General features: G+C 43.1%; 1 protein-coding gene, 2 long non-coding RNA genes and 1 other non-coding gene across 40 annotated transcripts; 2 read left to right on the forward strand and 2 right to left on the reverse strand.

Moving 5' to 3' along the window:
* Nucleotides 1-56177: 56177 nt before the first annotated feature.
* Nucleotides 56178-220800, reverse strand: Arpp21 (cAMP regulated phosphoprotein 21). Of its 35 annotated transcripts, XM_039081801.2 has the most exons (22): nt 220497-220800; nt 219186-219747; nt 174345-174521; nt 172363-172523; nt 171352-171393; nt 170567-170656; nt 166079-166223; nt 164716-164794; nt 163977-164036; nt 163126-163266; nt 145636-145744; nt 143374-143475; nt 136889-136926; nt 135134-135193; nt 130978-131207; nt 124996-125229; nt 115388-115569; nt 114525-114629; nt 112652-112909; nt 107593-107719; nt 58101-58249; nt 56178-56956 (listed from the first exon to the last, which is right to left on the reverse strand). In XM_039081801.2, the coding sequence occupies exons 4-22, from the start codon at nt 172486-172488 to the stop codon at nt 56699-56701; spliced, it is 2535 nt and encodes an 844-aa protein (XP_038937729.1). In that variant the 5' UTR covers nt 172489-172523; nt 174345-174521; nt 219186-219747; nt 220497-220800; the 3' UTR covers nt 56178-56698. The 35 variants fall into 35 exon arrangements, with proteins under 35 accessions (XP_038937729.1, XP_006244037.1, XP_006244036.1 ...); XM_006243975.5 differs by lacking the exon at nt 219186-219747; XM_006243974.5 differs by lacking the exon at nt 220497-220800 and having other exon boundaries at nt 219186-219860.
* Nucleotides 89836-104868, forward strand: LOC120094270 (uncharacterized). The gene is made up of 4 exons (XR_005488483.2): nt 89836-89939; nt 92012-92096; nt 98628-98783; nt 100526-104868. It is a non-coding gene; the product is annotated as an uncharacterized LOC120094270 (long non-coding RNA).
* LOC120094269 (uncharacterized) lies at nt 104941-111324 on the forward strand. Of its 3 annotated transcripts, XR_005488481.2 has the most exons (4): nt 104941-105494; nt 105789-108282; nt 110374-110586; nt 111072-111324. It is a non-coding gene; the product is annotated as an uncharacterized LOC120094269 (long non-coding RNA). The 3 variants fall into 3 exon arrangements; XR_010054272.1 differs by having other exon boundaries at nt 105789-110969; XR_010054271.1 differs by having other exon boundaries at nt 105789-110586.
* Nucleotides 107009-107092, reverse strand: Mir128-2 (microRNA 128-2). Its single transcript, NR_031874.1, has one exon. It is a non-coding gene; the product is annotated as a microRNA 128-2 (primary transcript).
* Nucleotides 220801-249072: the final 28272 nt, after the last annotated feature.

Raw genomic sequence — 249072 nt, forward strand, 5'->3', positions numbered from 1 at the left:
AATGAAAAGAAATGGAAATGCAAAATGAGCTTTTTCAGGATCGTCATTCCCTCGCAACACCTGCCTTTGTAGAAATTCACTTGGAATAAGAAGTGATTTTCCATATGCTGGTCCATGTGTGATATTTAATGCCTAAATTTCTTGTTCACTCTGTCGCTCCCTATGTCCTAAGCACATCATCTTCTTTTAGAGACTTCTCTTGGTAATAACGTGAACTTATTTCTCCAACAGTTATATTGCATTGAATGTGGAGGGCAGAAATGTGTAGCACTGTTGTGTCTTATTTTGCTCTTCCGACATTGAACCAGCAGATTCCATCAAAAAGACTGAACAGAGGCATCTGAGTTAGAACCAGCACTTCTTGTTTCTTATAGGTTTCCATTGCTAACTGAGTGCATCAAGGGCTAGGGGATTAGAGTAGCACAATGCCCCCTCATCGATACTGTAGGGTGGTTCTTAATCTGGAAGCCATAGTTAGAGTATCTGTGCTAAGGAGCCATCCAGATCAGCTGGCTGTCCTTAGCTTCATCACACTGCTGTGAGAGTTAATGATTCCCCTCTGAGCCCTCATATGTAATGCTCCTGTTGGCTCTCAGACCCAGTAGGATAGCTTGCCAGGCCAGACTGCACTGGCTACCCAAGACATTTCACAGCTCTGTTCAGATCCTTCGTGTGTAGACAGTAACTTTTAGAAGAGTTTCTGCTCCTAACTTTCCGACGAGGGAAGGTCAGGTGGGTTAAAGAACTAGATCTGAGCATGGCTGAACTATCTTCAGCATCTCAGAGACCTGGTCAGAAAATCTTAGCTCTGGGTTGCTGTCTTTGAAGGTAGTGCATACACACCTACCTGTTCATTAGTGTTGGGAGCGATGCCCTTGAAGCCCTCCATTATTGATGTTATTATTATGGTTAGAATTAAGTATGACTGGGTTCATGGAAAATCCCCAGCCAGCTGCAGAAGACTAATACAAATCTGGTGGTCAGGATGAATGATATGATAAAGCTAAAGCCAACATCTTGCTGACTAATAGATATGACAAACCTGTGACCTTTCTGACAACCTGTCAACATCGGCCTACTCCCCGACCACATGAATATTGTGTCCTTGGCCTGCGTAAATGTTTCTTACTTCCCCCTCCCTCTGTTACCCATGTTATGGTATAAATTCAGCCTTGGGGAAAAATAAAATTGTCGCCTTGATCAGACTCTTGTCTTGGCGTCCTTCTTCATGTCTCTTGTCCCCCATTCTCTTCCAGGTACCTTCAGACCCCGTCACAAACACATTAACATCTCCAACTTTTCTTGGATTTGTAGTGTTTATTCTCACAGTGAAACCTGGTTTCCATCCAGTTGTCTTCCAAAATGCCTCCCGTGTCACTTCCCTCCACTGGTTCCCAGTCTTCTGCATGGTTTTTTGGACTGACTTTTTTTTATGAGTGGCCCAATAAGCCTATCTATCATGGGATAGTTGAATTGCTCCACCACACTGCAAACTCCTCAGTAAAAAATCAGAATCTAATTCGGAAGATTTGTTTAAGTGCTGAATAAATATTGTCATGGCTACACATCGTGCCTCACAATCCCAGTGGTGAAAAAGATCACAGGCTTTCATTTTACTATTTGTCTAAAGTAGGGCTGAGTTCCTCCAAGAAGAGCTTAGTCTCATTCATACATTCTGGTTATCAACATTAAAAAAATAAGCAGGCATAGCAAGGCACCTATAACCCAGTCACTGGGGAGACAGAGACAAGCAGATCTCTGGGGCATGACCTAAAGCATGATACCTGAGGTTGGCCTATGGCCTCCACATGCACAAGAGCACACAGACATATGAACAACCTCATACACAGAAATACATACACCCCAAAGAATGAAATAAACAGGGACCTTCATTTTGATTAGGTGCTTTGTAGAATCCTACTGTTACCAGTTTTATACAGGAGATGAGCTCACGTTAAGTTTTATCTGTGTGAATCTTGGCCATGGGGAATTTTGACCACAGATTCTGATGCCACAGACACTGCTCGCCACACTGCATTATTTCTCTCTATGCTGATTGGTTCTCTGGTTACCTTTAGCAGATCCTGTCCTTTGAAGGGTCCCTGCCACCCCCGGGGTGGTTGACTGCCTTTTGTTCATTGAAAAACCATTGAATTTGTTCCTTTCTGAATCTTAGCAAATCCTTCAAATATATCCCCAGCCTCAGTCTGGCCTGTCTTTATACTCTGCATCTAAGATGTTTTCTATTACTCTGCCCCAAACAAAAGCCTTTGTGCCCTGCTGAATCTGGAGCTTCTGTCAATGATGGCTCTGGGTCCTGCAGCATATGTCACCATCTCCTCCAGGAGGGGACTTTGGAAGGGAGATCTTCTGCCTGTTTTCTATCTCATGCAATATGAAAGACACAGAAATAAATGCCTCAACAGGCTGTGGTCTACTTATAAAGTGCAGACTCGGTTTATGACCCAAAGAAAGAATATCAGAATTCATAAAAGATTTACCCGTGCTATTCTTGTCCACAAATTTGCTTTTTGGATATAAAAAAAACAAAAAAAAAAAACCCCACTGTTCATATCTCTAAATGTCCTAAGGCTGATTCATAAGTACACATTTTTATGATGTGAAGCATGATTTAATAACTTATGCTCCCTGAACACTACACTACACTATACTATACACACACACACACTCACACACACACACACACACACACACATACACACACACGATGACACCCCAAAAGCAAACATTGTAGACTGTTTTAATGATTAAAATTATGCTTTCTACTAAGTTCTTTCCCTTCTCATCAAATAAATGAATACGAAAAAGAGGAGTGATAGAAATTTGACAGCATCAGGAGAACAAGAGGTGACATTAATTCCTGAGCGCATTTGTATTGGGAAGATCAGACAGGCATGTGTTTTGTAATATATTCAGATGATCCAACTAATCCTGCCTTCTATGTGTTGCTCACATCTGAACAAAAGATAAAAGCAATGCTGTGGCCTTAGGTTTGTTGTGTTATTCACTGTCCTTGTTAAAATAAGTGAACTATTCCTTTTAAGAAATTTTGTCATGTTGATATAATCATAGTTCATTTTGGTTATACACCATAGTTAAATTATATGAATACACGTGGATGTATATGTGTACACACCACACACACACACACACACACACATACACACACACATACACACACATACACACACATACACATACACACACACACACACACACACACACACACACAGAGTCCTATAGATATTAATCTCAGTTTGTGAGAGTTTTATTTTCGAGACAGGTCTCACCATAGAGCCGAGCTCTCCTGGGACTTGGTATATAGACCAGACTGGCCCTAAACTCACAGAGATCTGCCTGCCTCTGCCTTCCAAGTGCTGGCATTTAAAGGTGTGTGCCATCACCCCTAACTACCATTTTTATTACTTCTGCTGTCTATTTTTCTCCCTACACATACACATATATAAATATATGTGTATTTAAAGATTGTGTATGTGCATATATATGAATATGCATACATACACGTATTAAATAAACTGATTAGAATATAGTTAACCCAGAATGCGCTGTTTCTCCTGTTTCTTTAAGGTATGCTCATGCAGACATTTACGCCATCTTGCTAGAGAGCAGTAAGGCTGAGAAGTGGTGCTAAGGGCTCAGGTGCCAGTGCACTTCTGTTTCAGGATACGGAAGGAAGAATTAGGAATGTGAGCATCCTTGACTTTCAAGCAATGTCGAGCCATTAAATTCGGCTATAACACGGAAGCAGTCAAATGAAAACGCGGTGACTCCTCTTTACCAAGAAAGTGGTACGTGTCACGTTTGTTTCCTTTGTAAGCTGTAGTGAGGCTACAGTGTGCTTTTTGATGTTCTTGCCTATTACAAGCTGCCTGTTCTGTAAAAGGTGTGCACCCTGAGAAGCAATAATCTGAACGCTGATCCTTCTTGATAAAGAAAGATACTGGGGATTTGTAGGGCAGGAGAATGGGGAAGAAAGGAGTCATCTTAGAGGTGCCTTTGATTTAGAACAGGAGGATGCGACAGTTGAAACCACTCTGCCTCTTTATTTTATTTACTTATTTCTAAGTTGTAAATTGATTTAAATAACATCTTTGCACAGTCACACTTTATTATGATCATGCAAGGAATTGTGAGAAGAGAAGAGCAGAAAGGAAGAGGAGGAGGAAGAGGCCTAAGGGAGGATGGCAAGGAGAGAATTAAGATAATTCACACTGGGCTGAAGAAACTGCTCAGTGAGTACAGTGCTTGCCACCCCAGTGTGATCTCCAGCAGCCAGAGTGACCCCCAGTAGCCACGTAAAAAGCTGGGTGCTTGGAATTACAATGGTTTAGCAAAGTGGCAGTTGTAGGTCTCGGTCCTACAGGAAGAACTACAGGCAGCTAAAGAAAGCTGACAGAGTGACACAGAGTCCTCCCAGGGAAGAAACACCTATTGGTTATCCAGGACCAAATGGTCAGCTTTAACAACATGCATACAAGAAAACACTGCATTTATGCTTTTAGGGGGAAAGTGTAACAAAAGTTAATTCTAAGAGGACATCCATTTGAAAGAGACCAATAGAGGTCTATGGGAAAGTTTTGGAGGAGGTGGGGAAAGAGAAAGGACAAATGATATTGTCATAATTCCAAAAATAAAGGAAATATGATTTGAAAGCCAGGTGTGTTGGCAAGTGCATCCCTGCAATCTCCCGAGCTAGGGAAGTGGAGGCAGGAAGAACCCTGGGAGACTTAAGTGGGGCAGGAAGTGGGTGGGGATGTGAGAGGTTGATGCTGGGAGGAAGGGGGAGGGAGGCAGAATGTAAACTGGGGGTCAGGAGAGTGAATAATACTACCGACTCTGGGAGAGCCATAGCAAAACCCACTAAGTTACAAGCTTCTTAGAAATGCGGGCATCCCTATCATTTCTGCTGGATAACGCTGCCTAGCATCCATTTTAGAGTCATTTAATATTGTTTCATACAAAAATCACGGTTGTTTTGTTTGGGAAAGGTTAACATTGGAACCATTCAACGCGACAGATTCCATCCATTGCCTGTCAAACAGCAGCCCATGGTCAGTACCTCCCGTTTTACAGCCACCAGAGACCTTACAGAGCTGCTACTTAGTACTGCCCCTGCGGTGGTTACTGCCTTAGTGATGGCTCTTACAGAATTGCCAGTACCATGTATTTTCAAAGGAGCCTCTGTAATTCTCTAGCTCCAGAGGAGATGCTCTAGGAGAGCATTGTCCAAATCCGACCAGTTTAGTTTAAAACGCAGAAGCACAAGTTAAATAAGAAAACAAAACAACAAAACAAAACAAAACAACAATGACAAACGAGGCGAGTGAAAAGTTAGTGGGTGACGTTTTGTTGTTGCAATGGCAGACACAGTTAGTCTTAACATCTCTCAGTGCAATCTCCTCGTCTGATCTGTCTGTTTTGAGTGTTTTGTTAAAAGCAGACGTGATCACGGGGCACACTAAGTGTATTTTGCCCTATAGATCATCATCACAAACAAATGAGCTCTCACTCACCAGGGTTTATTGGTATTCTTTTGCTGAATACTTAGACTGGGCTGAAGGGCTTGTATTTTATACTTTTTAAAATTATTTAGTAACATTAAAATAAATGGATAAATATATAGTTAATTAGAGTTACCAAATAGGGGGTGAGTGTCTCCTCAAAAGCCAGTGACTGTCAAACAAAAAGCCCAATGCAAGGCACATTGTATCTCCTTTAGGTTTGTTGGCCTGGGTGGTCCAAGAGGACCCCTGGAAACATTGCAGGAGATTGCCATTGCTCTTAGTTCCTGTCCAGACTTGATGGATAGTGGCCAGGTTAAAAATGCTAATGTAGTTAAATTTGGAAGCTGAGACAGAGATAGAAAGGGTGACAGTGTACCCAATAGATCTGGAAAGATAGAATTTGAGAGGGCTAGGGCCTAAGGAAACACCAGATTCATGCCAGGGAACGCTAGAGCTCCTCAAACATCATCCACCACATTCCAGGGCTAATGCCTGACTCAGACAATGCCAGCATTGAGTCCTCATGACCTCACACCCAGAGCTGTTAAAGGTCTGCAACTGATGCAAACAAAGAAAGCAGGTGGAATGCACCCCCCAGCACCACATGTGCTACTACACGTGCTTTGTAGTGAAGCATCAGAACAGGTGCCAACCGGGCTGATTTCACAGGCATCCATCAGCTGAGACCCCAAAGTCCTTGACTCCAGGGTGACAGGCAGACCAGAGTCTATAACTGTCAGACTGTCTGGTACTGGAAGCTTGATGCCATTACTCCTCCCTAACTGGCAGGTCTCTGAGGGGCACCTTGTGTTTCTGCTATTGTGCAGTTCATTCCTATCCCTTCTATTGTAAGTGCTTTACCAAGATGAGCTGGCTAACCTTCGTGAAGGTGGCCTACAAGATATGAAAAAAATAGCAACCACTTCCTGTCAGCTCTAGAGAACGGGACACTTCAGCACTGGAAAGCATGGTGACTCTGATACAACCGAAATGTGGCTGATTTTGGTAAGGCCATATATATATATGTTTGTCTATGATTCATATCACTGAGTAATTTTATATGTTAGAGACTAAGTTAAATTCTGCGCCTTGAAGAATAAATCACACAAAATTTGACAGCATGACACTCACACACTCTACAGGATATAAACACATTAAAAAATGGAATGAAAAAAGATACATAAAAGACACGGTAAACCACATAGGGACTTGAAAGACAGGCTTGGAGTTGTAATCTTTGCCTTTGGCTTTAAGCGGGATTATGACTTTTCTCAATGGTGGCCCTGTGTGTTCCTGCGAGACAGTAAGAGATAAGGAACCACTAGTGTCAATGACTAGAATTATTGTGTGAATTTTATCTTTGTTCCATCATGGTTATTGAATCTCCTCTTTGTGTGCTGTGTTTATTGATTAGGATATATTGAACCATCCTTGCTTACCTAGAATAATCAAACTGATCACATTGTGAGCGTTTTAGTGTTATGAATTTAAGGATTCTTTTGCAGTTATAGCTTTTTCTTCTTGTTCTTTTTCTAGTTTTTGGTGTCAGAGTAATACTCACTTTGTAGACGAGAGTGGAAGTGTTCTTTCTCTTTCCACGTCATAGAATTGTTTGAGGCGCACAGATGTTCGTTTTTCTCTTGAGGTCTGGTCTTAGGTTTGTCCTCTGCTTGTTTTGTTTTATTATAGCTTGAGTCATACCTCCTTGCCTTTCGTCTGAGCCCTTCTTTGAACTTTGCTAGGACATATGCATCTATAAATCTTTCTATTCCCCTCAATCATTGGAATTTTCAAGATCATCCTTAATAATGTTGTCTTTGATAATATAATTATGAATTTGTATCTCCTTTCTCTTCTTTTTGGTTAGCCTGCATAAGAGACTGTCTATCTTGAACATCCTTTAGTTCCCTAAACAAGATTTTGGACTGTGAAACTAGGACGATATGCCAATTTGAGTTTGAATTTTTGAACTGAACAAGAATCTCTCTCTCTCTCTCTCTCTCTCTCTCTCTCTTCCTCTCTCTCTCTCTCTCTCTCTCTCTCTCTCTCTCTCTTTGTGTGTGTCTGTCTGTCTCCTATTTTTGAGACAGGATTCTGACTCAACTTGGAACTCATTGACTCAGACATACCATCTGACTAGTGAGCCCCTGTGACGTCCTCCACTCCAGTCTGCATACCAGTACTAGAATTACAAGGGTGGACTGCTATGCCCAATGTTTTACATAGGTTCTAGAAATCTGTACTTAGGGTCTCTTGTTTTTACATCCAGGAGTCTCCCCATCCCTAGACCAGACTCTTATGAAAAAAATGTAGGAAATACTTTGGCAACTAACTGCTTTTCCCACCACTCATTTGTGTCAGCCCCATTATAACCTAGCCCATCCATCCTCTGTGTCTACCTGTATTCCCCACAGCCCATACTTATCTTGTTGGTGATATACTAAACACTCTCAGCTTTTGGAGGCTAAAGGAAACTGATATGTTGTTTGCCAACATTCCATGGAGCAGTAGTTGGGGCAGGGCTCAACAATGTTGTTTTCCCATCTACAAAGCTAAGTGATTTCAAGGAAGTGCCTACATCTAGCCAAAAGCTCAGAATGGACCAGATGGGCTGTGTCATTCAAGGTCTCATGTTCTCATTCTGCCTTAGCTTCTTCCTTCTCAGACAAGATAGTCAATTTTCAAAGAAGAAGGAGCAGAAACTGCCTGAATTCCTAGGACCTGTATCAGAAGTTCCGGAATGCTAAGTCTATCTAATATCAAAGAAAGGCAGAATGATGCAGCCCTTCTTTAAAAGGTGATATTTACATGAGGATCAAAAGGAATTGTCCTAAACTATCTGGAGATTGTCTGTTTAAATACACACTCCAAAAGTATTGCTTTCATGAATCACAGTTGGCAAACTTCCAAAACGCAAGTCTCTATCCTCAGGTGATGTCCGAGTTAATCTTTTCATAGTATATTAATTTCCTAATGCTTCCATAGAAACATACTGTAAACTTGTCTGTTTACCACAAAATTGCTTCATTCTCTAATAGTCTGGAAATCTAGAGCCAAACTGTTAGAAGATGGGCTCTAAGGCTCTGAGGGTCAGCTGACTTCGCTCCAAATTCTTTCCATCTTCACATAGCTATCACCCTCATGTCTGTATCCATATATCCTCCATTAGTTAGAGATCACTTTTGCTGAACTGTAGTCAATCTGTAGTCAATCCTAATGACTCCATCTAGTTGATTGTGTTCACCAAGATGCTACTTACAATTAAGGTCACATTCTGAGGTGCTGGGACTTAGAACAATCTTTTTGTGGGGAGGCTATAATTAAGCCTGTCATGAATATAACCAACTGAAGTGGCATTAGGATGTGAGCGTCATTTACAACTGAAAATGATCTTACACATGCACCCACTATGGTTGCAACTTGCGTTTTTTCTTCTTCTTTATAAAACCGCTCTTCAGAAGTGGGATGGTGGGATCTCGTATTTCATGACATTTAACTTGGTGCTAAATAAATTAGAAACATCTAATGAAAGTAGTTGGTTCTGACCAAGTACCTTGTGAGTTCAAATGTAACAAGATTAGATCTACCCAAACCCCACTGCAAAGATGCATAAATGTACCCATATAAAATTCTACACGGTTGAAACTGTCCATAAAGGCCAATCAAAAGCTTTATACTAAGAGATGACCCATACATCCTAAATTAAGACTTACAGCCTTGATGTCCGACTTTATCTAGACAGTATGTATCTGGAATTTGCTACTCTGCTTTGTGCCTTGGCAGGTTGTGGCACACTTCCAGGTACCTGCTCAGAGACTTCTTGGATCCATGAAACACACACACACACACACACACACACACACACACACACACACACACACACACAACACATCAGTTAATTTTAATATGCTGTGACTAGCTCAAGGCTGGGCAGTTCTAATCTTTTGCCTGCTACCTCAGGCCCAATAGGTGGAGTGGCCAGGTAACCATTTACCTGAATTCTTATGTGGCTCATTGGCTCTCTCTCCGGAATCTCTAAATCTGACCCATTTCTGATTGCATCATAGTGATTCTCTGTTCCTCTCTTCCGTACCCTAGTCTGGGACCTAGAGGTCCCTCCTCTCTCTCTCTCTGCCCAGCCATTGACTGTTGGCTCTTTATTGATGGATCAAAAACCAACTTCGGACAAGGACTTTCAGCATTTGGACATGTAGATTCCTGATTAAATCGAAGCACTAGAACCAATCCCCAATAACAGTATGTCTTGTCAACACTTAGTACTGGCAATTCCCCCAGCTCAATTGCATTTGTATGTGCAAACCTTATAAAATTTGATGATAGATTGTGAAGTGATTAAACCAAGTGCATTATTCACCTTTTAGCTCATCCTAGCACATAGTTCCTATTCCAAGGGCTTGAGTAATGCATATACATTTAAGACATCCTCTTTCCCTGCTTCATCTTTTTAGGTAGCATATATTTATTGAAGAAACTCTGTAGGACATGAAAGTGAGTACAAAGAAAACCAGTGACATAATGCAGTTCAATTACCTAAATCTCACTGGTGTTGCTGTAAACCTCTGATCCCATTGATAATAAATAATTTCCTCATCGAGACACACAAAACCCTATACATACCCATCCCTTAAGAACATTCATAACAACCTATAAAGGTGTAGAGTAGAATCTTAACATCAGCCTCCATGTTCTATTGGTGGCTTCTCCTGCCAGCCTCCTTCCATTCCAGTCTCCTCCTCTTCCCTCAAACTTTCCTCCCACCCATTTTTCCTTCTCATCCAATGACAGGCCTCACTCTACCTTGTACTTGCCTTCACCTGTATGAAATCCTACACGCTGGCTTTATTTAACTTTTGGGATACGTTTTATCTAGTCTTTGGATATATATCCAGTACTGTGGTTTGAATTTTATTTCTTTTTTTTTTATTATTAACTTGAGTATTTCTTATATACATTTTGAGTGTTATTCCCTTTCCCGGTTTCCGGGCAAACATCCCCCTAATCCCTCCCCCTCCCCTTCTTTATGGGTGTTCCCCTCCCCATCCTCCCCCCATTGCCGCCCTCCCCCCAACAGTCTAGTTCACTGGGAGTTCAGTCTTAGCAGGACCAAGGGCTTCCCCTTCCACTGGTGCTCTTACTAGGATATTCACTGCTACCTATGAGGTCAGAGTCCAGGGTCAGTCCATGTATAGTCTTTAGGTAGTGGCTTAGTCCCTGGAAGCTCTGGTTGCTTGGCATTGTTGTTCATAAGGGGCCTTGAGCCCCTTCAAGCTCTTCCAGTTCTTTCTCTGATTCCTTCAACGTGGGTCCTATTCTCAGTTCAGTGGTTTGCTGCTGGCATTTGCCTCTGTGTTTGCTGTATTCTGGCTGTGTCTCTCAGGAGCGATCTACATCCGGCTCCTGTCGGCCTGCACTTCTTTGCTCATCCATCTTGTCTAATTGGATGGCTGTATATGTATGGGCCACATGTGGGGCAGGCTCTGAATGGGTGTTCCTTCTGTGTCTGTTTTAATCTTTGCCTCTCTATTCCCTACCAAGGGTATTCTTGTTCCCCTTTTAAAGAAGGAGTGAAGCATTCACATTTTGATCATCTGTCTTGAGTTTCATGTGTTCTAGGCATCTAGGGTAATTCAAGCATTTGGGCTAATAGTCACTTATCAATGAGTGCATACCATGTGTGTTTTTCTGTGATTGGGTTACCTCACTCAGGATGATATTTTCCAGTTCCAACCATTTGCCTACGAATTTCATAAAGTCATTGTTTTTGATAGCTGAGTAATATTCCATTGTGTAGATGTACCACATTTTCTGTATCCATTCCTCTGTTGAAGGGCATCGGGGTTCTTTCCAGCTTCTGGCTATTATAAATAAGGTGGCGATGAACATAGTGGAGCACGTGTCTTTTTTATATGTTGGGGCATCTTTTGGGTATATACCCAAGAGAGGTATAGCTGGGTCCTCAGGCAGTTCAATGTCCAATTTTCTGAGGAACCTCCAGACTGATTTCCAGAATGGTTGTACCAGTCTGAAATCCCACCAACAATGGAGGAGTGTTCCTCTTTCTCCACATCCTCGCCAGCATCTGCTATCACCTGAGTTTTGACCTTAGCCATTCTCACTGGTGTGAGGTGAAATCTCAGGGTTGTTTTGATTTGCATTTCCCTTATGACTAAAGATGTTGAACATTTCTTTAGGTGTTTCTCAGCCATTCGGCATTCCTCAGCTGTGAATTCTTTGTTTAGCTCTGAACCCCATTTTTTAATAGGGTTATTTGTTTCCCTGCGGTCTAACTTCTTGAGTTCTTTGTATATTTTGGATATAAGGCCTCTATCTGTTGTAGGATTGGTAAAGATCTTTTCCCAATCTGTTGGTTGCCGTTTTGTCCTAACCACAGTGTCCTTTGCCTTACAGAAGCTTTGCAGTTTTATGAGATCCCATTTGTCGATTCTTGATCTTAGAGCATAAGCCATTGGTGTTTTGTTCAGGAAATTTTTTCCAGTGCCCATGTGTTCGAGATGCTGCCCTAGTTTTTCTTCTATTAGTTTGAGTGTATCTGGTTTGATGTGGAGGTCCTTGATCCACTTGGACTGAAGCTTTGTACAGGGTGATAAGCATGGATCGACCTGCATTCTTCTACATGTTAACCTCCAGTTGAACCAGCACCATTTGCTGAAAATGCTATCTTTTTTCCATTTGATGGTTTTGGCTCCTTTGTCAAAAATCAAGTGTCCATAGGTGTGTGGGTTCATTTCTGGGTCTTCAATTCTGTTCCATTGGTCTATCTGTCTGTCTCTGTACCAATACCATGCAGTTTTTATCACTATTGCTCTGTAATATTGCTTGAGTTCAGGGATAGTGATTCCCTCAGAAGTCTTTTTATTGTTGAGGATAGTTTTAGCTATCCTGGGTTTTTTGTTATTCCAGATGAATTTGCAAATTGTTCTGTCTAGCTCTTTGAAGAATTGGATTGGTATTTTGATGGGGATTGCATTGAATCTGTAGATCACTTTTGGTAAAATGGCCAGTTTTACTATATTAATCCTGCCAATCCATGAGCATGGGAGATCTTTCCATCTTCTGAGGTCTTCTTTAATTTCTTTTGAATTTTATTTCTAAGTAAGGCTGAACTCTATTTTCAACATGATGGATGGTTTGAGGTCCATTTTTGTTTTCTAGATAGGTAGAGTAGATGGAACTGAGAGGCAGAAAACTGCAGCCTATAGGTCAGTCAGGTAAACCTGGCCCACTATTTTTCTGAGTGAAATTTCACTGGAACACAGAATTTTTTTTAAATGCATCATCTTAGGCTCGTTTCCATAAGGCAAGCTCACCTCACACTGCTGGCTTTCCTGAAATTCACAGTGCGACAACACTCAAAGGTAAAGTCTTCTCTACCCATGCCTCATTCTGCCCTAAAACTGTGGTTCCAACCCTGGCTCTGACATCCCAAGCACTACCTGGATGGCTGGACCAAAGGATATTAGGACTTTCTGTGAGGGATAGATGGGAGCTGAGCCTAGACAAGCCTTCTTTATCTCAGGATGTTGGATTATGCACTCATCTGCAATTATTCTGAGAGCTACAAACCAGAAACAGGAGTAGAGCTGGGTTCCAAGAGTGTCAGGGACTTCACCTACACATCATGCTGAAGTGAGCAAGCCAAGTAGCAATGACCAAAGTTGTATATTTTCAGAGCTAAAACTATTTACTCTCTGGACTACTTTTTTTTTTATTGTAGCATCACTGATTGTATTTATTGCAGGATATTAATAACAGCATGGTACTCAATTTTTTTCCTTTTTTTTTATTAACTTGAGTATTTCTTATATACATTTTGAGTGTTATTCCCTTTCCCGGTTTCCAGGCAAACATCCCCCTCCCCCCTCCCCTTTTTTATGGGTATTCCCCTCCCCATCCTCCCCCTTTTGCTGCCCTCTCCCCAACAATCTAGGTCACTGGGGGTTCAGTCTTAGCAGGACCAAGGGCTTCCCCTTCCACTGGTGCTCTTACTAGGATATTCACTGCTACCTATGAGGTCAGAGTCTAGGGTCAGTCCATGTATAGTCTTTAGGTAGTGGCTTAGTCCCTGGGAGCTCTGGTTGCTTGGCATTGTTGTACATATGGGGTCTCGAGCCCCTTCAAGCTCTTCCAGTTCTTTCTCTGATTCCTTCAACGGGGGTCCTATTCTCAAATCAGTGGTTTGCTGCTGGCATACGCCTCTGTGTTTGCTGTATTCTGGCTGTGTCTCTCGGGAGAGATCTACATCCGGCTCCTGTCGGCCTGCACTTCTTTGCTTCATCCATCTTGTCTAATTAAATAGCTGTATATGCATGGGCCACATGTGGGGCAGGCTCTGAATGGGTGTTCCTTCTGTGTCTGTTTTAGTCTTTGCCTCTCTATTCCCTGCCAAGGGTATTCTTGTTCCCCTTTTAAAGAAGGAGTGAAGCATTCACATTTTTTTAAACATAAAAAATTTGTTGGCTAATGAACTCAAATGTCAATTCCTTCTGAAAGGAATTGGAGGGAGTGGGCAGGAAGCTTGGTGGGTAAGAATGTTTATTGTGCAAACATGAGGTGCAGAGTTCAAATCTCCAGCTTCCACATTAAAGCTGGCATGACAGGATATGTCTGTATTATCAGCCCTGGGGAAAGACACAGCTAGATCCTTAGAGCTCACTAGCCATTGGCCTAGTTGAATTAAAGAACTTCGGGTTCAATGAGAGACCCTGATACAAATAAGGTAGAGGGCACTAGAGAGGAAAACCTTGTGTCCTCTCTACAGTTATGTGTATTAGATGCACACTCATGCACACATGCAACCCCCACATACAGGACCCCCAAGTCTGCTTCAATCATCTGCTTTCTAATGATGGCATTTGTCGAATTATAGTGCATGTGTTCACTACTCCCACAAGTTTTGTCAACAGCCTTGGTTTACACACTGAAAATGTCACAAATATCCTTGAATCCACTGGATCAATTGTCCATCTTGGTTTCTGTCTAAGACTTCAGCATTCATGGAGATAAAGAAGGTATGTATGCTGCCCAATGAAGTGGTATGGGTTATAATTGGATTATCATTACAGCAGTCTCTCCAACCTTCAGTTTACATGTGAGGAAACTGAGTGGCGTTGTAACCAAATTAGTCCCATGGTCCACATTGCTTTATGCTTAGACCTTTCCTTTCTCCCACTCTCCCTCTCCCTCCTGCCCTTCATCCCTCCCTTCCTTTCTCTATCTCCATTTTCTAGAATACAGTGTGGTTTATGACACGACAACAAACTACATTAATCCCTTCTATCCCTGACTTCACATTCCTTTCTTGCTTCTTTCCTTCCTACCTCTTTTCTATGTATTGCCCTGGGGATTGAATCTGAGGCTTCTTGCTAGGCAAACTCTCTGCCAGTGAGCTGAGCCACAACTCCAACCCATAGCAACTGTTTACGAGAGAATGTATCTTCAGAAGCGTACTCTGTAGGCTCAGAATGGCCTCACACTCACCGTGTAGGACAAAACTTGTCTAGAATTTGTTGGGATCTTCCTGTTTCACCCTCTCAAATGCTGAGATGATACACACGAGCCACTAAATTGTTTCAAAAGTGAAATTATATCATCAAATTTCTTGCGTGTATGTGTATGCATGTTTATGTGTGTGCGTATGCATGTGTGTGGGTGTCTGGATGTCAGAGAACAACCATGGCTCTTGTTCCATAGATACTAACTACAGCCATATATTCATCCATATATATATATATATATGTATATATATATATATATATATATGTGTGTGTGTGTGTGTGTGTGTGTGTATGTGTTTGGTCTGTGTCTGTGTCTGTGTCTCTGTGTGTGTGTGTGTAAACTTGACACAGCTTGGGAAGAGGAACTCTCAATTGAGAAAACGCATCTGCATAATTTTCTGTGGAACAAATCTGTAGTAGATTTCTTTCATTGCTGATTAATATGGTTGAGTCCAGCTCACTGTGTTTGGTGCCACCTCTGGGCTGGTGGTCCTGTGTGCTATAAGAAGGCAGGATGAGAAAGTCATGCAGGCAGGGGTCAAGGCAGTAAGGAACATTCATCCAAGGCCTCTGTGACAGCTCCTGTCTTCAGGTTCCTGTTCTGCATGAGCTCCTGTCCTCACTGCTTTGGATGAGGGACTCTAATATGAAAGTAGGAGTGCTGTAAACCCTTTGCTCCCCATGTTGCTTAAAGTCATGGTGTTTCACCACAAATCTAGCAACCATTACTATAACACTATCTGATACTAAATCACTGGCCTGCTACTCCCCAAGTAGTCAAGGTTGAGGACGATTAACCAAGTCAAATCCAGAGGATTCGCCCTTTTCTGCCTCTCCATTTCTCAGGTAACAAGTGTATACCACCACACCTCGCTTTTCTCTGTGGGTTTTGGGGGTTGGACTATGTCCCCATGCTTATATAGCAAGTACTTTGTAGATTGAGCAGTCTCCCCAGCACCCACAAGGTCATATTTCATAATTGTTTTTTTTTTCTGAAAAGTCTAAAATCTATTTTATTTTATTGATTCGATACTGATTTGAAAATCACTTTTGGAAGATTCTGCTATTTTGAAAATATACAAAGACAAAAGCATAATCCCTGAATTATTAAACAGAATTTCCCGAGAATCAATAATTCATCACATTTTCCAGCAAAGGGAAGGGGGGTGCAACCGAAGGCCATTAGTGCTTGAAAGATCTGAGTTCAGCCTGAGCCCATTTGACATTCAAATGGTCTGATATTTAGAAATTCCAGCTGTTTATCTTCACAAGTATGCATGCGGAAACACATGCTTGTTTAAAGTGATAGGGCTGTTGCTTGGTCTCTGCAGACCTATTTCCCTGTGCTACAACACATTAGAATGAGCTCAATGACCTTGGAGGAACAGCTATCCTCAGAGCAGGCATTTGCACACCGACAAACCTCAATAAAATCAATGATGACCAAGCACTCTTTAATTCCAGTGCCATTAGTAAGCTTGTCATTTTATTTCTGTTGGAACAACAAGACCCTATTCTTAATACCACCTAGTGGCTTTGAATGCAGATTAGGAGGTCATGTTTACTAAGAATGCAAAGACCAAGGTTTCAGGTTCACCAACTCTGGCCCATCTTAGGCTCAGACTTATAGCAGTTGGGAGAGGTACACTTGGGGAAATCATGGTCTGAAGAAACAGGGTAGAACAAGGTTAGTGTTCTTGGCTCTCTCCTGGAAGCGGCTTCCTAAGGTTGAGAGAGGTTCTCTCAGCAACATCCCCACCTCAGTGCATGGCACAGGATCTCTGTGAGATCTGGCAAGGGGGAGTAGATGGGAAAAAAGAGACTTTTGATTGGCTAACCAGAGTAATTGGTGCTTGGCTGGTCCTCCTGAGGCTGAGGAAGTGTTGGACTGCTTTGCAAGGTTGTGGTAGCAGGGAAGGTAAGTTGTATTTTGTCAAAGGAGGTGATGTTTCAAATCTGGAGTTGATTCTTTTGAGTAGTGGTAACTTTTGATGGAGAATCTTGTCCCACTCTCTAGTCCCTACCTTGGATAGAGACGGCACCTCCAAGGTCCCAAGTAGTCACATACTGTTCCCTGTTTCCCAGAAATTGTTACTGTTCTGAACCTTGTTCTTAATCTTTGGGCATAGGAAATGTGTCTAGAAGACTTTTTCAAAGCAGCATATAGGAGATTATCTGTTATTTCCATCATGAAAAGTCATCCGAGTCTCTTGTAGCTCCTTGTGCAGCTGTCACTGCTAACTCTAAACACGTTTTATTATCACCAATTAGAACTGCCACCAATCTCTGAGGTCTCAAAAGTCACCAAGAACACCAGGTTTAGTGACCGACATATTCTGAGAGCAGGTGTGAGTATTGCGTTTACTTTGCTTCTTCTTCAGAGTCGGCCACACTACCTTGCTTTTCCTGTACCTTCTAAGTGCACCTATTCATCTCTGTTTATTGTTAGCACCCAAAACTCTCTGTGAGGACAAGCAGAGCTTACAGTGATTTCCCCAAACAAGGATGAAATTACTGGAGGCAAGAGGAATCATGTTCTAGTTTGGTTCGCATTACCGTGATAGAGCACTGACTGAAAGCATCAGTTCATTCATTCATTACACACTGCAATTCACAGTTAATCCACCAGTGAGGGAAGTGAGCACCAGAACTGAAGCAGCCTATGGAGGAATGCTGCCTACTGGCTCCATGGTGGCTTGCTCAATTTGCTTTCTTCTGTAACCCAGGACTACCTGCCTAGGGGTGCCATCGAAAACAGTGAACTGGGCCCTCCTAAATCAATTATCAGTCCATGCATATCTGTATGCCAGTCTGATGGAGAAAATTCCTCAGTTGAGGTTCCCTCTATTCAGGTGCCTCTTCTTTGTGCCGAATTGATAAAAACTATCTAGCACATCTACCTCTGTCCACAGCAGTGATGTTATATTATTATTACATTTATTGATTTACTTGTGTGGCAGATAAAGGACAAGTTTCTGGATCTGTTCTCTTCTACCAGGAGGGTTCTGGGTATTGAATTCAGTTTTTCAGTCTTGCTATAAGAACCTTTATCTTTTTGCTTTGAGTCTGGGACGAGGGAAGAAATCATAATTCATATACCTAATGACACAAGGTTAGTTAATTCAAGTCCCCAAAGAGACCTACTGTCCTCTTGTTTGGTTCATGAAATGCAATTATCTTGCCAAGGAAACTTTCATTATTTTTGACTTGGACTAGGAAAGCGGGAGGGGGTGAAGGAGATGGGGAGGAGAGCAAGGAATACAGAAAATGCTGAGGTTCAAATGTAGCAAAGGCTACTTTGCCACACACCTTGAGATGCTGCAAGAGCATAGCAGGCATCTGCAGAACCCAGTCACGTATAAAGTACATCTTATCTGACATAGTAGAAAAAGAATTCTCCGGGGCTTTAAAGACATGGATGGCTTCATTCAAGAACTCAGGGATAAAATGAAAATTTCAGTTTTCGGTGAATGACTTGTTTGTTTGGGCTCACAAAGTCCATTTTCTCCCTGACTGACCCTATTTTAGATGGAATCATCACATGCCCAAGTGCGATTGTTTAGACTGAATATGTGTGAGTCACAGACATGTCTACATGGCAGTCTTTCAGCTCCAGAGACTGAGCTGCTGGTTATATCTTCATTATAGGGCCTCAGCCTCCTCACCAAACAGATAGAACTCCTTTTCATTCCATTAAAAAATAAAATTACTGACCACGGGTACCACTGAAGTGTAAGACTAGGGAAAAGACAGAAAAACTGGAGAGACTGAGAAAATATAGCTCATAGGCATTCAAAGTAAAGTTTTCTGAATTTTACCAGCCTGGGCTACTCTGTTTTGCCCCCTTGTCCTACACTCACTCTGGAAACCAATGTCAGAGCCATGCTTTCAAAGCATAGTTCACATCCCATATGACATAGGTCAGAAGGTGTCTCCCATTTTGTCCCACTGGGAGTGGATTGCAAATATTGTGTTTGAAGTGGGTCCTAAAGAACTTGGGCTTCCTATGTGATGGAGCCATGGCAGTGACAATTCAAGGAAAGGTGTGGTGTGCACAGACAGGGCAGAATGAGTTTGGGAAAGAGTGAGTAGCTCTTTATTGTTGAGGTAGAAAGTCTCACCAGCAAGCTAATGCTATAAAAGATTCAGATGTACAGACTTAGTTTTAGAACTGTTTTAAATATGGAGAGAGAGAGAGAGAGAGAGAGACAGAGACAGAGACAGACAGAGAGAGACAGAGAGACAGAGAGACAGAGAAACAGAGACAGACAGACAGAGACACAGAGAGAGGGACAGACAGAAAGAGACAGATAGAGAGAGACAAAGATAGACAGAGACAGAGAGACTAATATTAATATGAAGAGAGAAGAAAAGCAAATAAAGATGGTAGATATAGATTGATAAAATGATATATAATTGATAAAAGATAGCAGATAGATTGATAATAGCAATGATACATAGCAATGATATAAAGGTAGATGATAGGTAAATAAGTAAGATATAGGTGATAGATCATAGGTAAGAAGAGGATAGTTATAGAGATGAATAGATATATTCATAGATAGATGATAGATGGATAGATAGATACATAGATAGATAGATAGATAGACAGACAGACAGACATAGCCCAATTTAAAGCACAAGAGAGATGAGAGAAGGACAGAAGAAGATGGAAACAAGGGATCTTAGTCACTTTTCTATTGCTAGGTTGAAATGCCATGACCAAGAATCAACTCACAGAAGATATGATGTGCCATCAGGAACAGAAGCTTGATGGTCACATTTTCATCCATACACAGGGAGTAGAGAGTATGTCCAGGCTATCAACCCTCAAAAGCCACCTGCATGACATTTCCTCCAACAGTGCCATGCCTCCTAAAGGTTTCAAAAATCTTCTCAAGCAGTACTATCAACTGTAAACCAAGTACTTAAATGTATAGCCTATGAGGGCATTTCTCATTCAAACTACTACAGGGAGAGGCATATCATGTTTTAAAGACAAGTGTAAGATTACATAGATGCCCATTGTCTTTATTTGACTCTGTTCTCTTCAGGTGACATAGAGTTGTTAGAAATTTTGGATCATGTGATTGGGGAAAAAGCCATTTTTGAATAATTTTCTACCTTTGTAACTGCTTCAAAGTAAAGAGGGGAAAGTATTGTAATACTGTGGAAGGCATCATGCAATATCATCCAATAAACATTAATCAGTCAATACTGTCAACTTGATAGGACTAGGAATGCCTAGGAGATACACTTTCTTTTTTTTTTTTTTCTTTTTTTCAGAGCTGGGGACGGAGATACACTTTCTAGTCACGTTTTGCAGGAAGTTTCTGGATCAGGTTGGCTGAGGTGAGAAGAGTGAATACCTAAATGTAGCAGCACCATCCCCTAGGCTGGGTTCCCTGGCTGAATAAAAAGGACAAAGTGAACTGAGCACCATCCTCTCTCTCTCTCTCTCTCTCTCTCTCTCTCTCTCTCTCTCTCTGCATCCTGACCGTGGATGCCATGTGACCAGCTGACTCATGCTCCTGTTACCACGTTTTCCCTGACATGACCATATCTTCATGCTGTGAGACAAAGCAAGCCCTCCTTTCTTCTATATGCCTTTGTCAGTTCTATTGTTGTTGTTGTTGCTGTTGTTGTTGTACTACACTGTAACTGGAAAAACAAGGCATACTTGATGCTACCTAGACCCCTTCTTTCTCTAGCACCTCTCACTGGAGACTGGCTTTCTTAACCTTTTCAGAACTGGCTTTCACCCCCATAAAAATCCTCCACTGTCTCTGAAGTGATAATAATGAGATATTCTTAACCCGTCTATGCTCACATTCATGATAATTTTGGAGAGTGGACAAATTCCCCAATGGTAATATGTTACAAAATTTAGGAGCCCTGGATAATTTAGTAGAATCTCATTTGGTTTCCAAGGGTTGTGGTTTCAAATGACTATAAACAATGCTTCTTCTCTCTAGCTACTGGAACCCTGTGGTGTTTACTGTTCTACTGCCATGAAGAGGCCCAGTGGCCAAGACAATGCTTAAAAAACAAAGCATTTAGTTGGGATTTGCTTACAGTTCTAAAGGGTTAGTCCATGATTATCATGTGGGAAGCAGTAGCTGAGAGCTTTCCAGCCTGACATACATCAGGCAAAGGCTTCACCCACATGCCAGTTCCAAAATAACTACATGGAAGCTTAATATTTATGCATAAAGGCCTAGGCCATGAGCTATGTGTGTTCTCTGACTGTCGGAACTTATATTAACTGGTTTATACTATCCTATGTCTGACAATGGCTAGTTACCTCTCCTCAGTTTTATATATCTGATTTCCTCTGAGTCTGGGCAGGGAATCTTCCCACCTGACTATTTCCCAGAGTTCCTCTCAATTTGCCATATATCCCATTTTATAATCCTGCCTCAGCTTACTGGCCATCAGATTTTTATTGACAGGTGGTCCTTCCACACACTACACAAAAGATTATCCCTACACAACAGTCTAAAGAAGAAAAATTATATGATCATATTGAATGATGTAGAAAAAATTTTACTATACCTAACATTAATTAGCTTGTGAGAATGCCCTAAATTTTAAATTGGAAGTATACAACAATTCCTATAGCTAATGATATCATTGGTGGGAGGGAAATCCATGCATTACCTCTAGTTAGGAAAAAAATCAATAATGATTTTCCATCACAATAATTCCAATTGTGAACTCTTGCATAGTACAATAAAACAAGAAAGGAAACAAAATGTGTAACTACTAGAAATGGATGCATACAACACATTTAATTACAAATAATATGACAATCTAGCCCAAAACTTGAGAAGAAGAAGAAAAGGAAAAGAAGAAGAAGAAGAAGAAGAAGAAGAAGAAGAAGAAGAAGAAGAAGAAGAAGAAGAAGAAGAAGAAGAAGAAGAAGAAGAAGGAGAGGAGGAGGAGGAGGAGGAAGAGGAGGAGGAGCAGCAGCAGCAGCAACAACAACAACAACAAATTTACTCTGCAACTAATCAGCAAACACAGAAAAGTCACATGCTCTAAGGCAAATATACAACCTTCCTTTGCTTCTCTATATAAATCAGACCATTAAGATTTGAAATGTACAGTATAAATGCCAGTTATAACAGTGTCACAAAAACGACATGCTTGGATATTAATCAATCAAAACAGAGGCAGGATTTACATGCATCAATGTGCAAAACATGATTAAGAATAATCAAGGAAGGTCTAAATGAACTGGTAACTAGTTTCTGTTTATGGGTTGGGAGGTAGTGTCATTTATTCTAAAGTTATTCTATAGCTTCAAAATACTTCCAATTAAAATTGCACAAAACTATTTTGTATGTAATGAGAAGATAATGGCATTAAATGGAAATGATCTAGACCAGTGTGTCCTAGGCAAACTTGGGGGTGGGGCTCAGTTCAGATCCCCAGCACCCAGTTAATATGAGTATGGTGGTATGTGCCTGAATCTTAGTTGGAGGGAACAGACAAGTGAATCCCAGGGGCATATTGGCCAGTGCTTAGCCAAATCAATTAACTCCTGATATCATGACAGACTCTGTCTCAAAGACTAAGATTACCTTCCCCTGTTCTTTTTGTTTTACAGGTTTATTTATCTTTATTTCATGTGTAATGAATGGTTTGCCTGAATGTGTATATGTACACCACATACATACCTAGTGTCTGTAGAAGCCAGAAAAGAGCATCAGATTACCTAGAGCTGGAGTTATAGATGGTTGCAATTTGGGTGCTGGGAACTGTACCTAGGTCTCTTACAAGAGCAGCAAATGCTCGTAACCACCAAGTCATCTCTCTAGCCCCCAAGGCTGACTCATCTTCGTCTTCCATAAATCCTTGCAATAATTCATTGTGCCATTTACAAATCCTTAATAAGGGGAGTCATTTGATAGAGTTCATGCTCATTGTATGGTGGAAAAGAAAAAAAAACCCACACAATTCAATTCCAGTAAGTTATACAGACAGCCTCACTTATGTCTTAATTTCTAAGCACATATGATAGCTGGACCCTGTGAGATTAATTTTACATGTGTGAGGCAATTGATGTCAAAGCAGGAGAAAAAAATCAACATGGACTTCACTTTTGATTTTGACACATGTATTTTCTTGAACCTGTGAGCATCAAAGCCTCCCTGGCAAGCTTTGATGCTCCCCTTCCTCACTAATGAAGATCTTCAAACTCTGCTTGTTCACGCATCCACTGGCCCTCAAAAGAAGCGAACAAATGTCAATTGCTTTCCGTCCCAGTTCGTCACGCAAGATGTCTGACAGCATGTGGTTTTAATGAATGCCTTGTGAGCTCCCAGGCCCAGGTTCTCAGCTCTCTCCCTTTCTTGGCTCAGGGCCCAAATGAACATTGCCTGGCTGGTGTGGATACAACAGAGGCTGTTGAGCAGATGTAATCACAGGCCACCCTCCATTTAGCAGTCAATCAATTTAGCTGACACCTAGTCCTTTGGGCTAGATGTGCACAAAGGTGTGAGTATTCTTGACTCTCTGTGAAATTCCTTATCATATTGATCTGTTTTTCTAAACACATACAGGGATATGTTTCTGATTTTACCACACAAGTCTTTTGAAAAGCCCCAGTACAATATGGAAATCAAAGCCTATTTCTTTCTGAGCCTCAGTTTTCCTAGGTGACAAGAAGTACGAATTCAGTTCTGTTTGTGGTTTTCTCTCTCAGGGAATCTTGTTGAGAGTTACTTGCCTTGCATGGATTGGTAGCTTGGAAGGATGGGACTGGGAGAGTTTTGTCCTAAATCTAAAGTGCTGAGTTAAATGCTCTTCAGAACTTAGGAATCACCTGTCCGGTAAGAGTAGTTTCCCTTTGTGTCCTCTCAAATTTGCATGTTTTAACTTTCAACCAGGAAGTGTTGAGAATATGAGAATATGTAGATACTATAATTTATCAAGTTGAACGTACAGTAAAACCTAAGAGTAGAGACTCTGATTCCAACTGAGAATTTCATGCATGCGTGTGCATGTATGTATGTGTGCATGAGCGAGCATTCATGTGTGAGTTGTGTGTGTGTGTGTGTGTGTTTATGCATAAGTGTGTGTTTGGGGAAGGCGTTTAGTGGTTATAAATTCTTGCTGCACAATACTAAGAACTGAAGATTGGATTCCAGTACCTATATAAGGCCAGTATTGTACAAACACCCACTTTTCTAGCTCAGAGGGACACAATGCCCTGTTCTGCTTCCCCATAGGTACACAGGCACATGCATCACTCCACATATATGCACATACACTCATACTATCACAGAATCATACATAAGGAAATAAAATTCTTTATAGAAAAATACTTTCATAACAGGAAAGCTAGGGAGATGGCTTAGTGAATAGAGAGTTTGATGTGGAAACATGAGGCCCAGAGGTTAGATACTCAGAACTCACTTAAATGCTTGGCAAGATAGGAGCATCTCAGCTGTCATCCCAGTACCTGGGAAGTAGAGATGGGTCCATGACTTACTAGACTAAATCAATCAGTGGGTGATAGGTAGGTCCAAGGGAGAGACCCTGCCTCAATCTATAAGGTAGAGAGTAGCTGAAGAAGACATTGGACATCACCCTCTGGACACACACACACACACACACACACACACACACACACACACACACCCTCTCATAGGTATACCCCACAAACTATGGGAAGGTTCTGTGATAGGAAGTCTACCCCAACCACTTCATTCACTGACGGTGCTCCTATGAACCCAGAGAGTGTGTTCTCCATGGAAACTGGTCTCCATTAGTAAGACCAATGAGTATGTCAATAATCAGTTGTCTTTGGGTTCTTTTTCTGTATTTAGATTGATAACCTAGACAGGAAATGAGCCCTTGGGGTGTGGCTGCCTGGCATCTTTTGTCCCCCTTTATGTTTGGCAACAATGAACAGCCATAGGCAGGAGGGGAGTAGTGGCAAGAGGCAAATCTAAGGTTACAGTCCTTGTGCCGGCCTTGGGTACTGGGACTCTTGGTCCTTGGCTGTGGCTAGTGTTACAGTTCTCTGCTTGAGGTCTGGGATCCTTGACTCTGAGAACTTGGCCATTTTCTGGATCTCTGGTGACCAGACTCTGCAGGTTTTCTTCTCTGGCTTCTAACAGCCTTTTGTTAACATGGATGTCCTGCTGTCTCTCCTAGTCTCTGCTTCTTTCCTCTTCTTACCCTGGCTGCTTTTTCTGTGGACACTGCTGACTAACACAGAGTGTCTGCCTTTTTTTCCCTTTGGATGCACTGCATTAGGAGGTATGGTCTGAACTCAGGCACTCACTGCTGCTCAGGACTCAGTGTGGAAGGCAGGCCTTAAGGAATTAGCTCTGGTCAGACAGTGGGCAAATGAGAGGGATCAGCAGGCAGTTTATGGCTGTCCACTCACATTAATAGTCAGAGTCATGCCTGTGGGTGTTAATGGTAGGTGGGTCTAAGGCAACTGTTCTCAACCTTCCTAATGCTGAGAATACAATACAGTTAATAACTTTAATACAGTTCTTCATGTTTTGGTGACCCCAGCCATGAAATTATTTTTGGTGCTACTTCATAACTGTAATTTAGCTACTGTGACAAATTCTAATGTAAATATCTCTGTTTTCTGATGCTCTTAGGTGACCCTTTTGAAAGGGTTCTCAGACCTCCAGGGGGACATGACTCACAGGTTGAGAACTGCTGGTCTAAGGCCTCTAAACTTATTGAGCAGCCAGGGGGTGTTGCTAATGCTATGGGAAACACTATTTGTTGTATATCTCCCAGAACCCAGAATTCAAGAAAAGAAGCCACGCTGTTGTAGCATAGAGCCCATGGCCAGTGGGTAGATGCTCTTGAGCTTGCAGGCCTAAGTGTGTAGAATCCAGTGTTGCTGTGTTTGCCCCATGTGGCTTCAGGTCTGCCCTTTGGGGTACAGATGGTGCTAAAAAGGTCCTCAGCTGTTCCTTTCCTCTGCCAAGACAACTGAAGCTAATAGTGAGATTGGGCTTAACCCACACTATGAAAAATTAACTTAGTAAACACAAGATAACTTGATAGAAGCCCTTATTGGGTCTGGTGATGACTCAGGCATGTGCCTCTTATTCAGACTGAGAAGGCCTTTGAGAGCTAATCACAGCATTTCCAGTTAGCAGTAGTCCCATAGCACTCCTGAGGGGGCAGTGCTTTCTGTCTCTCTCTGGCTATATTAATGAATCAATGAGGCTCTTGATTACCACATCTCTAGTAAAAAAAAAAAACCTTTCTCAAACAGCATTGGTTATGGTGGATCTTCGGGATTTTTGCATGGCTCTCTTGTGGAATATTCTAGAAGGATGGTGCTCACATAAGAACAGTCCAACTGGCTGTTAGACTCATAGGCTTTGACTCAAGTCACCTTAGGCAGCAATGACTGCCAATTAAGGGGTCACATTGCCCCACCCCCGAATCTTTGCTGGTTTACATAAGGCATGTTCATGCTATAACTAGAGAAACTTGTCATAGACACTAAGAGTGATATTTAAAAACAAAACAAAACAGACTTTTAAGCAGTGCTTAACTTAACCTATGCACAAGGGAAGATGAATCGTCTCCTGTCTCAATCCCAGTTATTTCTCCCTAGAGCAGAGAGCCTCATTATGGGCAGCTCTTCCTTTCTGGTCTATGATAGTATCTACATCCCATGATCCACATTCAGAACTGCCTTGTACTCCATCTTTACAGAGGACTCATGGAGATGCCAAGCCTTGTTCTGGACCTAAGGATTTTGCTATTCAGAATGAGGCCTTTCAGGTTAGGTATCACCTAAGAGCTTGCTGGAAATATAGGCTCCTGTATCCCAGAAACGTCCTCTGAATTCGAACCCACATCGTCTCTGACTCAGTGTACTATAAAGGCCACTTAGAGCAGTGCATAAAGAGGGATATAACTAGAACTCATTTGTGATGCTAAGACTAAAGAGAATGGAAATTAATTGGTAATTAGTTAAGAGTAAAATAGAGCCTCCTTTACAGAGCAGAGTTGCAAACTGAAAGCTTAAAAGACCAAGATGATGACCTCAGTGAAGGGATGTTACTGTGGAAGTGGTGGGATGATTTTTTTTTCACATTTGTCTTGGAGAAGCTTTCATCTCATATGGCCCAGCAATGAGCAGTAGGTGTTAATCCCAAAGATGGGAGGAGAAAGACAAGTGCCACAAATCATCACGGCCAAATTTATTAAAGAAAGTTTTGTTATTCTTATACACAGATTAGTTTCCCCTAAGGCAGGGTTCAAGAATTTAGCATTGGTCACGAGGAAGACTATGTTTTGATAGATGAAGAGTATGGAATTTCAAAATGTGGGATTTGGCCGGCAAAATAGATTACAGAAGCAGAATATAAGCATAACAAGGTGGACATACCAGCAGGTAGTCATAACAACACACAGTCATAATATGATAGTCATAGCAAGTTAGTCATAGATAGACTTATAACCTTTTAAACAAAGGTAGGGTTTCAAAATGGTCATAAACAACTTCTTGAAACAAAGACATGGCTGCTATTTCCTGGAACAGGCAGTACAGAACTATTTGTAATTAAAGTTACATATGGGGCATAGCCCAATCCCTGAGATACAGGGTTTTATCATAAACAAGAATGAGCCTAGTCCGTCTTTATTATAAGATAGTTTTTAAGCTCAGGATGAAGGCAGGGCGGTTTGTCAGAAGTAACACCGGGGCCTGGATTCTGAAGAGAAGACCAAGTTCAAACATTGACATGAAAGCTCCAACAACTTTGAAAACTTTAAAAAGACTTAATCAAATAAAACAAGGGAGTTATCACTGAAGAGAAGCTTTGCAATAAATGACTGAAATGAGAATTCAAAAGGCAATATATTAGGAAGAGTTGAACATAGTATGTATGTATGTATGCATGTATGTATGTATGCATATATGTATGTATTTGGACTAGAGGTTCCATGTAGTCCAGACTAACCTTGAACTTTCTATATAGCCAAAGTTGACCTTGAATTTCTAGTCCTTTGACCTCTACCTTTGCCTCCAAAGTGTTAAAAGTACCACAGGTTGTTCGTGTCATACTGGAAACTGAATCCTGGGCTCTTTGCTTGCTAGGCAAGTGCTCTCTACAAACCCAGCCCAACTGTTGAATATTAAAAACTCCTGGACTTTGATTATATGGCATCTGTTGCCTTTGGTGTCCTCCATTAAGAAAACCTAACCCAACTACTGCCATATGTGTGGGTCCCTGAAAGCTCTAATGCCAGCAGAGAAATGAGCCATGAGAGGCAAGAAAGAAATCCACTTCAACATGACTTAGCTGGGCTGGTTCAAACTTCTGGAGTCTGCAGTTTATTTTTGACATATTTGAGGACAGTATAACTTTGAAAAAAAGATTCTTTGTGACAATTATCACAACAAAGCTTAAGGAATTACAAAGTCAGAACTTCTTTGTCAAGTTCATTTCTTTTGTAAAGCACCTGTGACCTCTTGCACTGGAATGGCATCTGTTGACTAAGAAACAATGCTCCAGAGTCCAGGGGATTCAAATGGAGCCTGATCCCATAGAATAGAAAAAGACCACACAGTTATTAACAACATCCACTTCAGCCATAAATAAGAAGAAAAGGTCAGAGCTCTGCCTAATCCTGGTTGTCAACTTGATGAAGTATAGAATCAACCAAGACCTAAGCAATAGGGACTCTTGTGAGAGATTTTTTTTTTATTGAGTCATGTCTAAGTGACTGTGAAGAGACACCATGACCAAGGCAATCCTTATGAAAGAAAATATTTAATTGAGGGTTAGTTATAGTTTTAAAGGGTTAGTCCACAGTCATCATGGCAGGAAGCAGACAGACATGGCACTGGGGAAGCTTTACATCCAGATCCACAGGCGCCAGGTTGAAAGACACTGATCCTGGCATAGGTTTTTGAAATCTTGAGGCTCACCACCGGCATAACACACCTCTTCCAACAAGGTTTCCTAATATCTCTTAATCATTCCAAACAGTTCATCAACTGGTTAGTAAGCATGCAAATATATGAGCCTATGGAAAGGGGGCAGTGTTCTCATTCAAATCACTCCAGATCATTCGAGGTTGGGAAAACCCATGCTAAATTTCTGCCACATCTTATGGTGGCATCCCATATAAAAGGACATCGAATGAGGAAGCTTTGGTTTTTTGCCAGCTTGCCCTCAGTCTTGCTGCCAAGTTCATCTGTCCTAATGGGGAAGCATTCCTTTGTTGCTATTAGAACTTACTTTGTGATTCCAACGTATGAGGAAGGCCCTTTATAAAGTTCCTGGGACTCCAGAATCATATTGACACTGTTGAGGCATGCAATCTCATGAACTTAACAGCCTCCATATTCTTGGCCTTTTCTTTTCTTTTTTTTTTTCTTTTTTTTTAATTTATTTTTTATTTATTTTTTTTATTAACTTGAGTATTTCTTATATACATTTCGAGTGTTATTCCCTTTCCCGGTTTCCGGGCAAACATCCCCCTCCCCCCTCCCCTTCCTTATGGGTGTTCCCCTCCCAACCCTCCCCCAATTGCCGCCCTCCCCCCATAGACTAGTTCACTGGGGGTTCAGTCTTAGCAGGACCCAGGGCTTCCCCTTCCACTGGTGCTCTTACTAGGATATTCATTGCTACCTATGGGGTCAGAGTCCAGGGTCAGTCCATGTATAGTCTTTAGGTAGTGGCTTAGTCCCTGGAGGCTCTGGTTGCTTGGCATTGTTGTACTTTTGGGGTCTCGAGCCCCTTCAAGCTCTTCCAGTTCTTTCTCTGATTCCTTCAATAGGGGACCTATTCTCAGTTCAGTGGTTTGCTGCTGGCATTCGCCTCTATATTTGCTGTATTCTGGCTGTGTCTCTCAGGAGCGATCTACATCCGGCTCCTGTCGGTCTGCACTTCTTTGCTTCATCCATCTTGTCTAATTGGGTGGCTGTATATGTATGGGCCACATGTGGGGCAGGCTCTGAATGGGTGTTCCTTCAGTCTCTGTTTTAATCTTTGCCTCTCCCTTCCCTGCCAAGGGTATTCTTTTTCCTCATTTAAAGAAGGAGTGAAGCATTCACATTTTGATCATCCGTCTTGAGTTTCGTTTGTTCTAGGGATCTAGGGTAATTCAAGCATTTGGGCTAATAGCCACTTATCAATGAGTGCATACCATGTATGTCTTTCTGTGATTGGGTTAGCTCACTCAGGATGATATTTTCCAGTTCCAACCATTTGCCTACGAATTTCATAAACTCGTTGTTTTTGATAGCTGAGTAATATTCCATTGTGTAGATGTACCACATTTTCTGTATCCATTCCTCTGTTGAAGGGCATCTGGGTTCTTTCCATTTTCTGGCTATTATAAATAAGGCTGCGATGAACATAGTGGAGCACGTGTCTCTTTTATATGTTGAGGCATCTTTTGGGTATATGCCCAAGAGAGGTATAGCTGGATCCTCAGGCAGTTCAATGTCCAATTTTCTGAGGAACCTCCAGACTGATTTCCAGAATGGTTTTCCCACCAACAATGGAGGAGTGTTCCTCTTTCTCCACATCCTCGCCAGCATCTGCTGTCACCTGAGTTTTTGATCTTAGCCAATCGCACTGGTGTGAGGTGAAATCTCAGGGTTGTTTTGATTTGCATTTCCCTTATGACTAAAGATGTTGAACATTTCTTTAGGTGTTTCTCAGCCATTCGGCATTCCTCAGCTGTGAATTCTTTGTTTAGCTCTGAACCCCATTTTTTAATAGGGTTATTTGTTTCCCTGCGGTCTAACTTCTTGAGTTCTTTGTATATTTTGGATATAAGGCCTCTATCTGTTGTAGGATTGGTAAAGATCTTTTCCCAATCTGTTGGTTGCCGTTTTGTCCTAACCACAGTGTCCTTTGCCTTACAGAAGCTTTGCAGTTTTATGAGATCCCATTTGTCGATTCTTGATCTTAGAGCATAAGCCATTGGTGTTTTGTTCAGGAAATTTTTTCCAGTGCCCATGTGTTCCAGATGCTTCCCTAGTTTTTCTTCTATTAGTTTGAGTGTGTCTGGTTTGATGTGGAGGTCCTTGATCCACTTGGACTTAAGCTTTGTACAGGGTGATAAGCATGGATCGATCTGCATTCTTCTACATGTTGCCCTCCAGTTGAACCAGCACCATTTGCTGAAAATGCTATCTTTTTTCCATTGGATGGTTTTGGCTCCTTTGTCAAAAATCAAGTGACCATAGGTGTGTGGGTTCATTTCTGGGTCTTCAATTCTATTCCATTGGTCTATCTGTCTGTCTCTGTACCAATACCATGCAGTTTTTATCACTATTGCTCTGTAATACTGCTTGAGTTCAGGGATAGTGATTCCCCCTGAAGTCCTCTTATTGTTGAGGATAGCTTTAGCTATCCTGGGTTTTTTGTTATTCCAGATGAATTTGCAAATTGTTCTGTCTAACTCTTTGAAGAATTGGATTGGTATTTTGATGGGGATTGCATTGAATCTGTAGATTGCTTTTGGTAAAATGGCCATTTTTACTATATTAATCCTGCCAATCCATGAGCATGGGAGATCTTTCCATCTTCTGAGGTCTTCTTCAATTTCTTTCCTCAGTGTCTTGAAGTTCTTATTGTACAGATCTTTTACTTGCTTTGTTAAAGTCACACCGAGGTACTTTATATTATCTGGGTCTATTATGAAGGGTGTCGTTTCCCTAATTTCTTTCTCGGCTTGTTTCTCTTTTGTATAGAGGAAGGCAACTGATTTATTTGAGTTAATTTTATACCCAGCCACTTTGCTGAAGTTGTTTATCAGCTTTAGTAGTTCTCTGGTGGAACTTTTGGGATCACTTAAATTTACTATCATGTCATCTGCAAATAGTGATATTTTGACCTCTTCTTTTCCAATCTGTATCCCTTTGATCTCCTTTTGTTGTCTGATTGCTCTGGCTAGAACTTCAAGAACTATATTGAATAAGTAGGGAGAGAGTGGGCAGCCTTGTCTAGTCCCTGATTTTAGTGGGATTGCTTCAAGTTTCTCTCCATTTAGTTTAATGTTAGCAACTGGTTTGCTGTATATGGCTTTTACTATGTTTAGGTATGGGCCTTGAATTCCTATTCTTTCCAGGACTTTTATCATGAAGGAGTGTTGAATTTTGTCAAATGCTTTCTCAGCATCTAATGAAATGATCATGTGGTTCTGTTCTTTCAGTTTGTTTATATAATGGATCACGTTGATGGTTTTCCGTATATTAAACCATCCCTGCATGCCTGGGATGAAGCCTACTTGATCATGGTGGATGATTGTTTTGATGTGCTCTTGAATTCGGTTTGCCAGAATTTTATTGAGTATTTTTGCGTCGATATTCATAAGGGAAATTGGTCTGAAGTTCTCTTTCTTTGTTGTGTCTTTGTGTGGTTTAGGTATAAGAGTAATTGTGGCTTCGTAGAAGGAATTCGGTAGGGCTCCATCTGTTTCAATTTTGTGGAATAGTTTGGATAATATTGGTATGAGGTCTTCTATGAAGGTTTGATAGAATTCTGCACTAAACCCGTCTGGACCTGGGCTCTTTTTGGTTGGGAGACCTTTAATGACTGCTTCTATTTCCTTAGGAGTTATGGGGTTGTTTAACTGGTTTATCTGTTCCTGATTTAACTTCGATACCTGGTATCTGTCTAGGAAATTGTCCATTTCCTGAAGATTTTCAAATTTTGTTGAATATAGGTTTTTATAGTAAGATCTGATGATTTTTTGAATTTCCTCCGAATCTGTAGTTATGTCTCCCTTTTCATTTCTGATTTTGTTAATTTGGACACACTCTCTGTGTCCTCTCGTTAGTCTGGCTAAGGGTTTATCTATCTTGTTGATTTTCTCAAAGAACCAACTTTTGGTTCTGTTGATTCTTTCTATGGTCCTTTTTGTTTCTACTTGGTTGATTTCAGCTCTGAGTTTGATTATTTCCTGCCTTCTACTCCTCCTGGGTGTATTTGCTTCTTTTTGTTCTAGAGCTTTTAGGTGTGCTGTCAAGCTGCTGACATATGCTCTTTCCTGTTTCTTTCTGCAGGCACTCAGCGCTATGAGTTTTCCTCTTAGCACAGCTTTCATTGTGTCCCATAAGTTTGAGTATGTTGTATCTTCATTTTCATTAAATTTTAAGAAGTTTTTAATTTCTTTCTTTATTTCTTCCTTGACCAGGTTATCATTGAGTAGAGCATTGTTCAATTTCCACGTATATGTGGGCATTCTTCCCTTATTGTTATTGAAGACCAGTTTTAGGCCGTGGTGGTCCGATAGCACGCATGGGATTATTTCTATCTTTCTCTACCTGTTGAGGCCCGTTTTTTGACCAATTATATGGTCAATTTTGGAGAAAGTACCATGAGGAGCTGAGAAGAAGGTATATCCTTTTGCTTTAGGATAGAATGTTCTATAAATATCCGTTAAGTCCATTTGGCTCATGACTTCTCTTAGTCTGTCGACATCACTGTTTAATTTCTGTTTCCATGATCTGTCCATTGATGAGAGTGGGGTGTTGAAATCTCCCACTATTATTGTGTGAGGTGCAATGTGTGTTTTGAGCTTTAGTAAGGTTTCTTTTACGTATGTAGGTGCCCTTGTATTTGGGGCATAGATATTTAGGATTGAGAGTTCATCATGGTTGATTTTTCCTTTGATGAATATGAAGTGTCCTTCCTTATCTTTTTTGATGACTTTTAGTTGGAAATTGATTTTATTTGATATTAGAATGGCTACTCCAGCTTGCTTCTTCTGACCATTTGCTTGGAAAGTTGTTTTCCAGCCTTTCACTCTGAGGTAGTGTCTGTCTTTGTCTCTGAGGTGTGTTTCCTGTAGGCAGCAGAATGCAGGGTCCTCGTTGCGTATCCAGTTTGTTAATCTATGTCTTTTTATTGGGGAGTTGAGGCCATTGATATTGAGAGATATTAAGGAATAGTGATTATTGTTTCCCTTTATATTCATATTTGGATGTGAGGTTATGTTTGTGTGCTTTCATTCTCTTTGTTTTGTTGCCAAGACGATTAGTTTCTTGCTTCTTCTAGGGTATAGCTTGCCTCCTTATGTTGGGCTTTACCATTTATTATCCTTTGTAGTGCTGGATTTGTAGAAAGATATTGTGTAAATTTGGTTTTGTCATGTAATATCTTGGTTTCTCCATCAATGTTAATTGAGAGTTTTGCTGGATACAGTAACCTGGGCTGGCATTTGTGTTCTCTTAGTGTCTGTATGACATCAGTCCAGGATCTTCTGGCCTTCATAGTTTCTGGCGAGAAGTCTGGTGTGATTCTGATAGGTCTCCCTTTATATGTTACTTGACCTTTTTCCCTTACTGCTTTTAATATTCTTTCTTTATTTTGTGCGTTTGGTGTTTTGACAATTATGTGACGGGAGGTGTTTCTTTTCTGGTCCAATCTATTTGGAGTTCTGTAGGCTTCTTGTATGTCTATGGGTATCTCTTTTTTTAGGTTAGGGAAGTTTTCTTCTATGATTTTGTTGAAGATATTTACTGGTCCTTTGAGCTGGGAGTCTTCACTCTCTTCTATACCTATTATCCTTAGGTTTGATCTTCTCATTGAGTCCTGGATTTCCTGTATGTTTTGGACCAGTAGCTTTTTCCGCTTTACATTATCTTTGACAGTTGAGTCAATGATTTCTATGGAATCTTCTGCTCCTGAGATTCTCTCTTCCATCTCTTGTATTCTGTTGGTGAAGTTTGTATCTACAGCTCCTTGTCTCTTCTTTTGGTTTTCTATATCCAGGGTTGTTTCCATGTGTTCTTTCTTGATTGCTTCTATTTCCATTTTTAATTCCTTCAACTGTTTGATTGTGTTTTCCTGGAATTCTTTCAGGGATTTTTGTGATTCCTCTCTGTAGGCTTTTACTTGTTTATTAATGTTTTCCTGTGCTTCCCTAAGTGTGTTCATGTCTTTCTTGAAGTCCTCCAGCATCATGATCAAATATGATTTTGAAACTAGATCTTGCTTTTCTGGTGTGTTTGGATATTCCATGTTTGTTTTGGTGGGAGAATTGGGCTCCGATGATGGCATGTAGTCTTGGTTTCTGTTGCTTGGGTTCCTGCGCTTGCCTCTCGCCATCAGATTATCTCTAGTGTTACTTTGTTCTGCTATTTCTGACAGTGGCTAGACTGTCCTATAAGCCTGTGTGTCAGGAGTGCTGTAGACCTGTTTTCCTCTCTTTCAGTCAGTTATGGGGACAGAGTGTTCTGCTTTCGGGCGTGTAGTTTTTCCTCTCTACAGGTCTTCAGCTGTTCCTGTGGGCCTGTGTCTTGAGTTCACCAGGCAGCTTTCTTGCAGCAGAAAATTTGGTCTTACCTGTGGTCCCGAGGCTCAGGTTCGCTCATGGGGTGCTGTCCAGGGGCTCTCTGCAGCGGCAGCAACCAGGAAGACCTGTGCCGCCCCTTCCGGGAGCTTCAGTGCACCAGGGTTCCAGATGGTCTTTGGCTTTTTCCTCTGGCGTCCGAGATGTGTGTGCAGGGAGCAGTCTCTTCTGGTTTCCCAGGCTTGTCTGCCTCTCTGAAGGTTTAGCTCTCCCTCCCATGGGATTTGGGTGCAGAGAACTGTTTATCCGGTCTGTTTCCTTCAGGGTCCGGCGGTGTCTCTGGCAGGGGTCCTGCCGCTCCTGGGCCCTCCCCCACGGGAGCCCAGAGGCCTTATACAGTTTCCTCTTGGGCCAGGGATGTGGGCAGGGGTGAGCAGTGTTGGTGGTCTCTTCCGCTCTGCAGCCTCAGGAGTGCCCACCTGACCAGGCGGTTGGGTCTCTCTCTCACCGGGTCTGGGAGCAGAGAGCTCTTCTTGGCCTTTTCACTGGGAGGCAACCACTGTTAGACTATGGGGACCGTATATTCTATTTAGTTTTGTTCCTTTGGAGAACTCCAAAGTTAATGTATACAGAGGGCTCTGGGCTCCACGGATAAGCATTAGCACATTGTTCACATGGGCTGTCATTTTTCTCCTCCCTGAATTCACAGTCCCCATGTGTAATTCTGTAATCTGTTCTACAAAGAGGTAAAGCCTGTTTTTCTACCTTCTGAGTCTGGCCTGCCTTTTTCTAAGGTTGGTAGAGTGTGCTAGGAATCACACTGAGAATTGCCTGTCCCGGGCCTTCAGTTCCTCTTAGGAAACCGAGTTGTTCTGGGTTAATAAGCAAGAGGGCCTCCCAGCAGATGAAATCCCACATGGAGCAGCCGCAGTCCACTCCGGCTTAGAACACTTGGGCCATCTGTCACTTAGGGGAACCAGCAGCTGGTCATGTAGATCCATCAGTGGGCCTGGCTGCTGGCAACTAGAGTACAGCCGAGTCCTACCCAAACAGCTCACAGTAGTTCCATTTCTATAGTTGTAACAAAGTTGCCTGGTACATGGCAACTTAGGGGAGAATGGGTCTGATTTAGCTCATTCTTCCTTGCTCCAGTCTGTTACCGAGGGAGCGTAAGGTGGGGAGACTTGGAAGCAGCTAGCCCCATTCATAGCTTAGAGCAGGGAGAAATGATTCCTGCTCAGCTAGCTTGCTCCACTCCCAGTCAACTCAAGTCCTGGAACAAGGGGGAAGGGGCATGGTGCTGTCCCTTTCAGGATGGCCTCCTCACATCCACAGGGGCATCAAGTTGACAAAACAGATCAGCATGGAGCTTGGACCATCACGGAACCTTTACACCAATCTTCATTAGCTTTGCTGAGCTTCTTCACGGGGTGGACACTTCAGCTTGTTCAGAAATACCGTGTGCTGCTACCCCATCAACATTGACTTTCTTCTAGTACAAGTTCACATTCAGACCACGTGTGTGCATGTCTCCTGGGCTAGTCTGCTTTGTCTGTCAGGGTTTTGCCCACCCCTTCACTTCTCTCATCTCCTTTTAGCTCTGACTTCCCCAGTCCAGACTTTCCCCTATGTATCTCCTTCCATCCACCCAACAGCTTTCGAGTGCAGTTGTCTATTTCTTTTCAATTCCAGACATGCATTTTAATTTTTGTAGAGGGCTTAGACTTCATGAAATCTTCTTCACCATTTTAGCCCTTTCAACAATCTGCACTAGGCCAGTACCTCAGTGGTGCAGCCCTGGCCTTACTTGCTTGAGGCCCTTCAAGGGGCACCTGTGCGGAGAAGACAAGTTGCCTGGCTTGTTTATTATGACCATTGTAATAATACAATGCTCTGACCTTTTCTTCTTATTTATGGCTGAAGTGGATGTTGTTAATAACTGTGTGATCTTTTTCTATTCTGTGGAATCAGGCTCCATTTGAATCCCTGGACTCTGGAGTAATGTTGACACCTGTGTATTAGCTAGCTGTGGGTTGACAGTTTTGAGGTAACTTTTTTCCTTTGCGCTTCTTACGATCTTTAACTTTTAAGCTGACATTTTCAATTAAAAGTGTAGAGACTATTAACTTCATTTCTGTTTCTGCCTGAGAGAAAGAGGGGGCAAATTCATTTTGGAATCAATGAATACTAAGAGAGAGCACAGGACATCAGCATTCCAGCCAGACTCGCTAAGAGCCTTCCAAACTCACCCTGAGGCATCTCAGCTAAAACGAGCTACTCTCTAGTATCCTGTGAGGTCTGAGAGTTTACACTTTAATTATTTCTGAGGATTAAGGAAACTACAAAGTATAGGAATGAGAGCTGCATAGTTCTCAAGACCAGTATCTTTCTGAAATAAGAAAATCAGAGTCCCAAATGTCTATTACCTTCCTTGGAGTTGTGGAAAGGGTGGTGCAAAAATAGTAGATTAACTTTGCTGACGGAGATTTGGAGATAGCAAAGGGGAATGATTCAGACACCAGAGAGGAAGAGAGAAACATTTTGGGGTTACAGGGCAAACTGGCTTTTATATAGTGAGAGAATATGGTCTCTCTCTCTCTCTCTCTCTCTCTCTCTCTCTCTCTCTCTCTCTCTCTTTCCAAACAAACAAGCAAACAAACAATTGCTTCAAGTTATATATTCATTTTCAGAAATTCTTCCATATGGCTCATTTCATTTGAGTTTTTTCCCTATGATTTTTTTAACCTAGGTCCTAAAGCTTATATTGATAAATGTTAAAAAATGCTATTTACAACAACAGTAAACTAAAGTTGACATGTTCATCGAATTGGATTAAACTGGTTATAAAATTCCAACAGTACATCCAAGAATAGAAGGTTCCAAGATGCCCAATTTTCATCTTATCAAATAAACCCAGGGAGTAGGGGAGGAGTAAGGAGAAACAACCTGGTGTGCTATGTGTATGTTAAAATATTACAAAGTGATACATCACAACACACACACACAAATATTCAAACAAATATATACACACAAACACACACATACACACACAAACACACACATATACACACACATACACAAACACACACATATTTTCTTTCTTAAATACAAAATTTTCTCAACATTTTTGCTTAGCCATTCATATACCAAAAGAAGTAATCACTATCAGAAGTAGCATTTCTTGTAAAATAGGCAGAAATAAAGTACTATGAAATAAAGTAAAAATTGGCAGTGTTCAGGGGTAAAGCATCAGGTCCCCATACCTTCTTTTTAATCAACTCTTTTGTTCATGAGAAGAGACGTAGGCCATTTCTCCGAACAGTCCACCTGATTCATGGAGTAGGGGAAGGGTAGGAAAAACCAACCTGGTTTGCTATGTGTATGTTAAAATACTACACATGGAGTTACCAAGAGGAGTTGTCTCCTGTAGAATTTCCTCAGGTCCTGACCAGCAGCTGTTCTTTTCTACACTCCAGAAGAATTCACACCAGTAAGTAATCAAGATTTATTTCAAGCAGGTGAGAAGCCAATTACAGCAGACCCTCTAGAGCAGAGAGCAGATGAAGCTAGGCTTCAGAGGCAAAGAGCTATCTCTCGGGTCTGGACTCTTCTCTGTCTAGTAATTCTCTGATCTTCATCGCTACCCTCCCCGGAGCAATTTGGGGTGGTCCCTTCCTGGAATAGATGGAGGCTTTCTGTACTGATAACTCAGGCTGTTAGAGGGGTGGCTGTCGGCTAAGACACGATGGACAAAGGCTTAGCTGCCCGTGAAGTTGGGAAATTATTAGAGAAACACTCCAGAGATTGGGATCCGTGAGATCAAGACCAGCCTGAGCTACAGAGGGATACCAACAGAATAAAAGGAATGGGAGGAGGAAGGGAAAGAGAGGGAGAGAAAAGGAGAGAGAGAGGGAAAACTGAACTACCTAGGTTTAAAAAGAACTAGGTTTAGATTGTAGGTATGGATTGTAAAATCCCTTTCACATCTATTTCATTTTTCTATTACTTTTAGATTTGTTTAATTCTTCTGTATGTTAAAGTCTCTCTCCATTCCTTATTCTTATCTCCTCAGGATTAATCACTGGCCTAGTGTTCGATCCTCAGTCTCTCCATGCATATTTTAGTGCATATTTTAAAATATGTGCTATGAATCCATATTTATGAGCCATACATAGAGTTACTCTGGATGTTTCCAAATTTATACAAGTATCACATTTTAAATATTCATCCTCTAGTTGTGTGTTTCCTCACAGACTTGGGGTTTTTGACAGTTTCTGCACTGGCAGCAATCTCAGCTTTTAAAAATCATTACTGTTGCATTATATTTCATTGTATGACTGTATTAATCTATCCATTTCCCCGCTAGTTGGCATTTGAGCTGCTAGTTACCCATTCAACATTCTTGCATGCATGCTGTTACTTTCACGGAAATCAAGAAACCCTTCGGTAGGTGGGGTTAGGATGGGCTTATTTTGCATTTCATAAGCTTCTTTTTCCCAAAGCAAAGTTCTACTTTACACCCTCACCAATCCTAAATGGCCAACTGTCATCACCCGATGCTTGTGCTGCCCAAACTATTTTTGGCCAATGTAAAGATCTGTAATTGAAAATTTGTCCTTTCCCTCCACATTGGTGACATTCATCATCACTGTTAGGGTTTGAGAGTCCTTTACAAGCCATGCTGAGACTTAGTCTGTGTAAACATGCTGACAGCTGGAGGCCCTCCGAGGTGACAGTTCATGAGGGCACAGCCGGAGGGATTCATGCTGCTGCCGTGAGAGTGGGCTGTTCATCTCAACAATAGGCTTCCAGCAGAGAACAGTTAGCCATCTTTCCATCTCTCCTGTGCATTCTTAGCATGTGGATAGGACGACTCCACAAAACCATCAGAGCATGAAGGCCTCCTTTGATTTCCAATGTCCTTTACATATTTTTAACAGGCATGTGGAATTGAGTATATGCCTATGTGTGTTTATGTGCATTTGTGTGTGGATGTGTATGTGTGTGTACATATCATATCTCCTAACAAAATCCTCTCTTTATATCTTGCCATGGTGATACTTTATAAAGAAATTTAAAATTTCACAGTGCTCAAAATTCATTAAAGTTTTGGTCTTATGTTATCCCATGCATTTTCTAGAAAATTCAGTATATATCCCGAGGTCATGAGGATTCCATTTGTGGCTCTCCCGACACTTCATTACTCTGTTATTTTTCATTTATGATTTGTTCACCTTAAGGTTGTTTATGGCCACTTTGTGAGATAGAGGTCTAATTTTGTTTTTCATAGAAAATGTTTCAATATTGTCTGTTCCTTTTTGTAAATGGTTTTATTTCTACAGTTTGTACTGAAACTTTTTCATATGTGTCTATTTGTAGATGCTATAATTTATTTGCTTTGATATATTGCTTTGCTAATGTGTTGAAACTGCGAAGACCCCCCACCCCTTTAATATATATTTGTGTGTGTGTGTGTGTGTGTGTGTGTGTGTGTGTGTGTGTGTGTGTAAGAATCAAACCAGGGTTTTACACATGCTGGGTAAATGGTCTACCAATAAGATACACTCCATCCTTATCATTCAATCTTAGAAAACATTTTGTACATTTAATAAAACAATTTTCTTATCCTGTTCCTAAAAATACATTTTCTTTGCCAGTGACAGTTTCTTATGGATGTAGGGATCCACTTTTGGAGATTCCTGGTAATATGACTCCAGTTACAGTTTCGGCTCTCGGGAGTAGCTTCAGCCACTGCAGTAAAACCTCACTTACCAGCCTCTGATATTTAAAATTTGAATATTCCGTATCTGTGACTATGCTTGACTTTTTATTTCTTCTCAGTTACTGTGGCTTTTTCTCTTTCTGCCAATACCACCATAACTAAGGCATCTTAGTAATCTTTTCATTTAGCCTCAGTTTATTTTAAGAGACAGGAGAGGTTAGGTGTCTCTATCTCCATATTGTAGAGTGGTTGTGTCCAAGAAGCTCTCTACCTAGCCACACGTCACCCAGACTCTCTGGCAATAGTGTGTATTCATGTGACCGGCACTCAGCAGAGAGAGTCTGCTAGAGAACATGGCGTGAGGAAGAAGGAAACTTCCTTTACTGTGAGACAGAGTTAGTGGAGGAGGACATCGGGTAAGGGGATGGCTACCTGGCAGTGGGTGTGTTACAAAACACCCACAGGAGGAACCTTTTACGGGAGGATTGAGGAGCTGAGCCAGTACAGCAGCTCATGGGCTGGGCTGGTGAGAAGGTATCACCAGCATTAGACCAGCAGAGGTGGGCAGACGGCAGGAACAGTAGAGAGCTAGGTGTATTGATGAGTGACCTTGAGGATGACAGTCCTCTAGAATGATGGCATCCAGTGAAGGTGCTGAGGTACCATAAGTTAAAGGCTGCAGGAGCTGCTGCGACAGGTACAAGGGGAATGCCTAGGACACTGTCTGATGGGAGATTTGAGAATGGTTATTAGGACATGTCTCTTGGAGGAAAATGGCTGGATCAACAGATTCCATTAAAACTAGCAAGAGTGGAGATGGCCTTTTCAGGTTCCATATCCCCCATTGCTAGGAGTCTTAGCTGAGGCCGCCCTCATAGATTCCTGGGAGTTTCCATTGTCCTAGATTTCTAGCTCTTCCCAGAGACGCCATCCTACCGACTCCAGTTCTCTCTCCTAGTTTTCTCCCTCCCCCATCCTCCCTGCACTAGGTCCCTCTTGCTCCCTTCAACATCCCTTCCCCACCACTCCCCTCTTCCCTCACTCCAATGTCTGTTCTATTTCTTCTACTCAGTGAGATTCAAGCATGCCTCCTTGGGGCTCCTTGTTGCATAGCTTCCTTGGATCTGTGGATTGGATCCTGTGCTTTATGACTAATATCTATTTATAAGTGAGTACATCCTATGTTTGTCTTTCTGGGTCTGGGTTACTCACTCAGGATGGGCTTTTCCAGTTCTATCCATTTGTCTATAAATTTCATGATGTCATTGTTTATAATAGTTGAGTAATACCCCACTGTGTAAATGTACCCCATTTTCTTTATCCATTTCTCAGTTGAGGAGCATGTAGGCTGTTTCCAGTTTCTGCCAGTTATTAATAAAGCTGCTATGAGCACAGCATAGCTGGGCAAGTGTCCTTGTGGGATGGTGGAGCACCTTTTGGGTATATGACTAAGGCTGTCGAACATCTCTTTCTGTGCTTCTCACCCATTAAAGATTGATCTGCTAAGGACTCTCTGTTTAGACCTGTACTCCATTTTTAATTGGGTTATTTGGTTAGTTGATGTCTAGTTTCTTGAGTTCTTTATATATTTTGGTACCAGCCCTCTATTGGAAGATGGCTGGCGAAGATCTTTTCCCATTGTGTAGGTTGACGTTTTTGTCCTTTTGATGGTGTTCTTTTCTTTACAGAAGCTTTTCAGTTTCATGAGGTTCGTAGCCAGAAAAGACTTCCAATGGAGGGATTGGGGCACAAACCAAGCCAAAACCCTTTGACTCACCTCTTTTTTTCCCCTGCCTACAAGAGATACAGGGGTAAAGATGGAACAGACATTGAGGGAAAACTAACCAATGACTGGCCCATCTTGAGACTCATGCATTGAGAGCGACACAATTAATGATACTCTGCTATGCTTGCAGACAGGTGCCTAGCATAACTGTTCTCTGAGAGGCTTCACCAAGGAACTGATAGAAACAGATGCAGAGAACCACAGCCAAGCATTCAGTGTAACAAGGAATCCTGTGGAAAATGAGGGGAAGGATTGGAGGAGACAGAGAGGCCAAGGACCCCACAAGAAAACCTAGGGGTCCACAGAGACTGAACTGCCAAACAGAGAGATTGAACTGCTAACCAGAGAACATGCGTGGGACAGACAGACCTGGGCCCTCTGCACATGTGTTAACAGTTATGCAGCTCAGTCTGCAAGTGGAACTCCTAACAGCAGGAGCAGGGGCCGTCTCTGATTTGGTTGCCGGCCTTTTGGATCCTACAACTCTAACTGGTCTACCTTGTCTAGCCACAGGAGGAGAAGATGCACCTAATCCTACTGCAATTTGATATGCCAAGAGGGATGGTGTCCATGGGAGACCTCCCCTTTCCTGAGGAGAAAGAGGGGACAGGAGGACGGGGGGGTGGGGAGGTGGAATGAGGAGAAAGGGAGAGAGTGGGAGGAAAGGAGGGAGGAGATGTAAAATAAATAAATAATTCATTTAATGGATTATTATCTATTATTAAAATAAACAGATAAAAATGGAAAAGAAGCAGCAAGAGTAGAACAGAGGCTGAAGACACTCACTCCAGCAAAAAGCTAAATCCCTGTGTTCAGTTCCCAGACACGAGCCAGGTCTTAGATCCAAACCTACAGATTTGTAAAACTCCAGTACACCTGTGTAGTGTTTATTAAAAAGAAAGCTGTCTGGTGACAACACTCACCTTACTGTGTACTTCCATGGGTGAGACTGTCAAGGGCACACCGCATAGTGATTGGATTTTGGTGACGGGAGAAAGAGCTTGCTTTTGTCCCTGCTGCTTGTGCCTATGATTAGCAGAACGTCCTGCTCAAGACATAGCTCTGTACTGTGTCCATGAAAAGAAAGTCAGCTTCTGTGGCGAACTCTGTGTTTTCTTTTTTTTTCCATTTTTATTATTTTGCATTTTTTTTATTAACTTGAGTGTTTCTTATTTACATTTCGAGTGTTATTCCCTTTCCCGGTTTCCGGGCAAACATCCCCCTGATCCCTCCCCTTCCCCTTCTTTATGGGTGTTCCCCTCCCCATCCTCCCCCCATTGCCGCCCTCCCCCCAACAATCACGTTCACTGGGGGTTCAGTCTTAGCAGGACCCAGGGCTTCCCCTTCCACTGGTGCTCTTACTAGGATATTCATTGCTACCTATGCGGTCAGAGTCCAGGGTCAGTCCATGTATAGTCTTTAGGTAGTGGCTTAGTCCCTGGAAGCTCTGGTTGGTTGGTATTGTTGTTCATATGGGGTCTCGAGCCCCTTCAAGCTCTTCCAGTTCTTTCTCTGATTCCTTCAATGGGGGTCCCATTCTCAGTTCAGTGGTTTGCTGCTGGCATTCGCCTCTGTATTTGCTGTATTCTGGCTGTGTCTCTCAGGAGTGATCTACATCCGGCTCCTGTCGGCCTGCACTTCTTTGCTTCATCCATCTTGTCTAATTGGGTGGCTGTATATGTATGGGCCACATGTGGGGCAGGCTCTGAATGGGTGTTCCTTCTGTGTCTGTTTTCTTGTTCGCTAGTTTGAAACGGGGAAACCTTGACGTCATCACTACCCAAGTTACATTTTCACATCTCACAAATCAATTTTGTCATGGTCTCCAAGGGTGCTTTCGGTATTCCAAAATCCAATTTCTCTGTCTCCTATTCCTTTCAACATACCGTATGAGCAGGATAATCAGCTGCCCTTTAGTGCTCGCCTTGAGACTGGCTGGCCTTCTTCATCCTCTGACTCTGAGATGAAATGGCCGTGTGATTCCTTCCGTCCTATGAATCCTCATGGATAACCACTCACAAAGAACCACCAGGGAGATTTCATTTTTCTTCCCAGAGAAACAGTATCATTCTCTCTGATACAGAAGTTCTACGTGGTTCATCATATTTTCTCTTTTCACTTTGGCTGCCAGGAAGCCCAGTGCTAGCATTTGCTCTTACTAAGTATGGTAGCATTCTTCAACAAGAAAATTTTAATTTAGTTTGGTATTCATTCTGTGATGACTTTTAATGTTTACTTCCTTTAAGACTTGCTTGTCTTTATTATATGTGCGTGGAGCAGGAACTGAAATAGACAGGTTGTGAAGGGATGCTGCTCACTGACTTGCTCCTCATGGCTTGCTTTACCTGCCTTCTCAGACAACCCAGGACCACTTGTTTATGGTGGCACAACCAGCAGGAAGCTGGGTCCTCCCTGTATCAATCATTATTCAAGAAAATGTCCTTAGACTTGCAGATAGACCCATCTGATGGAGAAAATTTCTCAATTGGTGTTTTCTTTTTCCAAATGACTAGAGAATGTGTCCAGGTACCAAACTAATAAGAAAAAAAAAAGTAGAAATGAAAAAAACAAACCAAAGAGCAAAAGCTAACAAGCAGGATCTAGAATATTTAGGATTTCTGCTATCGGGGAAAGGATTTGCCACATAGAGATGTGAGGGACCAGCTATGGTTTACACCCCTCTTCCAAGTAACACAGAATGATGGCTAGTGACTAGAACAAATGCATCAGTCACTTCTGCAAGAGCATTTAAGTGAGATTACTCATAGACTTAGTAGCCAATCAAAGCACATATCCTATAAGACCACATGGATGCTTGAGTTACGCATTTGCACTCTTATGTACGCAGTCACGCCAAAATATTCTACACTACTATCTCAACGCAGCTTCATTGCAAATGCAGGCCCCGTAATCCCTGGCCTTTCCCTAGGATCATCTTAGAGCTTTTGATTTTGCATTGAAAAGACTCGATGGCAGACATCTGAGTCTTCCCAAGCCCTGAGGGGCCCTCCCTGATGTGACCAATGCCTGTGATTATTACACTGGGGAAGGAAAGGTGTTGCCGGAGTCAGGTAAATCTCTAGGGCAGATGACATCCAGGCAGCCAAAGCAATCAATCATGAAATGATCTTCGGGCTGGCTCAGCTGTGGGGTCTTCGGCTGTTCTCACTTAAACAACTGCTTTAAAAGCATCTCGCTGCGTCTCCCTTAGGAAATTATTTCATTGTATAATTGCCCTTGCTTCAAGTGAAATTTTCTTAATGTCCAATTTGAATGGCCTATTTTTCCAGTCTCAGGCCATTGCCCTCTATTACGCCACTATTAAGCACCTTTAATAATACTTTTCCCTTTCAGAGGGGGTGAAATGGGCTCCCACGTCTCATTTGAAAGTGTGGCTTCGTGCTTCTCGATTCAAAGACGGACAACGCGTCACGGGGACAGGATAGCGTGCTGCTTGCGAGAAAGGCGGGTGATTTTCTTGCTGAGATTTCGCCAGCGTTTGAAAGCGATTTTGTGGCCATGTTGCAGGGAGCAGAGAACCCGCGTGCGCATGGCATTTCTCTGAGCACGCTGAAGCACTAAGGCTAACACAGTGCTGTCAAGGAACCTGAGCCTGCAGTAGGTGACATTCATAACCTTCCATGGGAAGGGAGGAAATCTCAGGAAACAAACCTGCCTATTGCTTTGCTTTCCCAAGCTGTAGGAAAAATAGCTGCGAAGGGCAGCCAAGAAGCTGAGGTGTGGGGCGAGGGGGCGTCTTTAGGGGACAGTGTGCAATCAAAGCCTTGAGGACTTCAAAGTCTTTACAGTAAAATTCCTCTGGAGCACAGATTGAGCTGTTTGTTACCGTTTGTCCTTCACATGTATGTAGATCTGTCACATTGGGGCATTTTATGTTGTGTCAGAAGTAAAAATATGATTCTGAATTTAATAATAAGCTGCCTTCTCCATTTGTTCATTTATTCAATTATTTGTTTGTTTGTTTATTTGGTGTATCTGTGTATAATGCATTATGGGTATGTGTAGTGAGTGCGTGTATGTGTGTGTGTGTGTGTGTGTGTGTGTGTGTGTGCGCGCGCGCACACACGCATGTGTGTAGTGCATATACAGGTTCATTTGTCCGTGCAGGTCGTGTGATCACCAGAGATTAACACTGGTATTTTCTTCATTTGTCTTTCATTCTCTGACAGAGGGTCTCACCAAACGTGCAGCCCACCATTTAGGGTAGACCAGCCTGCCAACATCCGCCAGCATCCTCCTGTTTCTGTCTCATAGCATTGGGATTAGAGGCATGAGCACACTGCTGTGCTTGACGTTTTCATAGGCGTTGGGATCAAAACTCAGGTCTTCATCCTTCTGCAGCAAACGTCTCACCCACCGAGCATCTCCGGTGCACCTTGCTACACTATCATTAATGTTAGGACCTTTGTGAATCTGGTCTCATTCTCTCCCTCCCCATGTTCTCCATGTCCTCAGTATCTAAAGGCCATCCCATCTCTACATATACCCCCGGAAGCTGAAAGGACGAGACTTTGAGATTAAACATAAAAATGGCATTTCTTGGTTAGAGGTGTAGCTCAGGGTATAGGACTTGCCTAGGGTTTATAGTGTCTGCCAGTATATAAACAAATAAACCAGTTAGTTAAGTGAATAAGGGAATGGATGGACTAATTAATTAATTAACAAAGAAATAAAAATGTGATCTTTTCTCCAACCCAAGTAGCCCAGGCCAATGCATCTATGTACACTTTGAACACCCTATTCATCCGAGTTCGTTCCTAGATTGTGTGATGGATATATATATATGTATATATATGTATATATATACATATATACATATATATACATATATATATATGTCATCCCCTCCTGACTGACATCCCCTTCTATCTGTTCCATCCTGAAAAGTAAAATTCAATATAACCTAACAAAAACAAATCATATAGTAAATAAATGTAAGCACCAGGGCATTCTCTGAGTCTTTGTCCTCAGGGCTGCTGACACACCACTGTCTTGTTGGAGTTTTGTGGTCTCTCAGAGCCCAGGATAGTGGTGAAGATGGCTTAGAGGAGGGATCTTCCTCCCCACAGGAGACCAGCAGCTGCCCAGCATCACAGGATGTCGCAGGATAGGGAAGAGCAACAAGGTGTAGGCTCCTAGAGTGGCGATGTTTGCCACTGGGGACACATAGTGGTGAATAGAAAGCTACAGAGTGTATTTGAGGTTGCAGACCCTGCCGGAAGTAGACAGAGATGTAAGTTTCAGGTAGACATTAATAATGAGAAAATAGGGGCTTTTTTACATTGTCTAATCTCTAGCAAAACAGCCCCTTCAGTTGAGAGGGATGCAGATCCCCCAAAAGTAAAGACGTTAAAAAGAAGTGGGATGAAGCAAACTACCCCGATCTTTTGTGGGAGACGTGGTTTCCATAGGAATTATGGAAACAAAATCCCCAGCCACGATGGACACCCGTTCTCATCATTTTCCAATACAGGGCCATGGGAAGTGGCTGCCGGATTTCACTGTGGATCAATAATGATTGAATTGCGCTGGAGGCTCAGCAACTCTCCGTGAACTCTCCAGTTGCAGCCCACGCTGTTTCCAAGTCCTGGTAGCTTAGGTTCCCCATGCTCTGTAGCTGGTCTCCCTGGGTCAGACACGATCTTTGAGGGAGAATAGCTAAGATCGCAGTCATGGAAACCTCAGGAGATGAGTTCTATCAACTTCTCCACAGATTGTGTGTGTGTGTGTGTGTGTGTATGTGTGTGTGTGTGTGTGAGTGTGTGTATGTGTGTGTTTGTGTGTGTGTGTTTGTGTGTGTATGTGTGTGAGTGTGTGTGTATGTGTGTGTTTGTGTGTATGTGTGCTGTGTGTGTTTGTGTGTGTGTATGTGTGTGTTTGTGTGTGTGTGTTTGTGTGTGTATGTGTATGTGTGTGTGAGTGTGTGTGTATGTGTGTGTATGTGTGTGTTTGTGTGTATGTGCGTTGTGTGTGTTTGTGTGTGTATGTATGTGTGTGTATGTGTGTGTTTGTGTGTGTGTGTGTGTGTGTGTGTGTGTGATTCGTTCTGTCCCTTTTAGTCACCCATGCTCCTGTAAGTCACAACAATGATGCACAGTGTCGTTAGGTTGGACTTGGATGGAATCCTCTCTTTGGTCTGTCAGGACTCTGTGCTCTTGGTGAATGGGTCTTTCTCTGAGTCTCTAGGGAAAATCAAGCAATCGTCGGGCATCTCCTCGTGCTGATGCAGAAGGCTCCAAAGCTTTGCTGTGCCGACAGTTAAACTGCTGAGTGTTCCAAATCTGGTGAAGAGATGCATTCTGGTTTGTTCCATGACTCCAATGTTAGCTGCAGCATGATAGGAGACCTTGCCTGTTTGTGTTGTGTTGCGGTCTCTGAGTGGAGACCCCTTTTAAATGTATCCCATATTACATTTGGAGGTATATACTTTTTTTTTAATCAGCCGTGGCTGATAACATATTACTTTATATTGGAACATTTTTGTAAGCTGCTGGTTGTCTGTTCACTCTGCCTTGCTTTTCAGAGTGAGGGCAGTCAAAAGCACTGTGCACTTCCCAGGGTGCACCACTCCATCGATTCTACTCAGCCGCCTACCACTCCAAACACTCTGAAGTACATTTTACCTTTTCATGTGTTTCTTTGTCCTCCAGGCATTCCTCTTAGCCATGGTTAAGACACATTCACACCCATCTCTGCAAACCCCAATTCCATGTGTCCAACATAGGGTAGAACAAAGGCCTCATAGAATCTCAGATAGGTAACTTGTCTGCTTCATATTCTTATTTTTATGTTATTCTTCAGATGAGCCCCATGGCTAATGTATTTGTATTTACTGAAACACTGACACAATTTATTCTTAACATTCGCAAGCTTCTTAAGGGCCGAGACCTCATGGACAGTGGATCAATGTCTTGCAATTATTGACAGATATCGTATTTTGATTTCTACTGCAGTGACAAACACCATGACCAAAGGCAACTTGGAGAAGAAATTTTTTTCCCTTCTCGCTTTGGTTTATACTTCCAAGTCACATTTCTTCCTTGAGGGGAGTCAGGGCAAGGATTCAAAGTGGGTAGTGGGTCCTGGAGGCAGGAACTGAAGCAGAGACCATGGAGGAGCCCTGCTTATTGAATTGCCGTTCATGGAGTGCTCACCCTGTCTTCTTACAGCATCAGGACCACCTGGGCAGGGCTTCCATTGGCTAGAGTGAGCTCAGTCCTTTCATATCAATAATTAACCAAGAATATTCTCCATGGACATGCCCACAGGCTAATTTGATACATATATTTCCTCAATTTAGGTTCCATCCTTCCAGATAATTCTGGCTTGGGCCACGTTGACAAAAACTAACCATGGCAGTGAGGACCCAGTGAGAGTACGATGAATAAATTATATTATAAATCACTCTCATTGCCTTTGACCACACAGAGCGACGAAGAATCACCAGAAACAACCATGTTCATGTACTTTATGCCTACCTGACTATAATCCATAGATATAAGCATGGAGATGAGATCCTTGAACTCTAATAACTCAAAAGTGACAATGTAGAAGTGTGTCCCCATAGCAATTCCTTCCAGATTTGTTCATATGCCGCACCGTGGTGCGGTGCAGTAATGCCAAAAGCTGTCAGAAGTGGGGTTGCAGTATTGCATTTAGAGATAGAACATTGTTGCTATTGAAATTAAAGCAAGCTAAAATATGTTATTTTAGGATTTTCATAGTATAATACACGAATATGTCTGAATATGAATCATACGTCTATATGACAAGTTCTCTCTTTGTGGATTAGGTTGGGTTTGAAGTCAGAGATCTGCTTTTCTCTGCCTCCTTCACTGCTGGGTATGAGCCACCATTCCTGGCTTGTAACACACACACACACACACACACACACACACCTGTTTAAAATATCTGTTTTTTTCTGCATAAATATCTGTGCAGCATATACATGCTTTGTTCACAAGACCAGAAGAGGACATCAGATCCCCTAGCACCAGAGTTACTGATGGGTGTAAGTTGTCATGTGAATGCTTGCAACTGAAACCATTTCTTCTGTAAGAGTAGCTATTATGCTTAACTGTGGAGACGTCTCTCCTTCTGGTGTATTTTCTTAACCAGCTCTTCATAACATTAGTCTTTTGATATTGTCTGTGAATGAAGGTGACTTTTTGGCAAAACTATGCAAATTATGGCTGCCTTTTGGAGATTCATAATATGAGTTAGCAGGTTAAAGGTGGCCAGAAACCACACAGGTTTTAACAATATTAATTGACCTTGATCGCCCTTTCCTCTCCATAATTGCCCTAAGAACCACCTGCTTCCTATAGCTGCTATAGGGTGCATGGAACACAGTGTTCTGGGCTTAAGGAGAGGCTCAGTGGTCAAATGGCTTGCTGCACAGGTGTGAGGTCCTGAGGTTTGCTCTGCAACACCTACATAAAGTTGTATGAGGGATGGATAGTCTCTAATAGCATGTCTACAGAAAGAAGACAAGGGTGGAGCTGGACACAGGAGGCTCCTCGGGGGCTCTCAGCTCAAATAGCCTGTCACATTCAGTAAGGAGCCAGACACCTCAGTCTTAGTATGTAAGGGAAGGCCTGACACCCAAGGCTGACCTCTGGTATCCACACATGTGTCCTGGTGTGGGAAGGCCTGCCTCGTTGTTTTAGGGTGTGTGTGTGTGTGTGTGTGTGTGTGTGTGTGTGTGTGTGTGTGTATCTGTGTCTGTGCCTGTGTCTTTGTGTATATATGAGATTAGGGGTTGGGTTTGAACTCAGGGATCTGCTTGTCTCTGCATCCTCCGGTGCTGGGTGTGAACTACCGTGCCCTGCTTGTTAAAATTGGAAGCATGTGTACATGTCTCCCCAAACAATACATGTGCACAGACTTAAAAAAACTAAAACACTGTTCCAAGGAAAACACTTTAGGAAACAAGACACTTGTTTTCAGTTTATATAAAATATTGTATCTATTACAGTTTGAGAATCCTCAAAGATCTGCTTTACTTTGGAGGTGAGGCATTTCCAGTATCTATTATGGTCTGTAAATGATCAAAGCCATCTGTGACATCAGTGCTAAGGAACAAGTGAATGGCAGAGGAGCAACTGTATCCTCCTCATGGACCTGTGTGAGGAGTAGAGGGAGGAGGAGGAGGAGGATGGAGTACCCACGTGTCCCTCACAATTTGATTGTTGTCAAGAGTGGAGTCAGAATCTAAACACACTCCTATGAAAGCTCAAAATTCCATTTCTGCTGCTTCCCCTCCTCTGTATTTGATTTTTTCCAAATCATGCTTTTAAAAATGTGTTTTTCACAAAGGGCTCACATTTTTAATGGTGATTTACAGCTCTGTTTCATCCTTCAAATTATACTCACAGTTATGTAATCTTATTTCTGTAATGCTGGTCCATCCTCTCCTGCCTCACCTTGGGTCCGGCAGAAGTATACTAAACAACGGCAAGCTAGCACGCTAGTTAGAGCATTTGCTAGCAACTGTCAGAGCAGCCAAGACAGCATCCGCAAGAGAAAGGCAGCGTCGCTCAATGTGCTTGTACTCCTGTCTTAAATGGTCCTGAATAACCACGATATAATCAACTATGCAATAAACGTTTACATAAGTCACCAGTGAGCCCTTCCACAGTCACATGGAGGAGTAAGAGATGACTTTAGATGGCTTTAATTATCTATCCGTGTGTTTATTTTCCTAAGTATCTGTATATTAATATCTTCACCTGAGCTTATAAACTGAATAATGTGTAATTAAAATTATTTTTTTGGTGATAAAATTATTAACCAAGATGAAAAAACATATTGAGTGTTCTCTTGACAATAAATTAAATTCTGAATATGCTTCAGTTACAGAACCATCACCCCTCATAGCCAACTTAAATACCCTAGTGCAAGAAAATACTGGAAGGAAGGCGTGATGGTATATCGCATTTAATTGCAACGTGGAAGGCAGAGAAGCAGTGAGAGAGAGAGAGAGAGACAGAGACAGAGACAGAGACAGAGACAGAGAGAGGCAGAGAGGCAGAAAGAGAGGGATAGAGGCTCAGAGAAAGGCAGAGAAGGAAAGAGGCAGAGAGGGAAAGAGGCAAAGAAGCAGATGGATCTCTGTGAGATGGGGACAAGTGATCTACATGGTGAGTTCAAGGACAGTTAGAGCTACATGGTTGGCCTTGTGTCAAAAAAAAATTGAAGATGCTTGGCATTAAGCAATACTGAAAGAAGCATATATAATAAAAAGTATACAATATAAAACCCATCTTTACCATTACAGCTTAAATCTACAGCACTTACGTGGCTCAGCAACTCTAAGGATCAGAAAACAAAAACTAAAGTTTCCCAGAGTTCCATGGGAGGAGGGTAAAACATTCCAACTCCTATTTGATTATTTGACTTTAGAATTACTGTCAACATCTGAGGGCTAAGTAGAGAATGTTTTTGGAAGTGAACATTGGCCAGTGAGATAATTCAAAGGGTGAAGGTGCTTGCCCTCAAGGTGGGAGACCTGAGTTCCATCCCCGGGATGGGTAGAAGGAGAAGACGGATTCCTGCAAGTTGTACTATGAGGTTCACATGAGTACCATGGCACGTGTGCATGCACACACACACAGAGAGAGAGAGAGAGAGAGAGAGACAGAGACAGAGACAGAGAGAGGCAGAGAGGCAGAAAGAGAGGGATAGAGGCTCAGAGAAAGGCAGAGAAGGAAAGAGGCAGAGAGGGAAAGAGGCAAAGAAGCAGATGGATCTCTGTGAGTTGGGGACAAGTGATCTACATGGTGAGTTCAAGGACAGTTAGAGCTACATGGTTGGCCTTGTGTCAAAAAAAAATTGAAGATGCTTGGCATTAAGCAATACTGAAAGAAGCATATATAATAAAAAGTATACAATATAAAACCCATCTTTACCATTACGGCTTAAATCTACAGCACTTACGTGGCTCAGCAACTCTAAGGATCAGAAAACAAAAACTAAAGTTTCCCAGAGTTCCATGGGAGGAGGGTAAAACATTCCAACTCCTATTTGATTATTTGACTTTAGAATTACTGTCAACATCTGAGGGCTAAGTAGAGAATGTTTTTGGAAGTGAACATTGGCCAGTGAGATAATTCAAAGGGTGAAGGTGCTTGCCCTCAAGGTGGGAGACCTGAGTTCCATCCCTGGGATGGGTAGAAGGAGAAAACGGATTCCTGCAAGTTGTACTATGAGGTTCACATGAGTACCATGGCACGTGTGCATGCACACACACACACACACACACACACACACACACACACACACACAGAGAGAGAGAGAGAGAGAGAGAGAGAGTAAATAAATGAACAAATAAATACATGAATAAATAAATAAATGTAATTAGAAAATGAATCCATCTTGGCCAAGACCCTCCTTCCATTAGGGAACGATCTTAGCTATGTAAATATGCTACATTTCCTCAGTGCAGTTATTGCTTCAATGACTCAATAAAAAAACAAGAAATGTTCTTATAACGCTTTTCATGGTCAGGGATTATGTTGATGAAAAATTAAGTAGACCCAGATATGGGAAAATGGAGCAGACTTCGCAAGGAGCGGAGTTAATTGGAATAGCACAAAAGCCCCCTTGAAAGGAAGAAGAAAACGATATTCAGAAGGAAACGGTAATCTACTAAGCAGGGTTTTTAAGTGCTTAACTCTACCCGTAGCTAAACAACATGAGAACGAAAAATGCAGAGTAGGGAGTGTGATCAAATGAAAGCCGACGAGAATGCCCCTGATGCCGTTCCCATAATGCATTTCTAGGGAGGAAATACAAACAATGGAGCAGTTATTATCCTGTGGTATTAAGAAGAAAGCTCTGAGGTTTCATTGCCTCAAAGAAACATCTTTCCAAGGGCTAATCCTCCGAGTCCAGAGTTCAGTTATTAATTTCTAGATGTTGTCCTCACTCAACCTTAACCATGGACTCCATAGGGAATTATATGTACGTTGGGGGATTGGAGAGCCACAGGCTTCTCGTGTTTGCTCTGCAGATGTTGTGGCCTTTGTGGTTAAATACCTGCTCTAGGCATCCTTTTCCAGCTGCCAGGACAAATGTCAGCACCTCTGAGATGTTGGCTCACTGTCCAAACCTGTCCTACATTGGACTGCATGGTTCAGTATAACAGGAGGAGTCAGGCTCTGCCTTTTCTGTATTAACTAAAGAAATTTATCTTCCAGGGACATAGTTTAACTCCAGGGAAGACAGAGCAAGGCTAGATGTAGAGTGGATATTTGTATGAGGAATATTTAGAACTTCCTAGTAGATGCAGTATAGCTGTACACCTCCAGTATTTCTAAAATTAAAAGCAATGACACAGATATCTTATGTTCATGGCTGTTATGATACTATCAAGATGAGGGGTTATTCTTGGTACTAATACTTGCTTATAGCATCTCTCAGAGAGATGCCATTCAACTCAAAATGCCTAGGAACCACTTTTCCATGTAGCATTTATGAGATGATGCCAAGAAAGAACAACATTGACACTAATAAAACCCAAACTGGTAGTGAATGTTCAGTCAAAATTAGATTTGTATTGGATCCCTCCCAAGGCACAGTGACCGTCACAGAGGCAGGGAAGGAAAGAATGTAGGAGCCGGCAGAAGAGGCAGACTTTCTTTGGAACACCATCTTCCAGGCCTGATACAGTGTGGCCCGACTGAGCTCACAGCGTCCTTGATTACTTACACAAAATGGAATCTGTCAACAACCTGTCATGGGGGTGGTCTTATGAATCCTTGTCCCTCTCTGAGGATTTATAGGTAGTTAATGGTTGATGGGGAATAGAGAGACTTTTCCTCTAAGAGGGTACCTGTGGAAGCTCCTGTAAACGATCTCCTCCCCTTGCTTCTGTAAGAAGCCCTAGCAAAACTCATTGATTCACAGCAAGCCAGTTAAGAAGCATCCCTCCATGGTCTCTACATCAGCTCATGCCTCCAGGTTCTAGCCTTGTTTGAATTCCTGTCCTGACCTCTATTGGTGATGAGAACAATATAGAAGTGCAAGTCAAATAAAACCTCCTCACCCCCCCCCTCAAAAACCATCCTCATTGATTCACTAAAAACAGACAGACAGACAAATGACAGACAGTGCAAGGAGGCAATGAGCTAACTGGTAAGAGGGAGGGTATCAAAGAGAGTTTGAAGAGGCACTGAGTTTGAATCTGGTCAAAATGCATTCTATACAAGTATGAAAACGTCATTCTGCATAATTAACATCTATGTGATAAAGAAACCATTAACTAAATAAGTAAACATCACATGGAAAGAGAGACGGAAACAAACTGGTGGTAAAAACATGACCTTCCTCCGTAAGGTCAAATAAGCTTTTATTTGCGTTAAACACTACAATACCATATATATCCATTTAAAAAAGAAAACTCTATAGTGTATATAAATTATTCCTTCCATTCCTCAACTCTTTCCTTTTGTTCCGTTACAGCTTTGGTACCGTGTGATTTAGTTTATATATATATATATTTAAATACTTTTAGCATCACAAACTGAACACAAAGTACAAAACTAATCCGAATCAGGGATATTGTAATCTACACAGTGGTATTCATGGTAGGAGAAAATCTTACCTTGATGAATTCATGTCCCTAGCTAAGCTAGAAAGGCATACCTAGCAGACATGACAGAAATATGCACCATTAACCAGCTAATGTATTAGTCTTTGATTAGTTTGTACAGAATACCAGCAGCAATGTATATGGAAGTCCTCAGCCAGCTGTCGAAGTCTCCTCTTCCTTTGAAGGCCATGAGTTAACATATGATGAAGTGTACCGCGGGCAGCCCGAGCACTCTCAGAACTTGACCGGCCAGCCAGCGTTGTTCATGCTCCCACAGTTTGTTCTGCAGCTAGCAGACATGACAGGAACCGTGCTGGAGGGGCAGTGTGGACCCATCAACCTTAGGTTGTTCTGAGGGCTTGGCGGTGTGATGTTACAGTACACAGGCATTCCGGTGGCTGGGAGTGACCCTTGGCCTGTCTGACTGGGCAGCATGATTGGCGGTTGGTATGTCTGCTGGGGCACTGCTTGAGAACCTTGGGTCATTGGCACCTGTGCGAGACATGAGTATGAAAAGGCTGCTTAATGTTCAGGAAGGGGATGGCATCATAAATGTCACTCAAGTGTTTGAGACCCGCTGAACAGATCCCTTGTTCTCTAGCTATCATTTATTGACCATTTCACTTGGAGAAAGTCACTTAACCTTTCTGATTGTACAGTTTTTGACACGGGTACAGGGTACCAAGGCTTATTAATATGTTGTGCTCCATTCACAGGGATCACGGGACGCACGAAGCCTGTGAACCGCAGGGTGAACATGCATAGGGACCATGTGGATAAGTATGTCTCTCTCAAAGAACCTCTGGAAGTATGGCAGGGAGAGATTCCAGGATGCAGCAGATGCTTACGAGTGTGAAATCTTGTCTTCTTGCCTCCTTCCTCTCCTCTGCTCTTTCCTTTGCCCCAACACAGTATCTGGATGCCCCTCTAGCTACCTCTCAGTGTGGAAAAACATGCCCCTTTCTGTTTTCATGAGAAGAAGCTTGGCGACTTCCTTAGTAAGGAGAGGGGTTTTGTCCACATGAATGGCTTGAATATAGTTTCTTTAAGACTAGAAGCAACCTGGACAGCTAAGTTGAATAACCAAACCATTTGACTCCCTCCTCATTGCTCCTTCTTGGAGGTTTCAGGTTACGCACGACAGAAGCACACCCCATATGTGTTAAAGACTCAGTATGTGCTCTGACCTGAAGGATGGAATTGTGCCTGCGTCCGTGTGCTTTAAATGCATCTGGGACACCACATAAAAATCTGTGATAATTTGCAACTCCAGTGGAAGGAAGTTTACTTGAGTAGATACAAATATGGTAGAGAAATTGCCACAATGGCTTTCTATCAAGTATCATTTCAACAGAGCACCCAAAAGTCTTCTGGGATAGGACATCAAAGAATTTCCTTCCAAAAGCACAAGTTTTTATGGAAGCAAAGCCAGCATAGCATTTAAAAGCCTTGACATTTGTTAGGACACCTGCACACTGTGTTTTTTATGTTTGTATCTCAATTCTAAGTGAACCAATGGGTGGATGGCTCAACCATCCATGACCCTACTAACCGCTCCACACCTGCAACTTCCTATAGCTTCAGTTTTGACAAGCATGAGTTTGCGGCCAGGGTTTTCCCCGCTGCTGGCACATACCTGATAAGAAGACATGGTTGGGTAGGAGACCATCACACCATGCACCGGGGCTCCTTGCTGACTGCTCATCACCCCCTGGCTGTGAGCTGACTGCTGTACTCCCATCAGGCCTTGAAAGCTCTGTTGACCAGACAAGACTGGCTGGTAACCTGTAAAGGAGAGAAAAAAAAAGTCTTCTGAATGGATTGTAAGAGGCTGTCATGTATTGTGTAGGGTGTGAGCTGCTCTTGATTCTAAGTGAGTGTCACACATCTCAGTCGCCGCTCTGTGGATAAGCTGTCCAGGTGTTTGTTTCCTAAGAATTAAAAAGGAAATTTAAAGCAACCTCGAAGAGTGGACAGTATTATGACTTCAAAAGGTCCACTGACATTTCCATGCTACATAAAACAGTTCAATAAAAATCTTCTGATATTTCTATTGTTACAAAGAATGGTCCAATGAACCTCCTCTGACATTTCCATTGCTGCATAGAATACTCGAAAAAAAAACTGACATTTCTATTGTTACATAGAATGGGCCAATGAAAACCTGGTATTTCTATTGTTACACAGACTAGTCAAGCGAGCACATGTGACTATGATTAATTCATTATTATACAGGGTCATCTCTTGACATCATAAATTATAGCTTTTGTGGTTGGCTTCCTCAGTGGTCTGAATAATTTCAGATTATTAAAGATGCTTTAGTTTACATGACTGCTCCACTGATTTTACCACTCTCCTGAATTTGCTCTATGCGCGCAGAGACCACCAAACAGCTTGTTCACACAGTGTGGATTCTATTTGGCCATGTCTTGGTGAACAAAATGACTTTCTACACCTAGTAATTAAACATCCACTGAAGGTGGGGTAACAGCCAGAGAAAAGTATTATGTTCAACAATTAGCCCCTAAGAGAACATCCCAGTAGAGCATCAAATCAATAGTCATGAACATGTGTCAGACAGAATAGAGTACACAATTTTTAAAAGTTATCTATTCTATTTATTAATATGTGTCATTTGGTTGTCTCTCCTTTCTTTTCCTCCACTGATAGAGCAGATTTTATTTAGTTTTGTGCTAGAGACCAGTGGGTTGAAATTGCGAGAGAAAGTTGAGAACTGCTCTTATAAAGGTTGAAAAAAGAGTTGCAGCTTGGGTAGGATGATACAGTAGTAAATGAACACAGTAGCATCCATCGTGGCTATAAAATAAGGTGTGCCCAGAGCTTGCATAAGTGTGGGACACTGAGGAGTTGAGGACCACAGAGGAGAATCTTAGCATGGACACTGAGATAAATCGTACAGTCAGGGTCTAAAAATGAAACAGGAACACAGACTGTGCAGACGTCGTTAACAGATGCATGTAGTGAGTCCTTGTGAGTGCTATGACTTTGTAATGAGGGAAGATAAAGTCTCAGTCTTCACAGAAGAAAATACTCGGCTCTGCAAATACAGATCTTCATTTATGTCAGACATATCAGGGAACCATGTTGCAGGAAGTCACTGAGTTAGAAGAGTAATTCTGTTCTCCAAGCTGATTTGAAGCAAGCTAAGGAAACAATAGTTTGGGGACAGGCCAGTATGGATTTCTAAAGTCACCCTTTCAACGGCCTTGAGGGTCATCCTGATTTTTATTCCCATTGCATACCCTGCTCATTTTTACAGAGGTTTTTAATTTAGAAAATTGTTTAAAATCCTTGTAAGGATGCCACGTGTTACCAATCGAATAAAGGGTAATGGCTGACTTTCTGCTCCATCCTCACCAGGGTGCATACTCAAAGCTTTTCTTTCATGTGCTCAGCGTAACCCCCAGAGTCCCATCTCTTACACCTACGGTGTGTGTGACCCAACCACAAAGCCACCTGACTAGGGTTAAGGAATGCCACAAAGGCCATGCCATGTTAACTCTGCTTCTCGAAATGTCCTGAACATGGAGCTGCTTGAACACATTTCCTCTTAAGGTGGTTTCTGTCGGTCTTTGGTGTCCACACCCTCCAGTCTAAATTATATATCCTGCTACTATGGAATTTACATCATGAGGTCTGGCAGCGGAAGTAAATAACTTAGACAAGAGCTTGCCTTGCAAGCATGAAGACCTGAGTTCAATCCACAGAACTCTTGTTTAAAAGAAAAAAAGAAAAAAGTCTGGATGTAGTGACACAGGCTTGTAATCTCAGTGCCAGGGAGGCAGAGAAAGGTAGATCCTGGGTCCTGCTGCCTATCCAGTCTGGAATTATAGGTGATTCCCAGGCCAGTGAGAGATCCTAAATTAAAAATAAAAGTGGTAACCCCTGAAGAATGACACCCAAATGTGTTGTCTGTTCTACACACACACACACACACACACACACACACAGAGAGAGAGAGAGAGAGAGAGATCTATGTACACACACAGACATACAGAGACACCTATGTACACACACACACTCAGACATACATAGACAGAGACAGACACATGCACACACATAGACAGACAGAAAGACATACATACTCAGACATACAGAGATATAGACAGACAGACAGACACACAGAGAGAGAACCTACATACACAAAAGAGAGACAATCTAAGAGTATTTTACTATTTCCTTATCATGTTATTTTGAACCACATTGAGTTTTTCAAAGCAGCATACAATGTAATAGATATATAATATATACATATATATGTATATATATATATGAAAATAACAATGTGGTTGTGAGAGCCTTACAATCAATTATGAGCTATAGCCTCTTTTATCATTTGCTTTTGTAACAGAGAGCACACAGTTTGAACTCTGTCAAGGTCACGCTATTGGGAGAACTAAAAGAGACATATTTCTGGATGAAAACCAAAGGCAAACTTTTAGCATTTGGCATCTGAATAGACCTTTTACTGAGTATGTGCAGCCACTGAATCAGTTCTTTTCAACATGTCACAGCGGCTAAGGGGTGGGGGTCCAAAAAAACCCTTGCATAAGGAGTGGTTTAAGAACATCAGGAAGCACAGATATTTACATTAGGAATTGTAACCGTAGCAACATTACCATTATGAAGTAGCAACGGAAGTAATTTGATGGTTGGGGTGGGGGTGGGGTCACCACAGCACGAGGAACTGTAGTATTAAAAAGTCACAGCATTAGAAAGGTCGAGGACCACTGCACTAGATAAATAATAAACAAACAAAAAGTGAACAGGAGAGATGATGCAGATGAAGGGGTAGGAACAAGGGAGAAAGCTCTCTGCTATCCCAAGCTCATTTGTATGTTTGCCGATCGGTCACGTCCATCCTTCCACAAAAGTCATTGTGCTAAAAATTAAACTGTTGTGACTGACGAGAGAGTCGGGCGTCAGGGTAAGGACTAAACCAAAACTAAGGTGGAGAGCAAATAGGAGAGGTACAAAGATGTTCAGAGGGGGTGTGGGGACAGACACAGAGAGAGAGACAGAGACAGACAGAGAATAAAAAATCCCCTCGTAGAAAAATGAAGGAAACCTTCAAGGACAGGCCGAGCACGTGGATGCAGAGTTTCTCCATCTGCACACAGGGCACAGCCTGCGGCAGAGCTAGACAGATTCTTCCTGGGAACGCAGATGCAGCTACATGAAGCCTCTCCGTCCCCAGGCCTCATCCCAGGATGATTTGTGAGACTTAGTGGTTGGTTATGCATAGCAATATGCTACCAGCTCTGCACTGGGGTCCCACAGTAAACACACTTAAGGCAAATAAGGATTTATGTGGGGGAGGTGAATAGTCTTCAATTTCAAGATGAAAACGGAAGGGTAAGGGAGGCTCAATTTATATTCATGAATCCCATTCGCTTCTCAATTCGCTCTCCAGGCAAGAAATTTTACATCTGGAATGGTTTAATTGGAGGTGCCCATTTCTTTAAATTATGCCAGGGAAGGTGGGCTGTCGAGGAGTCCCTGAGACAGGAGGCTGCTTGGGATGTGAGGTGAACTCTCTGTGAAGATGCAGAGAACTAAAAATAACATAGTGGTGACCCAAGAATGAACCAGCAGCTTCTGCCTGGGACAGGCTTTGTCTGAGGCAGAAATGGCAGAGCCCCCGGCAACCTACTTATCTCGCCTGCTCAAATGAAAAATGTGTTCCAGTTTGTCAATTGGTAGCTGTGAAACGATCATTCTTTCATATTTATGGAGGATTAGTCAGCTATAATACATCTTACAAAATAGGGGGAAAAAAGCAACACCCTTCTGTCTGATGGGCTTGCTCAGGAAATGATGAAGACATTAACTGTTTTTTTTTTATTTCATACCTAGTCAAGATTGATTCAATTTTCAAGTCCTGTGTGGCATTTATTTTCCTGAAAGTGAAAAGGTCAAGGGTGACCGGATGCCTCATGGCCACTAAATAGCCAGCTCTGCTGAATGGCGACTTTACAGAGTGTGCAATGCCTGGCCCTTGTAAATCTGAGAAGCAGGAAAGAGTTTGTCAAGCCAAAAAAAAAAAAAAAAAAGAGTTTGTCCTGTTACAATACAATGAAAATTCAGAATGTAAAATGATCTGACATGATACAATGTTGCAAATGATATTTTAACTCTTACTCAAAGGCTTTGCGACAGATAACACTTTGGAAATGAATGAAAGGGTCCAATAGTATCCATCATTTGTGGATTAGGTTACCTCTGCGGCTGTTGGCTGTCAAAACTTGAAAGCCAGGAGGGTGACAAGAGAATGGATTTCTCAGGAAGGTAGTAGGCTAACTTAATGTATCCAAGAAGTGGGATTTGCATGTTGTGAGATTGGGTGAGGCATTCTTAATGGGGTAGATGTTTCTTCCTTCTATTAGTTAACAGTCTTCTTAATACATTGATTTTTCCTTCCCTTCTGAGTAGAGTGAGTGAGAATCAGAGTTTTGGTCTGCAAAATACTGGATGGGCAGTAGTTTGCCTATAATTCCAGCGCTTGGAAGGTAGAGATCAGTGAGCTCTGGGTTCAACTGAAAGACCCTGCCTCAATGAAGATCAATTGAAGATCATTGAAGAATACTCCAATTGTAAACCTTAGGCTTCCACATGCACCTGCACAAGCATACACCTGCACAAGCATACACCTGCACAAGCATACACCTGCACAAGCATACACCTGCACAAGCATACACCTGCACAAGCATACACCTGCACAAGCATACACCTGCACACACACAAAGCATATATGCCACACGGGTATCCCAGATGAGCCAAGTTACATATATCCCTGAATTCCTAAGAAATTGTCTCTAGTCTTGCCTCTGAATTCAAACTCTGCTCTTTTGTCTGAGGTGAGCTATGGGATCATGGTGGTTCCCAATTATGGTGAAGCTGGTCATGTATATGAAGGCAAATTGCTTATCTGGGACCGGCCTCTCTTTTTGCAAGTTCCCATTATCTGCTGGTTCTGGGCTCCTGTGGATTCTTCTAAGTCTTCTCTTTGAAATCATTCATGGTACTTCAGCCTTACACTTAGGTGTTGATCACGCAAACTCTGGCCAAGATAGAATTAAGTGCTTTTGCATGAGGTTACAGAATCCAAAGAAGCAGTCACTCTCATGAAACACCTTCCATGAAAAGGGAAGACTTTAAAAGATACAGTAAGTGAGTGAGGTCTCAAAGATACTATGAGAGACAACTAGAATTTTTGCTGTGGCTTCTGACCCTGTAGCCCTCTAGCCCTTCCCCCCTCTTTCAACTGAAGTACTACTCATTATGCAGGCTTCCCCATCCCTTCAAGGTAATATAATCTCTCTCGTGTGGCAGGTGTTCAATAACCATTTGGCACATTAATTGTTTTTTCAATAGTTAACACAATTAGGTAAAGAGGAGAAGAAATTATGGCTCACAATTTTCGAGCAAAATCCTCTTTGTATGAAGGGAAGAAAATCAAATCTGAAACACGACTGTCCCCCCCCCCTGTGAAAACCAACTCTAATCACTCAGCAACTGTCCTGCAGGCTGGTGTTGTAGATGGCGAGACAGCATGTGGACTCTCCATGTGTGGAAGGAAATTGGTGGCTGTTCACGTAGATTACGCACTAAAAATCTTGGCCGATCAGACAGGGTGACCTTCAGTTTTGTTCTGTGACGCCCTTACCCTGAACAATAGAAATTTAAAGAAGGTGTTTTGTTTGTTTTTTGTTTTGTTGTGTTGGTTATTCACTCAAGTGTAGTCTACCACTAAGGGGAAACTGAGGCAGAAACTCAGCAACAAGTCTCATAATACCCACAGTCCAAGCAGAGGGAAATGGATGTACCCACGCTGCCTGCTTACTTACTTGCTAACTAGCTTTTGAATTCTTAGCAGCCCCTGAAAGCCTCTGCCCATATTTAGGATGGGTATTCCTACCTTGATTAACAATCAAGATGATCTCTTGCAGATTTCCCTGCAGGCCAAAAGGATTGCTACAAATCCTTCACTGAAGCCCTCTTCTCGGGCAACTTTAAGTTGTCTCGGGTTGAGAGTTAGAATTATCACAGGGAGCTTAATTCTATGTGATTTCCGCTCAGTTCAAACCCTCATGGACAACTGTTTAACTCTAGGAAGAGCACTGGGCTATTGGAAATCGAGGAAGTATTCATGCTATTTGGAGGGTAAATATGGGTGTTAGAAATATGGGGATCTGCAAAGCAACCTATATCATCTGATCGGGGCTGGAGAAAAAGCAAAAGCCTCCATGCCTGATGCCATTTCAAGATACTGTGTTTGGAGCATATGCTACTGTTTTGTGGATACATTAACATCTTCTTTAGTTTTATTCCATTTTGTAGGCTACATCTCTAGGACACAATGCCCTTCCCAGCTTCAGCAACCTCAGCCTTTGTGGTCTCAGGGGTCTGTGGATGAGGAATCAAGTATGTAGCTTTAAACTGCAAAAACCCTGTGGCTTCCCGAAGTGGACTACCACCTTATACTCAGGGAGCAGCCTTTGGGCACTTCATTGGAAGACACACCCATCTACATCCCGTACAAGGAGGTTAGCATCCTTGAGGCTCACCAGACATATCTGATTTTGCTGTTTTTAATGACAGTGTCCAGGTCTAACCCTAACACAAGCTGCCGGTCTGCTGGTGTACGTGATTCAAAAGCTATGCCTGGCCTTTAAGACAAGGACACAGAGTATAAGGATTGCCTCTTTTTTTTCTCTCTCGCCATAGCAGCCCATTAGGAGCTGTTTCTTCTTTGATATAAATGCCCTCTCTCACCTTACTTATTGGTAGTCTCTGGATCCATTCTGTTCTTTTCCCTTGATATTTATTATTTAGTGGCTTTAATTCCTCAGGAAGGGTGTGCCTTGACCGGGGAGGAGCCTGAACGGGAACGTGCGACGCTCCGTGCGCTCCTTCAGAGGCCTGCTCGTCCTAATGACTTTGAAGGGAGCCATGACAGCCCTAAGTGGAGCCCGACTTCCCGAAGAGTCTCTCCGCTCTTCACTTGCTCCCTTCCTCATTAGCTTTCATCCTTCACAGTGAGTAATTCTTAAAAGCCTCTTTACTGTCCCCCGAGAACAAGCACACACAGGTCATTGTCTGATGGTAACACACATCAGAGGAGCTGTCCTATTACTGCCAGCCTGGGGGTCTCCTCCCTGCCATTATACCACACTGATCCGAGTTATCACAAACATAGAGCTGGTTGCTTGCTCTTTCTTCCTTCCTTCCTTCCTTCCTTCCTTCCTTCCTTCCTTCCTTCCTTTCTTTTTTTCTTTCTTTCTTCCTTTCTTTCTTCCTTTCTTTCTTAAATCATGGCAAACATGAGAGGCATCGTTAAATGACTAGAGGGATGGATCATGTGCAGAATTTCAATGAAGGCTCTGAGGGAAGCCGAGCTGAATTCCATTTTAAATGGAAGAGGCTGTCATATTATTGAAGTAATTCTCTGAACTTTCCTGGCCCAGAGTGCTATGCTGACAGCCAGAGATCTCCAACAATCCGGAGGGAGGAAGGCTGCCCGCAAGACTCACCAACATTTTACTTTCTTAATGAGGGTAGGGCCTCAGAGGAGAATAGAGCATTCCCTGTGCCTCAGCTGGCCTGTTAATTGTAATGCTGATTGTTCACCTGGCTGGCAGCAAAACACTAAGCCAGACAGAAGGCTTTCCCCAAAACAAGCTGGGGGTAGAGGGCAAAGTCAAGAGAAAGATGGAGAAGGGTGCGGCAACTGGCCCCTTGGTACCTATTTCTGCAGACATAATTCTTTACACCTGGAAGCCACATGTCATGAGGTCAGCATCACTGACCTTCATGGCTACAGGGTATAGCCAGCCCTGGCCAACTGTCTCAAGATAAATAACACAGCCTCACATCCAATCTGGAGTTAGCTATCTATGCCTACAGCTGAGAAAGCTTTTTCTTAAGGGACAGATGATGTCTCAGAAAAGTCTTGGATTCATTCCCATTTGATGTCATGTTTGCTTTGGTCCTCATGTATTCAGAACCTTTTGCCACCCCCCCCCAATTTTTTTTTACAACTTACCCCCACAGTCAGTTCTGTGATGTCATTTGGGGTCATGATCCACAAGTTCAGAAGCTTCTAATAGGAAGATGAGTAGTTAATGTTAGTGAGGTTGTATGAGGTAGCCTGCCATCCAGGTACAGAAAGAAATGGCAGAGAAGGAAGGCCAGCTCTAGTAATCCTATTAGTTACACATGTAAATAACTAAGTGTAGCCCCTTAGGTGGAGACACCAGAGGGACAAGTGCATATTAGTTATTAGTAAACAAAAGAGCAAAAGGCTCTGAAGCTTAGGCAAGCCATTTTTGTTTAAAGGCATAGGTTCAGAAGTCACTAGAACATGACTGCTCTTGACGCAACATTTATGAGTATGGCTATTGAAATGGATCTGTAAGTCACAGTAACACTCAGGCATTAACTTGTGGAAATGAAAAAATCAATAGAAGTCTGAGGAGAGGTAGAAAGGCCAGATGAACCAGAAGAGCTTCGAATCCAAAGTAGAGAGGGGCGTGTGTGAGAATAGAGAACTCAGAAAATGAAGAGAGCTGTAGAGCTATTGTGGAAGAGACTTGTAAAGCCTATGTTCAGCAAAGAATAATGACTTGGATGGAAACAAAGGCAACAGAAGACAATGGTTCCTATGAGAAGCATGGCAGTGAGGGCAAGTGCTGGACAGAGAAGACCAGGCAGAGAGCCAAGCACCTAGGCTTGTTTAGATTTTGATGGTTTATTTTTACTGCTTTTGAAACATGAATAAAAGTAAGGGTCTTTATATTTTGAAAGGGGGATACATGGGAAGTGATTAAAAATTAAAGACAGAGTAGAATAGGCTACACATTTCTATGAACCTGCTGTCATTACACACATTTACACCAAGGACTGTGTACAACCAAGAGGTTTGGGCAGGGGCTGGGGATAGAACCTTCATTCTTCCCTCTGGATGATCTGAACTCTCAGTCTTGGAATGCTAATAACTATCATGAATCTCATTCAATCCTGCCGTGACTTGTCTTTGGCTCTTTCCTCCCTGCCAACTTGGTTGAAGACACTAGACAACTCAAAAAATGGCTGAGAAGCACAAAACAGTGATAATTCTGATTGATAATTCTGTATGGTAACCAACAAATAATACCTGTGATAAGCCCCTGCAAGAATAACGATGGAAAGGATGGTTTTATTTTCATTTCGAGGATATGATTAGTGTTCTTTAATCCACAGGGACTAGAGATAACTCCTCAGATAGTAGAGATCAATGACAATGTCTGTTCAGATGAACCTTCCACTCAAACCTTATTGACAGGGCCTTTTGACTTGATGGAACATTCCATAGCAGCTACTAAGTTGGACAACCAAGCTGAATTACCTTACAGAAACTAAAGAAAGAATTGGGGAGATATTTTCTTTATGCCACAGACACATATTCTTTTAATTCTTTGAGTGTGTATATTTCATATACACACACATGTATTTCATATATACATATACATATAAAAATGCCACATGCTAACCAGGATCTGGTTTCTTATTTTTTTTCCTCAAAGTTCAGGGAGATTTTGTTTTTAACATGGAAGGTTGAAATAGATACTTATTCTTGCATGGCGAACACTCTGCTGACTGACCTCTCTCCCAAGGTTAAACATTTTTAAAGTTGTCATTACAGTTAGAGTTTGGAACATGACTTCTGATCCCTTGTGATTTCGTAATTACATTAATATCCCAATAGGCAAGAACCCAGTGCAAAATCCCCTGGATAGCAGACAGTGTCATACACTCAAACACTAGTCAAGAGACAGTTTCCATTCATCTGTATAACCACCTAAGTCATAATCATTGTTGACAGAATAGCACTAAGGGAGATCTTTCATTCTATGTATGAGGAATTGTCATTTACAAATCCCTTTTAAAAATCTGGGCCTGGGCAATTATCAGAAATCCACAGAATTGCCCACGCAGATTCATTTGTCTTGGGCTGATAAGGTGGATCAGCAGGTAAAGGCACTAATGATTTGAGTTTGGTGCCTGGAGCTCATGGTGGAAGAAGAGAGCCATCTGATGAAAGTTGTCCTCTGACGTCCACACATGCATCATAGCATGCAAGCACAGGTGCATGCACACCCATGCAGGCTGTTTCTGCTGCATACTGAGCAGCCTCACTCTTTAATGGCCTGCTCTAGGGTAGGGAGAGAAATGGTTCTGATCAGTCACTTGTTAACTCTTGTTGTCACCTCAAGGCATCGAAGGGTAACACCAGCTTTCCATCATGGTTAAAAGTGATTTATAAGCTCCCAGATGGAGTTTTTAAAGATGGCTGCAAGACCATTGCCTGAAGTTTTCTGTCGGTTGGCAGACTATTTTTCCCACAAAGTAGCTAGGTCTACCCATTGTTAGAAGAGTAGAGGAAACTTCTGGATCTCAGCCTGGCACAGCAATGCAAACAACGGGGACTTCAGAAGCTATCCACGCCCTGATGAGCCATGAGGCCATGCCCAAAGCTATCCATATGAGGCCCTGTGCTGGGCCCATCTATCCAGAGGCTTGAGACTGGTTTCTCAAAGCAGTTCCTTATTTACTGCTCAATCTGGGCTTCCCACTTTGCTTCTGCCTCTCCTGGCTAGAGTGTTGGTTCCCCTGGGTCAGTGGTCTGCAGGTTGACTTATCTCTACAGAACCTCAAATGCCTAATGAAGGGTATATTGCAAAGCACTAGACCCCAGGGATCCTCCTACAGTCAGGCTATGCTACAGTCTGAAATGTTGTTGTTCACAAGTTGATGCTGATCTTGAGGTCTCACTTTGAGGGTTGGAGAAGATGTCGGTAAGGTGTTTGGCCCATAAACACTAGGACATGAGTTCAATGTCTCGAACCTATACTAAAGAATGCCAGACACAGAAGCCTGAGTTTTCAATCCCCATGCTGGGGAAGTGTATACAGGAGGATGTCTGGTACTCACTAGCCAGGCAGTCTAATTAACTGTGGAGCTGCACACCAATGAAAGACCCTGCCTCCAAGGAGTGTGATGGTGTTCATGACACCCAAGGGTGTTCTCTGGCATCTACATACATCTGCACATATGAACACTCACATGCCTTAAAGAGAAAGAGGAGGAGAAGAAATGTGATTTTGATATTTACTGAACTTTCATGAAGTAGAGAGTTATCCGGATTGAGAAAAAAAGTTAAGTTCCATATTTCTGCCTTGAATTCCTACTGATAACCATTTCTTACTTTTCTGGAAAAAAAATCAGCTTGGTTATGAATGTATCCCTTCTCTCTAATTTCATTTTATTTATTTGTAAAATGGGCTCAGTCTTTGTGTTGAGCAGGTCAGGATAGGATGCCATTTTGTGCCAATTGACGTGGGCCAATTGTGATTGGCAGGCAGAGGCCAAGATACGTCACCATCTTTGTTTTCCCCTCTGTATTCCCACTTTGAGATCTTAAACTACCTTTCCACTTACTTGGAACCCTCTTCTCAGGCATGTGTTGGTCTTCTTAACAAAAAGCTATATCCTTCACACCCTGCCTGGCCTTCACTCTTCTTTTAATGTTGTGGTTTATACTTAATTGTCAACTTGACTGAATCTAGAACTGCTTGGGAGATGGCCCTCTGGGCGTGTCTTTTGGGTACTGTTTAAATATCATTAGCTGAGATGGGGAAACAGCCTACTGTGGGAAGCATCATTCCTTGCCTGGGAATCTGGACCACATAAGTTATTTGCCATCAGACCGTCTGAGGTGAGCATGTGTGAGGGGAGCAGAAACCACACTGGATATGTTCAGATGTGGAAATCAAGCATTCTTTCTGTATCCAGATTGATACATACTCATGCGCCTTACAACCTTCACCGCCTTAATCAGTTGATAAAGCAGGGCACAGTCATGACTCTCATTTTACAGGAAATAAAAATGAGGTAGGAAGAAACTGAGTAGAATGCTAAGGTCATGAAGAGTTAGCCAGAAGAGCTGAGATGATGTCGCTGGTATGGGTGACTGAGTCTATTGCCTCAGGGCTCTGCCAGGACACTGAAAGGCTAGAAGAAAGCAAGAGCTGAAGGAAGGAGCCGGCTACCAGAGTGAGCATCACAGCAATGCAGGCAGCTCTGCTTCTAGTCAGTGTTCTTCCGCCCTTGGAGCTCTGTCGGGGTATGCCTTACATTAGTGTATTTTACCTAGAAGCCATAGGGCAACGTAAGCTGAGAGAGAGGCAGTCTAGAGGGTTAGAGAAGGTTGAGGTATTTATAGTCCTTCCCTTTAGAGAGCAGAAATGTCACATCAGGGAGCACTGCCCAAGCTACTGGGCCAGTGTGCACAAGTGAAGATTTTAAAAGTGAGTAGGATCATGGGTCTGATAGCATAGTGTCTTTGTTATCTTTTAACATTTTTTAATTTTTAAAAAGATTTATGTATTTATTATCTATAAGTAGCTGTCTTCAGACACACCAGAGGAGGGCATCGGATCTCTTTACAGATGGTTGTGAGCCACCATGTGGTTGCTGGGAATTGAACTCAGGACCTCTGGGAGAGCAGTCAGTGCTCTTAAATGCTGCGCCATCTCTCCAGCTCCATCTTTAACATTTTTAAACATTGATTTATGGTATGAGCAGTTTGCTTGAGTGTCTATTTGTGTGTTACATGCATGCCTGGTGCCCACAGAGGCTAGAAGCTGGATCCTCTGGGACTGGAGTTATGACTTGAGTCACCATTGTGGATGCTGGGAATTGAACCCAAGTTCTCTGCACTAACAAGTGCTTTTAATACCCAAGCCATCTCTCCATCCCTATTTCTTGATTTTATAGACCTTTTCCTTTCTCAAAAATGATCATTTTTAACATCCAATAATATGTCAGACTCTGCACTTAGCATGACCGCTTCAGCAATTAAATAAATGTTAACTCTCAAATTTATGTGTCATTAGACATTAGGGTAGAATATTTGACTCCTTGCCCGAGTGCTTGCCTCTCTCCCTTTGGAAATGGCAAAATTGGTAGGGAATTGATTATAACACAGGGGGCACTATTAAGTAATGTCACTCTCTAAATATCCTAGGGGAAAGAGAAAAATATTATATTATGATTCTACTCAAGTTGCACTACTTACTTTGTGAAATTGTGACATTTTCCTTCACTTGATGCAGCAGCAGATGGCTGAGAGCAAATGTTAACTGTGGGAGAAGTGAAGAAAGGCGGGGGTCTCTGCTTCCACTAGCTCCCATCCAGCCAGCCTTGCATGGCTGTAGTCTATCTGGCTGAGGAGATGTTCTGTAAATTAGTCTTTAAGCTTGCAGTGCACCTAGCTCAACTTTCCTCCTTCTTTACCTATTTACTGATGCTGCGGCTAGAACAGAGCGCTATGCTAAACACTTATTCTACCGCCAAATCATGCCTCTAGCCCTGATCAAAGACTTAACGTACCCATCAGCTCGGTGAGGGGAGACTCTATAAGGGAATCCTTGTATGAAGCTCGGTGAGGGGAGACTTGCTTGAAGCTTTGCTGACTTTGTAGTCCAAGTTTCAGTGTGTTTCTTATGGGCAAAGGTCACAGACTCCATGATTGGAAGCTGCATGCCAACACCTGTCTCACTGATTCTATTTCCTAGACTCCCTCCCCACCCTATAAACCACAAGCAAATGATGCCCTGCCTCCTGGGGCTTCTGTGAGGCTCAGGCAAGATGCAGGGTTAGGTGATTCCCTCAACACGGTTTACTCCACCGGTGATTGGCCTTATCAACTCAGTGGAGGAGCTGTTACTCCATCCAGGATTACACTTCCAGAGAAAAGCAAACTGGATACTGAGAATGTCCTGTGGGGAGCCTCATCCTCCCCTCCCCCTCCTCCCGCCCCAACAAACAAACCAACAAACAAAAGTCCCGGATATGTTCCTTCTGTCTGCCAGCACCCAGGTTTCAGCTCACAGACTCTACATGTTCCATGGAGGAAGAACAATTCTAAAGGAAGGGGCCTGACTAATTCAACGAATATGCTGTTTTGCCTATAATTTATAAAAGAGCTGTTAATCTCTATTAGCTGAAGCAGCTTGGGAGGCAGATGCTAGCTAAGGACATAGGTCAGTGGGGAAGGGAAGGGGCAACCTGATTCTAGCTGGGAGCCACCAGCCAGCACAACACTATTTGGATGGGCTTGTGTTGCCCAGGCACCAAGCCCTGGTAAGTCCAGGATTTCCGGGCTGCAGTGTAGGAACAACCAGGCTTCTGGGCTTCCAAACAGAGTCTAGCCATCAGTATCATCAGAGACTTGGAGAAACTGAAGACTTTTTTCCCAGAATAGAGGAGAGCAATCCAGTTCTCTGTTTTTTGTTTCTTAACCAAAGCTTACCCAGCCGGTGGCTTTGTTTTTCTCTATCAAAGTCTTCAGGAGAAGGTGAACTCACCATCACCCGAAGTCCTTTTAGGGAGGCTAGAGGGATGACTCAGTGGGTAAAATTCTTGTGGTGGTGACTTCCCAGAATAGCTAGTCTGGCATAGTCAGCAGAAAACAAACAAACAAATAAACAACTCCCCCCCCCCCCAAGGAATCTTATCTCAAATAAGACAGAAGGCAAAGTCTGATGCCTGGGGTCATCCTCTGACTACCATGCATGCACCATGGGAAGCTCACTCTCACATGTATTGATTCACACGCACTAACATACATTAATTCATACATTGGCATGTGTGTGCAATACACAGACACCCCCCCACACACACAGCCTTCTCAGATATCAAAGACGATGAGCAGACTCCAGATGCAAAAAGACTAGACGTCTCAAATATTTTCCTGGTGACCAATTAAATGGAACCCCTCTCTTCACTTCAGACACCCTCTCCCGGGCGTTCTCCGGCAGCTGTGCTGGCAGTGTTTCTGAACTGCTCCTTGTCAGCCAGCATGCCAGCAAACTGGGTCAAGGTCAGACTTCTACTTCCCAAGTCGTTTCTGATCTGGTTCCTTGTCATGTTTAGGGTTAGATGAATGATTAATCTCTTAAGAAAACACACTTTCAATGAATATGTTACACATTCTCTTTACTCTCCTTTCAAATGCAGAATTAAATAATACTCATTGCATGTATGACCCAGACTTACCCTTTTGCCACTAACAATTGATCTGTGATGTTTTCATTGACTTCATTTTTCTTTTTAAATATATCATGAATTCTAAGTGGATATATTTTGAGATGTTGGGCTTGGAAACAAATGAATGATATGTAAACAAAAAATCTTTGAAGAATAAATGTATAAAAATTTAAAATTATCTTTCTTGAGACAAGATTTAACTGTTTTTTCTGGCTACTCTGAAACTCACTGTGTAGCTCAGGCTAGCCTTGGGTTCCCCCGATCCTTGTGCATGAGTCTCCTGAGTGCTGGGACAATAGCTGCAAGTGACGATATGTGGCCCAAGACAAGGCACTTGACATTACATGCTTTGTGCGCTTAAAAAAAGGAAAGCCAGTGGGCTGATTTTGATGGATTTTTGCCTTTTGTTCCTAATTTCTGGCTAAGACAAAAGGATTCATGCTGCTCACCACAACCACTTATCCTCCAAACCATGTGGATTAGAGACAGAAGCCAAGCGAGGGAGTCAATGATTTCCTCTCTTGAACCTTTACAAGATTTATTTAATTTTAGTCACCATTCCTCAATTTAATACACATTATAAGGTACATTGAATACATGGAGATTAGAATCTACATATCTTGGTTCTGATGCTTTATTTAAATTACAGGAAAATTTTAAATAGAAGGCCATATGTCCCTGTAAGTGAGATGCTATAAAGTAATTATCCACAACCCCCTTGGGGCTGGAAAGATGGCTCGACAGATCGAGCTGCTCTCGTGGAGGACCCAGATTCAGTTCCCAGGAACCACCTGATAACTCACAACCACTTGTAATACCAGTTCCAAGGGTCCAGTCCTCTCTTCTGGCCTCAGGCATGCATGTGATGCACAGACATGCAGGTAAATACTCACACATATAAAATAAAAATAAAGCCTTTTAAAAATCCCTCTCAACTGTGTATAGTTTAAATAATAAGTTATATAAAACCTATATTGCATGTAGAACACATCACACACATACATGTGCACATACATGTACATGCAAATGTATTTACATGTATGCATGTGTATGCTTTTAAGGCTACAATAAAAAGTTCAATTGAAATTAGTGTGTAAAATGTGACTCATTTTGTGACTTTCAGAAATTACATTACAGCATTTGCTTTTCTTTATTCTTATATTTATCTGAGTTTGTGAGATAAGATCTCATTACACAACTTAGACCAGTAGTTCTCAACCTGTGAGTCAGATATTCTGTATATAAGAAATTTATATTACAATTCACAGCAATAGCAAAATTAGAGTTATGAAGTAGCAGTGGAATAATTTTATGGTTGAGGGGTCACCTCGGCATGAAAAACTGTATTAAAGGTTCACAAGAGGTTTGAGAATCATTGGGTTAGACTGATCTCAAACTCATAAGCATCCTGCCTCAGCTTCACTAGTGTCAGGATGTCACTAGATCTCTAGCCTCGCTTTCCTTCTGTCTTTACTCTGTATTTGTTATGTCAAAAAATATGTGGCCCCAAAATAGTTTGATGAGGCTCAGGGAGGAGGTTCAGTGGCTAGCATGTTTGCTGAGGACCCATGTTTGAATCTCTGGGACCTACATACAAGACAGTCACAATGTGTAGCTCATGCGGGCGACCTCAGCACGCCTGTGAAGGATCAGAGGATGGAGACAGGGGATCGAACAGACACTCAGCAGCCTGTGCTCTCCGCAGCGAACAGCCTGTTTCAAACTAGGTAGAAGATGAGGACCAGCACCGGAAGTTGTCCTCTGACCCCCAAGTGTGTGACCTGAGAAGTGTTCATGTGTGCTCACACTCAGGAACATGTGTGAGCATTGCACACACACACACTCATACACATACATACACATGTACACTTACACATACATACACATATATACACTCATAAACATATAAACACATACACTCACATATGTACACATACACACAATCACACATGTAAACACACATACATACACTCACATGCCTATACGAATACATTCATACACACATACACATAGACACACTCACAATACATGTGACACCCCCCCCAGGTATGTTTGGTGGCAAACAGTGCCAACTAGGTTAAGTGGATGAATCATAGAGTGTTGGACCATCTGATTTCCATTTCTGGGCTTCTCACTGAGAGCACATCTTTGAAAGCAATGCCCTTGACTGTATAAAGTGGTTATACTAATTTAATGTATTAATCTCCTTTAAATTGAACAGAAATCCTGGCGACATTCAGCACAGGTTTGGTGATCACTGCCTGATTTTCTCACTAATCCTCTAAAGAGGACAGGGTAATTAAACAATGGGTACCAATGGGAAAGGGCGGAGCTTAGACCCTGAATACTTAGGGAGGTACACCAGGTGGTGCTGAGCTTGGGAAAGTTTTACCCTTCTGATCAGTTACGCTCAGGGTCCTGCCAAAGCATCTCCCATGACATTTCCCTGGCTTTAAGAATGCCACAAATTTGGGTGTCAAATTTGGAGATTCAAACACCTAATCTAGAAGGAAACATGAACAGTCCTCATTTTGCATCTTTGAAATGTAGCATAGTTCGTTTTTAAAAAAAATGTTGTTATGTTTAAAAGATTTAAAATTATCTCTATTTCTATCTAAAGAGAGAGGGAAAGAGAAGGGGGAGGAAGAGGGGGATGGGAAGGGGCAGGGAGGGAAGAAAGAAGAGAGAGATAGAGACAGAGACAGAGACAGACAGACACACACAGAGAGAGATTGATTCCTCACTAGAAGGATGCTGGGAATAAAACTTGGATCCTCTGCAAAAGCAGTACCTGTTCCTTATACGACCCCTCATTTATTCTTTCCTGGTCTCATACATATGCATACCATGTCCTTTAATCAAAGTGTTTACCTGTCTTACCGCCATCCCTCCCCCACCACATCCCTCTGCCCAAGTCCTTCCCCTGCTTTCGTGTTTGACTATTTTTGTTGTACTCTTTGCATTCGTTGTGTGTTGTGCCTGCATTAGCAAGAGGCAGGTGCTTATTTATTTAAGGTTGTAATTTCTAACCTTAAATACACTTGTAATAAAGGGCATTATTTATAACCTTTAACTGCTCCCGAGAGAGGGTGGAGACGTATGAATAATTTGCTCATGATGGAGGATTATTGACTTGATGGGCTCTGCCTTGGGCAGGTCTTATGCAGGTAACCACTCTACTGTGAATTCTGAACGCAACGGCTGTGCAGGTCAATGTGACGGTTCAAATGGAGACTCCCTTGTCTAAATCAAACCCCCTGCAAAATTCTTAGTTTTAAAATGGGATGGGAAAGAGAGACTAAGGAAATGAGGAAAAGGAGGGAGGGGGGAGGGAGAGCAGAGCAGGCTCCTGGAAAGAGCAGGGAATACATTTCCAACCATAAAGAGCCACTTACTGTTACCCAGACAAGTTCAGGCATCTATGAGATTCAGGAGAGATAATAAACAAAGTGAGATATTTCTCAGAGTCCTTTGTGAATTAAACGTACACGGGAAGTTTTCCTGAGAAGAAAGACTCAAAATACAAAGTACATCGCTCAATATTCTTTTACATCTAATAACATTTCCAGTCGTGTTTTTATTGTTTCGTAGAGAGAACGTAGAAGTCAGTGAATCTGTTATTGTAAGCACCTTTTTAGGAATGGCTTCTGTCTTAACTGTAGCTACGTTTACAAGGAATACGTAATTGAGCAGTTAGGCTTAGACACATTGCAGTCAATCTGACCTGCAATAGAGGCAGGCTGCCGACACTGCCTTGAGCCTGTAATCCTGGAAGCTGGAAGACCAGGATTCCAAGGCTAGCCTCTGATGCATAGTGAGTTTGAAGCCAACCTGGGCTACGTGTATTTTCATGGGGTCATCAGAATCTTGAACTAGACTTCAGCTTAGGACACCGGGGAGATGGTTGACCGGGGAGATGATTCATGCAGACATGAGGACCTGAGTTCAGATCCTCTGCACCCATTTAAAGCCACACATGACTGCCTGTGCCTGTCACCCCCATCATAGGACAGGAGAGTCAGGGGATCCCGAGAGTGCCTTGGCCCGTTAGGCTAGCCAAAAAGTTGCACTTCCAGCTAGCTCAGTGAGAGAGTCTGCCTCCAGAGAACAACTGGAGATATCTTGCACTAGCCTAACAATGTACACACAAATACATACATCACACACACACACACACACACACACACACACACACACACACACACAGAGGAACCTCTCCTTCATGGATGCTGTCTTGGTAATGACTTGAGATAACCCAAAGCTACCTGTGCCCACATTGGCTAAACAGATGTAGCCACAGTCACAGCGTGATCCTTCCTTGTGTTATTATACACATATAGTGGCTTCCTTTGAGAATCAAATTTTAATTAAGGGAGGCTGGAATTTCTGCAGGTGAGGCCCTCTGGAAAGCTCGCAAGATGAAATTTCATCAACTGCAACTCCTTGGCGGCCTGGCGTTATTAACAAGACCATGATGAAGGATACAGTAGAGCAGCTTAAAGATAAATGAGGGTAGCAACAGCCTCCCCCTGTGTGAGAGCAGCTACTGATACTGGAGAGCCACCATGGTGTATCTAATGATGTCCTGGTGGGCACAAGCGCTCATCGGCTGGACAAAGCTTGTGTGGGAGGGGAGACAAACATAATTACTGTCTTCTGGTTTGGTTTGGTTTTGTTCCTTGCTCGCCCTTAGATGACCCATTGTCCTTATGAGAGATTATACATTTAGGACTTAGCCTTCAGGATTATTTGCAGATCCTGGTGCAGTCACCATAGTAGACCAAATCTCTATTTCCATTATCTACACTGCTTACAATCGATGGCACCAATCTGAGAGAGTCTGGTGAGAGTCAGCTTGGGTGGTACCCGTGCTACCCTGCACACAGAAAATGCTTATGTTGCTTACGATGTTTCAATGATATTTTTTAAATGGGCTTGAGTGTTTCTTTGAATGTATTTGTGGACACAGCTCATGTGCCTGTGCCCTGCTCTCAGATGCCAAAGGAAGGCATCTGATAACCTGGAACTGGAGTTACGAATGGCTGTGAGAGGTCATGTGGGTGCTGAGAACCAAACCTAGGTCCTCTGCAAGAGGAAGCCTTCTAACCCCCGAGCTATCTCTTCATACTAGCTAGCTTAACACCGCTGGTTTGAAATGAAGAGTTCGCTTGCAGGGAAAATGTACCATGACTAGCATTTGCTGGCCAGGCTCCATTCCCACTAATAGATATTATCCTTGAGGAGTTTGCCCATAGTTTGGTTTTGTGAGACAGTGTCTCTCCATGAAGCCCAGACTACATTGAAACAGACAATCCTTTTGTCTCTGCCTTTGTGATACTAAGACAACAGGAGCATACCACCATGCCAGTTAAGGGGACATATACTTTGACTGACTTTTCCAGGATCCCATTTCAGTGCCCTCAATAGGTTATGCTTGTGGTGAAGACATGCCAATAGAGTTAGAATCCTTTTTAAGTTAGCATCAGTAAAACCTTGAGCATTTATAAAGGACAGACTCCTGTAGACAAAAGGAATCACAAACTAATTTTTGTTAAGCTCCATCCCAGCATTCAACTACTGGAAGGTCAGCCTACCAAGGTCCTGGCATGTGCCCTGCACCCTGAGGCTGTTATTAATCCAGGAGCCCAGGAAAAGCTTTGGCTGCTGTTTCCGGGTACTCAAAATTCTTTAATTAGCATGCATGTCTGTGACCGGTATATAGAAGACTTGCCCACAGTAACAGAATAACAAGAGGGGATCATTCCCTGCAAAGCAGTACATTGGACAGAATACAGACATGCTGGCTTTGGAAATTTTCTTTGAAAGACTGGGGTTCTATAGCCAAGCCTGACATCCTGGCAACCCCCCCCCCCCTCACTCTCAGTTCTATAGTTATAGGTTAGGGTTGTTTTTAGAAAAGATATGGCAGGAGGGTGAAGAATCCCTTATGAATGAGGAAACACACCCACTACACTGCTGAAATGCTCACCAACGAGCTGGCCACTCACTACATGCATGGCCACCTGATTGCCAGGTCACAGCCTGAGTTGGGGGTATGTCTCTGTGTGGGTCTTCTGGTCTATTTCCTCACCGTTAACGGGATATAAATCTAAGTGCCTGCACTGTGGGCCAGTTTGAGATCAATTATGATCTCATAATGTTCATAAAGTTTAGATGTAAACTTCATGTAGTTCAGGTACAATAGCTTTATTGGGACAATTAAGTGCTAATAAATTGAAATAAGCTTCTTAGACTCTTGGAAGTCATTTTCCACTCAAGTATCTTTTCTTTTGCTTATAGCTGAGGTTATCCTGTGCTGACATTCAATACTTTGAACTCATCAAAGATTTTCATTTGTGAATGGGAGTGGATATCAGCCATAACCAAAATGGGAACATTAATAATGTCTTTAAGTAACAGATGCATTTGTTACTAACAGTGCTAACATCAAGCCTGAACAAAATTTGATGCTAAGTCATTTTAAATCTATCTTTTCTGATATATACTGGATTTTTTTTTCTTGGAGTCTATTGAAGTTCATCTATATCAGTATCATTCAGCAGATTAAAAAACAGCTCAGAGGACGTTAAAAAGGTTTTGCTAATATTTGGCTATCCAATCATGTTTCTTGACTCTAATTTCCTTCAGAAATGGCTTCCTAATCTTCTTCCTGTTGCTGCAGCCCATACCTGCATGGAGCCCGTGTGTATAAAGTTTGCCTTGTGCAGCAGCAAAGTTCACCAATGAAGCAGAGCTCCCTCCTGACCTCAGGCGACTTCTTTCTAAAGAGTAAAGCCAGGCCATACCAAGCAGAGGAAGCAAAGAACACCAGCACATTTCAACACTGAGAAAACGGACATGAAGGCCAGGCTACAAAGTGCTGCCATCCTCCTGCCTCAGTTCCCCAAATTCTAGGATGATTTAGAGTCCTTTGATGTCACCTCACATTTTGAGGAGTCCCAGGAGAGTCACCACATGCTACTGAGGAAATCAAGGATCCTTCTGGAGTTCTTAGTCTTGTTAATAAGATAACCCATGAATTAGAGGCAATAGGAAGCTCAAAGACAATTTTACTAATTTGAAAGTAAACCCTGGGCAGGCAAGCTGTAAGTCTCAACACTCCTCAGAGGAGACAGAGCAGAGACAAAGAACCATGCCTTTGGAGTTAAGGTGACATCAAGGTGACCCTCTTGGGCACAAGTAGCCACATGGTAGAGGGAGGGAGCTTTAGAGAAAGTGAAGTCACCTGAGACACCTTAGACACTAGCCAGCATCCAAGATAAAAAGAAAGGAGAGAAGTGAAATGCTGTATCTTTTTTATCAGGACTCAGAACACACTGAACAGAACGTCATGTTGGTTCTGGAGCAACTGCACTGACAGTGGAGATTCTGGGAAGAAAAGAGTATATATTTTATTAGAGGGATAATTATTTCTCCCATCTCCTTGGCATGGCTTAACTTGAGCCCACTTTCCTGAGGGGTGGGCAGTTGGGTGATTGACTCCCCCCACTGGATTAACTCTTAGGGGAGAGAGTTGTACACCATCGCCTATAGGTAGATTCCAGTCTTTCCTGGGATCTTAAAAGAATGTGTAAAAGCCCAGTCTGGGTTATGTTGGGAAGCAAAGAATGAAATAAGTTTAGCTTGAGTCCCAGAAGAAACTAAGCAGCGACCTTTCAGATGAGTGGTTTGCATGCTACTACCTAATCAAGAGGCTTTGTGGCCTCTTTCTGATCTGCCTGGAGCTGCTGAGTTCTATTAACAGAAGCATGGGAACCCCGTGGAGTGAGTCACCTAGACCTAGACTGCAAAGTCTCTTCCTTGGTGGTTACATTTCCCAGCATTCTCAAAAGACCTATACGCTTTTTTACTTTCATCGTTAGAAACCAATGTTTAACGCTTTTGAGTTAAACAACATATATGCTAAGTTTTGGTTCTGTACCAAATTGACTTTCTGTTTCCTGACAAGGTTCTTGCTGGTAGCAAAGAGATTCGGCTCAAAATTACAAACCAGAACCTGCAATTATAGATGTAGATAGTCTTAGCATCAATAGCCCAGGACGACCAAGAACAAAACTACGATCTGACAGCTGTCACTTGTGTTAATGACTGAGAGCATGCGGCCATCCACAGAGTACCTCACCAACAAAAGATGGTACAAAATTGGGGATTTAAATGAGTTGGTTCTTGGACGGGTTGAAAACAAAAGAACATTTTGCCAAGAATTCAATATTCCATCTAGGTTATGAAAAATACTTGGGGCCTTTTTCTTTTGGAACTTCAGCGTCATGAGAGATTTGGGATAGATGCTGTGAGAGGAGAAGGACGCTGAGGTGTGTCACCACCCAGGTTACAGAATGAGACAGCTACTGCACAGTAATTTCAATTTTCTAAGCAGGTGTGGGATATTATATTCCATTTAAAAATTTTACATTTATGTATTTACTTATTTATTTGTGTATATGATTTATTTATTCACTCATTTACTTATTCAGTGTGTGTGTGTGTGTGTGTGTGTGTGTGTGTGTGTGTGTGTGTGTGTGTAACATACATGTGGAGGTTAAAGGACAACTTTCAAGAGTTGATTCTCTACTTTTCTTCTTGTACTATGTAGGTTTTCTAGGGATCAGACTTAGGTCATCAGGTTTTTTATGCTAAACCATTCTTCTGTTCCCCAGATTCGTATCCTTAGTTGATACAACTCCACACAGACATGTCACTTTGATGTTCCCACGTTGATGTGGGAAGGATCTTTTAGTGAATAGTAGGGCAAGATGGTGGTCACTTCCCTGGTCTCCTAGAGCTGAAAGCCATTCTCATGAGAATTGCTATTCCTCATTCATTGTGGTCCCAGCATTGTCCTTGTAAGTCATTCCTACCTGAAGAATGGCTGTGCAGTCTTTTCCTTTCTCAGTATTCAGCTATATATTCTCTCTCTCTCTCTCTCTCTCTCTCTCTCTCTCATACACACACACACACACACACACACACACGTGCATGGAGTCACACATATGTATGAGATAATGAGAAGGAAGGACAGAGGGGAGTATGCATGTCTGGGGATGGTGCTCTTTAAGTTAACTGATCCCTGTAGAGAGAAAAGGCTGTGATTTAAGATCAGAATGGGAAGAGGTCCCTAGTACAAGGCTGGTCTATACGGCACCCTCAAACAGGAAAACCTTGGTCCACTCTACCAAAGAAAAGTCAGAAGAGCAGAATAGCAAGGCCAAGCAAACTAGCTGCACTATGACACCCAGAGCTGCTTTCATTCATATGTCATGAACCACAGGATGAAGAATTACACACATGTACAGGTCACCCTAGCCAATCCAGGACTCACTCCAAGTGGAGATTCCAATGGCTCACTTTTTTTTAATGCTATAGGTGATTCTGCTGGTCATGTTGCTCAGTGAAGTATACCGTGTAAGTCTATTTACTTTCTCCTTTGGTCTAAAGGGTGAAATCTTTATTAACAAGCTGTATTCTGGCCCCAGTAATAATTTCTCTTTATCTTCCATTTTGGCTTAGAAGAGATTGACATGCAAGAAACAAATTCTGTTATTTTAGCCCTTGGTAGTTTACTTATACTATGTGATATTACCAACTCTTTAATAAACGTTCTTTTAAAGACAAATTTAGGATTTGAAAATGCCATGCCCATTATCAAAGAACATGCTGGCAATTTGACAATAAATTGTGTTTAATGATAAAAGCTTTGTTGTAATAATACTATAATGTGGCCATCATTTAGAAGCTATGCAGGTGGCCTTTTTTTGTGAAAAGACAATTTAGAGTAAATCATGCCCAATTAAACACTTACAAAATGTAGAATTCAGTATGCCAAAATAAAATCATTAGTAAAAAGTCACCTCTGGAAGGGTTAGGACAGAACCTTGGGCCATGTGCATGCACAGCCCGCAGTCTACTACTCATCTGCACTGTCAGCCCCTAAAGCACATTTCAGATGGTATTACTAATCACTTCCTCTATCAAGTAACCTTACTGTTTTCAATAGATACTTGTCACCCTTGTCCACGGCTCCCATTGAGTAGTTCCCATAGTTTCAGTCACCTACAGCTAATCAAAGTAGAATGGAAGAATCCCAGAAATATGTAATTCATGCAATTTAAATTGTCCCTTGTTGTGAGTGGAGAGACACAGACTGATACCTCTGCATCCTGTCCCCAGTATGTCTGTCAGTCCCTTAGCTGAGTTCCTGCTAGGAGATCTAGTGTTGTGGAGGTTCATGACTGTGACCAGATGCTCTCGTTTGCTTTCTGTTGCTGGGATAAAACACTGGCCCAAAGCAACGTGGGGAGGAGAGAGTTGCTTTCAGCTCACAGATTACACACACTTCATCACCTAGGGAGGTAGGGCAGGCATGGAAGCAGGACCTCGAGGCAGTAATCATGGAGGAATGCTACCTACTGGCTTGCTTCAAGACTCATGTTTACCTATCCTCCCATACAGCCAACGAAACCCTGTATAGGGGATGGCGCCACCTACAGTGGGCTGGGCCTTTCAAAATGATATTAGAAGAATGGCCTTAGGCCAATATGGTGGAGACAATTTCTCAATTGAGGTTCCTTCTCTCTAGTATGTCAAACTGACAACCAAGATTATTCATGACAAGTGACCTGCATTTGACTACGACCTGAACTGAAGTGTAAGAGCTATGAAGCCTGAGATTTGAACATGCCAAATGCCAAATGGAAGACATGAAGTGTTTCTTTCCAATGGAACGAGCAAAGATCTAGGCCTACCAAGGAAAGAAAAACAGTCCTTTTGCTGATGTTGCCAAGATACATGGTAAAAGGACTTCTGTATTTATGCTATCGTTTAGGAAGGAAAAGGAAGACTTCAGAGGGTATACTGAAGAAGATAACCCCCTCATGGTGCATAGAGAGAAAGGAGGAGAAAGGTCTCTTATCTGCAGGTGAGAAGCATGAACAGAAGACATGTTCCTTGTGACAAGCATATATCTGAGAGAGCATTCAGCCTACAGATGACACCAGACAGAGATCCCTGAGAAATGTGTGACAGCATTCCATTTAGAGCAAAGGAGCCATGCTGCAGAGACTCTGAAAGAGGCTTTAAATGACTCACACTATAAAACCAGCAGCAGGGGCTTTGTCTGCTGATGAAGCCAATGCTACACTTCTGGCTGAGGCGATACCGTGTGGTTTTGGCTATTTATGCATTAATCTCTATCATGGGCATGAATGTGAGGCAGGGATCCTGGGGATACCAACTCCATGGGGTGCAGAATGCCTGAGGTTTCAACTATCCAGTTGGCATCTTGGAGCGAATCCTCCAAAGCTGGGGGTGGGGAATGCCTCTCCTCTTTCTTGCAAAAGTAAATTTCTATTAAAAATCAATGACATTACCGTGAACCAAATATCCCTCTTTTATGCTCACCCCCAGTAGAGATGAAATAGTAGTAATCCAAAAATAATTGGTTTTTAGAAAGAGATATGGACTAATTGCATCTTAGCAATAGACAGTGCTCGGCGCTATTATTTGTAAAAGAAACGAATTTGAAGACAATAATACTTCCACTTACTGTCTGAGGTAGATTTTGTGTATTGCGTAACTTCCAGAAAAGAGGAAATCAGCTCTTCTACCCATGGGTATGGACAGAGAAAAACGTAAGGCGAGGGTTCAGGGAAAATAGAAGGCACAACAGAGAAAGGCAGTTCTTCCGGTTCGGAACCTGTAGAATCTGCATCCGCCCCTCCACCGCCACATCTCTGTTCCATCGTCCTAACCACAGCATGTGCGCGCGCGCGCGCGCACACACACACACACACACACACACACACACACAAACACGCACGCATGCACCACATTACACATACACACCACACTACCATCAGTTCTTCATCACTAATGCCCACCAGTCACATCTCTAACACAGAATTGAATATCCCGGGGTACAGAACAAACAAAACGAAAACAGTAACAAAAATCAGACCAACAAAACAAGCTTGGTTTCGGAACAGAACTGCTGTCAGTCGCTCTAAAACCTGGCTTCTTTGTCGACATCATTTTCTCAGAGTGAGCTATTGGTGCAATTACAGGCAAAAGTACTTTCTTATCACGTACAAAGCGATGGAAGATTAGTTTATAGATATCTAGCTGCTTTTCAGTCAATCCAATAAAAAGAACAGACTATATTGTCCATCATTCTGAATAGAGTCCCCAAACAATATCAAAAGTAGATTGCATTTTCCTTATTGGGACTCTCAGACACTGTACTGTTATGTAACACATTTATCTTCCCAATCAGGGACCTCAAGTATTCAAATCAGACACACTCCGAATCTAAGCTCGGTGGATGGGAATGAACTGAAAAATTCAGAAATGGTCCCAGAGAACACTAGGGGAAATCATTTGCTTCCGTAACCTCATCGATTGCAGAAGTTGTCTAACAGAACTGACGAAGCATAAATTTATGTCAAACTACAAGTTTTTCAAGCACCCAACATGACATATGCAAGTGTGGTGCGTGTGCTGTGTGTGAGTATGGTGTATATGGAGTGTGTGTGTGTGTGTGTGTATGTGTGTGTGTGTGTGTGTGTGTGTGTGATGTATGGAGTGTGTATGTGTATGTGTGTGTAGTGTGGTGTGCATGTGTGTATGTGTGTGTGTGTGTGTAGTGTGGTGTGTATGTGTAATGTGGTTCATGTATACGTGTATGAGTGTGGTATGTGTGTGGGTGTGGTTTATGTGGTATATGTGTGTGTGTGTGAGTGGTATGTGGTATGTGTATGCTTGTGTGTGTGTGAGTGTGGTGTATGTGTAATGTGGTGCATGTGTATATGTGTGAGTGGTGTATGTATGTGTGTGTGTGTGAGTGGTATGTGGTGTGTGTATGCTTGTGTGTGTGTGTGTGTAGTGTGGTGTGTATGTGTAATGTGGTGCATGTGTATGTGTGTGAGTGTGATGTGTGTGTATAGTATATATGGAGTGTGTGTGTACGTGTAAGTGGTGTGTGTGTGTAGTGTGGTGTGTATGTGTAAGTGGTGTGTGTGTGTGTGTGTGTGAGTGTGGTGTGTATGTGGTATGTGTGAGTGTGGTGTATGTCGTATGTGTGTATATGTGTGTGGTATGTGCTTGTGTGGTATATTATGTGTGTGTATGGTGTGTGTGTGTGTGTGTGTGTGCTTGTGTGTGTTTGCAAGGGTACATTCATGCAGGCACAACCACATGCATGTCATTTCTAGCAGTCAATGGTAGGTGTCTTCCTCAATCACTCACCACTGTGTTTTTTGAGACAGGGTCTCTCACTACACCCAGAGCTTAGCAACTCAGCTAAGCCAGTTGGCCACTGAGCACCAGGGATCCACTTGTCCCCCCTCCCCAGCACCAGGGTTGCAGGTCCACACTGCCATGCCTTGCTCCTTATGTCGGTGCTGATCTTGACCCTCACAGAAGGCATTTTATCAGCAGAGCTACTTACCCATTTCATGAGAAGAATAGCTTACACTTAGCCCTCCTTTGTTTGTTGGCTTTTTTTCACAGAAATACTGGGGCACTGAAGAGCGAGACAAAATTTAACCCTGGTTACAAGCATTTAATGTTCACATCACCGTGCCAATGATAAAGAAATAAAAGACTGCTATAAAACAAGCAGGATAAAGTGTTCCTTTCCTTCGTTGGATCACTCGCTGCCTTTGGCGGACGTCCTTGCGTCTTAAAAACACACACATTGTGAGCTTCTTAATTTCATTTTAGGAAACGGGTTATGATGCATTATAATTTACACAAATAAAAGTCTTGGAGAGCCTGTGTCTCCAAAGTGTGGAGATAACTTATTGTCCTGCCAACTGATAAAGCCGCTTACACTGGCAGCCATGATTTATTGAAGCAATTCAAACGCACTTGGAAAGTATATTAGCTTTGCCTCTGCCCACAAAGGGCGCGTTTGAGCCGGGTAGGACACTCTGATGATAAATTACAGACTAGAACCCCAAGTGAAAGCAATTGGCACATCAGTGGCCTGGAGCCTCCAAATTCCAGCAAGAATATATGTTCCACGGTGGTCTGACACCGGCGGTGACTTCTAGGGCAGGGCAGGAAACAAATTAGTGCCCAATTGTTTGATTTCCTGATAGTGTTGCTTCCTCTGTAACAGTCATAAAGAGGCTGGAGCCTCCGAGAGCACATCACCACTGCAGCCCCAGCTAGTGGGGACACACAACTTAGTTCCAGGCTATATTTTGTCAAGGAAGTCAAACCCAAAATACCCAGTTTCCTCTTCAAAATATAAAGTTAACACTCTTATTGTACGACTAACCATTTAAATGACAGTAGGCTAGACTTCTATTATCTGTGTGTATGTATGTATGTATATATGTATGTATGTATATATATATGCATGCATGTTCGATCATGAGTGCACACATGCATTCAGATACGCATGAGTGACGTATGTGTGCATACATACTCATATGTATGTATATACATATATGCATATATGTACACACATGTATGTAGAGGCCAGACATTAGCTCATCTGTTGTTTCCATGGAACCACTTACTTTGCTTCTTTTGATTTCTAGAGATGATCTCTTACTGGCCTGGAACTAGTCAAGTAAGCTAGGAATCCTGCACAAGTGGTCTGATACCCAAGTATCGGCATTCCAAACATGTGCTAATATGCCTGGGTTCTGGGGGTAGAACTCAGGACTTTATGCCTCCTGGTCTCTGGATAAGTAGGAGAGGGGGTCTTGGAATGGTAGGTCTTCAGAATTACTCCTCCTCTCTTCAACAGACCCACTGGGGCACTGGGCACGGCTCTCTCCATGTCCAGCACTGTGTGCCAATGATTTAACAAAGCAATTCCCCTACATTATTGCATTTAAGTGCTGATGAGGCAGTCTTAGAGTCATCTCGTCTAAGCGTGAGTACACTGAGGCACAGGGAGATTAATCTGTTCAAGGTCACACTGCTGTACACAGCAGAGGTTTGATCTCAGGTAACCTAATGCCTTAGTTTTTAGCTTAACGATTCCATTACATGGGGTAAATAATTTATATGTAGTAATGGTTGAGCCCTGGACTATCTAAAAGGACACACTTTTGTCTTTCTCATTTTTAAATCTCAGTAGGAGGGAACTACTTACTTGCAATTTAATTTAATAAGCATAGAAAGCACTTTGCTGAATCCGTGCATTTCCATGTCACCTCTTTGTTTCTTGGAATGGTTGGATTTTGTTCCTTGGCAAGAAAGAATATGCGAGATTAAATCTCAGCTTTAGTCAACCAACAAGACTTCCCCTCTGACCTCAGTACACTGATGCCTGCCTTTTGCGATACACTGGAAGTCCCAGGGCGCAAGAGAGGATCCAGTTGACGGCACGTTACAGCATTTCATACTGGCCCTCATACCTTCTGCTCAATAGCTAAACTTCTGAGCTATCACTCAGAATCCATCTCAGACACACTTCTAACAGGCTTCGCCATAGCTCTCTCAACCTGCGTCACGGTAGAAGCAAAGAGTCAGAGGAAGATGATCCCATTTCATAGCCTTTGACATCTTGACAGATGTAAACCAAGAGAAAAGCAATAAGGCATCAGGAAGAGTTGACAATCAGCTTCTGAGTAGAAAACTGCAAAGTGGCAGGAGAATGGCAGAGATTCCACAAGGGCGCATGCATGAGCACGAGCGTGTGTGTGTGTGTGTGTGTGTGTGTGTGTGTGTGTGTGTGAGCACATGTGCATATGCACCGGTGTTGCAAGCTTCTGCTTTAATGCTTACTGCTCCCCATTTTGAAGAAGCTCTGCATTCTTTGCACACTGATGGAATTACAGACCATCTGAAAGGATGCTTGAAGGAGTGCTGGAAATAGCTTCAGTGTGGAATGACCCCTAGGGCTCTCTCTTCGATCATAATTGGATTCCTGCCTGGCACCATTTGGGGCTCAGTAAACATTCGGTACAAAATTGGTGTTACGTTTTCATTTAGAAACTACACTCTCAGAAGCAGAGGACTGATATAAATTTTTAGGTGTTGGGTGAACACCTTCAGGGCCCAGTAGCACTGATCTTTCTTGATTCTGCACCCCGGAAATAACATTTCTTCCTAGGTTTCCTTTTCATCATCTAAGAACAAAGAGCGTTGCTGGTTCTTCAATCTGGTGAGATTATTTTTCACTTGGAGTTATGAAAACATGTCCCTCTAAACCGGAATAAGGGAAAACCAGCAGCAGCGTGTAGCCTAGCTTTGCTGCCAGCCTCCTCCAGCTGTTGCCACGGGATCTTCCTTCTCTGACTTCCGGTTATGTGAGATGTGACCGGAAGTCCTCTCGCTTCCTGTTGCGGTGATACTGTATAAGGAAGCATCCATTAATAGCTTATGAGTAAGTACCCAAGCCTGCTACCAGATCTCACCTTCTAGTACTTTCCCTCCATCTGACTGCCCATCGCCCTACCCATAAACACCTCGGAACACAGTCCTAGAGACCAAGCTAGCCAATAAACCTTTGCTGCGTCGGATGATATTTCTGGCAACCTAGAGATGCTTTTGAAAGCGCAGATGAAAATTCATGCTGAGCTCAATCCCCATGGCATCCTTACCCATGGCTGTTTCCTTTGAACGCTGGAAGGGAAACAAAACTCAGAAGACTTTTCAAAGTCGATTTGCTTCGGGCCCAGTGGCTCTTAAATATCAATGCTGTATTAATTGCTGAAGAGTGCATATCAGAGGGACTGACCTGCGTGAGTTTTAGAACCCAGTACATTTAAAGAGAAAGGAAGCTTTTGAAAAGATTGAAGGAATGCATCCGCCCCACCCAAATCATTTTTGGCTAGACACTGGCAATTGGTGGAATTTGCCACTCCCCAAATTCCTGTCTATTAGTATTCTGCACGACCCTCTCACATGCCATTCTGAAAGCAGATAACAATATGTTTTGAAAAGCAGTTATTTAGGCATCGTGAAAAAATGTCCCCACCCCTCTTAGGTAGGTTTTTTTTATGTTTGTTTTGTTTTTTTGTTTGTTTGTTTGTTTTCTTTTTTTCGGAGCTGGGGACCGAACCCAGGGCCTTGCGCTTGCTAGGCAAGCGCTCTACCACTGAGCTAAATCCCAACCCCCCTCCCCCCCCCTTTTTTTTTTAAATCATTGTCCTGGCTAGGGGATTGGGTGAGGGAGTGGGGCTGTGTGTAAGCCAGCAGCAGGCTCATGATTTCTTCGGTGTGAAGGTCAGAGGAAAATCTCTGGGATTCATTCTCACCTGTGTTGGACAGGGACTCTTGTCTGCTGTGGTGTAACTCAGGCTACCTGACCCTCAGGCTTCTGGGTATTCTTTCCTTCCTCTCCCAATGGGAGGAGAACTGGGATTGGAGATGCAGTCTACTACAGCCAACTTTTTAATGTGGTTCCATGGGATCTGAACTCAGGTTGGCACAGCTGTATGGCATGCGCTTTGCCCACAGAGCTACCTTCCCAGACCTCCGATATCTGTTCCTTCAGTGGTGCTGTGGATTGAACCCAGAACGTTGCACATGCTGGATGTGCTTCATGCTCAACTATGCCTTGGCTAATTGGTATCACGTTCACAGGCTCTGCCAGAGGATGCGTCTCCCATTCACAGAGCAGTGACAGGATCCTTCGTTTTAAAGTCTCCACCGTTTTAATTTGAGTTCACAACATCTTCATCTCCATTTTTTTTTCTATGCACATAATATAGCTCAGTCAATCATGAAGTTCACATCAAGTTCCTTTAGGACTAACAGACATACAACTCCCAGCTGGTGTGTCTTTCCACTTCCTGCGTCTACTCCCACGCCTGTTAGCTTCTCAATAAAGCCATCTGTTATGATTCCTCATAGGCTCAGCCTCCCCGGAGGCTCTCCAAACCCAAGCCAGGCTCTTGATACAAATATAACAGAAACAGCCACACGGCAGCTATCCCTTTACGAGTGCTGCCTGTCACCGAGAGGCAAATGGAGAGAACTCAAGTTGACAGTCTTTAGAACAATGCCACAACCCCTTAGGATAGAAGTTGAAGCAGGAGGATAGCTCTTGTTGATGCTGGGAGCTGGCATTACTGAACTACATAATTTATACCCAGTTACTGTCACACAAGCCAATAATAATGAGCAAAGGGAGGGGGGCTTGGACTCCTGTTAGTCTGGTCCTCTTAGTCCCCTTAACAAGCCCTGGCTTAGTATCTTTTCATTGGCTTCTGAAATCTGTAAGTACACACAAACATGCAAAAGGTTTCTCGCTGTAACTCCATCTAACTACTGAGGTGGAAGATAATTCCCATAACGCTGCGTGTTAGCGAACAGGAGAGGACACAGGCTCACTCTTCCTATTTGGCTAATTTATTGACATTTTAATCCAAAGTACAAGTGTCCGCTGGCTACACTGGAAGGACATTTGACCAAAATAACATTGATTTTCCTGCCCCAACTATCTCTCTTCAGCTTGCAGTGAATGAGGCCCACAATAGCAAGTTGAGATACTTTGGAAGATACCAAATCAGAACCATCACAGACTGAGCATCCGAAGGTAAGAGAATGAGTTTCACTGGTTTAATCCACATGAAAATAAAGGCAGGCACAGTGAGAGAAAGGAGATAGGAAAAGAACTGGCAGCAAGGTGGATTTTTCATCTCTATGTAGACTGGGGTGTTCATCCCACAAAATGGTGACTGGCATCCGCCATCTTGGATTCCTGTGGTAGCAAGCTAAGCAGGTGGCCGTTCCACAGAAGGGAGGAGGAGTGGGTTTGTGACACTCCCTTCTGTGACTGACAGGCTCAGCGATGGGGTACAAGAGAAGCCAGACCCTGGGTGTGCAGATTCAGCATTGCTCCGAGGAAGCAGCAATCAGAGTAAGAAGGATCAATATGCTGGGAAGAAATCGAGCTTCAGCTCTCAAGTGGTGTGGGCTTATTGATTTCCTGGTGCTCCCAGGAAGCTGAGTGCTCCAGATCGTTCAGATGATCTATGAACTTGCTGTGTAATATTTCCAGAATTAGAATTCAGTAGGCTCCCCTTCTTAGAATGTTCTGTGTCTACGTTTGCCTTGCTACCTTTTATATTATCATCATCACCACCACCACCACCACCACCACCACCACCACCACCACCATCATCATCACCATCATCATTTCAAACCAGGTCTCCTGTATCCCTAGCTGACCACAAACTCCCTACGTAGCCAAGGATGACCTCAAACTTCTGGTTGCCCTGCCTCTATCTCTCAAGTGACACAGGATTATTGCTATGTATCCACCGTGATGATAAGTTTGGATTATCATGAGTCTCATGCATACAAAGCAAGCATTCTTTCAACAGGGCTGTGTCCTTAGAGCCACATTTTCTCATTTTCAATGGAGGGAGCAAAACATGTAGAGATCATTCAGAAGCATTCTTAATAAGTATGTTGTAAATATTGATAAATTAGTATGTGACTTTATAACAGTCACTAAACATGCCACCGTATCCCATCAGAGTCAAAAACATCTTTTATACAAATTTCAGGGCCTGAAAATAAATGTAAAAACAAACTTAATCCATCATTTTAAAGAAATTCATTTGGACCATCACATTTGGATTTGCACACACACAAACTTCATTTAGCCCTGTTTTCTATCTCTCTACCTAAACACTATGAAAGCCACTGTGTGTGTGTGTGTGTGTGTGTGTGTGTGTGTGTGTGTGTGTGTGTGTACACTTCTGTTGGCAAGAAAGCCACCTTCCAATAGTCTATGCATAGAGGTTTAATGTGGTGTGAGCACTCCATAGTGTACCATCCTAACAACAAGAACATCTAAAAGCTTTCAACAAAGGTTAAACATTACCCTGAAACTTCCACAGAGTTCTCCGTGTCTGCTGAGGGGAGACTGTCAAGCCAATAAAGACAACTCCTGACAACATGTTATGAAATATTTGCTCTAGCTAGAAGCTGAGGAATCACAAACAAAAGATTTGCAAGCTCAAGTATCCACACAGCGTATGCTGTGGTAGAAGAAAGCAGGGCACCTGGAGAGCATCTCACAACACGATGCCTTATCTCCCCAAGACATAATTGTGTGGGGGTCTTGGGAAGGTCTCTTGAGTGGTCCTCAACTGACGCAGACCTTCCTGAATCCCATGACAAAAGAGCTATCATTAATACTGTTGGCAAAAGTGTGCCACCATTATAAATGGAATTCAAAACCCTTTTATTAGCCAATATTTTAGAACAGTACTGCTGGCATTCATAAATGGGTCTTGTGCTCTGCAACACAGTAAACTTATTCTCACTGGTTCTAGAAGCTTATGCTATTTTGTTTTTATAGGTTTGTTTCTCTGTTTTACACAAACCTTGGTGGAGTCATTAAATTCAGTTCTATTTATTAAATAGTTGAGTTAGAGATGTTGAAAGAGTCAGAGTACACAAAGTATTAAATGTTGAATAAGGAAATGCTGTATCGATGATATTTAGCATTATTTGTAAGTAGCACGATCTCTTTCAAAAAGTGGGTTGCTGTCTATAGCATGTGCACACACACAGGCTCAAAGGCAGAGGAAGGGGAAACAACAACAACAACAACCATTGCTGTGTTAAAGGTTTTAGTATTTTGCTAAAAGTGCCCTTTCCTCTTCACAGTTGTTAAAATGTTCTGTCCATCAAAAGGCTACCGACAGTATCATCTGGGTTATCTCTCCTCTCTCCCAATTCTTACACAGTTCTAAGGGAGGAAGATGGAGGTTCTTATGATTTTTTTTTGTCTTTGCATCATCCTTCTTCTTGACTCATCTCCACACACCCCAGGTTCAGGACAGAGAGTGCTGAGCCTTTTCTAGCAGGGAGAACTAGCTCACTTCAGATAGGTCTCCATCCACTTCTCTGGAGAAGACTCAAACCCTCAGACCTCTGAGTCATGTCAACTCACACTGCAGCCCAGGGCTATGGAGATCAGCTTAATGACATTCCTTCAGGATTTGATTTCCTCAGATAAGGAAAATAATGCAAAGGAGCCAGGCTGACCTAGCATGGGCACTCATTCTTGACAATCTTTGGAACCTAGGGGCTTGTCTGAAGTATTGTGTACTCTGAAAGGCATTTGAGGCTCTATTCTGCCCCCATCTTTCTGTATTTTTATTTTTAATTCCCAGAGCAGTTATGATGTCATAACTTATAGACAGACACATAGCTTGTAACTCATACTTCTTATTAGCCTTGGATTGCTCTCTTTGGCTCATCTCCATCTCTCTAGGTTTGGGACAGCAAAACAGGTTTTTCTCATGGATAGAAATCAATGGCTCAAAAAATGTGCCATGTTCCTAGAATGAAGAAGAAGAAGAAGAGGAGGAGGAGGAGGAGGAGAAGGAGGAAGAGGAGGAGGAGGAGGAAGAAGAGGAGGAAGAGGAAGAGGAAGAAGGAGGAGGAGGAGGAAGAAGAAGAGGAGGAGGAAGAGGAAGAGGAAGAAGGAGGAGGAGGAGGAAGAAGAGGAGGAGGAGGAAGAAGAAGAAGAGGAAGGAGGAGGAGAGGAGGAGGAGGAGGAGAACAACAACTTAGGAATATTTTTGAAGAACTTTAAAAATCCAGTTTAATGGGTCTCTAAGACCCTTAAGTAAAATATTTTGGGAGCCAAGGACAATATGTCATCAGGAAATTACTGAGTGCTAGGAGAAGTCTTTGAACATCAAACTCATTCCTGGGGCTCCTGGATAAAGCCGCAGAGGAAGCCTTTTAGGTTTCAAGGTTTAAATAGCCAAAGCAGAGAAACTGTATATGTCACTAACGTCTCCCAGTGAGCAGGCAGGTGAGGGTGTCTGGATTGTAGACTGATCCAATTAGGCTTCTTTTCTGGTAACTGTGGCCTGGGGTTCCCCAGCTGAAGAGGGTGTATGGGGTAAGATGTTTCTCTCAGACTCATTGTAACCCAGTGATGCACACAGTTCTATAGTCTCCATGGATGGTTATGACTGATGCCTGTCTCTGCTAGTGTGGAGAGTGCAGCTTTGCCACATCAGACCTGGAAGGGATGGTAATCCTAGGATACCATTCTGACCATGGAGAAGGGACAAGCTGGGGTGTGATGGGTGAAGTAGTTCCTTTCTCCTTGGTTTTGCTGAAATGACATTTGTGTCTCTGAAGTGTGCACTAACCTGCCACATCTGAAGACAGTGGGAATGAAAAAGGGGTTTTGAAGAAACACTCTTCAGGACTGCTCAACTCTAAGCAGTCCTTTCCATGTAATGATTTGCACACTGCTTCATATTCAAAGTAGGAATACCAGCAATATCTTTAAGGAAAAGTGAACTCAGTGGAAATGTCAAACACCCCTCCCCTGCAATCTAACAATTTTGTCTTGAGTACCACAGCATCTCTGAATGTAGGAAGAAAGATAAAACTCACTCCTCACATTTCAGCTCTGTGGATCTTTAATTGAAGTCACAAACACAAGGGCCACCTTTCAGGCTGGCTCTAAGGATGGCCAGGCACTCAGAGCTGGTATGACAGAATAGAGCTCTCAAAGTGAGGAAGAATATGTAGATCTAAAAAGGCACATGTCAATCAATTGAGAGAGGGGAGAGATACAGAGATAGAAAGATAGATGGGTGGATGAATGGATGGATAGACGGATGATAGATGGATGGATGGATGCATGAATAGATAGATGTGATATAGATAATAGATGAATAGATGATAGACAGGGATAGATAAGATAGATTAATAGATACACAGATAGATAGATAGATAGATAGATAGATAGATAGATAGATAGATAGATAGATAGATATAGATAGATTGGAAGGATTTGATGAAAACGTAACCTAGAGCATCAGGAGTTTCCAGTGAAAATCTTGTCTAATATAAAAAAGAGAAAGAGAAGCCCTGATGAGCTGGTTCAGCCTTAAAGTTGGAGATAGAAACTGAGGAAGCAGATGGGTGTGAGGAAGATGTGATGAGGCGGGATTTTAGGAAGGTGTTTCTGAAGACCCATGGGACTGAACCTTCACAAATGGCTGTACTAAGTGATCCAAAGACATCGGCTCTTTAGAGATCCAGAAAGCAATAATCAGGGGGAAAGAAACAGCCAGTCAAGACTGGACAGGTCTCAGAATAGTTCGTTTTCCCTTAAATTATTTCATTAAAGTTGTTAATAAACCATATTCTTTGAACAAATACATCTTCCTAAAGCTTTCAAAACTCATTCAGAAAAATATGTTTATTTTCTCCTTGCTGTCTCTTCTCTTGTCTCCCCAGCTTAGCTCTCTTTCCTTTGTTTCAAGAAGCTATGGCTTTCCATTTTCTATTGTGTAATTAGAAAGCAGAAATGGTGTGGTTCCTTGTCCTGCATGCGTGTGCTTACACGTACAAACACACATACAGAGGTACCACAGACCACACACACATACACAGATACCACATACACACACATACATACACACATATAGATATCACACATCACATAGATACCAACACACACACACACACACACACACACACACACACACACACACACACACCAGGAAGACCATCACCGCACCCAGGACCTAACAAAGGAAGACATAGCAACTGAGAGATAAGACAAAAGCAGGGCATTAAATCCATAGCTACTCACATGTCCAATGAAGCCTTTTCATTATAAATGCCTATGGGGTACAGGGAACATAGACATTTACATGTGGGAACATGTAGGATTCTTCATGTCTAAAAATAGTGTTTCTTGCCATCAGTTCCTAGACCTGTTAATCTTTCTCCGAATCCCAATGTAATACTTCTCAGCCCCATTCCTTCGTATGTAAGACTGTAATAATTAGGCCAATTAGTGGAAGAAACATGGGGACATTTCCATAGAAACCTTCTCCAAACTATTATTTTCTGAACAGTGTGTTCCACAAGGATTTATCCACGTGACTCCCATGGATGTTAACAGGAAGCAGATGGACCATTAAACCCTCCTGTTACTCTTCCATCATCTATCTCTGCTTCTGATAGCATGGATTAGGCACGAAAATTGTGCAGCACCGCTCCAGGGCTGTCGGGGGTGACAGCCTTCCTGCTGCTATGCTGAGTGATTGGGAGCATACTGTTTTCTAAATATATGATATGTGTATAAAAACTGAGGGGTTTTGAAATGCAACATGTGTGGAAATATTAGATAAGGTAATTAATTAAGTCATTTTTGTAAAACAATCAAATCCCAAGGAAGGAAAATTAAAATCTGTAAATCAGTGTGTCATTTTCTTTGTCTTTTTCCTGTGTGTGTTTGTGTGTGTGTGTGTGTGTGTGTGTGTGTGTGTGCACGTGCAGGCCCACGGTGCGCATGTGCACACATGGAGGCCAAAGCTTGACTTGGGGTGTTTTTTCATTGTTCTCCACCTTATTCTTTGATGCAGGGTCTCTCACTGAGACTGGGCCTCACCTCTTCGTCTAGACTGGCTGAACGTGAGTCCCAGAGACTCTCCTATGCCAGGTCTTTCAATGCAGGTCCTAGAGATTAAACCCAAGTCATCCTGCTTGCAGGCTAAGCGTTTTCCAACCAAGCCACCACCCTAATTCCATAAACGAATATCACACCAAATCCTACTCCCTTCCTCCACTCTTCTGCTTCCCCTCCTCTCCCTCCATTTCCACCTGATCCCAAGAGAGGAACGTTCAGGTGTGGAACACCACAAATAAACAGAATGAGGAAGGAGACTTCTTTAAAGGCAAAACTTTTCCCAAGGGACGTTGGCACCACATGATAGATGAATTAGACCGAATATACAGGATTTGCTGTGAGCCCTGGTTAGATAAGGATACGGATTCTGTGACGGTGTGGCCTTTGCCCCATCACAATGTGCTTCAGAACATTAGCTGAGTAGTAACATCCTTACTCAGAGTGGTTAATGTGAGCAGCATGCCATTACAATAGAATAGAACACCTGAGAGAAGAGACCAATGAAACTAAACCAGTCCTTACCTGTAGAGCTTGCATGCAGGCAAGGGGACTTGCCTAGTGGGAAGGGGACTGTGGTTTTGGTCTACTCTCAAACATGTAGGCAAAACCCATAATTAGATGCCTTTACCCGTTGTGCCATCCTTCTCTCTTCCACAGAACACAGAGGGGTTGGAGGAGGAATGAGGGGCCACTGCCACGACAGGATGGGTTGTCAAGACCGGGTCACATCCTGTCACCTCAACACTCAACAACAGCGACTGTTTCCCAAGTCACCGGGCCACCTGGCTCCAGACACACTGCACCCTGGCAAAGGTCAGAACTCTAACCGTGCGGAAGTTCGCCTGCTGAAGGGAGCTGATCTGTTAAGCTGCCGTTCTTTCCCGCTCGACACCGTTCAGTTACAGCTGAGATCTTGTTTCTATTTGGATTGAATGGCTGAGAGGTTTCCATTAGCCTTTTAGGGACTCATGCTGAAATTTCAGCTCAGGTGTTGTGTCTTCCAAGGGGAGAAGATGAGATACCAAGAAAAAAGGCTAAAGAGAACACTTCCTCCCTCCCTCCCTCCCTCCCTCCCTCCCTCCCTCCAAGCAATCAGTCAATCATCGATCAATCAACCAATCTCTCACTCTCTCTCCAACTGCCTCTCTGTTGTCTTATCCACACGCCCTGTACACAGCAAAATGAACACAGATACACATGAGCGCAGCCAGGCCTAATCAAATGAGTTGTCTCTCAGCTGGAATTTTCAACTGACCTACTCACACCCACCGTCTGATTCTTCCCTGAAGAAATCATTGCATACCAATGGCTGTTCAGCGGAGAGCTGGAAGTATGATCTTCCAAACTGACATGTTTCCAAACCTCGGAGAGCCACGTTCAGTTTTCTGTGTTATTCCACTATCATTTTATCATAATATTATCATATTGTTCATATCATATCGTTACCATAACAAGACGAACAGAATCTACATTCCCAGGCCTGGTTCTCACTTCCCTCAAATATCCCCATGAGTGTTTTATTGACGCAAGCCTGGAATTCAGGTGTGACACATCTCCAAAGCCTCGGGGACTGTGTTTCCATTCTCAGATGTTTGCTCCTCTCATGACGTCTACATTTGGTGGTTTTGGCTTCACGCCTTCAGAGAATGTGTCAGACATGGTAACCTGCACAGGTTTCGAAAGCTGCCTTTGTAACTCAATCTGAATGCACTGAAGTCTCGGGAACTTCCCACCATCTCTGACAGGACTCTTCCTGTCATCTCCGAATTCCCACCACCCCTGACTGCACTGGGCAAAAGGCTGATCCAGGCTCAGTTTCCTCACGGAGCCTCACCACATGTTCATGCTCTGCTTCTGTGCACACTTGTCCTGTGTCCTGATGGCTGTTGGGGCAGTGTGGTTGAGAAAGTCAGAGGAATATTTATGTCAAATTTGGGAAGGCTGAGGTAGAAGGGGGTTTAAGGCCAGACTAGACTATCAAAGTAAGACTCATCCTGGGGTTGGGGTGGGGGGTAAAGAAGGCCTTGACCACTGTCTTTGAAAGGGATTCCAACCTGAATATTTTAATGCCATTGGAGCATTATTTACTCAACACAGAGACTTTAAAAAAAAGAGCAGAAATGCATTCAATTAACATAAGCTATTCTCACAAATCTGCTTGGGTTTTGCAGTACAATACAGTCTATTCACCCTCTTTAAATCACCTGACAGTTCCATATGTGTTCTGAGTTTTTAATCTCCCATCCACCTCACACATCCTCCCTAAAATTTTTCTTTCCAACAATGACCTCCCTTTGTGGATATCCTTACAAAAATATTTATTTGCATTTGTGTATGTGAATGGTTGCTTGTATGTCTATATGTGCACTAGGTGCATGCAGTTCCTAGGAAAGCCAGGAGAGGGCATCAGATCCCCGGTACTGGGGCTTCCATTGGTTTTACTGCCCCATTTGGGTACTGATAGGGGAACCCATTTCCTCTCCAAGAGCACTAACTGTTCTTAACCTCTGAGCCAGTTCCATTTCTTCAGCCAGTCGTTTTTTATTCCCCTGCAGATAGTAGTTATGGTTGTTTATCCGAATGAGAGCCTGAGTGGGGAGAGTCCATCTGAACTGTAATTTGAAATGGGAAGCATTTTCATAGACAAATATCTATCTACAGTACAGCTTTTGCTCCCAGAGAAGACATTCAGCAGACACTTGGCTCTGAGGAGGGTGCACAGGGCGAACGGCTTTATAAAACAGAGGTAAGAACGTGGGTGATGATTTTCACCTGCCCGCATTTAGGAGATGTGGACGAGAAGATCAGAAATTCATATCATTCTTGGTTGCGGAGTGAATTTGGGATCAGCTGAGGCGAGTCAATAATAGTCTATCAATGCTTTCCATTCAAGGCTCAGGGGACATCGCAGAAGGTCAGGTGTGAAGAGAGAGAAGAGCTAATGGATGAGGGGGAGATCTGGGAGGCCCTGTGTGAAAACCAAAGCAAACCGGGCAAGAACTATCTCCCAGGAAAGGAAGCTCAGGGTTAAAAAACACATACAATCTTTACAGATAGGTTAGGTTCCCAGCAGCCAGTCACACCATGCAGCTCACAGAAGCCTCCTTCTCTAGCTTCTGCAGGCAGCCGCACTCACACACAGCATACCTTACACAGACGCAGAATTAAAAATAATAAAATAATAAAAGTAAACCTGGAAAACCATTTCCAGAGCCATCAAAATCCAAGGGAATCATGTGCAGCCATTATACTATAATTCAGGAACCTCCCAGGGGGTTCTCTCTCTCTCTCTCTCTCTCTCTCTCTCTCTCTCTCTCTCTCTCTCTCTCTCTCTGCTCCACAGCCACCTCACTACATGCAGAACACCCAGGTTTCCTTTTTCTTTCTAACCCTGAAGTACATTCCTGCTGTTAACCGACACTATGTACAAGCCTGTGAGAGACTAGAGGCTTGTTGTTTTGCTGACTGTTCTCTCTGTCTCACTGTCTTCTGAATATCTGTGTTTGTACCGGAGGAGTTGTGTTCCTCTGCGCTTCTGTCGGGCGAGCTTCCTTTTGCAGCGGACAGTAGTTACTGTAGCAACTCAGAACAGCTCCAAGTATTAAGACTACGTCACCGTGAGCGCTCGGCTATAGACCCATCGCATCTATCCAGACTTTCCACGGGAGGCTCAGGGAACACTGAGGTAGGGCAGAGTGGAAGGACCTGAGAGCTAAAGTTGGTAGGGGAAACTGTTTCTCGACATAGAATGGCTGATGAACGTGTCAGGGCACAGCAGCGGTGGCTCTGCATAGAACTGCAGATAGCACCATGGACCCACACGTAATGAAGGAGCTACTGGCTCTTAACAGAGGAGGGAGGCAGAGTCTCTGTCCTTTGGGAATGGGGCTGCAGGTAAGTTGTCCCCTCCCTTGTTGTAGTCGATCCCATATCTGTTAGTATATAGGCATATCAATTGTATTAATCGGTCTCAGGGCTTTATTAGTAACAGCAACAGCAAAGGCAAGAACTTGAGAGGAGCACTGGTGTGAGGGAAGAAGGTAGCGGTGAATGGACAGGATCGAAATACAATGTATAAATAAGTGTATGAAAATTTCGAAGGAGAAATGAAAATATTTTTTAAAAGTCTGGCATATAGGCAGAGAAAGAGACACACAGAGACAGAGAGGAAAACAGAGAGATACAGAAAGAAACAGAGGAGAGGAAGGAGAGAGAGAGAGAGAGAGAGAGAGAGAGAGAGAGAGAGAGAGAGAGAACAGCTCTCCCACCCCCCACTGGTCAGAGCCTTTCCTTTCCAGCCTCTCTCCGTGGATTATTCTAACACTCTCTTTGAAGGAAGTAAAGCACATTTGCTCGGAAAAGAAGCCAATTGACAGCAAGCTCAGTGTGCCTTGAAGGCTTCGCCCCTGTGCTCTAGAGATGCTAGGGATATTGGGGTCCCTTGCCTGGAGGTATATGTCAGACCTTTAGGAGAGCTTATGGCCAATGTGAATTTCCACCTTTCAAGAATGGTCAATACGAGCAAGTAAAATGCCAAGCAACATGCAGGAGAGCTCAACAACACAGCAAGCAGGTGAGATCTACTGTACAATATGCTACCTAAATGTAGGCTATCCCGAAAGTTTCCCCAAAAGTTCACTGAGTATTCCTGAGGGTAGGGTGTGGCTGGCCATGTTGAAATCACCTCAACCATTTTAGCAGTGCAAGAACCACACGGAATCTCGACCAAAGTGCAATGGCATCCATCTACTACCAGTAACAGAAAGACAAGAAGGAGCTCTCCAAACCCTTGTGCATCGAACAGCAAATGAGTGGGTCAAAGAGTCGATACTAAAGAAACTTTAAAGATGCTTATGAGGCTGGAGGTGGAGCTTGCTGCTAGAGCAGCATTTGCAAGGTCCTGGGTTTGATCCCAACCACATGTAAAAAAGACCAAACCAACCCAAACCGTGGAAATGAAAACGTGGGCACAGAGGTGGCACCTCCCTGAGAGAGCAACATAGCTCTTCATGTTGTGTTTGTGGTAAAAAGGAAGAGACGTGGCCAAGAAAATGAGCCTCCCTATCTCAAGAACACAGAAAACAACATCGGAGTAAAGAACACGGAAAATGAAATGGTAAAATAGAGAAAAGTCAATGAAACAATGACAGGTTGGGTAAATTTGGTAAATATAGAAAGAGTTATCCGAAGGACAGAGAGGAGTTGGGAGGAGGCAATGCCAGGGATGGAACTGTGGAAAAGGAAAAGGGGAGGGGTGTGGCTCAGAGCTGGAGAGCTTACTCAGCACCCTCATGACCCAGAATTCAACCCCTGCTGCTGCAGACTGCTAATAAAAAGTGACAATTAACAACAAAGAAATCAAAATAGCAATGTCAACTCTATGTTCCTAAATTTCACAGCTTTCAAAAAATGGGCAATTCCTTGAGAATCACAAACTTCTCACACTCAAACTCAGGTGTGTAAAAGACCACCTGGAGTGGCCTTCTAACCAGAAAGAACTCGGGAGCTGGACTAGTGGTTCAGATCATTGCTGATCTTGCAGAGGACCTGGGGTAGTCTGTGGCACTCACATCCCGAGAGTCACAACCACTCCAGCTTCAGGGGACCCAACATCCCCTTAGGATCCCTGCTTCTGCATACAGTGCACATACATACACGCAGGCACACACACACACGCACACAAAACTTAAAAGAAATAATTTAAATGCTCTGGAAATTCTCATAAAATCACCAGGAAATTATTTTGACCTTATAGGCAAAAGCCTTTCAAAGCAGAAGTCTGTCGACATTTGAAGAAAATACAACTCTAAACTCACACGCTCTCCTCAAAACAAACACCCAAACAAACAACACCTCCCCAGACAAGCAAAAAGTGCCAAGCAAATAAATAAATAAACAACAACAAAAAGGGGGGGGGGATGGCACACTTCGCAATCACTTTTTACAAGGTCAGTGTTGCTCAAACGCCAAACTCCGATTTCTCTCAAAGACACATTTACAGATGTGCACGGAACGTCTCCCATAGGAGATATTTTATCTTAAAGGTTTATAATTTCCAATATAAATAACTGTGAGATCCAAACATCATTTTGCAGCTATCCCCTTTGGCCTCTCTGAAACTGCTTACTATCCCTAGTCTTCATGTGTCATTATCGCCGGGCAGAGATTTTTAATTTCACCATTGCCCACCAATGGGGCGAAGAGAAGGAAGTCACCCAGAGGAAGATTTTTGTCCCTAGTGTGACTAATATCCATGAGCTCGGTGTCTCATTCAGTCAGCTGTAAGAACCCTGGTCCTTTTTGTAAAAATTCACTGTCTGTGCTGGGAAGATAACTTAGTGGGGAAAACACCTGCTGGGCAAGCATTAGGACCAGAGTTCTGATCCCCAGCTCCCCAGTAAAGGTCAGGTGGGCAAGGGGGCGTGCCTGTAATTCCAGCATTGGAAAGTAAGCTCCACAGGGTGCCAGCTAGTTACACTAGCCTTTTCTGTGAATACAGAGGGAGAGTAGAGAAGGATTCCCAACATTAACCTTGAGTCACTGCTTGCCACATGCACCTGCACACTGTTTGACTGCACATGTGCATATGTGTATGCACACACACATGCATAGGGAAATACATACACATACACATATGTGAATGGGAAATGATAAAATAAGTCACTGCCTGGAGTTTTAAGGGAAGACGTCATAACCCAACAGGGGACCAACTCTGCCGAGAACATAGAAGAGAGAGAGATGATTTTGATTACAATTAAATACAAGTGGTAGGGAGTTTCCAAAGCAGAGTGGGGCTAAATCTCACTGACTTTAATGGACGAATGCTCTAGTATGTGATAGCCCAGAAGAAAGCAGAGAGAGTAGACAGAGTGTGTCTGTAGAGTGGCTTTGAGTCAGAGCTAGCCCAGAGTTTATCCTTAAAGGTGATGAGGGTGGAGGGGGGGGGCATGTGGGTGGGGGGTCTCATTGCACAGCTCCTCCAGAAAACACAGCTGTCACAACCATCTAAAGGGACTATGTGCAACCGATAGAACCATTCCCATGAATCACCCAACTGTGGCATAGTCAAGCTCTGCTGCCTTCAGCAAAGGTTTTCCTACCTACAGAATGGGGAACATGCTTGCTTTAACACGGTTGGATTTTATCAGCCCAGGATTCTCTGTGACTCAGGGATAGCATCTGCCTTCCCCAATCCACAGGAAAGTCACTTCCACAGGCAAGCTCTGCTGGGATTGTAGGCCAGGTGTCAGGTGTAATCAAACCCAGGGGGGCAAAGGTCTCCATCTGCATCTGTGTCCCGTTGGTGGCAAGTCTGGGGACCACGCCATTCTTGACTCACTTCCCTTTCCCTGTCTCTTACCCTCAGACCACAATGACTGCCACCCACAACTTGGACAAGCGGAACCTGCCTGTTTCTCCACTCTGAACACAAGCCTTCCACAGATTTACTCTTTATATAAAAGAAAGACCACAGGCCACCATCTCTCCTAGGGGATTGTACATCATGGTCCTATGTGACACCAGGTACCAAGTTGTGTGGTCTCGATTATCCATATTTATGTTCCAGGGTTGCAGGAGGGATTTCTGTGTCTCTCAATGATCTCAATATTCCTCATTAAAGAATGAAAACATTACAGATACTCTCTCATATGCTGCCAGTCGTAAGGGAAGACAGTGGCGAGGAGGCATGACCAAGGTGTTACCAGAGATTGTTATAATCCTAATTCTGGGGCTCTGGGGGTCACAGATTCTTCCCCTAGCAGTTTCCTCCACTGTTGTAGCTACACCCCTCTCTACCATAACACCGTATCTCTCTAGGTTTCTGAAAGTTGCAGCCAGACACTACATTAGACCCACGTGAGACCAGTAGAATTAATGACCTGCATTCCTGCATCGTGTTTCTTCCCAGTGCATTCCTGACTCAAAGGCAACCTTCTCTGCGGTACCTTCTGAACTAAGGTCTGGGAGATTAAACAGTAACTTTGGGTGTGAATGTGTGTTTTTATGAGTGCCAGTGTGGTGTATGTGTGGGTAGCCACACATGTGTGGAGGCTAGAGGACAACTGTTTTATTCCTCAGCTGCCATGCACCTTGGCTTTGGGGACAGGCTCTCTCACTGGCTTGGTGTTTGCTGAGTGAGCTAAGCTGACTGTCCCTGCCTCTCCAGGGCTGGGATTACAAACCCAAGTCATCACACACCTTCTTTATGTTAGACCCAGGTATCTATGATCCCATTCGGGCCCTCATGTTCACATGGCAAGTATTTTACCAACTCAACTTTCTCACAATCCTAAAGCATAATTTTTAAGTAAACATGGGCAAAGATGGGGCCGACCACATGCAAATGAACTGTCCTGCAGGACTGAGCAGAAGGAACTGCACAGTCCCTACCAACAGGCTCGAGATTTCCTGCCAATTGCACAATGCAAGATCGAAGGTTTCTCCTTAAAAATAGCGTCAAGCCCTTTTGTTCTTACTTCTACAAAAGTACAACGGTCTCTCAAAGGTCCCGGAGAAATACAGCATTTTGACGAGATAAAAACTGGCTACTTTAGGTTCCTCTGATTTCTCTCAGAAGTCTTTCAATGGGTCGTTAATGAAATGAAGAACACATAGCCAACCAAGGTGCAGAAGAACTGAACTCTGTCTCCAGTCTGGATCTGTTAGCATCAGTGTCATCAACCATGGAGTTCTTGCAGCGGTGTTTTGTGCCTTAGCAAGGATTGTAAGTTTGTTTGGTTCTTGTCCTAGCTTCTAAAAACGGCACATATCTTATCTGCACATATTAAGCATTCCTGTACGGATGTATCCACCACAGACATGAGACCTCAGAGCAGGAATTCATGGAGAGCCGGCAGCGGGAGCTCCTTAGTGTGACCTACTTACAGAGGCAGTCTTCCGCGTGGCAATTAGCAGTTTCTCCCTGCGGTTTGTTCAGCAGGATTGACAGGGAATTCTGCCTAGCGATGGACCAGGCGCTTCCCTCAGCCCTGCTGGGTGCCTGCTGCTCTCTGGATAGCGGCATTCCTTAGGAGTTTGACACAGTAGGGAAAGAGACCGGTTCACTGTGAGACCTGCTACTCACTCTCTTACAGTGCATCGGCCCCCCTTCCCACTGCACAGTGGCTGCCGGGGCTCTGGGTGGGTGGCAGGCATGTGGCCATCGTGACAGTGAACCATGGAGTCAGAGTTCCATCACGTATGCTGCATACACAGGAGCCTTCTTCTAAAGGCGGCGCTGAATTTTAGGACAGTATCAACACAAGCTAATTTGGCTCCTTCAGAACTAGGGAAAGTACTCTCTTCAAATTGAAAAGGAAACAAAAAACACATGGGCTCGCAAGATAGGGATGTGCTTGTCTCTCCGCTTTAAAATAAACTCCGAGGATATAAAAATAGCTTTGGGGAGCAACTAAGCATGCGCAGGCTAGTGCGCTCTTGTCTCCTGGTGCCTTTTAGTTTCCCACAGAGTGAATCAATTGCTTTGTTAGTTTCCCTGGGTAGGGAAAACATGCGACTTTAAATTGGCTCTTTTGGGTATTCATCCAATGAGTACATCTATGAAACTCACCATAAAAAATAACCGAGCCGGAGGACAGAAAGGAAACAGATTTTCGCGTACCTGCTTGCTGCGCGGTCTGTGGTATTTGCTGACTCCTCTGAGCGCTGTACTGGACTGAGGCCAGGGGTCGGTACTGCTGTGTGGTTGAGGTAGGGTACTGACCAGATGGGTAGTAATATACGGACATCTGTGGGACAGGAGGAGCGAGAAACGGAGATGAGAGCTGTGCACAAGAAACATATTTTTTTTCCACATAAAACCCACTGTTTCGATATAGTGTCATTTAACCATGGCAGATTTTGAAATTGAGCCCTGACCATCCTCTCTCACACCTGTTTCAGTGTGCATGCTCTTTCTCTCTCCCCTGATGGGAGATCTCTCCTGTCCGTGCTTTGGAAGCCATCCCCAAACAAGAACTTTAAAGAGATTTGCAATCCCACTACAGGGGAAGAGGACTTAGTCTGGGGGGGGGGCACCTATCTACCCTGCTGGGTTAAGGGGCCAGAGGCTCCCTGCTGACTGACTGACTGACTGACAATGCTCAGTCTTCAGATGTTAAGGACAACCTGGGTCAGGTGCTCCAGCTGGTTCCATATGGAACAGAAATGAACTTGGGAGGAGTCCCGCCCACTTGGTGACTGTGTCATGAACAGCAAAAGGCTACTTGATGTCCAGCCAAGGCTTCAAAGAGTGATTTATACATAGCCTGCATCAAAATTTTCGGTATATGCAATACAAGTGGAACCTATGGTAAGATAGTGCGTATGCATCTTCTGCAAACTTACTTCTAGTAGTGGGAATTGAATTTAGGCGTTTATGCATGCCCAGTAAGCCCCTTATCAATCACCTCACTGTATCCCTAGGCAGTGTGTGTGTGTGTGTGTGTGTGTGTGTGTGTGTGTGTGTGTACGTTCATGTGTGTGACCCTGAGTGTAGAGGCCAGAGGTCAACCCCTTAGGTGTCATTCCTCAGGCACTACTCAGGTTGTTTGAAACAAGATTCTCACTAATGTGAAAATTGCTGATCAGTGAGGTCAGCTGGCAAGAGGAACCCCAGGGCATCTACTTCTCTCCAATGCCCGGCATGAGCCACTCTGCATGGCCTTTAAATGTGGATGTGGGGGATCAAACACAGATATTCATGTTTGTAAGCATTTTACTGACTGACATTCTTGGGGATCCTTTGATTTTGAAGTTTGAGACTCATACTTAGCTGACCAGCCTTTGACTCATTCTGTATCCCAGGAAGGCCTTGAATTCACGATTTTCCTCAAATGCTGGGGTTACAGGTCTGTATCCCTAATCCAGCCAACCTTCTGTTTACTGTTTGATGACTGACAGCCAGTGAAAACACCCTAGAATGCCTCCTTAGAAGACATCTTTGCCTACCTAACAATGCCATGTAATGCTGGTTTCTTACTGGTTTCAGCTAACGCCGCTCATCTCTTGTCTCTTCTCATCTTCTTTAGAGGGAGAATAGTGGTCCTCCGCTGTACCCAAGGGTTTACAGGTTGGGTATGTAGAAGAAGATTTTGAACCAATTATTTTGTATCTCTGATTTCTATGCCTATTTTTTTTGATTCACTTATCTCAGTAAGGCATTAGTGTTCCATTTGCTACTAGAGTGTGTGGTATGTTCCCGTCCCTCGGGAGGAAAGTGGAAGCAAAGGAAACATTGTATGGCTGTGGTTTTGCAATGCCATGGAATCAACAAGAACTTCATTCTCTCTAGTACGGTAGATGACCAAGGGGAAGAGGCTGGGAGGGCCTAGAACTATTCTGCCTCATTGCTTAGCAATTAGTCATTTACTAATTACACATTGTATATGGTCATTTAACCTTTCTCTCTGTCTCTCTCTCATTGTGTGCTTGTGTGCTTGTGTGTGTGTGCTTGTGTGCTTGTGTGTGAGTGCTTGTGTGTGTGTTTGTGTGCTTGTGTGTGTGTGTGTGTGTGTGTGTGTGTGTTCAGAGTATGATGTTGGGTGTCTTCTTCATCAACTCCTCTTGGTTTTTAGAATTATTTGTTTTATTTTTCCTGTATGAATGTTTTGCCTGACTGTGTGCACGTACACCATATTTGTGCCTGGTGTCTGTGGAGATCAGAAGAGGAAATCACATCCCTCAGAGCTGGGATTATGAATAACGGTAAACCCCTATGTAAGTGCTGGTACTTGAAGCCCAGGTCGTCTGTAAGGGCAGTGGGCGTTCGAACCTATGAGTCATTTCTCTAGTCCCTTCATCTTCGTACTAAACCTGCAGGTCAACAGCTTGTTTAAACTGGGCGGTCAATTAAGTCTAGGGATCTGCTTGATTCTGTCCTGGACGGTCCCCAGTTCTGGTGTTACAGACGTGCACTGTTGCACCCAGCTTCTAACAGGTGCTGGCAGTCCCAGTCCAGATCTTCATGCCTCCATGCCAAGCATGGGATAAGCTATGCCATCTCCCTAGCCTGCTGTCTCTTTTTTATAAAGCAATTCAAAAATGTGAAGAATTCATGAGCAAATGGATTTGGATCTATTCTGGAAAATTGTGATACAGTTAAAAGTCACTATTACATATCACATAGATGCCCCCCAATATTTAGGACAAGAACAATTGCTATCTAACTTATCAGCCTTATTTGTGCACATCGGTTAGTCCATTTTTGTATCTTTAGAAAAAAGAGTATGTGTCGTTTCAATACAAGCTTATGAACACAATTTCCATTTCCTAAAAATACTATTTCAGTGTGTGCATAAATGCATGTTTGTGGAAAGGTGGAGATAGATGTGGGTGTCTGCATGCTGTGGAATTGGGATGGAGGTCAGAAGACAATTTGTGAGGGTCTGTTCTTTCCTTCCAGCATACGGGCCTAAGGATCAAACTGAGGTTGTCTGCCTTGGTCTCAGCAACCCAGGCTATCTATTCTGCAGTCTTCTAGCATTGAATATGAAACAACAACAACAACAACAACAACAACAACAACAACAACAACAACAACAGCACAGTTCAAAGGGAAAGAATGGAGATCCAATACTTGGAAAATTCCCAATGAGCCTTCGTAATTTGGAAAAAGGTCGAACTTGATATATTTAGATTTTTAGGAGCTACTTGTTTCTGTTTGTTTAGTCTTGTTCTTCTGTATTGATTGTACTTCTTTCCGTGACCAGCAAAGGTTTTGACACCTTTACACGGCCCTTCTCCACAGTGTGTCATTGCTTATTCCTTAGGAAAGGTGACGTCAGACACTCAGAAGCTAATGGGTGCTTGGCCCATCCCAATCTTCCTCATGCCTTCCTTCCTTTCCCCTCTGTCCTAGGGGAAGGAAAGTGAGCTGAGCCCACGGACATATTTGGAAGGACCAATGTGACAAACTGTGATGGGAGGGGGGTAGAGGAGGAAAGGAACAAAGATGGTGTGCAAGAGGATAGGATGTCTACGTTAAATGACTGGATTAAGGTGCAGAGTGTGCAAAGGTGGTTGGTTTAATAGAGGAAGAAATAAGTCACAGGAAGAAGTGACCAGAAGTCAACAATATTTTCTCCTATGTCTCTCCCTCAGGTTTCTCTTAGCCTCACGTGCATGAATGGCACACATACGCCAGAGGAAACGCTCCTCTGAAGAAAGGGAACACATTTCCATAGACACCTCCAGATTGGCTCAGCGGAACTCTCCCCAGCGTTGCCTGGCTGGCTAGCTAAACTTTAAGGTGGTTATTACCTCAGAAGTGACTACGAGTTGTGACCTACACCTGTATCAATGGATCTCTTTGTTCCCAATAATCAAGCTAATAAATCAATGATTTATAGTAAAATAATATAGTAATGGAACCATTTCTGCAATTACTTAAAATTATCTTAAACACCGCTTTAAATCCCACCAGGGAGGAAATATTACTGAGATGGTGACTTGGGGTCCTCCATTAATTTAATCATTCAAAATGAACAACTAAGGGAAAAAAAATCATTTCCTGGTGGAGTTTTGTGTGTCTTGAAGAGCAAATAATTTATTCACGATGTGAAGGCAGTGGAACTAATGGCACCTCGGTGACGTGCACTTTAAACAGCACCTCACAGGCTACGCTTCATAATTAGGTTGGAAGCTGGTTGGGACTGTGTGCTCCTTGAAAACGGAGCAGAAAATGCTGGCACGCATCTCCCATCTTGACAGTAATCACTTCCAATATTCTGCAAGGGATACCCAGGAGAGCCCCAGAGATGTTTGGTGCCGAACAGGAACACACGATCAGTCTTAGAGAAGACAGTGAAAATCAGTGACCTGTGGTGTCTTACATGCTCCAGTCAATTAAATATGATTAATGGCTACCTGTGAGATCGGCCGTGGGCTCTGGCTCTCCTGGGGAAGAGGAAAGGACAGTGGATATTGGCTTTGCTCTGTTCTTTGTATTCATAGAGACATGCCTGTCTGGAAAGCAGCTCCAGAAGGCAGCTGTGAATTGATAAGGGAAAACAAATTTCTTGAGCAACAAAGGAGGGGGTCAGAGTTTCCAGGCTTAGGACATTCCCTACCTGGCTTCTGCCGTGTGAACAGCATCACCCCTGTGTGTGTGTGTGTGTGTGTGTGTGTGTGTGTGTGTGTGTGTGTATCTGTGTGTGCATGCACACATGTAGAAGAAGAAGCCAACGTCAAGTGTCATTTTCTCAGGAGTCATCCAACTTACTTGGTGTTTTTGAGATAGGATACTGGAACTGGCTATTTCGGCTACCACCACTTGCCAGTAGGCCCCAGGGATACACTTGTTTCTGCCTCTTCGGTGCTGGGATTACAAGCATACTCCTACCACACCCATCTTTTTAATGTGGGTTCTGGGGGTTGAAGTCAGTTTTCACCCTTGCACATAAAGTACTATTCCAACTGGGCCATCTCCCTAACCCAGAGTCCGTCGTTTCCAGGGGCTCTACCAGCTGCCAGGAAGATGGGTCCTCTCCAGGTTTCCCACCTGTGAGGTTCATTTGACTAGACGTACTTTCTGGTCCCCGGGATCTGGTGAAGTGGACAAGGCATACCGGTGATGGGGACTGAGTGCGGATGTGACTAAGAGGATAAGACAGGGGCAGAAATCAAACAGCCACAAGCCATCTGTGGTGAAGGTGATGGAGGGAAGGAAAGACCGCACCTACCTGCGCAGGTGGAGGCTGCTGTACAAATCCCTGGGGAGAGGGCGGGGCCTGCAGGACCTGCTGGGAGATGGGCGGGCCAGAGTCCGAGAAACCCCCTGTGGAGAGCTGCTGGCCTGCAGAAGTGATGACGTAGCTTGGTGGCTGAGCTGCTTGCATGAGGGAGGCTGGGTAGACTGGACCAGAGGGAGGTTCAGGAGTGTCTCCCGAGGACTGCCTGCTCATGCTCAGCTGACTGAACTGCGCAGCCATCTCTTCTCTCTGTGGCGCAGGGAAATAAGCGAACTCGGTCACGAAGAAGGCAAACTGAGGTGGACACACACTCACACTGGAAAGGAGAGGGCAGAGGAGGAAGCGAAGCATACCTTGAAATAAAACATAAAAAAATTTCTTCAGCCAGACATAGCAAGAAAAGCCATGCAAGAAATCAAGCTTTGCTCAGTCGAAGAGCCCAGAGGTGGGGGGGCAATTTGGCCCAAATCTTTTTCTTTCAGTGGAAGGAAATTATTCTTTTATCGTTGAGGGGGATGAGCTCTAGAAAGGAGGCACAGCAGCAAAGGAAAGGTGTGGCTGTCAGGGGGTCTTTCAGGAGCCATCTCCGCCTACTCCAGAGATGATGACCCTTCTTCTGGAATGGAACCCGCACACCCATTTTACAGAAACACATTGAGTCACCGGGCATAACCTGATACTTATGGACTGTGTGCTGTTTCCACAACGACTCACTGTAGTTAGGGACACAGGTAAAGGAACCAAGAGGCTGTGTTCTTAGGAGACACCCGATGTCAAGAGTTTAAGGTAGTGAGGGTTTGCAACCTGACTCTGAGTTTTAGATAATCCTGATAGTCTTACGGCAAGATCTTATAACCTGTTTGCTCATGACATCCAAGTCTAAGGCAATGGGTTGTGCATGGCTGGTAAACTGTGTGTGTGTGTGTGTGTGTGTGTGTGTGTGTGTGTGTGTGTGTGTGTGAGAGAGAGAGAGAGAGAGAGAGAGAGAGAGAGAGTTGTTGTGTTTGTGCCCATGTGTGCACTATGTGTGCATGGATACACACGTGTGCCTATGAATAAGGAATCAGAGGCCAATACTGGGTGTTCCTCCAATATCTCTCCAGTTTATGATTTGAAACAGGGTCTCTCGCTGAACCTGGAACTTACCAGTTTAGCTACACTGACTGGCTAGGAAGCCCTCATGGCTCTCCTACTTCTGTCTCCAGAGCACTGAGTCTACAGATATTCACCACGTGGCCAGCTCTTTATATGGGTACTGGGAATCTGAACTCAGTCCCTCGGACTTAACAAGTGTTTTATTGACATTTCCCCAGCCAGTTAGCTAGTAAACTTTAAAAAGGATATCGGAACGCAGAAGCATTTAACTTAGGGAAGACAGGCAAAAGAAAGCAAGCTGTTCGGAGGGATGGATTCTACCAGTCAGGCATGAGACGTTTACATGTATACAATGACATCACAGTCAGCCCAGGCCATGCACTCAGCGTCATCTATAGCTGAACAGAAAAATGGTAGAACCTGTGAGAATGCTCTGTGTGCTTCTGTATGTACATGTGTGGATGCGTGCACACGTGAATGCGTTGTGTATATGCATGCATGTGTGTATGCATGCATGTGTGCATGCATGAGTGTGTGCGTGTGTGAGTACATGCTCTTCTGTGTGCATGTGCGTGCATGCACAAGTGTGAGTATATGTGTGTGAGCATATGTGCGTGCATGTGTGCTTGTGTGTGTGTATATGTGTATGCTTGTGTATGTATGTGTATGTGTATGCTTGTGTGTGTGTATGTGTATGTGTATGCTTGTGTGTGTGTGTATGCTTGTGTGTGTGGGTATGTGTGTGTGTGCCATGCTTATGATACCGTACCAGGGGGAAGTGCTGCGTTGGCGACACAGGCAGGAGATGCTGGGGAGGGAAAGAGACCGCTGGATATTGCACAGACTGGGAAGATGGCTGCAGGCCCTGGACAGACTGGAGGGAAGAAAATACTGATCAGGTAACAGGAGAGTGTGGGGGCTGAAATTCCATTCAACGGGAAGAGCATCGCTGTTCTTAAGACGCCCCCTAAGATCTTTCAAGACGGAGAGGGATGCTGTGCGTGTTAAGTCAGAGACAGACGGCCTTGCTCTTGAGCAGGCTCCAGAAAGCATTGCCTTTAGTTGTGGGGCACTCGAGTTGGTTGGATGTGCTGGGCTTACAGACATATGTTGCTCAAGAACTCAGAAGCAAAAGCACATAAAAAGGAGGTTCACCCAGGAAGCCTGCTTAAAACACATCAGGTTTCATTGTGCCTCCCTAGAGAAGAAGGGCATCTCTGTGCCGTTCACAGAAGCCCAGTGAGATCAGCATCCCGGTCAGTCGGAACTTGGCCGATTTCTGCTCTTCCCACTGAGGAAGAGGTCAGCACAGGTCATGCAGACATGGGCATTTTATCTGTGGTGGGAAGGGGTGAATTAACTCATTAGTCTTGGAAGGGATTATAAGTTGCATCTGTGGCTTTGCCACAAACAGCACTTAGACCTAAGAAACTGTACATCCATTTTCCCTAGAACCCATTCTCACCCAAAGACACTTGCACTGGTTATAAGAGGATGTTTTGTCCACTGATGATTATGCTCTGGAAGATTTCACCTAAAAGCTTGATAGGAAATGACACTCCACACCTTTCCTCCTAGATGCATTGCTGACCTGAAGCCTACGTGGCCCTCATCTCTAGGCCGGCTCCTCACCTGAGTGACCAGTGGCCCTGTCATCTGAGGCTGTGATGCCTGGACCTGCTGCTGAGGCTGAGGAGACGGTTGCTGTGGTGGGGGTTGTTGAGGCTGCCCACTGACAGTGCCACGCAGCGTCTGCTGACTTCCGGGAGGGTTGTATATCGCAGGAGTTCCATCCGGGTTCACAAAGGGCTGACCTGAAATGAAGTCATACAAAAACCTGGGCTCAGACGAGGGTCTCATTGTCTCATTGTTTTCCCTGCAGGGAAAAAAAGAATGTACCCATAGGTTCTCTGAAAATAGCCTAGTAAAAACACACCCAAGAGGAATTCAAGACAGGGACCCAGCACCAAGGACAATGTGCTCCTTGCGACCCAAATCAGCTGAAGCTGGATAAGAGTGTGACCACATCACAATTTAAGAAGCAGCAAATAAACCCCACCTCCTTCAGGAAGGTACTCCAGGCAAAGGGCGACTGTGAACAGTGGAAGCTGGTAGACAGGCCTGAGGAGAAGCAGTCTCTGTGCAACCCTGTTTTGTCTCCTGCGTCTCACAGTCATCAACAAGAAAACGTCCACTGAGAGACAGCAGCTGCTTTCCGATTGCACCACTTCAACTACCTCCAGGAACAAATCATTTGCCAAAGCATGGATTTTTTTTCTTCCATTCAGTCTGGCCACCAAACAAGAATTTTTTACAGGTGCACAAACACAAGGGGATGGAACGGATCTACCGCCCCCTTCTCTGAGCACACACAACCAGGGATAGCTGTGGTTCTTCATTTATTTAATGAGTATACAAAGCAGCAAGTGTCTCCATGGCCTTTTCTCACAAGATAAGCTTTAACTGATCCCCTGTCTCTGTCTCCCACCCCACCCCCACTGCACCCCTCCTCCCTTTAGACCCCCTTCTAGTTATAAAACACATGTCTTCTCTTACCCCACCTCCCTCACTTACAATCTCCTCTCTCACTTCTCATGGGCCCTTTCTGGTCACCATACATCCACCTCCACATCCTCCCACGTAGATACCTACATACATATAACAACTGGAAGCTAAGTCCACGTATGAGAGAGAATGTGCAGTCTTCCCAAGCCTGGGCTGCCTTACCTAATGTAAACTTTTTCTGTTCCATCTACTTCCCTATAGACTTTGTAAGCTTGTTTTTCCTTTCCTGGTTTCATATTTTTAAAGAGATATCAACCCTGCTTGCAGAGCACAGTGGTGCCACCACTTGTGACCAATGCTAGCTTATGCTGGATTCAAACTTGTCATAGGACGATCTTTCATAGGACGATCTTTCAATGGACCATGTCTATAGCTTTACCCTTCGAGATACTGGCTTGCTCACTGTGAGGGGGTTGAGTGCTTAGCAACTGTGTGGCTTTGCGGTTTGGAAAAAGATGCTGGAGGAAGAAGAGGCTCACAGGGACATGGGGCTGAGGGCTGTGGCTTACAGAGTGAAAGGTGGGAGGTGAGAGAGGAGGAGATGTGGTGGGTAAAAGGAGAGCACATTTCCGGTGTGGCAGGCCGAGGTTCTGAATGCAGATCTCAGCTCTTCCAACAACCCCGTGGATATTTAGTCTCTATTTTACCTCAACCCAAGTCAAGTTAGGCTCAGGGAGACCAGGAGACTTATTTGGCAAAACAAACAACAGCAAGAACAATAAGTTAAATTAAAACGGTAAGGGAGGGAGACATGGCTTGGCCTAGTGAGGCTCCCAAATCCATTCACCTTCCGATGCTCCCGTCATGACTGATTTATGAAAATCTACATACAGAGCACACAGCACAACTCAGAACCATGGGAGTAACAGTGGCAATGGAGAGGCATCACCCAAGGCGTGAGGATCCAGACAAACAAGCTGGACGCCAGGGATGCTGCATTTCCTTCTGCGTAGTCAAAATAGGAGGGAGGAGACATGGCACATGAGAAAATTGACCCATGTACCAGCCGACTGCTTTCTTCACATTCCCATAATCCGGCAGTCCTACAGGGAGTAGAGAACTGGGGATGTTTCTCTACAAGATGAACTCAGAAGTGCACTGTAGGAGCCTAAGAAAAATGCCTAGTAGAATAAGACTCCCCAGGTCAGTGTGGTGCTCCTGGGAAAGCCTTCTTACTGGGTGCTGGCAGGTGGGAAACTGAGCTCTCTATCAGCACATGTCCCAAACCTCTAAGCCCATCTGGTGTACTGAGGGAGACACAGGGCTTTCAGGAGGCATCAGCTACTCTGATCTAGAAGGATGCAATGACACAGGAACCTTGCCTTGATACTCACACTCATATAGAGGCAGAACAAGCTAGGATTGGTAGTCTCATGGGAAAGAAATTAGCAACATAAAGTGAGAATGAGAGAGATGTAAAAACTGACTCAAGGAAGCATGCTATTCTAGGTGGGGAGCGCATATGAACTTCACAAACAGAGTAGACTATTCTGAAATAGGAGTAAACAAATTAAATCAGGAACTTTAATTGTTGCATAACAACAAATAAATATACCTCCTAGGACTAAAAATGCTATAACAATAGTCTCAGAACCAATACCACTGAATGCTACAAGAAATGAACCAGAAATACAGCCATAGAAAATACATGGATTAAGTTGAGCAACTTCATATCTAGCTGGGCTGCACTGGGATGCAGGATCTTTTTAAATTCCTATATGCTGGGCTTATAGGCATGGCCACCATACCTAGGCAACTTTCTTTTTCAAGTTCATAATGTCCCAGACACATATGTGCTTTCTTACTATTGACATTTAATTTTAGCTACATTTTATTGTATGACATTTTTCCCCTGAAAAATCAAGTTTCTTCTAGATTCAAAACTTGTAATCCATGGTTCCCCAAAGGCAGAAATTTGGAAAAGGCTAAAAATTGTTTCAGTTTTAAAAGATTTCTGGGATTGGGAGGAGAGAAGGGAAGGGAAGAGAAGCTCTGATTGAGATGTAAAGTAAATAAATTAATTAATGAAAAAACCATATTCTATCAATGTTTTGAGTATCCTGATGCTCAGTTTTCTTTGAACCCCAGTGCTGGGGAGGTGGGGTCAGGAGGATCCCTGGGGTACCCTGGACAATGGGTCTAGACTAATCAGGTGAGCCTCGGGCTGATAAAAGACCTTGTTTCAAAAACAGGAGAGACGACCACTGAAGAAAATACACCTGCTGTTGACCTATTGCCTCACAGGGCACACACACACACACACACACACACACACACACACACACACACACATTCACCCACATGCATGTACATACACCTGTACAAAAATGTACACCTATATAAACACTCAGCCACGAGTACACATACATGTACATACACTAGCTCTCACACATTAGCTGAATGGATTCCTTTCTATTATGACCTTGCTTCTGACCAGCACCTCTGAGACATAGGAAAATCTACCTCTAATTCTTGTTAGATGATAGCCCCAAATGCTCAGATGTCCTTTGTGATAAACTCCTCAATCTCAGCTTGAAATGTGATTAGCACACTGTGAGAGATGCCCAAAAGAATTGCCTCCGAGAATCCTAATGCATCTCTAAAACAGAGATGGCGTGGAGTGGAAAGAACAGGAAGAGTCAAATGCTGGTTTGATGCTCACCCAGGAAAGGTGGCAGAGCTGAGAGAAAGCCAAAGCCGCCAGAGAAGAGAACAAAAGCAAGTTCCCAGGACACCTGGGCCATGTGGTTGTTGGCTTTCAAGTCAGACCACAGCAGCTCCTCTGTGTCTGTCGAATTCCACCAATCCAGATACAATTACACGGAATACAAGCAATTAGTTTGACTGACAGCTGAGGCAGACATCACGGGGGTGCAGGGGTGGGAGAAGCCTGCCTGGGCCTGAGCTCATTCAGTCTGAGAAGCAACTGTGGCAAAAGCTGTAGGAGCAGGCTCAGTGGGCCACAGCGTGCATGCTGATGTCAGAAATAAGCTGGGGTCCCTTTAGTTCAAAGCAGAGGCAGAGAAAGAGACTGGGTGTAAAATACACATTTCCTTTCAAAAATATGTTAGCTGAAGAAAGTTTTCCACGGTCCACATCAACATACCTGCTATTATTTCAATAATGGGTCATTATTGAATATTTGCACAAAGCAGAACACCTTGTTGTTCTGCCAGAAAGGGGAAAGATGCGCTTAACTAACTCTGGGGCAGTGAGGTGGCTAAGCAGGTAAAACCTCTTGCCGCCAAGCCTGATGACTTGAGTTCAACCCCAGGGATCCCCACAGAGGAGGGAGAAAACTGACTTCCACACACTGTCCCCTGACTTCCATAGGCAGAGTCTGGCATGCTTGTGTCCCCCCAGAAAGGGTTATAAAATAAAACATAACGGAAAATGTCCCCTCCCCACGAGTTTATAAATATCTTAGTAACACGGAAACGCCCACAAGGACAGTCACATAAGAAATACGATAGCCATAAGCTCCTAACACCGAAGCATGTCTGCTTCCTACTTGAGAGAATGGTAAGGGAAGGGGGAGGGGTTTCTCTGCTTACAGGAAGAAGGGTCAGGTTGACAAAGCGAGCAACAGACAAGGATTAACTCCGCCCTTGAAGGCCATCTTGTCAGACAGTGCAGCAACATTTCCAGACACACTTGAGAACAGTGTGGAAGCATCGGATAAACAGACGCTGGGAATCCTGGTCAAAGTCTAGGGTTGAAGAGGCCCAGCAGGAGCACTTGACAGAGAAGTTCTGAGAGGCTCCTCAGCGTGAGGGCCTCAAATTCTGTGCCTTGCACAGTCGTGGATTTGCGCAAGGTGAAGAGAAGGCCGTGTGACTATACGGTGTGGAGGGGCATCGGCTGGAGTTGGGCTGACTGTTGACACATCTAGGTTGCAATAAAACTCCTGCCAAAGCTACCCAAAGGAGCCTGTGATTCAGGACGGCTGAAGGAAGAGCATGAGGAAAAGTCTAGACTTGCTTTGCAGACAGGACAGCATTGGAAAAACAAACAAACAAACAAGCAACTTTGACTACTTACTCATTTAGGTTATTTCCTCCTGAAAATAACCAGGAGGAATCAAAGGGAGCTTGAATGTGACTGAGTGAGAGACAAGTTGGTGGCCAAGACAAATTTCAAACATCTGGGGGCTGAGGAGAAGGCTCAGTGGGGAAGAATCCTTGCTGAACAAGCACGAGGACCTGAGTGTGAATCTCCACCACCCATGCAAAAAGCTGGTGTGGTTACATGCTTGCCTGTCACATCCCTGCTTTAGCATGCAAGACAGGATTGCTACAGCTTGCTGGCTGCCAGCCTAAACACAGGTTCAGAGACAGATGCTGTCTCAAGGGAAAAAAGTGGAGCTTGATAGGTCAGGACATCTGACATCCCCCTCTGGCTTCTCTCTGCCCATGAGTCAATATACCACACACACAAACATACCACACACATGTATACACCATTTTATACTCCCATGTACACACGAAATTCATAATCATGGCCGACCCGGGGAGCTACAGGGACATACAAGAAGGTTCTCAGTACACCCTATGTTTAGAGCATAGCAAGAGGTAATCCCACTGTCCACGAAAAAGATGTTTCACTCCTTGTTCCATGCAGTAGACACATGACTGGGACACACATGTTCATGTACTACACATCCTTTAACAAATCGGACAACAACTTGTAGGAGTCAGGTCTCTCCCTTCAGATGAGTACTAACCATAGAACTAAGATGCTCAACCTTAGAGCAGGCACTTTCACCCACTGACCCAACCTTGCAAGCTCAGTCAATTGCAAATTCATACATGGAGCCCATTCTCAAGCATATGACATTGGGTGGGAAATCACTGTGCTATCTAGATAAACATATGGGATGGTTGGTAGATATTTATTCACCAGTAACTGAAGTCTGTCATTCATTCTAGGAAATCCCAGTTTTTCCCCAGTTATTTAAAATGCACCAAGGGAATGGGAAAGAAGGTATTAAGTCTCGAATCCAGGACAAACTGTTAACTGAAGTGCCAACTTAACACATCAAGATTTGGCTGCAAGTTCTCCCAGCATCCCTCAGTCACTAGCTGTTAAAGAGTAAGGCTGGCATACCATGCCCCCTACTCTTAACTTCTTCAGCCCAGGGGCTGGGCTATGCTGCCCCCATTTTCTGTCCCCTATGTAATTCAGACATTTTGTTATCTAGCCTTTTCCTCTACTCTTTAATCTCCTTGCTCTCTCCTCTCCCCTCCCTCCTCTCCTCACATGGTCCAGGTCAGGATCAGGTTCACTTTGGACTCTTCCAAATGTCCCTGCCTCTGGCTGTGCTCTCCTTCATCTGACAATAAAGCTTCTTCCACAATGTGCCTAGGAATAGTCATGTCCATCCTTCCTTCCTTCCTTCCTCCCTCCCTCCTTTCCCTTCCTTTTTTCTTCCTTCCCTTCCCTTTCTTCCTTCCTTCTTTCCTTCCTTTCTTCATTCTTTTTTCCTTCCTTACCTTTCTTCCTTTCTTCCTTCCTGTCTGTTTTCTTCCTTCCTTCCTTTCTTCCTTCCTTCCTTCCTTCCTTCCTTCCTTCCTTTCTTTCTTCCTTCCTTTCTTTCTTTCTTCCTCTCTTTCTTTCTTTCTTTCTTTCTTTCTTTCTTTCTTTCTTTCTTTCTTTCTTTCAATAGTCAGGTACCATTGTTGCTTAACATAAAAGTATTTGTGCCCTGTGATTGGCAAGGTATGAAGAGTGATTTCTCACCCATGGTGTCAGCAGAATGGATTCCAGCAGAGGTTACATAAGAATCACAAGGTATGTGTCACGTATGTACTTACCATGTACACATACACACACCCCTGGACAGGTGTATAGTGTGGTTACTTACTATAACATATCCCTCTTATGGTTTTATCTTTATTAGTTTTCAGTGTGTGTACATGTGTGTGTATGTATGTATGTATGTATGTATGTATGTATGTATGTATGTATTTTTGCCAGAGATGACAGATCTCATGGAGGAGGGTTTCTGGGTGTTTGTGAGCAACCTGACTTGGACAGTGGGAACCAAATGCAGATTCTCTTCAAGAGCAGTACTTGTTCCTATCCACTGACCCATCTCTCTTCCTAGAATGTATATATTTTCAATAAATGATACTAAAGTCACTCTAAAAATATATATTTTCATGTGTATATAGATTGTGTATTTGTGTGTCTGAATTTTTGCATGTATGTGGGTACAGGTGTCTGTGTGTGAGCACATGCACACATGTACATGCATGCATGAATGGGTACAACTTCATGACTGTCACTGTGTTTGTACATGACTGTGACTATATTGATGTCTTGAGCATTCCTCAATGGCTTGCCATATTATTCATTATCTCTCAGTTGAACTCAAAGCTCTACAAATTGGCTAGTCTTGCTATTCAGTATGTTCTAGGGATCTCCGGTTTCCACTTCCACAAGTCTCAAATTATTGACTAACTCTCATGCCTAGCAGGCATTTACAGGCTTCCTGGAATCCTCACTCCTGTCTTCAGGCTAATCCAGCTCGTGCTCTAACCACTTAGCCATCCACCTAGCCAGGAAATGTAGCTTCTCACCTCTCATGGCACAGCCATATTATAAAATACAATAACCATGGTATTTATGAGAGATAGTTCCATGCCTAGCATGTGTCAAAGCAAACAAAGGTCTGTAGAGGGATCACTCAGTAGTGCCTTCCCTCTAGTTGAGAGCCTTTCTCAAAGGAGATATTTTGATAACAGCCTCAAGTGACTCCATCCAATGAATGAGAATCAGGACTTGGCACTAGCAGAATTCTATTTCTTTGCTAAATGAGTTAGATTGCATATAATAATATATATACACACATATCCAAAGCCACACTATCATTACTAACGATACTCTACAAAACATACTTTTGTGCCTTTTTAAGAACACTCTGGAATTCTGCTTAAAACAAATCAAACAAATGAATGTTCTGTGCTGGCTCCTTTCTGCAAGTCCTCTATTCACTCAACAGCAAAGGCTTTTAAAACACTGACAATCAAATCACCCTCTGTCAGGGTCCAGAATAGTGGGTATGATACTGGTCTCCTGCAATAATTCCAATAAAACCCAAGCCATTCAGAAAATGCTTTTTAGAAATACCTAGTCTTAGGCTTTCAAGTGGTTTTCAGTAAAATGATTATGGTTTCTGTTCTCTCAAACTTATGATACTTTGAGAATGTCTCCATCAAATCCCATGCTCTGAGAATGGGCCATATGCTTTATGGGAACAGGCAGTTACTTCAGGAACTACTTTGCCAAAGTTCCCATGTTGCACCAGGGACCCTAATTGCCAGTAGCACTCCCTATGTGAGCAGATCCAGTCAATCACTCTGTGAGAGGTTCAGCTGTTCCTCTATGTTCAAGTGTAGATAATTGAAATAATGTTCTACATACCAGAGCTAAATTTCAGACTCCTTTCCAGAGAATTCCATTCTTTCCAATCCCTAGTAACAAGTTCTGAATGCTAAGCATGTCAGCACAGCTCTAAGAATATTCTGGACTCTCTACTCTCTGTGGTGGTGGTGGTGGGGGCTTTGGTCTGTTTCTTAGGGAGACTGCTACACTTCAGCCAGAAGAGTCTCCTTACCTTCTGAGATTCTAGACAATGATGACAAAGAGGAAACGGCCAAGGCAGACCTCCTTAAATACTCTCTTCAGTTTATCTGTGGAGGCTGGAACCTCCATGGCCTTGGTTCTTTGTTGTTAAAATGGGAGTTACCTATCCAATAGGGAAATTGGCTCATCATGGAATGAACCATAATTATGGACAGGGCAGTTTCCCAGCCCCACTACAAGCAGGCTGGGTCTATTATCCCCACAAGGGGCTATTTAATGCTTGTCATTATTCTCTTTACTTGTGTGGGTTCTTCTTATTCTGCAGGGGCTGGGTAAATCGCATAATCTTCTATAATCAGGGACCTGGGGTCCAGGAATCCAAGGGATTCCTTGCATTCCTGAAATGTGTTTGAGTGAAAAATACTTCAGATGTAATGCAGGCTCACTGAGCATCAAATAAGAGAAGCATAAGCTTTGATTAGCATGTCCCAGCTCAGGACAAGGCTGACCCGCATCTTAGGTCCTCATAAGAGGATAAAACTCTCCACAGCCAAGAAAAAAAAAGGGGAATAAATGAAGAGGATGCTGCCTCAGCTGCTGCCTGATGTCCTCTTCCTCCTCCTTTCCTTCCTCCTCCCTCTTCTCCCCTCCACCTCTCCCCCCTCCTCCCCCTCCTCTTTCTCTCTATCCTCTCCCTCCTCCTCCCCCTCCTCTTTCTCTCCATCCTCTCCCTCCTCTCCCTCCTCCTCCCCCTCCTCCCCACCTCTTTCTTTTCCTCTTCTCCATTTTCAGGGCTGGAAATTAAAACCAAGACCTTAGTCATGCCAAGCAAGTAATTTACCACGGGGCTTCGGCCCTAACTCTTGAGAAAGTGTGACTCCTGGATAGTATCTGATCTATACAAATGTTGACGCATTTACATACATAGCTGTAAATCTAGACTCCCCCAAAGTCACCACAATGTAGTCCCCATACTCTGTCTCCTACCCAAGTAGGTTTTCAGAAAACTTGATAGTGAATTTTACTTATCAAAGAGAAGAACACCCCTTTAATAACTTGTGTTTCCGGCAGAGCAGGTGAGTACTGACCTGTGTGTGGATTAAGAAGGATGCTTCCAGGTGGGATGCCAGTCGCGCTTTCAAGTGGGAGGAGGATGTAGCTGGTGCTGCTGGGAGGAACCTGGCCCCCCATTCCATTCTCTGAATAGGCCATACAGCCAGGAGAGCCAGCTGCCACACTAGAGGTCAGGGCTGTGCTCTGCAGAGGCGGGTGGGTGCGGGACAGTGATCCTGAGGAGCCTGCACTGCTGGAAGACTCAGAACCTGGCAGAAAGATGGGCATCAGTAGAGCATGTGGCACACAGAGCAGTAGAGAGACAATAGCTAGACATGAAAAAGCGGATTCTTTCCCACGGGTACATTGCGCAGTTTGCGGTGTGCGCTGTAGGATGAGGTTAGCCAATGTCCTTTCCACATTTTGAACTTATATTTCTGGAAACCTTTGCTTCTTGTTTCTCATGCATTCCATTTTTTCTAAGAGAGAATTATAAACAACCATTCCTTCAGCTTGTGCGTACACACTCTAGGAGATAAACTGGTAAATGGGATTTCCAGGCAATGAACTCAGTACCGGCAAATGCCCATCTCTTGAGTAATTAGTGCTACGATAAATACTTCTCTTAATGAGACTTCTCTTAACGAGACAGACTGATAGGAAACAGGAAGTGGGTGGAGAATAAAGAGATGGTCACTCAAGTTGTCCTAAGATACAGTGCCCTGTGTATGCTCTTGAAGCTCCATTCTTCAGACCTCTATACAGCTAAATTTGAAGGGAATGGATACAAACTGCTGTTTATCCCCTCTATGAGTTGAGGGCTGGACCATTTCTATTGAGAACATAGAGCTACATGAATGGGAATTATTTTTATGATGCTGGAGAGTGAATCCAGAGTCTCGTATGTGCTTAGAAAGAGCTGTAGCACAAACCTGGAGCCACAAGTTACATACATACATACATACATACATACATACATACATACATACATACATACCATTTACTAGAGGGAGGGAATAACTTAGGAGAACACATAAAGAACTGAGAGCTGAGGACAAACAACTATATCTGGATCTAACATTTTCCCAACCTTCTGACTGGGGCAACTTTGAACATCACAGACCACACACCCATTTAGCCATGCTATTCATGTGGCAGCCAGGTAGTGTCACCACCTGACTAAGTTTGGCCAAGCTCTAGAAGATGCAAGAAAGTAATCAAAGTTCCTTCCCAAGGGGGACATAACAGCTTCCAGTGAGTAAAAGAGAGCGAAGACATCAGGACAGCGGACAGAGAAACTCATTGTACCCTCAAGGGGGAATTGGGAGCAGGGAGTGAGTGAGGGGGAAATCATAAAGCAAAGCAAAATGTAGAACTAGGAAGGACAGAGCAGAAGGGGAAAGCATAGGAGGAAGGGGCCTTAGTTCCAGTCATCCTCTAACACACCTCATCTCTCCAGGTAGTATCTGTTGCCTCAATCCCAGAGCTCCCTTCTAGTCATCCAGACTGACTGGAAGCAAGAGGGGCAAGAAGGCTTAATTCTCTATATTGGACCACATTTTGAACAGACTTCTCTTTCTCTCCAGTTTTCAGTCTGTCTTTGTCTTTAAGATAGAAATCCCAATTTCTCCCTATTTTGTGGCCCTTCTGCCTTTCTTAGACTTGAGAGCCATTTTCCTAAGACAATTATTATAAGAGGCAAATAGGACACATTGGTCTGTTTTGAAGTATTTGACTTGGAACTAAGGTACTTAAAAACCTGAAGAAGCAGAACAAAAAGACAGAGGAGGAGGAGGAAAAACATGGAGAGAAGGAAGAGGACCATGTAGAATAAAGAAGGGACAGAGGAGGAGAGAACAGAGGAAGAGAAGAGTGAGAGAGGAAGAGGAAGAGGAAGGTAAAGGAAGAAGATGAGGAAGATAAATGGGAGGCAGAAGGAATGTGGTGCTGCAGCAGCTCAATAGACAAAGACAGACAGACAGACAGGCAGACACAGACAACACACTTCTACTTCCCCCGCCATATCCAACTGGTAGAACAGCAGCATTACTCTATAAAATTTAAAACTCTTGAGTTCCATCACATTATTTTGTTCACTACAATAGCTTTATTGACATATACTTTATGTACCATAAAATTCCATCTTCTCTAGTGAGGGATCTGTCAGGTTTTAGCATATCCCTGAAGCAGAGCAAGCACCATTACTGTCCTGTCTTAGAACATTCTCATTTCCCATAAAGGAAGTCAGTAGAATATAGCAGTGCTAAACACTTCCAAATCCTGATCCTAACTCTACACGATGTCTGATCTAAAACCCGCCTTTATAGATTGTCTGTTTGGAATACTTTTCATAAATATAATTGTAAAATATGTGTAGATAAGGTCGTAGATGTAGCCAGAATAGAGTTCAAGGCTCGTCCACGCTGTATTATGCGTCAAACCATCCTTCCTTTTTTCATTCAGCTCCACTGAGGTCGGAACTCGAAGAAGCTGTGCTTATCTACATAAGCCCTACACAAGGTTAGGGTCAACATTCCATCACGGGTCGGGGAGAAGCTCATGAGGCCCCTCCCCTCCTTGAGGACCTGTAGGCAGTTAATGCTTACCTTGGGGGGTAGGGGCTCATTTTCTAGTGGTGTAAGCACTGGTAAGTTACCCGTATTTCAGTGAGCGAACCCCACTCATGCTCAGGTAAGTAGTCCCAATTCAATGGAGTAGGGTGCAAAAGAAAATCATGACATGAAGTTAAGAGGGGAGAAGCTTATTGGGAAGAAAAAGGGGTTTACTAGGAGGGAAGGCCAGAAAGACAGGGGCTAAGGGAGGGACAGTCAAAGCACCTTATGAATGTGAAAATGTGAAGGAATGAACAAATAAGTAACAGTGTTCTATCCAGGGCTGATCTGTACGCAAACCTTCCAATCAAGGGGCAAGTGATGGTAGGCAAGGGCAGTTCCTCAGTTAGCACCAATCAGTAATCGCAGTTTCCTCACAGTGACCAATGTCCCTCTGTCACCACGGAACCCCTCTCCAGTCATCTCAAGGCACAGAAGCCTTACTTCTCAGTTAATAACTCTACAAATTATTTCTGGATTCAGCGGGTCAGAGTTCAGCAGTGTGATCTAAAACCTCCAAAATGTATTAGGAGAAGGCCACCCAGGCTGTTACTTGGAGTAACCAACACGAAGAGGATGTGGCCGTGGGAAGATGGGGTATGACACATTAAAATTAGAAAATTAAAAACAGGGCATTGAGATTCGTCTCAGACTATCAAAAACCATCCTCGGAGGTTGGCATGGAGTCAGACTGAGGGGAAGATGAGTTACATCTAGAAAATGAAACCATGCAGTCACTCAAGTTATGAAAACGAAAGGATGGCTTATGTCTCTGGAGAGGTTATTTTCAGAGGATGTAGATGGATGCCTCAATAGCTAGGTGCCTGGAAACTTCTAGAAAGGCAAATTGCCATGCTCCATTTGACATCTACTGACTTAAAAGCCATGGAGAAGGCAAAATGTGATGTCACTTGACTTCCCATGTCAGATGATGCTGGGAGCATTGCTGTGGAACTGAACCATGGGGGCGAATGACCAAGCACTAGTCTGAAGCAGAGTCAGGAGGAAGTGTGGGCTTATTGCCCAGCCACATTGCCAATCCCAAGGGGACAACCAGTCTGAAGCAGAAAGACCACCACAAGACTGCTCCCAAGATCAGTACGACAGCATCCTCAAACTCAATAGACTTGAGCTGGGCTGCTGGCAAACCGCTCAAGAGACCACATGTATACACTCGGTGTTGAGCTTTAAACGGATTTAAGAGAGCATCTCTAACATGGAAAAAGTCTCAAGGTTACCCAGTTAGAGCCAGAATCTCCACAGGAAGGAGAACAGCTTGAACACCTCATTTCAGAAAACACATTTGGCTTCTGAAAGACTTTAAAAGTTTTCAACTTTACCATGCCAATTAGAAAATAAATCAGAAATCCGTTCTGATGCTCGTGACAGCCAAACTGGCAGGTTTACTTCATAAAACCGCCTTGGGGAGGTTTAAGATTGTTTTGACATCCTCTCTTGATCTCCTTATTAAAAAAAAATCTGTTTCTCCTTTCCATGCCTGTGCCTTGATGAGCTTTCGAAGGGAGCCGCTTAAGCTAAAAGGAAGAAAGAAAATGTCTGAAGCCTTTAAAAATCTCTAATGGTTCTCCAAAGTGAGTGGCGTTTTACCATTCGTCAAGTGTTTTAAATGCTTCCGATGAGCTTTGCTTTGGAAGTGACAGGGGTTTGGTGCATGAAAAACGGTGATTAATTTTAAAATGGTAAGAGCCCTTTTGGGGTGCTGGAATTTTTTTTTAAGTGCACCATTTAAGGTACTTGGTTTCAGCATCTTAAGAACTGAAATTGTTTAACCTTTCTTAGTTTACAAGAGTTCAAGTGTACCGCCTCGGCTCGTGTGGATTTCAGATGCTGTGATAGTGCGATACAAGAGCAATTAATTAGAGTCGGAATCAAGAGCTTAACAGCTAGTGAACAGATCTCTCAGGAAGAGGGCACCCACCCACCTGCGCTCTCCAAGGAGCTCTGTGCTGTGTATATTGTGAAGTCTCTGGATAAATGTTATTAATTTGCCTGCTATGTAGGAAAACATGAGATAATTTCTTAGGAGGAATTTGTCAACAACGTGATTACGCGAAACTATCAGCATAATGGACCTGGTTTTGGGCAAACCCCTTCTCTCCTTCTTCAGCAGGAGTCTGGAAAGCGCTCAATGCAGGGCGAAGATATCTCAGCTTCAAATGGGGCTCTCCATGCTCTGCCTAAGCCTTCCACTCCTGAACCCCAGTCCTGACACCCAGGGCTTTAAGTCTCAGTGATAGTTAAAGTGACAGTGCACTGCCTCTTGCTCCACCCTCCCCCTTTTTCTTGGGGTAAAAATCAGCATCTGGTACCATTGCTCAGACTCTGTCCATTACCCTGTCAACACAAGGAATCCCAACATCTTGGAGCTCACTAAGTAGCTAGGCTGGCTGGCTAAAGGGACAGCACATGCCACCAGCCCCACCCTTTCTTGGGCTAATTCTAGTCTTCGTGCTTGCAGAGAAGCAATTCACAGGTGGAGTCAACCTCCCCGACTGAGAGCGACCGTAGATTCTAAAGTCATGGTGCCAGTGAAACTTCTAGGTTTGTTGTCACCACTTTCTAAGCGTCTAGCATGTTCCTTAAGCTGTCTAGCTGGAAATATCACTATTTCTCCAGAGGGGGGGGATGAAGCAGAAATCATAAAGAAACAAAAAAAGTGACCTTCACTTCCCAGTGAAGTTTGGAAACACCAAACACTCCAGAGATTGGCCTTCCTCATCTGCAAATCAGGGACACAAACACTTCATGGCCTCGATAAACGTAAGTGTGCACTGACTGGACCTTTGCAACATGCCAGCTACATGCAAACTGGTCTGCATATATTGAAACGTTTTGTCTTCCTAAGAACCATTAAATGTGGAGATATTAGCATCTCTATATCTCAGACGAGGAAATAGGCACATATAATTTAAATAATAACAGGTTCAGGAGCAGAGGAACAGTGCGCTCACACGGGAACTAAATCTATTACCCTTATAATGACCTTACGAGGCAGCTACCGAGAGTATGTCATAGCATTACATTTAAAAGCAGTCGCTAACTTTTGTTAAATAATCATCATCTGTAGTTACCAAGGTAATCACCTTTATCTTAAAAATTCTATCATTTAAACTTTAAGTAAGTAAACCGGGTTCATAAAACATCTGATAGCATCTATTTCACCAGGAAGGAAACTAAGGAGAAAGAAGTGTAAGGATGAGCTTCAAGGGTGTGGCTAGCTAGGAAGATACAGTAATCCACTTAAATAATGCCTACTGACTCCTTAAATGGAACAGGATGACTATTCCTGTCATTAGTTAATTCAAAGTCAAGAGAGACAGAGAGGATATGGCCTGATTAGAATCCAGGAAGCTCTAGGGCCGGGACTCTTTCAGTAATACCTACCTGTTTTGGACAGTTTCCCAGCACTCCTAGTACTGGATGTGCTGTCGCCCCTGGTCAGCACCGTGATGCCCCCAAAACTTGCAGTCTTGGTCATGGTGGGCTTCAGATTGCGGTTGGAGCTGTCAGAATCTGTGCTGCTCCAGGCTCGCTGGTGGTCTGGCCACCTGAGCTCAGTCTCTGAGCTGCTCTGCCGGCTCCCGGAAGTTCTTCCTGAGCTGTCTCGGTGAGCCCTGCACCGCCATCAGAAAGATTTATTGGGACAGAGTTACCCTTCATGACACGGTGGGTGGGCAGAGGAGCCCTTCGGAGAATAGTCACCTCTACTCTTCTCTTTGACCATTTTAACACCCTCACCCCCCGCCCCATCCAACAGGGTTACGAATACCTGGATGACATAAAGACACGTAACGTATGACACATGGCACACATTATACATGGGAAATCCAAACCTAGAGACACCATGATCCCTCTGCCAGTGAAGGAGACACAGTTGGAGACAGGTGCAATAAAACATAATCGTTAGCTTCTCTCTCCGTGAGAAAAGTGGGTACACTCTCCTGACTCAAATCAATAATGAATTCATGTTCAGAAGTAATTATCATCTTACATAATTCTAAAAATAATTCTCAGGAAAGAGGTTATTTTTTCCTCCTTTAGCATTAAATAATTTGCCTCGGAAGAAAGCTATTTATTAATTCATCCTCCAACTTTAGGTTCTGTGTGGTAATCTTTGTTCATCAAGAATTTAACAAAAGGGTGATCATGTGATTTCTATATGAACTCACGCTGAGAATCTGTCCTGTGACTTTAACCTCAGTGGTCTAAGGAAACATTTTGCTAATTCTTACCAGGTAGAACCGTTCACAAAAGCATCAGCCTGGCCCTATATGTTGGCCTGAGATTTTCCTAGAACATCAGTGGAAATTTCAAAAAAAAGAAACCCTTGAAGTGAAAGAATACATTCATTCAAAATGTATCTAATACAATGGAGGTTACCTGGTGGCTAAAGCTGAATTGGGTTGGGGACAGATTACTTTCAAGGAGTATGGAAGTTTGCATGTGTTTTGTGAGGAAATTTGTAGTTTCATTAGTTCCCAATCTCCCTAAGGAACAAATCTGTGCATATTTACAAAGCTTTTTTCCCGTGCTGAAATAATGTGTCATTAGACCTTTTCTGTGGTATAAATGAATGAAGGGGCATCACTCACAGGTAATAAGTGTAACCTCACGTCAGGATGAGATGTGATGTAGTCAATGCATGAATCAAATCTCAATGCCTGATCAAAGCTTTGTTTAGAACCAATCCCTCTAGGTCAGTACTGTCCTGTTGGGCAGTGAGGAGTCTACATAGATCTCTCTAATAGAAGTACTCCCGGTACCCTGAGCAGAAGCAATGCCTCTGCCTCAACTCAGGAAACTTTTGTCTGTGTCTGGGAAGATTAAGAAGGGAAATGGGTTTGAGAACTAGTGAAGGCCAGTAGAGAGGCAAGGGATGTGGTGGGATAGAAAAATCAATGATTAAGAAGCATTTTCACTAGTCACAATAGATGAAAACACCCCTTATCAAAGTTTCCTTATGATATCTATTGTCAGAACCTTGGGGAAAGATGGTTTCAGAAGTAACGAGCACCTGAGAGGAGACCTGATATGGGAAGGAGGTAAACATGCCAGTGGCCAGGTGCCCTTAACTGACATGCTTTCACAAATGGAAGAAAGCTATTGGGGCTGTTGTGTTGTCCAGCATAGTTTGTTCTTCGAACATCCAAGTACAGCTTCATCCTTCTCTTGTATAATTCTGATTGTGCTGGCCCTTCTCTGACAAAGTACAGCTAAACCATCCCTTAGTAACTATGAATGAACGAATGGGACAACCATCTCCTCTGTAGATGACCTGGAATGTCTGGAAGGAGAAATGTACCCGCTAGGTGGGGGCGATCCTTTCTTCAATCACCAATTCCCCTGCATTTCTCCCTTCTACCCTGACTTCTGCACCTCCGTGACAGGAAGCCAGATTTGTAAAAGTCCCAGTGTGACTGACACCATCTTCTCAAAGGCGGTGACCTCCATTTTGCCTGGGTGTAGTTGACACCCTTGGGCATGGAAGATCTGTTTTCAGCAACTGTAAAAGGTCGTCTAGACTTAACCTATCTCCCTTCACCCGTAAAGTGACCTGAGCTACCCTTCTCTGGCCTGGTGGCTGATCCAATCGGCATTCTAAGCCAGGATCTACGCAGTGTTTAAAGGGGTAGAATTTTTAACTTTCTTCCTCTAGGAGATACCGTAGAATCCAAACTAAAAGATACAATTCCTTATGGTTTGTAGATAGGTACAAATTGAAATGTAACTCTCATTTCTCTATCTCCTGGCTATTTATCCCAGTAATGGCAGGCTGGGGTCCTAAATGAATTCCATGTCTACTCGGCATGGAGTCATAAAGGTTACGGAAAAGCACATACTAAAATGCCTTCCGCCCTGACCTTGTGAAGTTCAGATTGGTCCTTTATCAACAAGCATCTAGGGAAATAATGGGCACTGGAGCTTTTTACAGACAACTAGGATTCCATTCCGTGACAGTCGTAAAGCAAATACACATTTTGTTCTGTTTCTTTGCTTATTGATAATTAATGACAAGTTCCTTTACTTCTGAACATTGGGATTTTATTTTCCCCAAGTTAGATATGTACTCAGAACCACTCTTACAATGATCTATGTGCCCTTCTGTGCGCTAATATCTGAAACTTAGCGACTGGGGTAAATGATGGGCCCCGTGATTTGCTTCCCCGATTATACCATAGCTCTGCTAGGAGGTGACTTGGGCATTGTGTTAAAGGAACTGGCTTTTTAAAGGCTTGTATCTAATCCATATCACAGAGTATGTGAGTTCAGGGTCTGGGTTTCCAGTAGAAAAATCGAAGGTCATCACTAAGTATTCAGAAAGAGAAAGGGGAGAATCTCATGATGCCCAAGGAACTTGGGAAGGCAATGTTCAGCCTAGGAGGGTTAGAAACAAGCAAACAAGACCTCAGTTTCTGCTTTTCAGCTAATGCCTAAGGGAAGAGGAGAACTCCACTGATGGTGAAAATCTCAATTCAAAGTGCTTTCGAAAGGCTTGGTAAATCCATCCACTTTTCCTCTTCTTTTCTTTCTTTGAAATTCTTAAGAGTTTGTTTGGTGATCTATCTCTATTCTAACAGAGATTGAGCCCTCCCTAGTGCCTTGCAATGTATTCATACATACACAATAAATATTTAATATTTTAATTTTGTGTGTGTGTGTGTGTGTGTGTGTGTGTGTGTGTGTGTGTGTGTACTACAAGTCCTCTGTGTGTAGATCGGAAGAGAACAGACAGGAGTGTGTGTAGGTCTGAAGAGAACAGACAGGACTGTGTAGATTGGAAGAGAACACACGGGAGTTGGTTTTCTCTACCATGTGGGTCCTGGGGATTTAACTCAGCTCGAGAGGCTTGGTGAAAAGCACCCTTATCCTCTGAACCATCTTGAAGACCTGATACTTCGTGTTTTTAATAACACTGTTTACAACTGGCCCTATAAGTCATGTCAGGCAGATATTTAAGATAGTGATGAGAAATGGGGCTGGCCTTCTAGTCTCATAGAGCTGTTAGCCTAGCAAAGAACTCAAAAAGTAATTAATTCTTTCCCCTCACGCCACAAATCTTTGCCTAACTAGTCCATTATAATTGAAGAAGCTTCATAATTTCCTTTTAGAAATTAAATAAGTGCTTAAAATAGTGTTTGAAATACTATGATGGACAGTAGTGATTTAAAAACCAGCCTCCCTAACAGAGTTAAATTGATTTAGTTTCCAGGATTAGGGATGAACACATAATTGTAGCCTTTCAGGGAAATCTTAACTCATCTTAATTTGTCAAAGCAGGTTTGAGAGTGTTCAACCAGTGTAAACAGTGAATCCTCCATCTAGTGATGCTTCTTATAAGGACCCAGAAGAAGAATACACAGAGTCATGTCTTTCCAGTGCTACCTCTTGGCCTGTCCACTTGTATAACAAATGCTACAGGAAAAAAAACTGAACAAATTTTAACTCCATGAACAGAAATATTGCATACTAACACTTATATTGCACACGGATTCTGCCACATCATCTGAAAACACAGTTTATGAAAGTAAACCATACCAACCGAAAGAGCTGTCTTTTCTTATAGGTCTCATTGCATATGTGCATATCTTCCTGGAGCCTACTGGGAATGAAAAACACCATGTTTACGACATAAAGCCTAAGGGTATGAGACGCCCTATGCAGAATGGATGTGCACTTCGCCATAGCATGCCCTGCTTGTAAACCAGTCCCACACATTAGTGTCTGCCTGTGTGGTGTTAAGGTTTGTATGACTACATTCACGGCAGCCAGGAAGCATTGTAGCCTATTAACCTATGCTAGAAAGAGGAGAAAGGGGAGGGATCTAAAAATGGAAGAAGCTGGTAGACCCAGGGTTGAAATTTAATTAAACATATGGGTTGAGCTTTTTCCTTAAGATAACTGCAAAGTTATTTAATTCGATTCACTGTGAATGTCAGAAGTAAGTGCCAATTATATAATTTATTTTTTATGAAGGGACATTTAAATGGATTTTTCTTCCTTGGATGATTAGGACATGTTCATACAGGCAATGGACAGAGATGACCAGTTATTATAATATTGAGTATGATACAACTTGAATATCCAGGGCATTTAAGAGTCAATGAAGAGGACTGGGGACTAGAGCAATGATTGGTTAGAGGACTCAGAAATGTGTCTCTGTGGAAGTGAACTGTCAGTACTCAACATTTCTGGTGTGGGTGTAAAATTGGGAAATGCTTCAGGGCATCACCAAGGTAACCAATGATGGACTCTCAGTTTTACTAAAAATGGAGAGTTGTGCCTCTGTTTCTATGGGCTCTATGAACATATTCTGTCTTTCTCTCACCTAAAAGAAGTGAATCTCTCAACATTTCCAATTGCTAACCCAATGACTTTTTAATCTTTTAGATGGGTTATTTCTGATATCTAGTTTACATTCCGATTAATAGCATTTAATGAACTTCTGTTTTAATCAGACTTAGAGGATCACCCATTATGCTGACACCCGGAATTAAATTAACCCAGCGCTTTATTTACAAATCCTACAAATCCTGTGTTTCTAAAGCAAGTTGCAGATTTTGATTAATTGGATGTGTTTAGCACAGCTCAGGCTGCCTCCTTCCTTTGTCTGGAATCCATGTAATTGAATCATGGGAACATTTTTGATACCTGTGAAACTTTCAAACTGCCCTTAACCCCAAGACATTCTATAAACTCCGTGAACACTCCATCGCTCTAGCACCTCCCCCATGGAGGCTTAAGCCAGAGGCACTGACAAATACAAAAGCCAACGTTTAAAAGAACGTTTTCACATCAGCAATTTCAAGAAGACAGGGAGAGCTGTGCGATTTGAAATCTATATCTGTCGTCTGTCTCTGTCTAATCTTTATATTATCTATATCTATCATCTCTATCTCTGTATCAATATATGTTTGGCATAACAATTTAAAGTGATGAGATCCAAGAAATGGCTAATAGACTTTCAGCACCCTGGCCAAGAAACCAGAGAAACTGAATAAGTCTGGGTCTCTATTCTTATCCCTTGTCAAGGCTGCCTGGACTGTGTATTTGGGAGGGCCAGAAACAAAGCCTTTAAGCAAAAAATGCTAAAGCCCTCCTTCCTCAATTCAAATGTTTTAAACATATCAAGGAACACATAAGTGACTATATATGTGTGTACACGTAGATATATGCATGTTCTCATACATATATTCAGGCACACACTTATATACTGGATACGTATGAACATGAAAATGTAGAGGACACGTGACAAACCATTCCTCTGAAGACACAAGAAACATAAATTTCATTTTACCTGTTATCCAAAAATAGGCTTTCCTGGGAGCAAACTGACTGAAAAATAAAGATAAAAAAAGGTATCACGTCAGATGTGCAGGATTGGCGGGACTCCCTCAAATCCTTGCCTGATTTTAAAACTACTCTCCCTGCCTTGGGGAAAAGATTAAGAAAATTATGAACAAAAGAGGAGAATTTACAAAGGAGAAAAGTGGGTTAGTGTTGTCAGCAGGGTGGCCAGTTCTCAGCAGCACAGGGCATTTCTCCTCGAGGGAGTCTCTGAGGATGAACAAAGGAAGTTCAAGGACGGAATCAAGGTCAAAAGATAAAGATGAGTCGTAGGGCTGGCGGGATGGGTGATTGTTGAGTTTTGAGCTGTGTCTTACACCAACCAAGGGCACAGGTTCAATTCCAGACAAGGTAAGCAGATTTGACAGGGTCCACCTAGGGCTGGCAGAACTGTGATGCCTTATCCAGAACTCCCCACTTCTTGTGTGACACACCCTCCCAGAAGAAGGGGACTACTACAAGTCTCTCGATATTGAAGAAATGCCACTGATTATTAATCTGAATTGAGGGTAGGAGTCAGGACAGAAGACAAGCATTGACCAGTTTAATCTAATTAGAAAATGCTGCCAAGTGACTTTTGCCTGGTTTGTCTTTGTTTCTCAAAGGAAGAAAAAGCCAATAGCTTTCTTGTTTTACTTCCTTTACTGAGCCAACCCTTGGGAAGAAACTCTACTGCCTTTAACCTGCTGAGATAAGGTGGGTCACACTGAGCTTGAAGAAAGAAAGAGAGGAGTCTATGCAAAGCAGACTTGTGCTCATGTGACAACACATTGTGTCTGGGGAAACAATATAGAATCACGTTCAGGGTTAGTCTGTTTGCCCATCCATGTGCATAGATTTCAAGATGAATAAGTGATCTACAAAAGGGAGCTCTGATTTAAGAGGCCAACTGGTCTACAGAGGCAGGTCCAGGTCAGCCGGTCTGTGTAAGGTTCCTCTGGTGAACTATTCCTTTGTAGAAAGTTAAATCTGTACTAAAAGATTATGATTCATGGAATCTGTTTGATGTGGAAATAGAATCATGGTTGGAGCTGAGGTTGGCAATTTAAGACCTGCTGACTAAGCGTGTGAACAAAATTTGCTAATATCAATTAATGCCCTGCATGCTTTTTCTTTACCCTGACTCATTCCTTACTGGTAGGATCAATCTTTTCAGTATTTGCCTTCTGGTTCAATGAACCAGAAAAGTAACTTTGTAGTATCAGAATGTCATTCAACTGTATATTTACTTTATTTTTAAATAATGGTGAACAGTGGTCAATAAATAGTTTTATATTCCTTAAAAAAGGGATAAATAGGGACTTAACAGACACACTGTACCACAAAGAGAATAACTCTGTCAATTCTTTAAGCATGTGTATACATATTAATGTGTGGAAACCAGAGGACAAGTCTAGGTGTTGTCCATGTTTCATTGGTTTAAAAACTATTGTGTATTTGTGTGTGTGTGTGTGTGTGTGTGTGTGTGTGTGTGTACATGTGTATGCAAAAGTCATTTCTGTCCTTTCTCCAGCTGGGTATTTGGGCCTTGAACTAAGGTTACCCCGCTTGGTGACAAGTACCTTTACCCTGTGAACCATCTCACAGACCTCCAACTGGCTTTTTAAAAAAGATAGGGTCTCTCACTGACCTATAACTCACCAAGAAATATAGGTTAGTTGGTCAGAGACCAGAGGATCCACCTGATTCTGAGTCCCCAGTAGAATTATACGCATGTGACATCGTGCTTCATGGTTTCCTGGTTGGGTTTGGGGTGAATACACTCATCTTCCTGTGCTTTGCTTTACAAAGACAACTCCCTAGCCTCTGTGAGTGGTCCTTTCAATTAAACCTGCAGGTTCGTGACGCTAACACTCAGAGAGGCAAGTCAGATAGTTCTCCATTTCTTTCTGACAGTTCTTTCCACCAAGCCTAAGGCTCTGTTTGTATGTGGAGTCTCTTGGATGGTTGGAAAGAAGTCAGTGGGCTTTAGAATGTTGCCACCAGCCTCATAAATTGGAGGATCGACCTATTTAAGGAGGATGATCCTCAGATGTTTTAACTACAAACCACTGACTTGAGGAGAGGAGAGACCAAAGAACTTCAAGTCTTTGAATGAAAGAGCAGGACACCAACAAATCAAAGGTATTTGTCACCAAAAACATGCCTCTGGGTGTTTAGAAAAATCCTCCAAAGCGGTCCCTCCACCCGCCCGCAGAGGCCCTTCCCCACCACACTCTCACAAGTGAGACAGCTATGGGCTGTGATTCAGTAGCTGGTGGAAATAAACTTTAGAAAAGGGAGTATTAATAACTTGCACATTTAATGGCAGAGAAAGATAAAAGTGTCACAGTAATTAAGTACAACACTTAAAGCTGTCACTTATATGCATACCCGGATATAAAAGGCTTCTTTTTTTTCTCCCAAAGAAGAAAATGATTTTGCTTAATGGATTAGAGTTCTCCCCCACATCCCACCCCCACTGTGCTCACAGCCTGTGCCCTCTCAGCCACTCAGAGGGCAGACCCCACACATGGTGGTGGGGGCAAGCAGGAGCCCACCTGGAGTCCTATTAACACACAGATGTCTTCAGCAAAAGTCCCTTCAGGCAAGATAGGCCTTGCCTCTTTATTAACCAGTCTTCCCAAGATTAGCAGTATCAGGTAGAAAGACCAGAAAGCAAGATTAAATTCTCATCAAAGAAGTAACATTTTTTCCCCAAATATTACTGACATTAGAGGCATACTGGTTTATTATTTGAGAGCTAAATTTGTCTGTACACTTACAACTCTTAGGCTCTCAGACAGCAATCTTATCTCAAGGTATCAAACTTTGGAAGCCACGTTTGAAATCATTTCTAGCCTATCACCAAGGCAACATGCCTACCTTGTTCATGTGGCTGCATAGATATAAACACACAGGTACACGTGCACGCTGGCACACATGCACACTGTCTCTCAAACACTCACACATCTGAGACACACTCCTCTAAACATTCAAGACTTCTCATTTTAAAATAAGCTTGAGTCTTGCTAAAGTCTGAACTTTCTATCATTAGCCCACATAGGAAACCATACACACATACTCAATATTTGAATAGCCACTATATAAATAATAATTGATTAGCAAAATTGATTTTTTATTCTGTTTTTTTAATGAGAAAATAAAATCAACGAATAGTTAAAAGAAAGATTCAACTTCTAAAACACAGGGTCCTTATGCTGGATCCTTTGTATTGGTTAAATAGTTCACTTAATGTGCAGTCCCTATTATTGAGTGGGAAATGAGCTTGTATCTGGAAAACTTGCGTGGGTGGTAATGACCCATCAGCTCGGGAACTGCAGTTGCATAAATGAGTACCCCATGAAGTGGGCTGTCAAAGAGTGGTGAGCAAGATATGTCAAGGTGTATTTTGTTCAAGGAAGTACACATGGCCATGTTATATCCTTGAAATTTTGAGTTGATAGATGCTGTGGTGGTGATGTCTTGTTAATACAGCGTCATCTCCCATGCCTTAACTCTTACAGCCTTCCCACCTCATTCTCAGGGTGGACCGTGTGTCTAATATTATGTAGCTGGAGGGGAAACGGCTACCTCTAAGATTATATCCTAGAAAACTGTTCCTTCAGTTTCTCTCATGGATGACATTCTCTTGGGGAAGTGAGTTGCCATTTCTGGAGACACGCGCCAGTCTCCGGGGATGCTCACCTTCTAGAACATTTCAAACTACAGACCGGTTCCCGTGAACAAAGTTGACTCTCCAAGTTACCACATGAGCGGATCTGGAGTTGGCTAACAGTTTCTCAACCAAATCGTCAGGAGCTAGGCCCAGCTAAGAGCTGAACGGAAACCTCTGTTAGAGCTTGTGAGTTATCACCGCTCTCCAAGCTACAGTGAATGCCCATGGAGATGGTGAGGCCATGAGTAGATTAAGCTTACTTTATGCTGAAAAATTTGGGATAATTTATCATATTCAATAAGTCGCTAACCAGACTGTCTCTATGGGCCAAGGGAATGGCTTTTAGGGACTGTGAGAAGTTATAGGAAGGTATTAAAACAATGGGAGGGAATTTCCCCCTTAGAAACACAGCATGATTTTACTAATGATATCAAGAGAGTTACTCAGTTATGGAGTCTCATCTGTGAGTGTATTTTGACTGAAGGAGACTCATTTTAAAACCCTGCCCTGCAATATGAGGCTGGTCAATGATTTGGGTCAGGGGTTAGCCAGAGATTGGCAGTCGCTCCGCCATTCTTAGATCTGTGTTTCATTTGAAAGGAATGTTATCCATTCCTGTGGCCAGTAGGATTTAACATGGCCTGAAATGCCTCAAGTCTTTCCCTGGAACCTCTGTGCCCAGTGAAGGAAGGCCATGCAGGGACCTTCCCCACGTGGCCAGCTTCCTGCAGAAGTGTTAGGGATCCTATTCTTATCCCAGACAGGCATCTGAGACAGTGATTCTGGGTCACAACTTCATAAAGATAATAACGGAAACAAGGTTTTCACACCCTGTCTGTGTGGCAGACGTTTGAGTCTCAATACATCGACACATTCCCAAGACTCTTGACTTGTCAGAACCAGAGTGGAAGGGGAAATCTCTGGTACATGGATAGGTAAGTACACATGTGAAAGAGGAGGGAATCAAAGACAGAGAGAGTAATGAGCATTCTGGAGAGGTCGTCTTTATGAAGGTTGTCAGAGGTGAACCTCACTCACTACAAATGCACTCTTGCCCTCTCATGACAAGGCGAACATTTTAGTCATTTTAGTCTCTCATCCAGTGAGAGTTTGGATCGTGGCATGTCCTGACCATAACAAGAGGCTTAGCAGTTCGCACACATTTTCTAGATTTGCACCCATACCTCCAGCTCTGTTTTACTCTCCTAATTTAAGAGCTCTGGACCAGAGCATTCAATCAATGGATTTCTAGTTCAGTGTCTTCAAGAAAGTTGAGGTTAGGAGCCTAAAAGGGTAAAAGCAGCTTAGCAAATGTTGCCTCCTCTGCAGCTTCAAGAGTTGCCATGAGTAGGGGGTGCCGACACTTGCCTGGGCTTCAAGCAGCCTCCATAAAACTGAGGAACAAAGTGTGCAGATGACTTGGTATGTCCCCTAAGCAGCAAGCCACTGCAATAGAGAGAGATTCAACCTGACTGAGGATACGGGGAGTGTTGACCATAGAGGACCCACACTGAAGCCTCCTCTACTGCTGTCAGGATTGGGTTCCCCTTCACCCGAGGAAATCCCCAAGGGCTTCATAGAAGAGGAAGCTACTGTGATCTCTCTTGATGTTTTAACTTGAAATTCAGCTTTTGATTTTAATTTTTATCTAAGTCAATTGCATTTGGTTTTGAGCATAATGGGAGAAAAAAAAGAGAATCCGACCACTCTTTCATTGTTTGTTTCATTGTTTGGTTTTGAACAACAAAAAAGAAGTTGTTTAGTGAGTATTCCCTTGACAAATTATTCATAAATTTGATTTGGTTTGAAATCAAAAGGGGATATGGATATTATCAACTAGCATTATCATAGTGAAGTGTCCATATTTGCTAATAATTCAGAAAATACTTTGTGTGTGTGTGTGTGTGTCTGTGTGTGTAGTGTGTAAGAGAGAGTCTGCACTAACACATAGTACTCTAAACTTCTTTTGTTGACTTTTAAATAAAATGTCATTTTGTTTGCATTGTGTGTGTACATATGTGTGTGCATTTGTAGAAATGTGTGTGTGTGTGTGTGTGTGTGCACGCGTGTGTGTGTATGTGGTATGCATGTGTGAGGACCAGAGGCCCACATCTGGTGCCTCTATTTCTCTCTACCTTATTGTTTGTAGTCAGAGCCTCTCAAGGAAGCAGAGGTTTGCGAATGAACTAGACTGTTTGGCCAATGAGTTCCTAGGATCCGCCTGTATCTGCCTCTTTAGTGCTTGTGTTGTGGAAGCCTGTCCTCATGTCTGTCTTTTACAAGGATGCTGGGATCCAAATCAAGGTCTTCAGGTTTGTACAGTAAGAGTTTCACTCAATAAGCTCTCTCCCTGGCCCCTAATACATACATACATGTGTGTGTGTGTGTGTGTGTGTGTGTGTGTGTGTGTGTGTGTATACATGATACATACATATATATATATATATATATATATATATATATATGATATACTACCTAGTATTGATGTAAAGGAATTTCAGAAATTGACAACTCTTTCTGTACTGTCTCCTTTCCTGATCCATACCACCTCTCTACCCTCATAAATCATGCCCTCGGGGCACATACAGGGGCTCACAGACTGTTTTCACCACATCCCTGAACCAGGTCCTCTCCCAGAAACATGTGTGTTTTCTGCTTTGTAACTCGTTCCTTGCTTCCAGTCTCTGTACTCCCTGCTGGATCTCTGTCTGAGACCTGAGGGGCCTTTCTGCTGATAGAAGGACCATACTCAAGAGGCAATTAAAACAACTACTCACATCGTGTGCAAATATTCTCTCCCTCACTCTCTGATATTCCTCTTCTCTCTCTTCAATTGATTTACTTCGTCTGTCATCTCTAAATGGGTGCATTCTGTTCTGCTGAACAGAGAAAAGAAATCAGGAGGGTTATCCATGGTGAGCTGTGAAGCAACCGTCAGCTGAGAATCATAAGTGCTCATTTAGATAACCAGAGCCTGACAAGCCCCACCCCCTCTGTTCCCTGAGGAGTCTAGGCTGGGAGGCATAGATTTGAGTATATCTCTATGTGCATGTGTGTATGTGTGTATATGGCGTACATGGGTTTATGCATGGTGTATATATATTCATGTGTGTATGTATGTGTGTGGTGTATGTGTATGTATGTGTGTTTGTGCGTACATTTCTCTGAATATATGCATGTGTGTATGTATGCATGTATGTATCTCTTTTTCTCTGTGTGTGGCATGAATGTGTGTATGCATGTGTATGTGTGCATCTCTTTCTTTCTCCCTCTCTCCTTGTGTTTGTGTGTCTGTGTGTGCATCTCTCTCTTTCTCCCTTTCTCCTTGTGTTTGTGTGTCTTTCTGTGCATGTGTGCATATCTGTGTGTGACCTGCTGACATAGGAAGGATTTGCAACTCCTGGTTTCATCCTCTATGAAGGAAAGTAGACTGAATCTTTCAAAAATGAGCAGGCTCGAATATGCTTCAGGAATTGGCCCCGAGTTGGGATGGTCAGGAGTAGCTTTTCCCCCTTTGCTGAGTATGTCTGACCACAAGAGCAGGAAGTCTTGACGGAAAAAGAGGGAAGAGTGAGTTCGGGGACCTGGGGGGCAGAGTGAAGTGGTTGTTAATATTTTCAATCTCCAGAAAATAGAGAAAGCGGGGACCTGAAAGAGCCCTGTGGACGATCTCTGGCTCCTAGACCATTTTTGTTCGCTCTGTGGCTGACCCTGTGAATTGTTTGGAGAATGTAAGCTGAGCCTAAAAAATCCTGTTTGCTGGTAATGGTCAGCACAGAGAAATCTAAAAAAACAATCCAAAGAACCCAGCATGAGAACTGTGTGTCTTCGTCCTTTCCCCTGACCCAAGTCCTGCTTCTCAGCTGCCTCCCTTCTATTGTTTGCCATTGTGGACAAGATCCTCTCTGAACTAAGCACATTCATCCATACGTCCACCAGACACCCGTGGAGTCAACAAGAGCCCTAGTGCAGCCCAGGGCTGGTGGCAGCAGTAGCGAGAGACAAGGAGGTACAGTTGGAGAATTGGCTCTTTTAAAAATCTCACTAAGAGATGCATATGCCAGCTCAGAATGACTCGCTTTAAGTAATTAGTAAGAGACCTTGGGGGAGACACGTATTGTCTTACCTTCATGAATTCTAAAGTAAAGGCATGTTTCAAAAATACCTATTATTATTGTCAGACAGCAAGTGCAATTGTCATGGCATTCCCCTGGCTTTCCGACACTCTTATTGTCATTAAATGTTTACTTTTTGGGGGGACGGGGTATTATTTACTTAGTTTTCTTAGTTACTTGCTTGTAACCCTCTCCCTCCTACCCACACAGAGAAGAGATTCAGTAAGATCTCTTTACCTTTGGTCAAGGACCGTGATTAAGGTTGTCTCTAGAATGACACAGTGTTTTGTCACAGGCAAAATACACAGCAATCAGTTTCTGCTACACTTCATGCAAACGAGCAAACACATGACACAGACCATGAAACACGGGAAGAAGGGTGGGAGACTACAGAACGTAAACTCGATGCTTTGCTGTGAAGACTTATTTCTTTTAGGATAGTTGCAAAATCCTCCTGTCCTCACCATAACAAGGTATGTTCTTTACAGCTACACCGGTGGCTCATCGGTCCTCAGTGACAATCCAACTCAAACTGTGCACAACGGAAGGACAGAGCTGTAGGGAGTGGAGCGACTGGCAGAGTTACACACACATCTGGAAATGCAGCTGACAAGCTTACCCCCGCAGCTGGAGCTTGCAGCACCCCGACCCCCACCACAACATGCAGCAAAGACTGCGCCAAGCACCACCCATGCAGAGCCCAACACAGAGCCACTGCTAAGCAACTGGAGCAACAGCATGTGGCTACCCAGGGAATGCTCGAGGCAGAAGCAGTAGAGGCCAAGGGTTGGAGAGAGGGCAGCAGTTGTCAGAGGCAGGGGTAGGGCTGGGAGGCAGGAGGGGACAACAGAGGGGCAACAAGAACATCAGTCAGCCCACCTTCAAAAACAACAACGTCAGCCACTCTCAAACTTGAGAACCAACCTGATTGTCTTCTTTATCAATACTAGAGTTATCTCGCTTCAAGATAAACCGCTTCTGGGATTCTTCACTCTTTTCATCTTTTAAATGTTCACAAAACCTTTGCTCTGGTCTGCCAGCAAAGTAAAACATATCAATAAAAGAAAGTGTTGCTTTCCCGTCTGAATAAACGTAGTTCGTAGTGAGTTTTCCCTCCCCACGGTGGCATTTAACTTACAAGAAAAAAAGAAAGAGAGAAAGAGAAAGTTTTATATTTGGTTGTGAAATTAGAATTGCTGGCGATATCTAGGCAGGTCATAACATGTAACGAACATATGTCCCTCTACACGAGTGGGGAGGGAGTGTTGTTGTTGCGATACCTTTTGTCATTTCCAAGTCAGAACCTTGCTTGCTACATGCTGATCATCACAGATGAACTTACAGAAACATTTCAGGTCACCAACACGCACAGTAGTATTCGCTTTGATGTCCTCACTAGCTGTTTGGGCTTTCGGTGGCTCCTGAACACATAATTTCCCCATTCACACCCTCAAGTGAATACGAAGTCATTGCTAATGTTTGTATTTTCTGGTGCTGAGGATTGAACCTAGGAGCAGACGCTTGCTAGCAGGGACTATAACCAAAGCTGCATCCCTAGCATCTTCCAGCGTCTCCAGCCCTCTTTCTCCATGTAGTTTTGAAGCCCGAGTTGCACAGTGTAGACTTGAATTCACTTTGTTGCTCAAGCTGGTCTTGAACCAGTGGCCTCCTGCTTTAGCCTTCCGAGTGGATAGAATGATAGGTGAGTACCACCAGGCCCAGATAAATATACTGCTTAAAACATAGAATGCATCCTTTCATTCATGTCTGGTAACTGCCCCTTAGCACATGGTTAGGGTCCTCTGAGTGGTGAGAGCTTTGTTTAAAAATGTCTGCTTCTCCACAATTCTAAATGCTCTGGGGATTTCGCTCCTTTAGCTCCTGACCTTAAAGATCTGATCTTCTGAGTCACTCAGTAATTAAGAGAGCTAAAGATATTTAAACAACTTGTTAGCTGATTGGTGTGAAGGGAAGGCCCTAAGTAGTTGACTGCTACAGACTGTCAATTGATTTTGCCAAATCTCTTAATCATTATGGGTTAATTTCCCATGAGCAACCCTGTACACATACTAGAACTCAGTGAATGAGCTGGGACTTGGACTCATCACAGGGGACATGCTGACGTGTTTCTCTCTGGGTTGAGAACAATGTCTCAAGACTTCCGGTGTTCCTGTCCCTGCTGGATTCCTGGTGTCACAGGCAATGGAAGTCACTTTACAAAGCCTGTGCTCTACTATGGGTGACCAGGAATCAAGAAAATGGTTCCTCAGAAGCAGCACTTTGGTGACAAAGGAGTGTCTTAAGCTTCTAATTCATGTCGGGGTGAGAAGCACTCTCTCTTCAACACCTGTCCATACATTAGGACTGTGGAGGCAAGCAGACAAGAGCAGAAAAGCTCAGATGGTGCCAGCTACACTGTGTACAAGTTTATAAAATGATGCCATCCCCTTGCCCCATCCCGTTGGTAAAAGTAGAAGGAGCAATTTTTTTTTTTAAGATGAAGAAAGCATCCCTCAGTCATTACTTTGATTACCTGACTGTAGATTTGCCTATTAATCCACAGTCATCAAACAGCCTGGTTACAATCCTAGAGACATTATTGTGTAGTTCCTATGAGTATACAGTGCACAGTGGGCTGGAGTTAGGAACTGGGAGGTTCACCCCTCAACTCAGAGAACCAAGAAGCCTTATCACTTCCTCTTGGTGATCAAGGTAAACATTTCCCACCAAACTTACAATATAGTAAACTATAACAAATGACCTGAATGTGGAAATAGGACATTAGAAATGAGAAAGTCTGATACAAGTCAATCACCATACACTTGGCTTCCTTACTGTAGAGTGAAAGTTGTAGATAGTAACATGTTCAGTTAATGTTTGGGGCAAATGACAACTCCCCCAAATTATTTAGTGTCCTGGTATTCTCAACCAACACTTTTTTGGCTGTTGTATGTTGTCTATATTCTTCCTTCCTTCCTTCCTTCCCTCCTTCCTTCCTTCCTTCCTTCCTTCCTTCCTTCCTTCCTTCCTTCCTTCCTTCCTTTCTTTCTCTCGTTTTTTGTATAGCAACTGAAATGAGGATGTCAATTTAGAGATGTTGATTACATCAACGTTAATTACAATCACATCAATGTTAATTAGTCTCCTCTGATATCCTCACACACTAGTCTGTTAAGCCCTAATAAATGAAACAATTTGCCTAAATGTACAGCTTTCCTTTCTGTATTTGTTTTTAACAGTCTGCAAATATTCACACACAAGTGAGAGATCCCATTTTTGAGGCAGGAGCACAAGGTGAATTTGTTCAGTCTAATTTCTTCTTTAAGATAAAATGTATTTGAGTGATAACTCAAAGTGCTAGCTGATAGGTACACTGTTTCATTTTAAACCTTCTCCTTACTGCCCATGTCTAAACCTGGTGCCAGCTAAACACTTAGCTGAATGAATGAATGGATCAATGCATGGATGAGTGGCAATTTAGCCTGCGCGAATCATTATAGCTCAGGGACTGATTGAGTTGCTCAATCAGATATGAGGTCATAATTTCTGTAGTTATAGAACAGGACATCTGAGAGTTTGGAGCACAAATTCGAATTGAAAACAGAATGGTCATTGAACATTGGATTTATGTTTATTAGTCCTTATAAACTTTTTATAAAAGACTGAGAGATCTAGGATAGAGAAGGAAGCTTAATCATCCTCCTCCTTGACTTTGGAACACCTTGGTGTAAAGTGTGTTAAAGTTCTATTTTGATGTTCCTTCTGGAATCCTATTTCTTCATAGTGTTGTTATTTATAGTAACATATATCATACATATGTATGCATATATGAAAAATACTTTAATAGGACGATGAAACTTAATTATAAGGAATATTGCTATTCATAACATAAATATTAAGAGTGATTCATACTCTGATATAGATTATATAAAATAAATTCTGTGACTGATTTGCAGATTTTTTAATTTTTATCTTCAAAAGTTAGAAAAAATGAGTTCTTTCAGGTTTCTTGGAAAATATTTTGAATGCTCATAAACTATCTTTGAGGTTTGTTTAAAAATAACCGAGCAACTGTAATAAGATTTTCTTTTCCGGTATGGCTTTACAGAAAACTATTCATGATGTTAGAGCTAACCAGGGTAGAGATTGAAATACTGCAGTGATTGGATTAAAAACTACTGATGAGGGCCATTGTATCACAGCTATTAAAAATCACTTTTACAACTAACCGAACACCAAACTAACATTATTTTGGAGCCATACAATAAATGACACTGAAGCAATTCATTCAGGAATAGCATTTCAAAAAGTAATTAATTACTTTTAATCTATGAACACAGAAACGCACAATTTTTGAACAATGAATTATTAAATGTTGATAAGTGGTCTTCGCTATGTACCTCATGGCCATGTAGCCTACCAGCCTAATTTGCCACATTTATTCATTTAGGATTTGTCTCATGAGGTATCGTGTCTAGCTTTCTATACATCATTACCAAAATATGTGGTAAATAAAATTAATGCTTTTTGGAGATGGATCATAGCTTCCTCATCTCCAGGTAACCCTCTACAGCACATACAGCCGACTCGGTGCTCCCAGCGGGGCACACACTGCTCCTGTATGGTGAGCATGGTTGCTTCCCCAGCCACTATCTTGGGACTCTTTGGGGAATAAAAAGGATTAAATTTATTCTACACTGTCCCTCCTAGAGACAGAACTCACAGAAAAGAGGCCAGCCGGTGACGACAATCAAATCTCTCTTCTACTCAATCAATTCCAGTCTTAGTTAAAAAGGAAATTTCCTTAGAAGCTTAACATAAACGGACACTCATTACCACTGCTGTTTTAATTTCACTCCTCTTTAACTATTTTTCAGCAGTTTAGCCTTGCTGTTGGCTTCTTAGGACCAAACTCGTTACTCATCTCCCAAGTGGTTCAGCTGAATCTCTTTCTCCCTTCCCACACAGAAAGGAAGAACTGAACTCTCTTGCCAGTGACTGAACTCTCTTGCTGGTGGAGGTGGAAGTCGGGGTGGGGTAAGGGGGAGGCCCTGGCACTCCGTGTGGACTGAAGGAAAAGTGCCGCTGAGGTGACCTCGATAAACAGCTGGGAAACAGCTGGACGGTGGCACAAGCAGTGAAGGGTTTGAACTGTCAAAAATAGTAGACAGGCCTAAGAGTACTGTGAGCATTTCACCTAGAGTGCTCACCGCAATGGGTCTCTGAAAATAAAAAAAAAAAAAGAAAGCTCTTTATCCTTATTTAACAGGTATGTGTTTCCATCTTCCATATCAGTCTGCCATTTGATTCCACCTCGTCTTTTTTAAATATTATATGTTATTCGCTAAGAGAAGGAGGTATATATGTGTGTTAGTGTGTGTGTGTGTGTGTGTGATTTTGCATGTGTTTGTAAATTAATTTTCTTTCATATATATAAAATTTTCATATATATGATATATGTGTGTACATTGCATTTATTTACTATTCACGTTGTGTATGCACATAGGCACCACACCACCTATGCGGGGGTCGGAGGACAGCGTGGAGAGCACACTCGGATCATGCACAGACTAAATCACTTCACCAGCTTTTTATACCTTTTGTTATTAGAGTCTTGCGAATGTTTAGAATTTGGGGTGTTTTTGCGAAATCCCTTTCTTTCTTTTGTCTGTATCCGTGGTATAGGTATGTACACGTCCGTATCCGAGCATGTTTTGGAGGGCACAGGGTCCCCTGTGTATGTTTTTGGAGGACAGAGGTACACGATGGGTGTTTTCTTCAGTTGCACTCCACCTGACACTCTGAGACGGCACCCCCTGCACACCCGGGCTGCTGGTTTGGTTTACTTGCCATTAGACCCCAGGGAGCCTCTGGTCTCTGGCTCCCCAGCACTGAGGCTGCAGCTCTGTAGCATTGTACCTGTCTTTTTATCTGGTTTTGTGGAAATTCAGTCAGTTTCTCATGCGTGTGTAAGGAGTGTTTTGGAGATCAAACCACCTTGCTAGATGTTTTCTTCTGAGTTAGTGCAATTAAGTATTCACAGGGACGTGCAGGCTAATGTGGTACCTTGGTCCCTCTTTACAGTGAACTATCATGAATGACACTTAATACTCAAACCTGAGTCTGAACGGTTCTTTTTTTTTTTTTTTTTTTTTTTTTGGTTCTTTTTCTCGGAGCTGGGGACCGAACCCAGGGCCTTATGCTTGCTAGGCAAGCGCTCAACCACTGAGCTAAATCCCCAACCCCTGAACGGTTCTTTTAAATTGGCACCTGTTCCTTGGCAAAATCAAACCAAAGCAAACCAAACCACCACCATCACCACCACCACCAACAACAACACTACCACCACCACCACCAACAACAACAACAACAACACTACCACCACCACCACCACCACCAAACCAAAACCTGGCCTCTGTGGATGAAGAAGGATGAGAAGCATGAAAAGCCAATGTGCCCTGAGAATGTGATCCTCTGTCTAAGAATGAAGCCAAAGGAAATGGCCATAAATGAATACCAAATTCCACTTCATAACAGTGGGAGAATGCGTTTCTCCTGTACTTTACAAGGAATGTTACAGTAACATGAAATTCTTTAAAACAATATCCAGTAACATTGGCCAGCAAATACAGGCTGTTTATAAGAACACGTTGACTATGTTTGTGGTCAAGCGATAACCCATGGTAACAGGAGTAATGTTAGCAGAAATCTTATCCATGGGTGGTGAGTTGACAGACAGCTTTACTTCTAACGCTTTATAGATTTGTGTTGCAATAATCACATATGATTTTATAGCAACGAAATAATGGAAGTTATTATCTCAGTTGGATAGCAAAACAGTTTAGCAACTTAATAATGACTCGTGCCAAATCACTGGATTATAGACAATTATTCTTATATTTTGAATGTTTACAAGATACCGTTTCATTAAATGTATTATTTAATAATCTGGTAATTGGAGATTTAAATGTTTCTCATCAAATTATTTCTTAATCCTTCTATTATACTGCAAGGTTTTGGAAATGCAAGATTAAATTTTGCTCTTTGTACAAGTCAGATTTCTTACACCAGGACCTTCAGGTACATGAAAACTCACCTCACCTTTAAATTCCTGTGTTTCCTGAAGTGTTATTCTTGATTTATGTGAGTAGACATACTACCAATTCAACATGATAATGACCAAATGATAACAATCACCAAGAAGATTCTCTCTCTCTCTCTCTCTCTCTCTCTCTCTCTCTCTCTCTCTCTCTCTCTCTGTGTGTGTGTGTGTGTGTGTGTGTGTGTGTGTGTGTGTGTGTTTGTGTGGCTAGTTATTCATGAACTGTATTGGGCCTGGAGTTTCAACACTGTCAAACAGGGGGATACAATCAGATCACTGAGCTTCAGGACCCTTGTATCATTTTTTTAAAGTTTGTCTATAAATCAAGGGTTTATGCAAATTAAAAAACAATACCTGTAATGCAGAAAGTAAAAGCCCTTCAAAAATGACAGATGAATGATTTCCCACGCAGCATGTATGGAATACTGCCTAGTTCTACTTTTGGGTGTAAAGGCAATGGGCAGTACATGCCTAAGATCATGAAACTATCCAGACATCCTGCCACATATATCCCGTAGGTGCCAATGAACCAGCGAGGATGAGTGTTATTCAGAGTGATCGTCAGATTTTGGATCACGCTGTTGGATCAGCTGAAGATGACTTGGGGTTCTCTATCTTTCAGGAGCCTCCGTGGCGGTCTTTAAGTAAACCTATGAACCAATCATGTGGCCTCCACCCACACATAAGATACATGCTTCAATCTGCTCATCCTTCCTCCCTCACTAGCGTCCACCCTGACTGAAGGCACACCCCTCTGCAAGTGGCTTCTCCAGGTTTATTCTTCCAATGCCTCACTAACGAGACAATCTTTGTTCAGTTCTAGCGTATTCATTTATGGAACTTTTTTAAATTCTAAGCTTTTTCTCAGTGATAATAAACTCACAAGATGCTTAGACCCCAACTGCACCTTATTTACATCGGTCTCACGTAAAGAATCTGGGAGCAGCAGGAGAGAAACGTGGGGCGAATATGATCAAATTACACTGTGTGAAATTTGTCCTAGTTAGGGTTTCTATTGCTGCGACGAAACACCACGACCAAAAGCAATTTGGGGAGGAAATATCACTGGTCATCATCAAAGGAAGTCAGAATAGAAACTCAAGCAGGGCAGGAACCAGGAGTCAGGAGCTAATGCAGAGGCCATGGGGGAGCGCTGCTTATTGGCTTCTCCTCCTGGCTTATACAGCCTGCTCTCTTACAGAGCCCAGTACCAGCAGGCTGGGGAGGGGATGGCACCGCCCACGGTGGGATGGACCTTCCCATATCAGTCACTAATTAAGAAAACGTACTACAGGTTGCCCTTACAGGCTGATCTTATGGAGGCATTTTCTCAGTTGAGGTTTTCCGTCTCAGACAGCTTTAGTTTGTCTCAAGTGGACATAAAACTAACCAGCATGAAATGCTCAAAGAATTAATACTTTTTAAAGTACCATTATATTAATATGTCCACTAACTAACTTCTATTCCCTAAAGGAAATCCCAGTGTATTTCAGGCTATGAATCAGTGACTGCAGAAGAAATGATCAGAAACTACATTTACTGTAGACTATCATTAATATTAAAGTGCTTTCAACATACAAAACAACATTGAGAAACAAACTTCACGTACTTTGTCTTTTCAGTTCTGTACCTTATCGACTGTGTTGTTACTATTATTGTTATTGTTATTATTATTGTTCTTGTTGTTATTATTATTATTACTTTATACAATCTGTATAAAGGAGCGGTCTGGCTCATTTGCTTTGTTGTATAAAGTAAAAATAGATAATGTGTACTTTAACATGCATAGAAGCATTGAATAGTTGTAAGGAATCCTACCAATTCTGAAGTGCTTTGCCCAGTACTAGTGAGGCTTATAATAATAGAAAATCTTAGTGTGCATGTGTGTGTGTGTGTGTGTGTGTGTGTGTGTGTGTGTGTGTGTGTGTGATAGGTAATTTGTAGGAGTTGGTTCTCTCCCTCACTGTGTGGGTCCCGGTGATTGAGCTCAGGTTGTCAGGCCTGGTGGCAAGTGTCATTACTCATTGAGACATCCGTCATCCCGGGACACACCAAGAAACATCTAAAAACATTCTCATCAGGGTTAGGGATAATCTTAATTATGATAGATCTAATACGTGTTATAATATTTAAATAATGTTTGATTCATGAGTGTCCAAAGGGGTCAGTCGGGTGTTTATGAAAATAATTCTGCCTTTGAAACTATGAAAAATAATGGGTGTTTCAAGGAAGGGCTTTTCGTTTGTAAGTTATAATGCTTGTGTGAAGTAGCTCATTAAAATTCATAGGTAAATATTGTAGCTCCACTAATAAAGAATTGCTATTGTGATTCGGTTGATGGAGAATTGCCGTTTGTTGTCTATTTGCGTTTTGCACGTGTGAAGAAATGCAGTGCTTTGTGAGAGAGAAATGATGGGGAGAGCAGGGAGGGAAGGGGAGGTTGGGAAGCTGGGAGTTGTACTCCTGCATTCACTGTGGGATCTGGAAGAGGACGAGGTGGGGAAAAGTTGGGTTGTGGGATTAAATGTATTTTGTACGTGCTCATTTCTTTTGGTAGGCTACAACATATTTGACAGCATACCCAACACCCACATCTGCTGGCCCTCTAATCTTCAAGTGTCCCTAAAATCAGCCAAGACACAACTGTCAACGCTGCGGTTGGTTGAGCTTAGATGCAGCAGGGGCAGGGTCTGCATTAAATGGCATGCATGTGTAGTCTTAGATTTGCTCATCGTGAGTGTGCTCGCTCACACACCTACACATTCAACCATAATGATGTTGATTTTCCACACAGTGAACGGAAAATGGCTAAGAACTTTGATTTTTCAAAGTAGGAGACCCACAGTACTGAATACTTGAGAAATAATTCTTTGTTGACCATACTTCAAGGACATGGAGTCAGGTTTTGCTTTACTAATAAGTTGCTAAGACAGGTTTTGCTTTACTAATAAGTTGCTAAGACAATTCATAGTTTTACCGTCAACTCTAGTGTTAACGTTCTTTATTTTGCTATTTAAACACGTGTGTGTGTGTGTGTGTGTGTGTGTGTGTGTGTGTGTGTGGGTGTGGGTGTGGGTGTGTGTGTATGCTCAAGTGTGGTGGGGGCATGGTACATGTGCATGTGTGTTTGAAGATCAGAGGTCAATGTCAGGTACCCTGCCTCTGGACGTGACCCATCTTGGTTTCCTTGTTTGGTTTTATCTAATACAGAGTTCTCACAGGCCTGCTATTTGGACAGTCTGACTGGCCAGCAAGCCTGAGGGAGCCTCCTTCCTCTCTCCCCAGTGCTGGGATTACAAGCATGCACCACCATGCTGAGCTTTTTTATGTGTATCCTAAGGATCAAACTCAGGAACTCATGCTTGTAGAGTGAGCACTTAACTGACTGAGCTGTCTCCAAATCCCTTTGCACAGTTTAAAAGAATAATCAAATGCAAATTATGTTGTTGCCAGAGAACCAATGGATAGCAGTGAATGAAGATGGCTTAAGTACCCCTCTTGCTTCCCTAGTAACTTGATATCATTGATTCTATGGATGGAAATTCTTCTTCCCATGACCTCTGAAAGGTCAAGGTCAAGGGCTAAGAGGCACAGGGCCTTTGGCTTTGATCGTCTGTGACCCGAGCAGATAAGACAGACTTGGACTTTGGTTTCTCTCCTACGAGATGGACAGGCTTGATAGACACCCTACCACGCCGAGATCAAATGAATGATCAACCAAATAAATAAACAAAAACAACAAAACAAATAGATAGATAGATAAATAAACAAAACCCTTAGATGCATCAGTGTGCCATGCACAAAACTCCTTAACATAATGAAACAGATTCTATCCATGCACAAGGTATATGCTTCATTTGTTTCCAAAATTAAATAGTGAACTTTATCATACAATCAGAAAAAGGAACACTATGAACTTATTGCTCCTTGCTCTCTGTTTGTCTGAGAACCGCCCTTTCATGCACAAAGTCTATATTCTCAGAGGAAAAAGCAAGATGATATTATGGAGACAATATAATGTTTGAGGGAAATGGCAGAGAGTTTGACCATGGTCAACAAATAGCCCTGAGTTTAAACTTAAGAGATGATGGAGGACCTAGGTGTCTTCCCAAAGAAAGGGTAAATGTTTAGAGAGATGAATTATGTTAATGATGCTGATTTTATCATCAAGCCATATGTACGAGTATCCAAACCACATTGTATGCTTGCCAATCAGAAAAGGAGAAGGAAGTGAAATGTGTTCAGTGCCCAAGCCTCTGGGTTCTAGTCAAATAATTGGTAGCACCAACCTTATGAGAAGCCAATAGTAGTTTCACCATGTTTAGAAGTGACAGGGTGCCAGCCAGCCACTCTAAGATACACTTAGATGGAGGTTCAGTCTTCTACACAGCTCTCCAGTAAGAGTGGACCTAGCATGCAGTGCCCCTTATAGCTCTAACCCAAAGACAAGAACACTGGGAACATGGGAGAAAGCCTGTGTCTGTTCTTTGCTTTGTTTTGCTTCAGTGAAAACACAGTCCTCTGTAGGGTATGAAACTGCCCATTGTGGACATCCAAGGATCCCCAAGTTAAGCCTGGATGCTTTGAGGGGTATTCCAGAGAGCCTGTGTTCCTTCGCCTGGGCCAAGTCTCTCTATGCTGGGTCTGTGCCCTGAGAGGGTGGAAAACCCAGCCTCCTGTGGTTAGGATAATGAGCTGTCTCTTCAGGGGTTCTTATCAAAGGCCCATCAATCTCATATGGGCACTCTCTAGAGAGGCTTTCTCTAGTTAGAAGAGGCTTCATTGTTCTTGCTTTACTGACAAACACCTCAGTTGACTGTATTTTCTAGAGCATTTACTCTACACACATATCTCTCCAAGCTAGTGCCAAGGACCCCATGCCTCAAGAATCATGGAGTTGAATCCAGGAGTATTAAACTCTCTTTTTGTTTGTGTTGCTTTGTTTTGCTTTTGAGGGACTCAGTCTGCAGCCCAGGCTAGTTGCAACATCTGATCTCAAATTTTCTATGTAGCCCAGGCTAGCCTCAAGCTCAAGAAAATCCTCCAATAGTTAAAGTAGCCTTTGGACCACTCCCCCGACCCACAGTCTGTGGAGAGTGAACTCCCGTCCTCCACAGTATTTGCTAACCCCAAGCCTTGCTCTGCACCTGGAAGGGTAGGGAATTTGAGGCAAGGAGAGTGGGCGGATGTGAAAGATGAAATGGAAATTGTGAAGACATGACAACCTTTTAACATGAAAATTATCTTGAGACAAGTTAAAAGTTGATCTGCCATATGCAAAGATATGGAGGTACATGTGCAGTAATCATGTTGTTTGTACGAAATGCAAGTCTAAGTAGATGGTGTCCCGCCTTCCAGTGATAAACTCCAGATCTGCATCCTTTCTCAGGGATGGAAAAAAAGGAGGAGGAGATGAAAAGTAGAAAAGAAATACCTCCATAGAAAGAACAATGTGCATCTTTGTGGTAAATATAGAAAAGTAATTGAAAGAGAGAAAATGGAGGTCAGAGAGACAAAATAAAAGCATGGCGCTTCTAATGTAACAGACACATACTTGTGACATAGAAAACAATTTAACATTTCGAAGGAGACTATGAAACTAAAAATGTTCATAGTTTTAGTCTCCTATCTAAAAGTCCAAATGGTAACACTGGTCTGGAGTGGAGCCTCCTGTTTATGATCCCCGATACACAGGAAGCTTAGGCAGCAGTTTACACATGCAAGCCCAGCTTGGGCTGCAAAGTGAGATCCTGTCTGAAGACAAAAAGAGCACTACAAAGAAAGAAGGAAAGAGACTGGAGGTGTGGGCATTAGCTTACTAGTAGGGCTCTAACGTAGCGGACATGAGACTCTGGGTTCCATCTCAAGGGACATTAGAAAGAATAACCAGATGATAAAGACCTTCTGTGGTATATAAATGACATAGACCCTAGTAGCTGCCTTGTAGGTTTTCAGTGGGTGGTACTACCAAGCCTGACAGTCAACCAGAAGTCCAATAGTGGGAAATCCACAGTGCTTGAGAATAAACCCTGTTGCTGTCAAAATTCAGAGACAGGCAATGGACACTAATGGAATATGGCAAAATAAACAACAGTGACAACAACTACAAAAGCATAGAACTTCTTCTCAGTCACTGAAGTTGCTGTTTTCAGTCAAAGCCAGACAATTCCAAAGGCTAGTGATTCCTCACGAGCCATTAAGACCCAGGTGATAAATCAAAAGATGTGTCTGGAAACAATTGGTCACACACTCTTACCTCTTCATTCTAGGCTAGTTCTGAAAACCTATAACGCTACAGGCCCAGATGATTTTTATTAATTCTCTAGTGTACATAGGTTTACTCAGACAGCAACACCATCTTGGATATCTCCCACAAGAACTTGTGACCCCTCTGTCTTTCCCTCTCACCAAGTTTTCCCTCCAGTCCAGGCACTGGTGTCACTTTTACAAGTATTTTGTTATACAGCTATAATACGTAGATACCACCATCTCTACAGAAAGCCTAGCTCTTTCTAAGTGCTCAATAAATGCAGAATATTAACATATATCTGTTTGGACTCAATGGATTTTTTTTGAGTATTTGTTTTGTCAGTTTTGTCCACTGCAACAGGGCATCAAGAATACAACCGCTCTGCTACAAAGTCATATGTTCTCTGGGAATCCCCAAAGTATTGAAAGCATTAATGCAAAACTTCTAATGACTTCACTCTGGTGCTCACCATTGTGCTTCCTCATTCCCCAGGTAGCTGGTCCTGCTATGCATGGGATGAGAAGCTACGGTTACTGATGGCAATGGTTGTATAAGAACACAATGTATAGATTCATCTTCTACACTAACACTATCAATAAATATAACTCAAGGATGCTGTCCTTCAACAAGGTAGAAGTGACAACCCAGAAATACACAACAAGGACTATAAAACTATAGAAAGATTCTGGTGTTTACTTATATGAGCAAGAAAATCTTCAAGACATCATTAAAACAACAGCTCCTTAATCCTAATAATTTCTTATCAGATAACAAAGGAATTAAAAACTTGAAATCTGTTGGAGAATGGTGCTAATACTTTGAATTTGCAAGTCCAGACACTGAAGGTCCTTCTCCCCAATTGGTTTTTGATCTATCAGTAAAGATGCCAGCAGCTAATTGCTGGGAATGGGGTGGCACACTGAGAGTTGAAATGGTAGGATTCAGGGAGAATCAGGAGGACTCAGAAGCAGAAGGGGATGCAGTAGCAGTAGGAGATAAAGCCAACCAACCATGTGAGTTTTCAGGTAAGTAGCCATTGGCCTGAAGTAGCAGGGGAAGTGCCCAGTCACTGGGCAAAGCAGGGTAGACAAAACTACATGCTACAGAAATCCACATCAGATGCAGCCATATCTCGTTTGAATGTGGCTCTGTAATTGAGATCGTTAGACTTGAAATAACCATCACACTATACACTCTGGTTTAGAATTGAGTCCTGCTAATTATTTATTCTCTATAGAGAAGGGCCCCAAACTGAAATTCTCTTTGTAGGGTTGGATGTGATAATATACAAAAACCAAGAATGAATGCATCGGTTGCAGTGCACACATAGAAGTGCCATGCTTCTCAGTAAGAAATGCATCATTCAGGACTATGTTCTGGAGACCAATCCTTTCTATCTTGGGAGAGCTAATGGATGATGACTGAGGATATGACAGAGAAGAGCAACAGGGGCCAGCCACACTTCGACATGGTTCCCAGGGATGGTCCCTTATGACCCAAGCAGTCTAATTTCATATAGACCTATTTTCTCCGTGTGAGACACTTAACAGTCTCTAGTCCCCATTTAAGATATCTTAAACCATCCTCACCCAGCAGAGCATGGCAGAAGGAAGCTGATGATGTTCCGTTGTAGCTGATACAGTGATGATTATTCCTCTATCTACATTTATTGACACAACCTATAGAGCCATGAGAACTCACTGAAGAAAAACAAACAATAAACCAATATATAAGAAATGTCTTTTCTCCCTGCTTTATAGATCATTTCCACACTCCATCCAAAGGGCTCACGTTCTGGACCCGTCCTCCTAAGCCATGATGACATTTAAAATGCATATTTTTTTCAAGGATTTGCTCGGGAGCTGCAGAGACCTGAACACATTGGAAAGGTGCTCCTCAAATACACCACTACAGTGGACCATGGGGAGAATTCTTGCCTCAGCTCTCTCCCTTCTACAAGTCAATATATTTCTATCCAACAACATATAAAAATTAGACTGGCTCCTATTAGCTATCAATTGCTCTGCTGAGGCAACCCTTCACATTTGCAGAGAATACAGATTCTCTCCCTCCACCACAAATAAAACGGTAATCGAAATCTTCAAGGCACCTAGATCTTAATGGTCCATTTTTACCTTCAAACCCAAACACCCTGGCAGTAGACAGCTATCACATCCAAAGTCCTCATGAAACAGCAGCCTTTGCTTGCCCTGCTCATGTAATCCACATCTTGATAACTGCAATATGCTGCTCTTCGAAAGAGCCTTTATTTCGTCCTCTTTCCTTCTTGCTCCTTTTCTGGGGAGGTAGCAGTTTACCCTCAAATTCTACCACTGGCACCTTAGCCTCCCAAGAGCCATTTAAATGACAGGGGGTGAGCAATGTGAGGGCTTTGTGCTCCAGCTACTGCCTAGAAAGTTCATGGCTTACCATAGGGTTAAGCATGACTTGACCAGCAGAAGGATGATAAAGGGTGGTAGGGAAGATGGGTGATCAGATTGATATGGTCTGGCACCAAAGTTGTCACTACCTTCACGAGGTACCATCCGCCCGTGCTCACTGTTCACTCTCCTGAGCATAAACATATGCAGTCTGTTTAACAATGCTCAGGCAAAAGGAAAGCCAGGGGCTGACGAGATTGGCTTAGAAGTTTGCAGTATTTGCTACTACTTTTCCAGGACACCCAGGTTCAGCTCCCAGAATTTATACTTGGCAGCTCATAGCTGCCCATAAGTCTAGATGGAGCAAGGTTTGAGGCACGTTTGATCCCTGTGGACAACTCCCTTCATGTTACTCACATAGACAGACATGGATGCACGCATGCACTAAAACTTTCTAAAACCGACCAAAGTTTGTGCTTCTCTGGAAGGGAAGGGGTTAATCCGTAGGACTTCTGTTAGTCAGATAACAAAACCCTTAAAGACAGATCTGAAGGAAACATAGGAATTTATGGGTGAGTTCAGAAGTTTCTGGAATCATAGACACGTTCCAATGTGCTCTGACCCTGCAGGCAGTTGAAATGGGACCTGATAAAGACTCTGAACTTGAAGACCCGTATCGTATGCAAAGTTAGCTAAGCTAGAATTTACTTTCAATGGAGCTACCCCAGTGTAAAAGGCATCTTCACAGGCAAGGCTGGACTTCTATCAAGAGTATTTCCAGAGCCATAACATTGCCATCAACTTGTCTATAAACACGGATTGATAACCATCACTGCGAGATCATAGAACCATTGCCCACTATTAACAAATCCACTAGCTCCGAATTATAAAAATCTATCAGGTTCAATCTACACTATCTATGCACAGATCCACAGTTCCCGGGACCTCGAAGTGCAATACAAGGACCCAGCTAAAAACGGAAGTCAATACCTCCCCTGTTTTGTTCTCAGGGTGTCTTTCTCTGCTGGGTAGCACCTGCAAGCCACAAGAAAAACTAGAATGGAGTATAAAAACCAGAAACAATAATACACCAAAACCAGCCGGGTGTGTTCGGTGGGGAACAAAACCGTGGCGGATTAAAGTATAGTGACCTTTAATTTCCACGACAGTCAAGACAGGAGGCAGCAGTGCCATCAGACCAAGTGGGATGCTGGTAAATTTTGAGATGTGTTTTGCCAGCACAGTAGAATACAACTGTGGGACCCAGTAATTCTGAAGCTTCAAGAGCTCTTAAACATTATCCACTTCAAACCGTTCTACAGATATATAAGCAATTTGAAACTCCGGAGGAAAAAAAAACCAGTGAAGCACTACAGTGTCCCCGAGATAATAGCCACTCTTGGTCTAGGCTTCTTACTGGGTGCTCCTCCCCCTAACTGTCTCTGTGCCTCTGCCGAGCTCAGGCTGAACGCTGAGGAGATAAAGAGCCCAGAGGCCACCCCACTTGCTGTAACCTCGCTGAGCGAGCGGAGAGGAAAGCATGTTTTAAGCATGAGAGAGCCATTCAACACAAAAGTGCCTGCACTAACCTTTTGACACAGAGACCATGTGATCGCCAAACAACCCAAAGGAAAGAAAGCTATTCTTTTAAAATGAAGGTTTACAGTTTTGAGGGTGCCACGCCTTTTGTTAAAGAAGTGGCTTAGGCACTGTGTGAAAGCCACAGGGTTTCAAAGCAGACAATTGCAGGTGTCAAGGCAAACGAAGTCTCCTATGAGGATGCTCTTGATGACTCGGTGTAGACAGGAAAAAGAGTTTAAGATGAGAGACAGTGATTGTCTTGAGAAAAACCAAGTATTGTCTTCTTAGTGCTAAAACTTAGATAGCTGTCAAGCTCAGCCCTCCGTCTGTCTCACGGGTGAAGAAACAGAGGTGGCAAGTAAAGAATGCAACAGGCTGGGGTGCCCAGTCAGTATGCCAGGACTGGGAGGCACGGTTTCTGTATCCTGTTCTGAGCTTTTCGCAAAGCACCTGTCTCCTCCACATCAGAAAAAGGGAAAGAAAAGGACTAATGTCTCTGTGTGCCACAGCTTTATAAACCTTATCCTTGACCTAGTCCTCCTCCCCTAACCCATCCCCACTACCCTCCCTTCATCTCCCCTCCCCCTCCTTTTGACAGAATCATAGCATGCATCTATAGGGCTGTTTTTCAACTCCTGATCCTCCTGCCTCAGCCTCCAGAGGACTGGGATCACAGGCATAGGCCATCACGCCTGGCTCTGCAGAAAGCGTTTACTAACTTAGAAACTTTGTGTCATCTACACTCCCAGAGCAAAGCCTGTTGTTTCTATCTGAATGCTACATTGAAGTGAAGTTCCCCACCATCTTTTGTGTAATTTCATGGAATGCTAATAGAAAGAATAAATTTGCAAGCTTATAAACAAACAAACAAACGAACAAACAGGAAACAAGTTCGTTTTACTGCCTGGGGTTTACAAACTTCCCTGGTTCCCACTGGGTCTTATCTGGATCCCTGACACCCCCACTGCTGCTAGGACAGAAATATAACCAGCACTTTTTCATATTCAATGTCACATACTTCGTCATGAATAGTGTGCTCTTAAAGGCCAATCCCTGACAGAAAAAAGAAAACAGCAAACAGACACCAAGCTGGGACTTACATTCTGGTGCTGCTGGTCTTGTTGATGATGACAGATTTTCCAGTTTGATCCACATTGTGGTCCAACCCGAAGTACGCTGCCACCCGATGGACCAGCATCCTCTGATAGGATGACATCTGGGGGAACTTTTTATAGTGGTTACTGGAACAGAGTTACAGGAGAAGTAAAATCAGTGCCTTCGTTTCATGCCCGGAGTATATTTTACAGGGATTTACACGTCACTATCTCTTTTTATCCAGAAACACTTGGCATCTTTCATTTCAACGCCACCTGATGTCTTCTCTCGAAGACAAATCTCCACTATCGCAGATTTATTGATCAAGCTGGTAGCATCGCCGTTTCGCAGCCGCACGGTCATTTTGTCTGTTGCAAAGTGTTCTGGCCTAGTTCATGATACCTTATCAACAGAGGCAGGCAGGGGACAGGCTCCACGACATAACAGAGATTGCAGATATCTATCTGGACATGTGTCATTACCCAGTTCACAGCAAACACAGCACAATTACTTCCAGGCATAACTGACTGCAGCCAGCTGGAGCCCATTAAAAAAAAAAAAAAAAGAAACTATCGTAAAAATGAAAAGGGCCGCTTCTTGTTACTGAACCTCCATGTAAATCAGTGGGAGCTAAACACGCCCTCTGTTTATGGCTGTTTGGCCAGGAATTTAACAGGTAAGAACACATAGAATCCAAGTAATGGCCACTCCAATCCAGTGACTTCTCCATCGAACATACCAAGGACCACATGAACTGACGTTCTATCTATCTACAGCTCTCCCCAGAGTGAGTCCTTAACTCAGACACCGAGCTAAGACATGTCATCGAATTAACTAGCATTGCCGTGGAACATACTTGCTGTCAGCAATGAAATCAATCATTTCCTGCTCCATTTTCAAGAGTATCATCCTGTCCCTGTAAAATAAATGTCCAAAGGAAGAGGTTCATGTACTTTCAGTTTCCAAAGAGCAAATACAGTTTATCAAACTCAAGGGGGAAACAGTGCAGACCCAACTCTCATCCAGCTTCAGACTACGTTGACTCCTTGGTTTGCATGCCCTGACGTGTTGAACTCAGAGGTTTCATTTTCCTCTCACTTGTTAAGTATTTGGGGGTATTTAATGTCATCATCTTTATGCCCTAATTATGACATGTAAATTTTTGAATGATAGAAATACAACCAACAAAGACTAGAAGTCGAAAGAAACTGGAAAGAAGCCAATCTGGAGTACTGAGCACACATGGCCGTGTGCCCGCACCCAGGCATCATGGACTGACGTAATACTGATCAGTTTATTCTCTCCTTTTTACTTCAATATACCCTTGGGGTTAGCAAACCAGAGTCCATACACTCTAACTCTACAGCGAGCAACTATGCAACTATTAGGGCTAGCCCTCCAGTAGGCGATACAAACTCTCAACTGAAAAGAGTAAGTTCACCAGAGACATCAAGGAAGCCAGCTGGGTTTTTGTATTTGATTTCTTAAAAGTATTCTGACTAATCATTTTGTAATATTCTATCTGACCCCACCACCACCACCACCACCACCACCACCACCACCACCAAAAGGCTTGTTTCACAGTTTAAATTTACCTGGAGTTGTTCTTCAGCGTGTTAATTAGAAACTCATGTAAGTCTATGCCTGTAGAATCCGTATATTCTTGGCTGCAATCTGAAACAAACGTCAGGACGGAGTTGAGTTGCCAGGATGAAGGGTGGGAATACCGGGGTGGGGCAGGGTTTGGAAACTTTCTGCTTTCCTGCCAGCCCAGGTAAATTTCAAAGGAAGTTACGAGGGGGAAAACACTTGCAAGCAAGGATCATAACGTCAGAAATAAGACTTGAGGGTTGAGACCTTGGCTGTGGGAAGACCCTGGTGTCAGAGGAGGGCAAGTGTGCTCGCTGCTGGTGGTGGAGTGTGTTCTATGCTGAAACCCACTTAGGCACTGCCTCCACATGACAAGTACATCCAACCCACAGAGACCTCAAGAGCTTGTGATCCCATGACAACCCCCTTCTTAAAAAATTAAAACGGAACGGATTAAAAAAAATGAAGGTTCTATTATAAAATGGTCTAAATATTAATCAGCATGGCAAGAGAATAAATGTCCTCAAGTCTTTCTGGTCTCCTGGTCCTGGATAAGTTCAGGTTTCTCCAGCCATTTTAGAAATGTTAAACTCTTTCCCCTTACAGGCCTCAAGCTCGAGGGTTTTATCTAGACGGACACTAGCTGTTCCAAGCAGGAATATGTTTGCAGAGCATAAACACTAAGAGTGGCTACCGTTCCTAGGCTCCTCAGATTCTCCAGCATTCTCCATTCCAGCGTGACTTCTTTCTACTTTGTGCAATTAGAGGTCCATTCAGTCTAAACATTCTGGACCATAGGCCTGTAGTTTTTAGGAGGAATGGTTCTTTTCCAAATAGAAATGTGATTTTTGTTTTCAAATGAAACAACACGCAGTGGTGGTCAGATAGAGACCAAAGCCCTTGGTGCCAGGGCTTCCACTGACCTCCATCCCCATGTGGCTTACTGTGAGGAGGTGCTAAGGCCCTTCCTAGCTGCCTGTCTTTTTTAAGATAAGGGTGAGTGTGAAAAATAGAAAGCCGTGTATCACCATTGTTCGTCGATCCAACTCAGTTGTCAATGAAACTGAATGCGAGAGCCCATTTCAATTCCCTCTTTCTCTTCAGCTTGTCACTGAGAACAGGAGATTCAAATGGGAATCCAAAGAAATAAGTGATTCTAAAAATAACCTCCCTCGCTACACAAATAAAGGTGCAGGGACAAAAAGAAAGTCAAGGTCACTAATTTTTTTTTCTCTTACACATACAGGGCCGCTTGGAAAATTAGGTGCAGAGTGCCCGGCTGTAAACACTGGTGTCAGTTTGCAATGTCTCCTGGCTACGCATGTGTCCAGGTTAAGCAAGATAAGGAAATGTTGTTTTCAAATTCACCTTTCGATAACATTCTGATCTTGGGTCTCTCAGAGAGTTTCTCTCTGTTCTTATCCTTTTCTTTTTCTCTCTCAGAGTCATCCTTCCTAGATTTATCCTCCTCTTGCAGGCTGGGGAAACTGGAAAGCTGTAAGTGAATTGATTCCTGTTGGGGAAAAAATATAATAATTTAGGGCCAGAAGTAATCATCTCTGCCTGGCATCCATTTCACACAGACAGAGGTTACTAGGTATTGAAAAATGAGAGCTTGGTATAGATTCCTATTTCTTAAGTAGTTAAAAAAAATTTTTTTTAGCCTGTCAGGAAAAAAAAAGAATACTTGCCCTTTAAGATGAACTGAAATCCAGAAGTCAATGGGAGGTCAGAAGACATATCTAGTATTAAACTTTGCCTCATGAATATTAACTTTAATCATGCTAAACTCCTGTAGATCACAACTCTTATTTTTCTCTACAGGGTTTATTTTTAAATGTGTGTGTGTGTGTGTGTGTGTGTGTGTGTGTGTGTGTGTGAAGGGGGGAGGGGAATCCCTTAATCTGCTCACATTGGAGCCACTGTCATGTCTAAAAAAGGCTTCTCCAGTTCCCTTCTAGAGTTCCTTATAAGGAGAAATGTGCACACGGCACACAGACAGACAGGTTCCAGGAGTCAGAATTGCAGTTCGAACCGAGAGGAAGAAAGCACCCAACAGCCAATTTACAGTAGAAATCCTACCACGGAACCAGGCCAAGAACACCCCAGACCTGGGAAACTGAACCCTGCAACTGCCGGAATCTTACATCTAGGGTCACAGGGCTTGCTTCTGAATGCTATTAATAGTTTGCTATAATTCAGAGTCGCAAAAAGAGCATTGCCTTCTGGAAAATGTTGTGAGTCCTGCTCTATTTTCCTAAGTTGTCTATAAATCTATAGTTGGGTAAAGGTAGTTAATTCTTCCCCCAACAGATTCTCCTGAGCTGCTCCTTGGTACAGGGCACAGTGCTGAGATGCATCTGCACTGCTAATCTTTTCTTTTCTTTTTTTTTCCTGGAAAATGATCTGCTTCTATTGATTGACACTCTGGATCCAGGACTTTGACTGCTCACTGGCTTCTCTGGAGCAGAATGCACCACACGATGCTTTGTTTGGATTTTCTAGTTTCTGCAAAGTGTATGCTGATTGGCGTCATGACGCCTTAGGGAAGTTGCGGGCTGGCTTTGTGTGTGTGGTATGTGAGGGACCACCGGATGACATTGCTTCATGGTGTTGGGCAGGGGGTGGGGCATGTTTCCAATGAGGAGGGACCCCCATTAGAAAGGATAGCTGAAGGGAAGTTGCCCTGGTGGTGAGAGAAAACTAAAAAACAAAAAAAGATCTCCGGCCTCCACTATACGGATGAAACACGCTGTCATCGTAAATTCTTAACTAAGCTGGGTTTTCCTACTGCCCCGGGAGGTTATTTTGGGGGGAGGGGTGGACACATTTGAGATATGCAAATCAGGCTGGCATTCCGCTGCAGTCATTCTTCAGGTGATTAGGGACAGAGAGCTGTTGCAATCAGTAAAGTTGCAAGGAGGAGCTACGGTTTGGAGTTTGCTTTTACTTTCTCTGGAAATCTCCAGGCCATTTCCAGCTGAGATGTGTCTGAGGAGGAAGAGTCAGGCCATCAGCAGAGTCCTAGAGCAGCTGTGGGCACGTGGGTCATGAGAGGATGGTCTCGTTTCTTCTTCAGAACTGTAAGAACCATCCAGCCCTCTCTAAGTTGGAAGCTAAAAAAATCATCACGTTGGCAATAAATTCTACACACAAAACCTGAAGCCAAAGACATCCACTGTAGATGAATGGTGCAAATTGGTGCTGCTGTGTTGGCAAATTCTATACTCAGGTTAAAAAAAATATACATTTCTACACATAAATATACAATATGGTGTAGAAAGAATACACAAAAGGTGCTGTAGAACTGGTAAAAAACAATCTGTTATTTTTAAATATTTTTTATTGATACGCTCAATATTAAAATACAAGTGTTAATAAATACATTGGTACAGGATAAGTTTATACCCAACAACAGTAAAAGAATGATTCAAGTTGCAGTAACACACTGGTCAGTAAGTATTATAACATTAGAAAAAAAAAGAAACACGCTTCCTTTACTCAAAGACAGACTGAACCATCAGGTATGGGTCTGAGATCAGGTAACACAGGGAACAAGAGAGCTTTTCCCACACAGGAAAATGAAGGCAGTTTTCCAAATACTGTGAATATACAAACATGGGGGAAGCAATACATTCGGTGTACTGTATACTTCTCTGGGAGTCAGTCCACACATTTTCTAAGTGTTCAGTGTTATCTAGTGAAGGCATTGCGTATAAATTCTAAGATCGGGTGACTCGCTTATGTATGTGTCTGTTGGTTTTCTGCCAACCCCCTATTTCACCACTCTTTGGCTAGTCAACAGAAAACTCAGCTCGAGGGGCCTAATTCTCTGCTCCAACATTAATCCTGTTTTCTGGGTTCAGAACCAGCAGGAACAAAGCACCGTTTGCACCCACTGTGTGGGGGCACCACTATATCTGACTCTGAAATGGGCGCTAGGATACAGATGACCCTCCCCAAAACTCCTGTGCCTTGTCAAAAGAGACACCAAGCAGAGGGAATCTACGGAGGCTGGCCTCCTCTGCCTGGCGTGAGGAGTGAGGAACAACTGGGCAGTTACTTCTCCCAGAGCCTGGCAATCTACAGGCTTTTGAACAAGTCAGATGCTGTCCGTTACAAACCTTCCATCCACACTGATATAGTACAAGGCATGGGATTCACATAGTTCCACCTTTCCCATCTCCGTTAAAGATAGAAGCACACGCAAGATGCTGAAGGAAAGCCACACGTTTCTCAGAGCCCAAGTTTTAAAAAGGGGGCTCGGGGACTGACTGTCTGCGACACACAGTAATGGCTACTGAATGAGAGCTTGTCTGTGTCTCTCCACATGAAGAGCATGTGAAGAAAATGAGACTAGAAAAGAAAACACTCTTGGGGGGCAGAATCTATAAGGGATTCGTTTATTTATTTACTTTTTGGTTCTTTTTAAAGAAAGCGCTCTCTCCATGTTCTCTGTGTCCACAAAGAGAATTTAGAGGAGTCCAATAAAAGTGAAAAGGGGGTGGGGTGGAGGGGAAGATGAAAGAGGAGCCAAAGAGACTCAGACGAAAATTAATGATTTTTGTAATCAATTTTCCTTCCCTTGGGCTCAGACAGATCATTTGCGTTTCTGTCTTGGCTGCCTTTGACCTCTGAGAAGATTAGCAAAATTTCAGCGTCAAGACTGTGTTTTCCGTAAGCAAATAAATATACTAGTTAAAAAGGAAAAAAAAAAGGGTAACGAAGAGGATGCGAAGGGCCCTGGAACTTTAAGTTTGGGGGATCACAGAGTGGAGGTGCAGCAGCTGGTTAATATCAAATTCGCTACCAGTTCAGACGCTCTTCTGGGCCGGTTTTGCAGTAGTTAAAAAAAAAAAAAAAAAAAAAAAAAACCAAACCAAAAACCAACAACCTCCCGAAGGCCATAGCAGCATTTCTCCACAGTTCAGGGTGCTTAGACACTATTTCTCATCTCCTAGGAGCCAACAGTGGTGTGTTATTTATAGGCAGGTTCATTTGGGGAGCTGAGAGGTAAGCTGTCTCCATAGAGACAGGATGCTTGGGGTGTATTTGGTTCAGCCTTATCAAGAGAGAGCCTCAGTGGACATCGAGCACTTCCGTGCTTACTGGATTTTATTATTTTATTTTATTTTATCATTTGTAAGTTAAGTTTTAATCTAAGTTCTTTTGAGTTCCTTTCCGTTTGCAGTTCTCAGAGAGTCTGGAAAAAAACAAACGCGATATCCTGTGATATACATTTAAACTAGTTGTGGGGTATTTGGGGTGCGTGGGGGTGTGTGTGTGTGTGGGAGGGCGACTATTTGCATATTTGTGGGAGGTACATCTGGGAGTATGAGTGCCTGTGCATGTGAAGTCAGACGTCAGTCTCAGGTGTTTCTCCTCGGTTGCTATCTGCCGTTTTTATTTATTTATTTTTAAGACAGTCTCTCACAGGGTCCAGGGGCTCACTGGTTAGGCCTTGAGCCGGCTGGCCCTTGGATCCCAGGAATCTATTTGTCTGTCTTTATTTCCCCGGTGCTGGAATTACAAGCATATGTATCATGTTCTGGTTTTGAGTGGGCTCCAGAGCTTAAACCTAGGCCCAACTGCTTGTGTGGCAAGCAGTTTACTTGCTAAGTGACATCCCCAGCCCCAAACTTCTAAACTATGCAGAATGTCCCATAAACAGAAGGAAGCAAGAAAATGCTTTCTTCAATCCCTGTTTTCTCCCACAAAACATCGTTTAATGTCAAATTAGTGGCTAGCCATGCACACGGAGATCTACTCATGCAATCCCATCTAATACCAGGTTTATACCTCATCATGCACACAGAGACATAGTCATGCAATCCCTTCTAATAGCAGTTTTTATACCTGATCCTGGTGACTTTCCCCTCCAGGTCTGGCTGAAGACTCTTCACAGACAGCAAGACTTCTGGTCAGCTTCCCTTTACCTGCTCCTGACTGGGGATTGGGATGAAGGAGGGGGAAAAAAGAAAAAGGCAGAAAACATTCTCAGACTATCGAGGCATGGCCACCACACTTGCATGAATAATCCTAACTCAGACTTCTCAGTCCCAGATCTAATGGGCTGCATGATTCTGGGTGCAAAGAGAGGAGAGAAATATCTGAGAGCCAGTGCCAAGGATAAAAACACCAACTCACGCAACGGTCCTTAATGAACTTGACTCGTGCGTGAAGGGTGAACGGATGTCATTTCTTGAAAATATCACAAGGAACACTTGACAGGAAAAATTTGCATTAAAACTAAATTAGGAGAAGATTCTTGCACTAAGGAGGTGTTCCGAGCACTGACTAACACTGTCAATTTATCTCCAGGTAGAGATCACTTGGAAGATTGAAATGTCTGCTCTAAATTTTAGCCAGCGACAACAGCAAGAGAAAAACCTCGAGTGGATGTGGATTGGGTGAAGCAGCACTGAACCTCTGCTGGAAATAGGAACTCATGGGTGTTCAGATTCTGAGCAAGAAGCAGCAGCCACAGGGGACGGGAAAGTGAGCACAGCAGCCAACTTGTAATGGGACAGCCAGGACCCGTCCCAGACTCTGAGATATGGGCACATCTTCAGCTCGGATAGGAAATGTGCCATTTGTCATAACTGTGCTGCTGACTGCCCTGGGACGCTAAAGATCCTTACCTTGGATTTTCTTCTCTCTTGGTTCTGAGCTGCCAGTCGCCGCTGCATGGTAGAAACAGAAACAGAAACAAAACAAAACAACAGTAAACCAGAAAGAGATAGAGAGAAAGACAGAAGGGAGTGGGGGGAGAGAAAATCAAAGGGGAAGACATCATTATCATTAATAACAGAGAGGTCTTCCGTGGAAGCAAAGGTATTGTGACCACAGGAAGGACACCCTCCTAGCCTAAGTCCCAATCATTCAACACTGTCACTTTTAGTCCTTTGTCTTCCTAGCAAACACAGGAGAGAAGAAACAACCTGGATAGCTTCTGATCACTATGTAGTCACTGGCTTTGGGTAAGGTAGGCTCCTGGAAAAGGCTAACACATTTGTAAATCGGTTCAGTGAAAATCTATAGCATTTACAAGCTCAGTTTGCCTTGCCTGGACCAACATCTTTTTCTTTCCTTGTAAAGATACTGTGTATCTAATCCTGCCTCTCTCCCGATTGCCCCAGCTGTTTCCGGGTCCCACCCCTCTCCCCAGTCCCTTTTAGTGTTCTGACTCTTCAACTGAAGACTCTTGAGTTTCAGCTTGCCTGAAAATGAGATTTGAACCCTAACATGTTTATGATGCAGAGGACACAGGGCTTTGACATGTATGAGCTGTGTCTCCGGCTTTCCATGTAATAAGGAATCCATGTCAAGACTTCAAGACCCAAAAGCTACATCTGGAAAAGCCTTACACACATAGCTTGCAGTGGTCTAGCAAGGGGTACTGGGCTCCTGTATACAAATACAGTAATTAAATATGCACCTTGGATGATTTTTATCATTCATTTCGGAAGGTATTTTTATGGCACCATTAAAAAAGAAAAAAGAAAAAAGAAGAGAAAAGAAAAAAAAACCTAAACAATTGGGGGATGATTCCTTCATCGATCTCCTATTCCATTAAGGACCAAATTCCTAACTCAGCCTCTGATACACCCAAGAATCAGAAGGCTAAGGACAGATCCTCGTAGCTCACTCACCTGCAGTTCCAGCTTCTCCTCCTCATCCAGACTTTCTGACTTGAGGATGCCATTTTCTGGGGCAGATTCTGGCTCTGTCCGCCCTTCTTCCAGTATGGTCGGGGTTAGTTCTCCTTGCTCAGACATTCTCCCAGATCCAAATCAAAACGAGTTTTTAGACCCTAAAATGTTACAGTATCAGAAAACAATATCAGTGCAGGGAAGGTTCTCCAATTATTCTTGAGCTCTTCTCATCCCCCCTCCCCCCCACCGTGAATTCACATCCAGAGGCGCAGCCCGGTATTCCTACCAATAACTTGACACACTCCAGAGGACAGAGCAAGACAATATCGAGCAGCAAATGCACACACAGGAGGCAGGTGCGTCACCTCAGCCTTAGCCCATCCACGCACACCTCAGCACATGTGCGTACACCTTCTGCCAAAAATGACTCAACTCATCTTAGCTGAGACTCACAGCACCCACCCATGGTAGGACCCACATCCTGCTACAAAGTGAGAGAAGAAAATAGTGACAGTTCCCCAGTGCTTCAACAGGTGACCCCCAACTTCCGAGTCGAGAGGTCCTGCCGACGGCAGGCGACGCCTCAGATATAATTCAGAAGATTATTTTTAAGTTGCAACCATGGAAACACCTCCCCAGTGACAAGGAAGACAAATACGGGGACGAAACTCAGACGGGAAGGTTATGATTTGGTCTAAACACAGGATCTATGTTTGGCTGTGAGCCTTTCAGGGTCAGCACATCCAGGCTTCCAACTAATGGCTAACAAAAGCAGCAGCAGCAGCAGCAGCAGCAGCAGCAGCAGCAGCAGCAGCAGCAGCCCCTCCACAGCTTCCGGCCAGGTACCAGAGGTGCACCAGAGCTCTGGAGAGGCAGCTTGCCAGGCAGAGTTAAGCATAGATGCTGCTGCCCCCTGCCACTCCGCACTCTCACACCACTCTACAGACAGGAAGTGGCTTTTTTGACTTCAATTCCGTTATTGTTCCAAGCCCCCCCACCCCCACCCCCACCCCTTTTAACCTCCTTTAAATTCTCCCACACTTCTTCCACTCTGATGGGACCTTTCTCGCTCATTATTTATTTATTTATTTATTTATTTATTTATTTATTTATTTCCTGTTCGTGTATGAGAAAATGAAGGGAGGGAAGATGGAGGAAGGAAGGAAAGAAAGAAAAAACTGAGGGGCAGAAAATGAGAGAGAGAGAGAGAGAGAGAGAGAGAGAGAGAGAGAGAGAGAGAGAGAGAGAACACACTGGAGCAGCTGCAGCTTAGACGGTCCTTTCTTTCACAAGCTTCCCCACCATTCGCTGTCCCATCCTGGTCATTGGACAGAGTAGTAGTCCCGTGTCTCTGTGAGCACAGTGCCATTACCACTTACTAGTTTAGTAATTTCATTCTTGGCTGGAAGTAGCCAAGCAGGGAACAAATCTACACCATGGCCAACTCGATTTCGGATTTGCTAAAACCCACCGTGACAGGACAGATAGCCTGTAACGAAATCTCACAAGTACACCGACCTATTTGGCAGAGGATTGTGGGATTGGAGAAGGAAAAGTTTTCCTGTGGGAGGCAGAGGTTTGAGTTGGTGGATTTGCTGCTTTTAAGTTTGGGGAGGGTTTAAGATCTGCTGCCTTTGGGCAAATGTCATCTCCCTCTGGCTACAGCCAGCGTGTGTCCTTAACAAAACAAAAGTTTTATTCCCCCAGCTTACTTTCTCTCAGCAGAGGGTAGGGTGAGGAGACAAAGAACTTCTGTTGCCCTAACTCAGTTTTCAGAGTGCTTCAGTTAAAACAAAACAAAACAAACAAATGAACAAACAACAAAAACCAACCAATCATTAGAGTGAGCAAAGTGAGCTCTAATACCCCAGACAGACAGGTCCTGACTCTGAGGGTTGGTCTCTGCAGACAGGTATGGTCATGAAAGGAGAATGCCTGTTAACATGAGATACACCCCCCCTCCCCCCCGAAAGTGTTACCTTCAGCACAGAATCCCAGTGCTAGATCCGGACGAGTGACTGGCGGCTTCTGTCTTTCTGCTCCAGGAGAATCCACGCAAGTGATCAGAGGTAACTGCCGTCCCATGTCCCCATTAGCAGTCCAGAATGTCCATCTCCAGGCAGTTTCCCTACACAGCTTGACACATGGTCGACAACCTGAAAAAGGAAGAACAGGAAATCATTGTGGCAACAGTCGCGGCCTTCCGGAGAAGCACACAGTAAGTAAGACTGGGTTTCTAACACTAATGACCAGCTCCCAGCAAATCTCCTCCCAGCTCGCTCCGGCTCCACCTGTCCCAAGCTGCCGGCTTCTTCTCCAATGAAGGCTACAGCCGGCTGTTCAAGTCAGAGCAGCACCCACGCAAGGAGCTAAAATTAACAACTGAATTATGCACCGAAGATTACTCACTTCAATTTTAACCTTTTTTAGTGAAATCTCTCGCACTTTGTATTAAACACACACACACACACACACACACACACACACACACACACACACAAAGTTTGTGTGTTTGCTTCAGTAAGACTAGAAGTCGCCTGTGTGCCAAAGGTTTGCCTCTTTTATTTCTAAATCAGAGCCTTTGTCCAAATTATAGATGGATGAGATGTGCTTTAAGTCTACACCCAGGAGCCTTCTGAGAGAGATGCCTTCATGCAGTGCATGCACGGGTTCGGATTTAACGAGGCCCTGTCTGTAAAGTTTGAAAGAGAGAGAGAGAAACTTTCACCCTGGCACAGCTAAAAGAGCAGCTTTCACTTCTCAGACAGTTTGCAAAGTGTCCCCTAATATCCCTGCTTCACAGGGAACCATCTCTCCACACCTCTCCTTCCTTCCCTGCCGGGACATCTCTGCCAGCTGAGCATCCCGTGTGACAGCTAAGAGTTACCACGGTCGCAGCAGCAAGCAACAGATTGGCACACTCCAAACCCCTTGCAAACCATCCACGCTCTAATGTACACTTTCCTTTCTCCAAACTCCTACAAGGGGAGCCGCGCAGACAGCTTGGATGCAAACACAGTCGGGATCCTGATAGCATTTGCCAACAGCAAAAACCCAAACTCTCAGCCCCCCGGGGGTGGGGGGCACAGTCACTGACAGCGGCAGACACACCTCTCGGGACCCATTGCCAGGGAAAACAATAGCTACATGCAGCTACTGCTGCAAAGGTTGCAAACCCTTTCTCTTTCTTGCCATCCCCTCTCCACTAGCCTGGGCGGGCATGGCTGATTCCTCTCAGTTTTGGCAGTGGCTCTGTTAAGAGCACATTAGGTTACAAAGCCATTTGTTGTGTGGCAGAAAACAACTGTTGAAGATACAACCATGAATCCCGTCAATAATTTCTGATCTATTCATCTTTTACGCTGACGGACAGCCCGGTTTTGAAACGTACACCTTTTGTTAGAAACCCCCGCACAGCTATGGGGGTAGGCAAGCACACACCTCAGACAAAACGGATCGTGGATTGACAGTCATTTTTATTTTCTGTCCTGGCTCCTTGTACCATGGCTGCCAGGGTAGATGTCCAATTTTAATTAAATAAAACAAAAATAAATCGAGAAAGGATCAATGTAGCCTGCACATCTAGAATAAGCTCTCCGGTTAGATAAAGTCACCAAGTGGCCTTTTGTGCCAGTTTCTTTTTCCCAAGGTGAATGAAGCTATTGTGATTATTACAAGCCTTTGTCTCATATTCTTGCCCTCACACATGCACAGGGGCCATTTAATCCAGAAGGCAAATGACAATGGAGTTTCAAATCGAAGCCTCAGATACGTAGCCTGGCTTCAGTAGGAGGATATATATGTAATTTTTTTTCCCGGAGACAGAACAAACTCATATTCACGTAACTACCCAAGTGCTAACAGCCTGGATCTGTGTGTGTGCGTAATTACCAGAACATGTTTTGAAATAGAACTGAACTCTAAAGTCAGCGAGGTATTATTCTTACACGGCTGAATCATGAAGTCATCATCTTTCCCAAGATAAAAGAGAGTGTGGGCATATGGGAGTGAGCAGAGAGGAGCATATGGATCGCAAATATTTTTGTAACTGATTAAAATTGTTCTCTTTGCTGAGGAAGCAATGCCAGGAACCAGCCCTACTCTAGCTCTCTGCTCGCCAAACCAACCCCACTCCTACACTGCCATTTCATGCAGATCGGGTCCAAGTTCTCTCATTTTATTTTATTTTTTTTATCAAGAACCAAATTATATTTAATGAGTATATTTTTCTTGGCAAAACTGTGTTAATAAATTTGGCCATTGAATTTTAATTTATGTAATAAGAGGACAGAAAGGGAGGAAACTTTTATTATATAATATATGTAGCCTATGTAACCCACAAAAGACAAGTTGCTGGGGTTCTGTCACTATTGCTATTTTACATTCAATAACTTTTATGCGCGTGTCCATATGTGGATATGCGTGCGCCGCAGCGCCCGAGCGGCAATCAGAGGGCAACTTGGTGTTCTTCCCTTCCACTGTGTGTGATCCGGGGATTGAACTCAGGTTGTCAGGGTTGCCATGGGCACCTTTATCAGCCTAGCCATCTCAGGGCCCCAGAAATATTACTTCGGTCATGAGTTTGGAAGGATGCCTTAGGAGAACCTATCAGGCTAATGAATCTGCAGAAAACTGATACCACTCTCTCAGTGATTTCCTAGCGAAAACATCAAGTTAAGATCATTTCACATGATCTTAATGCGGCCTTCTATGTCTCTACCTCGATTTAGAATAAACATGATAGGCATTAGGTTGGTGAGGAGATAAAGAGGTGGAAAAGAAGAGAGTACCATCACTCAAAGCATATGTGCACTCTGCCCTTGGTTCCCACCAAGAACTTGCACGAGTCCTATTGTGCGTATCTATGTGCTACAGACCCTAACCACTGGGGTGCCACGTAGCCTCTGCTTCAGACTCCAGTAGGCTCTTTTTTTTCGGGGTCCGACTAAATGGGAGACTAAAATTGGGTTCTGTCTGCAAGTGGAGATGCTCACATTTCAGTCATTTCTCCTAAATATGTGAGAGGTGAGCACACTGACGCTACATTGGTGCAAATGTTTTATGGAGAGACGACACAGTCAAATGACACTCGTTGGGACAACTGAATGGTTTCTCCCATAGATTCCCTTGGGCAGAAGGTCCCCGCAAATGAAAATGACTTGGCGTTTTGAAGAGACAGTAGTGATCTGTCAGATTGCTGCATAAGGTAGAAACATGGACATGCTAAAATACGATACAGTGGCCAGAGACTCAATTGGCTGAAATTCCTAAAGGATTTTTAGCATCTCAGATTAAGTTTAAAGAAGGCTAAATTTTGGAATAAAAGCCCTTGAGAAAACCGAGGGTAACAATGGCACAACCTCTGTATACATCAGCGACTTCTGGAATCTTCTTAAGGTTGAACAAAAGGTTGTTCTATAAATTTAGCTTCCCAAAGAAAGATGTAAGTTTTAATACATGTGTAAGAGTCACTAGACCAGCAACTTGACCCTTTAGATAATGTTTTTTTTGGGGGGGGTTAAGGCAAGACACACAAATATTTTAAGATAATTGTTTGCATACACATGAGAAAAACTGACAGTAAAACATATTGGAAAGTAAACTTAGGAGGCCCCTCTACATCTAAGAAAATAAACATCCCCAAATTCTAGGAAACTGAAATATTCTACAAATATCCTTTCTGCAAGAATTTTTTTATTTTTTACACAAACCTAGTTTTTAATTAAGGCTTTTTTTTTCTTTTCACACATTATGTGTATAGGTCTATGCCCATGGGTGGCTATGTGCACCTAACAGGTAAAGAAGTGGATGGTGAAGCACTGGGGGCTAAACTGTAGCCTCTTGGGCAAATGAATGTTTAAAAAGCAGGGGAGATCCAGGGGAGACAAGTCAAGTATTGAGAATTTACCTTTCACAGAAGACAGGTTTTTCCCAAGCTTTTGCTATATCCAAAGGTAATCTATGAGACATGACATTCAGGCCAAACAATTCATCTTCGCTTGGAAGTTTTGTTTTGTTCCTCTCTGAATATGCTGCGGGTAAACAATAAGCAAGTTGCTATACATCCCAAAAGATCAAAGGCAGAATCTGCGAGCACAAGAGAGAAATCAGGCATGTTGCCTTTCAAAGTTTCCTCAGGTGTCTCCATGACAAATGTGCACAAAACAGTTCTGTGATGTAACCTGCTCCGACTGGGGCTTGACTGGTAAATTACACCAGCCCCATTGCCTTCACCATCGCATGGTGCTAAGGCTTTGCAATTTCTCAACGCAACGTGGATGCTGATGAGAGAAATCGATTAGGGATGTGTGAGAGTCACAGAATCTGCCAGCATCAGTGTATGGGAGTGGGTTGTGTGTGCTGTGCTGGTCAGTTTGCGGTTGTTGCTGTTGTCGTCTTTAACTTGACACAAGCTAGAGTCAGCTGGGAAAGGGGGATGTCAACTGTGAAATGGTCTTCATCTAGGCAAGTCTGTGGGGACATTTTCTTGATTAATAATTGACCCAGCCCCTCTAGGCAATGCCACCCCAGGCAGGTGGTCCTGAATTGCATAAGAAAGCGGATGGAACAAGCCCGTTTTCACACAGAGAAAAGTCCACAAGCAAAGAACCTCCATGGCTCTGCTTCTGCTCCTCGCTCCAGATGCCTTGAGCATCTGCCCTAACTTTTACCAATGATAGACTCCGTACTGGCTGGTTTCCTGGGTCAACTTGATGCAAGCTACAGCCATCAGAGAGGAAGGAGCCTCTGTTGAGGAAATGACTCCATGAGATCCAGCGGTGGGGCATTTTCTCATTCGTGATCAATGGGGGGAGAGCCCAGCCCATGGTGGGTGGGTGGTGCCACCGCTGAGCTTGGTAGCCCTGGGTTCTATTAAGGAGACAAGTAAAGCAAGCCAGGAAGCAGCATCCCTCCATGGCCTCTGCCTCAGCTGCCTCCAGGATCCTGCCCTGCTGAGCTCCTGTCCTGACTTTCTTTGGTGCTGAATAGCAATGTGGATTTGTAAGATGACTAACCCCCACCCCCACCCCCAAATTTGCTTCTTGGTCATGGTGTTTTGTTGTAGCAGTAGTGACCCGAGTGAGACATACTCTAACCTGTAGGCTGAAGTACCCCCCACCCCCAGTTTGGTTTTGCCTAGTCCTTTTTCACAACAATAGAGGGCAAATTAGAGTGTACTCTTGCCCACCCTGGGGAACCTGCACCACTTCTGGAAAAAGACAGCTCTGTAATCCCCTTCTCCCCTAAACAGGGCAAACATTTGACTGTCAGGAATAGCAATTAGAGCCAGGGGAGGCAAAACAACTGATTGGCCGATCTCTGACATCTCTGACACAGTGCTTTATATATTTTTTGTTTTAATATCAGTTAAAGGGGGTTAATAGACCCAATTTATGGAAAGGAGCTAGACTCTGACAGCATTGAGCCTTAGGTTCAGTTTGACTGACAGACCATTGTCTAATTCAAAAATGTATTCAAATATGGCCTCCAATTCCATGCCGGCTACTCCGATTTGTTTGTCCCTTCCTTCATTTTTGTGTATGTGTTAAAGTAGAGACAGCAGCATCTGTGTTGACCTCAGAGGACAGCCTTAGAGAATCAACACTACACTCCCCTTCAACCACGCTGGTTCTGGGAAATCAAACTGAGGCCATCAGATGTGGCAGCAAGCACTTTTGCAAGCTGAGCCATCTCACCCCCATCACCCCGTGTTTCTAGCATCGTTCAATGAAGAGTGTAGGCGTATCCATAGACGCCTTTGGTCCATTGACTTCCAAGCAAGTGTAAACTTTAAAAGATTACATAATTCAGAGAGTAACAAAGCCGCTGCAAAGCACATCTAACCGACATCAAATCCAGAGGCTTAGACAGGACCCTCCACCATACTGTAACAGAGCCGAGCCAATGTCAATCATTTCTCCTGGGATGTCAGAGATCCTGTCAATCACCCTCATTCGTATACTGCTGCTGCCATAGCAATGTAAGCAGTATTTACCCAATAAAAACAAGTCACTCCCGGGACATGATGATCAGGTGTGTTCACTGGGTCACTATGCTCTGCCCAGTAAGTGAGCTACTCAGCATCACAGGGACACTGCAGTTCAGCTCCTGATAACAGCAGTCTCTTCCATTACTTTGTTCCCAAGCTCACAAGCATGGTTTGGTCAAAGATTCTGCTCTGTCTTTCTCTGACAGCCCTGGAAGTCATATGCCCCAGGCATCAAAATACCCTAATATCTATATGTAAACCATCTGTCTACTTCTTCTCTTCCAAGTCCAGAGCTCACAACATCCTCCTCTTCTGTCTCTCTCTGTCTTTCTGCCTTTCTCTTTCTGTGCATGTCTGTGGTGTGTGCATATGGTATATGCATTCCATGTATGCCCACGTATAATAAGTCGATGCACCTGCCTATGTATGTGTGGGAGTCAGAATAGAATGGCTGGAATCCCATTCTATCTCTCTCCACTCTTGTTCTTTTGAGACAGGGTCTCCCACTGAACTTGGAGTTAGGCTAGCACCTAGTAAGTCCCGGCAATATTCCTCTCTATGCCTCCAACACCACTGGGATCACAGGGGTAAACCTGGACCACATAGAGCTTTTCAAGTGGGTGCTGGGACTTTGAACTCACTCAGGTCATCATGTTTATATAACGAACTCTCTTACACAATAAGCCATTTCTTGAGCCCCAACATGCAGGAAATCGTCTGTCTACCTGATATCCAGATAAAATAGGCTTAGGGTTTTCAGGAAGGTATGCTCACGGTTTAAAATTAAATATTAATCAGAATCCATATTGGCAGGTCACCTGCAGCATCTAGAAATGAGTACCAATCTAACATTAAAGCAAAATGCTAGGACCTCAGGCTTCTGTGGCACCCTACTCTTTTGTGTAAACATAAAACAAATTTCCTAAAAGTAAGTCTAATGCTATCAGATAACCTTTTCGAATATATATATATTTAAAACAGTTATGTCTTCAGGTTGGAGCTTACTTATATCTTGAGTTATCTGTAATAGTGTCATGGTATTGTTGTGGTCTACACTGATTGGCTTCAATCAACACTTTGACCCTTTAATACAGTTCCTCATGTTGTAGTGACCTCCGACCATGAAATTATTTTTGTTTCTACTTCATGACTGTAATTTTGCTACTGCCATGAATCATCATGTAAATATTCTTGGTGATAGAGAGTTGCCAAAGGGGATGTGACCCCTGGTTGAGAACCACTGTCCTAAACTAACCTCAATCGTCTTAGAATGGAAAGGAATGATAGTGACCGGAGGTGACAGCCCTGCTCAGTTCATAGATCTAACTTCAGGTACAGACATTATTTAAAACAATTCCCTTTAGATAGAGACTAAGACAAAAACTTTTTTCTATTACTTATATTGGAGATACTTTGTCTTGGAGCAAAGCTTTATTATAAAAACCTATGCCTTTCTTCCTGGCTTAAAGAGTTCAAAATATGAAATTCATCATCACAAAGAGGAAAGATTTTAAAAGGAGAAGAAATATTAATTTTAACAATCATCAGCATATTTGACATGAACTCTTTTCTCCTCTATTCCCACAAGAAGTACAAAAAGCACCTGTCACTTCAGAACAATGAAGTCTGGTCCATGTGATGTAGCTCTGGATGCCAGAGTGGGAGCTTAGCATTTGCAGCTTTAAAAAGAAGAAAGGAAGAGAGACTTCTACAACACGAGCAAAGTCAAGAAAACCACAGCGCATTGTTATTTGCTGGGGTTTTGAAGTGACCCTAGTCCTGATCAGAAGACATAGCACTCCATTAGCACGAAGTCTTGCTTTGGCTACGGCAATACTTAGCATTCCATCTCTCAGATCAGTAGTTCTGGCATCAACATCCCGTTTGCAGAATTAGTACCAGTAAAGGCTGCTTTGCTGCACAGTGTACTCCCCAGCCCCAAGGCAAAAGTAATGAGGTTTCCCCAGGAGCTTGGAAATGCAAGGGCATTCTGTTCCTTAAGTGAACAGAAGCCATGGGGGATAGATAAAGCAGTGGTTGTCAACTTCCCTTGTGCTGTGACCTTTTAATACAGTTCTTCATGTTGTAGTGACCACACCCCTCCCCAACCATAATATTATTGCAGTGCTACTTCATCAGTCTCTTTGCTAGCTATGAATCTTAATGTAGATATCTGATATGCAGGGTATCTGCTATGTGAACACCAAAGAGGTTGTGACCCACCTATTGGTTGAGAACCAATTTCTAAAGGATTTTTCTCTCTCTGTCTCTCTGTCTCCCTCTGTCTCTGTCTCTCTGTCTCCCTATATCTCTCTCTGTCTCTCTCTGCTTCTCTCTGTCTCTGTTTCTCTATTTCTCTGTCTCTCTGTCTCTGTCTCTGTCTTTGTCTCTCTCTCTCTCTCTCTCTCTCTCTCTGTTTCTCTCTCTCTCTCTCTCTCTCTCCCTGGTTGTAGAAATTCTCATGGTAGAGATGGGCACCATTCTAGAGCAGGAAAGGAAAGAGCAGAGACAACAGAGCTGCCATTCCACAGAGAGCACCTGAAACTTCTATACACACAAAGGAACTTCCCAGTCACATCGGCTGCTCTGGACTAAGTTTTGTGTTAGCATCTTGAAGTAAAAAATGTTTTATTTCTCGTATGTATACAGCATGTATGCACATGTGTATGCATGCATGTGTGTATGTATGTGTGCAGGACCTATGTGGACATCTTCCTTGTGTCTGCTCCATTTCATTCATTCAGGCAGTGTCACTCATTCAAAGTGAGCTCGCCCATGTGGCTAGCCAGACTAGCTCGATTAGGCAGCTTGTTCTATCTCTGCCTCCTGAGGACTAGACTTGGAGAATATCCTCCTGGTGTTAACATGGGTTCTCAGAATTGGAACTCTTGATCTCATGCTTGTAGGGCAAACATTTCAACCACAGAGCCATCTTCCCAGGCAGACAGAAAATTGTTTGCAAACAATTCAGTATCTACACCATCAGGACAACTACCTCTGATTAAGTGTTTACAACGTGATCGATTGAGACCGAGTCTCACAGTTGCTTAATTTATCCTCACATCAACCCCATCTATTTTTGTCAGCCTCCGTGCAGAAAATAACCGGGGTTGCTTGCCTTACCTCCTCAGTGTTAATCCAAGTGACTTGATGACCCATTACCCTGTGGATCCCTCTGGGGCCCCAACACGATCACTCAGTAGCAAAATTTCAGAATCTGAACCAAGGTATCAAATCACTCTTATCCCACTGTTGTGTAAGATAACAGTCACAGATTTGTACCTCTACACAAACTCTATTCCCAGGGACAGTGCCTGGCACGAATAAGTGTTTGTTCACTCAGTAAATAAAGCAAGGCTCCAAGTTTCCAGCAGCACCAACAGTGATGGACAGGCAGCTTGGACCGTGTTTGGGCTTCCTACACGGTCACTCTCAGACATCTGAGAAGCAACTTAATGAGTTTAACCAATAATCACTAGAAGGTACTCAGGGGCAAAATCATGGCATGCTGGATCTGTGGATGCATGGCCTGTCGAACTCTGTAGTGTTGGACATTGCATTATAAGAGAATTGAAATGCATTTTTTAGGAACCCACTATGTGGGGCACTCAGTGGCCCTGGAATAGGAAGCCAGAAGAAGGATGAGATGGTGCACACTTAAAGGGGCCACTGAACAAATATGAAAGCAACACGCAGGTCTGAGGCAAATAGAAGCATGGGAGATAATAACCCTTTCTTCTCTCTGTGTGATTCCCCCTTTTCTCTACACCACACACAACAATATTGCCAAAAAGTCCACCTTGATAACAGTATATCCATGGTAATCAAAATGTATAAGCCACTGTACTGGGATCAACATGTTTTCTTGAAACAACAAGTATTCGTAAATCATAGGAAAGCATATTCCATAGTCACCACTTCTCATTCTATACGACATTCGGTAAGAAGGTGCAACTTGAAATTGAAAATTCATGGATGACATTGACGGGTTTGCTTATTTAACTTTGCTTTAATGGACAGCACCGTTGTGTTGGAAATTTTCCTCCCAACATAGTTAAACCTCTAGAGGCCGACTCAGGCTGCAGGAGAGTCATGATGGCGCCAGCTCAGAAAGTCCACGGATATACTAAAGAAATAAAAAAGGTCCCGTTCAAGATCCTGAGTTCTGGCAAAAAAGGTTAGGAGATGCTGTGTATTATTTTTCTGCCTGCCCTAGAGGACAGCCGGGCAGGAGGGTCCTGTGCCTTCAGATAGCAACTGTCATGGCAACATCCTGGTGGGACGCAGGCACATTTTTGTGAATGCAGATATGCAAAAGAGTGTCTCTAAGTCCCTTTTCCATAAGGTGTTTGCTTGTGTTTGTCTTGTGCTTGAATTATAAATATTCTAATAAAAATGTTTCAGTAACAAATAAGGGCACTGGACTCTAAGCTTCCTGGACAGGAGGGCCTCTGGGCAGCTTCTTCTCCAATTGTTGCTTCACACTGAGCAGGACCACAGCTGATACACTTGGCTGAGAGGATAAGTAGATATAGCCCCGTACAGAAAATATTTTCAAGAAATCTGCAGCACCTTAGAGGAGAAAAATTAGGATTACCGCCATGTGCCCAAGGTCTGACAAAAAAAACAAAGGTAATTTCCTTCTTCAGGTGCAGCACTGTGTTTTAGTCCCTGGACACTGCAGCCGCTCTTGGAGATGATAACAGAATCACAGAACCCTCGACACCCTGTTTAGAAGGACTCATTCGGGGGTCGTTCGGTTTGTCATTTTCTAGTAGTGGTTGGTTTGCTTCTCGTCGCTCAGTATCAGATCCGTAATTACATGGCTCAAAGCTGAAGTGTGATGTCTTCATTCCCTCCGTTCTCCAAGCCTGACTTTACGTAATTCTGTTTAAGCACACGTTCTTGCCTTAAGAGTTGTTGGCATTCAAACCTGATGTGGTTGTATCTGAAAATATGGGCGCCATTTCCTCCCAGCGCCTCTACCCTGACAAGGTGCAGTCTGGGGAAATGGAAGTTTGCTCTTGGCTATTCTCCACATCTTAAACTAAATAAGGTGATGTTAGTGACCTTAGGAAACAACAGATTCTACAAGCTCTGGAAGCTTTTCATGTCTGCTAGCGTGACCTGCTCCTAAAGGCACGGGAAAGCTGCTCTCATTCTTCTCTGGATGAGGAACTGGCAGGAGTCAGGACAACTCCAGAAAGCACAAGGTCAGGCTGGCCTTGGGCAATGAAAGAGGCTACATGGCTATATGTTGTGTGGTGTGTGGCTTCTTTGAAATTAGGACTTTTTTAAAAATGTTATTTTCAGTTCCCTATAAGAAATATCCCTCTTACAGTAGAAACTGCTCCTCCAAATCCCCAATCCTTACTGCCACATAAGGTACGCTTCTACTGAAATCACAGAGCCCAGCATGGGAAGTCGAGGATCTCAGTTCAGAACCTTGGCACCCACAAAAAAGCCAGGCATGGTGGAACATGTTTATAACCCCAGCACTGGGTCAGGAGCACAGGTCGCAGACATGTAGATTTTGGGGTCTTGCTGGCTAGGCAGCCTATCCAAATCTGTTAGTTCTGGGTCTAGCAGAAGACCCTGCCTCAAAGCTAAAAAGGTGGAGAAGTGATTGAGGATGATAACCAATGTCAACCTCTACACCAACCTGAACGGGTTAGAGCATCCAACAGCACATAGAGCAATAAACACTGGTTAACTGACTTAATAAAAGGACAAAACTAGAATTTCAAAGTAACCTTTGTTTGCACTCCTGCCTACAACCTGGCTAAACTGATTTCTATGTATATATTGTGAGTTTTGGTCTGTATGAGTGAGCGAGCCTCCTTCAAGCCTCTCTTAAGTGGGGGAGGACTGATTAGCTGTTCTCCATGCTTGGTTACCTTATGAAAAACTTCATTCTTTATTTTATCAGAATTATTTTTAGTTCTGTTGCAGGTGAGTGATATCAATCAGTTGCAACAGAACCCAGTCCTGGGCCTTCTGAGTCTCAAGTTTAGGCCTTTTATTGAAGATCTCGGTGCCAAGGTTAAGACAGAATAGTTCTAGGAATGTCGAAGGAAGTATTAATATGTGTTTAGGGATTCTGGGTTATTTTTCTGTTGATGAGGTTGAATATTTGAGGGCATGCAATCACAGTTCTACAATGCACACGCTAAAGGCTTGGAAGGGACTATTATCCTTGCACACATGGGGCATGAATGAATTCAATAGTTGTGTGTGTGTGTGTGTGTGTGTGTGTGTGTATGTGTGTGCTCAAAAACCTCAACAGAAGTAAACTGCCGATAAAGCCTTGTGAAAACAAAGATTTCAGAAAGAACTATGTGTGGTTGCCATATTCCGTTGTAGCTCTGATATGCAACCTTGCCTTTAAACCCATCAAGCATGGCAGAGAATCCCTACAGCAAGGCAAGGCTTCTGAGCTTCGCTAGCAGGGATTGAGCATCTGACGTTTCACCTCAGAACAGGCACATAAGATGGCACCACTTTTAAAGTCTGAAAGTGCTCATAGCCAGATTACAGCAATGGAAAGTTCCAGGGCTGGATTACACAGAGAGACACATCTCAGAAATGAGGTGTCAGTCTATCTTGAAGGATATATGCAGCTTCCTTTTGGAACCATGGGCTTATTTGTAAAAAGTCTTGGTGATTTTTAAGCATAGATAAAAACAGAGAAGTCAATGTACTCTGTGGGTTTCCAAGGTGGAGCCTTTTTTTGGTGACTTACTGTATCCTCACTGAAAAAGGCAAAGTCTGAACATAGGGTAGGGTGTCTCCCTCAGTACCTCCTCCTTTTGAGACAGGGTCTCCCTGTAGCTCACAAGTTAGGCTGACTGTTTAGTCAGGGAGCCCTAGGAGTCTGTCAGTCTCGACCTCCTGGCACTGATATTACGGGAATGCACTACCACATGTGGCATTTTACAGGGATGCTGGCATCTGGAGTTAGGTACAGGCCTCACACAGTAAGCGCTTTACTGACAGAGCATCTCCCCAGTCCCCAAATGTCATTTTTATGAAGATTAAAATTGATGACAAAAAGGAAAGCTGGTGGGCCTTATCACCACCACCTAGCAGAAAGGACACTGTTCACAGTTACAGATAAGAAGCGACGTAGGCATACCCTCTCCACAGAGATATTAAATATGGGTTATAGGAGCATGTGCCCAGCACTTTAGATAATTCGCTTATTACTAATGAAGAGATTGACGTGGGAGAGAAACAAAGAATATAATAGGATTCTCCATGACGACAAGGGAAGCAATTTGAATCTAAAAGTGCTGGAGGATTTTAAGCTTCTTCACGTAGATGACTACATTTGGCCTCCTAAGCCATTATTGGAATCCTAATTTAAAATATCTGGGTCTGCACACAGTTTGTGAGAAATCTGGATCCTGGCTATCTGCAAATATGCACATGTGGCAGACCTCAGGTATTTGAAATTGCTCGTAATCTAAACCTGTCCTTGGCGATGAGTGTATCATGGCGTCTGCTGTCATGGGTCACTGAGCTCTGACTTTTCGCACTGTGGAACTTGGGCATCTCTGCTGTTGTGAGCTCACACCGAGATTCCTCTGGGCATCAGAGCCTCAGCCGCACCAGAGGAATAAGGACAAGCCACCGGAGGCACATGTGCCCCTAGGGGGTCACTGGGTCCCCAAGGGGCCAAACTCGAGGCTACTTTGCAAGACTGAGGACAAATAATATTATTTGAGTATACAGTGCCTGCTGTAACAAATTGTTAAAATTCCCCTCCTTAGCAAAACCCACTCCATAACCCTGTTTTCTCTTCATGACGAGACAAATACATGTGTTTTGCTTCTGACTTTGTGTCCTGATGGCATATAGTAAATTAGCTACAAAATTCAGGACGCTTCCTTTTATAAGGTATTAGGATACAACATTTCCATACAGGCAAGTGTGTGAGAGTGTGTGTGTGTGTGTGTGTGCGTGTGTGTGTGTGTGCGTGTGTGTGCCCATGTACTATTGAACACACACACACACACACTCACACACACACACACACACTCACACACACACACACACACACACACACACCACCACCACCACCACCACCACCACCCATCTGTGCCTCCTTCCCTCTGCAAAAGCTGTGGGAACTCAGGCACACGGGCCGCACATGGGCCGGCAGCCATGTTGGCAGCCATGTTGGGTTTACTTATCAAATGGGTGCTGAAGGTTTGAATTCGGAACCTCATGCTAACCCTGCAATTGCTTTTAATCCCTGAGCTACCTCGAAAGCTTCTCAGACTTTTTTTTTTTAAGCAGCACATAGCAACCAGGAGTAACTTTATTCTACCTTTTTGCTAACATCATCTTAAAACAACTGATTTTTTTCTTTCATTTCTCTGGTAGATTTTGAAAGATAATTACATGGCTGGCCTTGTCTTGAAATAACACCAGAAAAGAATTTAAGTAACTTGTTGGAACTATGTTCCTTATCTACGTCTGTGTAGCCTTTGGACATTTGAATATAGCTCCCCGTTTTTTAGCCACACCCCCCACACCTAGGATATGACTAAAGGACAGACAGACAATATTTATAAGCAAGTGACATGCTCAATTTTTCCTGAACACAGAGTCTCGGATTCTTAGTTTCCTTTTCACTCCTAAGAAATATATCTCTTCATATTTAAGACGCTGTCTTACTCAGAAGGACAAAAGCAAAAAGACATTCTGATGAAGAAAGATTAGGACATTTCAGAGAGGGGCGTGGCCAGCCCCTCCGGAGAGGAATTTCTAGTTTCCTTTGCTTGACTTTGGCTTCTTTAAGAAAGGAGTATTGCTCAGGTTCAGGTGCTGGTACTGAAAGCCAGAAGCCCATCCCATTAAGGCCTGTTTAAGGTGGCTTTAGTTTTTCAGCCAGAGTGTGTCCATGCTCTCAAGGGGCATGTGCGTAGTCAACTCTCCAGGTGAGTCATTTGTGAATTGTGTGCTAATGCTGTTCTGAAATGTTATTAGAAATTATTATCGACAGGTAATATGAGCCCATTTCAGAAAGAGCTCTCTCTCTCTCTCTCTCTCTCTCTCTCTCTCTCTCTCTCTCTCTCTCCCTCTCTCTCTCTCTCTCTCCCTCCCTCCCTTCCTGCCTCCCTCCCATCCCCTGCCTCTCCACAGAGAACAGCCACATTTGGAATCTGACTTCCAACAGTCGTCATTGCGTTTGCTCTTAGTTCAGGGAGAATTTCCAAGTGGCTTATGCTAGCCCACGGGATTGATAGATTGGCTGACAGATTGGTTCTGAGACACACTGAAGCTCAGGCTGTTCTGCAATGCACTATGCTGCCAGGCTGGTCTCAAACTCACCACAACGCCAGAATTTCAGACTAAACCACCACACCTAGCTAGAAAGCAAAGACCACCCCTAATTTTGTTGTCCCGAAACACGTAATAGAAACCTGACCTTCAGTAATGGCCTGACAAGTTACTAAGTGAATTAACAGGTAAATTTATCTATGGGGTTATGAAGTTTAACACTAGAATGAAGCCTTTGCTGTCTTATTTCCAAACCAATAGTTACTCACGGTCCTTATCACTACCAAAACCACATCGGTAAATACAACTCGATTTGTTTGTGAAATTGGATACTTTACATAGAAAGAAAGCTAAATACTAAGGAAATCAGGACTGGGCTGAGGGGGTGGCTTATTTGGTAAAAGGATTGGCTTGCAAAGCCAGGAAGCCATGGAAATGGGGGTGCACACTTGTAATCTCTGTATTTGTGCTCATACACACCAATGTGCACACAGACAAACACTCAGAGCCCACAGAACAAGGGAAAGAAATCTAGCATGGCACAAAGGAATGGTAATGAAGCTAAAAGTAAAATGTAAGTGCATATGACCAAATGTGCCAGGGAAAAGATTTTGTTAATAGAACACGATGCTTCAAATAATTGTTAAAGGGGGGGGGGAAGGCTAATGGAAAACACCTTATATGCAAACTAAGTTGTTTAACGAAATGTCAAAAGAATATTCATTCTTGTTAAATAATCATTTACATTAACATAAACTATATTTTGTGCTTGGAATAAATATCAAAGTCAGAACAATCCAAGTACACTAAAGACTAAGCCAAGAATAAGTGCTAATGTGGCTGGGCTCAGCCAAAAGCTGGGCCATTTCTAAGCTCTCTTCCTTCTGTAAGACACAGATGAAAGAATTTCAGAGAAAACCAAGTTTCTAGGAGAGTCCTTGGCAGCATGCTTAGAATAAAGTCACATGCACTGTTTGGAGCTAAGGGCTTTGGTGAGAGTAGGCATCACAGGCAGGACTAGAATTCAACCTCCAGGAGGTTCTTCAAGTGGTACTGAGTCCATAGACCTGGGTTGGGTTGAGCAAACACCTCGTCCATGACAACAGCACTTCTGACTGGGGCATGAGCCTGTGGACTTGAGGATAGTCAACCAGCAGATTCAACTCTTGTTTCTCCAAGAAAAGACAGAGTGGAATGGCAGATGTTTAAGGTGATCCTTGCTCTCCAAATGGGATATCACAGAAATCAACTTTATGGAATGGTGTCAAAAGCTGTGTTAACTGTGGTTCAGTGGGAAGAGCAAAACATGTGGACATGTGCCTAAGCCTGCATTTTGAGTTCACGGAGGTTTATGGACATAAGTGAATAGGATTTTGCCTGGACCTTGCCATTTATTTTAGAGTCTTTAATTTTAAAAGCATGGTTTTTAGGGGCAGTGAGATGGCTCAGTAGGTAAAGAAGCTGGTAGCTAAGTCTGAAGATCTAGAAGGAGAGGACTAAAGTCTGTAAGTCCTCTGATCCCTACATGCATCATGACATACAGTGCACAGGTACACACATGCATGCACACACACATCTACATGCATATATGTATATATTATACATTATTGTATAATGTATATATTATATATACATTAATATGTAGTATATAATATATAATATAATTAACATATTAATGTATATTATATGTAAAATAGTATATAATATATATTAATGTAAGTCCTCATAATTTGACCTAACAGGGTTACTCTATCTTTATGGAAGTGAACGAAGACAGAACAGGCTCTGCAGTCCTTCATGCATAGTTTCTTACTCACTACACTAAAGCCCTCTCTCATTAACAATGTGTGGAATGCACCCATTGGAATTTCGGAATGCTGCTCCATGTTCCTGTCCCTATTACAAAGATGAAACCCACCAGGTGCAGGGCAGACACATGCTATCTCTAAGGATAAATTTACTGACTGTATCATACATGAGGAAAATTCCAACCTCACGACTTAGAAGCATTCCAGCAACCTGAGGACACCAGCACAGAAGGCTTATCTGCATGTATGCAAATGAGGCAGAGTGCCACACAGTCTGTGAACACTGGGAGTAAGAGCATGAGACTTTAAAAAGGAAAGGTGTTGAGGACATGTGGAGGGCTGGGGAGTGGGACATATATGACACAGAGTAGAACGGAGACTAGGGAAGAATGTAGACATACAAAGGAGGCGGAGTCTGGGAGAGAAGGGGTGGGGAGGAGCATTAATGAAACATGCTTTATTTAAAAATGCCTTAATGCAACTTAATAACTTAATTCTGTGTATGGCAGTTAAATGATTTAAAATATTAAATATACAGAAATGCTGGTTCCCTCATATGATTTGCTCAAGCCAGCCCCTCTGGCTGTGTGGCCCAAGGACCTCTCCCCTTTTCCCATCATGCTTCTTCTAGAGCAAGGGTTCTCAACACGTGGGTCTCAACTCCTTTGGGAGGCCAGGTATCCTTTCACAGGTATACTCGATGACTATCCTAAGACGCCGATATTTACATCACGCTTCCCGACAGTAGCACAGTTACGGTTATGAAGTAGCAGCGAAAGTGACTGTACGGTTTCAGGTCAGCACAACACGAGACTGAGGTGTCACAGCATTAGAAGGGTTGAGAGCCACTGCTTTTCCTAGAGAAAATAAAAGCTCTCATTTCCACATTTGCCTAAGAGCTTCTTCTATATCAGATTTCCTCCTATTGTTACTGAGATAGAAGTTCCTTTGAGTCCTGTATCAAGGACTACATTAAAAACAACAACAAAAACCAAAACAGGTTTGGGGTTATGTATGCTCTGGCAGCAGAAGCTGGGAGATCACGATACCTTTTCCACGGAAATGCCTGATGAGTCCCATATTAGCCAAGGTACACAGTAAACTGTCTCACAAATCAATGGTGTTGGCCACAGAGATGAGATCAGTGGCTAAAGGTGCTTATCAACTTCAGAACTCATCTAAGGGTGGAAGGAAAGGACTGTCTCCGTTCTCTACTCACCTGCCTAGGCACGCCCCAGGCCCAGCTTTTCTCCAGGCTGCTTTTGTGTGACAGAGATGGACAGACAGAGAGACACTAAGCCCTCCGTGTGTTAAAACTCATGCACCCTGTGGTTGGACAGAAGATTCGGCCTTCTCCTTACAAAGCACTCCCTTAAGACGGACACTCATTGGCCTCTCTGTTGTTTCTCACTAAAACTTGAATTTTGAGAAGTATCACTTCAGTCAGGCCACACACACACACACACACACACACACACACACACACACACACACACACACACACACAAGAGGGCAGGGAGCACAGCAGCTGGGTTAAGTCACTTAAGTCCAAGTATTCAAGTGACACTCCTCTGCTGCCCCTCCCCAGATGCCAGACCAGGCCACGCGGAGGCCTGGAGATGCTTCAGCTCAAAGGACAGAGTAGCAGCTGCAGGGAGCTGGCTGCTGTCTCAGCTGTACTCCTGGCCTCCTGCCTCCTCCAGGCACTCACTGGGGCACATGACCAAGGAAGCAGCTGGCTACCACCTTAAAGAGGAAACGCTGTAACCACCCCCCCTCCCCATGCCACAGGCTCCAGAACCAACCAACCAGCAGCAGCCTGCTCCCTTTACACAGGCACAGCAGCTGCTGGTTCACTCAGAGGCATGTCTGAGCCCTTCCCAGTGAGGACCGAGCTGGGCATGGGAGGTCATCTTCAACACTTCCGGCAAACATCTGTGGATTTGAATTTGTGGGAAATCAGAACCTTGCGCTCAAGGGGCAGGGCTCATGTCTGATTCCAAACATATTTCAGTATTCCTGGGCAGACTTTCCTTAGCAGACTCCTTTCCCAAGCAGAGGTTTTCATTGTGGTTTTTAGCTGGGATGGAAATCTGCCAGAAACCACAGGGGGCTGTTCAAGTCACTTTTAGGCTCACCGATTTCCAAATGGAGGCCCCTCTAGTAGACGGCATAATCACACACACACACACACACACACACACACACACACACACACACACACAGTAGCTCAGTGGTGTGTCTCACAATGGTGGGGACCTAAATTCTTTCTTAGCATCCGTATTAAAAAGGTAGGCATGGCAACACATGGTTGTAACACCACTGCTGGGTAGGTAAAGACTTGCAGATGCCTCTTACTCCCTAGCCAGTAGGTCCTGTCTAGTTAGGGAGTTCTTGATCAGTGAACATCACTGTTTAAAAAAAAAGGCTGACAGTTTCCTAGGAAGGACACGCAAGGTTGTCTCTGGCCTTCACTCCCATACCACATATATGTGCACATGCTTCTGCATGCACAGAACCCATACAGAGAAAAGAAAACAAGTGCATTGGATGTCATATGCCTTCATGCAGCCTAGGACTCATAGCATGATGTCTTGAGGGCCATAGTACTCTGAGGCAGCCTTGAGTGTCAGAGTCAGATCCAGGTCCCCAGGTTTCTGTAGAATCTGAACATTGGAAACGAAAGTGGACAGCTTGCCCTGTCCAAGGACTGTGCAGGGGACTTCCCCTCTCGGAATCATGGCTCCTACACCTTTACTCTTACTCAGTTCAAGGCAACAAAGAGATAGGTCTGATTTCCTGCACTGGGGACCCTCTCCCTGCTCTGACACTGTACATACCCTCCCTCTTGGTCATTTACCCAGCAACATAAGTGGCTGGCTATGCTTGGTGTTGTTGAAGATGGGTCTAGTATGGAGAAAGGCAAAACACTGACACTCATATGTGCATGTGGGGGCTCAGAACATGTAATCCTGTTTTGTGCATGTGTTGACATTTTCCATAATAAAAAGGATGATATCTAAAATTTCATCTTGGGGATTAAATTATAGATAGAAACATGCTGGCCTGCTCACTTGCAGACCAGGTGGGAGACACAGATCTGCAGGTGAGTGAGGGTGCCCATGAGAAGTAGGAGATGCTTACAAACTTCTCCAGACAGGTACTCTGGAAACTTGCTGGACTCTGGTCAAGGCTTTTCCCCTGGTAAAGACGTAAAGAAAGTGCTATTTAACACGGGGTTGAGACACTGTTGTGCTCAGTTTCTAACTTTTCTGGTGGAGTTCGGGTCCTAGACACACATCTCCCTCCTAGGACAAGTGGTCTTAGAAGTGTGTTCACATATGTGTGTGTTCTTTTGTGTGTGTGTGTGTGTGTGTGAGTGAGAGAGAGAGAGAGACAGAGAGAGAGACAGAGAGAGAGACAGAGAGACAGACAAACAGACAGACAGACAGACAGAGAGAATCTTGTGAATATGTATGTGGGTACATGTTTGTACATGTACATGTATGCATGATATGTGGAGGTCAGAGGTCAACCTGGAGTTCACTTTTCAGGTTCTGTTCCCTTTGTTCTTCCAGACAATGTCTCTAATTGGCCTGGATCTTGCTAATCAAGCTAAGCTGGCTGGCCCGTGAATTCTGGTGATATGTCTCTCTCCACCTACTGGGTGCTGCATACCCCCATGCCTCCCTCTTGGTTTGATCTGGATGGAATACCCAGCCTTAGGCTCCCACAGCAGGCACTCTGTCGAACCCCCGCAGAGCCCTGACTTGTGCCTGTTGAAAGATCCTCTCAAATGCTGAGTCAGTCAACTGAAGCCACCATCTTCTCAAAAGCTGAGCTATCTCCCCTCAAGCCACCTTTTCCTTTGTTGCCAGCTCTGTGGATTTAGAATCCATTAAGAGGCACACTGCTGAGTGTGTCTGTGAGGACCCTTTCGGAAAGCTTTACCTGAGCGGAGGAAGACCCATCCTGAATGTTAGTGGGTCTATCCCAGGGGATGGAGTCTTGCCCTGAATAAAACCCAGAATATGATGCTAAGCATACCTGTCTCGGTTTCCTGACTCAGGATGTAGTGACAGCTGCCTCCTGCTCCCACCACTGCACTTTCCCTGCCAGGGTGGATTACACCATCAAACGGTGAGCCACACTGAATCCTTCCTTCCTTAAGTCACTTTCCTCAAACATTTTGTCATAGCAATGAGAAAATTAGAGAATCTAGTAGGGACTAGCAGAGACTGGGAATCTACAGTCTAGAGGCCATTGTAGCTCCGTGTCATTCTGTGGGTCCGGAAGAGGCCATTTTCTTCATATTAACTGTCTACAACTTACCCTTTGCCTCTTTCCAGCTTGTTCTCCCCTCAGCTTCTTGATGGAGGTTGTTGTCTCCAAAATGCTCCCTACTAAATAACTACACACCGAACTCCGTCTCAGAACTTGCTCCAGAGACCCTACCTACACTCGCTCAACATACCTTCCTAAGACTGGTCAGTAGTTGTAAAGCCCAGGAGTGGTACGATATCTATAAGGGACCCAATGGGACACCAGATGCTCCTGTTTGACATTCATGACGTCTGCTTATTGGTTCCCATGAGACCACATATTTAATTCTAAACAAGCCAACAAGAAAACACTAAAAAACCGGCAATTTCATCCAAGGGTGTGGATCGTTACCTCCGTGTGAGAAGTCATCCTGGTTTTTTGTTTTGTCTTCATAGTAACGTTCAGAGGGTATTCAATTTACTAACCATGAGTTGAAACCCCACTCCTTTTAAGTATCTCAAAAATCACACCCCACGGTTTCAAACCATAAGCAACGATTACTCTGTATGATACATACCAGGAAGGCAAGAGGATGACATATAAGTTGGTGCCTGTGGGATTCTGTGTGTTAGTTAATTCTATCCCTGTGTTCAGAAGAACTAGTACAAGCAGCCCAACACAACAGGGAGAAAGGGAGAAAGGGAGAAAGGTATATTTTAGCTCACGGTGTTGGTGAACCCAGCTCACCCAGCAGAGAGAGTGTGGCAACCCTACTCAGTTCTCAACATGGCTGCCCAGGAAGCAGACAGAAGTGAGTGCCAGAAGTCAGCTAGTTTTCTTATTTTTTTACTTTTTAAAAATTGGTTCCAAGCCTCCCAGTTCAGGGGATGGTGTCACATCCATTCCGGACAGCCTTCGTTCCTCTCCTAACACTTTCTAATAAATGTTCTTAAAGGTACACCCGAAATGGCATCGCGGTCTCCCAGGTGATTCTTAATCAAGTTAGCATCTCAGATGAACCATCAATAACCAAGTCAGTGGTTCTCAACCTTCCTAAGGCTGTGAGCCTTTAAAACTGTTCCCCCTGTTGTAGTGACTCCCAATCATAAAATTATTTTCATTGCTACTATAACTGTCATTTTGCTACTGTTATGAATCATGATGCAAATATTTTTGGAGATACATGTTTGCCAAAGGGGTCGAGACCTACACACAGAGAATTGCTGGTCTAAATGCTCGTTGGCTTGCGAAATCATCTCATTTATTCTCTCCCAACTAACTTTCTAATTTACGCTGGCTTACCCAAACACTTGGAGGCCAAATACCTTTCCCAACTGGTAAGTTCAAAAGTATCAAAAACGTGATTCCCTTTGCCCTGAGAGATGTGTTATGACGAGGAGAAAGAGGCGGGGTATCAAAACGTAAAGGTGAATATTATTGGTTTTTAAAATTTGCAACGGATCATTAGAGATTCGTGTATTTCCAAGTTCCAGTATCCCATAAAAGATACATGCAAAACCACCCCAGCATTCTCCAAGAGCAATGGCCTAGATAACTCCAATAGCATTCACTTTATCATGATCCTGGGTGCTGAGTGCAATGCCATGGTGCTATTGTGAAGGACCTTTCTCTTCCCACTCCTTGTGTTTCACACTCACTACTCCCCTTCTCTTGTTGGCTAACCCTAGAAATGCCGAAATTTTAGCACCACAGGTCCTCTTGCTTATCCACACATTTCACTGAAGGGCACCCTGGATGTGGCAAAGAAGTCACAGCAAAATGTCAACTTGGAGGTGGTGTTTGATGTTTGGCAAGGCTGAGGAAAAGGTTTGTATTTTTACTTCAGTTGAATGGAGGAGAACCTGGCTTTAACTGACTAGGCAGCCCATGTGTGCATCAGTACATATGTAGGTAGATCCCTATAGTGTGTGAAGCGATGAAGAGGGACCGTAAAATCAGCTCCTCGTGGGTTTTGTACAGTCGTAAGGGACACACTCTCTTTAGGAAATTTTCACTCAGGAGCAGGAAAGATGGCCGGCCCAGCAGCTATGAGCACTGGGTTTGATTCTTAGCACGAGTACGGCAACTCATGGAATTGTGACTCCAGTTCCAATATCCAAGGAATCTAATGTCCTTTTGTGTGCTTTCCATGTACCGGGCACACACATGGTGCATCCATACATGTATGTAGAAAATTACATAATACATAACAAAATGGAGTATTATTTTTTAAAAATTGCAATCTGCTTCAAATAATTATATGAGTTTACTATTTTGTTTTTCAATGAGTATTGTAGAAAATAATTCTAAATAAATCCTTATGATATAATTCCTAACATTCAAGGAAAACAGAGTAAACTATGATTCAAAGAAAGAAAGAAAGAAAGAAAGAAAGAAAGAAGGAAAGAAAGGAAGAAAGACAGACAGACCAGACGTCTCCTATAACCAGAATTGTCAGTGGTAACTGTTGTTCAGCATCCTTAGTCAGGGGTTAGAAATTCTCTTTTGGAATCCCAGAAGGAATTAGACTCTGAGGATGCTGTGACTTATTACCACACACTCAAGAGTCTGTGGCTGCCACCCTTCTGCCTCCCACACCTGAGTCCAAGCATGCGTCTCCTGCCCTAGCCCTTTCTTTAGAAGTAGTGCAGCCATCCTGAGGTGAGAGTACAGGCTGCATTCAACATCTGAGATGGCTTAAATGAGAAAAAGGTCAAATCTGGGGCACAAACTTCGGGTCTGTGGGAGAGAAGCAGTCAGAACTCGGGAGGCTGGCTTCCCAAGAGACTATGCCACCGGCAAGGTGAAGCCAAGAGCAGGAAGTCCTCTGGTGACCTGCCACCTGTTACACATGTCACTGTACTCCTTTGACAGAGGTCTGAATTGACTAGTCTCCTGTGACCCCTGGAGAAAACTAGAACCGCCATTTCAGTCCAAAGGTTTCACAGAATCTGTGGGATTCACTTGGGAGCGATGCCTCCTGGTCTCCTCTGAAAACGTCTCTGAAAAGGCTGTGTTTAGGGAGGAAGGTCCAGGAGAATGAAGCTGAGGAGGCCTGTCCTGGCAGGACTCGACTTTGTCGCTGGCAACAAATCTCATGCTTGTCTGTGCCAGCAGATGGAGCAAGGCACACCTGTCATAAAGCAATCTTGCTTTATTACAAGACCTTATGTGAGTGAGTGAGTGAGTCTATACACAGGCATCTCTGGGATGCTAAGCTCTGACTGAGCTGCCCCTGGAGGGTACTGGGCTATAGGGGAAGGCATTGAACTTTTGCACCAGGTAGAACTGGATCTCACCATCTCTAGTCTCCTGTTTCTCCCATCTCTAACAAATACATCTCACTGTGACAGACGACCTGCTCTGAACCTCTGCTAACCCACATGGTGATTCAGGAGACACCTCTCTAACAATCCTCTGCTGTATCGTACCCTGGGTTCACACTAATGCTTCTCCTACCAGGCTACACATCTCCACCTCAGAGAAGGACAGGGTCCCTAAGACAGGTGGGTCATAGGCTTCCCAAGGTCAGTAGCCATGCCAAGGTCCTAGAAAAGAGTCTGAACCCTCATGGGAAATTAATGTCTCTAGAGACGAAGGTTTTGCATTTGTTGACATATTGGCCATTTGTATTAAAATTTTTACTGTCATAGTCTAAGTTGGATTTCAAAGAAAAAATTGATCTGAGCTTGTGTGCTGCGATTGGCGAATAGAACCAGAAACAGGAACTATCTGTCAGGTATATGTGGACTAACTCACACAAGAAATCCTTTGCTGGTGTGAGTGGACATCAGTCAGCTACTGGCATATACCCAGGTTTTCCCTCAATAAGTTATAAGTCTCATCAATACTCATTGCGGCTGTGAACGATTCTCATCTTCAAAGACCAGTACGCACTCAGTGAGAAACACTCATTTCTCACTTTCAGCCCAGATGAGCTCTGTTGTGCAAACTCTGAGCAAAAAGAGGGGACTATGAATAAGTCCCTGTGTATGTCACTGTGCCTCAGTTTGCTGTGGCCTGTTAACAAGTCATGAAGATTGGCGGCCATATAATTATACTTCAATTCACACCCCCCCCACTCTTTTCTTTCTCTCACTTTTCTTATTCTTTTTTTTAAAAGACAGTTTTACATACCCCACAATGGCCTTAAATCTGAGACTGAGGTTGATCTTGAATATCTGAGCCTCCCACGCCTACCCTCCCACATCTTGGGATTGCCATGCCATGTTTACAGGATGCTGGGATAGATCCCAGAGCTTCCTACAGGCCCTCTACCCACTGAGCTACATTCCCAGTGGAGTATTTTTAAGTGAAATTAATAGAAACCACAGATGGATTAGCGTGTACTTGACTACAGAATGAGTCAGAGCAGATTACCTGTGCTAGGGCTATCACTCATAAGGTTCTCATTCATGTGTGTGTGTGTGTGTGTGGGTGTGGGTGGGTGTGTGTATGTGAGTGTGTCAGTATGTTTGAGTGTGTGTGAGTGTGTGAATGTATGAGTGTGTGTATGCATGTTTGTATGTGAGTGTGTGTGCCTGTATGCATGTGTGCGCATGTGTGTGCATGCGTGTGCATGTGTGAGTGTTTGTGCTCATGTGTATGTGTGTCTGTGTGAGTGCATGTGTGCATATGTGTGTGCATGTATATGTGAGTGTGTATGAGTGTGTGAATGTGTATGAGTGTGTGTGCAGTGGGGTGAGTATGTGAGTGTGCACACATGTATATTTGTATGTGTGTGTGTACTTGAGTGTGTGAGAGTGAGTGTGTGCGAGTGTGTGAGTGTGTATGAGTGTGTGAGTATGTGAGTGTGAATGTGTGTAAGTTTGAGGAATGTATGAGTGTGTGTGTATGAACGTGTGTGTGTTGTGAGTGTATGAGTACAAGTGAGAGTAGGTGAGTGTGTGTGTGTGTGTGTGTGTGTGCGCGCGCGCGCGCGCACAGGCACGCACATGCCGGAATTCCAAATGAAATAAGATATTTCTTAAAATGATGTATCCAGTAAGAGTTTATGCTGCAGATCTCCCCTGTCTGTTTGAGATGAAGGAGAAGGAATGGGAGACACGTAGGCACATTGTGTGTTGATTTCCAGAGTCATCAAGAGAAAATGAAAGCTATGCTGGGGTTCCTGCCATGAAATCCAAACACTATTGTGAGATTCAAAGGCCTTATCATTAAAATATGAGGACTGATGCCGCTGATGAAGACAGAGCATCTTAGTTAAAACAAACAGACGATTATCTTGGGCAGCATCGTAAACAAGACCCTAATTCACGGAGCTGCTAATTTCTCTTCCCAGCTGCAGAAGACTGGCTGGGTATTTTCTCAGCACGTACACTGTGACCAACATCTGCAGAGTCCCGAAAGTCAGCACAGAGCTCGAAGCCACACACCTAGAGCCAGGGCCACAGATTGGTTCCAAATCGACCTTGCCTTAGAGGCAGCCACCTTAAAGCATGTCCTGCTTTGTAGATAGATGTGCATTTACCTCTGTGGAAACCCTGGAATTGAACTCAACTAGGTCATTTCTATTCTTCACCAGACTCACTAACATCAGGAAAAGAAACTTGGGTCCATTTTTCCTACTTGAGGGGAAATGAGGCTGTAGATCTGTGGCAAAGCGAACCACAAAGCTGGCGTTTAGAGAGTGGGAACCACAGCCCCCATAGCTATTCATATCTGATTCACCTCCAACAAAGAGGCACTTACACCTCCCATAAAAATAACAGCTATTGTGGCTTCATTTATATTTCATGGGCCGAGGGCCCAAAGAATCATTTTATATATAATGTTTTCGTGCTTGGTACAACTTACTTATACATAATAAAGAAGCGGAAATGGAAAAGGAGGAAGAAAAGAATAGAGTAAAAATTATAACAACAAAAAGAGGAGGGGGTCACTGAACAGATGACTCAGTGGGTGAAGGTGCTTACTGCTAAGCCTGATGACCTGAGTTCTATCCCCAGGACCCCCCACGGGGGGAAGGACAGAACTAACTCCTGAAAAGTATCCTCTGCCCTCCACAAGTGCCTCATGGCACAAATAAATTGGTGAATGAATGAATGATGAATGAATGAATGTAATTTAAGACAAAGAAAGGGTAGGAAGGAAAGAAATGTATAGGGAGAGGACAGGGAAAGAAGGAGAAATAGAGGGAGGTGAGGGGAAGATGGGGGTACAGAAGGAAAAGGAAAGGACGTTGTTATCTTTGAGATTGAAAGGGATGAGTCCTTGACCAAGGTCAAATGGAACTGGCATCCTCCATCCAGGGCTTGAAACCCACACTCTGGCTATTGCTTTTCACTACCCACCCTTCCATGTCTACACTTGGGTTTCATTTACCCAAAAACGAATGCAATAGCCACACACAGAGCCATCGTTACTTACTGGAGAAAGATACCAAGTCATATTGAAATGCATCTTGTCATATTAACCACTGTCGTTTCTGCAACCTATAGCCAGAAACATGCAATTGCTTTCAATTCATGATGCTGTCTCTCGTACACCCCTTAAAACACACATCTGTGTCCCCTGTAGCTGGGCTAACAATTAGAAACCTTTCAGTCACAAACACCTTGTCCCTACCAAGTGCCAGTGTAGCCTCTAACCCTGCCTCTAATCCCTGAGCTTAGGGAAGGATTTTCTAAGGTTGACTGTTGTCTTACCTTGACCATTGGGCTTGGAGATTTCTTTGAAGAGTTAGACTATAAGGTGGAGCTGACCACAGTCTGTAGCCATCTCTGAGGACTGAGTTGACCAAAGCTATCTCTGAGTAACAGGCTTCCGTAGGGGCCTCATTGGAGCATAAGAGAAACCACTGGTTTGCTTTGAGCCTAAAGAAAAGTCTCCAATTCTAACATCTGGATGGCAGCTTCATTTTGACCCATCAGACATGTCAGAGAAAGAGAAAAGAGCTGGGCCGTCTTATCCCGTCCCTCCAGACCCTGCCGGATTTCCAGATGTGAATGGGAGACCCAGCCTCACCAGGTTGCCAGAAGATCCCTTGCCCAGCTTCCTCTAGAAGGCACTCATGACTCTATCATGAAGCGTCTGCTGCAGATGGCAGAGAGTGCTCTGCTGGTTATACAAGATGAGAGCATCCCAGGACATCCACCAGGGAGCCTCTCCCTCCCCTTCCTGTGTTACCAGGTGTTTCCTTTGCCACAGCTGTAGCTGTGACCACATAGGTGGGTACACAAGCAGTCCCATCTGGCCCAACAGCTTACAGCGTGACAGATTCAAACAGGAAGATCTAAAAACTCTCCCTGGTGCCTCAATGGATCAGTTCTGGACAAGGGCTTGCAGGTGCCACCAGATCTCATGGATCTTGTGTGAACTACAAGGGTGTATTAACAAGGATAGAGGCTGACATCATAGAAGAAGAAAAAAAATGCAGAGAAAGCCAAACCTCAACTAGAGAAAGTGTAGCCATTGTGTTTCAGTCTCCTTCTTGAGCTGGCACCCAGGACTCAGCAGGCAACCTCTGTGCCTCAGTTTCCACCTCTGCAAACAGAAGCCATGGGTCCCCACCTCACCCAGTTATCACTGTACATGTCTTAGCCACTGTCTTTCACAAAATAAATGCATGCATCTGCCTCCCCGCCCCCAGGAATTGTGTGTCCACATTCCATAATTACAGCTTTGATGACAATGGACTTAGAACCCTTGAGAAACCCTGATGCTCCAAGCATTTCTAGGGGCCCCAGTGGCTTCAGATACTGCAGTAATTTCAGAAGGGCGCTAGCTTCTTTGGAAGGTGTCTTTTAAGTGCTGCTGAGACTGTAGGCATGATCTACCGTGCCAGGCCAGAAGCTGGTCTGTTTCTGAGAATTTTATATTACTTCTTTAATTTTTTTTCAGCCCGAGAAATTATGGCTGTCCATTGGTTATGCAAACTGCACTCTGTGAAGAAAGCCTAGGTTTTCGAGAACTGGTTCTCAACTTGGGATTCATGGACCACTAACACTAGTATCGCTCGGGATCTTGTTAGAAATTCAGATCTGAGTCCCACCCGTCCTGCTGAGATGGAATGCTCTGTATTTTATAAAATCCTTCCTGTTGGCCAAAGCCGGGGCAGGTTTGAGAACAACTGCTCAGAGCAACAACTCTCCTGGGTGTGATGGAAGACAAAGTGTTACAGTCTGAGGTTTCCCCTGGAGATGACTTGAGGAAGCACATATGGTTCCATTGTAGTAGGACTTGCTTAAGAAAGAGCATAGCTTGCAGATGCTCAAATATGAACCCTGGATCATCGGTAAACATAAAAGACAGGGAATAGCGTTCAAGTTGGTCCCTAATATAAAAAACTGCATGTATGCATATCCCTAGGCCGATTTTGGAAACTCCTTACCTTCTGTGTGTTTTCCCACTTCACTGGGGCTAAGGGTTTGGAGCCAGAGAAACACGAAATTTCTCTCCCCTTCCTGAGTCTGTTCTTTAACCTTCTGCTTAATGCGATATTATTCATTAGCTGTGGAATAAGTAAATTCTAAAAGGAACAGAAAATCATCGAGCCTGGCTCACTCTACCACAGGCCTTATAGTAGCAGAGATCAGTATGTTCATAATTGAATGAGGCCTCAAATTTACACAGGTATGTAAATAAATCCTGCTCCTTAATTTCTATGCGGTTTATATATTTACATATGCACATGTTTCTATCAACATAGAAATGTATATGTTTAGCAGTTTGGGCAGATTTGTTAATTTTTCTCTTCTCTCTTCAAGAGAGCTTCTTTTGAAATTAAACTGACCTGCTACTGAGTTGATACGTACGTAGTAGAGCTGGCTAATTCTTATGCTGAAGTAGACAAAAAAAGATGAAGCAATGTGTTTTCCACCTATCTTCTAACCTGTATCGAGAGAAAAATAAACCTCTTTACCCTTAGTAAATATTTCTACAGTTCTGTACGGCTCCGGCTTATCTAAGTGAGGAAAAAATAAATAAGATTATTTGAGTTGTTCCTTTGCTTTGGGTCATGAAGTAAGATTTAACATCTCATTAGCAAAAAATTAATCACTGCCTCTAAATTTCCCCGCTAGAATATCTTAGTAAAGCTCACTGCCTTTCACAAATGCTTGATGAACGGGCTTATTGCACCCATTTTACACGTCACTTTCATCTTGGGGTCACGCTGTACCTCCTTTTAGCCTTACCACTTCCTTTTGCCTGAGAAACTGACTGCTGGGGGTTGGAGGGGGAGAGAGAGAGAAGCACCACGTTGATCCTGAACATCTGCAGAGCAACGGTCACCCTGTGCCAAAGGCAGGCAGAGATCAGATGCCCAGCACAAACACACGCGCATCCCAGGTGTTAGAGGGATTGGTTGGTAGAACCGTGCCAAGGGCCAACAGTAGTTACAGGGGACCAGGCTGGCTAATTCTCATTTACGTGTCCCGGAGGACAATGCTGGGAGAAGGTGGCAATCAGAAGAGGTAACTTCACCCTCACTGTCCATAAAATACATCCATACCTGCTGGCAGTGGGTTAAAAACAAGTTCCTCTACCTGTTAGTAACAGTTCTGCAGGGGCTGGGAGGCAGGCCAGATGTGAACAGTTTGGCCCCTTTCTCCAACTGGAGGGAGGGATTGCTAAGAATGCACATCTGCAGACTTAAGCAACTTGCTTTTCACCATAAAGGACGAAAAACTGGTACCTTACAGCAGGGGCTTGAAAGTCTTGAGCTTCAGAACCCTTTAGGGAGAAAAAAACTGAAAAGGTTGTCTTTCTTTCAGTTTTACTCATTATTTAATGCACATCTACAAAATATTTATTTTCAATACTTGCTAGTTTTCCCCTAAAAGTTAATATTTTTCTATAAATTTGTGGGCATTTGTTTGCTCTTAAGTACAAACTGTCAAGCCAATAAACCAGCAGCCTAAGTCAAGTTGATCTGTAGGGTAAATTGAAATGTAGAGCCTTTCCCCTGGCCTTCGTCACTATTTTTTTTTCTTGTAATTATATAATATACATTGCTAGCCCTTTCCGAAAGAAAGGCTCTGGCCACTCCCTAAGTTCCTTTTATTGCCTTTTTTTTTTTCAGAAGTTACCTATGGACAGGTAAGTGTGTAGCATTCTCAAACTAAAATGTTACAAAATTTAAAACAATAAACCAACACCCCATCATCCTTCCAGGTTCTCCCATCTTTAAGGGTTTTTTTTCCTCCTCTTTTGTGTGGTGCTCAATGGAATCAAGTGTGGCCTTGGACAGGCTCTGCAAGGGCAGCTACATAGTGGCTTCTTTTCACAGTTAGTTGGTGAGTAAGAAAAAAAGAAAAAGAAAGAAAAAACGGGTGGAGGTTATGTTTCTAATTACATGCAAGCTTTTATATGCAAGACTCATTAAGGACACCCCAAGCTCCCCATGGCCAACTTGGGCAGGTGGGAAAGAGCAGAAGCCCAGACTACCTGTCCATGACCTCAGGGGAACCATGGCAGCAGGGCTGGTAAAACTAGGAGCAGTGGGACAAGACAGTACACCTGCCCACGGCAGCAACCACACCCACCAGAAAAGACCACACATCTCTACCTGCTTCCTATGCCTTCCCCTCGCCCCAGAATTCCATTACATAACCTTCCTTGACTGGGATTTTCAACCTCTCCTTTATAGACTATACCACTTATAAGTGTTTGTAGGTTTTGAAAAATTAACAATTATATAATGCAGTATAGTTCCTATCACAAAGAAAAATCATTGAAAGAATGAAACAGTCTTTTATTTCCCTAGGGGGGGGGAGAATATGTCACAGCAGAAAGACGAGCACTGTGTGATCTCAACTAGACACACACACACACACACACACACACACACACACACACACACACAGAGAGAGAGAGAGAGAGAGAGAGAGAGACAGACAGACAGACAGACAGACAGACAGAGACAGAGACAGAGATGGAGAGACAGAGAGAGACACAGAGAGAGAGACACAGAGAGACAGAGACAGAGACAGAGAGACAGAGAGAGATGGAGAGACAAAGAGAGACAGAGAGAGAGAGAGAGAGAGAGAGAGAGAGAGAGAGAGAGAGAGAGAGAGAATTTTGTCCATGTGGCCTTAGTAAGCAATGCAAACAGTCTACAGAGGTTTTCGTTCTCCATGTTAGTAAGAATTTTTTTTTTTTGGTCTGAGGAACAAGGTAATTCAGAAGATAAAAGGCAAGCCATTCCCATGGAGCAGAACAAGCACTACTAATGAACAAGTCGATGCAGAAGTAAGTGTGGTTGCCACTACAAATGACCACAGGTAGCTCCCCTAATCACTTCAGGAAAAAAAAACATATATAAGTTCTTCTTTTCCTTTCCCTTTTACTTCTTCCCCAGTATTCTTCCATAAATCTCATGGGCTTTCTATTGGTTCCATAGCCTAGATATAATTTATATATATACACATTAAAATACATCACCAGACACAGATCTGCATGGCCAGGGCTGTCTCTCCAAGCTGCGCATACCCTGGCTAAAAACCCAGTTGATGCTAGCTTAGACTCAAAGCTCTAATCAATCACCAGCGAAACAAGCAATCACTTCTCATCATAAAACATCAGACCATCTTCTTGCCCAGCGAAGTTAACACAATGAGGCCATGTTTCCTGTGATTTTAGGAAAATGTAAATTACTTTAGAGCACCCTTGTCTGGCTAGATCCAATAGATGGGATTTGATTTTACAAATGACATGCGCTAGATAGATTCATGGGTCTTTCTTTGCCATGGCATGGGTTACAAATCTGCGGGCTGTGTCTCATTTGAGATGATTTCTCGTTCTTTAGATAGTAATCAAAGTCACCCCTGAGAGGGTACTAGATTGTTATCATAGGATGAGTCTGGGAGGAGGCCTGGGTAACTTCCTTTGTAAATTAGCAAAAAGACATGGTCTCACCTTGGACTAATCAGGTTAGCAGGTAATGAAAGGCTGTGTGGAATTCTGTGTGGGATGGGAATTCTGAGTCATCCTTACCCATATCTCTTTTCTTAGGCGTCTGGGCTAACATGTGCGTTGTGGCTCTGCTAGGCATGATGAAAGCACCCAGGCAAGGCATGAAAATATAAGGATAAGGGGAAAAAAATTCAACCCATAGCCGGGAAGAACATTTGTCAGTTAATTCTCACTTCGGTCTACTTTAGAAACAAAGAAGCCAGTGCAGAATACTTAAGGCATAAACCCGTGCCTTGCAGAGTGGAGTCTGGGTCTGGTTCTTGGAACTTCACCTCCCGTTTCTTTGCTGAATAATCTTGCTAAGAGCACCGCTCTACACTATCACTCTATTTCACAGCCCCATGCTTGCTCTCAAGCCTAAAGGGAAAACCTATAATAAAAATTCATGAACAATACAGTATGAAAACAGACCCACGATTATTACAAGTGTGTCATTGAATCATGGAAATTATAAACTAAAAGAGACCTTAGAAATCGTGGACTGCTTTAGAGGTAACTCCTTAAATAGTTTTCTACCCCCTCCCCCAGTGTAATATTGTGGGCTAAGGTACTTGGACATGAACCAAGCTGGGGCAATAAACCCAGATTCCCTTTCTAGTGAGGACATCCTGACGCTCGCATTGGCGTGCTTTGTTTCAGCATCCACGGTCATTACCTTTCATTGATCCAATGAGCCTGGAGTCAATAAAGCTTCACCTTAAAGTCCTACTCAGATAATCATTTCGCAAGGTGCACCTTTGCCTGCAAGTTTTCTATCAATGGAGATGACTGTATTTAAATAAAGGAAAAGGGGTGTGGGAGTAGCTGGGTAAATGGATCGGCTGGTAACTTGCTGAATAGGCATGAGAACCTTCATGAGATACGGTGAGATAAGTCCGAGGTCCTCGGATGCCAGTAAAAAGCTGCGCGCGCATGCGCTGACATGGGCCTGTAACCACATTTTCTCCGGGATTAGACGGACTGGGAGGTTTCGGCAGCTGGATGGCCAGCCAGTCTAGTTGAATCTGGGAGGGACAGGCTCAATGAGGGGGTAAGCGGGAGGGACTGGGAGGGGAGGGAGAGGAGGAGGAAGACGGAGGAGGGGGCAGAGGGAGAGAGAGGACCCTGCCCTCCAAAAATAAGACATCCTAACGTCAGCCTCTACTTCACCATGTATCAGTACACACATGTGGGAATACATTACACACAAACACAAAAGAAGGAATGTCCATACACGTTATATAAAATACCATGCAATTATCTGATGCAACTGTAGTGCTTGGCAGGTAACCTGCAGATTAAACCACTCCCTGGGAACTAAGGGCTCCCTACAGAACCGCATCTAATTCCCGTTAAGCACAGACAGCGAGCTCTTAGCTATTAAGAACAGTCAGATAATTTTTATGGGTCCATTTTTCCCATGTCTCTTTTAGAACAACATACAGTATAATTATGTGTGTGTGTGTATGTGAGTGTATGTGTGTGTATATGAGTGTGTTTACGAGTGTGTGTATGTGTGTGTATTATATGAAAATCTATGCAATCATTTATATCTATCATCTATGTATCTGTGTAACCATCTCTCACAGATGTATCTATCTGTCACCTATATATTTATCTATCTCAAAATCACCCTTACAGCTGAGAGTAAATCAGTCATCAGTGGCCTAGAGAGAATTACATCCCTTGGCATTTGATCCAGGTTAACTATCATCTTCTGAAGGGACAGGGAGATATCAACTTTTCTCTAGTTTAGGGAAAGTGGGTTTGCCTGAGGAAGCCCTGGCGGGCTAGAGCTCTCTGCGCTCTCCCTCTGAGTCTGCCTTCCTACCTGGTTACCCAGTTGCTTAGTCCTTGGATTGACCCTTCCCTGCCAAGTCAGACCTAATCCCTTCATGAGCCCAGATCCCGGAAAGGTCAGATGTCCCCAGCACCTCGAGCCAAGAATTCCAACCCGTATGCTGGCTTTTGCCTCATCGCCTCCCAACACTTTGCTGACGGAGTATGAACTATAACTTCTTCCCATGCAGGTAATCATTAGGTTGATGAAGGCTGGCAAGAAAGGGGCTTTGATTGCCTCAGAATTCCCACCTGCTTCCTGAAATAGGAAAAGGAACTTGTTTGAAGCAAAAGGGAAGTCTAGAACGCGGTTACGGTGTTATATTTCAGGGCATCTCTTTGCTTTTGTTTTTGTTTTTCAGAAAGGCAGCTGTCATATGTGTGTGAACTGAGATCCCATGAAGGAAATAGAAATAAAACTTAATGTAGGACTGAGTAGAAACTCTGCACATGAGCTCCAATCAATAATAACAAATAATACTATTAATAATGTTAACTTAGTAAACTTTGCTTAAATAACTACCACAATCACTATACTAGTCTGAAACCACTGAAGAAATATGTAAGGGAGTGAACTTTTCAAGTGTGTTGTGTTGATTTTAACACACACACACACACACACACACACACACACACACACACTTTCGTACGCATCGACGTAAACATGTAATTCTTTTATTTGTTTCCCAGCAAATCTTGTAAAACGTAAGGTTTGTGAGCAGGCCACTAGACCTCTGAGAACTTTCATTGGCTAAAACTGATGGTGTTATTTCTCCCAGAAAAAGAAAAAAAGAAGTAAAATATTCAAATTACAATAGAAAACTCAATGCCATTATCGGATGCATTTACCACTCAGTGCGGCCCACATTCTTCTATACTGAGGACCTCTTGTGGTTCTCTGTTTCCTGCTAGGGGAAGTAAGTGGGAACCCTCATCATGACAGCAGTGCCCTTCCTCCTCAGGCTGTACTCAGCCACGGTGCTGACTCACCGAACAAAATTATCAGCAGACACTTCAGGATCAGGGGCCAGCTCTGCTGCTCCGCCCGAATGAGTGTGAGAAACAGGAAGCTGGAGTCTGGGAGAAAACCAGGAGCTTCTTGGAAACCCCCAAACTCTACGCTCTTTGTCCTAGGTTAGAAAACTGTTTTATTTATCTATTTTTTTTTAATCTCCTGTGCCATCTGAACTCTTGTTGAGTGGCTCCCCCTACCTGGCTCCTGCAAAGTTATTCCTTCTTGGAGCTATTCTGACTGTAACCTGTTCAAAGATTTGAAAATTGTGCTGTCTGTCTGAGATGGTAGAAATAGACAAGGACAATGTCCCGAACCAATAATAGGTTTGGAGACATTCCTTCCCTTAGGAACTGATAGAAGATGGGGCCTTAGGGAGTACTGGGCTTCCTTTCCAATCAGCACCCCTGAAATTCAGCCACCACCTTGGCCTCTGGTGAGTCCTAAATGGACAGGAAGAATTAAGCTGCTCATTGATTTTGAGCACCGAAACTGTCATTTATATTTGGCAGTTGGGCACAGTGGCCTGTTTACAATGTCAGCATCTGGAAGTCATGAGGATCGTGAATTCTAGGCTGGCCTGCGACACATACCAAGACCCAGTCTGAAAAATAAAAAAAATTTAGAGAAAAAAGAAAAAAAGGGAAAAAAGCCAGTATTTGTTCTTAATGGAAAGCACTGGACCCTAGCCTTCTTTTAAGCTTTTGTCGTTGTTGTTGTTGCTGATGCGGCTGCTGCTGTTGTTGTCTTTTGGTTTGGTTTTGCTGCTGCTGCTGCTGTTGGTTTTTGTTTGTTTTTTTTCCTAAAGGGAAGTGTGTTGTTAGATTGAGAGCTCTGGTTGCTGTCCTGAAGGACCTGGGTCCGTCCGATTCCGATTCCCAGTTCCCATGTGGAAGCTCACAGATCCAGGGGATGTGACAGACCGTCTTCTGACCTCTGCAAGCACCAGGCATGCATGTCCTCCAGAGACATACTTACAGGCGAGGCAACTATACCCATTAAAAATAACGTAAAATAAAACGGCTAAGAGATCTGTGTTTTATTTACGTAACTAATTTAAGCAGTGTCTCACCCTTCTGTGGGAAAGGAGCTGGGGACCTAACCCAGGGCCTTGCACTTCCTAGGCAATCGCTCTACAACTGAGCTAAATCCCCAACCCCCAAGACGTCATTTTTAGAGGATGACGATTCCTGTCCGGGATTGTTAATGCTGGAAGGTCAATCTCACCTTCTAAATGGAGATCGGAAGTAGTTAACTAGATTACCAGTGACATAACTAGCAGATTGTTAAGATCAGGGTGCTACTGCATAGGTTTCCTGAGGTGGGATCCCAGGGTGAGTTACTTACTGTGGGGAAGAAGCCAGACATTTAGACCAAATACTAACTCGGGTGAGCGAGCAGCTCTGTACTTGTGGAGGTCAGAAGGTGGAGAACTGAGGTTTGCTGGTGCGAGAAAGGCAGGTTTTGTTTCACCGAACTTCTGATCACAATGCAAATTCTGTTCCCAGAATCAGAGAGAGGTGGTCAGACACTTCCTGGGGAGAGCATTCCTTCCTCTCTCCTAACTTGTTTCTTGCTCTTGTCACATGAGGTCCTAGCCTCCCTGGGTACACATCCTCTCCGCTGGTTCTGACCCTAGTTTCCATCCTGAGCTCTGCGTGCGTGTATACGTAGTGTAGTACTCCCAAGCTACTGTGTGTGAGTGGCCTTCAGAAGGAGTCAGGAGTCAGTTCTCTCCTTCCTCCCTCGTGGGGCCCAGGGATTGAACTCAGCATTGTCAGTCTCTGAGGCAGAGACCCTCACTGGCTGACTCATCTCACTAAGCCTAGAAGTGTTGTGACTCTCGAACTGGCACATCATTTCTGCTCTCTGGCCTCCTGATGCTGAAGGGAGTTCCTAACCGGAAATTATTTTTAGATCTAGGAGACAGCAACAACCCTGAGACTAAACATGCAGCTCCTTACGACACATATGACATTCTGGGGCAAGCAACGATTTTTACAGCACGCTTCTGAGGCTTGGTCAGTACTGCATTGCTGGATGTTTCCAGAACATTCTTAATGATTATATGAAAGCCAGGATTGGGAAATTAGATCAACCCTTTGCTGTGGAGATCCTGGCTTCCAGAAAATTCTGCTGACTGAGAGACAGCCAAACACATTTATAATAAATAAAAAACTAACACGTGAAGCAACACAATGTGAGGAGGGTGTTGGCTCAGACATCCCCCCGTGGAATCCTCACGATTCATTGAGGGGGGGATTCAACGTCAATTTTGACTTTGTACCACGCTGGCTTAAGGAGTCGTGATCTAATGATACACCGCATAGACGTGTTTTCAAGTAAATAAATAAACCAATGTGCACCATTTCCCGACTACAGAAATCACTTAACACTCAGCTCACTACTTGTTTTAGAGAGGCAGTGTGTTGCTGACGTAGGTGCTGTGGAGGTTTTAAATCTGCTGCATACTTGGACCTGCTCATACTTGTTTTCTTCTCGAATGATGACGTCATTACGTCATCATCGCAGCAAGACTGGAATTCCTACTGACATTACTCTTCTCCAGCCAGGGACGCCATTCGCTGTGTTTTCCCACAAATAAATGCTAGAATATCCTGTGAGAATTTTGTCTGTGCTTTTAGAGACATAGGAATCCTTTGGCTGTCTTTATTATTTTCCAGTTAAGCTCATTGCAGGCAAATAAAAAAATTAAAGGATCAAGACTAACCTTTGAGTGCCAATGAGTTAACCTGTCCCTTCTTTAAATTCAGTGGTCCTTATCTAGATTTTTCTAGAGTTTTCTAAATCATTGTAACATTGAGGAAATCTTCTGAAGGTACCTTCAGGTGCTGGGTGTGTGAATGATTTCTGGACCACCTAATCTACTAGTGAAAAGATAATTTATTTATAGCGAGAGGAAGAAAACCCTTTAGAGATTAATGTTCCATGCTGTACTTTAAAGACATGGAGCTATTTTAGCTTGCATAGGTTAATTCCTATCACGGTGTTTTAAATTACTATTACATTTATTTATCTTTTTGTTTGTGACTGTTTGCCTGTATGTATGCCTGTGCACCACCAAGCCATGCGTGTCATTGGATGGTTGTGAGCCACCAGGTGGTTACTGGGAACAGATCTCAGATCCTCGGCAAGAACAGCCAGTGCTCTTAGTCAGTGAGCCATCACTCCAGCCCCTCCCTTATGGTGATTCCGAATGCCAACTATATCAAAATGCCAGGATGAATGAATTCATTTTCCTTTTCATTGAAACACCTTATATGCTGGGGTATGCTAACGTGAGAGTTGTTATCTAGGCAACATGAAGGAACTTTGCTAAGTAACAGAAATCCACCTTACTCATTAGCTCTAAGATTTCTGCATCTATCGCCTGCATTTAGTGTATAATAAACAAGCAGCCCGTGACCTGGAGGAAAAGAATGCAGATTAACAGGAACTCTAGCACTAACTCAGATGATGGGGCACTGAGGAATTAATCTATTTGGACTCAGTGACTTAGTCTCTAGGAAACAGCTATAAAGAGGTGGCTTGCTACTTCTATAGATTATGTGTTTCTGTATCAAACTATAGCCTACGACATGTCAAGTAAACCTCTACAAAATCTGCCAAAATATTTGAAAGGTAAAATGATGTCACTGTTGTCTTCTTAAAAGTCTTGACTCCTCTTTAAAGAAGCTAAGTTTTGCATGTCGTTACCATTAATTATTTTTAATTGAAACACTGCGTGTATCATCTTGAAGTAGTATGGAAATTGAGAATGTGCCAGAAGACCTGTTTATAAAGGACACATTTGGGTCTCACCTTACCTGGGGAAAAAGCAAATGATTAACTGTTGTTAAGTAAAAGGAGTGATGGTAACGTTTTAAAATGTGATATGACTTATGACTGGGGCACAACTATGGATATATGCCTTAGATGAGACTCTCCTAAGAGCAAGTGATCCGCCTTTCAATTAGTTGCAAAGGCCATTTGATCCCTCATTTTGATTATACAGAACACCCTATCATATTGTCATATACATTAAGTTGTGGTTATTAAACACTGCCAGGAGAGATTTTCATATGAAAAGTTCATAGGTGGAATTTAAAGCATCAACCTATTGCGACCACTGATAGTGGTTAACGTGTCCCGTTCCCCACCCCACCCCACCCCGGGCAGGGCTGAGATCTACGTTAGCAGCTAGAGGAGGAGGAGGAGGAGGAGGAGGAAGAGAAGGAGGAGGAGGAGGAAGAGGAGGAAGAGGAGGAAGAGGAGGAAGAGGAGGAAGAGGAGGAAGAGGAGGAAGAGGAGGAAGAGGAGGAAGAGGAGGAAGAGGAGGAAGAGGAGGAAGAGGAGGAAGAAGAAGAAGTGTAGCACGAAGCTAAGGACTCGGTCTGAATGCAGAAAGCCAATAAATACCATATAGTCAAGCCAACACCTTTTTTGTCCCCCACTAACTTTTCAATTGTTCAGTGCAATTATTTCAACTTACATTTTGCTTTGATTCCATTCTCTTTTCCTATCATGCAGACACACCCCAGCAAGGACACACTCAAGATGCTAGGAAGGCATTTGATGTACTAAGAAAATCTCTCTAGACCTAAGGGGATTGGGAGACCATAGCATAACAATCTTGTCAACATCAAAAACTGTTGCATGAGCTTGACACTCAGGGAATTTATTCTTTATCAAGCTCAGTAAGTACGTGGTGATTTACATAATATCTCAGCTCATATTGGATCTTCACAGACATGCGGTGTCTGTGATAAAAATATACATAATCAAAACTTCAATATCTGTGGTCAACGGTAATCCAACATGATCCAGATTAATCTAAGACCAAACCGAACACTGAAAAAATATTGATTTTTTTTCAAGAACTTACCATAAAAATATCTTAAAAGAAACCCAAGAACTTAGAAGCAAAATTACAAATAAGTTCAGTCAAACACCATCTAGATGGTTTTGCCTCTATTTTTTCATTCCACAATCATAGCATAGGCATGCGATAGTGTTTAAGATGTGTTTTCTTGTTCAATATGAAGTGGTGGCGTGAACAGTATTAAAAAGCAAAAACCACAGACTTATGGAACCTCTGGGTTAAGGATTCATTTCTTAAGATACAAAGATCCTTTGTCTGAAGGGAAGAGGTGATACTTTACAGGTACCACATAATTTAAGGTATCCTGGAGACCTCCCTGGTAACCTGATGCCTTGTTATGGAAGCCAAGTCCCTTCTGTGACCATGAGAGCCACAGCTTCCTAAATGCAGGACCCAGGTGAAACGATGATGCCGGTACTTACCCCCGAAGAAATGGCTTTCCATGTCAGCCACAGTTTTAGGTGCCCCACTCGTGCCTAATCTTGTCAGAGGTCAGATTCAGATTACACTGACTGGCTAACGAATAGAGAAATTTCAGTGTCCAGCCCCTGTGGGCTTCAAACTCTCTATTCATCCTAAAGGAATTCTCCATCATCTGCATGCCTGGCTACTGACTACTTTCTATCTTCAGAAGCTGACTCATTCCAAGGTCTGCTGTGTGGCTTATCATTATCTTGTCCAAAGACAAAAATGCACTTTGAATTCAGATGCAAATGCCCTCAGACTAGAGAATCTGGAGAGAGGCACTGGTACTCTGCCGCAAAGGGCAGAGCCATGAGGGAAACATTAACAGCCAAGGTGGTTGGCTTCCCCCTCTAGAAAAACCATGTTGGTAAGACAAACGAACAAAATACAACAACAACAACAACAAAAATGATTTTTTTTTTGCAGTATCTCTATGCAGATACTGTGCTCAAGGTGCTTACTTCATTTTAAACTCGGACACTTCCATATTGACATCTTGAGTTCTCATAGAGGCATGGAGACAAAATGATATGGCATAGCCCCCCATTTCATAGAAGCTGCCCATATTCTTATGCCTATTAATTTTGTAACTACTTAAGTGTTTGGTCTAATGAGCTCCACCGTGGGGGAGGGGGGAGTGGCCTGATGACTGCATGCTCTTAATACGAAAATGAGCAAGATACCTTTCTGATCGTACATTCCCCCCCTTGTACCTAAGATGGGTGGATGGTCTGTGGAGGTGTCAGCAATGCAGACAGATGGCTTCTTATATTTTACATGCTACTATGTGAAGAGATTTGGCCCCGAGGATGACATTCTAAAGGTAATCAATGCTACCTCAGAGACATTTTAAGATATGCAGCCTTTAGGAAGATAAGTGAGGAAATCTTCCCCAAAGTTAAAGGGAGAAAATGATACAACTATCCCACAGAGTCCACCTAATCCCCACTCCCCATTCCCTAAGTTGTCACAGCTCTGGAACAAAGTTTCAAGTTCATGACAGAAATATCAACCCAAAACTCCCCCATGGCAGAAATATCAGGTTACCACCACATCTGAAGGTGGTGGTAATTCTTTGGACTCTCAGGACGTTTCCTAAGGTCCAACCCATGTGCCACAGCAGAACAATGATTCAGGAATTTGAAATTATTTCTGCGTTCATTACCCAACCTTCTCACAGCCTGTATTAAAAATAGTAGACACACAGGAAGTCCCCGGTTAAGCATCTCCTCCAAGTTTTAAGCAACTCAAATGATTGAGTCTTCTTTCCAAGAACCGGTAAGGATGTTAAAGGAACATCTAACCAGCTGTTCTGAGAGAATTCTCTCATCCAGACCAATTGATTCTCACTGACAAGACATAAGGGCTACCTCTGCAGCCTGTTTTACCTCTCCAGTCCCCTCTGCTCTGCAGTCCCCACAGCAGCACAGGGCTCTGTCTTTCCTTGGGCTCCTTTCATTGCAGAGTGAGATGCCCACTCCTTCCGGAAGCAGCACTAAAAACAGACTGCAAAGAGCTCCCCGGTGCAGCCTGCTCTAACAGGGCGATTGCCACAGTTCTCCAGATAACCACACGCTCAACTGGGATCTATGACAAGCAGTCACTGGGAGATTGGCAATGTGCAAATCTAATAACACTCTCTCTCCTCTCTCTCTCTCTCTCTCTCTTTCTCTCTCTTACTTGTCTGGGTCTGAACTGAATTATCAGCAAAAAGAAATCACCATGTAGTGAATGAAATTAAGTCACAGAGAAACCTAATGGTGTTCCCTGGAGCTGTTTAAGTTTCTTTAAATATGCCTCACCCAAAGCACTGTTAAATAAGCATTCGGCAAGAGGAAGAGTCACTTTATCATCCCGATGACAGAAACCATACCCAAAGCGGAGAAACCAAGACATGTATGTAGCACAATGGTCTACAGCAATGGCTTTAAAATTACACTGAAGCCAAATCGCATTAGCACAGCCAAGCACAGCCAGAGATGATCTTTTCCCAATCTTTTGGAAGGAAAACATGTATCGCTTCTAAAAGGCATCTAAATTTATTCTCTAGAAATATAAAAATAGCCTGTCAGTCAAAGCGATTAAAAAGCAAAAGAAGACAAGGACAAAGGACATCGAGAATCGGACATAAGCAGTTACATACCTTGAAGAGCTACATAACCCTGAAGACAGGGTCTCTCACGTTAGGATCACTCTGCTATTTGAAGGAAGCATAACCAGCTCCTGAGCCTTCCAAATGACTGTCTCTCACGAAAATGAAATTAGCTAAAAGGCTATTCAGACATCAAGCCCTATGCTAACATAATCCTGAAGAAGAAAGGAAAGGGTCTACTCGTGCTGAAGAGCATATCCAAGGCTTTCTGACTTTCACAGAATTAGAAAACAAGGAGTGCCTTCCTGCCTGCCCTGTCTACTTCGCTGCTTACTTGAAGCAATAAACTGCAGAGTTGGTCTCCAAGGCAGACCAGGAAGGGGTGGGCACAGTTTAGATTCATTTTGCATCGGAGCAAATTTTGAAAAAAAAATTTACAGATTCATTTTCATGTTAGAGGCTGTCATTCTTGCTCGAAGAAGCTGCTTCCTTTGAGAAGGCAGACAGGGAAATGATCATCTCCATCAGAGAGAACATTTCTAGCAGCCTCACCTTGCACCTCCCCTCCTCCCATGACATTACCTTCCTCTTTGCTTTTTCATGTAAGCGTTCGCTCCGGTCTTACTCTGTGTCTGCAGAAGTGATCACGCTTTGAACTTAACACAACCGTGACATCAATATCAGCCACATAATTTCTCTTCCGAAGAAACTTTTTAAAACACTTGCCTGATACAGATCCAATCCTACTAGCACACTTATCACCCAAGAGAGCTAACGTTACATCGGAGGCTGTAAGGAAAATGACTTCGAGATTTTAAAAATAAAACAAAAAAATATTATCATCACCCCCCCCCCCCTTTCTCCGACCTCTTGGTACACAGGACCTCTGAGGTAACCGAAGAAAGTGATAAGTTTTCATTTTCTCGACGTTCTTTTTCAACTGAATCAAGAGAATTCCCAAACTTGGCACCCGAAAACCCATATAAAATTACTGGAAACTTCTGTTACAGAAAGCATAGCCCCTTTCAATTCCCATCCCAGATTTTAATTTTTGCCTGCTTTGGGGGGAAGGGGAGTCCACCCATGCCTTCGGCGAGACATAGAAACAAGATAAACAACACAGAAACGACAAACAGGTCAAAGGGAAAGCACAGATAAATGGTAGAAAGAAAAAAAAAGGGGGTGGGTGGGCGCAGAAGCAGAAAGCCCCAACAGGGAGACACAAAAGGCTTGCGATGCTCACGTCGGAAGACTTGGCTCTTTACCTGAAGGAACAGTGGAGTGACCCAGCGTCCGGGTGCCTTGACTGACTGGATTTCGTTTGGGGTTTTTGTGAATAATTATTGTTTCTCAGTGAATGCTTTGGTTGGGTCAGTTTGGTTTGTGGCTTGCCTTGGCTTGGTCGATTTATTTAACTGCTAGCAAAAGGAGCTCTCGGCTTGGAGGCAGGGGTCCCCAGGCTGCGCTGCCCAGGCACAGCGCTGGTGGGGAACGCGTGGCTGCGACTGCCCGGACTGTCGCCGCTCCGGACGCTTGGAGGTCGTCGCTGCTAGAGAGCCTGTATGTCACTCCAGGCTGTTGAGCTCCTGTCTATTTGCCTGTCTGTCAGTCTGTCTGCTTCAGGAAAGGGATGGGGGTGATGTCCAGGTTTTGCTCCGCTCCTCTCTCTCCGGAGTAGGCACCGTCTCCTGCAGCCAGTCCTTGCGCTGATCTGTCCGCCCCTCTGCGACCTGCGGTCCCGCCAGCAATGCGGGGAGCCCGCAGTGTCTCGGATACTTTGCTACTTTGCGCTCCGGCCACTTCCTTAGTTCGGGTGGGAGGAGGTGACTGCAGGGAGCGAGTGCGCGGGGCTGGTTGTCACTGTCCCTGTCCCTCCTTCTCCCTCTCCTTCTCTCTACCCACTGAGTTCTCTCTCTCTCTCTCTCTCTCTCTCTCTCTCTCTCTCTCTCTCTCTCTCTCTCTCTCTCTCTCTCTCTCTCTCTCTCTCTCTCTCTCTCCTGTTTCTCTATCTCGCTACCTCACTCGCTTGCAGGATTTCGATCTCTCTGGCTGAGTGTGTCCACCTGCCGGTCACTCTCGCAGTCCCGCCGGAGTCAGCAGCCTCGCTGGGGCCCCCTGACTGCCCCTCCCGGCCCGGCCATGCCCTCCCACATGGCTGGCTAGGCTCCCAGGCAGCGCCCAGCTCCTCCCTGCCAGTTGAAGACGCGTCCGGCCCGGCGGGCACCAAGAGCACGGAAAGCATTGCACATGGCCCCCCCAATAACTCCCACCCAAGACCCGTGCTCCCGACCCCTCCGCGGAGGGAGATGGCCCTGAGGGGACGCCTGGTGATGCCCGGTCGCTGCGCCACCACGCAAAGCCGAGGCTTGAGCGCAGCCGGCACCTGCTCTGTGCGCCGGGCGCTGCCATCCCCACTGCTCTCGCCACCCCTGGGCTGGAGACAAAGCGCATGAGCCACGCGCGTGGCAGCGCGAGCATCATTAATCAGAGAGGAAACTGGCGCGCTGCCCCGGCCCCGCCACCCTACCTCTCCCTCCCAGCCATCAGGAGCGCCCCGGAGCCCAGCCCTTGCCTACCTCGCTGGGGTACCACCTCCAGTCTTAGGGATCTTTGGCCAAAGCTTCTGGCGCTCTGGTACCCCGCGCTTACTCTCCGGGGCCAAGTGCAGAAAACAGCCCAGGGCAGCAACACCTCACCCCACCCAAGAAATAATTCTCAGCTTTGAGCTCTCAGATGCCCAGGCTTTGGAGCTGAGAGAGACCACAAGTCCAGCTGCTCAGCGAGGCTGGTCGTCTGAATGCAAGACCGCCCAGATCACAGCCGCCTCCTGCCCCGCTGGGCGCTGATGCGCTGACTGAGAGAAACCGAGCACTGCAGAACCCAGAGGGGTAGGGCTGGGGCAGGGAGCAGAGTTGACACCTGAAGAAATAAAAGCCCTGATTTACCCATTTGTTTTGGAGACGCGTACTATTTTTAATATGTTCAATTCATTTTTTTTCATTATCTAAGGGCACACTACCAAGAGGAGGAAAAAGTACAGTGAAGAGTGAATAAATTTCCGGAATACCACCCACCCGTGAGCGACTATACATCCTACTTTCCTGACAGCATAGGTCACCAGCCAAGAAAGTCCATTCTAACTTCCTACCCCCAGCTGAGAGCAAGGCATTGGATTCTGGGCTTCTTGGCTGGGTTGTTATTAATGGGTAGCAAAATTATAGTTGTGTACTTCTTGTGTGCAACTGCCAAAGCTCGTTTTAACAATCTCCAATAGCCGAGCTTCTGAAGTGCAGACAGTGAGTTAACTGTGGATCTGCTGTAATGCACAATACATTGAAAAAATAAATAAAAAACAACCTTACCAGTGGTGATTAGAAACGCCACGAGCAAACAAATATATAACTACCATAAACTACGCCACAAAATATCTTGTTTTATTTTTATTTTTTTACTTCTATTTAGGTACACCTACCTTTAATGGTAGATGTTTAAAAAAAATGAAAACCAAACAAAAACAGGCTTATAAGACACATGGCTTCCGTGGTATTCTAGAAGAGTGATTTGTGTATAGCGCCTGTATGGTCATGCTGCCAGCTACTAATATATAGATTAGAGATTTTAAAGTCTGTGGTGTATGTGTATGTGTGTGTGTATGTGTGTGTGTGTGTGTGTGTGTGTGTGTTCTCACATGCATGTGTGCACTCCGGGGAGTAGAAGTTGGGTTGGTCCTTGAACAGATCTTTATTCTTTAGGTTAGTGTCTGCCTCTGGGTTTCCACTTCTGCAGGGACTCGGGGAGGACACATCCACAGCACAAAGTTTCAGGCAAAAGGATCCTAAAGCTTTCAGGACTGACACCTTGGCATGAGCTCCATCTTTCCTACTAACACCTCTCAAAGCATACTGGGAAGTGTTTTCCAGCCATTTGGAATGTAACAGAAAAAAAAATTAAAATGTTTTTAATCATATCCCAAGAACAAAAGACTAAATTTCTTCTTGGGAAATTGTATTAAGTTGTGTATGTCATCAGTGTGGGTATCTCTTCCAGACAAAACCACTCCCCCTCCTACCCCCAGCTACACACACATATATATACTCATGCCTCCCCACACAAAACCCAATTCTGTAAACCAGAGTGGAAATTACAGCTTTTGAAAAGGACAGGGGAATTCTGTGAGAATTTTTAGTTTAAAAAAACAAAACAAAACAAAAGAAAAACTCTAGCATGTAAGACTGACGAGAAGTTTCTAAATCTTAACATAGTGGACAAACTGGATGATGATATTTAGTGCAACATCTCTTGTGAATTTTTAAGCTCGGTTTGAAAATAAGGAGTACACTTGGAATTAAAACATTAAAACTCAATTTTATTTTTTGTCTTTTCCCCTAATGTATTTTTGCCAACAAATCAGTGGCCTGAGAAGGCTAAAGTTTATTTGAGGCCATGTTGCTAATTGGTATTCAGCTATCCAATTTAAAAAATTTGTGTGCTGGTGTGGGACTGAAATATCCTCTTGGGGCTATTAGGCAGGTAGTGAGCAATGTTATTATTGTAGGCGTTCAGAAAGTGTGCACATTTCCTTAAATGATTTGAAGTGGTTCTTAACAGTTCAGGCCCTTGGCCTGACATACTAACAGATATTACATTGTGTAAAATGAGATCTTCTGGGTTGGGCCTCTGAGTGATAAAGTCACAGTGGTAGTGATGTCCTCACTTTAAAGATGACATAGAGGAGTGGGAAAACAGGAGGTGCTGTTACTCCTGGTCTGGGGCCCTTGAGTGTTTGCTGGCATTGTGTTTGAAATGAGGGAGTGAGTCTGTAACCAGGTAACCCTAGCTCAGGGAGTTGAGCTCACCTACACACTGGCAAACATCTGAGACTGTTGACAAGCTCCTTTAAACACATATTCCCCGAAGACACTAAATTAGTGCCCTTTAATGAAGCTCTCAAATTGGATTTTCAAAATAAGCCGAATTGCTAGAATAACCCAACTGCCTTTATGAGCACCTTTCCAGCTGAAGCGAGAAGTAGGATTTCCGTGCTGTTGAACTTGCAACATTTCTCAACAATTAGGTTGTGAGGAACTCCACTTAAGGGCGGACACCCCCTCCACTGTAAAGGCCCACATATTCCCTAGAGAGACTTCTCATCTGCTTCGTATCCAGCAAAACCGGCTAGGGTCTATTAAATATCAGTCTTGGGGTTGGGTTTCAAGCTTTAGAAATAGAAGTGAGGGAGAAAGGCAAGGAGAAAGATGGGGTGGGGTGAGGGTGGTTCGATGGCAAGATTAACATTTCAACCAGAAAAGTCGAGAGCCCCATTCTTATTCTGTACTCAGCCAAAATAACTCCAAAAACACATTTCAGAACATCAACAAAGACTGTTACATCATGTATGCATCTGAGCGTGAAGAAATGTCACGATCAAAAACAAAGAGGACTTCGGAGACTAGAAACCAAATGTTCAGATGGCACGGATCCCTTGGTTCCAACTATGTCTCCTCTGCAGTAGGCTGTGTGGAATGTAAGAAAATTATCCCGTGAGCAGGCAGACCATAAATGACCCCTGGCCTGCGCTCCCATGAAGTGATGCTCTGTTGCCAAAGCAGCTCAAGACGATTCTTAAAAATAAACGTGTTTGGAGCTTTCCTGGAGCCTCCTCTGAATCAGAGGAGGGGCTTTGGAGAGGCACGGGAGGCATCTGCTACAGGGAGCTTTGGAAAACCTATCAGGGAAAGATCTGAGCAACAATAGACCAGGGAGGCTGCTGAATAAGTTACCTTGTTTCTTTTCAGCATTCCTGGGCCAGATACTTTGACACTCTAAGCATCTTGCTTGCCCCGCCTCTCCTGCCCCACAATGCGGGATGCAGAGCAAGCACTGTGTTTGCCCATTTGCATCCTGAGAAGCCCCAGGTTTTCATGGGATCTGGCAGGGGGACAGGAAGACTTTCTTTCTGCAGAGCAGGGGTGGGATACCCTTGTCACCTACTACTCTAAGGCCACTTCGGATAGAAGTATAGTCCCACATGGAACCCACTAGAGGTATTATTATTGCTTCCTATTTTGCTTGTGGGTATGTTGTCTGTAAGTATGCACATGTGGTGTGGGCACATGTGTATTTGCAGTTCGTATTCACACGTGTGTGTGTGTGTGTGTGTGTGTGTGTGTGAATGCCAGAGATTGACATGCCCCTGCTCATCTCCACTTTTATTTATCAAAGTGGGGTATCTTGCTGGAGCCAGAGCTCCCCGATATATCTAGTCTCACTGGTCAGCTTGGCCAGGGCCTTTTGGGTCTCCAAGCCCATCGGGCTTCCCAGTGGATTCTGGGGATCCGAACTGTGGTCCTGAAGCATGTGCTCTCATCCAATGAGCCACTTCCCCAGACAAAGGTGTTACTGATTTAAAAGAAAACGAACGACCAAAACTCTTGGCCTATAAATCAAAGTAGAGAAAGAGCACAAGCACTGGGAGGCCATGTAAGAAAAGAGAGGTCGATATTGTATCCAGGAAGCCTCAGGAGGGACACAGAACACAGCCTAGGCTGTGCCAAGCGAGGTCTGTCGTCCAGCTCTTTTGTAGCCTTTCCTGAGGTCCCAGATTCTCCAGGATGGACACTGGTTCCTTCCTCACACAGGAGCAGAGGAGTGTCACTATCAGATATTTGGCTTCTTGACCACCAGTAAGCGTGGTTAATTAATTAATTAGGGATTATGGGGGTTGGGGGGAGTAGCTACAGTCTACCTCTAATGCAATGCAGGATGTTGGAATTTGAAAACTGTTCTCCAAAACTGAAACTGAGACGCGCGCGCGTGTGCGTGTGTGTGTGTGTGTGTGTGTGTGTGTGTGTGTCTGTACACTCGATACTTTAAAAAGTACTTGTTGTCTCAGATCCAACATCTCCAGAAGGACACCACTAGAGAGATATCTGCATAAATGTACAATTTGTCCTCTAAAGCCACTCTTCAAAGAATGTCTTTTTTTTTTTCTTTTCAAAATGAAATTTACATTTATGCAATGTAAAGAGGCAGTTTGGGGAAAAGAAGAGGATTTCAAAATCAAAGGGGACAGAATAAAACCTTTCCCGGAATACAACACCCAAATTGCCATAGCTGTTTGGCTTAGCCAATCTGCATGCATATGTATCTGTAAATCCATGGCTCTGTTCTGCGGTCGTGGATTATAGAATACGTGTTATTTTATAATCCACTCCCCCGTTCCCTGCTCCCCTCTCTGCTTTAGAATGAATCATGAGTTCTTTCCATGCCTTTGCCTTATTGTTAATGACAGCAGAGGGGTTCATTAAATCTTTGAGTATACCTGTGCTACAAGTAAAAGAATGCATGAGTTCCAGCTTGGGAGATTTTATTCTCTTTAAAGTAAATGAATTTTCCCTCCTGAGGTCTCCTGTAGCCGAGGCTCACCTCAAACTCCTCATGTAGCTAAGGATAGCCCTGGACTGATCCTCCTGCTTCCAGATCCTATGTGCTTGGACTGTAGGCTTAAGCCGCTATGTCCAGTGTCCACACGGCTGCTCATGAGACCCAGAACATACTCCATGCTACATAAGAACACTACTAATAGAGCTATACCACCAGCCCCAAGGGGAATCTTCAAACTTGAGTGCTTCATCCAAAAAGGACCCATGTTTATATTTTATGTTTGATACGATCCTAGATTAATTATATAGAATTAAATGAGAGTTTACTACAAAAAAAATGTTAAAATACACTTTTAAATAAATGGGATTTTAAAGATATTTTAAAAATCTGGTGTATTCGTGTATGTGTTCCTGTACGTGTGTGTGTGTGTGTGTGTGTGTGTGTGTGTGTGTGTGTGTGTGTGTGTTAAGAGGGCAACATGTTAGAGTCCGTTTCCTCCTTCTACCCCATCGGGCCCTTTGATTCAGCTCAGGTCCTCAGGCTTGGCATCAAGCACCTTTGTCTGCCGAGCCATGCCACTGGCCCAAAGTGGTTTGAATTAAGACAACATCATTTTTATGTGGTGAACAGGAGAAATACTCTGTGTTTACTAACGGTCACTTTACTTCTCTTTGGTAAACAATTTTAAATGAAACGGAACACCTTCAGACCAAGAAGTTAGGATTTGATGGGCGGGAGATCCGCCCTCTTCTCCCTAGGGATAGAGCAGCTCCCTAGGAAACACCGGACGGTGTCTCAAGTTCTCCTCTTCCTTCGCTTATGACTGTCGCCATTCAGAGTCAAGGGCACCGATTTGATTTATGTTATGACAACGCCCCAGCTCCTAGGGCTACACGAGCACAAAGTAAGGATCTGTGGGGATAGAGAGAGTGCCAGGCAATAGTCTGTAGTTGCCTTCTCTGTGCTTTATTAACCCAGGCTCACCCAGCCCACCTTTGTGACCTTCCTGCAGGTATTTATCCCCCGCTTCTGCAGTCTGATGAAGTCCTGATGAATGGACCATTCAATTACCGTGGGAGTGGATTGTATCACATCGTGACAAATGACACTTCTCTGTGGTGTGCTAGGTTCTTCTTTATCCTCCATAGTGATACACATGAGATTGGACATACAGAGAACCTAGGCAAGGCATTATGAAAAATTCACAAACTTGACGGGTCTCTGAGGCTCTCTAAGGAACCAGTTTTGAGGATGACCCAGACACGTTAAGCAAGAACTCCTATCGTGGCTTAAGATACTGAGAACTGTTGCTTGTTACAAAGTCCATCTAGCTTGTCATCATTTATAGACTGCTGATCTCACAACATGGTGCAGTGTAGTAAACAGAGCCAGGCTTAGGATTCCTTCCCAAGGACAGAATTGCTACGGAACCTGTCACCAAATGACTGTGACTCCAAAAAGTCATTTTTATCTATGAACTCCATTATGCCTACTTTTTATTATTACTTTTATCTTCATTTCTAAAACGCAGGGAAGAGTCTACCTTTTCACCAAATCAATCCTGTGCCGTTCTGTTGACACTTTATGATAACGCTTGGCACACACCCAGAAGGAGCTCGTTCCTAGTGTATGTTAACATTACCCCAGCAATATAATTACACTACTCTTGTCTTTGTTTGAATTCTATAACTAGCCTAGAAATCTTCATAACAGTTTTTACATCAGAACTGAGTTGAAGTTAGAGGGTGTCTGGAAAGAGCTGCTGGCTTTTGCTATTGTCTCTCTAAGTGTAAAATCTGAGCTAACACCCCTCTTTTCACCTGCAGTGAGGATTTTCAGGGTCCAGCACTACTCCTCGATGATGTTACTTCTGCCTGTAACCTCTTTCATTCCTAGATTCAATTGTTTAACTTCTGACCTGTTTTTACGAATGTTATCAGAGTTTTTTGATAGTAATTCTCCAAATAGCCCAGGTGTTAAATAAAACACTTTTACTATTTCATTAACCCCTACATTTTTTATTTTCTTTTGAACATTCTAGAGATTGTTCAATTATTATTTTGACCACCTAAGGAGTAAATTTAGCTCATTAAGTCTGAATGTTTTTCCCTGTTAGATACACTTAAGAATGTATATCTCGACTCAGCATGCATCTGGTGCAAACCAAAGTTGTTACCATTGAAGCTTTATTATTGTTACTACTATATTATACATTATAAATATATATTATTACATTATTATACTACATATTAAATTTATAATATTAATGTTATTATATAGAATATAATTATATTTATAGTATAAGCTTTATTTTTATTATGGATGTTCTATACTGTAATTTGCATTATAAATCATTATCATTCCATAAGAATTTAGAAATATTTTTACCATTTACATTTAACTTACAATGACCTGTTTTTTAATCACCTATTATCAGCTAATTTTCCTTTATCTCAATCAGCGATTTTAGCTAATTGAGCTCTCCTCTAGCCTCTATGATACAACGTCTTCTAATTGTTTGTGTGCTTTGGACACAATATATCTCCCTTAGTACAGGGCTCTGTGTAAGTAAATCTGACCGTTTAGCTATATAACAATAAAAACCATTTGCACTTTTAAAGGAGACTCTGCTGTTCCTTCTGTGCTGTTGCATCGGTCTCCCAGCCTTTGAGTGAGCAGCGCTAACGTGTTCTATTGTTTCTAGAAACTTGCTAATCTTTCCTGTACAAATATTGTGGGTTTTGGTTTCTTTTATTATGAGTACGCTTTGAGACAAAATGTTAAATTGCGCATTATTCCGCTAAATTTTTAATAATAAGCATGCATTCTAGCTACTCATGTCTCTTTGAAAGTTGATTTTGCCTGTCATTAACATAGAAGGAAATGTTTTCTTTTGACCTGCCCCTGTTGACAGATGCAACATTTGCTTCGAACCTTCTGTATTGATGCTAGTGTATGTTCTGAATTGAGGTTGTGTTTCATTCCTGGTAGTCAACCGTTGGTCTCTTACAAATACAACCCAGGGATTAACTTGATAGATTTGTCTTCATTTATACCACCAGGGTTGTCCTTCACTCTGTTACTCTCTTCCTGATTTAGTTCTGAAGAATTTCCCCTTGACTATTGCTTCTTTGATTTCTTTCCTGAGGCTTATATTAGAAATAAACTGTAGGCTCTTGCTGCTCAAAAACGACTCCTTTTCCCGTATGTGCTTCTCGATGGCTTTCTCATGTCTTACTTTGATCTTTCTCTTTTTCTTTCCAACCTGTGATCTTAACCACCTATTAGACTTCACTATAATTTCATTTATACACATTTTAGACCTTCCACTTTATAATCTATCTCTTGTTCATCATCCTATGTTTTAGTCTGTGTTCCTCAATCAGAATGGTCTCTTAGTGCCCTTCCATGGACCACCCAAGGACTGGGTCAACCATCTCATCTGCTAACCTCACATCCGTCTCTGGCTTCTGTGCAAATCTAATGCAAAAATAGTGAATCACCTTTATCTTAAAAATCTGCACTTAAGAGGCTGGAGAGATGGCTCAGTAGTTAGGAACATCTGTTGCTTTTTCAGAGGTCTTAATATTGACTGCCATCACTAGTAATGCAGCTTACAACTCTCTGTAACTTCAGCTCAAGGGAATTCAGCACCCCTGTCTTCGGTGCACTCATGCCCACAAATCCTTGTGCAAACATACGTATCTATACACAATTAAAAAGAATAAAAGTAAAGCTTTTAAAACGAAACCTGTGCTTGGTTGGTCTTTCAAAATAATTTAAGGACTCAGTTTCATTTAATATTTTTATACATTTCCGTTTCCTAGTAATGTGAATACTAAGTTTTTATCTTTATGTATCTCAGAATAATTCGCTCTTCATTTTCACATTCACCTTATTAGAATATAGCTGTCTGGCTTTTTACCCCTTGCAAACATAGCACACAACTAACCTGCCGTTCTGCATACTTTTAAGTCTCTCTCCTCATGTTGTCTGCCTCAGTTTCTTTTCCATTGGTGTGGCAAAACACCCCGAACAAAGGCAATGGAAGGGAAATGGGTTTTATTTGGGCTTGTAATTCCTGAGAGATGTAGCCTGTCATAGCAAGGAAACCATGACAACAAGCAGGAAAGGCACAGGGGTTGGATCACGAAGCTGGCTGGTCACCTTACTCAGCGCTCAAGAAGCTGAGTGAGCCAGTTGGTAGGTCCAAGCTGTGAAGCCTTCAGTCCTGCCCCTGGTGACCCGCGTCACTGACAAGATATGGAGACAAATAGATGTGTCAACCTCAGACAGAGGCAGGAAGTGATTCACAAAGAGCCATCTTCTAGTGGCCTCTGAAGCTCTGACTTCTCCGTTCTTCATTCTGAACCTACGTGGGACTCTTCTCTGCTCCGCGTAGGAGGACTTGGATGACTTCCTCAGTCTAATTTTCTTTTCAATCTATATTTCTTTTCTCATAATTACTAAGCCTCCAAGGATGCTCTTTCTAATTTCTTTGTGGATTTGCCATTTCTATTAACTCGACCAGAAAAGATTCATCAGTACGAACTGAGCATGCCATAAAAAAAATAACTAAATATTTATTCTAAAGTTTTGGTTTTATTAATATACCTTATTCATTGTGAAAACTTTAATAACTCATCAATTCCAATTTGTGCTAGTCATATACTTTTGGGTGAGGTAACACTCACTGGAACATAGCTGATATACAGGAGTAACATCCTTAAAGAGGTGCTCTCTGCCCCAGAAGCTGTCAACTGTCCAGAGCTTCTTTGCTTGACAAACCAGAGCATATAACACTTTTTATAGATTGTCCTTAGAAAACAATGTTGTACTACTGATTTATAGCCACAAGACAAAAATTTCATGTAAATCAAATATTTTCACACATACATACTCTTACATACAAACTTATTAATTAATCTTACATGTATAATTACTTATATGTATTAAAATATTGTATAGTGCAGTATATTATACAGTAGTACATATAATTTATAGGGAGAATTTTCATCGGGTTTAAGGTTTAAGGACCTATTTGATTTCATTATTGTCTGCTCCATTGTGTTAATGTGCTTGTTAAAAAATCGGTTGGCTTGTGTGTAAGATACATAATAGCTTATTGTACAACACAGCATAGATCACATATGACATACAACATGTTGTTTTAACATATGTCTGCATAGTGTGTTATTATTAGGTTTGAATTTTTTAGACTTACCTATTATATTTCATGTGCATGAGTTCTCTGCCTTCATGGATGGATGCTCTGCCTTCATGGATGGACGTGTACCACATGCCTGCCTGGAGCCCACAGAGGTCACGTAAGGGAATCAGATCACCTGGAGCTGGAGTTACAGGTGGTTGTTGGCTGCTATGTGGGTGCTGGGAACTGAACCTGGGTCCTCTGAAAGAGCAGCGCATGCCCTTAACCCTCTTAACCACAGAGCCATCTCTAACCTCAATGTATATTTTATGTTTTAAATGCCTGTCTAGTCAACAAATGAATTTTGAACAAGTATTTCATGTACTATGACATGTAGTATAGATCATATACATATAATGTATTGAATGTACATGTAATGACTATTTGTATACATTCACAGGTATACATGTATATGAAAACTTCTGGTTGCTTTTTTGAAAATTTATTTTACTTAGGAGTTTAGTAGTGTTGCAAATTTTCATGCCTTATATCTTGTTTTTAAATTATTTCTTTTAGTTTCTAAGATTATATTATGATTTGATCATTTATTCTTCCCTTCTTCCCTCCGAACCCTACATTGTACCCCTCCTTGCTCTCTTTTAAATTCGTAGCTTTTAAAAAAATCATTGTTACATACATGTATGTGTTTATATGTCTGTGTATATGTATGTGCATGTGTGTATAAGTAAGCGTGTGTATACAAGTATGTATGAGTATATATGTGTGTTTGTGTGTGCATGAGTATGTGTTTATGAGTATATATGAGTCTCTGTGGGTTTGTGTGTGCATATGTGTATAAGCATGTGTGAGTGTTTGAGTATGAGTATGTGTGTGCATGTGTGTGTATGTGTGTGGTGTGAATATGTGTGTGTGTTTGTGGGTGTGTATATTTGTATGTGTGACTGTGTATATGAGTATGACTGTGTCTGTGAGTGTGTGTGCATGTGTGTGCATATATGCCTAAATACACAAATACAACCTTCTAGTCTGTGCTATGTTACTTCTAAGTATATTTTCAGGGTTAACCATTTGGCACTGGACAGTCAATTGGTATGTTCTTCTCTGGGAAAAGCTATTTCTCCTGCCGTCAGCATTCCTTGTAGAACAGGGGCTTGTCAGATTTAAGAGCCTTATATATTCTTTGATCTTTTCAGAAATAAACAGGTTCTGTTCAGCCTTAGAACAGCTCTAAGTTAAAATTTTAGTTGTTTTCAGTTTAAAATTTATTTTGTTATTTTCTCACATCTATTCATTTTCTCACATTCCTTATCTTTTTATTCATTTAAATATATTTTCACTTCTCTCATTTAGTTTAATTATGATCCCTGCTTTAAACCTGTTAGTTACTAATTCTAAAGTCAGAGCTCTCTGAAGGGTAGGCTAAATGCCATCTTACAATTATTATTTGAGAATTAGTAACACTTTGCATTAAATGACAGACTGGGCGAATGGCACTATTTAGTCTTTTTTCTATTGTGACCCAGTGACTGGTGTGGTGAATTTTGCTTTAGGGGACACTTACCATGACTGGACTCTAATTGCTTACTCAGCATTTAAATCGGTAACTGAAAATTCTGTTCTACAGGAAGGTCTGCATCTGTGCTGTGCACAAAGGGTGAGAGCCCTGAGGTTTCAGATGAGATGGGCAGAATGTGGGCTCCTCTGTGTGAACAGCTCCTTTGGAGTCTTCTATGACTCTCCACAAATCATGTGATTAAGCCTAGGCTGAATAGTCTTACTCTAGTTTGTTGGCCAACGGTGAACCATGAAAATGTTTAACCTTGAATCCAGTGCTCTTTTGATTCCAGGAGCAGTTCCCTTCCAGCATCTATTGGCTTTCATTCTACAGAGTTCACTATTTGTACAGCAGTGAGGTTTTGGTCTGTTGGGCACTTACTTTGCCACACTACAAAGAGGACTCAAGAGTTTCTTGGATTCCCAAGAAGGTCAACTGGATGACACATCAAGAGTGTGTACATGTAAAACTTAGACCCTGGAGAAGAGATAACACCCCAGGGTCTCCTAATACTGCACTTTCCCATCACCATACCTGTGTGTAAGGAGCCTGATTCGTGGTATCCTGCCCATGTTCCCCAATAAAGGTAAGAGAAAGAGAAACACAATTGTTATCCCCCCACGGCCTCCTCTTTGGTTTCCAATTTTGTCTTCTGCATTGTGTTTCTTCTGAACTTGACAGTATTTCACTGAAGCATGGGGATGTATTGACTCACCCCATAAAGTTTGATAAAGAGAAAAGACAAGCCACTGGGTAGCTAACTGGGATATTTTACAGTGGAAGCACTTTAAAATCTCATGCTAAATATTTGTTAACAGAAAAAGATCTTTTCAGGGCTTTTGTCCAAAAAAGAAAAATTAACATCTTCCTGTTGGATATAGTTTCCAATTCAAGGTAGATTAAAAATCTAATCTTGTCTTTCTGCTCAATTTGTTAGACATGCTACTCAGGTACACCATTTTCCAATTGCTTTTAAAATAAATTAAATTTGATGTATTCCTCTCTCGGTCATGGCCATTCAAATTCCTCACATTTCAATAGGCTTAATTGAACAGAAAGAATAGAGGGGAATTTGGAGCCATGACTCAGCAGTTATGAACATATGCTGCTCTAGCAGAAGACCCAGGCTTGCTTCCCAGCACCCATGGGTGGCTCACAGTTGCCAGACACTTCAGTTCCAGGGAATTTAATGCCTTCTTTTGGCCTTGGTGGGCACTGTGCATACATGTGCACTTAGGAATGTGCAGGCAAAACACTCATTCACATAAACAAAATGTGGATTTTCAGAAATTGGTGTATGTTTCTTCTGGTCCATATCTGGCAAGTCATGCAGGACTGTTTCATGGGAGTTTGTCTCATTTACCAGAGAATGCAAGTCCTTTCCCTAAGCAGAGGGGCTGCTCAATAAGACAAAGTGAGGAGCACAAAGTCACCAGTGGAGAGTAGGTATTTGGCATTTATGTCATTAAGGTCTTAGTGGCTGAACACCAATAACAAAGGGGCATTCTGTAAATAGATATACTATTCTGCATGTGAGATGTGGTCCAGGAAAGGTAAGTTATGATCAGAAAGCACAACAAGGATGAATAGCTTGTACAGAACCAGCAGACCCCACTGAAAGGAAGAGGGATGCTGCCCCAAAAAGATACATATATTTGCTAAGTGGATTTTAGAGGTATTAGGTGGGGATGTCAGAGAGCAGCACAGACAGATCATCCAAAGGTCGAATACTCAGCTACCATGGATTCTAGAATCCCAGTGTTAATCTTAACTCTAGCACAAAGGAAATACACTGTGGCCATAGGCACTCCAGTCACCTCTGCTGCTACCAAAAGCATCATTGCCTGAGGAAATTTCAATGTACTCTTATCCCAACTTCACCCAAGAGTTGGGAAACTCCACCTTTCCCTAGTTCTGAGCTGCAGGAGAAATGAATTGACTAAGGAGATTAAAACCAGTTCGGAACATGGTGTATTGAAAATTCTCAAGATTTCAAAGGAATAGAAGTAGGAAAATTCAGAAATATGATGGACACACTTTATGTGGTCTGAGTCTCCAAATGGAAATGCTACCAGGGACGTTTGAACTGAGCTGGGGAGTTGGCTCTGGTGGTAAAGTTCTTTCTTTAAGCAAGAGGACTAGAGCTCCGTCACAGAACCTGGCATGATGACATGCTGGGAATGTGGGGTAAGCAGGTATCTGGGACTCTTTAGTCAGCCTGTCTAACCTATGTGGGGAGTTCCAAGCCTGTGACAGACCCTGTCTCAAAAGCAGGTTAAATGACACTGAGGAGCCACACCCAAGGTTGTCTTGTGAACTCTGTATGCAGGGGTTGGGGATTTGGCTCAGTGGTAGAGCGCTTACCTAGGAAGCGCAAGGTCCTGGGTTCGGTCCCCAGCCCCGGAAGAAAAAACTTACTGAACTCTGTATGCATAAGCATGTACATTCCTCTACACATCACATGCACACGTATACACACACACACACACACACACACACACATACACATACACACACACACAGAGTACGGAAAGATCAAAGAATAAAAACAACTTTCAATTCTTGCATTGATAAAATGTTGGGAGAGCTTAGTGGACGCCAGACAGCTGTCCCCCAGAATCCGGTGCTCGAAGATCATGAGTTAAAACTGGAAGAGAATGTGAATCTGAGCTGAGGCACAGCAGCCAGCACAGCTGTTCCTGAGCTATTTAAAGGGAGGGGCGCCCCAGCATGTGGCACCTGATGACACGGAATACAGACCTTGCTGCTGTGGGGCCCAGAGTCGGTTGTGAGCTGTCACCAGAATGCCAGTCACTGATGACTGTTCTCCTCTCACTTTCAGTGTCCTTGAAGACTCTTCTACATGTATCTTAGGTACCCCCTCTTCAGTAATTGCAATTCAGACCTTGGCACACACTGAAGAACTCTGGTCGGGAAAAGGCTGTTCTGTCCCCAAAGGTCAGAAGCTGTGTCGTTTCTTCCTCGTTTTCTGATATGTGCGTAAATGAGGGAGATTTTTCAGCATGTTTATGTAATGAGGAAAATGAAGGTCTGTGATAGAAATCTCTGTTGTCTCAGTGCTAGGACGCTATGTGCTGGGACAGGGAGGCGGGGCCTCCAGGAGATGACTATGTCACAAAAGAGGAGGCTTCGTGAGTGGACTTCATACGCAGATGCAAGAGACCTCGGGGAACCCTCTTGTCTCCCTTCTGTGGTGAGAAGCTGGCAGTCTCAGGACTGAGGAGATAAAGGCCCAGTGGATAAAGCCATTATCTTGCAAAGAAAGAAGAACTGAATCAGATCCTCTGAATCCTTATAAATGCTAGGTTGTGGTCCTGATGGGTTGTACCTCTCAGTTTAGAGGACAGAGACAGGGCACCTCGAGAGCAAGCTAGCGAAGACCAGCTACATTTGTGAGCTCTGGGTTTGATCTAAGAGGCCCTTCCTGAGTGAATGTGGTGAACAAGCAATCAAGGATGTTTCCTAACATCAATCTCAGACTTCCACACAAAGGTGCACACATTCTCATCCACACCAGGTGCTCCTACACACATGCAAAATATGCAAACACATACCCACGAATGCAAATGAAAACAAAAGGAAACAAAATTAAGTTCACAGTCTATTTGCAACCTGGCCTGTAAGACAGCCCTTACCGAGCTGACTGTGTCCAGACTTGTAAACTCCAGATGTATGAGAACCAAAGTTACGTTGTTTTTGAGGCAATATCATTCATGGCATTTTTGTTAAAGCATCATGAAGGACCTACATAAGACATTAGCATCGTCATGAACAGTATCCTCCATGACATGAGTATCAACTCAGACATGGCCATTGTTTGACTGTTCTTTACTCAATATTATACATAAAAATAATGTCCCAGATATTAGAATTTGGGTCTCTTTCCCCTAGTTGGGCTGCCTTGTTTGCCCTCAGTAGGAGAGGATCTGCTTAGTCCTGATGAGACCTGATGTGCCAGGGCAGGTTGGTAACTTCTCTGAAGAGAGGGGGATGGGGGAATGGGAGACAGGGAGTGGCATGGTGGGATTGGGAGGAGAAGAGGGAGGGGCTGTAATCAGGATGCAAAGTGAATAAATAAATACATGAAAAACGAACAAACACCCCAAGCTCATGCTTACAAGTATTTGCTGTGTAGAAAATAACTTTAAAATAAGCTTGCATTTTATTGTAACACAAGCATCCACATATCTACCATCTGGTGCACATCTAGAAAAGCCCTTAAAAATCTTATCAAAGGTGTTGAAATCTACATCTGGAATTCTGCAAATCTCCCCACTTCTCCATCAAATTTTGTCACTGATTTTTCCTCCCTTTCTTCCTGTCCTCTACTCAGGGTTGTAAGCGTCTACATGCATGTTCCACAGAATTATATACTATTGCCTTGCCTCCTATTTCTCTTTCAAATCCGAATGAAAAGATGAAAAGTCAGGCAGTGCATATAAGCTATATATCATCTCTCAGTTCTTTTGTAGCCAAAAAGAAAAAAAAATCACATTTCTGTGATGTATCTGTTTTCAAACACAGAAGGAAGGGGCTGTCCTTCTTATCTGTTATGTGATATTCTACCATTGTAGTTTTATATATTTTCCCCTGTGGAAGGCATTGTTCTGTTGCTATTTTGGGCAGCAAGCTGATTCCACAGCAATTGCTTTAGGGAATGAATGTCTGCAGCTTATTATATACGTAGTTCATACATGTGATCATGACTGGTGGGGACGTTTCCTTGATTAGTCGCTGATGTGGGAGGGCCAGTCCACAGTTGATAGTGCCATCCCTAAGTGTGTGACCCCGGCCTGCATGAGATGAGCAAGCCGGAGGTAGTAAGCCAGTTTTCAACGTTTTCTGTGGTCTCTGTCTCCGTTTCTGCCTCCAGAGTCCTGCCTTGAGCTCCTTCCCTGCCTCTCCCCTCGATGATGGACTGTTAACTAGAAGACTTAATAAACTCTATTTTTGCCCAACTTGAGTTTGGTCATAGTGTCTATCACAGCAACAGAAAGCAAACTAGGACAATGTATACACAGTTCCAGAATGGTCAGTGTTCTGTTTGTTTTCGGGGACTAGCTGCCCTTTTGTTTTATTTCTTTATTCTTTGTCTTGCTTTGTTGTGGTGCTGGGGACAAACCTGGGATGATCATCTTACACTGTGTATGTGCTAAGCAAGTGTTTAAGGTATGTAACATTAATCAAAGTTTTCTACATAGTTCATGACGTTTTTGACCAAGGGATGGGGAAGGTCATGTGACTTGACTGGGACTATAGCACAGGAGGAGGAGGAGGAGGAAGAGGAGGAGGAGAAAAGAAGAAGAAGAAAAGAAGGAGAAGAAGAAGAAGAAGAAGAAGAAGAAGAAGAAGAAGAAGAAGAAGAAGAAGAAGAAGAAGAAGGAGAAGAAGAAGAAGAAAAGAAGAAGAAGAAGAAGAAGAAGAAGAAGAAGAAGAAGAAGAAGAAGAAGAAGAAGAAGAAGAAGAAGAAGAAGAAGAAGAAGCAGCAGCAGCAGCGGCTGACTGAGAAAGGTCTGAAGAGACTTAGAGAAGAATCAGCAATGAGAAAATATCACCACTCATATGTAAAACTCCAAGGAATTGGTGCCTGGTGGAAGATCGTCTAGTCATATACTGCTCTTTAGCATATTATAGTCTACTTAGAAATGCTACATGGAGAGCCTTGGCAAGAGATTCTAACTATGTTGTCTCATGTGAGCAACGTGAAGGGATTTTCAGGAACTCTCAGCTCTACACGTGAAACTCTTTTCAACAGAATAAGCAATGTGTGGCGATGCAGCCTACAATTAATTCTCTCTCTTCCGATCCATCTGCATCATTCAGAGATGGCTTCCTTAACCGTACCACCTCCCCCTCTGATATTTTTTCTTATTTTTGCTCCTCACCTCAACAATGAAAGGCACAACCTTCCATGTACCTTTGACTAGAACATGCAGTAAATGAAGCCAGGTTTTCCACTTCCTTACTGACTTGGCTGATGGTTTATTCTCTCCACTGACAAAGAGGAGGGTCTTGAAAGTTGGTTATGTTTCAATTATTTCTCTCAGTCCTATTAATTTTTACTAAACATATTTATAAAAAGAACTTCCTTTGTGGACACATGAATATTTTGCATCATCTTCCCCACCATGGGCCTTGGAAGTCCTTTACTCTTTGCATTGCCGCAGTTGTTTCCAGGTTTGGAAAGCCACAGTAGTTTGAGTAGAGTAAGTGGGTAGAGGTGCTTGCTGCCCAGTGTGACAACTGGACTTAAATTCAATCCCAGGAACTCAGATAGTAGAGAGAACTGATTCCCACTAGAGTTCCTCTGACTTCCACACATGCACTATGGCATGTGAACACACACACACACACACACACACACACACACACACACACAGACACACACACACACGGACGAGAGAGAGACAGAGACAGAGACAGAGACAGAAAGAGGTAGACAGACACACCAAGAGAGTCAAAAACAGACAGACACACCCAGAGACAGACAGGACAGATACACACAGAGACAAAGAAACATAGAGACAGAGAGAGAGAGAGAGAGAGAGAGAGAGAGAGAGAGAGAGAGAGAGAGAGAGAGAGAGAGAGAGGGAGAGAGAGATGCAGAAAGACACACATATGCAAAGAATACTATAAAATGAGAAAAATAAACCTATGGTAGTTTGCTTAGTAACTTTTCTATGGTATTAAAATGCTCACTTTCACCTCATCAGTGAAGAAAGGTCACACTTCACTTTTTCTACTTTTGCCGATATCCACCCAAACAGGAATGGGTGTTACCTCATCATGGTTTTAATTTCCATTCCCCTAATTAGCACTATTTGGTACTTTTACAACTATCTATTATCCATCTGTCTGTCTCCTTTTGAGAAATGCCTATTTGAGCTCTTTGTACAGGTTTTAACAAAATGAATTTTTTTCCTTGATAATGAGAAGAATGGTGTCTGTATATTCCCCACATCCACACTTGTCCTATGCCACAGGCTTATCTTTCCTACAGCTGTTCCCTTGTCATAGCGAACCCACGCCACTTGAAGAACAATTGCACTCACCTATTACTGTTACTCGCGCATTTGAGGTTTTAACCCAAGAGTCTTTGTTCAGGTCTAGGTGATAAAGTATTTCTCCCATGTTTACTTCTAGAGCAGTGGTTCTCAACCTTCCTGATGCTGCAACCCTTTAATACAGTCCCTCATGTTGTAGCAACACCCAACCATACAATTATTCTCATTGCTACTTTATAACTATAAGTTTGTTACTGTTATGAATCATAATATATGTATTTGTGTTTTCCTATGGTCTTAGGTGACCCTCTATAAGTTTCAGAATATACAAGTTCATGGGTCCTATTCTAGAAGTTTCAGTTTAGAGTCTGCAATAAAAAAAATCCATGATTCATTTGAGCTGAGTCCTACAGATGATGAGATACTTGGGCCTAATTTCGGTATACAAGTATCTGCTTCCTCTACATCACTTATTAGAGAGCATGTCCCTTTTCCATTATATCTCGGCCTTTCAGAAAAACCACTTACTAGGGAATAAATGGATTTACACTCACTCCCTATATTCCTGGTTTTGTTGTTGTTGTTATTATCATCTGTTATTTGGCTTTTTATGGTTTCTACTTTTATGGTTTCCCATAAATTTTAAGATTATCTATTTAGTGAGTTTTACTTCTTTGAAAATGTTTTTGGTATGTGTTGGGAAGAGCATACAGTGCTAACCTTCAGAGATGTTTTTTATAGGGATGGTATTTGATTTGTACATAATTGTCTTAGTTATCACTCTATTACTATAAAGAGAGACACTGTGATCCAGTGCAACTTATCAAAGAAAGCATTTAATTTTTGACCCAAAATTTCTCCTGTCTGCAAGGAATGCAGAGACAAAGATGGGGCAGTGGCTGAGGGAATGTCCAACCAGTAAACAGCCCAACTTGAGATCTATCCCAAGGGCAAGTACCAATCCCTGACACTACTAATGATGCTATAGTTTTAGAGAGCTACTCTATGACCCTCCCTCATTGTGGGGGAACATGTGGCAAGCAGGAAAGAGGAGTAGCTGAGGTCTTACATTCTGATTTGTAGGCAGTAGAAAGGAGAGAGAGAGGAGAGAGAGAGAGAGAGAGAGAGAGAGAGAGAGAGAGAGAGAGAGAGAGAGAGAGAAGAAAAGTGGGTAAAGTCCATCTCCAGTGATGTGGCCATACTTTCTAACACTTCCAAAAGAGAACCACCAACTGGGAACCAGCCAAGATTTCAAATATATGACGTATGGGGACCATTTTCATTCAAACTACCACAAGAACTATATTTAGAGTAAGAATTTTAATACAATTGCATATTATTTTGTTTATTTTTGTCTTCTTAATTTTTCATTAGTGATGTATTTTTTTTATTTTGATCACTCATTTGATTCGTGAAACTTATTCCAAAGACAATTTTGTACTCACTCTAAGTGGGATCATTTTCTTTGTTTTCATTTCAGAGGATTTTCCATTAGCAAATGTACACACTACTGATTTTTCCTATCGATTTTGTATCCTGCAACTTTATTGAATTTGTTCATTGGTTCTAAGAGGTTTTCACTGACATCTTTGTGGTGTTTTATTTAGATAATCACGTTACCCACAAATGGGTAATTTAACTGCTTTCTTTACAAGTCACGTGCTTTATTTTTTTCTCTTACCTATCATTCTGCCTGGAACTTCACAAAATTGGTTGAATACAAAGTTGGTAACTTTGTCTCTTCTGGATCTTACAGAGAATCTTCTCATTTAGCTCAGCTTCAGCCCTGAGCTGGTAACCAGGACCCTTCTTGTGTTGAGAGTGTCTCTTCCTAGTTAGTTGAATATTTTTTCCCCACAAAGAAATACTGAATTTCATTAAGTGCTTTGAACTTGCTTAACTTTGATGAACGATCTGGTAATGTGGACTTAGTTTGCTAGTATTTAGTAGAGAATAGTTGCATACATGTTCTTCAAAGATCTGCAGTTTTTCCTTCCTCCTGTCCTTTGTCCTCTCTCTCTCTCTCTCTCTCTCTCTCTCTCTCTCTCTCTCGTTCTCTCCCTCCCTCTTCCTTCAGCCCTTACCTCCTTTCTCTTTCCCTCTTCCTTTATCTCTTCCTTTATCCCGTTTCTCCTTCCCCTCTCTCATTCCTTCTACTCCTCCCCTCCTCTCCCACTACCCTCCCCTTCCCTATATTCCTCCATCTTTCCTCCCTTTCCTCATTCTTTTTTCCTTCTTTCCCCTTCCACTTTCCTCTCTCTTCTTTGCCACTTCCTCCCTTTCCCTTTCTCTTTGTTTCTTTGCTTCTTTCTCACACACTTTTCTTCCGGTGTCCTTTCTGGTTTGTTGCTAGGGTACCACGGAATCCAGCATCATATTGGAAGCATCCCCTTTCTCTACAAGGGGATTTTAATTGGAACTGGTATTGGCTCTTCTTGAAAATGTCTGGTAGAATGGTAGAATTTCATAGTGATGTCACTTTGCTGTTGGATTTACTTTAACGGGGAATGTTTAAGCCTCCCGGTGCACGTGGAACAATGCCAAGCTCTTCCCTGCTGAGGTAAGAAGGCTCTGCTCTGGTTTCAACAGAGTCTCAGCTGGTTGAAGGGTGTCTCACTAGCTCCGAAATGCCTTGGCAGAGAGAGTGCTCCTGCTCATAGTTTGTTGACCACAGCTTGTCACATGAAAACAGATTTTAGGGGAATTGGGAAGCTTTGGGGCAGATGCATTTTAGAAGAAAGCTATCCATTTACTCTTGCTGCAGTAGTCTTTACATGAAGTGAAGATGTCTTCTCTGGGCTCCACACTTTACAGCAAGCAGAACTGTGTTAACTCATGCATGTGACTCTATACATTTAGCAAAGATTCTAAGGGTTCGGCATCACTCAGGGTCAAATACTTAGTGCAGACAGACAGGTGTGAGTCACACGCCACATGCATGAGCACAACTAAGCCATTCCAAGTCCCATGTGGCAGAGCCTTCTCTAGGACTTTTGCCCTATGTCCTAGATAAAGAGATCAACTAAGTTCATGTCTGAAGAATTTCTACTTGACTGACCAGGACAAAAGGTAGTGCCTAAAAATGCAGGCAGGATCTGAGTCATGGAGGCCCTTCTGTAAGAGAAGATGTGAATTTTTGCAGGTCAGGCATATTTCCCCCAGGTATGAATTCAACATTTTAAAGACGTGCTGTGCTGATCCACTTACCAAAGTTGACTGGTGTCTGTTTTATTGACGCTCATGTTTGTTTCTGTCCAAGCAGTAACTCCTTAGGTGTTTACTGCCATGTGTCACTGTTTTAATTAGCATGATTATAGTTTTAAAAATTTTAGCTGCCACTGGGAGAAAGAATAGGTAGTATTTATTTTTCTACTCTTACTATCCTTTCATAGTCCCTCTTCCCTCTTCCTTTCTCCCTCTTCCTTTCTACTCTTTTCCTCAATTCCCTTGTCCCCAAAAAGTAGTTCCATTCCTGGTTTCATATATATATATATATATACATATATACATGTACATATATTATATATAATCTAGATCATATACATATGTACATACACCTGCATATATTTAAGGATTAATTACATTTAGCTTTATACCTAAAAACCAATATTATTTGATTTATATTAATATTATAATATAAGTTTTATTCTTCATTTTTTCACTTTAATTTTAACACCAAATTATGAATGCTTTGGGTGATAAAATGACAATTGTGAAGACACACACTCTGTTTTTGAGTTTCGTGCATTTATTTCATTTTCTAATTTATTATATTTTGGATGTGTTTCTACGGTATATTTTAATTATGTCACTGTTGCCACCTTGAAGCAAACTATAAGGCGATGTTCATAATAATAACAAATTGTGGACTTTACCTGAAGGAAAGGGAAGAAAAGCACATTTTATACACTGACTTATAAAGTATTGTCTTTATATTGTGACCCATTTACTTACTTTAGTGATGTGAATGTGAAGCCTTCGTAAACGTGAAGAGTATTAGGTTAAGGTGCTGGTGTTTCTTTTTCGATTCTCATTGAAGTATAGTTTTTTCTACCACTGTTCAGCATTTACCATCTCATTTATTATCTACAGTTACTTACTCCACTATTACAGGGGACTTCCCTCAAAGTCTAGGACCCTCCAGTAACAGGCAGCAACCACTGAGATGAGAAAGAGATCTAGATCTAGTTCCCAGAATCTGTGTCAGAACAGAGTGCCTGTCCCCCGGGAGCCTGCCTTTGCTGGCAGTTAGTGGGCAGAGAGCAAATACCACAATGCGCCCCCATTACACCTGCAAGGTGGATAACAGCTGCAAGGTGGATAACAGGTGGTACCCCACAGCTGTAGGCTACAGAAATTCTCAGACTCCCATGCTCTTTGGGACTGATGCTTTCAATGCCTGCACCCTTAGGTATTACACACAGTGGTAACTTTGAAATCCTACTTTCCTGATTCACTGGTACTAGTCCCACTGAGCTGAAAGCATCCCAGCCCAGGTACATCATGTTCAGAGTATTTTGTAGATAAAGACCTTCCTTCTTATCAACTACTTCAACATGCTTGCCAACCTGATAATTTATCAATATGTTTACAAGCAACACATTGGGCCATCAACCTTTTTGCTTCAGTGGAAACATCCTCCCAATAATTAAAGACACATAAATCATAGGTCAGATGGCTCACTTCTTCCTAGTAATAGTTATCCTATCTATTATCACAGGAGAATTTGTAGTCATTATGGCCTGTAACTGTAATTGGTTAATTAGATTTGGATTGATTCCATTTGCCATGATTTACCTAATATAGGATTATTCATTTTGATTTATTTCTTGGTTATTTGGATTCCACCCAGCAGTTATTTCTAAAAGGTCACAAAAACGTATCGATATCTTGTATTTAACAGTGCCGTGTCACTTGTTTTGACTGATATATCAGTTAGGAAAACAATTATTTGATGTTTCTATCCCAACATGCTAGACAACCGGTTTTACTTTTCCCCCTTGACTCAGTGATGCTTTAAGGAGGGAAGGCAGAAAGGCTTTACTGCAATCAAATCAGTTGGTAGAGATATGCTGGATCAGTGTGTTCCAAAGAGCATCTGGGCTCTGTGGGGAGAAAGACTGTCATCAATTAGTGATCTCTGGCAAAGACCCAGAAGGGAAGAAGATGAGGAGAACACCTTCTCCAGACTAATAGGAAATATCACCTTTCCCAGGGCAGCTGGCATTTCAACAGAAAACCAAGGTAAGTTTAGTTGCAAAGAAATCTATGCTTAAGGATGAAATATAACTGCAAGATACAATAACATCAGATGTGAGTATGCATATGGTAGATAAAAAGAAAACATGGTAAAGATGTTGAGATTAAATGTCAAAATTAACAAATATGACCTAATAGCTGTGTAGAATCTTTTAGGACCTCGTAGCGGGGAAATCTGTATTCTTCCCAAGTACTTGAAGCATCACAAATACAGATAATATGCTAGGAAATAAGGAATTAGCTCTAATTTAGAAGAGATCAGACTGTCTGCTAACCTTGATGAAATCAAATTAGAAATCAATAATGTATTCATGGCTAGTGCCCTCCAAAATATGTAGATATTAAGTTGCATATTTTTAATGATTAACTGGCTAAAAGGGAAATCACAGAAAATATCAGACCACTTCAAGTCTGTGGAAATTAGCTATAGCCAGGCTCAGAGATGCCTTGCTAACATAAAGACTTGACTTCAGTCACCAGGACCCACATAAAAAAGCCATCCATCCTATCTTTCCCCTAAAATCCCAGTGGATCCCTGTGGAGGTGGACCCCCGAGCCTTGCTGGCTATCCAGTCTAGCTTAACGGGTGAGCTCCAGGCCAATGAGATATCTTATCCCAAAGAAGGTAGATGGCATTCTTGAAAATGACACTTAAGGTCGTCTTCTGGTATCCATGAGTGAGCATACACATTTGCATATACATGAACATGCACACTCAGACACATGCACACACTCACATGTGTGCATGCACTTTGGAATGATGCATTTGCTTTGGAGTCCTGCAGAACCCCATAAGTGGTTCTAATAAACTAATTGACTCATCAAGTTAGATGTGGATGGAATCATTTCCTGGGTCTGTTTCGCTCCACCTGTCTAGGGGTGAGTAGACATTTGTTTGAGTCTCCCCAGGAAAAGTCACACAACAAAAGTGCTTATTGAAAGGATACCCCACACTCACTCCAGTAAAGGGAAGGGACCGCGGAGTGTCAGGAGGTGAGCTGAAATCCAGGACAGCTTTAGCCTGTGCCATTCCCTACCTGCTATGAGGCCGAGAACTGTGATTACTCTTTGGAGTTCTTCCTATTGAGTTGAGATGTCTCGGCTTCTCTAATCCCGCAGCCATCTGTCATCAAGTATGGCCAATCTCAGGCGTGGCCATGACCTTGTATGAGATGATTCTTGGCCACCAAAGCAAGCCAGAAGGCTGGCAAAGGGAGACTTTCTACTGACAGCCTTCCTAGTAACAGGGATAACAGGGACAAGTCTTTCCTTGTATTCAACTCTGGGCACCATTCCCACACCTGTACTACAAACCCCCACATTTCTACAGCATCACAGCAGAGACCTTAACATAAGGGTTTGACTATATAGGCATCAAAGCCCTTTCAGCACATCCAAGCTCTCCCTTGTGGGGAAGGTGCCCTTGTCCTAGATGACTCATATGAGTAACTTGGTGCAGTGAGGACCAAAGAGAAGAATTTAATGTGAGTTCTCCTAAGACTCAGTTTGCACTATGATTTCGGGTATGATAGTCACAGGAGCTAACATTTACCAAGCACTTACCATGTACTAATGACAGCCTTAACTGCTTCACATGTATGTCACTAACCTGAGTCTTTGTTTTCCTGATTGCAGGCAACATTACCCACTGATCAGCTTTGCAATGTGTGTTCACTAAACTAACATATTTGCTAATTCTCTTTGCATGCAGTGGGCTCCACACCCATGGGAACGCCTCCCTCCCTCTTCCTCACCAAGTGTGAATAATTCTAGATCCCCAAATACACGGCATGCTCCGTCAGCCTTGATATATGATAACAATAATGTTTATAATGATCGTTATTATAGCTCTCCTTTATTGAGGGCTTACCATTTTCCAGTCAGTGTACTAAGCCTTTGATATATATGGATAGATTCATTGTGTCCCCAGAATACCCCTGTGTGACAGAAACACGAGACTCTTGTTTCTATGCTGTCCCCAAAGGAAAACCCACAAGAAAGCATTTCTCCTCTTAAGCAACCAATTATTTATCAGTCCCTTTCTTTGTCTCTCTCTCTCTCTCTCTCTCTCTCTCTCTCTCTCTCTCTGTGTGTGTGTGTGTGTGTGTGTGTGTGTGTGTGTGTGTTTGTGGGTATGCACATGCACAGCCACACACAAGCACACACATGCTCATCCACACACACAGGTGTGCACATGCAAACAATTTCTTTCAGCTTAATTATATTTTAACTGATTTCATTTCTTCCTCTTGGCTTCCATTTCTAGCCATATTTAATTCCTTCCCTTTGTTTTGCATTCAGAATTATTTCATGCTCAAAAAAAATTACAGTCCTGTAGAGAAAGCCAACACCCGTTCCCTCTGCAGAACTCAGCACGAGTGGGAATCCTGCCATCAAGCAGTCTGTCCTCGTTCAATTTTAGCATCCTATAATTTCCTGCATAATTGTTTAAATGTCCTCATTCTCATCCCTGTCTCTCTCCCCAAACTTCGCTATTTTTTAAAGAAGGCACCCAAGCTGAGTGTCTGCTTCAGCAGGGAACTTCATAGACTCCATGCCTGAGAGCATCACGTACCTTGAGTTACCACAGTACCTCAGTAAGCCTGCCTGGCGAGCAACCGCCATGGAAGCCCTCCAGCCTGCCTCTGCCTGGGTCACCTTCCCCCTCTAGCAGCCTCCTGGAGGCTAGGCGTACAGAAATTCCTTATGTGTGGGTGACATTCGATTCCCAAATATCACATAACCAAAAATATTAAAATAAACTGCTCATAACATTTTCCTGAATGCCATCTGGGCCCCACTGGAAGCTGACACTATCCGTCAGACCCAAGATAACCACATTTCCCCTCCTTTGTATGTGTTAATGTTTGTCATAATGGATTTCACTTTAATGTCCCAATTACATTTATGACATTCTTTCATCCAAGTGGCACTAATGACTTTCATTATTATTTATGCTCCTCCTTAATTATAAGACTCTCACCTCTCTCATTACACACATGCCTTTGTCACCCCCTTACTTGCACACATGCTCTCTGGTATGAAGCTAATGTTTCTTCAATTCCCATTGTCACAAACACAATGATTAATTACTCCTGTTAAACCATCGTACCCCAGGGTGATCAGATTGGTGAAACAAGAAGGGCCAGATTGCTGCTCTGGAGGATTTCTGGGGACACCTGTCAGAAAGGAAAGAAGAAGAGGAGCCCCTATCCTCCAAATAAATAAATGCCTGTCAGTTCAAGCTAGTTTTAGCCCTGGGATTAATCACTAGGAGAAAGAATTTTAAGTTAAAACAAAATAGGTCATCTGCTCCAAATGTCTTGCATTGTAGATGATGATAGTATGGCCCAGGGAAGTGTGTAGAAGTCACAGAGCACAAAGCTTTGTTAACACCGCCTTCAGAGAGAATTGACCTGCTATGATATGTGTCAAATTGTACCAATTATGAGCAATCTTACATTAAGAGAAAGACTTTCGTTTGACCCTTTAGCCTAGGCACGGCCTATAATCATCATTATAAAGACGTAATTGAACAAAAAGTATAAGGCAGAGGTAGTGTTAGATTTTATTGTACAAATTCTACCAGATGTGGGGCACAAGTCATGTCTGTGCCTCCCTTACAACTTCAACAACAAATCAAAATACAATGCGTCCACATTCACCTGGAGAACAGATGAGTTGGCTTAACTTAGTGCAGGGGTGAGGGATCACTTATGGTATGTGGTGACCCTAGCAGCTGTAACCCTGGGAAGTCTCACCCCAGCACAGATGATGGCTTTCTCATAGCTATAGAGAAAGGCCCCCACTTTGGCTGCTTCCCCCTATCTATACATCTAACTATCCCTAACATTAGCAAACCATGGCAGTTAAGACAGAATTGCACACAAATGCCTGAGAGCGAGCTACAGGAGGGAAAGGAGGAAATCTTACCTGAGTAGCCAGTGACTCTCCCTACTCCTTTCTTCTTCTGAGGGAAGGGAAGGTCTAGTGAGGATGATATTTTGCAAGAAAGTGTAGTCTGATGAAGACGACAGCTGTTGTGCTCAAGGACCAAATTCCACAGCATGTTTCTTATGAATCTGGACCTTACGGGGTCTAACAGCCCCAGCTCTGCTTACTCAGTATCCTCCCATTTCCACGGGAACAAACCCAGGCTCTTGATGTGGACAGGGGCCCAGATGTTCCACGTAGCCCTATTGACTTACCAGCTGATTGGAGATGTAGGAGCAAGGCCAGCCAAGATTAGCCAAACCATAGCAACCAGCCAGCTGCATTCAGTCCAAATTGCCAATCTGCAGATCCAGGCACTCAGGAAATGGCAGTGATCGTCAACATTTGGGGGGGGGTTCATTAACAATAGAAGGTGATGGATGTACTCATCAGGGGAAATGCATTTTGGCTTGGGGATTGTTATGAAAGCTGAGACAACAGGTCAGAAAGGAAATGCACTAGTTCCAGGTACAAAGTCACTTCTCCTACTTGCTTTATCTGTCAGCTTGACACAGCTCAGAGCTAATAGGGTTGGGGTGCTATCAATTAGAAGATTTTTCAATCAGCTTGGCCTGTGGCTATGCCCATAGGGTATCATCTCAATTGCTAATTGATGTGGGAGGGGCCCAGCCATTATAAATAGCACACCACTAGGCAGGCAGGTCTGGAGCTGTACAAGAATTCTAGCTGTGGGGTTAGACATGTGGCTCATTGGTTAAGAGCATTAGATGCTCTTCTAGAGTATCTGGATTTGATTCCAAGAATCC

Source organism: Rattus norvegicus, chromosome 8, assembly GCF_036323735.1.
Source record: "Rattus norvegicus strain BN/NHsdMcwi chromosome 8, GRCr8, whole genome shotgun sequence".
In the NCBI taxonomy this organism is placed as follows: Eukaryota; Metazoa; Chordata; class Mammalia; order Rodentia; family Muridae; genus Rattus; species Rattus norvegicus.

Bases quoted from the DNA above. Each gene is read 5' to 3' on its own strand.
- Arpp21 (XM_006243975.5), bottom strand. From the start codon at position 172,488: ATGTCTGAGCAAGGAGAACTAACCCCGACCATACTGGAAGAAGGGCGG. The intron at 170,657-171,351 runs GTAAGGATCTTT...CCCAATCCCCAG, and splicing joins AAGAGAGAAGAAAATCCAAG to TCAGGAGCAGGTAAAGGGAA. The intron at 166,224-170,566 runs GTATAAAAACTG...TTTCCCCAACAG, and splicing joins GGGAAAGTCACCAGGATCAG to GAATCAATTCACTTACAGCT.